Genomic DNA, 241,195 nt, shown 5'->3' with positions numbered 1-241,195 from the left:
ACTTGGCAGTCCAATACTCATTTCTGATTTTTAAAAATTCCCTTGGGGTGTGGGAAGGTAATACAGGAATAGGGGGAAAAGGTTATTATGGAATTATATGACACCATGTATGCAAAACATTAAAACTGTAAAGCACTATAGAATTAAAAAAATCTTTTATTAAAAAAAATTTCTCAACAAACTAGCAACCTGATAAAGAACAGGAACCTACAGATAATACATACTTAACAGTAAAAGATTTAAAGACTTTCTCCCTAAGATCAATAAAAAGTGAAGGATGTCTGTTTTCATCATTTCTTTTCAGTGTTGTACTAAAAATTCAAGCTAATGCAATCAGGCAAGAAAATATAAAGAACCCAGGTTGGAAAAGATAACTAAAATTGCCTTTATTCTCAAATAGTATCATCATCCTTATAGAAAATTCTTTGAAATCTATTTTTTTAAGTTAATAAGACTAATAAGTTCAGAAAGGTTGCAGCATACCAGACCAATATAAAAATTTCATTTGTGGACTTCCCTGGTGGCACAGGGGTAAGAATGCATCTGCCAACGCAGGGAACAGAGGTTCAATTCCTGGTCCAGGAAGATTCCACATACCACAGAGCAACGGAGCTCATGTGCCACAACTACTGAGTCCGCACTCTAGAGCCCACGAGCTCCAACTGCTGAGCCTGCGCATCACAGCTACTGCAGTCTGCATGGTCTAGGGCTCTGGAGTCACAGCTTATGAGCCCCTGTGCCACAACTCCGGGAGCCTGAGCCTAGAGCCTGTGCCAAGACAGGCCACTGCAGTGAGAAACTGGTGCACCACCAGAGAGTAGACTTCACTCTTCACAACTAGAGAAAGCCCACATGCAGCAACAAAGACCCAATGCAGCCAAAAATAAACAAATACAGCAGTGTGTACATGTCAAAAAATCAGAAAGAAAAGATAGATTTTAAAATTTTCCATTGTATTCCTATACAACAGCAACAAACAAACAGAAACTAAAATTAAGGAGAAAAAACACAATAGCATAAATTGCCAGGAGCCAGCACGAGGAGTCCCGCCCGTGGCAAAGGTCATGAGGTTAAGGGGTCGACAGGCAAAGGCGAGTCTGGCCTTAAGGGAGCCTCACTGAATCTGCTTGTGCATCTGCCCCAAAACCAGAGTCCACCTGCCGTACTGCACTGTGCTTTTCGCCTACTTTTCTGACATTAACAGGGGGCTGTCCCCCCACCACCTTTTTCTGGAAAAAGTTAATTTAGAGCTTTTAGATAATAAGTCTCCTGGGCATAATACAAGTGTTTCAATCCAAAAACCCCTCTGATGGCTTTCTAGCCTGCCTACAGGACTCTTACAGCTGTGCATGTGATTATTTGCAGCCTCCTGACCTCGAGAGGCACAGGAAGCTCAAAACATCCTAGGAATGTAGGGGCTTCTGAGGAGTCAAAATCATTAGAATAGGACTGATTAAGGGTTTCATTTGTTGAGCCAATACTTGCTGCCAAATTTTCATATCTTTTATATATTGATACAGTTGGTATATAGAAAAAAACAAGTAGCAACATAGATCTTTGAGTTAAGTACCTTCTTTGTTATAACCCACTGCACCATTGTTCTATAGGGATATAACTTTAGTGCCTTGAGGGTGATGCAGATTAAAGAAAAACAATTCAGGGGAAATGAGATTAACATTCATTAAGGAAGAGAGCCACAAAGTGTTAACAGGCCTCTTGGCCAGAAGATAACGTAAATCACCTGAGACCTTTTGTATACAAAAAGATATACAGAAGGGGTCAGGACTGCTGCCCCTGCATGACTCTGTATCTTCCATTATGTAAAACTTCAGGTATATAAAAACCTTTTAAAAATAAAGTTAGGGGGTTTTTGCACAAGCTTGGCCTCCCCCATGTCGACTCTCTCTCTCTCTCTTTCTCCCTCTCCCTCCCTCTCTTTTTCAGGCTGATCCCTTGGAACGTGGAGGCTCTCCGTGTCTACTTATTTGCCTGGGCTTCTAAGACCCACAGGAGAGGGAGCCCAAGGCGGGGCACCCTCCGCTATTCAAGTGGGCGCCTGTGGCCTAACGTAGACAGTGCAAGTTTCTTGTCTTGAGACTTTATTAGCTCTCCGTGTAAACCAAGGAATATCAGCCTCTTTTCTCCACTAATTTTCCTACTACACTATTCTTTCCTAATTTCTCTTTATATTTATAATTAAATAATTCTTTCCTAAGATGCCGACTCCATCCCCCCTTCGAATTACCCTGGATCCACCAGGCCTGGACCCCAGCAATAAATACTATGAAATACTTAGGGATGTGCCTGACAAAGGATGCAAAAGACCGGTACATCAAAAACTACAAAACATCACAGAGGAAAGTTACAGACGACTGAGATAATGGAGGAGATGAACAGTGTTTATGAAACTCAACATTGCTAAAATGTCAGTTGTGGAAATTCTCTGGTGGTCCAGTGGTTAGGACTCTGTGTTTTCACTGCCATGGGCCTGGGTTCAATCCTTGATCAGGGAAGCCAGACAGCATCCAAAAAAAGTCAGTTTTCTGCAAATTAACATACACATTCAATGCATCCAAATATATCCCAGCAGATTTTTTGAGAAATTAATAAGCTAAGTCTAAAATTTATGTGGAAAAGCAAAATCATAGACACCAACTCTGAGAAAGAACAATTTGGTGGATTATCTGATTTCAAGATATTGTAAAGCTACAACCATCAGGGCAGCATAGTGTTTGCATGATGTTAGACTAGATCAACAGAACATAATATAAAGTTTAGGTACATCCACATGTATGTGGACAGTGGAATTTTGAGAAAGGTGCAGAGGTAGTTCAGTGGAGAAAACATGGTCTTTTGAAAAAATTGGATTAGAAAAATCAGATATCCATAGGAAAAAATTAGCATGCATAAACCTTCACAAGGCACTGGTTCAACTCCACCCACAGGGGGCAGACTCCACAATTAAGAGGAACTGTGACTTAGCAGCAGCAGCAGCAGCCGACCTTCCAGCCAGCAGAAAGGGCAGCATAATTTACCCCAAACACAGTAAATTAAACAAAATTAAAAGATAGAGAAATGTATAGCAGATGGAGGAAGATGGGAAAAACTCACAAGATCAAACAATTGAAGAGGAAATAGGCAATCCACTTGAAAAAGAAGAGTAATGATAGTAAAGATGATCCAAAATCTTCAAAATGAAAGCACAGATAAACAGACTGGAGGCATGGATTGAGAAGATGAAAGAAATCTTCAAGGATTTAATTTAACAATGACCTAGAAGAATTAAAGAATAAACCATCAACACAATAACAGATTAAAAATCCACTGAAGGGAACCAACAGCCAAGTAACTAAGGCAGAAGTACAGATAAGTGAGCTGGAAGATAGAATGGTAGAAATAACTGAAGCAGAATACATTAAAGATAAAAGAATAAAAAAGTACAGTCTCAAAGAGCTCTGGGATAACACTAAACATAACAACATTCAAATTGTAGGGTCTCAGAATAGGAAGACAAATGGAAAGGGCATGAGAAAATATTTGATGAGATTATGGTTAAACAATTCCCTAAAATGGGAAAGGAAATACCTACCCAAGTACAGGAAGCCTAGAGAGTCCCATGGAGAATATACACAAGGAGAAACAGGCCAATACACATATTAATCAAACTAACAAAAATTAAACACAAAGAACAAATTTTAAAAGCAGCAAAGGAGAAGCAACAAATAATATACAAGGGGATCCCCATAAGGCTAACAGCTGATCTTTCAACAGAAACTCTGCAGGCCAGAAGGGAATGGCAGGATATACTTAAAGTAATGAAAAGGAATTATATACAACCAAGATTACTCTGTCCAGCAAGGATCAATTCAGACTCACAAAAGAAATCAAAAGCTTTACAGACAAGCAAAAGCTAAGAGAATTCAGGACCACCAAACTAGCTCTATGGGCTTCCCTCATAGCTCAGTTGGTAAAGAATCCACCTGCAATGCAGGAAACCCTGGTTTGATTCCTGGGTTGGGAAGATCTGCTGGAGAAGGGATAGGCTACCCATTCCAGTATTCTTGGGCTTCTCTTGTGGCTCAACTGGTAAAGAATCTGCCTGCAATGCAGGAGACCTAGGTTCAATCCCTGGGTTGGGAAGATCCCCTGGAGAAGGAAAAGGCTACCCACTTCAGTATTCTGGCCTGGAGAATTCCATGGACTGTGTAGTCCATGGGGTTGCAAAGAGTTGGACACAACTGAGCAACTTGCACTTTCACTTTCGAACTAACTCTCTAACTTCCTAGACAGGAAACGCAAAAAAAAAAAAAAAAAAAGAAAGAAAGAAAGAAACCTACAAACACAAAACAATAAAGTAAATGGTAATAGGATCGTATGTTGTTGACGTTCAGTCGTCAGTCATGTCCGACTCTTTGCGACCTCATAGACTGCAGCACGCCAGGCTTCCCTGTCCTTCACCATCTCCTGGAGCTTGCTGAAACTCATATCCATTGAGTCAATAATGCCATCCAACCATCTCATCCTCTGTAATCATCCCCTTCTCCTCCTGCCTTGTATCTTTTCCAGCACCAGGGTCTTTTTAAATGAGTTGGCTTTTCGCATCAAGTGGCCAAATATTGGAGTTTCAGCTTCAGCATCAGTCCTTCTAATGAATATTCAGGACTGACTTCCTTTAGGATTGACTGGTTTGACCTCCTTGCAGTCCAAGGAACTCTCTTCAACACTACAGTTCAAAATCATCAATTCTTCGGTGCTCAGCCTTCTTTATAGTCCAGTTCTCACATCCATACATGACTACTAGAAAAACCATAGCTTTGACTAGAAGGACCTTTGTTGGCAAAGTAATGTCTCTGCTTCTTAATAGGCTGTCTAGGCTTGTTATAGCTTTTCTTCCAAGGAGCAAAAATCTTTTAATTTCGTGGCTACAGTCACTATCTGCAGTGATTTTGGAGCCCCCAGAAATAAAGTCTCCCTCTGTTTCCATTGTTTCTGCATCTATTTGCCATGAAGTGACAGGACCAGATGCCATGATCATACATATCAATAATTACCTTAAATGTAAGTGGGCTAAATGCTTCAACCAAAAAACACAGATTGGCTGAATGGATTAAAAAACAAGACCCCTATATATGTTGTCAAAGAGACCCACCTCAGACCTAGGGACACATACAGACTGAAAGTGAGAGGCTGGAAAAAGATAATCCATGCAAACGAAAATCAAAAGAAAGTGGGAGTAGCAATACTCAGATAAAATAGACATTAAAATAAAGACCCTTATAAGAGACAAAGAAGGACTGTGTAATGATCAAGGGATCAATCTAAACATAAGATGTAACAATTGTAAATATATATGTACCCAACAAAGGAGCACCTCAATACATACAGCAAATGCTAACAACAATCACAGGGGAAATTGACAGTAACACAATAATAATGGGGGACTTTAATACCCCACTCACACTGATGGACAGATTATTCAGACAGAAAATTAGTAGGGAAACACAAGTTTTAAATGACACATTGAGCTAGTTGGGCCTAATTGATATCTACAGGGCATTTCTTCCAAAAACAATTGTTGTTCAGTCACTGGAAAAACCATAGTTTTGACTATACAGACCTTTGTCAGCAAAGTAATGTCTCTGCTTTTTAATACACTGTCTAGGTTTGTTATAGCTTTTCTTCCAAGGAGCAAGCGTCTTTTAATTTTGTGGCTGAAGTCAATGTCCTCAGTGATTTGGGAGCCCAAGGAAACAAATGTTTCCATTTTTTTCCTTTTCTATTTGCCATGAAGTGATGAGACTGGATAGCATGATCTTAGTTCTTTAAATGTTGAGTTTCAAGCCAGCTTTTTCACTCTTCTTTCACTCTCATCAAGAGACTCTTTAGATCCTCTTCACTTACTGCCATTAGAGTGGTATCTTCTGCATCTATGAGGCTGTTGATATTTCTCCCAGCAATCTTAATTCCAGCTTATGGTTCATCCAGCTCAGCATTTCACATGATGTACTCTGCATAGAAGTTAAATAAACAGGGTGACAATATACAGCCTTGAGTTACTCCTTTTCCAATTTGGAACCAATTAGTTGTTCCATGCCTGAATCTAACTGTTGCTTCTTGCCCCACATACAGATTTCTTAAGAGGCAGGTAAGGTGACTCTGATATTCCCATCTCTTTCAGAATTTTCCACACTTTGTTGTGACCCACACAGTCAAAGGCTTTAGTGCAGTCAATGAAGCAGAAGTAGGTGTTTCTTCGGAATTCCTCTTTAACCATTTTATGGCTTTTTGTTTCCATTATTCCTTTCTTCTCTTGCTCCCTTTCTTTGTGATTTGATGGTTTTCTGTAAGTGTGTGCTTTGATTGCTTTCTAGTTACCTTTTGTGTATCTACCATAGGTTTTTGTCTTATGGGTGGGTACCATGAGGCTCACAAAAAAGCAGTTTTATTTATGAGTCTATTGTAAGCTGATAACAACTTTGAATGCATACTAAAGCTCTACATTTTTATTCTTCTCATTATTTTACTTGTTTGGTGTTTCAATTTACACCTTTTGTCTTATGTATTTATTATTCATTATCATAGTTATTGTTGTTTTCAATGCTTTTCTCTTTTAACCATCAGCATAGATTTATATGTTATCTACCACCATTACTTTCCTGGTGGCTCAGATGGTAAAGCGTCTGCCTACAATGCAGGAGACTCGGTTCAATCCCTGGGTTGGGAAGATCTCCTGGAGAAGGAAATGGCAACCCACTCTAGTAGTCTTGCCTGGAAAATCCCACGGACAGAGGAGCCTAGTAGGCTATAGCCCATGGGGTTGCAAAGAGTCGGACACTACTGAGTGACTTCACTCACCACCATTACAAAATCAGAGTATTCTGATTTTAACTGTATATTTAACTTTAATAGTAAGATTTATATTTTCATATGTTCTCCTATCACTAATTAATGTCTTTTTTTTTTTTTTTGCAGTTTGAAGTTCCTTTGATGTGCTTATAAGGCTGCTCTAGTGGTGATGAACTCCTTCAGCTTTTACTTGTCAGCTGCTCAGTCGTGTCCAACTCTTCACGACCCCATGGACTGCAGCACACCAGGCTTCCCTGTCCATCACCAGCTCCCAGAGCTTGCTCAAACTCATGTCCATTGAGTCGGTGATGCCATCCAACCATCTCATCCTCTGTCATCCCCTTCTCCTCCCATCAACAGTCTTTCCCAAAAGGCAAATAATGGGATAAAATTCTGACAATTCTTTTATGTATCTAAATCTCAAAACAACACTGTATTTTGAAAACAGAAAGTGGACTAGAAAAACATAGATTAAATAGTATGTATTCCTCTACCTCTATATGACAGTGGAAGATGAGGCATCAAGGAGAAAATAATGGAAGAAAACAAAGGAGTCTTTGGGTGGCCCTGTGAGGAAACTATGCAAGTCTGATTAAATCAGACCTGTCCAACTGCGATCCTGTGGGCTGGGGGGACTGTTGCTGGGAGAAAGAAAGCTGGAGGGAGGACAAGAGAGAAAAAGAGAATTGTAGTGGCAGAAAACCAAAGGGGAAAATAGAGGGGTGGGAGGGACAGACAGACACATCAAGCTGAAAGGTAAATGGATTTTGTAGAAATAACTCTCGCGGTTCAGCTTTGCAAACACACGCTTAGCTAATGACCAGACAAGGCCTGAGCTATCTGCTGATGAAGTTACATGGCTATCAAATTACTTTTCCCTGGAGCCCTTGAAAGTTGTTGCCAAAAACAGGAGGGGAAATCCATCAGTCTGTCTCTCCTTTCTTCCTTGGACTGGATTTCCTGTTTCCTCTATTTCCCCCAGGGAACCCTCCAGCCCCCACTGCCTCGAGAGTGAGACAGGAGATTTGGGCAAAGTGTGGAGTGAGGACAGCGCTTGTGACTGGAGTTTCATGAAGCTGAAAACGGGCTCTCAGGGTCGGGTGGGAACCCAAGCCAGTGCCCACCCTGCCTCCTTACAGGCTGAGGTTAGCAGGGTTCCCTGCCCTTGCCTTCCTTCCCCGCCTTCCTGGGTGCCAGGGGATAATTGACCCTGGTGGCCTTTGCCCCTCATGAGCCCCAGCACCCAGCTTGGGCGAGGGTCTCCTGGAGCCCTCATCTTTCCAGCCAGGGGTGCAGACTGGGGGAGCGCCCTCTCTTGCCCCAGCCCCTCTCCATGCACAGACACCTCCCATCCATTGGGCCGTGGCAGCCCCTCTGGGTCACTAGGTCAGAGAGCAGAAGTTTGCAGCCTCAGGGCAGAGCAGGGAGTGGCCTCCCTTGGGGGTTCACAGCCCATTTCCACATGGCAGGGGCAGGGCCTGGGGTTGCAGTCCCCTGGCTGGGCAGACAGGCGGGGGTGGGGCGAGGCCCTGAACTTGCCCGGTGCTGGGGCCTCCACTAGTGTCAGGCAAGGCCCCCTCTTCTCAGACAGGAAGTCTTTATCGTGATAAAGTTAGGCTCCCAAGTGTATTGCTGATCCTGTTAGTGCTGCCATTGTCTTGCTGTTCACACTGTTCACTGAACCCAGGGTAGGCAGGGTGTGAGCTAAGAGGCTGGAAGAAGACTCAAGGAGCCGTGGGAACTGCAGACACGTTTATCCTGTCCTGCAGACAAGTTTATCCTGGCTGACGCAGCAGCCACAACATAACCATATTGCAGCTATAAGGTACAAGAACACAGCCTTATATGAGGTATCAGAACACAGCCTCATGTAACATAACCGTGATGTCGCTCCAAGGTAGCCCCAGTGCAGGAGCGGTCAGGGCTTTCGTGGTGGAGTTCACAGAGGTTCATACAGCAGCCCGTGACCAAGGTAATACTTTGTGACGCACATAGGCAGTGCTACAAGTCATCTCAGCTGTTATATTACATCATGTGAGGCCAGAGCGATAGACTGTGGGGCAAGAGAGCGTGACCGTGACATCCTGGCTCATCTGCTCTTGCCCTACATGAAGGCAGAGCCAAATCAGTGGCCAGATGCACGGGACAACCTTCAGGTGGACCGAGTCACCAGCTCACTCTGCTGGGAGCAGACGACATCACTGAAGAGAACGGGGTCGTGCAGGGCAGGAGGTGCTCAGGGACTTCCCCGAGGGTTGGGGTGGAGAAGAGGCTGAGGGGGCAGAGGTGGGCGCCTGGGGATGAGGGGCGCACGCAGGACCAGGGATGGGAGTAAGGAGGTCTGGAGGGGGAGGGGTGGATAGAAAGAGCCTGCAGATGGGGAGGCAGGGGGCTGTCTGCCCAGTCCACCTGGAGACCCGAGCTGCCCCTTCCGCTGGCTCTCTCTGTTCCTCTTTTCCCTCCTCCCCTCCCAGGTGGTGCCTGTGAGGTCAGACTGCTCCCCACAGTGGACCCAGCCAGGCCTGTTCCCTGAGAGCTCAATTCAGAGTGGCCACGTTGACCACTGTGTTCTTGGCAGTCCCTTCTGGACCCAAAGACCACAATTTAACTTGGTTTACTAAATCATTCCAGTGTTTAGTGTTTTGGGGTTTTGTTTGTTTTTTCCTTTTAGAGACAGGTATAATGAGATCATTGTCATGGTCCATTTAAGAGAATCAGGGATCTGAACCCAGCCATTATTCATCCTATCTGTTTGTCCCTCTAGGCTGAGTCCCACTGCTGGGAGGGGAAGGAGCTAGCCTTCCCTGTTATTACTTATCCTGCAGAATCCCAACTTCTGCTGAGACTTGAAAACTATGCTGCATTTACAGTTATTCCCAATTTATAACAACAAAAATGCTGAACTGCAATTGGGTCAGAGAAACTCTCTGAGGTTCCAGGTGCATGCTTGCATGCGAAGTCACTTCAGTCATCTCCAACTCTGTGTGACGCTATGGACTGTAGCCTGCCAGCCTTCTCTGTCCTCAGGATTCTCCAGGCGAAAATACTGGAGTGGGTTGCCCTGTCCTCACTAATGTTCCAGGTAGTGGAGAGTAGAGCTTGGATTTGTCTGACTCCAAGCCTCTACTCATTCATTCTTGCCTACTTAATTCTATTTTTAAACTGTAGAAGTTATCACATGTACAGAAGAATACATAAAAGATACATGTACATTTAACAAACCCTGATGGTTCAGTGGTAAAGAATCTGCCCACCAATCCTGGAGATGTGGGTTTGATCCCTGGCTCGAGCCTGGTGGGCTACAGTCCATGGAACCATAAAGAGTCTGACATGACTTAGCAACTAAACAACAATAATAAAATGAACACCACTCTACCTATTGCTCAGGCTAAGGAATAGAACATTATCAGTACCTTAGGAGCCCCCACCTCGATGCTCCCTGAATTCCTGCACCCCACTTCCCACCAAGAGACAATCATTCTCTGGACTTCTGCATTCATCTCATATTCCTTCTAAAGTAGCTGTGAATGAAAAATGTCACATGCTGTATCAGTAGGTAAGACATGTTGCAGTCATCAAGCCACTATAGTCACTCCCACAGTGAGCCCAGAGCGGGGAACTCAGGATGGGGAAGAATAGGATACTGGCCCTAGTTAGCAGAAGATGTGAAAGTGTTAGTCTCTCCAACTCTTTGCAGCCCCATGGACTGTAGTTGGCTAGGCTCCTCAGCCATGGAATTTTTCAGGGACGAATACTGGAGTGGGTTGCCATGCCCTCCTCTGGGGGATCTTTCCAACCCAGAGGTTGAACCTGGGTCTCCTATGTCTCCTGCATTGGCGTCACCTGGGAAGCCCTTGAGGTGCATATCTAAGGAGTGATTTCAATCAGCTCAGACTCTTGGATCTTCCCATGCATAGAAAAGTGCTAAATTCGTTGACTTGAGATATCTGGTTTTCTTTAATTAACAGTAATCTTTCGGTGTTCTGACTACCTGGTTTTTGTGGGAAAAAAACCCTCTATATATCCTTGGCCCCTGCCTTGCTTCTCGGGGAGCAGTCCCTCAGAGCTATCTGAAAGGCTGTCTCCTAAGCTTGAAGTCCTCAGAAAGTCTGCTAAATAAAACATAATTTCTATCTTTCAGGTTGTACTTTTTTTCTTTTTTGGATCAACCGTTTTGGCCACCAACTACAAAGGGAGCCAAATCAGACTTCTCTCCTTGGCTTGAACTTTACGAGGATCAGGAGGCTGGTACCAGTAAAGGCCTCTTGTGGAGGAGGCCTCCACCTCCTCAGAGTCCAGATGAATTTGGGTGAGGCTCTCCTTGTTCTTGGATCTCCAGATTATAGGTTGATGATCCTGAGTTTTATTTGGCAATATCAAACACTTTGAAAGATATTGCCGGGTGACCCTCCCATTGGAAAGATACCAGAGGAGTCCAGTGGAAAGACTGGGAAGATTCTTGGTCAGTTTAGACCCAGAGTGGTTTTGTTAGGGGAAGCACGCTGACTGAAATCAACCACCCTGGCCAGGCACCATAGCCACCATTTGCATGAGTTGTTTTATGACAGGAGGTCCTGGTAAGGAACACAGAACTAATAAGCCACACCAACTGGAAGAGTTCAGGAAAGGTCAAAAGGAGACACCACTTCCCAGAATCCTCCTCTCTGGCATCCATCTTGGCTGAGTAATGCATGCTCAGTGATGTGTCCACCAGGAAGGACTCTGAGTCAAAATGATTGGCTAAAGACAACCCGGAAACTAATCCCATCAACATAACACCTGAGACTGTGGCAGAGCAGTCTTCCTGGGTCCCCTCACCCTGCTGCTCTCTGCCTGGGCGCCCCTTCCCAACCCAATAAAATCTCTCTGATAAACAGCACATGTGTCTTCTTGAACAGTTCATTTCCAAGTGTTAGACAAGAGCCCACTTCAGGCCCTGGAAGGGGTCCCCCTTCCTGCAACAAATGGCGACTCCCTGACCGGATAAGGAACAAGAGATTTACTGACCTCTCTCCCCTTCCCTCTCTCTTTCCTCTCCTTAACCCTTCCTACCCTACCCTTTTTCCTAGTCCCCCAGTCCTGGACACAGGAATCTGGTCGAAGGGCCTCAGCCTGAGCTGAGGATTGGAGACCAATCACCTCCTCTTGGCAGAGAACTTGAATTCTGGTTCTGTTCTGGTCTGGTTTCTGGTAGGGCTGAGTTCCTATCCTCCTTTCCCTGGAGGCCCAGGGTAAGGTCCCATAATGCCTGGGTATCTGCAGGTGGCAGGAGACGTCTGTAAGGCCACCCTTTTTGCCTCCTCTCCCACCTCCTCCCCCCTCTTATTTCAACCTGGTTTCCTTTCCTCCCTTTGAAATCTTTGAAGACCTGAGATATTTTTGTTTGCTCTGTTAGAACTTGGATCTGAAGTTCTGTGTTTCTACAGGAGGTTTTCTGAGAGACTATAATCTTGTACTTAAGGGAGCGTCTGACGAGACTGCCAGGTCTATGTGTGTGTTTTATGCTCTATGTTCTGTGTTGTGACTTGTGACGACCATTTTGCTTTGCTTGGCCCCTGTTTGGTTTAGACCTGCCGCCATTTTGTTAGAACTTGGTTTTCTTTCCATGTGCCTTGAGACCAGGCTCTCAGGAACACTTATCTAGACCATCCCTAACTTCTGAGACTGAGGAAAGATGGGAAGAAGCCTTTACATTTTTATTTATTCCAACTGTTATTTATAAACTAGTGAATTTTATATTGTAATATCCAATTCATGACTAAGCTTAGAAAATAAAGCTTGCAATTGTGTCTGCCTGAATATGTGTGTCTCAGTATGTCTTTGTTTCAGGATAATATTTTGAGTTAATTTGCAAATGAGCACTATTTAATTGGCTTTTAAAAAGTAAGCACTTACAAATCAAATAATTCTAGATTAAACAATGAATTCCAGGTTCATGTGAACTGGGAAATATTCAGTATTAAATTAATGCCTGGTAACATAGACATGTCTTTAGAACCATCAATAAGTACTTCTGTTCTACCTAGTTTTACTAGTGGTCAAATAAGACTGTATTTGGTTACAAATTTGTCAACAAGAAATATACCTCATTGTGGAAAATAGGGAAATTAAGTGTTTTCAGTAGAAGACAGTATGAAAAAAATACTGAAAAGAGTTATACATAATCAAGATTTTCTAAAATTAGATTATAATTAGTTGGATAGATGGATTTTGTTAGGAATGACACAGCCATAGGAAAACTGGTTAGAGCCGACTAGGTCCAAGATGGCTGAGTCACCTTTCACTTGACCTTGAGCCTCAGTACATACGCCCATTGTGACATATCAGCAAGCTAAATGATACACCCATCAGCATTGTCTAAATCTGACTGAATGTTCTAAAACCCTTTTGACTGATTTTTTTTTTACTAAAATTCCTAAATCGAATTCTTTTGATCTCCAGCTAACTTTGGGTTGCTTTAGAGGGCTCCTGAAACATTCCAAAGAGAGATATTAAACTAATTATGTTTATTTGGTTGGTTAAATTAAATGGAAAATATTATCAAATGAGTCATAAATCCTCTGTTATAATGTATGGTAAATATTACTAATACAGATATTCCTAACATTCTGATGTGTCCTGGTATTCTAATGGGAAAACTCGTGACTTCACAAAAGTTAACAGAAGGACTGAATGAACCAGTGAATATGCTTATAACTTTTGTAGTTTCTATCTGAAAAAAATTACAGGTTTGAATCTGTGTTTTCTGGGAGTAGGGAAAATCATCCCCTCAAACTAATTATGACAGTAATTTGGTAAAATTAAATGTTATAAACAAATTAAAACAATTATATTTTCTCTCTATGTGACTCCTCCAGAGATTGGAAATTCTTAGGTTTCCAGTAATTTTATCAGGTATTTTTAGGAAGGTTATCTCCCTAACGGGTACAGAAATCTCAAAGAATTTTTGAGAACATGAAAAGAGCACTCTGTAAGGCAAATCTGTGATAAGCCTTTGGCATGACTTTCCTAGTCCTGGAAGGTTTTACTTTAAAAGTTTAGTCTGAGACTCTATAAAATTTCAGCAAAGCAAAAATATCTATGATCAATTATGGTTATATAAATCATCAGGCCAAGTTTATTAAGACCATACCTATATCACAAACAAGTCTTAATTTGGTTATATTTGGTAGAAAATGATGGTGATTTCAGGGAGGGAAAGATGTTTATTTCAATGAATGTTAAATCCCAGTTTGTTAATGGAGATCTGTATCTAGTAAGAATCATTTCCTGGATAGTTCTTTGCTGTTATGCAATGTTAATGTAAAATTTAATTGAATTCTTAAAAAAACACCCTAAGTTTGTTTCTGAAGCTTATCTCAGTAATCTATCTTGGGATAAAGATCAGATGCTTCATAAGCTGCAATCAGTACTGGAGAAAGACGTAATTTAAGGGGCTGTCTCCAACCTGGATGGAAGGACCCTTAAATTAGGTACTCTTAACTGGCTCATTCACAGTGAAATTGAAGGGAGACTGACTCTTAGATTAATTCCCACTTCGAAAGGCTCCTACACTGGACTGGTCTATGGAGAGGGCAGCTGACCTGATCTCACCTTAAAGTGGTGTTCGAATGAGGAGAAACTGCACTATACCAGGACAAGAAGAAGATGACATCAGAGGCAGACAGCTTGCCCAAGATGCTGGACCTGATACATTGATCATTTATAATGTTTTGTTGACTTCTTAGACCTTTGCATATATATCAAATGCTTTTCTATCCTAGGCCTGATCCTAAGCTAGTTTTAGAAATCAATCCAATTGTTGGGTTTGTGGCCAATTACCTGTGTCTAGTTCTGGGTTACCTTGGTGAATTTCTGTATTCCAAGTCTCTAGCTGGTAGGCCCTGAGAAAATTTACTTTAAAAAAATTATAGTTATATTCAGGTCACTATTGATATTGCTAGGTGGAATCCTATCACCCGGTCAATTAATAATGCCTGCTCTGACTCTGACCATAAATTTGAGTTTTCTTCTTCTGTTTCTTCTATTACTCAGCCTCAACCAGAGCAACAAGCAAAGTTTCAGCAAAGGGAAAAAGATCTCCCACAATTAGGGAATGGATTTATATAGATAACACCAGGCTATGATAATTTAGGTTTAAAATCTCCTCTGTGTTGGAGATTAATTAAATCATACTAAGGATGATCGCAAAGAGTCGGACACTACTGAACGACTGAACTGAACTGAACTGAGGGATAATCAATCTAGTAACACTAAAAAACTGGGCTATGTGCCTTGTAGACAGTGCCAATATATAATTTCCCTGGAAGATAAAGATTCGTACAGAGTAGACTAAGTCAGATGACGTGGGATATACTGGGCTACATCTAATGGAAGCTCTTAGCTTAAGTCTTTCTTATGACTTTACTAATACTGCTGGCTATGTTATTTGTATTTCGCCTGTTTTACAAAATTGCTGTTTCCTACACTGACAAATGTGTGACTGAGGCCTCTGATAAAATAATACATAGTTCCATATGAGACTGATGATGGTAACAGTATAACTCTAGATATGGGAAGAAACAACAAGAGGGAATGTTTTCCTGGACCAAAAGGCTAGTAAGACAGGTGGTCCAGAGAGTTTTGGATACTGCTTTACGGCCAAGTCCAGTAACAGCATACTGGGTGGCCTGTCAACAAAATCTTTGCCAGAACCTGAGAATGGACATTCTCAGCACCATAGGATGAAACGGTCATGAAATGCCCCCCTTAAAATCATGGTCAAGTTTAATCAAGAAGGGGGCCTGCCAACTGAAAACTGACACTTGCCATCTGCCTCTGCAAAGATTAAACCACGGCCACTGCAGCTGCTGACCTTCAGCTCCCCTGAAAGGAGTTCAGGGTGGACATCAGGAACCAGGCACTCTGCTCTGGGAAAAACTGGCAGAACAGCCCTTCAGGTAGTTGGATCTTTTCAGGAGATTTTGAGTCCAAATTCTTGCATCTCTTCATACCTAGAGAAACACTGACATCATTAATGGTGACATCTGCTTTGGCTATTAAGGGGAATTTTACAATTAAAAGTCAAAATAGAGTAGCTATGGTTCAGACATCCAAGGAAATAACTAGGTGATGCTATGGGTATAATTTCAGACAAGATCTTGTATTGCTAAACACTTGTATTTTCTGAGGCTTGGATACAACCATTCTCAAAACAATGTTTGCTGGCAGCTCGTAACTGCAACCTTACTTTTTATAAAACTAGGCAACTGGCTACCTGGCTACAAGTCTCCCTGAAGTGCCAGGTCCAGACTGGGTTTCAGGCCTATTCTTCTAAAAATAAATGAGATTTATTTCGTCTATTAAACTTCCAGTTGTCACCCCTCCAACTACTTCTAATTGGGTCTGTTACACCAAAATGGCTGACAAGGGTTTGAGAGTTTAATCATATTAGACTCAGATCTAGGACTTGGAACTCAGGAATATTTCCAATTGAGTGTCTATTCTCCCAGCTGAGGCAGTCCTATACCCCAATTTTTTTTTTAATTTAAATTTATTTATTTTAATTGGAGGCTAATTACTTTACAATATTGTATTGGTTTTGCCATACATCAACATGAATCCACCACGGGTATACACGTGTTCCCCATCCTGAACCCCCCTCCCACCTCCCTCCCCATACCATCCCTCTGGGTCATCCCAGTGCACCAGCCCCAAGCATCCTGTATCCTGCATAGTTTTGATGGGAAGTTATCATAGTCATAGTTGCCCAGCTCCCTGAATTAAAACTGAGCAGGACTCCCTGGGGCTCTAGAATACAGATCTGTTCTGTGTTCTCCATTTCTTGTCTGTAGGATATAGGCTTCATTCAGCCTCCTTGACCTTCCCTGAGTTCCAAGGGTAGATTTAAACAGTTGCTAATCAGGGAAGCGAGGGGATACATAAACAGAGGAACAGTCTATTGTTGGTACAGCCTTGAGGCAGGGTCCTGGTTGAACGCACACACAAAAAAGAAATATGCAAATATAACAATATCTTTGAGTTTTTCTGCAGAACTGGGGCCTCCACCCAGATGGAAGACAGTAACTTCAGGCTGAGCACAAGATTCCTGGAGCACTACTCTGTTGCCTCACCACCAACCAATCAGAACAAGGGCACACACCCTGCAGTCTTCACCGCAAATGTTGCCTTCTGTTTCTGGGGCCAGTGATGACCACCATCCTTTTAGGCCTCCTGTTTGGCCCTGTATATTTCATCTCCGACAGGGGCCAACACTTTCAAGCTAAATTGCTATTACTATAAGGATGAATGCTGGTTTCAGGCAAAGAATACCTCAACTTAGATTATGTTAAGAGAGACTTCTGCTCTGCTAGGCAGGCCTATGCCCATGCACAGCAGGAAGAAGTTACAGAAGAAAGAGACCTCCACCCCAGTTCCCAAGAAGTATGTTGAGTATGAAGTTTCTCAGGGGGGAGTTGTTAGGGGAAGCACACTGATTGAAACCGCCCACCCTGGCCAGGCACCATAGCCACCGTTTGCATGAGTTGTTTGACGACAGGCAGTCCTGGGTAAGGAACACAGAACTAAAAACCCACCACCAACCGGAAGAGTTCAGGAAAGGTCAAAAGGAGACACCACCTGTCCGGCCACCTCCCAGAATCCTTGCTGGCATCCATCTTGGCTGAGTGATGCGTGCACCACCAGGAAAGACTCTGAGTCAGGATGATTGACTAAAGACACCCTGGAAACTAATCCCATCACCATAAAACCCGAGACTGAACCACGTGGCAGAGCAGTCCTCCTGGGTCCCCTCACCCTGCTGCTCTCCACCCAGGTGCCCTTCATGATAAAATCTCTTGCTCTGTCAGCACATGTTTTCTCGGACAATTCATTTTCGAGTGTTAGACAAGATCCCACTTCCGGGCCCTGGAACGGGTCCCCTTTCCCACAACAGTTTCATCTTCAGTTGAAAGAACCCTGAGTAGGATTGGATGATAATTAAGGGGAAGACTGGCCTGTCATTTTTCCTTAAACTGGCTACACTAGCAATTTTATTTCAACAAACCAACCTCTGAATGGGGAATAAAGCTTTCAAAACAAGACAAAAAAGGAACAACAGATTGCCAGCCTCCGACAAATACCCTAGCCAAGGGCTCTTTTATTACATACACAGTTAAATTAAAAAGCCAGCTTGATGAAAGCATCTTTTCAGAATATTGACCTTAAAAAAACAAAGGCCCTTCTGGAGGAACTTGCATTTCTCTTCCTGTGCCTTTGAAATGTGAATGTTCTACTTGATCTGCCAGCATTGTGTGTGTGTGTGTGTGTGTGTGTGTGTGTGTGTGTGCCTGTGCTCGCGTGTGCATGTGCATGCGTGTTTTTGTAGCTATGTTTTGAAAACTTGGTCTTTGTCATCCAAGATGTACAGGTATGGTGTACATTTGGCAGCCAATCAAATAAAGTGGGATTTTGAACAGTCTTTTGTCTGTTCGTTCCAACTCTCAGGCTTTTTTTTTCCCCTGTCATCTTAACTTTTGTTGTGCTGGCCTGTACGATGAAGGCCTTTACTTTCTTGGACTGCTTTTGGGAGGAAACTCTCTTAGGGACTTGTTTAGGCAGCATCCTCCCCACTCTCTTGTGGGGAAGCCTCTTGTGTCTGATTGGTTTGAGTCACTATTAATACATATCTCATTAGTAGCCAGAAAATAGATGCTTTAACTTGGAGAGAGTTTTAATTGGAGAAAATCGGTAAATTTTTTGGTAACTATGTAAAAAATCAAAAGGTGGAAAATAAAAGTGTATATTTTATGTGTGAAAGTCGCTCGGTCATATCCAACTCTTTGCAACACCATGGACAGTAGCCCACCAGGCTCCTCTGTCCATGGAATTCTCTATAGGCCAGAATACTGGAGTGGGTTGCCATTCCCTTCTCCAGGGGACTTTCCTGACCCAAGGATCGAATTCAGGTCCCCTGCATTGCAGGCAGGCTCTTTACCAACTGAGCCACTGGGGAAGCCATGTACATATATATATATGATGGTTAACCTAAGAACTCCCTTAGTTTAAAATAAACAGGAAAACCATCTTGGGAAATGTGTTCTCCTCTTCCCCTCAATGTGTCTTACAGATGCTAATAAAATCATTAAATAATTAATGTTATTTAGGTTGATTAACAGGAAAAAAAAATGTAGGGAAGATCCAGAGATTCCTTTCCAACAAGGTAGAAATTTTAAGGGGACTTATTCCAAATGGATAAAGAAATCTTTAGATGATTATTTTTATTTTCATTTTAAAATTTATTTATATTTTGCTGCACCCTGTGCCCTGGGGAAATCTTAGTTCCCTGACCTGGAATCAAACCCATGCCCCTAGCACTGGGGGTGCCAGAGTCTTAACCACTGAACCGCCAAAGAAGTCCCTACATGGTTATTTTTAAATGGGACAAGTAAAACAGACATGTAATAGGTCAGAAGAAAATTACGCAGACACCTGACCAACAATTCAGTTCAGTTCAGTTCATTTGCACAGCCGTGTCTGACTCTTGGTGACCCCATGAACCGCAGCATGCCAGGCCTCCCTGTCCAGCACCAACTCCCAGAGTTCACTCAGACTCACGTCCATTGAGTCAGTGAAGCCATCCAGCCATCTCATCCTCTGTCGTCCCCTTCTCCTCCTGCCCTCAATCTTTCCAAGCATCAGGGTCTTTTCAAATGAGTCAGCTCTTTGCATCAGGTGGCCAAAGTATTGGAGTTTCAGCTTCAAACTCAGTCTTTCCAATGAACATCCAGGACTGATCTCCCTTAGGATGGACTGGTTGGGTCTCCTTGCAGTCCAAGGGACTTTCAAGAGTCTTCTCCAACACCATAGTTCAAAAGCATCAATTCTTTGGCACTCAGCTTTCTTTATAGTCCAACTCTTACATCCATACATGACCACTGGAAAAACCATAGACTTGACTAGAGAGACCTTTGTTGATAAAGTAATGTCTCTGCTTTTTAATATCCTGTCTAGGTTGGTCATAACTTTCCTTCCAAGGAGTAAGCATCTTTTAATTTCATGGCTGCAATCACCATCTGCAATGATTCTGGAGCCCAGAAAAATAAAGTCAGCCACTGTTTCCTCTGTTTCCCCATCTATTTGCCAGATAATCACAATGGTGTGATCACTCACCTAAAGCCAGACATCCTGGAATGTGAAGTCAAGTGGGCCTTAGGAAGCATCACTATGAATAAAGCTAGTGGAGATAATGAAATTCCAGTTGAGCTATTTCAAATCCTGAAAGATGATGCTGTGAAAGTGCTGCACTCAATATGCCAGCAAATCTGAAAAACTCAGTAGTGGCCACAGGACTGGAAAAGGTCAGTTTTCACTCCAATCCCAAAGAAAGGTAATGCAAAAGAATGCTCAGACTACCACACAATTGCACTCATCTCACACACTAGTAAAGTAATGCTCAAAATTCTGCAAGCCAGGCTTCAGCAGTACGTGAACCGTGAATTTCCAGATGTTCAAGCTGATTTTAGAAAAGGCAGGGGAACCAGAGGTCAAATTGCCAACATCCACTGGGTCATCAAAAGAGCAAGAGAGTTCCAGAAAAACATCTATTTTTGCTTTATTGACTATGCCAAAGCCTTTGACTGTGTGGATCACAACAAAACTGGAAAATTCTGAAAGAGGGGATTACCAGACCACCTGACCTGCCTCTTGAGAAACCTGTATGCAGGTCAGGAAGCAACAGTTAGAACTGGACATGGAAAAACAAACTGGTTCCAAATAGGAAAAGGAGTACATCAAGGCTGTATATTGTCACCCTGCTTATTTAACTTCTATGCAGAGAACATCATGAGAAACGCTGGACTGTAAGAAACAGAAGCTGGAATCAAGATTGCCGGGAGAAATATCAATAACCTCAGATATGCAGATGACACCACCCTTATGGCAGAAAGTGAAGAAGAACTAAAGAGCTTCTTAATGAAAGTGAAGGAGGAGAGTGAAAAAGTTGGCTTAAAGCTCAACAATTACTTGGGGCAATAGTTAGGCCAATGAAGCAAGTTTAAAGATTGACATAGGACGTGACATTCTCAGAAAGTTTGCCGAATAAAACATAATTCTCAACTTACAGGTTGTACTTTCTTTTTAAGTCAACATATGTATCCCCAAGTAATACATTGTTGAATGTGGGGAAACTGAATGCCAGTAGAACCTCTGCTAGAAAAAGGCTCTCAGGAAAAGAGAAACTGATCAGTGTCCCCAAGTCTTAGTTTGACTTCAGCTCATCAGAGAGTTTCCCAAGGGCATTTTCTGGGAAAGTATGAGGGCAAGATTGTGCTCAACTCTTAGAAACACAGGTCTCCCCACAATCTGTGTACCTAGAATGGCTCCAATGGCAGGGATTGGTCTTCTTTCTGTCATATGCAGAGAATGGAATGGAATACTTAGTGACTTATTTTTAGACTTGCCACAGCTGTTGGAAGAGAATTCCTCCAGGGGCCTTTCTCACTTCTGCAAGTCTTGTCAAGAGTCATTGATCATTTTCGCCCTATATATACCTATGGCTGATTCACGTTGAGGTTTGACAGAAAACAACAAAACTCTGTAAAGCAATTATCCTTCAAAAAAATAAATAAAATTTTACAAAAAGTTAAAAAAACAAACAAACTATCTTTTAAAAGATATTTGTACGGCAAACAATCTTGGGAACTGACCAGGATAATAAAGATATCTCCCTCTGGGACCAAGGTCAGGCCAGTTTGCTAGCAGACCCCTTGTTCATTTTATGTGTCAAATTTGACTGCCATAAGGGCACTCAGATTAAAAATTGTTTCCAGGTGTCTGTGACGGTGATTCCAGATGAGATTAGCATCTGAATCAGCGGACACCATTTAATCCACAGAGGCTTGAATAAAACAAAAGGTAGAAGCAGCAGGAATTTGCCCCTTTTTTCCAGCCTCACAGCTTGAGCTGGGACATCTTACCTCATCTTCTGCCCCTGACCCGAGTTTCACAGGAAACTTTAGCAGGCTAGCAGTTTTTGACAAATCTATCTCCAAATCTTAGGAGTACATTGAGAGTGCTTCTGTGGGGTGAAATGAGTGTCTTCAGCAGATCCAGGCAGGAGGGCATGGAGGGGATGGAGGGGAGTAGGAATTTAATCAGCACATGTGAAAGTGGTAGCCCCTCAGTCAAGGCCCGCTCTTTGGGACCCGATGGACAACAGCCCGCCAGGCTCCTCTGGCCATGGAATTCTCCAGGCAAGAACACTGGAGTGGGTTACCATTCCCTTCTCCAGAGGATCCTCTTGACCGAGGGATTGAACCTGGGTCTGCCGCATTGCAGGCACATTTCTTGGTCTCTGAACCACCACGGCAGCCCCAGTCAGCGCATGGTCAGAGGAAATGAAGAACAGGTAAGAGCTTGGGCCACACTCTGGGGTATTCTTGCTCAGGTTATGGAGGTGCTACAGTGGTGTTACTGTGGTGATGACTGTCTCTCCTGAGTCACATGCTGCCTCTGGCAGTCAGCTCTCATTCTGGCAGCTGAATCTGTAAACGCCCCTCTGGGCATCCTTTCACCAGTCTCCTCTCTGGGATCTCCTGGTTCCTGACTCCCGTCTTCCTCTGTCTTGCTTTCTCCTCTCATTTTGGTGAAGCACATCCCCAACAGTCTCCTAAGAAGCATGCAGAGACATAAGAGAGAGTTTCTGAGACCGTGTGTATCTAAAAAAAAAATTTTTTTTTTTTTTTTTTTTTTTTTTGCTTTTTCCTCCTATTTGACAGTTTGGGTATAGAATTTGAGGTTGAAGATAATTTCATTTCAGAACTTTGAAGGCATTGTTACCCTGTCATCCTGTATCCAGTGTTGTTAAGTAGTCTAGGATCATTCTGATTCATAATTCTTTGTATGTTACCTGCTTTTTATCTCTGGACCCATACAGTGCTCTGAAATTTCATGATTTTGTACCTTGGTGTGGGTCTGTTTTCACACGTTGTGCAAAACATTTGCTGGGCCCTTTCACTCATACAGCACTTATCCTTCAGTTCAGAGAAGTTTTCCGGAATCATTTTGTTTTTTAGTTCAACACATTTTTAATGGACTATATTTTTAGAGCAGTTTTAAATTCACATCAAAATTGAACAGAAAGTACAGAGATTCTCTCGTACCCTTCTCTCTGCATACAGTCTCTCCTACTGTCAACGAGGATGTGCTCAGTTGCTCAGTCATGTCAGACTCTGCAACCCCCAAAACTGTAGCCCACCAGGCTCCTTTGTCCATGGAATTTTCCAGGAAATAATACTGGAGTGGGTTGCCGTTTCCTCCAGGGGAACTTCCCAACCCAGGGACTGAACCCACATCTCCTGTGTCTCCTGCATTGGCAGGCAGATTCTTTACCCATGAACCACCTGGGAGTCTGCTCCCCGGCCCTTGCCCCCCACCCCCGACTATCAGCATCCCACACCAGAGTGGCAAATTTGTTAAAGCTGATGAACCTTCACTGAAAAACCATTTTTACCCAAAATGCACAGTTAAAATTAGGATTACTTCTGGAGTAGAACAAATATATAATGACATGTATCTACCATTGTTGTCATGCAGAATGGTTTCACTGCCCTAAAAAACACCACGCTTTGCCTACTTATCCCTCTCTCTTCGCCAACTCCTGGCAACCATAGTTTTGCTTTTAAAGAATGTTGTGTAGTTGGAATTACACAGTATATAGCCTTTTCATATTGGCTTCTTTAACTTAATAAAATATTTAACATTCTCTCATGTCTTTTCATCGCTTGATAGCTCATTTCTTTTTAATGCTGACTAATATTCCATCATCTTGATGTACCATAGTTTATCTATTCACCTACCAAAGGACAATTTGGTTGCTTCTAAGTTTTGACAATTATGAATAAAACTGCTATAAACATCCATATGCAGCTTTTTGTGTGCACACACTTTTTCAACTCATTTGGGAATGAGAGTTCATGTTCCACATCCTTGACAGCTTTTGGTATTGTCAGTGTTCTGAATTTTGCCTGTTCTAAGAGGTGTGTAGAGGTATTTCAGTGTTTTAATTTACATTTCCCTGATGACTTCATTCTAGTGGATTATATGGAGCATTTTTGCATAACATCTGAATATCTTCTTTGGTGAGGATTTGTTAAGATTTTAACCATTTAAAATCTGTCTGCTTACTTTCTTTATTGTTGAATTTTAAGAGTTCTTCATATGTTTTGAGTAACAGTGCTTTATCAGATGTTTTTTTGGCAAATATTTTCTCCCAGTATGTGGTTTGAATTCTCATTCTCTTAACACTGTCTTTCATAGACAAGAAGTATTCAATTCACTGAATCCCAGCTTATCAAGTATTTCTTTCATGGATCATGCTTTTGGTTTTGAGTCTTAAAAAGGTCACTACCAAACCCAAGATCATTTAGATTTTCTCCTATGTTATCTTCCAAAGGGATCTCCCTTGTGGTATAGTGGCTAAGACTCCGTAATCCCAATGCAGGGGGCCTGGGTTCAATCCCTCGTCAGGGAACTAAATCCCACATTCCACAACTAGCAATTTCCCCTTCCTGTCCCCTGGTGGCTCACAGGGGAAAGAGTTGGCCCGCAAAGCAGGAGACCTGGGTTTGATCCCTGGGTTGGGAAAATCCCCTGGAGAAGGAAATGGCAACCCACCCCAGTATTCTTGCCTGGAGATTTCCATGGAGAGAGGAGCCTGGCAGGCTGTAGTCCATGGGGTCACAAAGAGTTGGACACAACTGAGTGACTAACACTTTCACTTTCTTCTAAAAGGTTTATAGTTTTTATTTGTTTTACATTTAGGTCTATCAACAATTCCGAGTCAGTTTTTATGATAGATATAAGGTCTATGTCTAGATTCATTCTTTTGCATATGTATATACAGTTTTTCCAGTATCATTTGTTGAAAAGACTATCTTTTCTTCATCCTAGTAACTTAACTCCTTTGTCAAAGATCAGTTAACTATATTCGTGTGAATATATTTCTGGGCTCTCTATTCTGTTACACTATCTATTCTTTCACTAATAGCATGCTGTCTTCGGTACTGTAACTTTATAGTAAATCTTGATGTCAGGTAGAGTCAACCCTCCAAAATTGTTCTTCTCCTTCACTATTGAATTGGCTATTCTGAGTCTTTTGCCTCTCCATATAAACTTTAAAATCAATTTGTCAATACTGACAAAATAACTTGCTGGGATTTTGATTGAAATTACCTTGAATCTGTAGATCAAGTTGAGAAGAACTGACATTTTGATAATAATGAGTCTCCCTTCATATCCTAAGAGGTATGAACATGGAATATCATTCATTTAGCTTTGTGATTTCTTTCATCAGAATTTTACAGTTTTTCTCATAAATATCTTATCCCTATGTTGTTAGATTTATACCTAAGTATTTCATTTTGGAGATGTTAATGTAAATGGTATTGAGTTTTAACTTCAACTTCTACTTGTTCTGTACTATTATATAGGAAACTGATTGACTTTTGTGTATTAAACCTATACCCTGTAATCTTGTAATAATCACTTATAAGTTCTATGAGTTTTTTTGGGGGGTTTCTAAAAATCCAAAATGTATCTCTTTCATCTGATGTCTTTTCCCTAATACAATATTTTTAGATTCATACATGCATAGCATGTATCTCTAGTTTTACTCCTTTATGAGTAGATTCCATTGTATAGCTATGCTTTAGTGTATTTATCTGTTCTCTTGGAGATATTTCCAGTGTTCAGCTATTGTATTGGTGTTTTCTAATGAGCAGAGACTTCTAATTTAATATGTTACTTCATGGCTCGTGTTTTTCATGTCCAACCTAAAAATCTTTGTCTGCACTAAAAGCATATTTTTGTTTTATTATAGTTCTATTGTTTTAGCATTCACATTTAAATCTATGATCCATTTCAGGTTAATTTTTGTCTCTGGTGTGAAAAGGTTTATCTTTTTCCCATCTGGTTAATTTTCACAGCATCAATCATTTTTTTAAAAAGCAAGAAAATGTTCTTTCCCCCATTGAATTGATCTCTCACCTTGATTTTTTAAAGTAATTAACCATATATGTAAGTAACCATGAAATGTGGATACTAAATTTGTCTGGAGGACTCTTCTTCTCCCACAGCTCTAACCAAGATGAAATCAGCAGTGGGTATCTTCCTTCCTAAAAAGGACTTATGACTTTCTAGAATTTTGTTCATCTCTGTTTGTATACACAGGCATTTTGATCAGCTTTTTAAAAATCATGGTTTTAAACCATTATTTTGTAGCTTACCTAGCTTCTTCTCATTGTTAGGGTAGAAGTGATGGTCTTTGAAACACTTTACAATTTAGCCAGAGGGAATTCTCGTAGTTCATGAGTTCTTTTCTTGGTGATTGCCTCTCTTTGTTTGTTCCGAACATTCTTTATGGAAATCCTACTATTTGGATATTGGACTTCCTGGATTGGTTTTTAGCATTTTCTTAAATATGTAATCCTGTTTTCCAATTCTTTTTACTCTACTTTCTAGAAGATTTCCTTGACTTTATCTTCCAATATTAATGTTTTCATTTCAGCTATTATGTTTTTAACTTTCAAGAACCCCTCCCCATTCTCTGAATGTTTCTTTTCTATGGTATCTTGTTCTTATTTAATCTCTTCTCTTATGTCTCTAAGATTAATAGGTTTCTTGTTCTTGCACAGTGTTTCCTTCAGTTGCATTTTTGTCATGGTCTCTTTTGGTCCCTATCATCCTACTGTGGGCTGAATTCTGTGCCTCTCAAATTCATGTGTTGAAGTCTTAACACAAAATGAGACTGTGTTTAGAGATAGAGTCTTTAAAGAGGGTATCAGTTTAAAAGAGGTCATTGCTGGTGCTGCTGCTAAGTCACTTCATTTGTATCCGACTCTTAGCAACCTCATGGACTGCAGCCTACCAGGCTCCTCTGTCCATGGGATTTAGGATGACCTAATCCAATATGCTGAAGCTGATGTTGATTCTGAAGCTGATGCTGAATCTGAATCCAGACTGATCTTGAAGCTGAAGCTCCAGTACTTTGGCCACCTGATGTGAAGAGCTGACTCATTAGAAAGGACCCTGATGCTGGGAAAGATTGAAGGCAGGAGGAGAAGGGGATGACAGAGGATAAGATGGTTGGATGACTTGATGCACATGAGTTTGAGAAAACTCTAGCATTTGGTGATGGACAGGGAAGCCTGGCATGCTGTAGTTCATGGGGTTGCAAAGAGTTGGACACGACTGAATGACTGAACTGAGCTGAATCCAATACAACTGGTGTCCTTACAAGAGATTAAGTTACAGACTTACACAGAGGGAAGATCCTGTGAAGACACAGAAAGAAGATGGTCATCTCCAAGCAAGGAGAAAAGCCTCAGAAGATACCAACCCTACTGACACCTTGATCTTAGACTTCCAGTCTTTTGAAGTCTGGAAGGCACTCAGACTAAACAGCTTTGTTGTGGCAGTATATTAGGAAATGAATATACCTCTCTATGAGGTATTTCTCAGATGTCTCATAATGTTACCTCATCTGCTCCTGATTAAGAGGAACTAATATGATCACTGAAACTCTGGGTCTGTAGGCAGGACTTGTTGACTTTGAACATCACTGTTCAGTGGTATTATGGGAATATTTTGGGGCAATTTCTGAGGTCAGTATCTTGAAGTTTTTTCCCATTGGCCTGGTTAGATTCTCCAAAGAAGAATTCTCTAAGAGACTGTCTGGCGGGTGAGAGTTTGGCTGCCACACTCTGGAGAGAAACAAAGTTTGCCTCTACATTTATCATTCAGTATGCATATGGTCACTTAATCCTAGTTTCGAGTCTGGTGCTCCCTTTCTAGATTTTCTGTTTTACCTGCTCCAGAGAATAAACATGCAGAATTCCATAGGGGTGGGGAGCAGAGGTTGCTTAGGAACATGAACGGGAAGAAGGATCTAGAGATGAAACTGCTCTCATTCATTCATGTTATCCTTATTTTAGGGTAAGATCCTTCTCACTTTTGGGCTTCCCTGGTGGCTCAGATGATAAAGATGTCTGCAATGCAGGAGACCTGGGTTCAGTCCCTGGGTTGGGAAGATACCCTGGAGATGGGAATGGCAACCCATTCCAGTATTCTTGCCTGGAGAATTCCATGGGCAGAGGAGCCTGGCCAGCTATCATCAATGGGGTCTCAAACAGTCAGACATGATTGAGTAACTAACACACACACTTCTCACTTTCAGCTGCAGAAGTATGTGATGGTGCCGTTTCTCTTGCATTTTAAAGATTCAGCAGGATAATTCAAATCAACTCTTAGTTTTCCCCACTGCTTTCTAGGGGTTCAGTGCTCTTGTTCTTATTGAATTAGTTTTGACTTGTTCATATGTTTTTCAGCTTCCAAAATGGTGTTGCTATGGACATCTATCTTGCTCTCCCCACCTTATGGGTTTACGTTTTTGTTGTTGTTGTTGTTTTTAAGAAAACCCACAGCAAACATTATCCTCAATGATGAAAAATTGAAAGCATTTCCCCTAAAGTCAGGAACAAGACAAGGGTGCCCACTCTCACCACTACTATTCAACATAGTTTTGGAAGTTTTAGCCAGAGCAATCAGAGAAGAAAAAGAAATAAAAGGAATCCAGATTGGAAAAGAAGAACTAAAACTCTCACTGTTTGCAGATGACATGATCCTCTACATAGAAAACCCTAAAGACTCCACCAGAAAATTACTAGAGCTAATCAATTAATATGGTAAATTTGCAGGATATAATATCAACACACAGAAATCCCTTGCATTCCTATACACTAACAATGAGAAAACAGAGAAATTAAGGAAAAAATTCCATTCACCATTGCAATGAAAAGAATAAAATACTTAGGAAGATATATACCTAAAGAAACTAAAGACCTATATATAGAAAACTATAAAACACTGGTGAAAGAAACCAAAGAGGACACTAATAGATGGAGAAATATACCATGTTCATGGATCGGAAGAATCAATGTAGTGAAAATGAGTATACTACCCAAAGGAATCTATAGATTCAATTCAATTCCTATCAAGCTACCAGTGGTATTTTTCACAGAGCTAGAACAAATAATTTCACAATTTGTATGGAAATACAAAAAACCTCGAATAGCCAAAGCAATCTTGAGAAAGAAGAATGGAACTGGAGGAATCAATCTGCCTGACTTCAGGCTCTACTACAAAGCCACAGCCATCAAGACAGTATGGTCCTGGCACAAAGACAGAAATATAGATCAATGGAACAAAATAGAAAACCCAGAGATAAATCCACACGCCTATGGACACCTTATCTTTGACAAAGGAGGCAAGAATATACAATGGAGAAAAGACAATTTCTTTAACAAGTGGTGCTGGGAAAACTGGTCAACCACTTGTAAAAGAATGAAACTAGAACACTTTCTAACACCATACACAAAAATAAACTCAAAATGGATTAAAGATCTAAACATAAGACCAGAAACTATAAAACTCTCAGAGGTGAACATAGGCAAAACACTCTCCGACATAAATCACAGCAGAATCCTCTATGACCCACCTCCCAGAATATTGGAAATAAAAGCAAAAATAAATAGATGGGACCTAATTAAAATTAAAAGCTTCTGCACAACAAAGGAAACTATAAGCAAGGGTGAAAAGACAGCCTTCAGATTGGGAGGAAATAATAGCAAAGGAAGCAACTGACAAAGAATTAATCTCAAAAATTTACAAGCAACTCCTGCAGCTCAATTCCAGAAAAATAAACAATCCAATCAAAAAATGGGCCAAAGAACTAAACAGACATTTCTCCAAAGAAGACATACAGATGGCTAACAAACACATGAAAAGATGCTCAACATCACTCATTATCAGAGAAATGCAAATCAAGACCACAATGAGGTACCATTTCATGCCAGTCAGAATGGCTGTGATCCAAAAGTCTACAAGCGATAAATACTGGAGAGGGTGTGGAGAAAAAGGAACCCTCTTACACTGTTGGTGGGAATGCAAACTAGTACAGCCATTATGGGGAACAGTGTGGAAATTCCTTAAAAAACTGGAAATAGAACTGCCATATGACCCAGCAATCTCACTGCTGGGCATACACACCGAGGAAACCAGAATTGAAAGAGACACATGTACCCCAATGTTCATCACAGCAGTGTTTACAATAGCCAGGACATGGAAGCAACCTAGATGTCCATCAGCAGATGAATGGATAAGAAAGCTGTGGTACATATACACAATGAAGTATTACTCAGCCATTAAAAAGAATACATTTGAATCAGTTCTAATGAGGTGGATGAAACTGGAGCCTATTATACAGAGTGAAGGAAGCCAGAAAGAAAAACACCAATGCAGTATAATAATGCATACATATGGAATTTAGAAAGATGGTAACGATAACCCTGTATGTGAGACAGCAAAAGAGACACAGATGTATAGGACAGTATTTTGGACTCTGTGGGAGAGGGCGAGGGTGGGATCATTTGGGAGAATGGCACTGAAACATGTATAATATCATATGTGAAATGGATCGCCAGTCCAGGTTCGATGCATGATACAGGATGCTCGGGGCTGGTGCACTGGGATGACCCAGAGGGATGGTATGGGGAGGGAGGTGGGAGGGGGGTTCCAGATGGGGAACACATGTACACCTGTGGCATTTTCATGTCAATGTATGGCAAAACCAATACAATATTATAAAGTAATTAGCCTGCAACTAACATAAATACATTTATATTAAAAAAAGAAATCTGCTATTTTAGTTTTAGTGGACTTTTGAGAAGGAATTAAATTAGATACTTGTGTTCAAGCCAATATTAATACATAAGCTGAGCCCACGTTCTTTGTCTTGTATAAAAGGACAGTTTTTAAATACAACAATAAAGTTGATGGTAACTACTACTTATCTTGTTATAAGTGATTCAAATACTGTGCCCAGTGACCAAACCAATCTCATACTACCATGTGGCTTATTTTTAGAATGGAAGATACTCAACAGAGAAAAAAAGGGATCAGAACAAAGGTGTACATAAGTTAATGCATCCGAACATTCCTGAAAAATCTGCATGTAGACTGAATTCTTCCTAACTGAACTGTGTTTTAAAAAGTACAGTGGGACTCTGAACCTTTAAAGGGAAAGCTGCAAGAGAAGTTTTTCTAGAGTGAAGTTTGGAAATTGCCCAGATTTCCCCTTCAGTTAAGTCCCCAACAGCAGGATTTTCTTCAAATAGAACTCACCTACATTGAGAAAATAAACTTGAAATTTTATTTATCTTCAAATAAAAATATATGGTGATAGGGATGACTTTGGTGCTATTAGTACAAGCTTCACATGAAATAGGGAAGGTCCTAGGCTAAGTGCGGTCATTTCCGAGCCCAGCTCTGCTATGGAACTGGGTCACCGTATTCATTTATTTCTGACTGTGCTGAGTCTTGCAGCAAGCGGCGGCTGCTCCGCAGTTGTGGCGCAAGGGCTTCTCACTGCAGCGATTTCTCCTCCTGCAGAGCATGGGCGCTGGGGCACTCGGGCGTCAGCAGATATAGCACACAGGCTCCGTATCTGCAGCTCCCGGCTCCAGAGGACAGGCTCAAAAGCTGTGGTGAAGGGGCCTAGTCGCTTTGCGGGGCCACAAGTGGGATCTTCCAGGATTGGGGATCCAACCCCTTGTCTCCTGTGCCTCCTGTACTGGCAGGTGGATTCTTCACCATGGAGCCACCAGGGTTTTGAAGAACAGGTGTTTTAAATCTTAACACAGTCCAATTTAAGAAATTTCACTTTTATTAGTGCTTTTCATATCCTCTTAAATACTTGACTATTACCAAGTAATGATGATATAGCCTATGTTTTCTTCTTAAAATCTAGAAAACATTCTGAAAAGCTAGAGAGTGCTCTGAAATCTAGAAATCTTTCTAAAAAATTTATGTTTCCTTCTTATCTTTAACATTTAGATTCATTGCCTATAGAATTAATTTTGCACCTAGTGTAGGAATGGGCAAAGATACATTTTCCATATGTATCTGCAATTGAACTGGTACTATTTATCAAAAGTAATTGTACCAGTTATCAGTTCATCGCCTCTCAGCCCCCAGTGCACCTTGCAGTGCTCTCTGCAACAGCGGACAGAGCTCTTTAGGCAGCTCTCCATTAAGGGGGCACCATGGTAACCTTCCGGAGAAGGCAATGGCATCCCACTCCAGTACTCTTGCCTGGGAAATCCCATGGATGGAGGAGCCTCGTAGGCTACAGTCCATGGGGTCCCAAAGAGTTGGACACGGCTGAGCAACTTCACTTTCACGCATTGGAGAAGGAAATGGCAACTCACTCCAGTGTTCTTGCCTGAAGAATCCCAGGGACAGAGGAGCCTGGGGGGCTTCTGTCTATGGGGTCGCACAGACTCATACACGACTGATGCGACTTAGCAGCAGCAGCATGGTAACCTTCAGCTTCCCTCGTAGCTAATTCAGTAAAGAATCTGCCTGCAATGCAGGACACCTGGGTTTGATCCCTGGGCTGGGAAGATCCCCTGGAGAAAAAAATGGCAACCTACTCCAGTATTCTCGCCTGGAGACTCCCATGGACAGAGGAGCCTGGTGGGCTACAATCTATGGGGTCACAAGAGTCCACACAGCTGAGTGACTAAAGAGAGCAAGAGAGAGGGGGTAACCTTTCTCAGCAGAGAAACAGCTGGAGGGAGACTGCCAGGGGAAAGGGCTGTCCTGTGCCTTCCAGGGGCTGTGTACTGAGTCAGCACTGCGAGGGGGGACACCCAGCAATGCTCACCAAAGCCACATGGCCAGGACACGTTTTCTTTGGCAATGTGGCAATCCCAGCCCGGCCTGCTTCTCCTCTCCCTGTGGCCTTCTTGGAGACGGCAGAGTCCTGGCCTCCCATCTGCATCAGCACCTCCGCTCCTCCTGCACGCTTCACTCCCAGCTTCAAGCTGTGGCTCGTCTGCCTCCCAGGGTTGCTTTCTGCTGGCTCAGCAACCGTGGTCCAGCTCTGCTCTAGGCAAGGCCGGGAACTACTCCGCCAGGGGTGGGAGCTAGGCTGGGACCTAGGACCCTCTACTGGAGCGCTTGCACTTGCACACAGATGTCTCCTCCATCTATACTCCAGCAGTGGGAAACTGAGAAGCTACAAGGGACTCAAAATAACTGTCTGCAGGTGCAAATGAGGCAATTATGAGCAACAAGATTCGAAAAGGCCACAAATCAACTGCCCCTTCTAAGTGCCAGGAGCATGATTCCTGTTTACAGCACCACCAGGAGGGTGTGAGAAGACCACCTAAAGCATTCCTCTGGCCAGGCCCACCAATGCCCCACCCTCAGCCCATTTAAAGAACCAGCCCACTCTCCTCCAAGACCCAGTTAGGCACCTGATAACATGTTCTCATGGTGAAGTCTTACCTGAATTGCTCATCAGACCTCTTCATTTCTACTGATTAGAGTCCAAGGACCATGGTTGAAAACACTTTCCAGTTTATTTCTCCTTGGGCACTCTTCCTCAAGTCCTAGGATTCTGTTGTAAGTTATATTTTCTCTTTTATCATGGCTTAATAGTATAGCTTTATATTAAACTTCCCTTGTTGGAATCACGTGTGGTTGCTGTTCCCGACTGGACACTAACTGATACACTACCATCACTTCCTATTGCCGTGTGGCACAGGTCCCTAGATCTGTGTTGGTGATTTCGTGGAGTCTGTCCTGTTTCATTTGTCTTTGTCCGTCCTTCAGCCCCTGCTTTATCATCCATTTTACAATATTTTCAGGGGCTTCCTGGCTGGTCCATTGGTTGAAAGTTCGCCTGCCAATGCAGGAGACACGGATTCAATCCCTGGTCCAAGAAGATCCTGCATGCCTCGGGGCAACTGAGCCCAGGCGCCACAATAAGAAAAGCCCCCACAATGAGAGGCCCACTTACCACAACCAGAGAGAGTCCACACGCAGCAAGGAAGGCCCAGTGCAGCCAAAAATAAACCAACCAGTTAATTTAAAAATATTTTCAAATTTTTGTTTGTAATTTTTCAACCTGGGTTATTTATAACTATAGTCTTTAATTTCTAGGGAGCTGGACATTTTCTAATATACTATAGTTACTGTTTTCTATGAACAAGAACATACTCTATCCTGTCACAAAGAAATAGACTGTGGCTTTCTTTCTGGCCCAGCATGTAGTTGATTTTGATTTGTGTATTTGATGGGAATGTTAACATTTTACGAGATGTTCTCAGCGTGTTAATTAGATCAAGTTTGTTGATTGTCTTATTCAGATCATCTGTACCTGAATCCTTTTTTAAAAATATTTTGTGGTCTGCTGCTTCTGTTATTAAAAGAGGTGAGTTTTAGTCTTCTACTACAGTGAATCTGCATTTTAGTTTTGGAAAATTTTTCTGTGGTAAATTATTTTCCATGATTCTAGTCCAAACTTTCTATGTACTTATATTTAAAGTGTATCCCTTGTAAGCAGCTTAAGGATCAGTCTATATCTGGCTCACCTCAGGCCCTAGAATGTAAACATGGAAACTGCTTCTGGCCTTTCCTCTGAGAGCTTGGTGGGTCTTTGTCTCAATCCTAAGGTGCTGCAGGAATGTCCTCTCCATTTTTTCACTGATTTTTAGCTTAGCATTTTCTTCTGTGCAGTTTAAAAATTTGATCAGTTCTTACCAGGTCTTTCTTCTTGTTGGGCCCTGCTGTCATCATAGGATGTGAGAGCTCCCCCTTCTGGTTTCCTATCCTATTTAATTGAGGTTTCTGTTTATTAATTTTTTTTCAACAGAAGATAGGAGAGGAGGGAGAATTCAGCAAACCATAAACAAAGTGAAAAGGCAACCACATATCTGCAAATGAAGTGACCAATAAGGGATTAATCTCCAAAATATACAACAGCTCATGCAGCTCAATAACAAAAACAAACAACACAATCAAAAAATGGGCAGAAGATCTAAATAGACGCGTTTCCAAAGATAGCCACAAAGCACATGCAAAGATGCTCAATATCACTAATTAGTAGCGAAATGCAAATCAAAACTCTGATGAGGTGATCAGCTCACATTGGTCAGAGAGGGTACCTACCTGCTAAGTTGCTTCAGTGTCTGACTCTTTGTGACTCCCTGGATTGTAGCCCACCAGGCTCCTCTGTCCATGGGATTCTCCAGGCAAGAATACTGGAGTGGGTTGCCATGCCCTCTCTCCTCCAGGGGATCTTCCCAATCCAGGTATCAAACCCACATCTGTTAAGTCTCCTGCATTGGCAGGTGGGTTCTTTACCACTAGCGCCGCCAGAGTGGCCACCATCAAAATATCTTCAAACAATATATGCTGGAGAGGGTGTGGAGAAAAGGGAACCCTCCTAAACTGCTAGTGAGAATGTAAATTGGTAGAGCCACAATAGAGGACATTATAGAGATCCCTTTAAAAAACTAAAAACAGAAGTACCATATGACCTCACAATCCCACTACGAGGGATAAATCTAAAGAAAATCATTATTCATAAAGATACATGCACCCAAATGTTCAGTGAAGCACCATTTACAGTAGACAGGAGACAGAAGCAGCCTAAATGTCCGTCAACAGAGGAATGGATAAAGACGCGGTACATATACACAATGGAATATCACTCAGGCATAAAAAGAACAAAATAATGCCATTTGCAGCAACATGGATGGACCTAGAGATTGTCATACTGAGTGAAGTAAGTCAGAGAAAGAGAAATGTCATATGCTATTGCTTGTATATGGAATCTAAAAAAATGTACAAAGTAACTTATTTCCAGAACAGAAATAGAGTCATGATGTAGAAAACAATTTTATGGTTATCAGGGAGGCGAATAGGGGAGAAGGATAAAATGGGGCATTGGGATTGACATATACACACTGCTGCTGCTGCTGCGGCTGCTAAGTTGCTTCAGTCGTGTCTGACTCTGTGTGACCCCATAGACGGCAGCCCATCAGGCTCCCCTGTCCCTGGGATTCTCCAGGCAAGAACACTGGAGTGGGTTGCCATTTCCTTCTCCAGTGCATCAAAGTGAAAAGTGAAAGTGAAGTCGCTTAGTCCTGTCTGACTCTTCGTGACTCATGGACTGCAGCCTACCAGGCTCCTCCATCCATGGGATTTTCCAGGCAACAGTACTGGAGTGGGGAGCCATTGCCTTCTCCACATATACACACTACTGTATATAAAATATTGTGGCTTGGCCAAAAAGTTCATTCATTCAGGTTTGTCATATCATACAAAAACCCAAACAAACATTTTGGCCAACCCAGTAAAGTGAAAGTGAAAGTTGTTCAGTCGTGTCCAGCTCTTTGCGACCCCCTGGACTGTAGCCTACCAGGCTCCTCTGTCCATGGAATTCTGCAGGACAGGATACTGGAGTGCGTAGCCGTTCCCTTCTCCAGGGGGTCTTCCCAACCCAGGGATAGAATCCAGATCTCCCGTGTTGCAGGTGGATTCTTTACCATCTGAACAACCAGGGAAGCCCAAATAGCTAACTACTATATAGCATAGGAAACTCTACTCAATACTCTGTAATGACCTATATGGGAAAAACATCCAAAAAAGAGTGGATATATAAAACTGATTCATTTTGCTGTATAGCAGAAACTAAAATCAACCATACCCCAATACAAATTTTTCAAAAACTGAGAATAAGATTACAGAGAATTTATAACAAATATAAATATTATATCAATAAAATAAAAGGAATTAACATGAAATAAAAGTCTCCTGGAAAAGATGGAGTAAATGCACTTCTCCCTGTTCTTCCCACTAAGCACAGTTATAACCTCTGGATACTATACATCAAATAAGCACAGCAAGACACTGAGAGGTGGAGAAAAGCAGTCAGGCTGGCTGGGACCGCAGGACCAGACAGCAGCACAGAGGCAGGTTCCTTGGGTTTCCTTTCCGTCTCCTGTGTCCAACAGTGGGAGCTGGAGGAGCCAGCAATCCAGAAATAACGACGACACAGACAGCCCTCCAAAAAGCCTGCTCTGTCTAGAACATGACTTCTGGGTGATAACTCCCCTACTCCAGTCAAGCACTGTGGCAAAAACAAGGGCCTCACCCTACTCCTGTAGCCAAAATATAAGAGGGGCCTAGACGCTCACAAGTTGTGACAAGACACACCCCCACCCGCAGTGGGTTGGTGGTGTCAGAGACGCTGGACTGGGGAGCTGAGACTTTTATAGCCTCCCAACAACAGTGAGTCCTTATCCCACTCTGCTGTGTCAGAGGGAGTATGGAAGCACCAGGGTGGTGTTTGTGTCAGCGAACATCTAGTGGGGACCCTGAGCTCTTACAGTAATGGGGCACCTTCTGTCCCTGGGTGTCAGCACAGGCAAAGTAGGGTGGCTGGACTTCTCCTCCAGTAAGCAGTAAGTAGACACCAATAAGACAGAAGACCTGAATAAAAGCTAGTGTCTCATAACACAGTACTTACAGTGTTCAGGATTCAGTTGAAAATCATTGTCAGGAAATCTCAACTTGAATGAGAAAATACAATCGACAAACACCAATTTTGAGAAGATTCAGAAGTTGGAATTATGTGACAAGGAAATTTAAGAAACTAATTTGGAAGAAGATTTACAATACGTAGGGAAAAACGTATAGTACGTCCTCTGTACTCTGTATCCCTAATCCCACAAAAGTAGCATTTTGCGTGACTATAATATCAGATCCATGATACTGACATTAGTACAACCCACAGAGTTTATTAAGGTGTTGCCAGTTGTATAAACAGCCATGTGCATGCACGTGTGTGGTTCTATGAAATTTGTCACATAGGAGTTTTGAGATCCAGAGCATCTTGAGATCCAGAACTGCTCCGTCACCGCAAGGCTCCCTTGGGCTACGCTTTTGGAGCCACCCCTCCCTCAAATCCTAACTCCTAGAAACCACCCACTTGTTTCTCACGTCTATAATCACATGAGTTTAAGAGACCTGGGTTGGATCCCTTGGGTTGGGAAGGGCCCCTGGAGAAGGGAAAGGCTACCCACTCCAGTATTCTGGCCTGGAGATTCCTGAAGATTCCATGGACTGTATCATCCACGGGGTCGCAAAGAGTCAGACACGACTAAGCGACTTTTACTTTCAAGAATATTATAGAAATGGAATCATTCAGTATGTAACTTTTGGAGATTGGTTCTTCTCACTCAGCATGATTTCCTTAAGATCTGTCCTGGTTGTTGTGTGTAATTTATTTCTTTTTATTACTGAATAGAATTCCATGATACAGATGTACAAATTTGTTTAACCATTCATCCATTGAAGAACTGAATTGTTTCCAGTTGGAGTTATTTTTTTTTTTCTTTAAAAAATTTTTTATTAAACATCTTTATAGAGCAGCATCCAAACTCCAGATCCAGTGGCCAAGGAGACCTATTTTGCTGTGGATACGAGCTGGGGCATGCAGGCGGCTCAGGCTTCCCACTCTTCTGTTTAGAGACGAGGGTGGCGGGCCGTGTTTCACCTTTGGCTTCCACAAAGGCGGAAGAGGCTTCTGAGGGCCAGTCTTACCAGCTGGGTCTCGAGGCAGCACGCTCTTTCCCTTGACGCCCAGCACACCCAGTCTGAGCAGCACGGGGTGCACGGCAGGCTCAACATAGTAGCTAAGAGGTCCCCACTGTGGCTCATGAGGCCATCTGCATAGACTTAGCCATGCATGGATTCAGCCCTCTGTCCTCAGAGTTTCCCAGACACTACTGCCTCGCAGCCTTTGGCCCCACTCTCCAGGAAGAACTGCAGCGTACCACAGCAGGCCCGCCGCACAGGAGGGTGGAGGACCAACCAGTCTGTAACACAGAGACTCTGCCTGGGCAATGGCACACGGACCTCCTGTGGCTACCTTTTCAGCATAAAGCTCTACACACTGCCATCAGGGAAGCCAAATCTCTTCTGAACCACAGCAGTCAATTCCCAGAATCCACCGGCCCTTCTCACCAAGAACATTCTGTGTCCTGGTGGCCAAGATAATGATTTCTGTCCTGGTTGGAATAACATGGACCTCACCTCAGCCAGCTCCTCAGTGAAAAACTCATTCAGTTCAGCTTTGAAGATGCCATCAGCGACGAACTTCCTCTTCTTAGCCCCAGTTGGAGTTATTATTGATAAATCTACTGTGCACACTTATATATACATTTTTGTGTGAATTGAAGCTTCGATTTCTCAGGGATAAATTCTCAAGTGCAGTTTGTGATTCGTATGGTAGTTACCTCTTTAGTTCGTGTTTTGTTTTTTAATTGCTAAACTGTTTTCCAGAATGGATGGTTATCTTACATTCCTACAAGCAATAAATGAGTGATGAAGTCTCTCTGCCTCTTCACTAACATTTGGTGTTATCAATATTTTTTATTTTAATTATTTTGGAAGGTGTGTAGTAATATCTCATTGTGGTTTGAATTTGTAAATTCAAATGACTACTGACATTGAACATCTTTTCCCGTGCTTATTTTCCATCTATATATCTTCATGAATAGAAATATCTGTTCATAGCTTTTCCCCATTTTCTAATTCAATTGTTTTCTTGATATTGAATTTTGAGAGTTCTTTGTATATTCTGCATACAAGTCCCTTGTCAAATATATGATTTGCAAAACTTTTTCTTAGTCTGTGGATATGCTTGCCTTTTCATCCTCTTAAAAAAGTCTTTTACAGAGAAAATATTTTAATTTTGATAAGATAAATTTATCAATATTTTTCTCTTATGGATCATACTTTTGAGCTTCCCTGGTAGCTCAGAGGTTAAAGCGTCTGCCTGCAATGCAGGAGACCTGGGTTCTTGGTGTCAAGTGTAAGAATTCCTTGTCTGAGCACAAGAACCTCAAGACTTTCTCCCATTTTTTTTTTCTCTAACAGTTTTTATTTTACACTTTTAAGTCTGTGATTCATATAGACATGATATTTGGGTTGAGGCTCATTTAATGTCTCATTTCTCTAGCACATTTTCTTGAAAATGCTATCTTTCCTTGTTTGAATGGCTTTTCACCTTTGTCAAAATAAGTTGGACATTTGTGTAGATGAATTTCTGGGATCTCTCTTTGGTTCCGTTAATCTATGTGTCGATCCCCCGCCAGGCTTCCCTGATGGCTCAGATGGTAAAGAATCCACCTGCAATGCAGAGACCCAGGTTCAACCCCTGGGTCATGAACATCATCTGGAGAAGAGAATGAGAGAGCTAATTCTTAGGTAGGTGGGTAAGGAGTCTGGTGCTCTTGAGGAGGAGTAAAGGACAAACATTTTTTTTCTACTCTCCTTGTCAGTCGAACTTTCCTGGTGTCTCAGACAGTAAAGCGTCTGTCTACTATATGGGAGACCTGGGTTCGATCCCTAGGTCGGGAAGATTCCCTGGAGAAGGAAATGGCAACCCACTCCAGTACTCTTGCCTAGAAAATCCTATGGACGGAGGAGCCTGGTGCAGGCTACCATCCATGGGGTTGCAAAGAGTCAGACACTACTGAGTGACTTCACTTACCACTCTTACCTCTTCTTAGTCAAGATTTTTTTTCTTAAACTCTGAGTTGTTATGGCAACAATCTATTTCTTCTAAGACTAACTTTCTTTAAGCCAAGAGCTAATGATTACACAATAAAACAACTCATCTTACTGAAGGGTATGTTTTTCCTTAAACTCTGTACAAACAGTTATATAACAACAATGTATCTTGCTCAAGGACAAGTTTCTCCTTCTTAAGAACCCTCTGGCTAATCCTGTTATCTTAAGATGCATGTTGTGGGACTGGGTCTGGTAAGACCTTTCTGTTGTTAGCAACCAACTGAAAAAGTATATAAAAAAACCTTGATAAGACAGGCCAGTGGGGCACTCTCTGCCCCTTCTGATGTCTGTGTCTCTCTCTATCCCTTTTTCACTGTGATAAAACTTTTGCCACGTGAAGCTAAAGCCTTGTCTCTGGTCCCAAAGCTAATTTCTCTTCTTTAGAGGTCACAAATCCCACACCGCTCACCGAAAGCTATCAGGAATGGCTCCCCACTCCAGTATTCTTGCCTGGATAATTCCAAGGACAGAAGAGCTTGGTGGGCTATAGTCTATGAGGTCACAAACAGTCAGACATGACTGAGCAACTGAGCACACACACACATACACACAGACATCCTCTACCAATACCACTCTGTCCTGGTTACTGTAAAGCTACATAGTAAGCTTTCAGCTCAGTTCAGCTCAGTTCAGTCGCTCAGTCATGTCTGACTCTTTGTGACCCCATGAATCGCAGCACGCCAGGCCTCCCTGTCCATCACCATCTTCCAGAGTTCACTCAAACTTATGTCCATCGAGTCGGTGATGCCATCCAGCCATCTCTTCCTCTGTCGTCCCCTTCTCCTCCTGCCCCCAATCCCTCCCAGCATCAAAGTCTTTTACAATGAGTCAACTCTTCGCACGAGGTGTCCAAAGTACTGGAATTTCAGCTTTAGCATGATTCCTGCCAAAGAACACCCAGGACCGATCTCCTTTAGAATGGACTGGTTGGATCTCCTTGCAGTCCAAGGGACTCTCAAGAGTCTTCTCCAACACCACAGTTCAAAAGCATCAATTCTTTGGTGCTCAGCTTTCTTCACAGTCCAACTCTCACATCCATACATGACCACAGGAAAAACCATAGCCTCGACTAGATGGACCTTTCTTGGCAAAGTAATGTCTCTGCTTTTCATTATGCTATCTAGGTTGGTCATAACTTTCCTTTCAAGGAGTAAGCGTCTTTTAATTTCATGGCTGCAATCACCATCTGCAGTGATTTTGGAGCCCCCAAAAATAAAATAAAAAGCCTGACACTGTTTCCTTGGTTTCCCCATCTATTTCCCATGTAGTGATCGGACCAGATGCCATGATCTTAGTCTTCTGAATGTTGAGCTTTAAGCCAACTTTTTCACTCTCCTCTTTCACTTTCATCAAGAGGCTTTTTAGCTCCTCTTCACTTTCTGCCATAAGGGTGGTGTCATCTGCATATCTGAGGTTATTGATATTTCTCCCGGCAATCTTGATTCCAGCGTTTCTCATGGTGTACTCTGCATATAAGTTAAATAAGCAGGATGACAATATACAGCCTTGACGTACTCCTTTTCCTATTTTTAGTATCAGGTAAAGTTTTTCCTCCCACTTTATTCTTTTCAAGGTTGTTTTACCTACTCTACTGCCATACCTTCCCATATAGATTTTACAAAAAGCTTGTTGATGTCCACAAAAACAAATAAAATCAAGCGGTGGTTTAAGAGAAACTTTACTAAAACTAGAGATCAGTTTGCAGAGAATCAACATCTTTACTAAGTTGAGTCTTCCAATCCATGAACATAGGATGTATCTTCTATTTTTTAAGTCTTTCTCTATTTCTTTCCTTGGAATTTTGCAAATTTCAGTATACAGACCCTGAATGTGTTACACTCATAGCTAAGTGTTTCATTTTATTGGAAAATTAGAAATGGCATCATGGTTTAAATTTGTTTCTACATGTTCATTTTTAATAAGTAGAATTTCAGTTAATTCTTTGTATGATGATTTTATGTCCTCTGACCTGATGAATTCATAATGTGGTAAAATTTTGTGAGGATTTTGAAGATTCATTAGTATTTTTTACATAGATAATGTTATCAGAAAATAAGGAGTGTTTTTCCTTCCATTTTAATCTGTGAGCCTTTTGTTTCTTTTTACTGTCTTATTACAGCAGTTAGGACCTCCAATGCCATGTTGCCAGGTGGTCAGAATAACAGTGCTAGGAGGAGACATCCTTGCCTCGATCAGTTTTAGGGGGAAAGCATTGTCTTTCCTTTAACTATGATGTTAGGTTACTTTGTAGGTGCTCTTCATTAAGTTTAAGGATTTCCCTCTATTACTAGATTGTTCTATTACTAGATTGATGAGTTTTTATAATGTCTTTGATAGATTTTGTCCAATGCTCTTCCTGCATTGATTGATAAATCATATATTTTTTTTCTTAACTTGTTGCTGCAACTTATGGTTGCTGCTGCTGCTGCTGCTGCTGCTGCTAAGTCGCTTCAGTCATGTCCAACTCTGTGCGACCCCATAGACAGCAGCCCACCAGGCTCCCCTGTCCCTGGGATTCTCCAGGCAAGAATACTGGAGTGGGTTGCCATTTCCTTCTCCAATGCATCAAAGTGAAAAGTGAAAGTGAAGTCACTCAGTCATGCCCAACTGTTAGCGACCCCATGGACTGCAGCCTACCAGGCTCCTCCGTCCATGGGATTTTCCAGGCAAGAGTACTGGAGTGGGGTGTCATTGCTTAGGGTAATTGATTTTCAAACATTGATCCAGTCTCACATAGCAGGAATAATCACATGTGGTAATGGCATGTAATTAAAAAAAAAAACACAAGGCTGGGTTCAATCTGTTAGCATTCTATTGAAGAATTTTGCAACAAAGTCATGGGAGATTTTGATAGATGATTGTATTTTCTTGTACTGTATTTGTGGTAATTTTTGAGGCAATTCTGGTTTCAGTAATGTTTTCACCTTCTTTTCTTGCTGGAAGAGATTGTGTTAAATTGGTGTTAACTTTTAAACATGTTTGGTAATTCTTACAAGTTAAACTGTATGGGATAGCATATTTCCTTTTGGGGGGTTTTCTAATTAGAAACTCTTTATTTCTTTTATAGGTACAGTGCTACTCAAGTTATCTACTTTACCTTTGCTAAGTAGTAGTAGTAGGTTGGAGAAGGCAATGGCAACCTACTCCAGTACTCTTGCCTGGAAAATCCCATTGATGGAGGAGTCTGGTAGGCTGCAGTCCATGGGGTCATGAAGAGTTGGACAGGACTGAGCGACTTCACTTTCACTTTTCACTTTGATGCACTGGAGAAGGAAATGGCAACCCATTCCAGTGTTCTTGTCTGGAGAATCCCAGGGACAGGGGAGCCTGGTGAGCTGCTGTCTATGGGGTTGCACAGAGTCGGACATGACTGAAGCAACTTAGCAGCAGCAGTAGGTTGCAATTTTCAAGGAATTGATCCATTTCTTCTGAGTTATTGAATGAAATTAAGTTGTTTATAGTATTCTTTTACAGTCTTTTTAAAAGATTCAAGGTCTATATTTGTAGTACCTATGTCATTCTTGATATTGATTATTGTATATTATCTTTTTAAGTCTTTCCATTTTATTGACTCTTTTCAAAGAATCAGCTCATTTCATTGCCTTTTCTTATTGTTTTTGCTTTCACTTTTATTCATTTCTACTTTCATTTTATTATTTGCTTCTTGACAAGCATTTTAAAGCAGTTCTCAATTTTAAAAATGCCTCCAGGAACAGTTACAAACATGCTTGAAATAAATGGAAATGTGAAAAAGTTTCAGCAAAGTAATAAAGACATAAAGGAAAACCAAATAGAAATCTTAGAATTAAAAAATACAATAACCAAAATTTTAAAACTCAGTGGAGTTTTATGTTGTTTCTCTCAACAACAAAAGGGAGATGACAGAGTAAAGAATTCGTGATCTGGAAATTAATACAGTAAAAATTGTCCAGTCTAAACAACAAAGAGAAAATAGAGTGAATAAAACTAAAACCAAAACCATGAGCAAACCAAAACCTCAGGGGCCTACGGGAGTCTAATGAAAGTGCTGACATTTGTGTCATTTGAGTTCCAAGTGAAAAGAATAAAAAGATGGGGCAGAAAAAGCATTCAAATAAATAATGACTGAAAATTTCTCAGATTCAGTAAAGGACATAAGCATACAGATTTTAAAAGCTAAGCAAACACAATACAGGATAAACCCAAAGAAATTCATTATCAGTACACGTCATAATCAAACTTAAAAGCAAAAAACAAAGGGAAGACACAAATAATAACTATCAATAGGGGATAAATCATTCAAGTCACAGCAGATTTCTCATTGGAAACCATGAAAACCAGAAGGAAGTTGACACAACAGCTTCCAAGTGCTGAAAGAAAATAACTATAATTTGATAGTTATTTAGGTATATATTTATTCTGTAATTCTATATTCATTGAACCTGTCCTTCAGAAATGCAGGGAAAATGAAAATATTATCAGGTAAAGAAAAATGAAATATTATAAGAACCTACCCTAAACAATGTTCAAAGAGAGTTCTTGAAACAGAAAAACACAATAAAATAAGGAATCTTAGAATTTCAAGACAGAAGAGAATACAACAAAAAGGGGATGGCTGAAAGCAAAGATGTAGCCTTCTTTGTTCAACTTTTCTAAATTAAGTTTGAGGATTGGAGCAAAAATTATAACATTATCTGATGTGATTCTCAAAGTATATACAGGAAATATTTAAACAATTATAAATGGAGGATGGTAAAGAGACCGAGGGAAATAAGATTCTCGCACATCACTTGAACTTGTAAAAATGCCAAAACCAGTGATCAGTTATGTATGTAAAACGCAATACTCAGAGCAAGCAATAAAAAAATAAGGGAAAGAATAAAGTAACAAAGGAGCAAGAAAAGAACCTTCCAAAGTTTTCTTTATCAGCTCTACACAATATTTATACAAAGAACATTTAGAACAAAAGTAGAAAACTGTAGAAAAATACTTTAATAAAATTCATTCTAAAATATTTAACAGAATATTAGCAAAAACGTATTTTGAGTAAATTTTAAAATAATACATCATGACCAACAGTTGGTTCCCTGAATGCCAGGCTAGCCCAGTGGTGGTGGTTTAGTCACTAAGTCATGTCTGACTCTTGCAACCCCATGGACTGTAGCTTGCCAGGCTCCTCTGTCCATGGGATCTTCTAGGCCAGAATACTGGAGTGGGTTGCCATTTCCTCCTCCAGGAGAGCTTCCCAACCCAGGAATTGAACCCAGCGTCCTGCATTGCAGGCAGATAGCCAGTAGTAAGAAACTAATATGAGATCACATTAACAGAGTAAAAAACTACTAGATCAGCACCCCAAGAAATGTAATTCAATATCCACATCCATTCCTGATTTTTAGGAAGAGCTGAAAACCCATGTCCAAGGAGTGGTGGCTGTGCGGGTGCAGTAGGGCCGAGAGGAGCTACTTCACATTCAAGGTCAGGAGGGGCGGCCATGAGGAGATACCCCTCATCCAAGGTAAGGAGCAGCAGCTGAGCTTTGCTGGAGAAGCCGTGAAGAGATACCCCACATCCAAGGTAAGAGAAACCCAAGTAAGACAGTGGGTGTAGCGAGAGGGCATCAGAAGGCAGACACACTGAAACCATAATCACACAAAACTAGCCAATCTGATCACACATACCACAGCCTCGTCAAACACAATGAAACTAAGCCGTGCCGTGAGGGGTCATCCAAGATGGGAGGGTCATGGTGGAGAGGTCTGAAAGAATGTGGTCCACTGGAGAAGGGAATGGTAAACCACTTCATATTCTTGCCTTGAGAACCCCATGAACAGTATGAAAAGGCAAAATGATAGGATACTGAAAGGGGAGTTCCCCAGGTCGGTAGGTGCCCAATATGCTAATGGAGATCAGTGGAGAAATAACTCCAGAAAAAATGAAGGGATGGAGCCAAAGCAAAAACAGCACCCAGTTGTGGATGTGACTGGTGATAGAAGCAAGGTCCGAAGCTGTAAAGAGCCATATTGCATAGGAACCTGGAATGTCAGGTCCATGAATCAAGGCAAATTAGAAGTGGTCAAACGAGATGGCAAGAGTGATTGTCGACATTCTAGGAATCAGCGAACTAAAATGGACTGGAATGGGTGAATTTAACTCAGATGACCATTATATCTACTACTGTGGGCAGGAATCCATTAGAAAAAATGGAGTAGCCATCATGGGTCAACAAAAGAGTCCAAAATGCAGTACTTGGATGCAATCTCAAAAACAACAGAATGACCTCTGTTCATTTCCAAGGCAAACCATTCAATATGATGGTAATCCAAGACTATGCCCCAACCAGTGACCCTGAAGAAGCTGAAGTTGAACCATTCTATGAAGACCTACAAGACCTTTTAGAACTAACACCCAAAAAAGATGTCCTTTTCATTATAGGGGACTGGAATGCAAAAGTAGGAAGTCAAGAAACACCTAGAGAAACAGGCAAATTTGGCCTTGGAATACAGAATGAAGCATGGCAAAGGCTAACAGAGTTTTGCCAAGAGAACGCACTGGTCATAGCAAACACCCTCTTCCAACAACACAAGAGAAGACTCTACACATGGACAGCACCAAATGGTCAACACTGAAATCAGACTGATTATATTCTTTGCAGCCAAAGATGGAGAAGCTCTATACAGTCAGCAAAAACAAGACCAGGAGCTGACTGTGGCTCAGATCATGAATTCCTTATTGCCAAATTCAGACTGAAATTGAAGAAAGTGGGTAAAACCACTAGACCATTCAGGTAGGACATAAATCAAATCCCTTATGATCGCTTTCCTCAGTGATCAGTGCAAAGAAATAGAGGAAAACAACAGAATGGGAAAGACTAGAGATCCCTTCAAGAAAATTAGAGATACCAAGGGAACATTTCATGCAAAGATGGGCTTGATAAAGGACAGAAATGGTATAGACCTAACAGAAGCAGATATTAAGAAGAGGTGGCAAGAAGTGGAAGTAAGAAATAGATTTAAGGGACTAGATCTGACAGACAGATTGCCTCATGAACTATGGATGGAGGTTCGTGACATTGTACAGGAGACAGAGATCAAGACCATCCCCATGGAAAAGAAATGTAATAAAGCAAAATGGCTGTCTGAGGAGGCCTTATAAATAGATGTGAAAAGAAGAGATGTGAAAAGCAAAGGAGAAAAGGAAAGATATAAACATCTGAATGTAGAATTCAAAGGAATAACAAGGAGAGATAAGAAAGCTTTCCTCAGTGATCAATGCAAAAAAATAGAGGAAAACAACAGAATGGGAAAGACTAGAGATCTCTTCAGGAAAATTAGAGATATGAAGGGAACATTTCATGCAAAGATGGGCTCGATAAAGGACAGAAATGGTATGGACCTAACAGAAGCAGAAGATATTAAGAGGTAGCAAGAATATACAGAAGTGTACAAAAAGCTTCATGACCCAGATAATCATGATGGTGTGATCACTAATCTAGAGCCAGACATCTTGGAATGTGAAGTCAAATGGGTCTTAGAAAGCATCACTACGAACAAAGCTAGTGGAGGTGATGGAATTCTAGTTGAGCTATTTCAAATCCTGAAAGATGATGCTGTGAAAGTGCTGCACTCAATATGCCAGCAAGTTTGGAAAACTCAGCAGTGGCCACAGGCCTGGAAAAGGTCAGATTTCATTCCAATCCCAAAGAAAGGCAATGCCAAAGAATGCTCAAACTACCACACAATTGCACTCATCTCACAGACTAGTAAAGCAATACTCAAAAATTCTCCAAGCAAGGCTTCGGCAATACACGAACTGTGAACTTCCAGATGTTCCAGCTGGTTTTAGAAAAGGCAGAGGAACCAGAGATCAAATTGCCAACATCCGCTGGATCATTGAAAAAGAAAGAGAGTTCCAGAAAAACATCTCTTTCTGCTTTATTGACTATGCCAAAGCCTTTGACTGTGTGGATCACAATAAACTGTGGAAAATTCTGAAAGAGATGGGAATACCAGACCACCTAACCTGCCTCTTGAGAAACCTGTATGCAGGTCAGGAAGCAACAGTTAAAACTGGACATGGAACAACAGACTGGTTCCAAATAGGAAAAGGAGTACGACAAGGCTGTATATTGTCACCCTACTTATTTAACTTATATGCAGAGCACATCATGAAAAATGCTGGGCTGGAAGAAACACAAGCTGGAATTAAGATTGCCAGGAGAAATATCAATAACCTCAGATATGCAGATGACACCACCCTTATGGCAGAAAGTGAAGAGGAACTAAAAAGCCTCTTGATGAAAGTGAAAGAGGAGAGTGAAAAGGTTGGCCTAAAGCTCAACATTCAGAAAACGAAGATCATGGCATCTCGTCCCATCACTTCATAGGAAATAGATGGGGAAACAGTGGAAACAGTGTCTGACTTAGTTTTTTTGGGCTCCAAAATCACTGCAGATGGTGATTGCAGCCATGAAATTAAAAGACACTTACCCCTTGGAAGGAAAGTTATGACCAACCTAGATAGCATATTCAAAAGCAGAAACATTACTTTGCCAACAAAGGCCCATCTAGTCAAGGCTATGGTTTTTCCTGTGGTCATGTATGGATGTGAGAGTTGGACTGTGAAGAAAGCTGAGTGCTGAAGAATTGATGATTTTGAACTGTAGTGTTGGAGAAGACTCTTGAGAGTCTCTTGGACTGTAGGGAGATCCAACCAGTTCATCTTAAAGGAGATCAGTCCTGAGTGTTCATTGGAAGGACTGATGCTAAAGCTGAAACTCCAATACTTTGGCCACCTCATGCGAAGAGCTGACTCATTGGAAAAGACTCTGATGCTGGGAGGGACTGGGGGCAGGAGGAGAAGGGGACGACAGAGGATGAGATGGCTGGATGGCATCACTGACTCGATGGACATGAGTTTGGGTGAACTCTGGGAGTTGGTGATGGACAGGGAGGCCTGGTGTGCTGTGATTCATGGGGTTGCAAAGAGTCAGACACGACTGAATGACTGAACTGAACTGAACTGAAAAGCCATTAAGAATACAAGTGGACCGTCAGTCTACACAACTAACATACAAAATTAGTACAATTTCTAAATATTATACATGTGTGTATATATATACATATATATATGCCTTTATATAAAAAGGAAGTAAAGATCATATTTTTAATAATAATAAAAAAAGATACATTACCTTGGTATAAACCTTAAGGGAAATTTCAGGGTCAATGTGAACAAAATCTCAATTCTACTGAAAGACACAAAAGAGGATTTAACTGAATAGGAATACACACATTACTCCTGGATAGGATGACTCAAAACAGTAACTCCCATAGATTAATTATAACTTTAAAGCAATCTCAAAATAGCATACCATCAAGATTAGAGCGGGAGGAATATAACAACAGTTTCTAGCTCGTAATAAAACAAATGTCGGAAATAAAATGGGCCAGTAAATTTTGGAAGTAAAAGAGAAGAGATGGGTCACTGACTCAACCATATTAAAACCAATTTTAAAGTTATTCAAACTAAAACAAGAGAGTATAGGATAAGTATCTCAGAAACAGAATGGAAAGTACACAGAAGCAGGAGACACACTATTTATATGGGAATTTAAGAGTGGCATTCATACATAAGAAAAAAGAAACAATTCAGCAAATGCCTTGGAAGAAAACCAGCAAGCCATTAAAAAAAATATTCCTTTCCATCTTACTTCTTGCAACAAAATAAATGCTAGCTGGGACAGAGAATCAGTGAATCCATGGAAGCTGTAAAAATAAATATGATTGATTTTATGTATTTATGTATATTTTAATATCTTTTTTATGTATTTATTCCTGAATTTTGTTTAGGGGAGACTTTCTAAGGAGGAAGCAGATTCCAGAGACTGTTAAGCAAAAGAATGATGTATTTTACTACTGGAAAAATTAAAAATCATGAATGGACTCCCCCAAATTACCGCATATAAAATCATAAGACCAAGGCAAACAGAGAATTTTATGTGACAAATGATAGAAGTCAATTTCCTATCTTTTGTTTTTGGGTTCGTATCTTTGCAAGTCTGTTAGTAGTTTTCAGCATCATTTTCATTTGGGGTTTGATTATTGGCTTGATTGCTCTCTTCTCTTTTGAGTCTTCTTTTTATCTTTTTTTTCCTTTTTCTTCCTTTTCTCCTTTTCTTTCTCCATGGAAGTGTGTGAATCTCTTTGAGTGGTCTTGCGCTATTAAGAGTTATTTCACCATTAGTCTAGGGATTCTGTCTTCTATGCTGTGTGGCCTATGGAATCTTGATGCTGTAGGCAGGGGTTGGGCCTGGACCCCAGGGGTGGGAGACTCAACTCCAAGACTTTGGACCACTAGAGAACTCCCAACCCCATAGGACTTTAATAGGCAAGAGCCCTCCCAAAGGTCTCCAACCAAACTGCACCCAAAAGCCAGCAAGGTCTGGGGCTGGATGCCCCATACCAATGCTTAGCAAAACAGGAGCACAACCCTGAACATTAGCTGCCCAAAGCCACACCAAACCCATAGGCACCCTGAAACACACTACTGAACACAACACTACCCTTCAGAGAGACAAGATCTAACTCAATCCACCAGAACACAGGCAGAAGTCTCCCAACCAGGATACCTTCACAAGGCATTGGTCCAACCTCAGCCAAAGGAGGCAGACTCCACAATTAAGAGGAACTACAACTTTCCAGCCTGCAGAAAGGAGACCTCAAACACAGAAAATTAAAGAAAACAAAAAGACAGAGAAGTCAGTTTCTTTATAATGGCCTCATAGAAACCTAAGGAAAATGACCCACTAGAAAAACGAGTAAGCAAGTAAAAGAAACAAAAATGTTCCATTCCATTCACATTAAAGAGATGTAAGTCAAAACAACAGTAAGATATTAAACCTTTTAGACAAGAAAAGGTCAAAAGTTGATGATTCCCATTTCAGAGAAATGGCTACTCTCAAACACTGTCAGTAGAACTTAAATTTGTTCACCTTTTTGGAAGGCAATTTGTAACTATTAACATGAAAACTGTGTGTTCCTTGACCCAGCAATCTCTCACTAGTAGAAACTTACCCCATGGGAATTATGAACAGTTGGAAGAGTTGACATTTACTGAGTGCTTATTATGTGAAGGTGGGCTGAAAAATGTCTTATCTGTCAAAATGACATAATGAAGAAGGCTCTCTGCACATTTAACAGAGAGGTAAACAAAAGTGAAGACATCAAGAGACGTGCTCCAGGTTACAGAGTAAATAACAGAGTGGGGGTTTTTAAACCTGAATTAGATATGTCCTGCCAAGGATATTCATGGAAGTGTTATAAGAGCTAGAAACTAGAAACCATTCAAGGGACCAACAATATAAGACTGGTTAAACACTTGATAAATTTCTAAGGATTGCTGGCAACTGTTATAGAAATGAAGATCTACATGCGCTGATAGGGAAAGATCCCTACAATGCACCGGTGAGAAAAAAGCAAGGGGCAGATCAATGTGTGGACTTCAGTGCAGACTTTGGTGTTTCAAGAGTATATGTTACAATGCGGCCAACTGCCTATATGGAGCCTTAGTGCGAATTAGTTAAAGGTGCCCCCTCTGGGTGTTCATAGTCTCTCAAGACCCAACTCAATAGAAAACATCCCAAGATAGTTTAAGAAACTGTATAAAAAACGTATGACTCTTTGAACCCCTCACCCCAAAACCTTTTCCTGCTGCCTTTGACAGTCCTAAACTGTTACATGTGTTCCTTAGCTGATCCTAATTAAGTTTTGGCATAAAAGGACCCATAAAACAATCTTAAAGTTCTCAGAAATAATCCGACCTTGCCCTTCCCTCACTGCTCAGTGCCACTCTCCTCTAGGTGCTCTGTCTTACTGCCATGGACAATCAGCTTGGTTTGTCTCAAAAACAGGCTGCATTGGGGATGTTTGGGGAGCTGGCGTAGCAAAAAAAATTCAGGCTAAATATTCATGTTTCTGAATGGAATCATAATGAATGTTAAGAGTGCTTCCTTTTTGCAGAGAGCTTTTCACTTTGCATTTAATATTAATACATATTTACATTATTACTGCATTATTTGAATGCTCTAATTACGTACAGGGACTTTCCTGGTGGCTCAGATGGTAAAGCGTCTGCCTACAATGTAGGAGACATGGGTTCAACCCCTGGGTTGGGAAGATCTCCTGGAGAAGGAAATGGCAACCCACTCCAGTATTCTTGCCTGAAAAATCCCATAGACGGAGGAGCCTGGTGGACTATAGTCCATGGGGTCGCAAAGAGTCGGACACAACTGAGCAACTTCACTTTCACTTTCACATTACTACTGCATTATTTGAATGCTCTTATTATGTACATGTATTACTCATTGCGTGCATGTATGCTAAGCCTCAGTCGTGTCTGACTCTTTGCGACCCTATAGACTGTAGCCTGCTAAACTCCTCCATCCATGGGATTACTCCAGGCAATAATACTGGAGTGGGTTGCCATGTCCTCCTCCAGGGAATCTTCCTGACCCAGGGATTGAACCCATGTCTCTTAAGTCTCCTGCATTGGCAGGCAAGTTCTTTACCACTAGTATCACCTGGGAAGCAATTATTTTAGATGTCAATGGGGATTACATGGTAGTAAGACTATGGGATTTTATGTGTATCTTAAGATAGGAACTTGTGGTATTAAAATTTATATTACAAAAGAAGAGACTGTCATCTCTAAACATCAGCTGTCTTAGAAAGGTAAGGACTTAAAAGTAGCTGGTTTCTGCTTTTTCATTTTTAACCACTTTCAAGAAGTTGTAATGTATATACAGAACATCATACTAATCCTAAGTGTATGGTTTGCTGATGGATCAAAGTGAATGCACGCATGGAAGCACCACCCGTATCAAGAAGCAGAACATCACCAGCACCCAAAGTCCCTTCAGGCCTCATCCAGGCACCATTCCTCTCTTCTCCCCAGAGGTAACCTCTGCTCTGAGTTTTACCATCATAGATTGGTTTTATCTGGTTTTGAACGTTATAAAAATGGAAACATAAATATTTATTTTCCATTAGAGTTTTTTTGCTAAACATGAAGATTTTAAGAGGAAGCTATACTGTTGTAAGTACCAGTTCGTTCATTTTCATTGCAACACAGCATCCCTTAGTGTAAACAGACCACAATATCCACTTTACTCTTGGTGGACATTTGGGAAATGCCCGTTTGAGTTACTATTGACATTGCTCATGTGAACATTAATGTGCATTCCTTTGGCGCTCTTGTGTGTGTCCTTCTGATATGTACCTAGGAATGAAATTCTTCAGTTATATGTGCCTATGTTCAATTTTAGGAAATGATGACAAATGGTTTTTCAAAGCGGTTATAATGGTTTACACTTCTCCAACTGTGTGAGTTTCCATTGTTCCATGTGATTGCCATCTGGTACTATGAGTATTTCTAATAATGAGATTGAGCACCTTTTCATATGCTTATTTGTCATTTAGATACCACATTTCATAAAGTGTTTGTTGAGTGCCTTACTCATTTTTTAATCAAGTTGTCAGTATTGGGTTTGAGTAGGACTTCTTCACATATATTGGATATGAGCCCTTGTCAGTTTTAACACTCCATGGCTTGCCTTTTCGCTCTCTTAATGCTTTCTTGAGAAATAGAAGGTCTTTATTTTCATTTAACCTGCTTCATTAAGATGTTCCTTTAGAGACATTGTTTTCAGTTCAATTTAGTTGCTCAGTCGTGTCCGACTCTTTGAGAACCCATGAATCACAGCACAGCAAGCCTGCCCATCCATCACCAACTTCCAGAGTCCACCCAAACTCATGTCCATTGAGTCAGTGATGCCAACCAACCATCTCATCCTCTGCTGTCCCCTTCTCTTCCTGCCTTCAATCTTTCCCAGCATCAGGGAGTTTTCAAATCAATCAGCTCTTCGCATCAGGTGGCCAAAGTATTAGAGTTTCTGCTTCAACATCAGTCCTTCCAATGAACACCCAGGACTGATCTTCTTTGGGATGGCCTGGTTGGATCTCCTTGCATTCCAAGGGACTCTCAAGAGTCTTCTCCAACATCACAGTTCAAAAGCATCAATTCTTCAGTGCTCAGCTTTCTTTATAGTCCAACTTGCACGTCCATACATGACCACTGGAAAAACCATAGCCTTGACTAGATGGACCTGTGTTGACAAAGTAATGCCTCTGCTTTTGAATATGCTATCTAGGTTGGTCATAACTTTCCTTCCAAGGAGTAAGCATCTCTTAATTTCATGGCTGCAGTCACCATCTGGAGTGATTCTGGAGCACAGAAAAATAAAGTCAGCCACTGTTTCCATGGTTTCCCCATCTATTTCCCAAGAAGTGATGGGACCAGATGCCATGATCTTTGTTTTCTGAATGTTGAGCTTTAAGCCAACTTTTTCACTCTCTTCTTTCACTTTCATCAAGAGGCTCTTGAGTTCCTCTTCACTTTCTGCCATAAGGGTGGTGTCATCTGCATATCTGAGGTTATTGATATTTCTCCTGGCAATCTTGATTCCAGCTTGTGCTTCTACCAGCCAAGCATTTCTCATGATGTACTCTGCATAGAAGTTAAATAAGTAGGGTGACAATATACAGCCTTGACGTACTCCTTTTCCTATTTGGAACCAGTCTGTTGTTCCATGTCCAGTTCTAACTTTTGCTTCCTGATCTGCATATAGGTTTCTCAAGAGGCAGGTCAGGTGGTCTGGTATTCCCATCTCTTTCAGAATTGTCCACAGTTTATTGTGATCCACACAGCCAAAGGCTTTGGCATAGTTAATAAAGCAGAAATAGATGTTTTTCTGGAACTCTCTTGCTTTTTCCATGATCCAGCAGATGTTGGCAATTTGATCTCTTGTTCCTCTGCCTTTTCTAAAACCAGCTTGAACATCTGGAAGTTCACAGTACATGTATTGCCAAAGCCTTGCTTGGAGATTTTGAGCATTACTTTACCAGCATGTGAGATGACTGCAATTGTGCTGTAGTTTGAGCACTCTTCGGCATTGCATTTCTTTGGGATTGAAATGAAAACTGACCTTTTCCAATCCTGTGGCCACTGCTGAGTTTTCCAAATTAGATGGCATATTGAGTGGAGCACTTTCACAGCATCATCTCTCAGGATTTGAAATAGCTCAACTGGAATTCCATCACCTCCACTAGCTTTGTTCGTAGTGATGCTTCCTAAGGCCCACTTGACTTCACATTCCAGGATGTCTGGCTCTAGGTGAGTGATCACACCATCGTGATTATCTTGGTCATGAAGATCTTTTTTATACAGTTCTTCTGTGTATTCTTGCCACCTCTTCTTAATATCTTCTGCTTCTGTTAGGTCTCTACTATTTCTGTCCTTTATTGAGCCCATCTTTGCACAAAATATTCCCTTGGAATGTCTAATTTTCTTGAAGAGATCTCTAGTCTTTCCCATTCTGTTGTTTTCCTCTATTTCTGTGCACTGATCGCTGAGGAAGGCTTTCTTATCTCTCCTTGCTATTCTTTGGAACTCTGCATTCAAATGGGTATATCTTTCCTTTTCTCCTTGCTTCTCATTTCTCTTCTCTTCACATCTATTTGTAAGGCCTCCTCAGACAGCCATTTTGCTTTTTTGCATTTCTTTTTCTTGGGGATGGTCTTGATCCCTGTTTCCTGTACAATGTCACAAACCTCTATCCTAGTTCATCAGACACTCTATCAGATCTAGTCCCTTAAATCTAGTTCTCACTTCCACTATATAATCAAGGGATTTGATTTAGGTCATACCTGAATGGTCTAGTGGTTTTCTCCATTTTCAGTCTGAATTTGGCAATAAGGAGTTCATGACCTGAGCCACAGTTAGCTCCTGGTCTTGTTTTTGCTGACTGTATAGAGCTTCTCCATCTTTGGCTGCAAAGAATATAATCAATCTGATTTCGGTGTTGACCATTTGGTGATGTCCATGTGTAGAGTCTTCTCTTGTGTTGCTGGAAGAGGGTGTTTGCTATGACCAGTGCGTTTTCTTGGCAGAACTCTATTAGCCTTTGCCTTGCTTCATTCTGTACTCCAAAGCCAAATTGCCTGTTACTCCAGGTGTTTCTTGACTTCCTACTTTTGCATTCCAGTCCCCTATAATGAAAAGGACTTCTTTTTGGGGTGTTAGTTCTAAAGGTCTTGTAGATCTTCATAGAATTGTTCAACTTCAGCTTCTTCAGCGTTACTGGTTGGGGCATAGAGTTGGATTACCGTGATATTGAATGGTTTGCCTTGGAAACGAACAGAGATCATTCTGTCGTTTTTGAGATTGCATCCAAGTACTGCATTTCGGACTGTTTTGTTGACTATAATGGCTACTCCATTTTTTCTAATGGATCCCTGCCCACAGTAGTAGATATAATGGTCATCTGAGTTAAATTCACCCATTCCAGTCCATTGGTTCGCTCATTCCTAGAATGTCGATGTTCACTCTTGTCATCTCCTGTTTGACCACATCTAATTTGCCTTGATTCTTGGACCTGACATTCCAGGTTCCTATGCAATATGGCTCTTTACAGTATCAAACCTTGCTTCTATCACTAATCCCATCCACAACTGGGTGCTGTTTTTGCTTTGGCTCCATCCCTTCATTCTTTCTGGAGTTATTTCTCCACTGATCTCCAGTAGCATTTGGGCACCTACCAACCTGGTGAGTTCCTCTTTCAGTGTCCTATCTTTTTGCCTTTTCATACTGTTCATGGGGTTCTCAAAGCAAGAATACTGAAGTGGTTTGCCATTCCCTTCTCCAGTGGACCACATTCTGTCAGACCTCTCCACCATGACCTGTCCATCTTGGTGGCCCCACACAGCATGGCTTAGTTTCATTGAGTTAGACAAGGCTGTGGTCCATGTGTCAGATTGGCTAGTTGTCTGTGATTGTGGTTTCAGTCTGTCTGCCTTCTGATATCCTCTCTCAGTGTCAGCCTTAATCTTTGGCATTTTTGTTTAAATTTACACACAATACAATGTGTGGATTTTTTTTCCTGCATTTATGTTTGCAATAATAATTTTTATTTTTTCCTTTTGATCCTTGTAATTTTTATTTATTAAATATTATATTGACTTAAATGAAAAATGTAATGTTGAATATATTCAGGATGATGGGACTCCTTGCAGATAATGGACATTTTTGTCTCAGTGATAATAATATCAGGGAGGGTAAATCTCAATATCTCCCTATTATAGGATTATATGATACTGTGTTTACATTTTGTGAAGATGCTGTTTATCAGATAAAGGAAAATCCTTCCTACTTTTCTGTAAGTTTTTTTTTTTAAATAAGTGGAGGTGAATTTTATATAAGGCTTTTGAAAATTTGGCTTTTTCCTTTATTCTTTTTAAATGGTTAACAACATTGTTTTCCAAATAGTAAATAAGCCACATATTCCTGAAATAAACCAAACTTGTTTGTCATGTACTATCAGTTACTTTGTTTAGAAAATTTACACCTATGATTCTGAATGACTTAGCTTGTTTGTTGGGTCTTTTTCTCCTAATATCTTGTCAGACTTTAGTATCAAGATTAAGCTGGACTTGCAAAATAAATGTGGAAGCATTCCTTCCTTTTTTCTCTGGAAAAGTTTCTGTAATACTTGTGCTAACTCTTAAATATTGGAAGAATTCACTGGAAAATCCATCTGGGACTAAAGATTTGGGGGAGTAGATTTTTAAAATTCAGATTTGTTTTGTATAGAAGACTATTTGGATATCTATTTCTTCTTGTGCTCATTTTGACAAATTAAAGTTTTTTAATTTGACAAATTAAACTTTTGACATAAAGTTCATCATGTTAGTTGCTCAGTTGTGTCCAACTCTTTGTGACCCCATGGGCTGTAGCCCATCAGGCTTCTCTGTCCATGGACTTCTCCAGGCAAGAATACTGGAGTGGATTGTCATTTCCTTCTCCAGGGGATCTTCCCAATCCAGGGATCAAACCTGGGTCTCCTACATTACAGAAAGATTCTTTACCACCTGAGCTGCAGGGAAGTTCATTGACATAAAGTTGTTCATGATATTCTCTTATTATTTGTTGAATATCTGCTTAATCTATAACAACAGATCCTTTTGATTCCTAATGTTATTTGTGTCTTAATCAGTCTTGCTAGAATTTTATAAATTTCTTTTAAAGAAACAACTTTCGCTTTTATGATATTCTCTATCATGTGTTTGTTTCCTATTTTACTCATTTCTGTTTCTGAGACATTCAATCATTGATTTTCATCAGTCTTCTTTATTTATAAAAGCTTTTAATATTATAAAACTTCCTCTAAATTTGTCACTAGTTGAAACCCACATTTTATTATTATGCATTTTAAAATGTTTATATCCATTGTGATTTCTTCTTTGCTACATGTAGAAGTACATTGCTTAACTTAAAAATATGTGGCTTTTTTTCTAGTAATTTCACTGTGATCAGTGATTATACTCTATAGATTTAAAATCTTTGAAATGTTTTGTGATTTGTTTTAAGGGCTGTCATGTGGCCAACCTGGGTAAATGTTCACGTGCACTTGAAGAGAATAACTGTCTGCATTTGCTGGGTACAGTGCTCTCTGCATATATCAACTGGGTCAATTTTGTTCATTTAATTTTTCACATCTTCTATATTCTTACTGCTTTTTGGTCAGCTGGTTTTATCACATACTGAAAGGTGTGTTAAAACCACCCAAACATGATTATGACTTTGTTATGCCTTTTAATTCTGTAAACTTTGTATATTTTAAAGATATATTATTCAGTATCTACAGATTTAATTTTTAAATATTTTCCTGGTGAACTGATCCCTTTCACTGTTATGAAACATTCCTAAAACCTGCTAGTTCTTTTTGCCTTTGTCTGATATTAGAATGGCTATGTCAAGTTTGGGGGGATAGAGTTTGCATGTATACCTTTCTCCCTCCTCTTTCAACATTTCTTTTTGCTTATATTGATAGCATATCTTTCTTTTTTAATTTTTATTTTTACTTTATTTTACTTTACAATACTGTAGATAGCATATCTCTTACAAGCAGCTTCTAGTTGGGTTTTAAAAAATCTAATCTGGTACTCTTTTTACAATGGATGTATTTATTTTTTTAATTAATTATTTTAATTGGAGGCTAATTACTTTACAATATTGTAGTGTTTTTTGCCATACATTGACATGAAAATGCCACAGGTGTACATGTGTTCCCTATCGTGACCGCCACCGCCCCCCCCCCCCCCCCGCCATCTCCCTCCCCATCCCATCCCTCTGGGTCATCCCAGTGCACCAGCCCTGAGCACCCTGTCTCATGCATTGAACCTGGACTGGCAATCCATTTCACATATGATAATATACACGTTTCAGTGCTATTCTCTCAAATCATCCCACCCTCGACTTCTTCCACAGAGTCCAAAAGACTGTTCTCTCCATCTGTCTCTTTTGCTGTCTCGCATATAGGGTCATCGTTACCATCTTTCTAAATTCCATGTATATGCATTAATATACTGTATTGGTGTTTTCCTTTGACTTACTTCACTCTCTATAATAGGCTCTGGTTTCATCCACCTCATTAGAACTGATTCAAATGCATTCTTTTCAATAGCTGAGTAATATTCCACTGTGTATATATATCACAGCTTTCTTATCCATTCGTCTGCCAATGGACATCTAGGTCGCTTCCTTGACCTGGCTATTGTAAACAGTGCTGTGATGAACATTGGGGTACACGTGTCTCTTTCAATTCTGGTTTCCTCAGTGTGTATGCCCAGCAGTGGGATTGCTGGGTCATATGGCAGTTATATTTCCAGTTTTTTAAGGAATTTCCACACTGTTCTCCATAGTGGCTGTACTAGTTTACATTCCCACTAACAGTGTAAGAGGGTTCCCTTTTCTCCACACCCTCTCCAGCATTTGTTGTTTGTAGACTTTGATAGCAGCCATTCTGACTGGCGTGAGATGGTGCCTCATTGTGGTTTTGATTTGCATTTCTCTGATAATGAGTGATGTTGAGCATCTTTTCATGTGTTTGTTAGCCATCTGTATGTCTTCTTTGGAGAAATGTCTGTTTAGTTCTTTGGCCCATTTTTTGATTGGGTCATTTATTTTTCTGGAATTGAGCTGCATGAGCTGCTTGTATATTTTTGAGATTAATTCTTTGTCAGTTGCTTCATTTGCTATTATTTTCTCCCAATCTGAAGGCTGTTTTTTCACCTTGCTTATAGTTTCCTTCGTTGTGCAAATGCTTTTAAGTGTAATTAGGTCCATTACTCTGGGAGATGGGTCATATAGGATCCTGCTATGATTTATATCAGTGAGTGTTTTGCCTATGTTCTCCTCTAGGAGTTTTATAGTTTCTGGTCTTACATTTAGATCTTTAATCATTTTGAGTTTATTTTTGTGTATGGTGTTAGAAAGTGTTCTAGTTTCATTCTTTTACAAGTGGTTGACCAGTTTTCCCAGCACCACTTGTTAAAAGTTGTCTTTTCTGCATTGTATATTCTTGCCTCCTTTGTCAAAGATAAGGTGTCCATAGGCACATGGATTTATCTCTGGGCTTTCTATTTTGTTCCATTGATCAATATTTCTGTCTTTGTGCAAGTACCAGAATGTCTTGATGAATGTAGCTTTGTAGTATAGCCTGAAGTCAGGCAGGTTGATTCCTCCAGTTCCATTCTTCTTTCTCAAGATTGCTTTGGCTATTCAAGGTTTTCTGTATTTCCATACAAATTGTTAAATTATTTGTTCTAGTTCTCTGAAAAATACTGTTGGTAGCTTGATAGGGATTGCATTGAATCTATAGATTGCTTTGGGTAGTATACTCATTTTCACTATATTGATTCTTCCGATCCATGAACATGGTATAGTTCTCATATTTGTGTCATCTCTGATTTCTTTCATCAGTGTTTTGTAGTTTTCTATGTATAGGTCTTTTCTTTAGGTAGATATCTTCCTAAGTATTTTATTCTTTTCATTGCAGTGGTGAATGGAATTGTTTCCTTAATTTCTCTGTTTTCTCATATAGGAATGCAAGGGATTTCTGTGTGTTAATTTTATATCTTGCAACTTTACTATACTGATTGATTAGCTCTAGTAATTTTCTGTTGGTGTCTTTAGGGTTTTCTATGTAGACAATCATGTCATCTGCAAACAGTGAGAGTTTTACTTCTTTTCCAATCTGGATTTCTTTTATTTCTCTTTCTTCTCTGATTGCTGTGGCTAAAACTTCCAAAACCATGTTGAATAGTAGTGGTGAGTAGGCACCCTTGTCTTGTTCCTGACTGTAGGGGAAATGCTTTCAATTTTTCACCATTGAGGATAATGTTTGCTGTGGGTTTATCATATATGGCTTTTATTATGTTGAGGTATGTATCATAAATGGATGTTGAATTTTGTCAAAGGCTTTCTCTGCATCTATTGAGATAATCATATGGATGTAATTACTTATAAATTTGGATTTGGTAATTTGGGCTTCCCTGGTCACTCTGTGTTAAAGAATCTGCCTGCTAATGCAGGAGATGTGGGTTTGATCCCTCAGTTGGAAAGATCCCCTGGAATAGGAAATGAAAACCCACTCCAGTGTTCTTGCCTGGGAAATGCCATGGACAGTGGAGTCTGGCAGTTCATGGAGTTGCAAAAGAGTTGGATGCAATTTAGTGACTAAACAAACAACAACACTGCCATTGTACTAACCAGTGTATCACTCTTGTAGTGTTTTCTATTTGTGTTGACTATTCTCAGGTTTCCTTTTCTCCTTTATATTTTATTTGGATTTATTTTGGAGTAAATATTCTGTATCATTGTCTATTCTCATTTATTAGCATATGAAACTGCTAGTAAGACACAACAGCATGCATGCAAAGTCCACACAGGAATAAAACTAGGTGGGGGTCACACAGAATCCTGATTGCTCTTTAGAAGTACCTGGGCTTGGTTAAAATGCAGTTTTTTTCTCATCCCAAAAGTATGAAATAAAATGTGGAGCAGGCAAGGTGTGTTTTAAACCTCAACAGGTAATTCTGATGGACAGCCAGTTGAACCATCAATAGACCCTATTTCCTCCTCCACCTTTGACGGGTAGGTACAGAAAAGCGGGCTGAGAAAACACCTTTAGGGCCACGCTCTTGAGCACTTCCTCAGGGCATTGCGTCACAGGGCTCAGGCTAGTCTCCAGTCCACAAGTTGCCGTCTGTCTGCACTGTGCACAGCTGAGAGGCTCACCCTCGTCAGGCCTGATCTGCATGGCTCCTTGTCTGGTGTTTGTATCCCAAGGCCAGTGGCCCTCAGGTCCTAACTTGGCTCTGGTCTCCTCACTGTTCCTCCTGATTCCCTGCAGGGTGTTTCTAGAAGACTGGCAAGTCTTTGTTTCCACCACTCAATAAGACCAGAAATAATCTCTAGGAAGCCAAGCTGAATCTACTCAATCACCACACACACAGGGCTCTGTCTTTGTTTTATTGTAAATTATTACCATTACAAGAATACTGGTGGCACGGTGGACTACATTTTTATAGAGCCATTCGGTGTATAGCATGAGCTTTTGTTTCCTGTAAAAAGAGAGGTCAGCCTTAAAATTAACCACAAAAGCCGTAAAGGTGTTACAAAACATGAATCTCTACCTCTTCAGAGGTAGTTTGGTGCTTCCAGCTTTCCATAGGCAGCTGGAGTTTGCTTATCAATTTTACTTTTGATGTTCAAATAAGAAAAAAAAGAACTGGAGGATAATGCAACAACTAAACACTTTTTTACTTCAAGCAAGAAGATATTTGGTACAGAGGCCAAAATAAATCAAGGAAAATGTTTTTGTTAACTGGAAAATAAAAATAATATCTTAGTGTGACCTTTCACCAAAAAAAAAATAATAATAATAATTCAACAGCTATGCTTGAACAGCTGTAACTGGAGGCATTTGAGATTTATAATATACGTTATACATATAGTGTTATTGTACTCATAAAAGCAGATATTATACAGAGAAACCCGACACATTTTTTCTGTTGTTCTAACAATTCCTCAAAAAGAAATTTTGTTGGGAAAGAATTCTGAAGGTTAAAAAAAAAATACTTTTACCGGAAAAAAAAAAAACAAAAACTGCCAACACCTTTACCATATACAGTGTCATCTGTGCTGCAGGGGCTGTGGCCCCCATTGGTGGAGCCTGTGTGGGCTTTACTAGTTCTCATGGTCTCAGCTTCCACTTACTTGGCTTTGTAATATGGACCCTCAGCAAAACAGGGTGAAGATGCAAAATGTGACCAAAAAATATGAGAGACTGGGTGCAGAAAAGTTGCATATTCTGCTCAGCTCTTCCCCTGTAAGGTTCTGCCTCTCTTCAGTCAGCCACCTGAGAATGCCTGAGGTGCCTGCATGCGAGCCTTAGGAGAAGCACCCCTGTGGGGGCTGAGAGGTGGCTACTAACCTACCAGCCCCTACCTATCCTTCCAAAGAGGTAGGTGGCCCAGGAGGTGACGCTGACTCGGGGGCATTCTCCAGACTTTCTCTTGTTCTGCGTTACTGCTTTGCATTCTGGTTGGCTTGGATTGCAGAGATTTATAGTGCAGCATCACCATCTGTTTCCAAGACTTCCTTCACTCAGGAGCTCAGGTGCATGCTGCACCCCAGATGCTGGGCTTCTTGAGTGTTGGTGACTCGGGGAGCAGCCTGACCTGGGTCCAGTGCCCTGATGGACCCCATGGCCTGCTGGGCAGCTCTGTTGGATGAGGGGGTGGCTCAGAACACAACAGGGACACATCCCTCTCAGAGAGGAAACGAGAAACCAGCAAAACACAAGGAGTGGGGCCCAAACTCCGTTCTCTTGGCCATGGAGTCTGAGGGACGAGAACCTGGGGGACGTGAGAATTACCTTTGGGGAAATAAAAAACAGTGACCAAATAAAGTGGAAACAGCTTTCTGGGTACTTGCATTTCTAGGTGTCTCCAGACACATTTAAAAGGAATTCTTCAAGACTATGCCTTTTGTTCAGGCCCATTCAGTGTCAAGTTTCACCAGGCTGCTCTCCCAAACAGGGCTGGGATCACAGTGAAAGGAGGGCCAAGGCTGGGGTCAGAGTGGAGAGAGGGTCAGGGCTGGGGTCAGAGTGGAGAGAGGGTCAGGGCTGGGGTCAGAGTGGAGAGAGGGTCAGGGCTGGGGTCACAGTGGAGACAGGGTCAGGGCTGGGGTCACAGTGGAGAGAGGGTCAGGGCTGGGGTCACAGTGGAGAGAGGGTCAGGGCTGGGGTCACAGCGGAGAGAGGGTCAGGGCTGGGGTCACGGTGGAGAGAGGGTCAGGGCTGGGGTCAGGGTGGAGAGAGGGTCAGGGCTGGGGTCAGGGTGGAGAGAGGGTCAACGCTGAGGTCACGGTGGAGAGAGGGTCCAGTAATAGGAACACCACAGCCTACAGTATGCACTCTCATGCCCATTATTATCTCATTTGATCCTTACTCCATCCCTGTGAGGGGAAAGGACACGTCTGGGTCTTCCCATTGGAGAGACGCAGCACACAGCATGGAAGGCTTAAATACTTTCCACAGCAGAAGAGAGCTTGTGAGCCCTGAAGCCTGGCCCCTTAGTTTGGTCCTGCCACCACTGTTCCTTTGGTAACTCTAGCTCACTTTTGGGAAGTGAGTTATTTCTGTGGCCAAACACACCTGGAAAAGGTGGGTTGCCTTAGCACTTCTCAAATCATCATAAACACAGGCAAGGTAGCAAGGGGAAGGCCCACAACCAAGTTGGCTCCAAGTGTCTCAAATGCATGAATGGGCACAATTAGAACTAGAAAGGTTCTCTGGAGAAATCTTTGAAGCCTGAGTCCTAACTCCAGTAAAATCCACTTGTATGCTTATAGTCAACATTTTGACACAAAAACAACATTTTGTTAAATACATCTTAGGAGAGGGGAAGGTGGTGATCAAGAAGGAAGGGCAAAATCTGTGGTCCCTCTGGGTCCTGAGGCCACAACAGTGGAGGAGGGAGCACGTCCTGCTCCCAGCAGCCCTCACGGTGTGCTGTGCACTGGGAGCTACGTGGGCTTCAAGCTAACAGCCATGCTGACCATTGGGGATGAGGTGCCTGTTGGCCCCAAGGCTGTTCTTCAAACGGTCTGTCTCTTTGCCTCCTGTGGCTTCTTCCTTCTCCTCTTCCTCCTCTTCTTCCTCTTCATGCTCACTCTCAGTATCACTTCTCACATCCCGGATGCTCTGGACAAAGAAAACAATGGGCTGTGAGTGACAACTTTACAGAAAGATTCTTAGGTGAATAAGCAAACAAATGGGGCCAGTTCAGAGGTATGACTCCCTTCAGAGAAAACACATATTCATTCACACAACCAAACATTCACCAAGACAGAACATATAAGGAATCATAAAACAAACCTTAACAAACTTAATCGAAATTATGAAAAGTATCTTCACGTCCTAATGGAATTAAGCTAGAAATCGATATCAAAAGATAATAGGAAAATTTAAAAACATTTGGAAATTAAACAACACCTTATAAATAAATCAAGGGATCAAAAGAGTAAGTCTCAAGGAATACTAGAAAATACTTTTAATTAAAATAAAAATACAACACATTAAACTTGTTAATGTAGTTAAAATAGTGCTTAAAAGGAAATGTATACCTTATAAATGCTTATATTAGAAAAGAAGAAAAGGCTCTATTGATATGAGCTTCCAACTTAAGAAACTAGGGGAAAAAAGAAATGAAAAATAAGCTCAAAGTGAGCAAAACGGAGGAAATAACAGAGATGAGAAATCAATGAAATTGAAAACATAGGTTACCTGAGTAGTCTTAAAACCATGAAAAAAATTAAATATGTAGTTTAAAATCTTCTGAAAAAGAGTATCATCAGGAACAGATGGTTTCACTGGCAAATTCCATGAAACATAAAAAGGAGAAAAAACACCAAATCTCTTCCAGAAAAAAAGAAGAGGGAACACATCCCAAATTACTTTATGAGGCCAGATTACCCTGATACCAAAACCAGACAAAGACAGTATAAGAAAATACAACTACAGACCAATATCTTTAATGAACACAGACTTTAAAATCCTCAATAAAATGTTCCAAATCAAAACTAGCAATGTATAAAAAATAGTACACCATGAGGTTTGTCCCAGTAATGCAAAGCTGGTTCAATATTTGGAAATCAGTGAATGTAACCCATCATATTAATAACATAAAGAAGGGGAAATGATTACACTAACTGATGCAGAAAAATCATATGACAAGATTCAACATCCATTCATGATTTAAAGCAAAAAACTTTGAAAACTTCTCTGCAAAGAAGGACTACTTGATGGTGAATGACTGAATGCTTTCCCTCTGAGACTAGGAACAAGTCTGGATGTCCACTGTCACCATTCCTATTCACACTGCATTGGAAATTCGATTCAATGAAATAAGGCAGGAAAAAGAAATAAATAAAAATATCTTTATCTATAGAAGACATATTTTTTTTTAACTTTTTACTTTTTTGCTCATGCCACGCAGCATGTGAGATCTTAGTTCCCCAGCCAGGGGTCGAATTTGGACCCCCTGCTTTGAAAGTGTGGAGGCTTAACTGCTGGACTGCCAAGGAAATCCCCAGATGACATAATTATTTACATAGAAAATATAAAGAATCAACCCCAAAACTCCTAGAATTAATATGAGTTTAGCACTAAGGCTACAGCATAAAAGGTCAACATACACAATCTATCCCTCTGTGTGTCTCTGTTTCTTTATGTCTCTGTTTTCTGTCTCACACACACACAATCTTGATTTCCAAACACTAACATAAATGTAGTAAATGTAAGTAAGTTAAGTCGCTCAGTTGTGTCCAACTTTTTGCAACCCCATGGACTGTAGCCTGCCAGGCTCCTCCAACTGTGAGATTTTCCAGGCAAGAATACTGGAGTGGGCTGCCATTTCCTTCTCACGTTGTAAGCTGAAAATGTCCTCAAAAATATTATGTCTTAATTGTTGTAATCTGTGACAGCTAACTTACATGGTGAAGGTTTTTGCACATGTGATTAAATTAAGGATCTTGAGATGAGAGATGATCATGGCTTCCTAAGAGGGGCAGAGGGGATCTGACACAGAGGAAAGGAATACGAAGACAGAGGTAGATTGCAGTGATATAGCCATAAGCCAAGGAGTGCTGGCAGCCACCAGCAGTTAGAAGAGCCAAACTGATTTCCTTCATGTGTGAACACAGACCTGCCACACAGTTTTGATTTCTACTCAAAACTGATCATAGACTTCTGACCTCAGAACTTCAGAAAGTAAAGTTTTGTTGTTTTAAGCTACCAAGTTTGTGGCAGTTTGTTACACCAGCCATAGTAAACCAACATGACTAGAAATTTCCAACTAAAACAGAAAGTTAGAAATGAGGAACATTTACAATAGTTTTACAAAAGAAAACACTTAGGTACAAGTATAACAAAATTTGTATAGGATCTTCATGTAAAACTCTGATAAAAGAAATCAAAGATCTAAATAACTAAAGAGACATACTATGTTCATGACTTGGAAGTTTTAATACAGTAAAAATGTTAATTATCCCCAAATTTATGTATAGATTCCATATAATACCAATCAAAGTCATAGCAAGATTTATATGGAGATGCAAAGGAACTAGAATAGAGACGGCAACTATGAAAAAGAAAAATAAAATTGGAAAACTTGAATTACCCAATTTTAAGACTTGACTATAAAGTTATAGTAATAAAGACTGGATGGTATTAGCAAAGAGGTAAACACATAGATCAATGAAACAGAAAAGAGAATCTAGAAATAGACTCACACAAATATGGCCAATTGAGTTTTGACAAAGGTACAAAAACAATTCAATGGAGAAAGGGTAGTCTTTTCAACAATTGATGCTGAAGCAATTAGAAATCCATAGTTAGAAAGTAAATTTTAACCTTATACAAATGTTAACATAAAATGAATCATAGCTTTAAATGTAAAATATAAAACTACAAAACTTTCAGAAGAAAACCTACAACCTAGGGTTGAGTAATGAGTTCTTTGACATGATACAAAAAGCATATTCCATTAAAAAAATGATAAACTGTACTACATCAAAATTAAAACTTTTGCTTTGTAAAAGAAACAGTTTAGAAAATAAAAATACAAGTTGCAAACTGGGAGATATTATTTGCAAATCTCATATTTAACTTGTAGGATAATAAAAAATTCCCATAACAATGTGAAAAAAATTTTTAATGGGAAAATATATAAAAATAGACACTTCTATGAGGATACAGGCTGTCCACATGAAAAGATGTTCAACATCATGAGCCATTAGGAAAATGCAAATTAAAATCATGATTAAAAATGTAATTTAAATTAAAATTTAAAATCAGAATTTTATTCTAAAATTAGAATTAAAATTAAAAATTCTGAGAATACCAAGTGCTGACAAGGATGCAGAGGGACTGGAAGGAACTCTTATACATTGCTGATGGAAATGCAAAATGGTATAGACACTTTGTCTCAGCATTCCTACCCCTGAGGATCTATCCTAGAGACAGATACAATATTAATGTTCACAAAAAAGCAAATGTTTACTAAAACTCTATTCATAATTGCCAAAAATTGAAAGCAATCCAAATGTTCTTCAACAAGTAAATTAGTAAGCAGTTGTGCATACATAAATAGAGACAAACTTCTGATATTTATAAGACACTGGATGAATCTCAAAGGCTTTAAGTTAAAAGTCTGTTTCAAAGGTTTTGGGATAATTTTGAGCTGCCTGTATATTGAAGCCCAGGGGAGTGTTCCTGTGTTGCTGGAGAATTTGCGTGGTATGTCTTGTTTTGGAACTTGTTGGCCCTTGGGTGGAGCTTGGTTTCGGTGTAGGTATGAAGGCATTTGGTGAGCTCCTATTGCTTAATGTTCCCTGAATTCAAGAGTTCTCTAATGTTTTCAGGCTTTGGATTTAAGCTTCCTGCTTCTGGTTTTCAGTTTTATTTTTACAGTAGCCTCTAGACTTCTCCATCTATACAGCACCGATGATAAAACATCTAGGTTAAAGATGAAAAGTTTCTCCACATTGAGGGACACTCAGAGAGGTTCACTGAGTTACAAGGAGAAGAGAAGATGGAGGGGGTAGTTAGAGGTAACTGGAATGAGATGCGGTGAGATCAAAAGAGGAGAGAGCAAGCTAGCCAGTAGTCACTTCCTTAAGTGCGCTCTATAGTCTGGACTGCTCAGAGGTATTTACAGAGTTATACGGGGAAGAGGAGAGGGAGGAAGTAGACAGAGGTGACCAGGAGGATAAGAGAGAGGAATGAGAAGGAGAGAGACAAATCCTGCCAGTAACCAGTTCCTTAGGTGTTCTCCACCGTCTGGAACACACAGAGATTCACAGAGTTGGATAGAGAAGAGATAGGGGAGAAAAGAGACAGAGGCCGCCTGGTGGAGAAAAAGGAGAGTCCAGAGGAGGAGAGAGTGGTCAAGCCAGTAATCTCACTCTCAGGTAAACTTGGGTAGTGATTTTTGGGTTTTTAAATGTACAAAATTGACAACAAAAGCTTAAGAGCAAAGATTAAAAATCTAGAGTAGAGGTTGGATTTTCAAAGATACAATATTAAAGAAAAGCAGAAGGAAAAAGGAAGAAAGAAAAAAAAAAGAATTATTAAAAACAAACAAACAAACAAAACCACCAACAACCATCCAAGGACTATATATGGTGTTTGCCTTAAAAAAAAAGAAAAAAAAAAAGAAAAAAAAAGAAAAAAAAAAGAAAAAAAAAAAGAAAAAAAAAAGAAAAAAAAAAGAAAAAAAGTCTTTTTAAAAAAAAAATAGTAATAATAGGTTATAGAAATAAAAATTGGAGGAGAAATAGAAGACTTAACAATTTAAAAAAAGTAAGAAAAAAGAAAAAAAAAAGCAAAAAAAAAAAAGGAATGATTTTAAAAATAGTAAAAATATATCTGGCCCTTCTCTGGTGTTATGGGCCATGTGGGATCACTTCCAAGGTGGTTCCCTCTGTTTAACTTCTTCTGTTTGCTGGTTTTTTTTTTTTCTTCTGTCAGCTGGTTCAGTCGCGCTGTGGGGAGGGGGGATGCTGCAAACAAATAGCACTGTCGTGTGCACACAGTATCTCTGCCCCGCTTGACCTGTCCTTTCTCGCGGCGCACAAACCATTCCGGCTCTACGATGCTCAGCCGGGAACCGTCTGGGGCCGGCCCTAGGCTGCATGCACTTCCCTGGTCCAAGCCGCTCAGGTTCGTCGCTCAGGCAGCCCTCAGAGGCAAAAATTCTGCTGGGACTGCGCTTTGTGCCCTTCCCAGGTCCGAGCAGCTCAGGAGTTTGGCAAGCATGATCGCCGCGGCTTGTCACCTTTTCTGCCGCTGCTACTCAGCTTTCTGGGTGGACCACTGGCACACCCCGTGAGGCAGATTGTGACTGTCCAGCACCCCCAGAAGTCTTAGCAAAGGAGCCTGCTTGCAGTTAGGTAAGTAAAGTCTCTCCGGGTCTGCAATTGCCCCTTTCCAGTCCTTACAGCTCTGGCTGCCTGTCCCCGGCGGGGGATGGTCTGCAGCCGGCTTTTTCTGTTCCATCCTTTGTTCTGCACTCAGTCCTGGCGGTGTCTTATGTTCGAGCTTTTCGCGTGGTAGCTATCCCACAGTCTGGTTTGCTAGCCCAAGTTAGATCCTTCTGGTTGCGCGTGGGGCATTCCTGCCCGATTCTTACAAAGCTCTGCAGCCCGCGCCTCCCACACGTCCCTGCCCTGCCCCCACTTCCCAATGGCGGATGCAGGCGTCTGTGCTGCTTTTCCGCTGGGGGAGTTACTGGTGGGTTTGTAATCTCTTGGTTTTAATTATTTATCTATTTTTCCTTCCTGTTATGTTGCCCTCTGTGTTTCCAAAGCTCGCCACAGACTCGGCAGGGAGAGTGTTTCCTGGTGTTTGGAAACCTCTCTTCTTAAAATTCCCTTCCCGGGACGGGCTTCCCTTCCCGGGACGGAGCTCCCTCCCCACCTCCTTTGTCTCCTTTTTCGTCTTGTCTCATAACCCATTACGGGTCACTCCACTGCACTCCAGAGAGAAGAAACCCAGCTCCACCCACCAAAACTCCAACACAAGCCTCCCTAACCAGGAAACCTTGACAAGCCACTGATAGAACCCCACCCAAAGTGAGGAAGCTCCATAATAAAGAGAACTCCACAAATTACCAGAATATAAAAAGGCCACCCCAAACGCAGCAATATAACCAAGATGAAGAGACAGAGGAATACTCAGCAGGCAAAGGAACAGGAGAGTTGCCCACCAAACCAAACAAAAGAGGAAGAAGTAGGGAATCTACCGGAGAAGGAATTCCGAATATTGATAGTGAAAATGATCCAAAATCTTGAAATCAAAATGGAATCACAGATAAATAGCCTAGAGACAAGGATTGAGAAGATGCAAGAAAGGTTTAACAAGGACCTAGAAGAAATAAAAAAGAGTCAAAATATATTGAATAACGCAATAAATGAGATCACAAACACTCTGGAGGCAACAAATAGCAGAATAACGGAGGCAGAAGATAGGATTAGTGAAATAGAAGATAGAATGGTAGAAATAAATGAATCAGAGAGGAAACAAGAAAAACGAATTAAAAGAAATGAGGACAATCTCAGAGACCTCCAGGACAATATGAAACGCTCCAACATTCGAATTATAGGAGTCCCAGAAGAAGAAGACAGAAAGAAAGATCATGAGAAAATCCTTGAGGAGATAATAGTTGAAAACTTCCCTAAAATGGGGAAGGAAATAATCACCCAAGTCCAAGAAACACAGAGAGTTCCAAATAGGATAAACCCAAGGTGAAACACCCCAAGACACTTATTAATCAAATTAACAAAGATCAAACACAAAGAACAAATATTAAAAGCAGCAAGGGAAAAACAACAAATAACACACAAGGGGATTCCCATAAGGATAACAGCTGATCTTTCAATAGAAACTCTTCAGGCCAGGAGGGAATGGCAAGACATACTTAAAGTGATGAAAGACAATAACCTACAGCCCAGATTACTGTACCCAGCAAGGATCTCATTCAAATACGAAGGAGAAATCAAAAGCTTTACAGACAAGGAAAAGCTGAGAGAATTCAGCACCACCAAACCAGCTCTCCAACAAATTCTAAAGGATATTCTCTAGACAGGAAACACGAAAAGGGTGTATAAACCCGAACCCAAAACAATAAAGTAAATGGTAACGGGATCATACTTATCAATAATTACCTTAAACGTAAGTGGGTTGAATGCCCCAACCAAAAGACAAAGACTGGCCGAATGGATACAAAAACAAGACCCCTCTATATGCTGCTTACAAGAGACCCACCTCAAAACAAGGGACACATACAGACTGAAAGTGAAGGGCTGGAAAAAGATATACCACGCAAATAGAGACCAAAAGAAAGCAGGAGTGGCAATACTCATATCCGATAAAATAGACTTTAAAACAAAGGCTGTGAAAAGAGACAAAGAAGGCCACTACATAATGATCAAAGGAACAATCCAAGAAGAAGATATAACAATTATAAATATATATGCACCCAATATATAAGAGGAGCACCGCAATACATGTAAGACAAATGCTAACAAGTATGAAAGGGGAAATCAACAATAACACAATAATAGTGGGAGACTTTAATACCCCACTCACACCTATGGACAGATCAACTAAACAGAAAATTAACAAAGAAACGCAAACTTTAAATGATACATTAGATCAGTTAGACCTAATTGATATCTATAGGACATTTCACCCCAAAACAATGAATTTCACCTTTTTTTCAAGTGCTCATGGAACCTTCTCCAGGATAGATCACATCCTGGGCCATAAATCTAAACTTGATAAATTCAAAAAAATCGAAATCATTCCAAGCATCTTTTCTGACCATAATGCATTAAGATTAGATCTCAATTACAGGAGAAAAAACTATTAAAAATTCCAACATATGGAGGTTGAACAACACACTTCTGAATAACCAACAAATCACAGAAGAAATAAAAAAAGAAATCAAAATATGCATAGAAACGAATGAAAATGAAAACACAACAACCCAAAACCTGTGGGACACTATAAAAGCAGTGCTAAGAGGAAAGTTCATAGCAATACAGGCATACCTCAAGAAACAAGAAAAAAGTCAAATAAATAACCTAACTCTATAACTAAAGCAACTAGAAAAGGAAGAATTGGAGAACCCCAGAGTTAGTAGAAGGAAAGAAATCTTAAAAATTAGGGCAGAAATAAATGCAAAAGAAACAAAAGAGACCATAGCAAAAATCAACAAAGCCAAAAGCTGGTTCTCTGAAAGGATAAATAAAATTGACAAACCATTAGCCAGACTCATCAAGAAGCAAAGAGAGAAAAATCAAATCAATAAAATTAGAAATGAAAATGGAGAGATCACAACAGACAACACAGAAATACAAAGGATCATAAGAGACTACTATCAGCAGTTGTATGCCAATAAAATGGACAACGTGGAAGAAATGGACAAATTCTTAGAAAAGTACAATTTTCCAAAACTGAACCAGGAAGAAATAGAAAATCTTAACAGACCCATAACAAGCACGGAAATTGAAACTGTAATCAGAAATCTTCCAGCAAACAAAAGCCCAGGTCCAGACGGCTTCACAGCTGAATTCTACCAAAAATTTCAAGAAGAGCTAACACCTATCCTCCTCAAACTCTTCCAGAAAATTGCAGAGGAAGATAAACTTCCAAACTCATTCTATGAGGCCACCATCACCCTAATACCAAAACCTGACAAAGATGTCACAAAAAAAGAAAATTACAGGCCAATATCACTGATGAATATAGATGCAAAAATCCTCAACAAAATTCTGGCAATCAGAATCCAACAACACATTAAAAAGATCATACACCATGACCAAGTGGGCTTTATCCCAGGGATGCAAGGATTCTTCAATATCCGCAAATCAATCAATGTAATTCACCACATTAACAAATTGAAAAATAAAAACCATATGATTATCTCAATAGATGCAGAGAAGGCCTTTGACAAAATTCAACATCCATTTATGATAAAAACTCTCCAGAAAGCAGGAATAGAAGGAACATACCTCAACATAATAAAAGAAAGTCAGGAACAAGACAAGGGTGTCCACTTTCACCGCTATTATTCAACATAGTTCTGGAAGTTATGGCCACAGCAATCAGAGCAGGAAAAGAAATAAAAGGAATCCAAATTGGAAAAGAAGAAGTAAAACTCTCACTGTTTGCAGATGACATGATCCTCTACATAGAAAACCCTAAAGACTCCACCAGAAAATTACTAGAGCTAATCAATGAATATAGTAAAGTTGCAGGATATAAAATCAACACACAGAAATCCCTTGCATTCCTATACACGAATAATGAGAAAGTAGAAAAAGAAATTAAGGAAACAATTCCATTCACCATTGCAACGAAAAGAATAAAATACTTAGGAATATATCTACCTAAAGAAACTAAAGACCTATATATAGAAAACTATAAAACACTGATGAAAGAAATCAAAGAGGACACTAATAGATGGAGAAATATACCATGTTCATGGATTGGAAGAATCAATATAGTGAAAATGAGTATACTACCCAAAGCAATTTACAAATTCAATGCAATCCCTATCAAGCTACCAGCAACATTTTTCACAGAACTAGAACAAATAATTTCAAGATTTGTATGGAAATACAAAAAACCTCGAATGGCCAAAGCAATCTTGAGAAAGAAAAATGGAACGGGAGGAATCAACTTGCCTGACTTCAGGCTCTACTACAAAGCCACAGTCATCAAGACAGTATGGTACTGGCACAAAGACAGACATATAGATCAATGGAACAAAATAGAAAGCCCAGAGATAAATCCACACACATATGGACACCTTATCTTTGACAAAGGAGGCAAGAATATACAATGGAGAAAAGACAATCTCTTTAACAAGTGGTGCTGGGAAAACTGGTCAACCACTTGTAAAAGAACGAAACTAGATCACTTTCTAACACCACACACAAAAATAAACTCAAAATGGATTAAAGATCTAAATGTAAGATCAGAAACTATAAAACTCCTAGAGGAGAACATAGGCAAAACACTCTCAGACATAAATCACAGCAGGATCCTCTATGATCCACCTCCCAGAATTCTGGAAATAAAAGCAAAAATAAACAAATGGGATCTAATTAAAATTAAAAGCTTCTGCACAACAAAGGAAAATATAAGCAAGGTGAAAAGGCAGCCTTCTGAATGGGAGAAAATAATAGCAAGTGAAGCAACTGACAAACACTAATCTCAAAAATATACAAGCAACTTGTGCAGCTCAATTCCAGAAAAATAAACGACCCAATCAAAAAATGGGCCAAAGAACTAAATAGACATTTCTCCAAAGAAGACATACAGATGGCTAACAAACACATGAAAAGATGCTCAACATCACTCATTATCAGAGAAATGCAAATCAAAACCACAATGAGGTACCATTTCACACCAGTCAGAGTGGCTGCGATCCAAAAATCTGCAAGCAATAAATGCTGGAGAGGGTGTGGAGAAAAGGGAACCCTCCTACACTGTTGGTGGGAATGCAAACTAGTATAGCCACTATGGAGAACAGTGTGGAGATTCCTTAAAAAATTGCAAATAGAACTACCTTATGACCCAGCAATCCCACTGCTGGGCATACACACCGAGGAAACCAGAATGGAAAGAGACACATGTACCCCAATGTTCATCGCAGCACTGTTTATAATAGCCAGGACATGGAAACAACCTAGATGTCCATCAGCAGATGAATGGATAAGACAGCTGTGGTACATATACACAATGGAGTATTACTCAGCTGTTAAAAAGAATTCATTTGAATCAGTTCTGATGAGATGGATGAAACTGGAGCCAATTATGCAGAGTGAAGTAAGCCAGAAAGAAAAACACCAATACAGTATACTAACACATATATATGGAATTTAGGAAAATGGCAATGACGACCCTGTATGCAAGACAGGAAAAAAGACACAGATGTGTGTAACGGACTTTTGGACTCAGAGGGAGAGGTAGAGGGTGGGATGATTTGGGAGAATGGCATTCTAACATATATACTATCATGTAAGAATTGAATCGCTAGTCTATGTCTGACGCAGGGTGCAGCATGCTTGGGGCTGGTGCATGGGGATAACCCAGAGAGATGTTGTGGGGAGGGAGGTGGGAGGGGGGTTCATGTTTGGGAACGCATGTAAGAATTAAAGATTTTAAAATTTAAAAAATATAAAACTAAAAAAAAAAAAGGTAAAAGTCTGTTTCAAAAGGTTACCTACCAAAAGACATACTAATGTACTTTTTATGACATTCTTTAAAAGACTAAACTGTAGGGATGGTGAACAGATAAGTGCTGCCAAGAGCTGGAGTAGAGGGAGTAGCTATTGGAGTGACAGAATTATTCTATATCCAGATTATAGCAATGGCTACACAAATCTACACTTGTGTTGAAATTCATAGAATTGTACAACAGTACAAAAATATTTTACCAATGATAAGTTTAAAAACAAAACAAAAGTATTTCTTGTTATAAAGCAAACATGATGGTTTTCCCCAATAAACATCTGCTAAGTAAAGTATTACTCATGTGGGCATTTTGGTTGTCAGGATATTTTTACTTTGAGGGATAGGATGTTTCCTGTTTTCCTTATGCAGGAATGTCAGTTCTTAATAAAGAGTTATATGTTTTTCCTTGGCTTCACAGTGTTCTGAAAGGAATTTTGCCAGGAAAACTCCTAGAGGAATAAAATTTTTCCCAAGGAAGGCAGATGGAATCGTCACAGATTAGACTTCACTACAAAAGATAAAAGATGGTGTGAACTATTAAAACAATACCAAGAACTCAAGTTCTGTGCAAGGCCAGCGTTGGACATGATCTCTGACTCTCTAAGCTGGTTCACAAATGTATCTATTAATCCTAATCTAGAGAAGAAAAAAAATATGGAAGGTGAGACTGTTCCCTCACACATCATTTTTCAAAATGACATCTATAACCATAAGGATTTTCCCTTCTGTGACCTGAAGACTAAAATCGACCACCTCTGGAGTCTGGATATTCTTGGGATATGTGTAACCAAACATTTCTTTGTGCAAAGGCCTAAACAACACCACCAACAACAATGTACACATTCTGCTGTCTTAATCACAGAAATAGAAATACAATTCCATAGGCCCTTTTCGGTACATTCTGCTCTTTTCTACAACATAGAAAGGGTCTCAAAATAAACAAAGCTCACTGTAAACCGAGGAATAAACTTGGCATCACATCAGTTAAGATGCAACAGAGAGGGTGAGGGCAGGATGATATGGGAGAATGGCATTGAAACACGTATATCATATGTGAAATGAATCGCCAGTCCAGGGTGCTTGGGGCTGGTGCACTGGGATGACCCAGAGGGATGGGATGGGGAGGAAGGTGGGAGGGGGGTTCAGGATATGTACACTCATGGCAGATTCAAGTCAATGTATGGCAAAACCAATACAATATTGTAGAGTAAAATAAATAATTAATTAAAAATAAATAAATAAAAATAAAAATTGGGGGGAAAAATCGGATGCAACAGAGAAAGGCAAACTTTCCACAGCTGGCTGGGAGCCAGGATCAGAGTGCAGACAGAGTCCTTCAGGGAAGACCCATGCTTGGTTGTTTGCTTTTGTGGACAATGCCCCTTGGCTCTCCTTCTCATTATTTAAATGATTTTTGTAGGGAACAAGGGGAAATCTGAATCAGAACAAAGAAACAAATTTCTCCCTGAAAGTGAAAGTATAAAGTGTTAGTCGCTCAGTCCTGTCCGACTCTTTGTAACCCCCCTCCACCCCCAGTCATGGACTGTAACCCACCAGCTCCTCTGTCCCTTGGATTCTCCAGGCAAGAATAGTGGAGTGGGTTACTATTCCTTTATCCAGGATATCTTCCTGACCCAAGAATTGCTCCTGGGTCTCCTACACTGCAGGCAGTTTTCTTCACCGTCTGAGTCACCACTGACTCCACCCCTAATTTCTTCTTAGAAGGCATACTAGCATCTTTCCACTCCATTAAAAGGTATTTATTTATTTACTTATGGCTGTGTTGGGTCTTCCTTGCTGCACTCGGGCTTTCTCTAGCTGCAGAGAGCAGAGGCTGCTCTCTAGCTGTGGTGCACAGGTTTCTCATTGCAGTGGCTTCACTTTTTGTGGAGCACGGGCTCCAGGCGCACAGGTTCCAGCAGTTGCAGCTCGCAGGCTTAGCAGCCGAGGTGCTCACTCTCCAGAGCTTCGGCTCAGGAGCTGTAGCACACGCCCTTAGTTGCTCTGTGGCACATGGGATCTTCCTGGACCAGGGATTGAACCTGTGTTCCCTGCATTGGCAGGTGTATTCTTAACCACTGGACCACCAGGGAAGTCCATTTCCACCCCTTTCTCAGGACTTGAATAGCTGCTTTAGCTGAGAGATAAATTCATCTTGGAGGATGCTCACCATAGCCTGAAGCCACATCCTACATTCAGTACCCTCACCTCTAAGAAGAGGGCTTGGACCAGATAGGGACTTTGGAAATGTATGACATCCTCAGAGTCAGAAAGATTGACTTTCTGAGCACTGCTGACTTTTAGTGAGCATTGGCTAGGGATGCCATACATCTTACAATGTGCATGACACCCAAATGTCCTGCCAGACCTGCATTTGTAATTATCCAGGCCTGGAACCTAACTCCATTTTACATTCAGGCACAGGAATTCTTACATGGCTGTTACTATATTCTCAATTATTCAGGAATGAAGCTACATACATAAATCAAAGGAAGACTATACTTTATTTTGTTCAGAACTTTACAATTTCAGAAAGCCATGTCAAGGATGGCAACTCTACCAGTGGCATTTAAGAATGCATCCACTCCAGTACTCTTGCCTGGAAAATCCCATGGACGAAGGAGCTTGGTAGGCTGCAGTCCATGGGGTCACTAAGAGTCAGGGCACGACTGAGCGACTTCACTTTCACTTTTCACTTTCATGCATTGGAGAAGGAAACGGCAACCCACTCCAGTGTTCCTGCCTGGAGAATCCCAGGGGCGGTGGAGCCTGGTGGGCTTCCGTCTATGGGGTCGCACAGAGTCGGACACGACTGAAGCGACTTAGCAGCAGCAGCAGCATCTGAATTTGCAACTGCCCCACTCACAGTGAGTCTCCATGTAAGCAAACACAGCACCTGTCAACACAGTACATTCCCTAGTGCTCTCATGTACATGTTACACATTAAATGCATATTTTATGAGAAATGTCTTTCATCTTATTTCTTTTTTATTACAGTTGTGGCACTATATTGCTTTTTTGAAATTATGCTTCTGGGTGAGTGCTATTACCTAGGAATTTAAATTCAGGCTAGCGAAGGGAGTGTGGGTCCAATAGAATGGAGAACTACTGCCCTTGGTGGTGAAGCTCAGAAAGGATTTCCTATTAGTAAGAGTTGTTAGATGAATGATGAATGGTTGCACGTTATACAAACTTTAATAATGTAAATTGGAAATTGAATGTAATGTAAATTGGAACTAAATATTAATAAAACCTCATATTATATTCAATTTCATCTTGTATATACTACCTGTAATACAACAACAACAATGGCATCCTTAAAGGGTTATTTTTTTCCACTGCCCTGAAAATCCTCTGTGCTCTGCCTGCTCATCCTTCCCTGCTGCCTAATCACTGGCAATCACTGATCTTTTTATTTTGCCATAGTTTTGTCTTCTCCAGAATGCCTTGTTGTTAGAATAACACAGTATTTAGCTTTTAAAATTAGCTTCTTTCACTTAGTAACAAACATTACTAAATAAAAAGAAATGAGCTATTAAGTTTTTTCACAATTAATAGCTCATTTCTTTTTATTGCTGAAGACTATTTCATTGTCTGGATGTACATACCACAGTTATGCATCTACTCATGTATTGGAGGACATCTTAGTTGCTTCCAAGTGTTAGTAATTATAAATGAAGGTGCTATAGACACCCACACTATAAATGTCCATGTGCCAGGCACCAAACTAAGCAGTTAGTATGAATAATACCATTTCCTCCTCACAGCAACCCTAGGATATAGCACCCTTCTCTTTACTTTAATAGGGACGAAAATGAGGCTTAGAGGGGTTGAGTAACTTTTTCAAGGTCACACAATCATGAGAGGCAGATAGGATGAAAACCCTGATCTAAACTTAGACACTTTGAACCACAGTGCTCTACAAACCCCTGCTGGAATACTTAGAGAGACAGGGCATCCGGGGGGTCAGACAGACACTGACATACTTTATTCCATTCTATTTCATTTAAAAATGACACAAAACTGATTTGGCAACCTGTTAATGATTTTCAACCCACAGTTTAAAAAACCTCGAATAAGGTGTGCTAGAAAAAAATGACACTTTTCTAAATCAGCTGAAATCCGGAAAGTTTAAGATATAAACTACAATCTATATTCTGCAAAGTACCTTCTCACAAGGTAAATCTTTTCCAGAAATTACAATACTTAATAAAAATAAAAAATAAGTCAAGCAAGCTCTAGGGGAACAAGGAATCTAATAATAAATACTTGCTAAAAGTCAAGCCACAGTGTTTTCTGGAACTCTACCTGTCTGCCTTGATGAGATGAAAAGACTGCTTGTACCAGCAGCAGTGAGACTTCTCTTGAAGTCAGCCAGCTTCTTTTCTTGTATTGCCCTTCTCTTTGCCTGCTCTCTGCATACCAGTACCCCTTACTTCCCTATTTCTTAGTTGTCCCTGAGCTTGTAGAACTGGTCTAATGTAACTTGTTGGCTCTAACCCATCCCACAAATCATTAAGGACCCAAGAAAATCCATGCAAAAAGGATCCAAAAATATCCAAGGATCTCCTTTGAAGAGTAAAGGGTGAATCTGGGCTTCAGCAACTAAAGGACTGTAGTCACTGGGAGCACAACTCTCACATGTGCTAAGCATGTTGCAGCACACACGCTCCTTATCACCTGCTGCCAGCTGCCCTTGTTTAAGGGTTAGTTGTGTCATTACAGACATATTGCTACTCTGATAACGTTAGATAACTTTATGGAATTAGCAAAGATATCTAATATTTAACTGGTTGTTTTCCAAAAATGATGTTGGTCCTCTAGAATACATATTAACAATGTTATTCATTCCACAATTGGAACTTCATGAGTATAATTTCTGCAAGATCTTTTAAAAGTACCTCCTTCCTCTCCTCAGCAACTCCCTTCAGTTTTACAAAGTGATGGTGAAAAGAATGAAGAACAAGTTAGTTGTAAAAAAGAGAACTCGTTACTGGTCTTAATAAGGGCTTTGGAACCCCCACATCACCAGTGGCACCAGTACTGGCAAATATCATTAGCCTGGCACTCCAAAAGGGCAGAGAAGACTTGCATTCAGAGGATGGTGTTGAAGTCACAGTCACTGTGAAGGAAGGCATGCAATTAGTCTGTCTGAGAGCATCCCATACCCTGAGAGAAACAGAAACTCTGCAACTAGGACAAAAATGATCTCCCCTAGATTAAAGGCAAATGAAGTCAACTTTCCCCTTTGAAAGGCATGTTCTAGGAGCAGGGGCACAGAGCTTAACTGAACCATGCATGTTCAAAGACTCATTCACCCAAGCACGGGAGAATCCTGAAGCAACGGACACACTTCCAACTTTTCCTAGTTATCCTTTTTCTTTGGGAGGGGGGCTCATGAAAAAATGGTTGAACCTATAACATCACATGGTAATTTGCTCTGGCTGGTGTCAAATGTCTCAGACACAGAGTACAGGACCAAGGCCATGTCTCAGCTTCCTTAGTCCTGAGTGGGAGTCAAAGCAGTATTGAAAACATACCCTACAGCTGGCGCATTCATGGCTCCCAATTTTTGGTGACTGGTCTGTATACATAGAGTGCCTCTTCTTGATCTTCAGAACTAGGCTCAAAGGTTGCTTAGCTTTTTAAACAGTCCCAACTCACCAGTTTTCCAAATTTTTTCCAAATTTTTCCAAATTCCAGTTTTGTTGTTTCAAATCCTGAAAGATGATGCTGTGAAAGTGCTGCACTCAATATGCCAGCAAGTTTGCAAAACTCAGCAGTGGCCACAGGACTGGAAAAGGTCAGTTTTCATTCCAATCCCAAAGAAAGGCAATGCAAAAGAATGCTCAAACTACCTCACAATTGCACTCATCTCACACGCTAGTAAAGTAATCCTCAAAATTCTCCAAGCCAGGCTTCAGCAATACGTGAACCGTGAACTTACAGATGTTCAAGCTGGTTTTAGAAAAGGCAGAGGAACCAGAGATCAAATTGCCAACATCCGCTGGATCATGGAAAAAGCAAGAGAGTTCCAGAAAAACATCTATTTCTGCTTTATTGACTATGCCAAAGCCTTTGACTGTGGATCACAATAAACTGTGGAAAATTCTGAAAGAGATGGGAGTACCAGACCACCTGACCTGCCTCTTGAGAAATCTGTATGCAGGTCAGGAAGCAACAGTTAGAACTGGACATGGAAAAACAGAATGGTTCCAAATAGGAAAAGGAGTACGTCAAGGCTGTATATTGTCACCCTGCTTATTTAACTTCTATGCAGAGAACATCATGAGAAACGCTGGACTGTAAGAAACAGAAGCTGGAATCAAGATTGCCAGGAGAAATATCAATAACCTCAGATATGCAGATGACACCACCCTTATGGCAGAAAGTGAAGAGGAACTAAAAAGCCTCTTGATGAAAGTGAAAGAGGAGAGTGAAAAAGTTGGCCTAAAGCTCAACATTCAGAAAATGAAGATTATGGCACCCGGTCCCATCACTTCATGGGAAATAGATGGGGAAACAGTGGAAACAGTGGCTGACTTTATTTTGGGGGGCTCCAAAATCACTGTGTATGGTGACTGCAGCCATGAAATTAAAAGACGCTTACTCCTTGGAAGAAAAGTTATGACCAACCTAGATAGTATATTCAAAAGCAGAGACATTACTTTGCCGACTAAGGTCCGTCTAGTCAAGGCTATGGTTTTTCCTGTGGTCATGTATGGATGTGTGAGTTGGACTGTGAAGAAGGCTGAGCACTGAAGAATTGATGCGTTTGAACTGTGGTGTTGGAGAAGACTCTTGAGAGTCCCTTGGACTGCAAGGAGATCCAACCAGTCCATTCTGAAGGAGATCAACCCTGGGATTTCTTTGGAAGGAATGATGCTAAAGCTGAAACTCCAGTACTTTGGCCACCTGATGCGAAGAGTTGACTCACTGGAAAAGACTTTGATGCTGGGAGGGATTGGGGGCAGGAGGAGAAGGGGACAACAGAGGATGAGATGGCTGGATGGCATCACTGACTCAATGGATGTGAGTCTGAGTTAACTCCGGGAGTTGGTGATGGATAGGGAGGCCTGGCGTGCTGCGATTCATGGGGTTGCAAAGAGTCGGACACAACTGAGCGACTGAAGTGAAGTGAAGTGAACTCACCAGTATAAAATATATTCTATTTTCCACAGAGGGTGTTTATTTTCATTACATTTGCTGCTATCTATATATCTAATTTCCTTAAGAAATTATTTCACTTTTCTAAGGCTTATAGGCTTTTAAAAATGAACTTCTAAGAGAAAAAGTAAGTTTTAGCAATAGGTAGATTCTGGAGAACATCTGGTCAGTCACATTTATTTTCCAGAAGAGATTAAAGCTACAGTAGTTGATCCCAGCCAGCTCAGTGACTCGGTTTAGTGGAGAAGAACTCAGATTATAAAATGTGGCTCTTGATAAAAGTGCATGGATTTCCTTCATATTCTCTATATTACCTGAAAATAAATTTAAAAGACTGTGGTAATCATCAAGTTGTGATGTAGAAAATGATTTGATATCATAAACATACTTTGCTTTGGGGATTAAAACCATTAAAATTAGTGTATTTTCTATACATTCTGCATCCTTTCAACACAATTTTAAATTCAATAGCCTGAGAGTTCCACAACTCTAACTGGGCAAAAATATACAAAACCATTTTGAAAAAAATCTTCAGGATTTAAGTAAGCAACATTTAGGAAATAACCATGAAAAGACAGAGGGTTAAGTATACAGCCCAGAAAATGAGTACTAAAATCTAAATGTTAAAGTTTGTTTCAAATGTTAGCATCAAACAAATAATTCATACGCACCATTAAGGGAAAAAATCCAACATGACAGAAAAGCAGACAAAAGATATAAACAGATGATTCACAGAAGAGATAGCTATTGACAATTATACAAAATGCTCAAGCTTAGTAATAAGAAAAATGCAAATTAAAATAAGACAAAAATCTCATGTTCATCAAACTGGTAACTATTGAAATGTCTGATGGCGAGGATGTCGGGCAAGAGAGACTCTTGAAGATGGCGGAGGAGTCAGTGGACGTGGAATACATCAGGAATACACTTTCAGACACAGAAGCGCGTGCAGAACACCAGCTGAGAGCAGACAGGAGGACCTAACCAGCAGAAAAGAATATACAGAACCATGCAAAACTCGGTAGGACAAAGGAACTGGGGGAAAAACAGTATTAGGAGGACTGGTGGAAGAAGAAATGGTAACCCACTCCAGTATTCTTGCCTGGAGAATTCCACGGACAGAGGAGCCTGGTGGCTAATTTCCTTGGGGTCACAAAGAGTCAGACATGACTGAGCATGTACACACACACACACACACACACACACACACACACACACACACACACACAGTAGAATTGGACCAGCCCTCGGTGGGTGGGGGAACTGAAGCAGGGGTCTGATCCCCACATCGGGGCAATTGTCTGAGTCAGAGGAGAAACATTTAAGGCTGAGAGTGAAACAGCTGATCTATGGCAGTGCAAACTGAATTAGAATCAGACAGTCCTTGCTGCAGCCATACCTATGCCGGGCAGGAACGTGGAATGGACAGCGACTGGGAGCTGGAGTTTAGGGATTGTGGCACAATCCCAGGGCCAGGGCTGCTGTTGACTGTGGAGAGACAGACTGAGGGGATATGAGGGAGGAGACTGTGGAGGGAAATGCCTGTGGAGGAAAGCCAGGCAGCCACGGAAGCAAGACGATACTGCTCAGTCACGTGTAGGGGGTGGAGCCATCACCATAGCCTCTCTCCCCTGACAGGCCAGTAATGGCAGCTGAACAACAGAGAGGCTGGCCCATCAAACTACCCAGGCACTGAACTACAGAGTAGGACCCAACCCAGGGTGCCCCTTTAAGTGCCTGATGCGCGGATCTGCAGAGTAGGACCCCAATCAGGGGTGCCCTCTATGTTCCTGACACACTGAACAACAGAGAAGGACCCTAGACAAGGGAACCCTCTAAGTGCCTGAAGGAGCAGAGCTATGGAGAAAGACTGGCCAAAGAGGCCTTCTGATCGCCAGCTACAAAAGGCTTGAATAAAGACTTCGATAGGGCCATGACTCCTGCCGCGGAGGCAGTCCGTGTCCCGGCACACTTGGTGCTGCCAAGGCCCCTGCAAGTCAAGCAGCTGTGCCACCTTCATGCTCAATCCTCACTGGGGCAGAGCTGCCACAGGCAAAAAGTGTCTTGCATCTATGCGTGCAGGGTCGCTTCTGTCGTGTCGACTGTTTGCGACCCTTTGCGACTCTTTGTGGCCTGCCAGGCTTCTCTGTCAGAGAGGAAGGTTCTACAGGCAAGAATACTGGAGCATATTGGCCAATACTGGTCGCCATACCCTTCTAGAGCACTATATTTCCTGCTGCCCTAGCTGCCAACCCCCCCTGAGTACCTGGTGCTGCCAGAACCCCTGCAACCCAAGCAGCTGCACCTCCTCCACACCTGGCCCTCCCAGGGCCAAACCCAAGTCCTCCAGGGCCACCTCAGGAGTGGACAACCCACATGTAGAGGTGGAAATAAAACCACAATTGAAACCCAGGGGCAGTGTGGCTAAGGAAAAAGACCCAAATCCCTCCCATCAACTGTATAAGCTGCAGATTAAATCCACACAATCAACTAGGAAGACTCTGTGTTTATGGAATACATAAAAAGTCATTGAGAGCTGCCACAAAAGAAAACTCACTCACTAGTTCTGATAGCTGTGGACCTTGGAGGCAAGAACACACAGGAGTAGGACCAGACTGGAATCTGAGCTGCCCCACAAGTCCAGAGATCAGCACAGTGTTGGAGGGTATCCTAGGGAGGTGAGGTAGACTGTGACTCCCAGCGAGGGAAAGGACTCTGACAGCAGTGATTCAAGAAAAACATTTATTATTCTTATGTTTTGACTTGTTCTGTAGAATCTTTCGGAATTTTGTTTTTATTCCCCTCTGTTGTAGTTGTTGATTTTATTGGCACTATGAAATCCAATTAAGCTTTTGCTTTTCTTTCAGTCACATTTTTTTTATTGTTATAAACCTCTGCCTCTGCATTGGGCTTCTGCAGTTCTGTGGAGTTTTCCTTTTTCTTTTTTTTTCCTCTTCTTTTAATTTTAATTTTTTAAACCTATTATTGTTTTGTCTATATTTATTCGTTTGCTTTTCCTACTCTTCTTTTCCCCTCTCAGTTAATCTTAAACATATATAAATCTTCTTTATCTACCTCTATTTAATTCTGCATCTCTTCTTCCTCTTTCCTTTCTCTCCTTTCCACTCAACATATTTGTTAGTTTTATTTTCATTGCTTTATTCCCCAGTTGGCCTTGCTTTAGTTTTGTTTTCCAGTTTGTACTTTAGTTAGTTTTGTTCTGGTAGATGTAACTTTTGGTTTCCTATGTTCACCAGGTCAATCTACTATACTTTATTTTCATTGGACTGTTTTGATTTTGCTTATGTGTGTATATGTATATGTGTATATTCAGTCACACTTGTTATTGTTGTTATAAACCTCTGCTCTACACTGGGCTTTTGCAGTTCTGTGCAGTTTCCCTTTTTTCCTTTCTTCTTCTGTTTTTTTGTTTTCTCTTTTTTATAATTTTAATTTTTTAAAACCTATTATATTTTTTCTATGTTTATTCCTTTGTTTGCCTTTCCTACTGTTCTTTTCCCCTTGCAGTTAATCTTTAATGTATATAAATCTTCATCTACCCTGATTTAACTTTGCATATCTATTTTTTATTTCTCTCTTTTCCTCTCAACATATTTGTTAGTTTTGTTTTTAAGGCTTTATTCCCCACTTGGTACCTTGCTTTAGTTTTGTTTTCCAGTTTGTGCTTTAATTTGTTTTGTTCTTAACTGGTAAGTATAATTTTTTATTTCCTTTGTTCGCCGGTTCAATCTATGTACTTTATTTTTGTTGGACTGTTTTGACTTTGCTCATGGGTGTATATGTATACATTTATATTCCATTATTTTAATTATTATTTTCCTGATTTTTTAACTGCCATTTGTCTGGGGATAATCTTTTGTTTCTCATTTTTTGATATTTGTTTTAATCTCACTTAATGCCATAACAAACCATTTGTGGAATCTTTGTTCCTGACCAGAGATCAAGCCCTGAGCCTTTGGAGTGGGGGCACTGACTCCAAGACCCTAGACTACCAGAGAACTAACCCTCTGCTAAGTCACTTCAGTCACGTCTGACTCTGTGCAACCCCATAGACAGCAGCCCACCAGGCTCCCCCGTCCCTGGGATTCTCCAGGCAAGAACACTGGAGTGGGTTGCCATTTCCTCCTCCAATGCATGAAAGTGAAAAGTGAGAGTGAAATTGCTCAGGCGTGTCCAACTCTTAGCGACCCCATGGACTGTAGCCCACCAGGCTCCTCCATCGATGGGATTTTCCAGGCAAAAGTACTGGAGTGGAGTGCCACTGAGGGGGTATCAAATAGTGAGAACCCACACAAAGGAAACCACTTGAATACTAGACCCAGCATCACCCAACTACCAGTAGCACCCTGTGCAGGACGCCTCATCTAAACAACAAACAAGACAAAAATATAAACTCAATCATCAGCAGACAGGATTACCACCTCACTCAGCCTTGCCCATCAGAGGAAAAACAAATAAACAAACAAGGTAGCACAAATCTCACCCTATACAAAACTCACACAAACCACTGGTTCAATCTAAAGTGAAAGAAAGTGAAAGTGAAGTTGCTCAGTCATGTCTGACTCTTTGTGACCCCATGCACTGTAGCCCACCAGGCTCCTCTGTCCATGGGATTCTCCAGGCAACAGTACTGGAGTGGATTGCCATTTCCTTCTCCAGGAGATCTTCCTGACCCAGGGATTGAACCCAGGCCTCCCACATTGTAGGCAGACACTTTACCATCTGAGCCACCAGGGACATGGCCTAAGAAGGGCAGAAACCAAAAGGAAGAAAGAATTCAACCTCCTTCAAGAAAAAATTCAACTTTCCTTGAAGCCTGGGAAAAGGAGACCTCAAGCACAATAAGTTAAAAAAAATAATAATGAAAAGGCAGAGAAATACTACACAAATGAAGGAACAATCTAGAAACACAGAAGTCCAAATAAATGAAGCAGAAATAGGCAAACTACCTGAAAAAGAATTCAGAATAATGACAGTAAAGATGATCACAAACCTTGAAAACAAAATGGAGAAAATGCAAGAAACAATTAACAAAGACCTAGAAGAATTAAAGAATAAATATACAGAGACAAACAACACAATTACTGAAATTAAAAATACTCTAGAAGGAATCAATAGCAGAACATCTGAAGCAGAAGAACAAATAAGTGAGTTGTAAGATAAAATGGTAGCAACAACTTCTGAAGACCAGAATAAAGTAAAAAGTATTAAAAGAACTGAGGAGAGTCTCAGAGACCTCTGGGACAATATCAAACACACCAACATTCAAATTATAGGGGTCCCAGGAGAAGACGAGAAAAAGAAAGGGTATGCAAACATTTTTGAAGAGATTATAGTTGAAAATTTCCCCAGCATGGAAAAGGAAATAGTCAATCAAGTTCAAGAGGCACAAAGAGTCCCATACAGGATAAACCCGAGGAGAAACATGTTAAGACATACACTCATCAAACTAACAAAGATTAAACACAAAGAAAGAATATTAAAAGCAGCAAGGGAGAAGCAACAAGTAACATACAAGGGAAACCCCATATGCTTAACACCTGATCTTTCAGTAGGAACTCTGAAGGCTAGAAGGGAATGGCAGGGTATATTTAAAGTACTGAAAGAGAAAAATCTACAACCAAGATTACTGTACCTGGCAAGGATCTCATTCAAAATTGAGAGAGAAATAAAAAGCTTTTCAGACAAGCAAAAGTTAAGAGAATTCAATACCACTGCACAGTTTTATGATAAATGTCAAAGGGACTTATATGGTCAAGAAATACAAGAAAAGAAAAAAGATCTACAAAATCAACTCCAAACAATTAAGAAAATGGCAATAGGAACATATATATCAATAATTACTTTAAATATAAGTGGATTGAATGCTCCAACCAAAAGACACAGACTGGCTGAATGGATATGAAAACAAGACCCATATATATGCTGTCTACAAGAAACCCAATTCAGACCTAAAGACACATATAGACTAAAAGTGAGAGGATGGAAAAATATATTCCATGCAAATAGGAAGCAAAAGAAAGCTGGAGTAGCAATCCTCATATCAGAATAGATCTTAAAATAAAGAAGACTACAAGAGATAAGGAAGGACACTACATAATGATCAAGTGATCAATCCAAGAGGAAGACAAAACTATTGTGAATATCTATGTACCCAACATAGGAGCACCTCAATACATAAGACAAACACTAACAGACACAAAAGGAGAAACTGACAGTAACACAACAACAGTAGGAGACTTTGGCACCCCACTCACACCAATGGACAGATCATCAAAACAGAAAATTAATAAGGAAACACAAGTCTTAAATGATATATTAGATGAGATGGATCTCATTGATATCTTCAGGACATTCCATCCAAATGAAGAAGAATACAATTTCTTCTCAAGTGCACATTCTCCAGGATAGACCACATCTTGGGTCACAAATGATATTTCAATAAATTTAAGAAAATTGAAATCATTTCAAGCATCTTCTCTGATCACAACACTATGAGATTAGATTATCAATTACAAGAAAAAAACTGTAAGAAACACAAACACATGGAGATTAAACAATGTTTCTAAATGACCAACAGATTACTAAATAAAGCAAAAGAGAAATCAAAAAATTCCTAGAAACAAATGATAATGAAAACAAAACAACTCAAAACCTATGGGATGCAGCAAAAGCAGTCCTAAGAGGGAAGTTTATAGCAATACAATCCTACCTCAAGAAACAAGAAAAACATCGAATAGACAACCTAACTTTACGTCTAAAACAATTGGAAAAAGAAGAACCAAAAAAAAAAACAAAAACAAAAACCCAAAATTAGTAGAAGGAAAGAAATCATAAAGATCCAAGCAGAAATAAATGAAAAAGAAATGAAAGAAACAAAAGTAAAGATTAATAAAACTAAAAGCTGGTTCTTTGAGAAGATAAACAAAAGTGACAAACCTTTTGCCAGACTCATCAAGAAAAAAAGGGAAAAGAATCAAATCAACAAAATTAGAAATGAAAAAGTAGAGGTTACAACAGACAATGCAGAAATACAAAGGATTATAAGAGACTATTATGAACAACTATATGGCAATAAAATAGATAACATGGAAGAAATGGACAGATTCTTAGAAAAGAATTCTATCAAGACTGAATGAGGAAGAAATAGAAGTTATGAAAAACCCAAGTACAAGCACAGAAACTGAAGCTGTGATTAAAAAAATCTCCCAAAAATAAAAGCCCAGGACCAGATGGCTTAACAGGAGAATTCTCTCAAACATTTAGAGAAGAGCAAATGCCTATCCTTCTAAAACTCTTTCAAAAAATTGCAGAAGAAGGAACACTTCATTTCTGGGAGGCCACCATCACCCTGATACCAAAACCAGACAAAGACAACACAAAAAAAAGAAAATTACAGGCCAATATCACTGATGAACATGGATGTAAAAATCCTCAACAAAATTTTAGCAAACAGAATTCAGAAACACATCAAAAGCTCATACACCATGATCAACTTGGGTTTATTCCAGGGACACAAGGATTCTTCAATATATGCAAATCAGTTAATGTGATACACCATATTAACAAACTGAAAGATAAACCATATGATAATCTCAATAGATGCAGAAAAAGCCTTAGATAAAATTCAGCATCCATTTATGATTAAAACTCTTCAAAAAATGGGCATAGAAAAAACATACCCCAACATAGTAAAGGTCATTTATGATAAGCCTACGGCAAACATTATTCTCAATGGCAAAAAACTGAAAGCATTCCCCCTAAGATCAGTAACAAGACAAAGGTGTCCACTTTCACCACTATTATTCAACATAGTTCTGGAAGTCCTAGCTACAGCAATCAGAGAAGAAAAAGGGATCCAGATTGGAAAAGAAGAAGTAAAGCTCTTGATATTTGCAGATGACATGATACTGTACATAGAAAACCCTAAAGATAGTATCAGAAAATTGCTAGAGCTAATCAGTGAATTTAGCAAAGTTGCAGGATATAAAATCAATACACAGAAATCACTTGCATTTCTATATACTAACGATAAAAAATCAGAAAGAGGAATCAAGGAGTCAATCCCATTCATGATTACAACAAAAAGAATTATATATCTAGGAATAAACCTATCTAAGAAGACAAAAGAACTGTATAGAGAAAATTATAAGACACTAATGAAAGAAATCAAAGATGACATAAACAGGTGGAGAGATATTCCATGTTCCTGGATAGGAAGAATCAATAGTGTAAAAATGACTCTACTACCAAAGGCAATCTACAGATTCAATATGACCCTTATCAAACTACCAATGGCATTTTTCACAGAATAGAAGAAAAACTTCATAATTTATACAGAAACACAAAAGACCCCAAAAAGCCAAAGCAGTCTTGAAAAAGAATGGAGCTGGAGGAATCAACCTTCCTGACTTCAGATTATATTACAAAGCTACAGTCATCAAGGCAGTATGGTACTGGCACAAAAACAGAAATATAGAACAATGGAACAAGACAGAAAGTCCAGAAATAAACCCATGCACCTATGGGTACCTTATTTTTAACAAAGGAGCCAAGAACATATAATGGGGCAAAGATAGCCTCTTCAATAAATGGTGCTGGGAAAACTGAACAGCTACATATAAAAGAATGAAATTAGAACACTTCCTAACACCATATACCACTTCCTAACACCATATAGACCATTCAGGTATGACCTAAATCAAATCTCTTATGATCATACAGTGGAAGTGACAAATAGATTCAAGGGATTAGATCTGATAGACAGAGTGCCTGAAGAACTATGGATGGAGGTTCGTGACATTGTACAGGAGGCAGGGATCAAGACCATCCCTAAGGAAAAAAAAATGCAAAAAGGCAAATGGTTGTCTGAAGAGTCCTTACAAATAGCTGAGAAAAGAGAAGCAAAAGGCAAAGGAGAAAAGCAAAGATATACCCATTTGAATGCAGAGTTCCAAAGAATAGCAAGGAGAGATTTAAAAAACAGCCTTCCTCAGCAATCAATGCAAAGAAATAGAGGAAAACAATAGCATGGGAAAGACTAGAGATCTCTTCAAGAAAATTAGACATACCAAGGGAACATTTCATGCAAAGACGAGCACAATAAAGGACAGAAATAGTAGGGACCTAACAGAAGCAGAAGATATTAAGAAGATGTGGCAAGAATACACAGAAGAACTGTACAAAAAAGACCTTCATGACCCAGATAATCATGATGGTGTGATCACTCACCTAGAGGTAGACATCTTGGAATATGAAGTCAAGTGGGCCTTAGAAAGCATCACTATGAACAAAGCTAGTGGAGGTGATGGAAAACCAGTGGAGCTATTTCAAATCCTAAAAGATGATGCTGTAAAAGTGCTGCACTCAAGATGCCAGCAAATTTGGAAAACTCAGCAATGGCCAAAGGACTGGAAAAGGTCAGTTTTTATTTCAATCCCAAAGAAAGGCAATGCCAAAGAATATTCAAACTACCACACAATCCCATGCATCTCACACACCAGTAAATTAATGCCCCAAATTCTCCAAGCCAGGCTTCAACAGTATATGAACTATGAACTTCCAGATGTTCAAGCCGGATTTAGAAAAGGCAGAGGAACCAGAGATCAAATTGCCAACATCTGCTGGATCATTGAAAAAGCAAGAGAGTTCAAGAAAAAGATCTATTTCTGCTTTACTATGCCAAAGCCTTTGACTGTGTGGACAACAAGCAACCCTGAAAAACTGTTAAAGAGATGGGAATACCAGACCACCTGACCTGCCTCTTGAGAAATCTGTATGCAGGTCTGGAAGCAACAGTTAGAACTGGACATGGAACAACAGAATGGTTCCAAATAGGAAAAGGAGTACGTCAAGGCTGCGTATTGTCACCCTGCTTATTTAACTTCTATGCAGAGTACATCATGAGAAACGCTGGGCTGGAGGAAGCACAAGCTGGAATCAAGACTGCCGGGAAAAATATCAATAACCTCAGATATGCAGATGACACCACCCTTATGGCAGAAAGTGAAGAAGAACTAAAGAGCCTCTTGATGAAAGTGAAAGAGGAGCGTGGAATAGCTTGCTTAAAACTCATCATTAAGAAAACTAAGATCATAGCATCTGGTCCCATCACTTCATGGCAAATAGATGGGGAAACAATGGGAACAGTGGCAGACTTTATTTTGGGGGGCTCCAAAATCACTGTAGATGGTGACTGTAGCCATGAAATTAAAAGACACTTGTTCCTTTTAAGAAAAGTTATGACTAACCTAGACAGCATATTAAAAAGCAGAGACATTACTTTGCCAACAAAACTCCGTCCAGTCAAAGCCCTGGTTTTCCAGTAGTCATGTATGGATGTGAGAGTTGGACTATAAAGAAAGCTGAGTGCCGAAGAATTGATGCTTTTGAACTATGGTGTTGGAGAAGACTCTTGAGAGTCCCTTGGACTGCAAGGAGATCCAACCAGTCCATCCTAAAGGAAATCAGTCCTGAATATTCACTGGAAGGACTGATGCTGAAGCTGAAAACTCTAATACTTTGGCCACCTGATGCGAAGAGCTAACTCACTGGAAAAGACCCTGATGCTGGCAAAGATATAAGGCAGGAGGAGAAGGGGATGACAGAGGATAAATTGGTAGGATGGCATCACCAACTTTATGGACATGAGTTTGAGGAAACTCCGGGAGTTGGTGATGGGCAGCAAGGCCTGGCGTGCTGCAGTCCATGGGGCCACAAAGAGTTGGACATGACTGAGTGACTGAACTGAGCTGAACACCATACACAAAGATAGGCTCAAAATGGATTAAAGATCTAAGCCTAAGACTAGAAACTATAAAACTCTTAGAGGAAAACATAGGCAGAACACTTGATGACATAAATCAAAGCAAGATCATCTATGACCCACCTCCTAGAGTAATGGAAATAAAAATAAAACTAAGCAATTGGGACCTGATTAAATTTAAAAGCTTTTGCACAGCAAAAGAAATTATAAAGAAGGTGAAGAGACAACCCTCAGAATGGGAGAAAATAATTGCAAATGAAACAACAAACAAAGGATTAATTTCCAAAATATACAAGCAGCTCATACAGCTCAATACTAGAAAACAAACATCCCAATCAAAAAGTGGGAAAAAGACCTAAACAGACATGTCTCCAAAGAAGACATACAGATGGCTAATAAACACGTGAAAAGATGCTCAACATCGCTCATTATTAGAGAAATGCAAATCAAAACTACAATGAGATATCACCTCATACCAGTCAGAATGGCCATCTTCAAAAAGTCTATAAACAATAAATGTTGGAGAGGGTGTGGAGAAAAGGGAATGCTCTTCCACTGCTGGTGGGAATGTAAATTGATACAGCTACTAAGGAAGATGATATGGAGAATCCTTAAAAAAACTAAGAATAAAACCACCATATGACCCAGCAATCCCACTCCTAAGCATATACCCTGAGGAAACCAAAACTGAAATAGACACATGCATCCCATTGTTCATTGCAGCACTATTTACAATAGCTAGAAAATGAAAGCAACCTAGATGTCTATCGACAGACGAACGGATAAAGAAGTTGTGGTATATACACACAATGGAATATTACTCAGCCATAAAGAGGAATGCATTTGGGTCAGTTCTAATGAGGTGGATGAACCTAGAACCTATTATACAGAGAGAAGTGAGTCAGAAAGAGAAAGATAAACACCATATTCTAATGCATATGTACAGAATCTAGAAAAATGATACTGAAGAATTTACTTACAGGGCAACAATGGAGAAACAGACATAGAAAACAGACTTATGGACATGGGGAAAGGAGAGGAGAGCATGAGATGTATGGAAAGAGTAACATAAATCTCTTTGTAACATATGGAAACACGTTACCATATGTAAAATAGACTGCCAATGGATATGTGCTGTATGGCTTGGGAATCTCAAACAGGGGCTCTGTATCAGCCTAGAGAGGTGGGATGGGAAGGGAGATGGGAAGGAGGTTCAAAAGGAGGGGATATATGTATACCTTGGCTGATTCATATGAGGTTTGACAGAAAACAACAGAATTCTGGTAAGAAATTATCCTTCATTAAAAAAATAAATAAAAAAAGAGAGAGACTCTCATGAAGTTAGTTTGGCAAATTGTTTGGCAGCATCTGGTAAACTTGACTCAGGTATTCTACTTATAGAGAAACTCCCGCACATTTCACCAGGAGACAGATGGAAGAATGCTAACAGGAGGATATGCAGACTTTAGATTATTCCATGATGGATGCTCTACAGGAGACAAACGCACTGATCCACTGTAACACTGGCTTCCCTGGTAGCTCAGCTGGTAAAGAATGTGCCTGCAATGCAAGAGACCCCGGTGTGATTCCTGGGTTGGGAAGATCTGCTGGAGAAGGGATAGGCTACCCACTCTGGTATTCTGGCCTGGAGAATTCCATGGACTGCACAGTCCACGGAGTCGCAAAGAGTCAGTCACAACTGAGTGGCTTTCACTTTCACAGTAACATCTGTCAGTATGAATCATGTTATAATGAGTGAAGAAAAAAGTTGTAGAACTATATAAACTAAATCATACCATATATGTAAAGTTTAACAACACAGAAAGCAAAAGTTTAATTTTGGCTATATCCAAACACAAGAAGCATTTAAAAACATGAGTGGAAGGACATCAGCTTCTGTGGCTCCCTCTGCAGAGGAAGACGGGAGAGAGGAGTGGGTGAAATATACTGGGTTGTGCCATCTTCCTCCTCTAGATTTTCTGAGGTGATGCCATCCAGCACTCAGCAAGCACCTGGTGTATAGAGTGAATGAATGAATCTAGTCCCACAAAATAGGAATCTTAAATACCATCTGAATGCAGGTAATCCCAAATTTGTATCCCAGCATGGACCTCCTTTTAGGCTTCAGACCATTTCCTCTCAGCTGCCTAAGGCCTTGTAATACTCTAGGCTCCATTTACAGTACCTTTCTTTTATTTTTTTTGGCTGCACCACATGGGATTTTAGTTACCTAACCAGGCATTAAACTCATGCCCCCTGCAGTGGAAAGGTGGACTCTTAACCACTGGACCACCAGGGAAGTCCCTTCACCACCTTTTTTCTTTGCCTTTCATGTTTCAGCACATGGCACTCCCATCCAAACAGTTGCTCCAGGCAAAACTGCCAGGTCATCCTCAGTCCAGGCCTTTATGGGAGACCTTATTTCCCAGCTTATCACATGTAGAGGGGCTCTTTGACACAGATCCTTGAGCTCCTGTCTTAGTGGTTTACAAGTTAATCTAATCTCTGCGGCCACATCCAGATGCTGAGCTAAACTGTTCTATTGGTGGGTCCTGGCCTAGGACCTCAAAATTGGAAAGCAGAACAGTCAGCCAAGTTGGGCAGTGCAGCTGACCCTCTGAGATGCAGCTGCACAGGTCTGGGTCCTGAAAGACCCCTGCTGACCCACAGTGTTCTGCAGCACTACCTTGCAAGATGGTCACTGCAGATACCTCCCGCTGGACAGTGCTGCTTTTATGGCTCAGAGGAACCAGACTGCTGTTGCTGGCAAGATTCCTGAATAAGGAAAAATGTAAAATATCTAGCCCGCCCTTCTCTATGGATAGAAAAATATGATTTACTTTTAGATAACTCCCACCCACCAGCCAAATTTCAAAAGGAAATACATAAGTGGCTCATAGCTGAGTAGTCATAGTGCAATGGGGTTTTTCTATCAATACACTAGTGTTTCCCTAGTGATGTTCCAGGAAAGGGTTAAAAGATATGCTGAGATACTGACCCTCTCAGGCCTTGGGGCAACTAGCAAAGCCCCAGTCTCCTCCTGCTTTGGGTAGTCCTGTCAGTCCCCCACCCCCACCCCCGCCAAGTTGTACAAATGTTAATTTCTCTGGTGCCTGAGGTGAGAAAGCTGGGAAGCAGTGTCCTAGACTGACTACAGAGATGAATGAAATGTTTTCTTAAGTAGCAGCCTTGGAAGACTCCCTCATAAATGCAGAGGCTTGAATTAAAGATGAGAACCCATGTAGCTCCTAGGAGAGAAAGGTGTGTTCCCAGGGCAGGAGGTGAGAACTGGCTGCCTCCAGAACATGAATGATTCTGCTGGGGCAGACCCAGCATTCAGCAAGGTCAAGAGGAGAACAGTAAGGAGAGAGGACTGGTCACTAGGTGAATGAGAACGGATGAGGAACACACGTCCGCCACGCCCACCCTGCCTCACCCAGAGTGCCCTTCCCAGCGCACCCCACACAAAGCCAGTGAGGAACAGAAAGGTGTGGCACCTTCAAAGCCATCATTTTTCTCCCAGTTACACCTAAACAATTGACCTTCTCTGGCAGCTCAGCTCTCCCGATTCTTTGCAATGCGGTAGACCTGGGTTTGATTCCTGGGTTGGGAAGATCCCCTGGAGAAGGGAAACGCTATCCACTCCAGTACTCTTGCCTGGAGAATTCCATGGACTGTATAGTCCATGAGGTCATAAAGAGTCAGACACGACTGAGCGACTTCCACTCACACCTAAACGATTAGTGGCAATCTCATTCTCTCAATCCATCAGAACTTTCCAAATGAAGTTGTCTTATTTCTAAAGGAAATGGTTGGCAGCCATCTGTGATTATAACTTGAGTAATCTTAAATTCCCCAACTTGAAGAAATTCTGTATAGTTAATTATGGAAAGCTAGGCACTCGAGAAACAGTGTGTTTGACAGTTCTTACAAAAACCTAACTTTTCTTTTCTTTTTTTTTTTTTTAGAGTATATTAGATTAAGGATTTATGTAGTCAAAAATTTAATTTTTTTTGTTGTTTTTTTTTAATTTTAAAATCTTTAATTCTTACATGCATTCCCAAACATGACCCCCCCTCCCACCCACCTCCCCACAACAACTCTCTGGGTCATTGTATAGGATGACACTGTCAGGTTGGAAAGCAAGACAATTTGGGATTAACAGCAACTACAAAATGAAATCAACAAAAGGAGACAGCAGTTTACCTATTCATTCCAGGGATTTCAGCCTGGGTACTCTTGACATTGTCAGCCAGTTAATTCTATAGGGACTGTTCTGCCCATTGTAGGAGGGTTAATAGTAGGTATTTCTGGTCTCTCTGCACTAGATGCTGGTTGTGACCACCAAAAATGTCTTCATGCGTGCTCAGCTGCATCCAACACTTTGCAAACCCATGGACTGTAGCCCACCAGGCTTCTCTGTCCATGGGATTATCTAGGCAGGAACACTGGAGTGGGTTGTGATTTTCTCCTCCAGGGGACCTTCCCGACCCAGGAATTGAATTTATGTCTCCTGTGGCTCCTGCACTGGCAGGCAGATTCTTTACCACTGAGCCACCTGGGAATGTCCCGGCAGGTGTTGGTGGGGGCAAAATCACTCCAAGTGAGAACTGCTGATTCAAAAGATGTATCTTGAGCCCCTGTGCACTGTGTAAGACTTTGGAGATATAACAGTCTGTCTTCAAATAACTTACACTATGTTCAGCGAGCCAAACCCTAAGGTATCAAACACATATTAATATGTAACCACACATTTCTACGTATTATGAAGTAGAGAATACATACCACAATGTAAATTGGGGACCTCACTTAGATGGGAAGGAAGATCTTGCTAAGGAAGTGGAACTCAAAGGCTGTAACTGGAAGGTTAAGGAGGAGTAGTCAGGGAAGATGGGGTGGGCATTTCATGAAGAAGACATGGCATGTACAAAGGCCCTGAGATGAACGGCACGCTCAGAGATCAGAAAGGCAGTACAGCTAAAACGTGGTAAGAAAGATGATGCATGACCTAAGACGAAATCAGGGAGTATGCGTGGACCAGATTATGGATTTAACAGGTCATGTTCAAAAATTCCAAGTTACTTCTATGTCCAAGTGGAAGCTGCTGTGTAGCACTGTTTGAAGTATTAGGAACATATATGATACAAAAGACAAGGTTTGTATCCTCAGAAATCTGCTTTCTGTGGAAACTGGTTTATACATAACAGTATTCTCTGTTGCTGTGTGAAAACAGTTGGAAAAAATCCAGGGTGGCCACAGGTGGAACACTTAGGAGGCTGTGGTCATAGATCAGGAGAGAAATGTCAGTGGCTTGGACTGGAGTGGCAGCATTTGAGGTGTAGAGGGGCAATTGCATAAGAAAGAATGGTGCCCAGAGGCCTCCAGATTTGGAGGGACCTTTAAGCTCATCTAATTTCTGGGGCTTCCCAAGTGGCTCAGTGCTAAAGAATCCACCTGCTAATGCAAGAGACGCAGAAGATGTGGGTTCGATCCCTGGGTCGGGAAGATCCCCTGGAGGAGAAAATGGCAACCCACTCCAGTATTCTTGCCTGGAAAACCCCATGGACAGAGGAGCCTGGCAAGCTGCAGTCTATGGGGCTGCAAAGAGTCGGACATGTTTAGATCTCTAACGTAAGACGAGAAACTATAAAACTCTTAGAGGAGAACATAGGCAAGACACTCTCCGACATAAATCACAGCAGAATCCTCTAAGGCTCACCTCCCAGAATACTGGAAATAAAAGCAAAAATAAACAAATGGGATCTAATTAAAATTAAAAGCTTCTGCACAACAAAGGAAACTATAAGCAAGGTGAAAAGACAGCCCTCAGAATGGGAGAAAATAATAGCAAATGAAGCAACTGACAAAGAACTAATCTCAAAAATATACAAGCAACTCCTGAAGCTCAATTCTAGAAAAATAAACAACCCAATCAAAAAATGGGCCAAAGAACTAAATAGACATTTCTCCAAAAAAGACATACAGATGGCTAACAAACACATGAAAAGATGCTCAACATCACTCATTATCAGAGAAATGCAAATCAAAACCACAATAAGGAACCATCTCGTGCCAGTCAGAATGGCTGCTATCAAAGTCTACAAACAACAAATGCTGGAGAGGGTGTGGAGAAAAGGGAACCCTCTTACACTGTTGGTGGGAATGTAAACTAGTACAGCCATTATGGAGAACAGTGTGGAGATTCCTTAAAAAACCGGAAATAGAACTGCCTTATGACCCAGCAATCCGACTGCTGGGCATACACACTGAGGAAACCAGAATTGAAAGAGACACGTGTACCCCAATGTTCATCACAGCACTGTTTACAATAGCCAGGACATGGAAACAACCTAGATGTCCATCAGCAGATGAATGGATAAGAAAGCTGTGGTACATATACACAATGGAGTATTACTAAGCCATTAAAAAGAACACATCTGAATTAGTTCTAATAAGGTGGATGAAACTGGAGCCTATTATACAGAGTGAAGGAAGCCAGAAAGAAAAATACCAATACCAATGCTAATGCATATATATGGAATTTAGAAAGATGGTAATGAAAGCCCTGTATGCGAGACAGCAAAAGAGACACAGATGTGTAGAACAGTCTTTTGGACTCTGTGGGAGAGGGAGAGGGTGGGATGATTTGGGGGAATGGCATGGAAACATGTATAATATCATATGTGAAATGGATCACCAGTCCAGGTTTGATACAGGATGCTTGGGGCTGGTGCACTGGGATGACCCAGTGGGATAGCATGGGGAGGGATGTGGGAGAGGGTTCAGGATGGGGAACACGTGTACGCCCATGGCAGATTCATGTTGATGTGTGGCAGAACCAATACAATATTGTAAAGTAAAAAAAAAAAAAAAAAAGAGTTGGACACGACTGAGCACACACACTGGAGAAGGCAATGGCACCTCACTCCAGTACTCTTGCCTGGAAAATCACATGGACGGAGGAGCCTGGTGGGCTGCAGTCCATGGGGTCGCTAAGAGTCGGACACGACTGAGCGACTTCACTTTCACTTTTCACTTTCTTGCATTGGAGAAGGAAATGGCAACCCACTCTAGTGTTCTTGCCTGGAGAATCCCAGGGATGGGGGGAGCCTGGTGGGCTTCCGTCTATGGGGTCGCACAGAGTCGGACACAACTGAAGCGACTTCGCAGCAGTAGCAGAGCACACACACACAGAATCTAATTTTTACATGATGTTGATATGCCGTTTTTTTTTTTTTAACAACCAGAGCAGAAGATGTACATTTTCCTGCTTGTGCATTTTCAGTAATTCATTACCTGTTTCTTTTTCATATGGTGCTAAAATCTGCCTCTATCGAAAAGGGGTCTATGTGCTTCCTTCAGACATTGAAGTTAACCCCTCTTCAAGCCAAATATTCTCACTTTCTTCAGTTTATCCTCATGTGACACGGCACCAAACCCTTCACTACTCTGCATATCTTACAAGTACCTATTCCCATCCACAGCCACCACCTTACTCTGGACTGTCTATGTGTAACAGACAACACCACTCAATTAATACACAACTTATCACTTTCGTATTCACCCAAAAAAAAGTGAGTACAAATTTAAAGTCAAGGCCTGATGATGTCTATACTGTTAGCTTTATTTTTGTGTAATTTTGTTTCTATCTTAAGATTCCAGAATATATACACCTTTAGGAATTAATCATGATTTGTCTATTAATGAAAGTAAGTAGCTGGCCCTGGTGTGCAGGCCTCAAAAATTATTGCAAGGATTACTGAACAAAATAAACTTTGACGATGAGAAAAAATATGCTAAGAGGATAAAATTATGAATAATCTCTTCCACAGCAGTTCCATACACTCTGGGAATGACATCTGCAACCATGGCTTCAGTAAAATTGCAGAGCTGTGCTTCTGAAATGCCTTAACTAAACTCTGTGCTCGGGAACCTGTAGCTTTACAATAATGTCAAAAGCCCAGGAGGTCATGAATGACTCATAATATCCCACTGCTTTTTGAATGGTTCCACATCGAAATCCACAGTTGGCAGTGAAACAAAGAACTCTATAATAAGCACTTTATGCTGTTTTGAAAGAAACTTTTAGCTTTAACTGAATGAAAAAGAAGTGTACTCAATAAAAGAGTTTAATTTTCTAAACTACTATCAAAATACATTCCTTTCTGTTATATTAGTTCTTATTATCCAAGTAGACAAGGTTACAGAAAAAAAAAAACAATTGAGTTTTTCCTTTTTTTTTTCTCTTCAAAGGAGTTGCATTAAATTTAAGTTAGATTCTCTGAAACTTGGCTATACATGGACATTTCTCGTCAGTTATCTGGAATATGAAATTTCTAGACCAGTGCTTCTCAAACTTTAATGTGCATATGAATCACCTAAGGTTCTTTATGAAGTACAGAAAGTACCTAGTGGGGCTGCTTGTCTCATCAGCTCTGGGTGATGCTGTGGCTGACAGTCAGGGATCACAGTGTAGTTAGCAGGTGGTTGCTGAGGTCAAAGACCCTCCCTAGATTGCTGCTCTTTGTAGAAAGAAAAAGTTGAAGTAGAGAGTTGCCTAAGGGTCTTTCACATTTTAAAATCCCAAGATTGCAAACAACTGTGATTTCCTTAACTCTGTATGTCGTTAGTCTTTTTAGTCCAGAAAGGCAATATAAAATTACCAGTATGTCTCACTTTATGTAATAGATGGTTGTTTAAAAAATTAGTAAGTCACCTTATAAAATGACTCATGTCTTTAATTCTCCAGAGACATATACTATTTAGAGAACTCTGGTTTTCTACAAAGGAAACAATCTCAAAGTGCTTGGTGCCTTGTTTCAGCTTTTTATTTGTAAGGATTTTTCAGCACAGAAGATCTATGTAACACGAATCTACCACTCTTGTCAATTTTTTGCACAATGGGAGTATTTGCTGAGGACATGGGGAAGATGGCAGCTACCTTTGTTTTCTAGAAAACAGATTCTGCAATTGGAGAAATGTCGAGGGACACTGGTGCAGAGTGGAAAGGACACACATACAGCTGCGCTTCCCCACTTGATCTAGTGGCTCTCAACCCGAGAGACAGAGTAGAATCACTTATGATGAGGGAAGAAGAGGACTATCAGAGTCCCCAGTGTCTGAGTCCAGTCCTTGTAGGTTCTAGTTTAGTTGGTCTAAATTAGGACCTGGCCATGAATATTTTTCTTAAGGCTCCACAGGTCAGTTTGGTGAAGTTGTAACTACAACTTCATAGTCAGCATGAAATAAGCTGAACTGAAACAAAAAGTGGAAATCCTGGGAGATCTTTTAGAGTGAGGTCCAGAATTATACTTTATTTTTCAATTATCTTAAATTTGATTACAGTCTTCTCCTGAGCCAAAAAATAACTTTTCCCCCCATGAACTAGATTACATAGGATAGTTCTGAATTCTTTTAATACCCCTTTTGGACAAAAGGTCTTCTGAAACATTTAAGCACCTGTCACCAAATGTCATGCTTTCCCATTCTTAAACAAAAGGCTCAAATGATAAGTTGGTCAAGCAAAATGAAGTTTAACAAGAAGGAATATAACTTTCACAAAGGTTACTATCATCACCAGACAATCCTGAGAGGAAATGTGGCTTGGCTTATGTAAAAAACACTTAGAGGTTTTAATCAATTTCAAGCTCAATGTGAATTAACAGCTAATGTGAACTACCAGCAACTCAAAGTGAAATACTATGCATTGATGCACTACAGTTTTCACAGAAAGAGACATCAGACCTTCTTGACCTTGTATTAGTCAGACCATACCTAGAAGAAACCAGTGCTCATTTAAAGAAGAATCTGTAGATCAACTATACTTAAGAAGAGCTAAATCACTAGGTCTATAATCTTAACCACAGCCAATCACCTTATGGCAGTGATCAGAGTTGTAAGTGTAATTTATTACTGAGGAGATTAACCATTATTGATGTTACAATCCCAAAATTCCAACTCAACTAAGTGTCAATCTGCATCATAATAAATAATAAATAGGCTCCAAATGCTAAAAAAAAAAAAAAAAAAGAATCTGGATAAAAAAGAAAAAAATTACAAATTCCAGTTAGCTCTCAAAGTCCTCTAGCTTGTTTCTAGGAAGAGAGCAGGAAGAGGAGGTTGGAAAAACAAGCAGCATGGGAGTACAGGACTTAGAAGAAGCACAGACAAAATTACCCCCAGAAAGAAAAAGTGAAACCATTAACGACCTGGAAGTTCATAACCTTTGCTAAAGAGAAGGAGGTCCCAAAGTACACAAGATAGGAAATGTTAGCCTCAGAGTAGCGGAACTTGAGAGGGAGAACTGGGTATAGAGATGAGAGTGGTAGTACCTGGAGATGAGCAATGAGGGGAAAGAAAGAACTAGAAGAAGTAAAGTAAGGCTCCTGCAGAAAAGAAAGAAAAATAAGACAAAGCATTGCTTTAAAAATAATGATCTTGAGAATAGTATCTATCTTCCTTCCCTGCTCACAAACTGGAAAGTTTTTTTGAGTGGAAAGAAAGAGGTACAGCCAGCATGTTACAAATGAATATAACACCAAGGACTCCATGAGAACATATCCCACCACCTGTTACATATGCAGTGGTCAAGAAGCATAATTGCTAGTCTAAAGCCAGAAGATATAACACCCAATGCAGCAGCCAGCCATTCATGTGTGCTTTCTGAAGTGTGGTCAGTCCAAACTCAGAGATGTTATATGTGTAAAATACACTGAATTTCAAGGACTTACTATGAAAAAAGGATGAAAAATACATCATTAATGATTTTTCTGTACTGATTGCTGAATGACTATATTAGCTTTAGATAAGAATTATAATCTTCCCCTAATTAAAATACATACCAAACAAAATATACTTTAGGCAAAATTGAAACGATAATAGTTTGCTTGTATAATGTTAAATAGAATATATTTTTAACTATTTTTACAATTACATGACTAGGTAACTTAACATTATGTACGTGTCTCACACCATACTTTAATTGGACAGCACTGGCCTTGAGGGGAAAATCAGGAAAAAAGAAGGAATCACCAAATAGTTGTACTTATTTGAAAGGTAAAATAGTACATCTCAGGAAGCATATTAGGTATAGCTATTTAGAAAATAAAATACTATGACTTCTGCTTTTGGCTATTATGGAAAAATTGGGACTAGATTATTCTAGCATGTTAAACAAATAAAAAACTGGATAAAATATGCAAAATAGCAGTTTTTAGACATTGGTCAATAAGCTGCTTGGAACTGTGATTCCTGAGAAAAGGGAAATGAAGCAGGGGAGCCCCTCAGCTGCCCCAGTCACCACTTGGAGGAAGCTTCCAAAAGCTGAAGCATATCAAGGATGCCAAAGGGAGCCCAGTGGTGCCACTGAGGAGAGGAAAGAGAGACTGGCATTCACCAAAGCCAAGGGCGCTAGAATTCATGGGGCAGAATGCTGGTAAGAAAGGAGTTACACAGAGAGTGTGCTCCACAAATCTTCAGTGGGGTCCCCTTCAGCCTTTGGCTGAATACTGATCGGTGCATGTGTATAAGGAAACTACTGGAGACCAGGCCAAGGACCATCAGAAGGGAGCTGGCAAAACAACCTCTGGAGCCCACGCTGAACTGGCCATTTGTTGTCTTCTCGCCACCCAGAGTGGAAAGAACTCTTTGTATACAGGCAGTAAGGATAATACTATGAAGGACTCCACTTAATAGTCATAGATTAAAGGCTGTTCTACTGTCATCTTCATAAAGCTAAAAGCAGGCTTTAAAAGGATCAAACTTATTACAAGTAACTTGGCTTAATGCAAAACTAAAACACACTAGCAAAAAAAAAAAAACCCCACTATTTGAAATAATACAATATCTAGCATCTAACACATTAAATTCAAAATGTCTGGAATTCAATTAAAAACTACCAGGTTTGCAAAGAAGTTGGAAAATGTCAACATAACTCAGAGAAAATTCAGTCAATAGAATCAGACCCAGAACTATTAGAGATGACATAATTAGCACACAAAGATGCTAAGATAATTATTATAAATTATGCCTCATATTCAAGGAGGTAGAGAAAAACATTAATGAAAGAAATGGAAGATATAAAAAAGATCAAATGGCAATTTATAGAGATGAAAAATAGAACATCTGAAATTTAAAAACACAGGAGAGGCTTAACTGTGGTTAGACACAGTAAAAGAAAAGATTAAAAATTGAAGATGTAGCGACAGAAAATTCTCAAAATAAAACTGATCAAAAATAAAAAGGCTGAAAATGAACAGAAGAGCAATGATTTGTGGGCCAGTAAAGTGGTAACTGAAGTCCCAAAAGAACACAGAAAAAGAATGACAGAAGAAATTTTGAAAATGTTGTTGAAATTTGATGAAAATTATAAACCCCACAGATTTAAGAAGCTCAACAAACCTCATGCATAAAAACATATCAAGACATGTCCTAATCATGAAAATTAGTGCTAAAAAGAAAATCTTAAAATCAGCCAGAAGATACATTATTTAGAGTAACAAAGCTAACAGGATAGCAATATCTCACCAGAAAGTATGTAAGCCAGAAGACAATGAAGCAGCATCTTCACAGTAGTGAAAGAAAGGGGAAAAAAGAAAAAGTAAATAAAAAAGAAAAAATTGAAGATTTTTTCAGACAAAAACTGACATAATTAATTACCAGCAGACCTGTATTACAAGAAATGAGAGTCTTCATGTGGAAAAAAGAACAGGAAAAACAAAACAAAACAAAACTGCTACCAAATGGATACTTATATTTACAGAAAGGAATGAAGAGAGCCAGAAATGACACATATGGAGGAAAATATAAAATATGTTAAGCTTTTTAATTTTTCAATTAATTAACTGTTCAAAGCAGAAAAGCAATATAAGATGTTATTTATAATAGATATAACTAGTATTTACATATACTTATTTTTATATAAACATTACATAATTAAAACTATATAGAATTCATATAATTATTATATACAATTAAAATGCTTGACAACAGTAACACAAAAAACAGGAGTGAGTAAGTAAATAAAACTGTTTCTGTGCTTGAGGAAGAAAACATGATCTACCTCTACGGAAAGGGGAAAAGGATATATGTACAGATAGGAGGTGATTCCCAATCATGGAGATTTTTACCTGGGAACATTTGAGAACACCTGGAGACGTTCTTGGTTGTCATAACTGTAGGTGAGGGTATCACTAACATCTGGTAAGCAGAGGCCAGGGGTGCTGCTAAAACATCCTAAAGTGCACAGGACAGCCCCTACAACAATCACCTGGCCCAGGATGTCTCTAGTGTCTTCACTGCTGAGAAGCTCCGAGCCAGAGACAGACCTGCTAACTTCAAGGATGCCTCTGGAACACACGGGGAAGAGAGGCAGTCAGCACTTATAGGACCTTCTGTGAAGACTGGGAGCAGGAGGGCCGCCTTCTTTACAGGTGATGAGAGTGAGCAGATGAGGGACCAGATCTACCAGACTCCAGCACTTGCCTCCCAACAGCTTTATGAAACTTCTTGGGAAGGCTCAGTCTGACCCCTGACCCCTTTACAGGGCAGTGTCCAGGGGCTCAGGCTATGCCTACTCACCCATTCTCACTCCAAAAACCCTCATGTGGCAGGTTTTCTCACCAGACACCTCAACAAAGTGTTTCAATGCTTCCTGGCCCTGGGTGGGCCAGGGCTCTGTAATCTATTTTTCACAGCTCAAAAAGTATATACAACATGAGAGAAACAAGTGTCTTAGGAGTGAGGGGGGAGCAGGAAAATATACTGGGGTTGAGACTGACTTGGAATCATTGCAACGTTTGGTTCCATGATATGACACTACCACATATTTCTCCACATCTCACAGTGTGGAGAGTAATTTCATTCACTTTTGTTGTTGCTAAGTTGTGTCCAACTCTGTGACCCCAGGGACTGTAGCACACCAGGCTTCCCTGTCCTTCACTTCTCCTGGAGTTAGGTCAGATTCATGAGCATCTATCTAACCATCTCATCCTCTGTGCCCCCTTCTCCTTCTGCCTTCAATCTTTCCTAGCATGAGGGTCTTTTCCAACAAGTCAGCTCTTTGCACCAGCTGGCCAAAGTATTGGAGCTTCAGCTTCATCATCAGTCCTTCCAATGAATATTCAGGGTTGATTTCCTTTAGGATTGACTGGTGTGATCTCCTTGCAGTCCAAGGGACTCTTGAGAGTATTCTCCAGCACCACAATTCAAAAGCATAACTTCTTCAGGGCTCAGAGCTCTCACATCCATACATGACTACTAGAAAAACCATAGCTTTTCTATCGATCTTTGCCAGCAAAGTGAAGTCTCTGCTTTTTAATACTCTAATACTTTGTCATCACTTTTCAAGGAGCAAGTGTCTTTCATTTCCATGGCAGGTCACCATCCACAGTAATTTTAGAGCCCAAGAAAATAAAATCCATTTTTCCCCCTTTTATTTGCCATGAAGTGATGGGACCAGATGCCATGACCTTAGTTACTGAATGCTGAGTTTTAAGCCAGCTTTTTCACTCTCCTCTTTCACCTTCATCAAGAGGCTCTTTGGTTCCTCTTCACTATCTGCCATTAGAGTGGTATCATCTGCATATATGAGGTTGTTGATATTTCTCCCAGCAATCTTGATTGCAGCTTGTGCTTCATTCAGCCCAGAATTTTGCATGATGTATGTAAGTTAAATACAGGGTGACAATATACAGCCGTGTCATACTCCTTTCCAAATTTTGCACTAGACTGCTTTACCATGTAAAGTTCTAACTATTACTTCTGACTTGCATACAGGTTTCTCAGGAGGCAGGTAAGATGGTCTGGTATTCCCATATCTTTAAGAATTTTCCACAGTTTGTTGTGATCCACACAAAGGCTTTAGCATAGTAAATGAAGTTTATGTTTCTCTGGAATTCCCTTGCTTTTTATATGATCCAGTGGATGTTGGCAATTAACTCAGCTTGTATACCTAGAATTTCTCGGTTCACATATTACTGACAACTAGCTTGAAGGATTTTGAGCATTACCTTGCTAGCATGTGAAATGAGTACAGTTGTGCGGTACTTTGAACATTCTTTGACATTGCCCTTCTTTGGGATTGGAATGAAAACCGACCTTTTCCAGTCCTGTGGCCACTGCTGAGTTTTCCATATTTGCTGACATGTTGAGTGCAGCACTTTAACAGCATCATCTTTTAGGATTTGAAATAGCTCAGTTTGAATTCCATTGATTGTTCATAGCAATGCTTTCTAAGGCCCACTTGACTTTACACTCCAGGATGTCTTGTTCGAGGTCAGTGATCACACTATCATGGTTGTCCAGGTCATTAAGACCTTTTTTGTATAGTGATGTATATTCTTGCCTCCTCTTCTTAATCTCTTCTGCTTATGTCCTTTATCATGCCCATCCTTACATGAAACGTTTCCTTGATATCTCCACTTTTCTTCAAGAGATCTCTAGTTTATCCCATTCTACTGCTTTCTGCTATTTCGTTGCGTTCACTTAAGAAGGCTTTCTTATCTTTCCTTTCTATTCTCTGGAATTCTGCATTCACATGGGTATATCTTCCTCTTCATCTTTTGCCGTTTGCTTCTGTTCTTTTCTCAGCTGTTTGCAAAGCCTCCTCAGATAACCACTTTGCCTTTTTTCATTTCTTTTTCTTGGGGATGGTTTTGGTTACCACCTCTTCTGCAATGTTATAAACCTCCATCCATAGTTCTTCAGGCACTCTATCAGATCTAATCCCTTGAATCTATTTGTCACTTCCACTGTATAATCATAAGGGATTTGACTTAGGTCATACCTGAGTGGCCTATTGGTTTTCCCTGCTGCTGCTGCTGCTGCTGCTGCTAAGTTGCTTCAGTCGTGTCCGACTCAGTGCAACCCCATAGACAGCAGCCCACCAGGCTCCCCATCCCTGGGATTCTCCAGGCAAGAACACTGGAGTGGGTTGCCATTTCCTTCTCCAATGCATGAAAGTAAAAAAGTGAAAGTGAAGTTGCTCAGTCATGTCCGACTCCCAGCGACTCCATGGACTGCAGCCCACCACGCTCCTCCGTCCATGGGATTTTCCAGGCAAGAGTACTGGAGTAGGGTGCCATTGCCTTCTCCGATTGGTTTTCCCTACTTTCTTCAATTTAAGCTTGAATTTTGCAATAAGGAGTTTGTGATCTCAGCCACAGTCAGCTCCTGGTCTTGTTTTTGCTGACTGTGAAGAGCTTCTCCATTTTTGGCTGAAAAGAAAATAGTCAATCAGATTTCAGTATTGACCATCTGGTGATGTCAATGTGTAGAGTTGTCTCTTGGGTTGTTGGAAAAGGTTGTTTGCTATGACCTGTTTGTTCTCTTGACAAAACTCTTGTTATCTGTTGCCCTGCTTCATTATGTACTTCAAGGCCAAACTTGCCTGTTACTCCAAGTATCTTTTGACTTTCTACTTTTGCATTCCAATCTCCTATGATGAAAAGGACATCTTTTTTTTTTTTTTTTTTTGGTGTTACTTCTAAAAAAGTCTTGTAGGAATTCATATAACCAGTCAACTTTAGATTCTTCAGCATCAGTGGTTGGGGCATAGACTTGGATTACTGTGATATTGAATACTTTGTCTTGGAAATGAACTGAGATCATTCTGTTGTTTTTGAGACTGCAAGTAATACCACATTTCAGACTTTTTGTTAACTAAGAGGGCTACTCCATTTCTTCTAAGGGATTGTTGCCCATAGTAGTAGATATAATGGTCATCTGAATTAAAGTCTCCCATTCCTGTCCATTTTATTTCCTAAGATGATGATATTCACTGATTCCTAAGATATTGACATTCACTCTTGCCACATCCTGCTTGATCACATCCGATTTACCTTGATTCATAGACTTAACATTCCAGGTTTCTATGCAATATTGTTTTTTATAGCATCAGACTTAACTTTCATCACCAAACACATCCATAACTGAGCATCATTTCTGCTTTGGCCCAGCCACTCCATTCTTCCTGGAGCTATTTGTAATTTCCCTCTGCTCTTCCCCAGTAGCATATTAGACACTATCCAATCTGGGGAGATCACCTTCTGGTGTCAAATCTTTTTGCCTTTTCATACTGTTTATGGGGTTCTTACAGGAAGAATGCTGGAGTGGTTTCTCAGTCCCTCTTCCAGTGGACCACGTTTTGTCATAACTCTTCACTATGACCCGTGGGTGGCCCAGTACAGCATTGTCCATAGCTTCATTGACTTACACAAGCCCCTTTACCACAACAAGGTTGTGATCTATGCGGGAAAATTTCATTTACATCACAGCATTTTATCCCTACCACAACCCTGTAAGGCAGGTAGGCAGTTATCAACTTGAATTAGAGAATGGAAGGTGGAGACGCAAATCAAGAAGGCAGAGAAAGAGGACACAGAACTCGCCTTTCCCCATGAACACATCAAAAACACACCTACATGTGGAAAAATTCTCACTGAAATCTAACTGAAAACTGGCAGTAAACCTCCTATACAACCAAGACTGTAAGGAAGACACACGCAGGAAGGAAAGAGAAGCAATTGCATTTGGACCTGGGCCCTGGAGGGGACTCAGAGATAAAGGAGATGACATGGATGGAGATGCTTCCTAGGGAGTGAGTGGTTTGAGCCACATATTGGCCATCTCAGCCCTGGGGTGCAACAAAGGGAAGCTGAGACCCCTTGGCTAGTAGAAGGACTGGTAACACAAACAGAAGGTCTGAGCGAAAGCTAGACTCTGCTCATGAGAAGCATGGGAACACTTGCTTGCTCCTAAGGCAGGGTAGAAAGACTGGATTGAGACCACATGGCTGTCTGACTGGTTTTCTGTGACTACCCTAGTGTGCCCCTCAGCCCAAGCTGAGCCAATACCCCAGCACTGTTTGCCTTGTGTTGCAATGCCACACGGGAGCATAGGCAACTACAACCAAGGAAAATCTCAACCGTGAGATGCTGTAGCAGCTCAAATCCAAGTGGCAACTGAGCAGGGAGCAGGCAGCCAGTCCTGGCGATTGCAGACACAGTGCCTCAGAGGCAGATCTCATCTCTGATGGTAGCCAGGCTGCCACAACCCCTGTCCTGACCCTCCCTGAGTACCCAGCCCCTCCTACTCCAACTCTGCTACCCTTATGAGCTAAGGGTGCCAGGGCCGGGACAGAGTACACAGTTAGACAGAGCTTCTGCTCCAACAACTGAAGACATGAATCATAAATAATGAATTAATCATGATTTACCCATTAGTGAAAGTAAGCAGCTGGCCCTGGTGCGCAGGCCTCAAAAATTACTGCAAGGATTACTTAACAAAATAAACTTTGACAATGATAAAAAATATGCTAAGAAGGTAAAATTATGAATAATCTCTGCCACAGCTCTTCCATACACTCTGGGAATGACATCTGCAACCACAGCTTTAATAAAATTGCAGAGCTGTGCTTTTTAAATGCTTTAACTAAACTCTGTGCTTGGGCAATCTGTGGCTTTTTTACAGTAATAGCAAAAGCACCAACAAAGGGGTGACACCCACTGGGCAGAGGTAGAAGCACTACCTCAGACACAGCTTTGCTTCTAGCTCCTCCTTCTCCAGGCCCTTCCTTCCAAGGTGGTAGCTGCCAGTTCACCCTGAAGAAAGGCATGACTCGTGTTCATGCCAAATCGAGCTCTCCCAACAAGGCCACTGGGTACACGCAGACTGCATAGGGATGCTCCCACAGAAGGACACTCCTTCAAGACTGTGATAGGTAATTATTTTACCTCATTTCATAGAGAGAAGACAAGCAAAATAAGACAGAGGAATTTGTCTCAACTGAAGAAGAGAACCCCCCTGAAAAACAACACTAATGAAACAGTAATAAACAATTTACTAGATGAAGAATTCAAAGTATTACTAATAAGAATGCAAACTGAATTAGGGAAAAGAACAGATGAACACAGTGAAAATATTAACAAGGAACTAGAAAGTATGAAAAAGATCCAGTCAGAACTGAAGAATACAATAACTTAAATGAAAAAACAAAGCACTGAAAGGAATGAACAGCAGACTAGATGATACAGAGGAACACATTAGCGAACTAGAAGACAGAATAATGGAAAGCACACAATCAGAACAGCAAAAAGAAAAAAAACCATTTTTCTTAATGGAAATAGTTTAAGGGATCGTTGGGATAACATCAAGTATCCCAGGAGAAGAGAGAAAGAAGGGGATTGAACATGTATTTAATGAAATGATGGCTGAAAACGTCTGAAACCTGAAGAAGAAAACAAATATCCAGGTACAGGAAGCACAGAGGGTCCCAAATAAAATGAACCCAAACAGACACACACCAAGACAGACCATAATTACAATGGCAAAAGTCAAAGAGCCAATTCTAAAGGCAACAGGAGAAAAACAAAGAGATACAAGGGAACCGTTTGTATATGATAAGGATAACAGCTGATTTTTCTGTAGTAACTTAGCAAGCTAGAAGGGAGTAGCATGATATACTAAAACTGTTGAAAGGGAAACCCTGCAACCCAGGATATTCTACCCAGCAAGGTTATCATTTAGAATCCTAGTACAATTTTGTGGGGCTTCCCAGGTGGTTCAGTGGTAAAGAACCCACCTGCCAATGCAGGAAGACTCAGGAGACATAGGTTCGACTGCTGGGTCAGGGAAGATCCCCTGGAGGAGGAAATGGCAAGCCACTGCAATATTCTTGCCTGGAGAATCCCAAGGACAGAGGTGCCTGGCTGGCAACAGTCCACAAGGTTGCAGAGTCAGACACGACTGAGTAACAGAGCGCATGTGCACACACACACACACACACCGAGTGTTTGTGGGACTGTAGATTTATGCAGCCACTATGGAAAACAGTGTGAAGTTTGCTAAAAAAAACTAAAAACAGAGTTACCATATGATTCAGAAATTTCATACTGGGGATATATCAGAAGAAAACAAACACACTAATTTGAAAAGATACATTCACCCTAATGCTCATAGCAGCATTATTTACAATAGCCAAGACATGGAAACAACCTAAGTGCTTATCAATAGAAGAATGGATAAAGAAGAATGTGGTGTATGTATATATACTCAATGGAATATTACTCAGCCATAAAAAGAATGAAATTCTGCTACTCACAACAACATAAACGGATCTTAGTGAAGTAAGTCAGATGGAGAAAGACAAATACTCTACATTATCACTTATAAGTGGAATCCAAAAGATGAAACAAATGAATGTATATAATAAAACAGAAAAGGTCTCATAGACACAGAGATAAAACTAGTGGTTACCAGTGGGGAGAAGGAAGCGGGAAGGGACAATATAGGGAAATGGGATTAAGAGACACAAACTACTATGTAGAAAATAAACAAGCAACAAGGACGTACTATACAATGTGGGGAAATAAATATAGTCATTATTTGGTTACAGCCTTAAATGGAATATAATCTATAAAATATTGAATCACTCTCTTGTACATTTGAAACTAATATAATATTGTAATCAACTACACTTCAATTAAAAAAGAAAGAATACAGAGGATGAAAAGTAAACAACTTCTTTGGGGCCTCACATCTAAGTGTTTGGGAACCCATACCCTCTGATCTCTAGTCTGCCTCCCTACAGAGGGTAGATGTAGTTCTCTTTGTGGGGGCTGGTGTCAGGTTTGGGGCAGGGCAGGCAGAAATTGGAGGCCATGTCGACCCCACGATGCACAGCCCAGAAGCCCATTCAGGACCACAGCTCTGATTTCCCAGCTGTGAGAGCATCTAGCTGTGTTCTTCTCTGGTATTACCCTTGCTAAAGCGAGCTCCCTTGACCAGAGTTATACCCCTCTCCAGAGGGCAGCCCACATCCAGTGGCAGGTTATTGCTGGGGTACAGGAGGGCAGCCCACATCCAAGTGACAGGTTATTTCTGGGGTACAGAGGTCTGGTCCCACTGCTTTACTGAAATATCTCTGAAGGGCCACTCAGCTCTAGCATGCTCTAGAGGGTGGGCTGAGGCCTTTGTAGCAACTGCACCACATTTTAATTTCTCCCTCTGCCCAGTTCAGCTCCCTTTTCTCCCTCACAGGTGTGGAATCCCAGAGAGCCCCTAAAGCCTTCTGCATATGCATCCATACACATACACACTCATCCTCACACATGATATGGGGAAGAAACAATGGCTACAGAAAGGAGACAAAGTCTGACTGGGTCTCTTCTATGCCTTCACTGAGTTTACCTCCCCCTCATTATTCTTTTTCTGGATAGCTGAGATCTTGGGGCCTCCCAAAGGTTGGACTTTCTCCACACTCTTCACATCATCTTGCACCCAAAGAAGTGGATAAATTGACTGTTGGGGGTGCAGAAAGGTTGACTGGCTTCTATCAGATCATGATGTAAGCAGCCACCTAGTGAAGCTACTGAGTAGGACCAGTATTCACCTTAGCCTGCAACCTCATTGTGGTCAGGCCTCAACGCAGTGCTCCAGTGATGGGATTGGAGGTCCCAACCCAGCCAACAAGGAAGAACAGCCAATCCCATTTCCTTAGCAGACCTGACCACAGTTTCCAGGGTCAAACCAAAAACATTACAGAAGCACACCTACAGGCCTGAGCTGCTCACGGCAATGTTGAGGAGATGACAGGTCTCAGGGCAGGCCTGCAAGATACACTTCAGAGCCACAGGAAGGGAGCATGTACCTGATGCTGCTCGCTTTTAAGATTTCCTGAGCCTGACACGTGTGGCGAGGAGATACTAATTGCAGAAAACAGAAAATAGCTCCCCTGAAAGTCAGAGTTCCACAGATGGCATGCTTGCTATTCCCTAAACAGAACTCGGATAAAGCCATCTGCATCATAAATCATTCAAGCGCTAAAGCCCATATGATAAATCAACATGAAAATGTTTTAAAAATGAACGAGTTTTATCCATATCTACAGCAAAATGGATTTTCAGGAATAAGGTTCCTTTTGTGTTATGTAAAGCCGCTCCTGAGTCTTATGCAGTAGGGGCACAGAGGGGTTATGGCCGCAGAAAACTGCGGGAGACTAACAGGCACAGGATTGGTCAGGCACACTCTTCCTCCCATGTGCTGTGAACAGTCTCTCTGGCCCAAGAGCCCATTAATAAAACTTTCACATTCTGGTGTGAATGTGTAGATTTATTAAAAGCCGTGAATTGTGCTTGTCCCCTTGTCTAGGCCGATACAGAAACCAAAACTCAAGTTCCATATAAAATATTTGTGTGTGTATGTGTGTTTATGTGCATGTACTCACGCACCTGTTTCTCTACTAACAAAATAAAGAGTATCTATTCCTTTCAGAAGTGTGTAAAAAGCCATTCCATTTTGTGAAATTATTTTTTTTTAAAATATGAGTACAAGAGATGTCGGAGTTTCTTTTATCTATTTTCACTTCGATCTTCCCCCATAGCCCCCCTTCCTTTTCAACTTCAGCAATACACTATGAGGGGAACATCAGGTCAACATTTGGGACAGCGGAACTAAAGGCAGGATTTAAACACCCATTGCTGTCCTCAAAAATACTTCATGGGACAGCTCTCACCAGAGCCGGAGCCCTCCTTCTACAACAGCTTCAGTTAACCGCTTGTCCATCAAATAACTTATGTGGTCCAGTACCTCCAAGAACAGCATCTTGATAACCATTGTTAGAAAACAGATAAGACAAGAAACTTAAGGGTACATGCATAGGGAGCCAATACCTGATTAAGTATGGAAAATCACCATATAATTACATAGTCCATGGGCAACTGCAAGAAAGGGAGGTTTGTTATTTTTAAACAGACACCCAGCAGCTGAAACTTCCTAGAGGGAACAGGCCCCACTCAGCTACCAGCACCCAGCTGCTTTTTATGCCTGATTCCAAAGGAACAGAGGATAGCTGAAGAAAACTGAAATAAAATCTTGTTTTTACTTATTTAAAAATCCTAATATAATCTTTCTCCCTCAGAGGTCAGTGTGCTTGGAATTAAGAGCTGGAAAGATACACTGCTGTTGTCAGCCACAGGAAGAGGGGTTGCCTCCCAGTGACTGGGTGTGTGCATCTTGGTATATGCCTCCCAGTGACTGTTTTGACAGAAACAAGAAACAGTTTAGGAAAAAACCAACAGAAGAGTTGCCAAGTAGCTTAGAAAACATATTGACCCATGCCAGTGTAAGAAAATGCCTGCATAATGCTATCCTAGTGTGAAAAAGAGGTATTCCCTGAGAAGGATGCTGGTGGTTCCAGTCCGGATTTGCATGGCCTTAGGAAGTCCCTTCCTCCATCCACGCCTCCAATTCCCCTTTGGGCAGGTGATCCTCTCCTTCCAGTTCTGTGCCACTTCCACCTCCACTGTGAATGTGAGGTTGAGGCTTCTCCCAAGCAACCACCTCAGGGCCCTGGCTGTACGTGTGGGCCTACTGCAGAGGCCTCTCAGTAGAGGGCAAAGCAGCAAGGGTTCCGATGGGGGCATGGGGCTTAGAAGAGGCCAGTCTACTTGTGGGCTTGGCCCTCACTCAAGATATGTTATCTCTTTTATTATCTTTGACTTCTTTAAACAACTCTACACTCAGGTGTAAAATAAATGTATGATTGATTTACACCAGAAAATCTCCCAATGGGAATTTGCCTTCACTGAGATTTTCTGAAGAGCAGCCTCTATGAAGAGCTGGAATTAACTGATTATTTGCCAAGGTAACCAAGCAAAGTCAATGACAAGATCATGAAGTCTGTGGGAAGTGACCATAAGCCACACTAAACACACATACACACGTACACTGTTCCTGGGGAGGCAGAGAACAGCATTAACCTCAAGAAGCCCCAGTCCTGGGTGACCCTGGGTGAGGTACATGCGTTCCTCACTCAGCTCTCCCCTCCTCCAGACAACAGAAACCACCATCCACGTGGACGTCAGGGGTAGGCAGCAGTAGTAGCACCGTGAGGGGACCCTGGCTTCCTACCAGACACTTAGTGGTCTCTGCTAGCTCCGAAATTCTACGTGATTCTCAATTTGTGGTTGGACTGAACATCAAGTATAGAAAAACATTCAAATTTGAAATTCTTTGAGTCCAGTAACTTTGAAAAATTATTTTTGTTATTAAATTTTCTAGATTCCACTGTTGTTTCTTGAATAGATTGTTAAACTAATTAATCTACATAATACCCAGACATATGGAAATACAAACCGATAGCATTTTTATAACACTGCACTTCAATGGTCAGTCTTTGTGATATTTTTATGATGTCTTGTTCAGCTGTTTTTACATCCACTATCACTGACTAACAAAAGAGAACTGAAGTTTTCTTGGACGTTACAGATTTTATGTTTCTTCCCTAAAATGCTGATATCTGAGTGAATGTGTCCAAAGTACCATCTAGAATGTGAGTTGTGAAAGTCAACTGGCAGAAGACAGCTTTGGAAACTGTCACTGGAGCCACCGGCAGAAAGCAAATGGAAGACAGAGCTTGACTGCAAGTAAACTGCCAGGTCACTTGAAACTCACAGGGTCTCTGGGATTCAGCACAAGGAATAGTGCTGCTTTATAACAGTGAGAGTGATGATGGCAGCTAACATTTATCATGTGGGCACTGGGTGCCAGACACTCTACTAAGGGCTTGCTCCTACAAGGCAGGCACTAATATTATCAGCCTCATTTTATGGGTGAGGAAACTGAGGCAATGAAGAGAAATAATAATGCTCAAGATATGAATCTACATAGAGCCATTAGTCTTAGCTATTACCCTAAATGCTTTCAGTTCAGTTCAGTTCAGTTGCTCAGTCGTGTCCGACTCTCTGCAACCCCATGAATCGCAGCACGCCAGGTCTCCCTGTCCATCACCAACTCCCGGAGTCCACCCAAACTCACATGCATCGAGTCGGTGATGCCATCCAGCCATCTCATCCTCTGTCGTCCCCTTTTCCTCCTGCCCCCAATCCCTCCCAACATCAGGGTCTTTTCCAATGAGTCAGCTCTTCACATGAGGTGGCCAAAGTATTGGAGTTTCAGCCTCAGCATCAGTCCTTCCAATGAACACCCAGGACTGGTTTCCTTTAGGATGGACTGGTTGGATCTCCTTGCAGTCTAAGGGACTCGCAAGAGTCTTCTCCAGCACCATAGTTCAAAAGCATTAATTCTTCAGCGAAAGTAAAAGAGGAGAGTGAAAAAGTTGGCTTAAAGCTCAACATTCAGAAAACTAAGATCATGGCATCCGGTCCCATCACTTCATGGGAAATAGATGGGGAAACGGTGGAAACAGTGTCAGACTTTATTTTGGGGGGCTCCAAAATCACTGCAGATGGTGACTGCAGTCATGAAATTAAAAGACGCTTACACCTTGGAAGGAAAGTTATGACCAACCTAGATAGCATATTCAAAAGCAGAGACATTACTTTGCCAACAAAGGTCTGTCTAGTCAAGGCTATGGTTTTTCCAGTGGTCATGTATGGTTGTGAGAGTTGGACTGTGAAGAAAGCTGAGCACCAAAGAATTGATGCTTTACTAGGAGGTAAAAAAATAAAGATTAAAAATCATTTAAAAAATAATCAGAAAACTGTTTTATGCTTTTTAAAAGTTCAAAAATAAATTGAAGGATCTATGTTTTAATCTACTATTTTGATTACTCAGTTTGTTTCTGTACTATTTTTTACTCCATACAACTGTTTTAAATTAATTTTCTGGTTATTAATCTTCCCTGAAAAATTAGGAAAGGTTAAGTATTATAGGGCTTCCCAGGTGGCAAGTCTTAATGACCCAGATAACCATGATGGTGTGGTCATTCATCTAGAGCCAGCATCCTCGAATGTGAAGTCAAATGGGCCTTAGGAAGCATCACTACCAACACAGCTAGTGAGGTAACGGAATTTCAGCTAAGCTATTTTAAATCCTAAAAGACGATGCTGTTAAAATGAAGCACTCAATATGTCAGCAAATTTGGAAAATTCAGCAGTGGCCACAGAACTGGAAAAGATCAGTTTTCATTCCAATCCAAATAAGAGCAATGCCAAAGAATGTTCAAACTACTGCAACTGTGCTCATTTCACATGTTAGCAAGGTAATGCTCAAAAATTTTTCAAGCTAGGTTTCAACAGTACATGAACCGAGAAATTCCAGATGTAAAAGCTGAGTTTAGAAAAGGCAGAGGAACCAGAGATCAAACTGTCAACATCCTTCGGATCATAGAAAAAGTAAGGGAATTCCAGAAAAACATCTGCTTCATTTACTATGCTAAAGCCTTTGACGGTGTGGGTCATAACAAACTGGAAGATTCTTAAAGAGATGGGTATACCAGACCACCTGACCTGCCTCCTGACAAATCTGTATGCAGGTCAAGAAGCAAGAGTTAGAACTGCACATGAAACAATGTACTGGTTCAAAACTGGGAAAGGAGTGCCTCAAGGCTGTATATTGTCACCTTGCTTATTTAACTTATACACAAAGTACATCATGCGAAATGCCGAGCTAGATGAAGCACAAGCTGGAGTCAAGACTGCTGGGAGAAATATCAATAACCTTAGATATGCAGATGACACCACCCTTTTGGCAGAGAGTGAATAGGAACTAAATGGCCTCTTAATGAAGGTGAAAGAAGAGTGAAAAAGCTGGCTTAAAACTCAACATTCAAAATATAAAAATAATAATGTTTTTCTTGAGTCTCTGCTTTCAGCATCCTTTCCCACGGTGGGAGTCAGTCCACCTCACCTCCCTAATATGCCCTGCAACACTGCACTGGTCTCTGGACCTGCTGTGGAAGCAGCTCAGACTCTAATCTGGTCCTGCTCCAGAGGTTCAGGAGAGAGGGGACATATGTATACTTATGGCTGGTTCATATTGATGTCTGACAGAAAGCAGCAAAATTCTGTAAAGCAATTATCTTTCAATAAAAACTAAACAAATTTTTTAAAATATCTCAACATTCAAAAAAATCATAGCATCCAGTCCCATCACTTCATGGCAAATAGATGGGGGAAAAAATGCAAACAGTGACAGACTTTATTTTCTTGGGCTTCAAAATCACTGCAGATGGTGACTGAAGCCATGAAATTAAAAGACACTTGCTCCTTGGAAGAAAAGCTATGACCAACAGCATATTAAAAAGCAGAGATGTCCCTTTGCCAACAAAAGTCTGTGTAGTCAAAAGTATGATGTTTCCAGTGGTCATGAAGTGATGTGAAAGTTGGACCATAAAGAAAGCTGAGCGCCGAAGAATTGATGCTTTTGAACTGTGGTGTTGGAGAAGACTCTTGAGAGTCCCTTGGACTGCAAGGAGATCAAACCAGTCAACCCTAAAGGAAATCAGTCCTGAATATTCATTGGAAGGACTGATGCTAAAGCTGAAGCTCCAATACTTTGGCCACCTGATGTGAAGAACTGACTCACTGGAAAAGCCCCTGATGCTGGGAAAGATTGAAGGCAGTAGGAGAAGGGAACGACAGAGGATGAGATGGTTGGATGGCATCATCAACCTAACGGACATGAATTTGAGCAAGCTCTGGAAAATGGTGAAGGACAAGGAAGCCTGGCATGCTGCAGTCCTTGGGGTTACAAAGAATCGTTCATGACTTAGCAACTGAACAACAACAATTATAAATTTTTGACTCAGGGTCTTCTAGGCTTGACCTTACCACGCAATTACTGTGTGAATTTGGTTGAGCCTCAGTTTTCTCAGTTTCCCTTATTAGAGTGTTCCTTTCTCTAACTAAAATAGTTCTGCATGTGTTGAAGTGTCATTCTGTGAACTTAAGAGACACTGCTTGTCAAGAGCAGATGGCTAGGGCCAGTTGCCAAGGCACTGGCTTCTCCAGCCTGGCTGTAACAGCTGCAGGCTACAGTCCCACCTCCATGTTCTGGCGATGTACCAGTCTAAGATGTCACAGAAACATGCTTGAGTTGGCCAGCACTCAGTATGATATTTAGAAGAAAGAAAATAAAAACTTAAGAATGATCAAGTTCTAAGTAATATCAAACAAAAGCATGCTATGCTTCTTCTAATTTCCTCTGAAAGCACTTCTCATGTTTGCAAAGAGAGTAAGCTTAATATGTCAGCCCATCATAATTCCCAATGTGATGTGTGGGCTGGTAGTTCATCACAAAATCCTCCATTTTATAGGAACCAGTTAAGTTTCAATGCCAATTCTTGTTCTCAAAAGCAAGCTGCCTGCTAACCATGGTATGTATATGTTAGTGTCCTAAAATTACAACAATATTGTTAAAGTAGCAAATTTATCATAAGCATGCAGCAATCCCATTGCTTAGGGAAAATAAGTTTTTCTTATTCTTAAAAAAATCACAATTTTTTAAAAGAATAATCACTTTTATCTTTTCAGTCTACCATGCAAATTCTTAGAGACCATAAACAGATTCATAAATTATTTTGTAACTTGCCATCCAAAATACCGTGACTTTTTTCCCAAAATTATTTATTCATTTGCATGTTCAAAATCACTTATTAGGGGCCTGTCAGACATAAAGAACTTGAAAAGACAAACTCTCAATCTCTGTTATAGGATTTTTTAAAATCCTCCTATTTTGGAGTCCTACAGACCTCTGCAATTCCATTTTATAAATATCAAGAATTAGTCACCTTAGTAACAATTGTGTTGTGTGTTAAATGCTAAATATTTATTAAACAGAATTGAAAACTGACTCGTTAGTTGTCCTCTAAAAATTTCAGCTCCTGCCTCTATCCCTCTCCTCCCCTTTGCAATGCAACTACGCCTTCAAACAGCATTCTTTAAAAGGCGGCTTTATGGCTTTGGAGGAAGAAGCTGATTTCACAGCCAGATTTGCCACTGCTGTGGAAAACAGAGTGCACATGCAAGCCAGCTGAAGTCATAAGGGCTGCAAGGATTAGGGCCGCAGGGGCCTCCACTGCTGCTGTCAAACTGCAATTGGAAACAGCTTTTCCAAAGTACAGCATGAGAAATCAGGAATTCCTGTCCACAGCTCCCCAATCCACAGGGTTTTTAATCAGGCTTGGTATTACCCATTAGAGATCAGAAATATGAAAATCATGATGAAACCAAACAAGAGTATTTTCTAGGTTTCCAAGTTTTGTTCTGCCTGGATCTCTTCCAAGCCTGTAATTATTGTCACTCACTACGAGATGTGGGTTTGATCCCTGGGTCAGGAAGATCCCCTAGAGGTGGGAATGGCAACCCACTCCACTATTCTTGCCTGGAGAATCCCATGGACAGAGGAGCCTGGCAGGCTACAGTCCATAATGTTGCAAAGAGTCTGACATGACTTAGGGCCTAAACAACAACAATGACCAGTTAAAAAGGGAACTTCTTCTGACTGGGACAGGAGCTCTAGGAAGGCTGGACCCGAAGGCAGGGCAGGCTCAGTTCAGTGACCTGCCTTCCTTCCAACCCCTGGATATACAGATTGTCTTAACTGCTCAAATTCAGTTATTTCATCTGTACCTGTCACTTAGAGAGAGAAAGTAATTTTTGCAGAGATCATAGAAAAACTATTGAGAACTTTAATAAACTAGAATCATTCAATGAAAGGTTTATTTTCTAAGCCACTCAATGGCAACCCACTCCAGTACTCTTGCCTAGAAAATCCCATGAACGGAGGAGCCTAGTAGGCTGCAGTCCATGGGGTCGCTAGGAGTTGAACAAAACTGAGTGACTTCACTTTCATTCACTTTTATGCCTTGGAGAAGGAAATGGCAACCCACTCCAGTATTCTTGCCTGGAAAATCCCAGGAATGGGGGAGCCTGGTGGGCTGCCGTCTATGGGATCGCAGAGTCGGACATGACTGAAGCGACTTAGCAGCAGCAGCCAGCTAAAGAAAAGAATTTTTTCTTAGGAAAACAAGTTCAAATCATCAATTTAGTTTAAAAAATATTCAGGATTTGATTTGGGGTTAATCCAGATGTAGACTAATTTCCAATACCTTTGTCTAGATTTAGAAGACCTAGAGGTCATTTATGGCAACCTCAACTTCATTTGTCAACTTTTCAATGATCTTTGAGACACAAATGCTAAAGTAGGAAAATAAATTAATCAGAGATTCGATTTAAAAGATGAGCTTATCAGATAAACTACAAACATATCTATTACATATGTCACTCATTCTGATCATGACACAATGCTATGTTATACAGGGATTAGGTAACACCCAAAAGTGGGCCAGCTGTAACTTTCACCTTGAAAGATTCTTAATTAAAATTCCCTTATATGTATGACTCCTAGGCAAGGAAGGAGTTATGACTTGATTTTTTTTTAACTTGCCTTAAAAATTCCAGTCAAATTCCATCTATATAACCAAACTTTCCCTGGTCACCTTGAGTCAATTCCTGTTTTGTTTTTCACAGCAAGTTTCTGGGACCTCTCTTCGGCACAGGACATTCTATACAACAAATATAGTTGCTAGTAGATGAATATTCTCCAACTAGATTCTGGGCTGTTTCCCCGAAAGGAACAACTGTGTCGTATTCATTTCTTTAAGCCATCTCTTCCCCTGTTCTGAAATTAAAAACTAGAATTCTAAATGAAACAAACAAAAAAATTCCCTTCCATTGTCTAAAATGTATTATTCATTTCTTAGGGAAGAAGATATTTTCAGAAAAAGAGTATTGGCAAATAATGGCCAAAATTTCAGAGAGGAGAAGAAAGCTCAGTGGGAGAACATTATGTACAAACTGGACGATCACCTGGAGAAGGAAATGGCAACCCACTCCAGTAATCTTGCCTGGAGAATTCCATGAACAGAGGAGCCTGGCAGGCTATACAGTCCATGGGGTTGCAGAGTCAGGCATGACTGAGCAACTATCACTCACACTCATTCTTAATAGTGCCCTTCCTAAATACCATGGGGAATACAACAGTTTCTAGAGAAGCACTTTGAGCACTCAAAGCTTTGTTTTCTAACTGGTATTCCTCAGCCACTTGCCCACCAATTACTTCTGTGGTTCTAGCATATATCTTTTGAGAATTAATAGCAATGTTTGGAAGCACGGTTTCACACTTAACTGTGATTAATACAGTTTATGCCTGCATATGCTCTAGATTTGGAGGATGGTGGTACATTTGATAGGAGATAGTATTTAGATTAGCCATTGTTATGTGCATTTTGATACATTTTTAGCTTCTCAATAAAAGGTGATTTCATGCCTCAGTGAATTCTTCACAGATTTTAAAAATAATGTATATGTGTAAATACAAGTATTTTACTAGAAAGCAAGTATCTTTAAGGAATTCCAGGTGTATAACATGGCCCCATAACTTTCTTCCTAAGTAAGGAGGCTAGATAAATGGTGCTTGATGATAATGTACTCCACCTCCTATTGGAAAATTAACATTATTTACCAAGAAGGAACTAGGGGAATAGGGGGCAGAGACTTGCATTGCTGAAGAGTCAAAAAAACCATTGAAAATATTTTCTATAGCAAGAAGGAAACATGTATATTGAGAGCAAAGAGAAGAACAAGTGAAGGTGCATGATAAAGCTTCTTTTTAAATGATGTTAGCCTTTCTAGTAACAGGCAAGCTGGGGATTTTAGGTACAACGATCCAGTTTCATTTCTTAAAGCCTAGCTGATATAGCCACAGTATAGGATCTCTTCCTATTAGACTGCTACCTCATTGAAAGGTTGCAGCTACCTAGAGTTCTTTTTAAGAACAAACTATGGTTATTTTTAAGTTGCTTTGAGGGAACCAAAGAACCTAAAATAGCCCCTGGCCAGTATTGCTCTGAGGTCTCAAGTGTTATTTCTCTGAGAAACTTTGTACATGGTATAGGAGTTTAAGAGTAGCATTGTCTTCTTGCTTTAATTTCTGTACTGGGAATTTCAGCAAATAAACTATGACATGAGGAATTCAAACACATGGCCTATCTTACTTTCATTTAATTATTTTGAACAATTGAAATCTTGTTAGACACTGGTTTCTCTGACTGGGTCTTTATAGCCAACTGCTGCTTACTCAGTCACATTTTCAGTAAGGGGCTCTCAGATTACCAACTCAAACTCCTTGGTTCTTGAGACAGCATTCTTTTTCTATTAAGATTTTAGCTCTGTTTTTGAATCCTGACTGGATGTCTCTGCTCTCACATTCTCTTGGCTTTTCTTCTTTGATCCACTTGTCAGTCTTATCGCTTGACCTCCTCATGGTTTCCCATTCAAACCAGAGGAAGTTAGGTAGTTGATGACCAACTACTCCTGCCTTGTGGATCACGGTTTATTAAACTCTGCTTTTGCTGAGATACTGGACATACTTAAATAACAACCCAGACATTTAAGTTTGGATAGGAATGGGTTGGTTTATCAAGTAGGACAGTGTACTTGTCCTTTAGGAGGAAATACTCAGGAGTGTAAGGGAGAAGATGAATGGGAATTTCATTTTACACGGCTTAGGACAACATGACTCAATAAATGAAGCTAAACTTTCTCCTGGATCCCAGAATTCAAACCATATTTATAAATATATAATTCAACTACTGTACGGTTTAAATGGGCTCGTTGGGCTAGCCTGGGAAATACCATTTTTACCATTTTCTACAGAGAAAGTATTTTCCAACTTATGTATCAGACAACTCAATGACCTTTTAAAAAGCAACCAGTTTTTATGTTGGAACTATCTGTGCAGCAGTTTCTTTACAGTTGTACATAAAGTGTTTTTACTGTAAAACTGAGTTAATGTATACAAATAGACCTTTATGCCATAATAAAATAACTAGTACTTAAAAAAAAAAAAAAAACAACAACAAACTGGACGATCAGCAAAGGTGAACTAAGGATCTGAAACAGCACTTAACTCTCACCATAAAGCCTGCCCCAAATTGGAGCAAATTTAGACTTGTTAGGACTTTCTTTAAGAAGCAGCAATCAATTCTTGAATAAAAATTTTCCAGAAAATCCTTGTCCTCTAATAAAAGCAATTTCTTAAGAACACCTTGGAAATCTACTTAATGACCATAAACAGATTCATAAATTATTTTGTAACTGGCCATCCAAAATACTGTGACTTCTTTCCCAAAATTGTTCTTTCATTTATATGTTCAAAATTACTTATTAGGGGCCTGTCAGACATAAAGAACTTGAAAAGGCAAATTCTCAATCTCTTTATAATATTTAAAAAAAATATTTTGAAGAAATTCTCATCAAGATGATCAAATCAAGAAAAAAAAATTCTGGTTAACTATAAATTAAGTAGAATGTTCCATCATCTGGGCCTCACCTTTGTTCTGGCAATGAAATCTACTTGCTAAGAGCAATAAAACCTGAACGGCCCTTACCTTCGTGAATATACTTCTTTTGAGCATCTTCAGGATTAAGTAACTCCAGTAAAGATTAAGAACTTGCAGGACCATGAGCTGCAGGTTGAGGAAGATGTATGAAAAGAAAGGTTGAAGGTAGTGCAGAGGCAGAATCAGCGTGCAATATAAAATCCTGAAAAACCAAACAAATGAGAATGTTTCGTTATAGTCAAAGCACTTCTGAATTTTCAGTGAGGAAACAAGCACTTTTTCTCTCAAGGCATACAACATTTATTTCATTTCTAATAATGTTCAGGAAAGACTCAAAAGAAAACAATATGGTAATATCACCTTTTACATCATTTTTGGAAAGTCACAAATGTTCCTCGACCTCAGTTTCCTCTCTGCAAAGAGAACTGTACATCCTTATCCCACTTACCTTCCCGGGACTGGAGAACATGAGATAATGCATGTGTGCGTGGGGTTATTATTGCCTTTTGGACACAGTCTCATCTATTTGGCATCAAAAGTGAATGGGAAATTTTACATGAGTAAGTTTTCTGGATAAAACAGACTTTTAAAGAAGCAAAAATTCTATTATTACTTTTACTTCCACTTTCTAAAGTGAATTGAATACTTCATTAATTTCATAAACAGACTCCTGGACATAATATGAACTGCCCTCAATGACTAGGATGCACAGTGCTTTCAGATACAATTGCAGTATGAAGGCTATCTGTTGTCTTCCCAAACTGCAAACACTGGTGTTTATACATGTTTGTAAATATAGTTTTTTTTCATACAAAATTGAAAAATAAGAACACTGCTCATAAAATTACAATTAAAAAAAATAAAACTGTAATTTTGTGCATTCTTCTCTAACTTTTCTTACATATATTTAAATTTAGGATTGGGGGCAGGAGGAGAAGGGGACGACAGAGGATGAGATGGCTGGATGGCATCACCGACTTGATGACCTGAATTTGAGTAAACTCCGGGAGATGGTGATGGACAGGGAGGCCTGTTGTGCTGCAGTTCATGGGGTTGCAAAGAGTCGGACACGACTGAGCGACTCAACTGAACTGAACTGATAGTAAAATTGACTATTTGGGGGTGTGCAGTTCTACAAATTACAATAAAAGCATAGATTTGTGTAACCACCACCACAATATAGAGACAGAGTGGTTCCATCAACCCCCAAACCCTGGTGCTGTCCCTTTATAGTCATATCCCCAGACCTAACTCTTGGCAACCACTTATCTATTCCCCATCCCTTTGTCTTGTCAAGAAGGCCATATAAATGGAATCATACAGTGTGTCAGCTTTTGAGATTGCCTTCTTTCACTCAGCACAGAGCCTCTGAGATTCATGTAAGCGGTGTGGGTATCAATAGCGTGATTTTTTAAACTAGTGAGTGGTATTCTATTGTGTGGGTATACCCATTAGTGACCATTTGCATTGTTTCCAGTTTTTGACAATTGTGGACAGACTGCTATAAATATTTATGTAATATATATGTTTTTGTGTACACATGAGTTTTCATTTTTTTAAGGGTAAATACATACAGGTGGGACTGTTGGGTATCACAGTGCCAAGTATACACTTAACTTTACAAGAAACTGAAAACTTGTTTTCCAGAATAACTATTTTGCATCCTAATCAGCAAAGAATGAGAATGCCAGCTGCTGCTCATCTTCAGCAGCACTTATTATTATTCTGTAGAGACTTTGCCACTGTAGTAAAAGTATCACTCATGGAATCTTACATTCAGTTTCTTTTAGCTTTAAATCAAAACAGTTTACACACAATCCCTAGAACCTTATTTCTGACAAATAGTAAGGAGATCTGGATCCACAGGTAGGGACAATGCCCAGAGTCAGCCTGAAGCAGTTATAGAAGATGAACCATCAGCCCCTCTGCCACTTACAAAGTTTTAAGAGTCCAGACTCCTTGAGGCGGAAATCTTACAGCATGCAGGTAGCTAGATATGAGCAGAGAAAAGGTAGCAGGAAACCACACATCTTGTAAACAGCAGGGGTCCATAGACAGACAAAGCAAAGTAGAAACTTTCAGACTGATGGGAAATTGGGTGATAAGGGTCTGAATAGAAGACAAAGAAAGGTGGGGAAAGGTGGCAATCTCCTGTGTTCAAATGTAACCTTTTGCTCATTATGATCTTATTAAAAATAAAATTAGCCTTGTAGATAAGAAGTACCCATCATGCACTGACACTTCTGATTTAAGCTAAATAAGGACAAAAATCCCTCTTCCTCTCAGGAAAATAGAGCTGGCATGAAAATTGGGGAAGATGCCCCCCCAAATTACTCCTTAGTGAATATCCTGCCCCTTCATTAGTATGCCCATCATAACCAGTTTACCAAAGAAATCCAGTGTGGCAGCTCCTCACCTACCTGCTCAATCTCCCTGAGAACGTATCCTTACTTAAATAAACCCCCACTTTACGTTCTTAAAAAAAAAGAAAAGTTTACACTGTTTGAACAATTTGGTGTGTTAGGGGAAGCACACTGACTGAATCCACCAACCCTGGCCAGGCACCATAGTCACCATCTGCATGAGCTGTTTTATGACAGGAGGTCCTGGTAAAGAACACGGAACTAGTAAGCCACCACCAACCGGAAGAGACACCACGTGTCTGACCTCTTCCCAGAATGCTTGTCACTGGCATCCATCTTGGCAGAGCAATGTAGGCACCACCAGGAAGGACTGTGAGTCAGGATGATTGGTCAGAGACAACCCAGAAACTAATCCCATCACCATAAAACCTGAGACTGTGAGCCATGAGGCAGAGCAGTCCTCCTGGGTTCCCCTTCATGACTGCTCTCCACCTGGGCGCCCTTTCCCAACAAAACCTCTTGCTCTGTTAGCACGTGTCTCCTCAGACAATTGGTTTCTGAGTGTTAGACAAGAGCCCATTTCTGGGCCCTGGAAGGGGTCCCCATTCCTGCAACAAATGGTGACTCTGGTGTGGACTCTTCTTCACTACCACTGACATCCTGACTACTTGGGGAACTCAAATGACCTTCTGACCACTCAGAGTGCTTGGGGACCAGCTTGCCCACCAATGGACCAAACCCAGTAGCTCCAGCTGGGACCCTTTTGTCCTTGGTCTCCTCCTGACGCAGACAACTGGCCAGGATGCCCCAACAGGATAAGGAACAAGAGACTTTACTGACCTCTCTCACCTTCCCTCTCTCTTTCCTCTCCTTAACCCTTCCTATCCTACCCTTTTTTCTAGTCCCCCAGTCTTAGACACAGGAGTCTGGTCAAAGGACCTCAGACTGAGCTGAGGATCGGAGGCCAATCACCTTTGCTTGGCAGAGAACTTGAATTCCGGCCCTGCTCTGGTTTCTGGTTTGAATTCTGGTTCTGTTCTGGCCTGGCCTGGTCTCTGGTAGGGCCGATTTCTAGTCCTCCCTTCTCTGGAAGCCCAGTAGTCCCATAACACCTGGGTATCTGCAGGTGGCAAGAGATGTCTGTAAGGGCATCCCTTTTGCTCCCCCATCCCGCCTCCTTCCCCCTTTTCTTTCAGCCTGATTTCCTTTCCTCCCTTTGAAATCTTTGAAGACTTGAGATTACGTTCATTTACTCTGGTAGAATTTGGATCTGAAGTTCTGTGTCTCTATAGGAGGTTTTCTGAGACAATGTAATCTTGTATTTAAGGGAGTGCTTGATTAGGATGGTTGGGTATGTGTATGTGTTCTGTGTTATGATTTGTGATGGCCATTTTGCTTTGTGTGGCTGCCATTTTGTTTAGACCTGATGCTGTTTTGTTAGAGCTTGATTTTCTCTTCCTTGCCTTGAGATCAGGGCTCTTCAGTTCAGTTCAGTCACTCAGTTGTGTCCGAGTCTTTGTGACCCCATGAATCGCAGCATGCCAGGCCTCCGTGTCCATCACCATCTCCCGGAGTTCACTCAAACTCATGTCCATCGAGTCAGTGATGCCATCCAGCCATCTCAACCTCTGTCGTCCCCTTCTCCTCCTGCCCCCAATCCCTCCCAGCATCAGAGTATTTTCCAATGAGTCAACTCTTCACATGAGGTGGCCCTTAGGAACACTAATCTAGACCACCTCTAATTCTTAAGACTGAAGGGCAAATGGGAAGAAGCTTTTAAAAAATATTATTTATCCCAACTGTTATTTATAAACTAGTGAATTTTATATTGTAATATCTGACTAATGACTAAGTTTAGAAAATGAAGCCAAATCTTGTGTTGTGGCTCTCTGGATATGTGTGTGTCTCAGTATGTGTCTTTGTCTCTGGATAATATTGTTGAGATTAATTTGTAAATGAGCTCTATTTAAACGTCTTAAAGAAATGTAAGTGCTTACAAATCAAACAATTCCAAATTAAGCTAAATGAATTTCAGGTTCATGTGAACTAGGAAATATTCAATATTAAATTAATACTTGGTGATACAGACATGTCTTTAGAACCATCAATAAGTATAATACTTCTATTGTACCTAGATTTATTAGAGGTCAAATAAGACTGTATTCTATTTGTTACAAATTTGTTAACAAGAAAAGAAACAAACACAACGTGGAAAAAAAACCTTTCAGGGAAGCGTTTTCAGTAAGAAAAAGTGTGAGAAATGAAAAAGTAGTGAAATGAGTGAGTTACGCATGATCAGGATTTTCTAAGACTGGATTACAATTAGTTGGGGAAGTAGATTTTGTTAGGAATGACTTAGCCACAGGAAAACTGGTTGGAACCAACGAGGCCCAAGATGGCAGAATCCACTTTCACTACACCTTGAGCCTTGGTGTGCACACCCACTGTGACACGTGCAAGCTAAGTGACGCACCCGACAGCAGGGACTGAATCTGACTGACTGTTCTAAGCCCTTTTGATTTGGGGGGGACAAAATTTCCTAAATCAAATTCTATCCAAGTTCTTTTGACCTCTAGTTAACTTTGGGATGCTTCAGAGGGCCCCTGAAACATCCCAAAGAGAGATATATTAAGCTAATTGTGTTTATTTGATTGGTTAAATTACATGGGAATTATTATCAAATGAGTAATAAATCCTCTCGGGTTACATTATATGATAAATGTTACTAATATAGGTATCCTAGAACTTATATGGAGTTCCTAAAATTCTGTCATGTTCTGGTATTCTAATGGGAAACCTGATGACTTTACAAAGGTTAACAAAAGGACTGAACTGGTGAACGTGCTTATAACTTTTATGGTTTCTATCTGAAAAAATTTATGGGTTTGAATCAGTGTTTCCCAGGAGTAGGGTAAATATTCCCCTCAAGCTAATTATGACATTTGGTAAAATTATAAACAAATGGAAACAATTATCTTTTCTATCAGACCCCTTCAGAGACTGGAAATTCTTAGGTTTCCAGTAACTTTATCAGACAAGTTAGGAAGGTTATGTCACTAACAAGTACAGAAATCTCAAGGAATTTTTGAGACCTTGAAAAGTGAAGACTTCACCCAGATTTGTTAGGCAAAATCTGTGATAAGCCTTTGGCACGACTTTCCTAGCCCTGAAAGATTTTATTTTAAAAGTTTTGGCTGAGACTCTATAAAATTTCAGCAAAGCAAAAAGTCTATGATCAATTATGGTTATATAAATCATCAGGTCAGGTTTATTCACACCAGAACTACTTTGCAAACAAACTAGTCTTAATTTGGTTACATTTGGTAAAAATGAGGGTGATTTTAGGGAAAAAAAGATGTTTCAATAAATGTTAAATCCCAGTTTGTTAATGAAGGTCTGTATCTACTAAGACCCATTTCCTGAATAGTTCTTTGCTGTTACGGTATATTAATGCAAAATTCTCTTGAATTATTAAGAGACACCCTAAGTTTGTTTCTGAAGCTTATCTCAGTAATCTATCTTTGGACAACGATCAGATGCCTTGCAATCTACAACCAGAACTGGAAAAGGACATAATTTAAGGGACTGTCTCCAACCTGGATGGAAGGACCTTTTTATCAGGTACTCTTAACTAGCTTGTTCACAGTGAAACTGAAGGTAAATTGACTCTTAGATTAACTCCCACTTCGAAAGGCCCTTACACTGCACTAGTCTATAGAGAGGACAGCTGACCTGATCTCACCTTAAAATGACACCCAGAGGAGAAACTGCACTACACCAGGATGAGAAGAAGACAACCTCAGAGACAGTTTGCCTAAGAGGCTGCACCTGATTCATACGATCATTTATAATGTTTTCTCGACTTCTGGGACCTTTGTGTATAAATCAAATGCTTTTCTATCATAGGCCTGATCCTATGCTAGTTTTAGAAATCAATCCAATTGTTGGCCAATTACCTGTGTCCAGTTCTGGGTTACCTTGGTGAATTTCTTCACTCTAAGGCTCAAATTGGTTGGCCCTGAGAAAATTTACTTTAAAAGGAAAATTGTAGTCATGTTCAGGTCACTACTGATACTACTGGATGGGATCCCCTCACTTGGCCAATTAATAATGCCTGCTTTGACCCTGGTAATAAATTTGAATTCTCTTCTATTACTTAAGCTCAATCAGAGCAACAAGCAAAGTTTCAGCAAAGGAAAAAAATCTCCCACAATTCCTGGATGGATTAATATAGATAACGCCAGACTATGATGATTTAGGTTTAAAGTCTCCTCTATGTTGGGAACAATTACGTCTACTAAGAATGTGAAAGTTGGACTGTGAAGAAAGCTGAGCACTGAAGAATTGATGCTTTTGAACTGTGGTGTTGGAGAAGACTGTTGAGAGTCCCTTGGACTGCAAGGAGATCCAACCAGTCCATTCTAAAGGAGATCAGTCTTGGGTGTTCTTTGGAAGGACTGATGCTAAAGCTGAAACTCCAATACTTTGGCCACCTCACGCGAAGAGTTGACTTATTGGAAAAGACTCTGATGCTGGGAGGGACTGGAGGCAGGAAGAGAAGGGGATGACAGAGGATGAGATAGCTGGATGGCATCACTGACTTGATGGACATGAGTCTGGGTGAACTCTGGGAGTTGGTGATGGACAGGGAGGCCTGGCGTGCTGCAATTCATGGGGTCGCAAGAGTCGGACATGACTGAGTGACTGAACTGAACTGAAGGATAATCAGTCTAGTAACACTAGGAAACTGGGCTATGAACCTTATAGACAGTGCCAATATATACTTTCCCTGGAAGATAAGGATTTGTATGGAATAGACTAAGTCAGATGACCTGGGATATACTGGGCTGCATTTAATGGAAGCTCTTAGCTTAATTTTTACTTATAACTTTACTAATACTGCTGGCTATGTTATTTGTATTTCGCCTGTTTTACAAAATTGCTGTTTCTTACATTACCAAGTGTGTGACTGAGCCTCTGATAATATATAGTTTCATGTGAGATTGATGATAACAGTGTAACTCTAGATATGGGAAGAAGCAACAAGAGAGAATGTTTTCCTGGACCAAGAGGCTAGTAAGACAGATGGTCCAGAGAGTTTTGGATACTGTTTTATGGCCTAGTACAGCAACAGCACATTGAACGGCCTATCAGAGAAATATTTGCCAGACCTGGGAACTGTCAGCATTCTCAGTACCGTGGGAGAAAACGGTCAGGAGATGTGCCCCCCAAATCACAGCAAGCTTATGACCGTGAAGGGGCCCTATCAGCTGAAAACTGGCACTTGCCATCTACCTCCACAAAGATCAAATAACGGCCACTGCAGCTGCTGACCTTTCACACCCCTGAAAGGAGCTCAGGGTGGAGATAAAAAAACGAAGCACTCTGGAAAAAACTGGAAGAACAGTCCTTCAGATAGATATTTTCAGGAAAAGATTTTATGAATCCCAATCCTTGCATCTTCTTATACCTAGAAAAACACTAACATGGTTAACTGTAGTATCTGCTTTGGCTATTAAGGAGAATATCACAATTAAAAATCAAAATAGAGTAGCTATGGTTCAGATATCCATGGAAACGAGTAGGTCACAGTATGGGTGTAATTTCAGACTAGTCCTTATATTGCTAAGAACTTGAGTTTTCTGAGCTGTGTCAGACTTAGAGGCCACCAGACAGTCTCAGAACAATGTCTGAAGGAAGCTAATAACTGTAACCTTACTTTTTATAAAACTAGGCAACTGGCTACCTGGCTACAAGTGTCCACAAAGTGCCAGGTCCAGACCTGGTTTCATGCTTATTCTTCTGAAAAGAAATGAGATTTATTCTGTCTATTAAAATTCCAGTTGTCTCTCCTCCAATTACTTCTAGTTGGGTCTGTTACACCAAAATGGGAAACCAAGAGATTGACATTTTAATCATACAAAACTCAAATCAAGGACTTGGAACTCAGAAATAGTTCCAATTCAGTCTCTGTTCTCCAAACTGAGGCAGTCCTATGCCCCATTTTGACAGTAAGTTATCAGTCATAGTTTCACACTTCCCTGAATTAAAACTAAGCAGGATTCTGTGGGGCTGTAGAGTACAGATCTGTTCTGTGTTCTGCATTTCTTGTTTGTAGGATCTAGGCTTCATTCAGCATTCCTGACCTTCCCTGAGTCCCAAAAGGCAGATTCAAACAGTTGCTGATCAGGGAAGGGAGGGGATACAAAAACCGAGAAGGAGCAATCAAATGGTGGTACAGCCTTGAGGCAGGATCCTGGTTTTCATTCCAATCCCAAAGAAAAGCAATGTCAAAGAATGCCCAAACTACCACACAACTGCACTCATTTCACACGCTAGCAAAGTAATGCTCAAAATTCTCCAAGCCAGGCTTCAGCAATACATGAACCGTGAACTTCCAGATGTTCAAGCTGGTTTTAGAAAAGGCAGTGGAAACAGAGATCAAATTGCCAACATCTGCTGGATCATGGAAAAAGCAAGAGAGTTCCAGAAAAACATCTATTTCTGCTTTATTGACTATGCCAAAGCCTTTGACTGTGTGGATCACAATAAACTGTGGACAATTCTGAAAGAGATGGGAATACCAGACCACCTGACCTGCCTCTTGAGAAACCTGTATGCAGGTCAGGAAGCAACAGTTAGAACTGGACATGGAACAACAGACTGGTTCCAAATAGGAAAAGGAGTTCATCAAGGATGTATGTTGTCACCTGCTTATTTAACTTATATGCAGAGTACATCATGAGAAACGCTGGCCTGGAGGAAGCACAAGCTGGAATCAAGATTGCCGGGAGAAATATCAATCACCTCAGATATGCAGATGACACCACCCTTATGGCAGAAAGTGAAGAACTCAAAAGCCTCTTGATGAAAGTGAAAGAGGACAGTGAAAAAGTTGGCTTATAGCTCAACATTCAGAAAACTAAGATCATGGCATCTGGTCTCATCACTTCATGGCAAACAGATAAGGAAACAGTGGACACAGTGTCAGACTTTATTTTTCTGGGCTCGAAAATCATTGCAGATGGTGACTGCAGCCATGGAATTAACAGATGCTTGCTCCTTTGAAGGAAAGTTATGACCAACCTAGACAGCATATTCAAAAGCAGAGACATTACTTTGCCAACAAAGGTCCATCTAGTCAAGGCTATGGTTTTTCCAGTGGTCATGTATGGATATGAGTGCATGATTTGGAACTGTGGTGTTGGAGAAGACTCTTGAGAGTCCCTTGGACTGCAAGGAGATCCAACCAGTCCATCCTAAAGGAGATCAGGTCTGGGTGTTCACTGGAGGGACTGATGTTGAAGCTGAAACTCCAGTATTTTGGCCACCTGATGCAAAGAGCTGACTCATATGAAAAGATCCTGATGCTGGGAAAGATTGAGGGCAAGAGGAGAAGAGGACGATAGAGGATGAGATGGTTGGATGGCATCACCAACTCAATGGACATGGGTTTGGGTAAACTCCAGGAGTTGGTGATGGACAGGGAGGCCTAGTGTCTACGGTTCATGGGTTTGCAAAGAGTCGGACATGACTGAGTGACTTCACTTTCACTTTTCACTTTCATGAACTGGAGAAAGAAATGGCAACCCACTGCAGTGTTCTTGCCTGAAGAATCCCAGGGACAGAGGAGCCTAGTGGGCTGCCATCTATGGGGTTGCACAGAGTCAGACACGACTGAAGTGACTTAGCAGCAGCAACTGAACTGAACTGATAAGGACACAAGCAATTTATGACAGAAGAATTTTATTGAACCCTCCAACCAGTACCAACTGGGTTTAAAATTTGCTAATTTAAAAAATAAAACAATTTCCGCTTGCATTATTTGCAACCTTTGACAGTTCCCTTAGTAGTTCTACTTCCTTTTTTTTGTGAGTTGTTAATTCAAGATTTTATTCAAAAAGCAATGATATGAACTCTGAACTCAATATAATAGTCATCTATCCATTTTACTTATGTAACTTTTTTTTTAAAAAACTTAGGAATTACAGAAAATATAAAGAGGTTAAAGTAAAAATCACTTAAAATCTCACAACTCTCAGGTAATCCAGTACATACTATGTCTGGTAAACATAATTCAAAACATCTTTCTTAAAAACACATTTTAAAAGTGTTTCTCCCTTTCCTATTACCACATGATCTTATATAACAGGGAGTACACTGTGCTTGTGATTTTATACCCTGCTTTTGGGCTTCCCTGGTGGCTCAGGGGTAAAGAATCTGCCTGCCAATGCAGGAGGCAGAGTTTTGATCTCTAAGTTGGGAAGATCCCCTGGAGAAGGAAATAGCAATCCACTCCAGTATTCTGGCTGGGGAATCCCATGGACTGAGTAGCATGATGGGCTACAGTCCATGGGGTCACAAAAAGAGTTGGACACGACTTAGCAATCAAACATGTTACAGAGAGCTTTCCATGTCAATGAACATATTTATAAATTAGGGATGGGCAAATATTTTTTAATAGGGATAAATAATAAATATTTCAGGCCTCTGGGCCATTTGGTCTCTGTTGCAACTCATCAAGTGACCACTGCAATGTGAAACTAGCTATAAACAATGTATCAATTAACAGGTATGGCTGTGTGCCAATAAAATTTTACTAGCTGCGCAGGCACAGGAGGGCCTAGAGGAGCTATCCCATGTTGAAGGTCAGGAACGGTGGCGGTAAGGAGATACCCCTCATCCAAGGTAAGGAGCAGTGGCTGTGCTTTGCTGGAACAGCCGTGAAGAGATACCCCAGCCCAAGGTAAGAGAAACCCAAGTAAGATGGTAGGTGTTGCAAGAGGGCATCAGAGGGCAGACACACTGAAACCATACTCACAGAAAACTAGTCAATCTAATCACACTAGGACCACAGCCTTGTCTAACTCAATGAAACCACCCATGCCTGCAGGGGCAACCCAAGATGGGCGGGTCATGGTGGAGAGGTCTGACAGAATGTGGTCCACTGGAGAAGGGAATGGCAAGCCACTTCAGTATTCTTGCCTTGAGAACCCCATGAACAGTATGAAAAGGAAAAATTATAGTATATCAAAAGAGGAACTCCCCAGGTCATTAGGTGCCCAATATGCTACTGGAGATCAGTAGAGAAATAACTCCAGAAAGAATGAAGGGATGGAGCCAAAGCAAAAACAATACCCAGTTGTGGATGTGACTGGTGATAGAAGCATGATCTGATGCTGTAAAGAGAAATATTGCATAGGAACCTGGAATGTCAGGTCCATGAATCAAGGCAAACTGGAAGTGGTCAAACAAGAGATGGCAAGGATGAACGTGGACATTCTAGGAATCAGCAAACTAAAATGGACTGGAATGGGTGAATTTAACTCAGATGACCATTATATCTACTACTGCGGACAGGAATCCCTCAGAAGAAATGGAGTAGCCATCATGGTCAACAAGAGTCTGAAATGCAGTACTTGGATGCAGTCTCAAAAACAACAGAATGATCTCTGTTCGTCTCCAAGGCAAACCATTCAATATCACAGTTATCCAAGTCTATGCCCTAACCAGTAACGCTGAAGAAAGTGAAGTTGAATGGTTTTATGAAGACCTAAAAGACCTTTTGTAGAACTAACACCCACAAAAGATGTCCTTTTCATTATAGGGGACTGGAATGCAAAAGTAGGAAGTCAAGAAACACCTGGAGTAACAGGCAAATGTTAACAGGCCTTGGAATGCAGAATGAAGCAGGGCAAAGGCTAATAGAGTTTTGCCAAGAAAATGCACTGGTCATAGCAAACACCCTCTTCCAATAACACGAGAAGACTCTACACATGGACATCACCAGATGGTCAACATCGAAATCAGACTGATTCTATTCTTTGCAGCCAAAGATGGAGAAGCTCTATACAGTCAACAAAAACAAGACCAGGAGCTGACTGTAGCTCTGATCATGAACTCCTTATTACCAAATTCAGACACAAATTGAAGAGAGTAGGGAAAACCACTAGACCATTCAGGTATGACCTAAATCAAATCCCTTATGATTATACAGTGGAAGTGAAATAAATTTAAGGGCCTAGATCTGATAGATGGAGTGCCTGATGAACTATGGAATGAGGTTGGTGACAGTGTACAGGAGACAGGGATCAAGACCATCCCCACGGAAAAGAAATGCAAAAAAGCAAAATGGCTGTTGGGGAGGCCTTACAAATAGCTGTGAAAAGAAGAGAGGCGAAAAGCAAAGGAGAAAAGGAAAGATATAAGCGTCTGAATGCAGAGTTCCAAACAATAGCAAGAAAAGACAAGAAAGCCTTCTTCAGCGATCAATGCAAAGAAAGAGGAAAACAACAGCATGGGAAAGACTAGAGATCTCTTCAACAAAATTAGAGATACCAAGGGAACATTTCATGCAAAGATGGGCTCAATAAAGAACAGAAATGGTATGGACCTAACAGAAGCAGAAGATATTAAGAAGACGTGGCAAGAATACATGGAAGAACCATACAAAAAAGATCTTCACGACCCAGATAATCATGATGATGTGATCACTAATCTAGAGCCAGACATCCTGGAATGTGAAGTCAAGCGGGCCTTAGAAAGCATCACTACAAACAAAGCTAGTGGTGGTGATGGAATTCCAGTTGAGCTGTTGCAAATCCTGAAAGATGATGCTGTCAAAGTGCTGCACTCAATATGCCAGCAAAATTTGGAAAACTAAGCAGTGGCCACAGGACTGGAAAAGGTCAGTTTTCATTCCAATCCCAAAGAAAGGCAATGCAAAAGAATGTTTAAACTAACGCACAATCACACTCATCTCACATGCTAGTAAAGTAATGCTCAAAATTCTCCAAGCCAGGCTTCAGCAATATGTGAACCGTGAACTTCCAGATGTTCAAGCTGGTTTTAGAAAAGGCAGAGGAACCAGAGATCAAATTGCCAACATCTGCTGGATCATGGAAAAAGCAAGAGAGTTCCAGAAAAACATCTATTTCTGCTTTATTAACTATGCCAAAGCCTTTGACTGTGTGGATCACAATAAACTATGGAAAATTCTGAGAGAGATGGGAATACCAAACCACCTGACCTGCCTCTTGAGAAACCTATATGCAGGTCAGGAAGCAACAGTTAGAACTGGACATGGAACAACAGACTGGTTCCAAATAGGAAAAAGAGTGCGTCAAGGCTGTATATTGTCACCCTGCTTATTTAACTTATATGCAGAGTACATCATGAGAAACGCTGGACTGGAAGAAACACAAGCTGGAATCAAGATTGCCGGGAGAAATATCAATCACCTCAGATATGCAGATGACACCACCCTTATGGCAGAAAGTGAAGAGGAACTATAAAGCCTCTTGATGAAAGTGAAAGAGGAGAGTGAAAATGTTGGCCTAAAGCTCAACATTCAGAAAATGAAGGTCATGGCACCTGGTCCCATCACTTCATGGGAAATCGATGGGGAAACAGTAGAAACAGTGTCAGACTTTATTTTTGGGGGCTCCAAAATCACTGCAGGTGGTGACTGCAGCCATGAAATTAAAAGACACTTACTCCTTGGAAGAAAATTTATGACCAACCTAGACAGTATATTCAAAAGCAGAGACATTACTTTGCCGACTAAGGTCCATCTAGTCAAGGCTATGGTTTTTCCTGTGGTCATGTATGGATGTGAGAGTTGGACTGTGAAGAAGGCTGAGTGCTGAAGAATTGATTCTTTTGAACTGTGGTGTTGGAGAAGACTCTTGAGAGTCCCTTGGACTGCAAGGAGATCCAGCCAGTCCATTCTGAAGGAGATCAACCCTGGGATTTCTTTGGAAGGAATGATGCTGAAGCTGAAGCTCCAGTCCTTTGGCCACCTCATGCGAAGAGTTGACTCATTGGAGAAGACTCTGATGCTGGGAGGGATTGGGGGCAGGAGGAGAAGGGGACGACAGAGGATGAGATGGCTGGATGGCATCACGGACTCGATGGACGTGAGTTTGAGTGAACTCCGGGAGCTGGTGATGGACAGGGAGGCCTGGCGTGCTGCGATTCATGGGGTCACAAAGAGTCGGACACAACTGAGCGACTGAACTGAACTGAGCAAAATAGTTCACTGAACTGGATTTTGCCTATGAGCCAATTTGCCAACCCCTCCTATATACCATTCTATGTAATAAATGCACAGAAATCCATTTATACATAATTTAGCTAATCTCTTATTGATAGACATTTGTTTCCAAATTTTTGCTACATTATGAAGAACACTGTGAGAATGTTACTTGTGAAGACATTTTGATTAAATTGTTCACTTCCTCCCAACTTGCTAAAATTCTGAATCAAAGTGTATATTCATTTTATATTTTGGAGTCTATTGCTAAATGCTTTTCATCAAGACTGCACCAATTTATATTCTTGCACCCAGTGTATGCGAGTGTTCCTGGGATGTTGATCAACATTGTAGTCTATCAGCTTTTACCTAAAATAACATTATACTGCTTATATATTTACTTTTTTATTTCTTGTGAAATGAAGTTATATATGAGTTTTTAAAAATTATTATTATGATGTGTACTTTTGTGAACTGCTTCTTTGTGGTATCTGTCCAATTTTGGGTGGGGGATGTTTACTTCTTCTGATTTCTAAATCCTCTTTATATATTAATGATAATGCATTACTTTTTAATCATGTTAAATAATATCACATGGTCTGAGTTTTACAACTTTGTTTATAATTTTTCTTGACAAATAAAATTTTAAAACACTTTTGTAACCAATATTATCAACTGTTTCCCTTAAATTGCTTTCTCTGTGTTATGCTTTAAAATGTTTTTCTCACCCCTAACATTATAAAATATATCCCCAATATTTTCTTAAAATCCTGACTCTATGTAAGCTGAGTCACTTCTTTGTGTGTATTCTAAACTGTAAAATGGAAGCAATGAGTACCTACCTTATTCATTCAATAAATATTTATTAAGCACCAAAATGATAGCAGGCACTTTGTGGGAGCCAGAATGAATAAAACAGACTGAAATTCCTGAGCTAGTAGGACTTACATTTTGGTGCCTGCATCCACAGGGATTAAGGGAACTAATATAATAAAGCCTATTTGCTATTATGATTTTCTGGGTCTTTAAGCAACTGCGTGCCTTACTTTGCACTCTCTCAGTCTAGAATGCCCTTCCTTTTTTCATCTGAAATTCCTCACACCTATCAAAGCATGGACTCCTCTACAAAAAAATCTCTCCTGATCACCTCTTATAACTGCCTTCAGGGCTCCTCTGCTATGAACTTCTTTAGAGCATTGGGCTGAGTCACTCTGCCTTACAGTGAAAGCTCTTAGATGAGCTGACTCCTCATTAGCCAGCAAGCTTCCCACAGGCAGTGGCCATGATGCCTTCATCTCACATGTATTCTCCCACCGCCGACTCCAGGACCTGGTCCCCTACAAGGCCTCCTAATGGGAATCTGTCAAGGTCAAAATTAACAGAGGAATCTACTCAAAAATACCTCCTTTATACATCCTATCAAGAATGTAAATATCTACCTAAACATACAGTTTTACTGTGGTCCATGCAAAGAAAAAAAGAAAAGAATAAGGGAGAATATTCCAGGATTTTGACTCATAGAGATTTCCCTCTTCTCTCTATAGCTGAAGGGGAGACAGAGTTAGAGGGAGTGACATGTACAAAAGTCTCAGGTGGAGGCATTATGGAAAATTCAAGGGCTAAAAAGAAGACTGGTGTGGCAAGGCGGGTGGGGGCAGGGGGTGGGATGGGGTGGAGGAGGGGTGACATGGGTTGGGTGTGCAAGATGAAGCTAGATTGGTGAATGCAGCCATCTCCCACTGGCCTAGAAAGCCAAGGTCAGAGGTGTGGCCTTCCCTGTAAGAGCTTTGGGAATCTGCAGGTTTTGGGAAGGAGAATAATAGAGGCCCTTATACTCAAAGCTATGGTTTTTGCAATAGTTACCTATGGATGTGAGAACTGGACCATAAAGAAGGCTGAGCACTGAAGAATTGCTGCTTTCGAATTGTGGTGCTGAAGAAGACTCTTGAGAGTCCCTTGGACTAAAAGATGATCAAACAAGCCAATCCTGAAGGAAATCAACCTGAATATTAATTGGAAGGACTGATGAAGCTGAAGTTACACTTTGACCACCTGATACAAAGAGCTGACTCATTGGAAAGGACACTGACGCTGGGGAAGACTGAAGGCAAAAGGAAAAGGAGGTGGCAGAGGATGAGATGGTCAGACAGTACCACCAACTCAGTGGACAGGAATTTGAGCAAACTCCGGGAGACAGTGAAGGATAGGGAAGCCTGCCGTGTTGTATGTAGTCCATGGGGTCTCAAAGAGTCAGACACGACTTAGCAATCGAACAACAAAAACAATACTTGGCCTAGCATCATCAGAGCTGGGCTCTGGGACTGAGGCTGCTATTTTTTGCCTAGCAACCTACACTACCTCCTGTTCCTTGGGTGAAACTAACCCCACCTCTCTGAATAAGAGGCTCCAGAGAAATACAGAGTCATCTTTCCAAACTTAAAGAGTTCTAGAAATGGAAGAGACTGCCATTGACAAACAGCCCCAGAGACAGAGATGCCCCTGCAGAGAGGAGCGGTCAGTCAGTAGCACGGGCGCTGGAGCCTGCTACATTTGGATCATGGTTTCCTGGGCATCTACAGCAAGTTACTGGCTTCTCTGGGCTTCAGTTTCTTCTGTAATAAGACAGAGCTCACCTTATCAGGCTGTCATGAGGATTAAATGAGTTGACAAATGGGAAGAGCTTAGCATACAGTGAGCACTCAAACACGGTAGTTATAACTTATTATGGCCATCACTATGCTGAGATGGCTTCCACCACCAGCCCCTTTCCTACTGCAAAATGCTAGTCAACACCACATGGAGGGCAACACAGTGTCTGGGTCCAGTTTGCAGATTCTAGTTTAATTGGTCTGAATTAGAACCATGAATATTTTTTTAAGCCTCCACAGGTCATTCTAGTGAAGTTATAGTTTACATAGTCAGCATGTAACAAGCTGAACTGAAACAAAAAGCGGAAATCGTGGGAGATCTTTTGGGGTGAGATCCAGAATGATACCTAAAGGATAGTCCAATCTCTCAGCCTTAATTCTTCTTTACCAAAAGAAGAATAGGAAGGAAAAAAACAAAACATATCTGCTCGTCTAAATGTTGTGTGGCTCAAATACATGTGTATCAAGTATGTGTCCTGAACACACATGTATCAAGTGTGCAGACATGTGTGAACACACAAACACTTGCACATTTACCTTGTGGGGCCTATGGAATCTCCCTTTTCAGAGAATACTCCTCAGTTCTGCTCTGTACACTGGCTTCTAACCTGTCCAAATGGACACACTACCATGGTGCCTATTGAGGGCAAAGCTTCGCCTTTTCTCTGTCTTGGGTTTTGTTCCCCATCTTTACACTTTCAATTGCTAAAGTTTACATGGTTTGAAAAAAATCACATTGTTGGTATAGTTGGTTTTGCTGGGCTGGATAAGACAGTCACCAAAAGTTGTTTTTTTCTAATAAAAATTAAAGGTCTTTTTTTCTTGCTAATTGTGGGTGTAAGCATTGAGCCTTTTCAGGATAACAAATATTGGTTCTATAGGCGTTTAATTTGCCTATCTTACATTTTAGAGATGGCTTATATTTCTAAGTGACCAAATAGTTGAAGAAACTTTCTAAAACTTAGGCAAGGCAGCCATGTCTGCTCTTATCAAATTAAGTAATTTAGTTGGAAACATACCTGTTTTGTGTTTCAAATGTCCTGTTTCTGGTCTTGATTCTTTCATAACTAGCAGTGCTATCCTAGAACTATCTTAACTTCTCACATGAAAAATACTCTAAGTCACAATACTTCAACAATGTCTATGACACGAAAGGCAAGAAGTACCCAGCACAAGAAGGACTATTTCAAGTGGATGACACCTGAATGCGGAGTGTGATCCTAGCCAAATCTGGTAATGAGGGGAAAAAAGCAATGAAAGGCACTATCAGATCAATTAATAAAACCAAAACACAGATGGTAGATTGCTACCTTTCTTGAAACTGATGGAAGATTCTGTAGAAGACTGTCCTTGTCCTTAGGAAATACACACTGAACTATTTAAGATTAAAAGGGTGTGATGGTTTCAACTTTGGTTCAGGAAAAAATGTGTGTGTATATGTGCATACATATATAGGCACATATACACACATACACACGGGAGCATGTATGTGTGTGTGTGTATTGAGAGAGAAAAAGAAAGAAATACAGCAAATCAAGGAAATGTTAACTGGTAAATCTGGGTAAAAGGAACAGGTAAGAGTTCTCTGTAATATACTTGAAATTATTCTGCAAGCTTGAAATGATTTCCATACAGAGAAACAAATAAAGGGGTTGCGCTAAATAATGAATAAGGCCCTCATTCTGAAGTTCTATGGACTGTGGTAGTTGACTTTCACAAGTTTACAAGCAGCAGCAGAAGTGCCAAGCCTGTGGGGTGTGGCAGGAGCTCCCCACTGAGCGAGACTCTGAGCAAACACATGCGGTGACTTGTGCTGTCTCCTCCAGAAGCCATGTGACTGGAAAGTCTAGTTCTGAGATAGGCATCTGCAGGGCGGTCCCAGGGAGCAGCAGCAGCTACAACAGAGCCCTCTGGCCTGGCGCAGCCCAGCATCTCCTCTGGTGACTGAGGGAAGGACACTGCCATTCCAGGCAGGCGTGGAAGCTGACAGGACCCAGCAGACCCCTGCCTGCCTGCTCAGAACTGAGGCCTCAGACGTTAAAAGGAAAGAAAAAGACTATCATGTCCTCACTCTAGTCTCCCTCTGATGGACATCAGCTGAGAGCACTGCTGGAGGCTTTGGCTCTGTTGTGTCTCCTTAAAACTGTCCTCTCTTTAACAACCATTTCAAGGGTTTATATTGTCTCATCGCCCACAAAATTCTTTTTCACATGAGGCTTCTCAGGGTACCATTTTTTGATACCAGTGAGACCTGGATCATCAAAAGATGAGGCCCAAGGTCCTATGAACCAGTGGTGGGGAAATAAAATTACCACTAGCATATGTATCCTTGGAGGTAAGGAAGTTGTTTGAGTATTTTTCACAGTTAGAAGTGTTTTATTTTTTAACCATTTTTAAAACTGAAGTATAGTTAATTCACAATGCTGTGTTAGTTTCAAGTGTATAGCAGTCATTCAGCTATATATATATATGTATCTATTCTTTTTCAGAATTTTTTCCATTGTAGGTTATTATAAGATACTGAATACAATTCATCTGTAGGTCTTACTTAGTCTTTCACCTATTTTAAATACAGTAGTGTGTATCTGTTAATCTCAAATCCCTAATTTACCCCTCCCTCACTTTCTCCTTAGGTAGCCATAACTTTGTTTTCTATTTGTGCCTCTATTTCTGTTTTGTAAGTTCCTTTGTATCATTTTTTAGACTCTACATATAAGTGATACAATATGATTTTTTCTTTGTCTGACGTTTCACTTAGTATGATAATCTCTAAGTCCATCCATGTTGCTACAAATGGTATTATTTCATTCTTTTTTACTTCCAAGTAATATTCCATTGTAAATGTGTACATCTTCTTTATCAATTTGTCAGTGGACAAATTATGTTGCTTTCATGTTGTGGCTATTATAAATAGTGCTGCTATGAACACTGAGGTACATGTATTTTTTTGAATTAGAATTTTCACCTTTTCCTATATGGTCAGGAGTGGGATTATAGGATTACATGGTAGCTCTATTTTTAGTTTTTTAAGACGCTTCCATATTGTTCTCCTTAGTGGCTGTACCAATTTACATTCCCACTGACAGTGGAGGAATATAGGAGGGTTCCTTTTTTTCCTCATCCTGTCCAGCATTTATTATTTGTAGACTTTTTAATGATGGTCAGCCATTCTAAACAGTGTGAGGAGATATCTCATTGTAGTTTTGATTTGAAAGAAATGTCTTATTATTTTCTTTTTGGAATATCCAAAAAACACAGGTCAGTATTAATACTCTTCAAATATATGAATAAGGTGGTGGATACAAAAAGATCTCTTCTACTGCTGTCACGAACTCCTGCAGGTGAGGAGCTACACCTCATTCATCTGTGAGCTCCTCACAACATCCAGTGATGAGTTCAAGAAATGGAGCGATGACCCAGCATCACTACCTGGAAACATCAGCTGCAACACGCTCCTTCCCTTCAGGTCAACCATCTGGGACTAAATCAGTATCTGCTCTTTTTGTTTAAGGAGAAAAACTGTCAGGAGTCAGGGGAATTGTTTATTGACCTTTGGAGGATCTTTTTCACTGAATGGGTGTCCCTGGTGGCTCAGTCGGCAAAGAATCTGCTTGCAATGTGGGAGACCTGGGTTGGATCCCTGGGTTGGGGAATGATTCTCAGGCGGTATTTGTATAAAGTAGACAAATACATCCAATAATTCGCAAATATAGCAGCCATTATTTTAATACAACAGTTGGGAATACAACGTGAAAAACATAGGCCTGAAATTTAAATGCTTTAAAAAAAAACGCAAATAAATAGGGTAACCAAGCAATTAGATTAAAGCAGTTAGGCCCGTGCCAACTGGACTGTCTACCTAATGTTGACAGTAGCAATGTTTAGGAAATCAAAGCAGTTAACTCTTGCTGACATTGAAAAATGGCTATAAATAAGTTCCCTGAAAAGAACTGGAGGAGAGGAGAACTGGCAACACAGTTGTACAAACACATAAGGAAATTCACAAGGGGAAAGCAAATCTACTTGAGGCTGAGGGAATAAAGGGAAAGGAGAAGAAAGAGAAAGACACATGTGATGTCAAACTCCTGTTCTTTTTCTCAAGGTTTCAGATCCCTTTCAGATGGCAACGCCCAGGAGCTTTCTCCACGCTCGGTCATTCATCTCACCACAAAATGCGTAGCAAAAGCAACTAAGAACAGAGCAGCTAGATGGCGAACCGCCTCCCACAGCACCTCTAAAATGTTTGAATCTTGAAATGGGCCTCTTGTCTGCACTGTGTTTGGTTCACGGTAAATTCCCAACAAATCTGGACTAATAAAATGTCCTTAAGAAGTGAGTCTGCAGAGTTACAAATTTTAGACAGATGTCTGGAGCCAGACTAACAACGGAACTGACTTTTCCTCTTTGGCACCACAAGATGGTTGTGTAACAGGTTCAAGCTGATGGGATAGCTATTTAAGCCAGAGTAATACACTACAACTGATGCTTTTGAAAACCATGAAAAGCCTAGCTCCCAAACTTCCAATAGCTTGTTGAGGTTTTCTTTAACCCTCCAACTGAGGATCAGTCAACATCAGTACAGAAAAAATTTTACCCACAAAAACTTTATATAGTCAAGTCTACTAATACTGGCTTATTTGCAGCCCGAACTCTCTGAGGACAGCAAACAGTGGTATTGGCTGCCCTCTGCAGTGAGCTGGTGAATTCAGCAAAATATCAAGATCAAGAACATGCCAAATGCATGTAACTAATTCTCCTTGAAATCCAGAAATGCTGGCAAGAGAATGAGTTCTTACGTCTAGGATTTTAGAGTTGAGGGTGTGTGGGAAAGTAACACACCGCCTCCCAATCACTCAACCCTAACCTGATGTTCAACTGTCTGTGAGGCTAGGGTAAGCTTGCCTGTTGATTTTGAGACGTTAAAGTAAAGTTCTAGGTGAAATCCTTTGTTGCTGAATCACAAATCAACCACAGCAGCAATACTTAGAAGCTTTTCAGAGAGTTCTCTAGACTGAGAACTTCCATGGTATGTGTTTTAAAAATGTCTATAAATTATTTGAAACTACTCCCAACAAGAACTGGAAGCTAATTTTCCTTCCCTTAAGTATGAACTGGCCTTAGTGACCTGGATCCAATGAAGAAAATGAGGTTGGACGTGACATGCTATGACATCTGAAGCTGAGCTACAAAAGGAAACACAGCATCTGCCAAGCTCTCTCTTGAACTGCTCACCCTTAAAATCCATCTGCTGTCCTCGGAAGAGATCAGGCCAGTGAAGGGGCATGGACATGCAATCCAGCTGCCAGGCCCGCAGCAGTCGCAGCCAACCAGCTGATGTCACGGGTGTCACTTGAACCTTGTGCCTGAGGAAGCCTTCAAGAAAACTCCAACTCTGACTGCCCAGCTACCATCTGACTGTAACCACAGGAGTGAAAACCATGGAAATGAGGTCAGTCAACTCCGAGATCCATAAGAGGTAATAATAATGATAATAATGTGTTATTTTAAGAGAGAAGCCTGACAACTATGGCTTGTTGATAAAGTCTGGCCTGTAGAGCGTTCTTCTACAGCCAGTGATCTAAGCTGGATTTGGTACATTTTTAAAGGACTATAAAAGAAACAGAACAAAACAAAGAAAAACATGGAACAGAGACCATATATGGCTCTTAAAGTCTAAAATAGTTATTCTATGGCCCTTTATAGAAAAAATTTGCTCACTACTGTGTTAAGCCACCAAGCTTTTCAGAAAGTTTGTTATACAGCTATAGATAACTGGAACACATGGTTCCTTTGAAACAAAATAAGCAATGGGCATATGCTAGATTCAGAGCACCATGAAAGTCACACTAAAAAGCCACAACTTAACTGCTATCTGCAAGTCAATTCTTATCCTATCAATACCGTACAATATTCTAATTTCACAAACACACTTGATCAGCCAAAGTGAAAGTGATGGTAATATGATTCATCAACAAAGAAGAGCATCTTAAATATGCATCTCAGATTTGATTCTGGATTAAACTCCAAATTCTCAGAGACTCATTAATAATTTCACTAATAACAGCTGGCATTTACTGAGTCTTTACTATGTTCCAGACACTGTTCTAAGCTATTTAATATTTATTATCTCACTTAAGCCTCGTGACAATCCTTACATTTTACAGATGAGAAACTGAAGCAGAGAAAATTGATCTGACCTGTACAAGATCACACAGGTAATGTTTGCAGCAAGGACTGACTTGCACCCATGAAATTCATCACTGCACTCTGCTGTTTCTCTCTAGAAAAAGTATCTAATCAAGACATCCAGTCCTGTGTTAAAGAATGCAGCTGGCTTCCACAGAGTGACCAGTACCCTTTGAACTCTCTAACCAGTCTTCTGTGTGCTCTCCTCTCATAAGGAATCAGGCCTGCAACCTGGGTCTCCATCTCTTTCCCCTGGAACCTAGGACTTCCAACAACGCCAGTTTTTCTGTTGAGAGTATCTGAAACTCCTAGGCTAGCCCCAGACTACAGTTAGTTTTAAGCTGTTCTTTCCAAACCCTTAAAGTCTTCCTCACATTTTTCCTCTGGTTTCTGTCAATCGACACATGGGAAATTACACTTGCTGAAGGGAAGGCTGTCAGGAGAGACACAACATAAGTTCTACACTGCCAGCTCTTGGCTAAACAAAATCAACAGACTGAGCAAGAGCTAGTGGTCCATACCACTGTTAGGACCAGAGATCATGGAGAATGAAATCAGCATCAGTTTCCTCATATGTGAAGTGGAAATGATGACACTTATCTTTATGGTTTGCTGTATAGCTAGTGCCAAGATGTATTAAGGGCCTAATCCAATGCCTGGCATTCAATTAATGGTGGTTATAACTACTGCAATTTTAACACAGAATTGGCCTCTCTTTTAAAAAGCTTATAACTGACCAATGACATTTCACTGAATAACTGGAAAAGTTGTTAATCGCAAAAAAGATCCATGGTCATGAGAGCAGAGATAGAATAAGAGATGCTCCCTTCCACTGGTCACACATCTTTTATCTTCCTTTGTAGCAAGCCTTTCACATTAGAAGGTGTGGTTTTAATTATCTATAAAAACGACCCCTTCACATTCTTCTGTCCAGCTAAACTTGGCACAAATAGCTGGAGATCAGTGTGAGAAAGAAAGGGCAATGCTCCAACCTGAACAACACGCAAGGCCACCTCAGCACAGTGACCAAAGGCATGCGCAGCCCCTTGTCTACTCACCAGAAGGGAAAAATAATGAGGCGACTGATCAAAAACACGGCGGAGAAGATGAAAAACAGGGCGTTACAGGTTTGCTTCCATCCGGCATAAGAAAACATCTTAGCAGACTGAGAAAATAGAAAGAAATTGCGTTCAGATAGGGTGATAGTCGTGTAAAATTAAATATCTATAAATTAAATTATATCTGGGATTTGCTTCAAAATCTTGGTGGGAGTTGGGTTATGGATAAAAAGTAGATGAAATAAGATTGGCCACATTAATAACTATTAAAGCTGGATGGTGGGTCCATTGGGCCCATTATATTCTTTACCTTGTCATATGTTTGGAACCTTGCATAATACAATATTTAAAAAATTAGTTAGAAAGACTGTAATATCATTCTTGTATTACATAAGCACTACAAATTAGCATAACTCCTTTTAGCATGTATGTTAGCTTGACAGTTATTGAAGTCCTCCATTTAACTGGGAGGAGAGTTGGACTGAAGAAAGGCTGGGATATGAGTGAAGCGCTGGGCTGGGCTGGGCATGCTGCAATCAAGGCAGCTACTTTCAGGCGGATGATACAGAGAGTGGAGTTAGGAGGCAGCCCTCAGGGCCCTATCCTGGTTGGAGGAGAGTTTCAAGCACTTGATTTTTCCTGCTTACTTCATGCTAGTCTGTAGTGCTCATATGATTTGTGTTGAGTAAAAAGAATTACAGAAAGTGCTGTTTAATGTGGTATTAATGTAATGAGGATTCGCTTGCATTATCCAGTGTAGCTCAAGGTTGAATGGGAAAGTGTCTGAAGTTGGGGGTGGAAGCTGGGCAGAAGTGTGGCTTAGGCCTGCCAGTTTTAGAACTGAAATCTCCCAGGAAAGTCAAGGTCCATCTAGAACAAGAGAAGTAGCTTATTACATTTCAGGAATGGTTTACACTGCATTTTCCATACTTTTCCCTACCTACCAAGGAGTAGGAATGTGATCAGACTATGGGGTTAGCAGAGGCCCAAAAGGAAGTAGCCTTCACTGCTGAAATGGAAGGCTGGCATGCCAGCGAGGCCCAACTTGGGTATGGGGAGAAAGCCAGAAGTTTACAGGGCTTGGAATAGAGGGGGAGCTGTTTGAAGGGTCGGCAGGCAGGCCCGGCAGGAAGCTGGAGATATGCATAGATGTGAAGAGCGCCATTTGAGTTGGCAGAGTAGCACTTCTTTGCACCCATGCACATGCCAGCTATCCTGGACTGTGCCAAGATGGATTTCAGACAGTAACCTGTCTCCTTTGCAGTCAAAGTACTGTTAAAGTATTGGGTCCTGGATCCAAACTTAACATGTAGAAAGAGAGGATCATGAAGATACATGAAGAAGGCACAAGACTGCTTATGAAGAAAAACTGTAGATGCTGAAGCTGTTCTTCCTTGCAAACAAAGAACTAAGAAATGACCCAATAACTCTTTTGATTAACAGGAAAGATTAATAGTCTCCATCTTTAGGAAGGTCTAAACAGGTCACCTAGGAAACCTATGTCATATCAATGTCAGGGTAGGCAGGGACAACACAGTGCTTATTCCCAGTCCTAATACCTAAATCTCCCTTCTAGTAACGCAATGAAGCTGTTTTTATGGTGGACACCAAGGGCAGTTGAACTAGAGAGCTAGAAGAACAGAGTAGCACAAAGTTTTAAAGTCATAGCCAATGTGGTCTTAATTTTCAGGAAGGGTTACTGAGATATGATTGGAGGAGGAGGTGATTATAACAGAGATGGCTACATTCAGAGAGCAACACATGGAAGAACTGGCATAATCCTCCTTCTGCTAAGTCATTTGCTGCTCTGAAGCACATATAATAACCTTTACCCTTAGAACTGGATTTACATGTCTAATTATGGCTACATACAAGAAAACAAAATTCTGTACTTAGCCGATTTTAACAGTAGCCAGTTGCTTTGAAATGTCTTCAAATGACTTCTGGTTACATCTACAACAGGGTTTGGCAAATCACAATTCAGCCTAGGGATTAAAGCTGCTCAGCCCACTGAGTTAAGAATGGTAAGAACGTTTTCACATTTTTAAAGGAGTATAAAAGAAAAAGAAAAACAACAGAAAAACAAGAATATGTGACAAGAGATCGTATGAGGTCTGCAAAACTAGATTTACTACCTGGCTTTTTTGTGAAAAAGTTTGCTGAATCCAGAAAGGCTATGGTTTGTCCAGTAGTCATGTATGGATGTGAGAGTTGGACTATAAAGAAAGCTGAGAACCAAAGAATTGATACTTTTGAACTGTGGTGTTGGAGAAGACTCGTGAGAGTCCCTTGGACTGCAAGGAGATCCAACCAGTCCATCCTAAAGGAAATGAGTACTGAATATTCATTGGAAAACTGATGTTGAAGAGGAAACTCCAATACTTTGGCCACCTGATGCGAAGCACTGACTCATTTGAAAAGACCCTGATGCTGGGAAAGATTGAAGGCAGGAGGAGAAGGGGACAACAGAGGATGAGATGGTTGGATGGCATCAACGACTCAATGGACATGAGTTTGAGTGGACTCCAGGAGCTGGTGATAGACAGTGAAGCCTGGTGTGCTGCAGTCCGTGGGGTTGCAGAGAGTCAGATACGACTGAGCAACTGAACTGAACTGAACTTGCTGAATCCTGATCTAGAAGAACAAGATCTTATTAAATTAAATTCTTCCATATCAACTTATATTTAATTATTAGCCCTTCAAGAGGTTATCCTGAATGCAAATATGTTAGTATCATTTCCCCCAGCTTGGGCTTCCCCTGTGGCTCAGCTGGTAAAGAATCACCTGCAATGTGGGAGACCTGGGTTCAATCCCTGGGTTGGGAAGATCCCCTGGAGAAGGGAAAGGCTACCCATGCCAGTATTCTGGCCTGGAGAATTCCATGGACTGTACAATCCATGAGATCACAAAGAGTTGGACCTGACTGAGCAACTTTCACTTTCATTATAAATGAGTATATGTAAATAATGAACAATGTGGCTCTAAGTATAGCAGGACCCACTGTCTCAGGGTAAACAGAACCAAGACACAACAGAAACACGTAGAGAAAACAATCCTAATTTTGCTTTGTTTCTTATATTTTGTATGGCTCGAGATTAGGAAGACTCTTGTTTTAAAGTCTCCTGCTCTGAAACATTGCTTCCTTAGAAAATAAACATCATTTAAATAAACGTTAATTCTCATTCCGTAAAGCTGGAGGAGGAACCTGCAGGGCAGTGCAAGCATTCAGTGCCTATTTATCTTTGGCTTACGTGAATATATGGGGCCAATCAGCTTTAAAAATCCACAATGCCATAGTCCAAGTTTTCCTTTTAAAAGATGAGAATTCATTTTTTCTTCAGATACCTCAGCTTACTTCCTAAGCTAATATCTGCGTGCAAGCTGCATAAATGGAATCCCACAAAATAACCCCTCTCTCTCAACTACCATGGAGAAAAACAATTAGAAACTAAAAACTGAAAGCTTTCCTTTCTTTGAGCTTGAAAGATCTGGGGACCTAGAGATATCCACAGACTTTAGGTATTTTCAGAACTGAGAGCTCTGCTAAATCACTCACAGAGAGTTCTTCCTTCCTGTAAAGAGTCACAGTTAACCCAGGACATGGTACTGTTGTTAGTTTTTTAATGGCAAACATTTACCTCTAGCCAAATATCGGCCACATCATGTACAATCATCACGAGGGTCCCACTGCGAATATAATTAGCACACCAAGAGAAGCTCATCAAACTGACAGCAGCCAGGTGGTGGATGACAGTCGCTAGGAAATCCTACATAATGAGGGCAAATGGAGACCATTAAGTAAATGCAGCTATTTCCCAATCAGTTGAATAGATAACAATAATAATTTTAAAACTAACAACTTACATCTGTGTATTTTGAAATTTGTAAAATGCTTTCACTTTCATTCTTAAACACAATTCTTATGAGATAGAACAAGTGTTATCCTCATCGATGAAGTCATTTCACTTCGAGATAACACTGAATAGTTGCCATCTAAGTCCTAATATCTGCTGTTCTTCCCACTGCCCTACACCAGATATAGGTACACTTTACACACATACAAAAGACATATATATACATAAGCATATTCCTGTGTACATTTACCTTTATTGTTAATTCCCTGCCTAATTCCAAAACAGATGTAATAAAATTACACAACCATTAAAATAAGAGTTACTGCATATGAAATAAATAACAAATAAAAGTAGAATAACTACATTAGTGAAATATTGAAGTATTTTGCTAGTACTAAACAAAGCAACAAACGAAAATAAGCACTGGCTAGAATGCTGAGAAGTTGGAACCATTATACATTACTGGTAGGAACGTAAAACGGCATGGCTCCTTTGTTAAACAGTCTGACAATCCCCCTAAAGGTTATACATAGGACTACTATATAGTACAGCAGTTCCACCCCTTGGTATACATCTGAGAAAAATTAAAATGTATGCTCATGTAAAAATTTTCATATAAATGTTCACAGTAGCATTATTCATAAAAGCCAAAAAGGCAGAAACCACCCAGATATCTATCAATTGATAAATAGATTTAAAAAATGTAGTATTTCCACATAATGGAATATTCATTAATAAAAAGGAATAAAGTACATGAATGAACTTTGAAAACATCATGCTAAGTGAAAGAAGCCAGGTATTAGGTTGGTGCAAATGTAATTGAGGATTTTGTTAATTTTAAATCATTATAACTAGGCTCAAACACATCTTTATTAATCAAAATAGGAAACATTACAATCAACACATTTTTGCCAGTGAAAAATAAGTTTGTTTATTCTTGCAGCATAAAAATCTGTGCTTCAATTTGTCAAACTCTTGGAAAGCATTTCCTGACTCCTGCTGGTTGTGGAAGCATTTTGCCTGCAAAAACTTGTTGAGATGCTTGAAGAAGTGGTAGTCAGTTGGCGAGAGGTCATAGAATACCGTGGATGAGGCAAAACTTCATAACCGAACTTGTTAATCTTTTGAAGCGTTGGTTGTGTGACATTCAGTTTGGCCTTGTCATGGAGAAGTACTGGCCCCTTTCTGTTGACCAATGTCAGATGCAGGCATTGCAGTTTTTGATGCATCTCATTAGGTGGCTGAGCATACTTCTCAGATGTAATAGTTTTGTTCAGATTCAGAAAGCTGTAGATCAGACAGGCAGCAGACCACCAAACAGTGACCGTAACTTCTTTTGGTGCAAGTTTGGCTTTGGGAAGTGATCTGGGGCTTCTTCTCAGTCCAACCACTGAGCTGGTCGTTTCTGGTTGTCATATAAAATCCACTTTTTATAACTTGTCACAAACTGATCAATAAATGGTTCATTAAAAAATTTTTTTTTCAGTCAGTTCATAAGCATAATCCACTTATCAAGCTTTTTCGCCTTTTCAATTCGTCTCAAATGCCAGAAGACCACAGAATGGTCGACACAGTTTTATCAGCAACTTCTCAAGTGTTGTAAGATTACCTTAAATGACCGCTTTCAGTTGGTCTTTGTCATATTCTGATGGCCGGCCACTGTGCTCATGTTCAAGGCTCTCATCTCCTTTGCAAAACTTCTTTAACCACTGCTGCACTGAAGGTTCATTAGCAGTTTCCTGGGCCAAATGTGTCATTGATGTTGCCAGCTGTCTCTGCTGCTTTACGACCCATTTTGAACTCAAATAAGAAAAAATGTTCAAATTTGCTTTTTGCCTAACATCCCTAGTCTAAAATATAGACAGCAAGTAATAAGTCATTAGCAAAAAAAAGAGTAATGTGCATTAAAATGATGTATAATATTATCACAATTTATTTAAGAATGTATTCCAATATCAAATTGGAAAGTTCAACAATGCAAAACCACAATTACTTTTGCATCAACCTAATACAAAAAAACATATATTGTATAACTACACTTATATAAAATATCCAAAAGAGGCAAATGCATAGACACAAAAAGTAGGTTAGCAGCTGCCTGGGTCTGTAGAGGTTAGAAGAACTGGGGAACAACCATTAAAGGGTACAGAATTTCTGTCTGAGCTGATGGAAACAGAATTGACTGTAGTGATGATTGCAGAATCCTGTAAATATAATTTTAAAAAACCCATTGTATTATGTATTTAGATAGTAGAGTTGTATGGTATGTGCATATCTTCATTAAAATGTTTTTCAGTTCAGTTCAGTAGCTCAGTCATGTCTGACTCTTTGTGACCCCATGAACTGCAGCACGCTAGGCTTCCCTATTCACCACCAACTCCCAGAGCTTGCACAAACTCATTTCCATTGAGTTGGTGATGCCATCCTACCATCTCATCCTCTGTTGTCCCCTTCTCCTCTCGCCTTCAATCTTTCCTGGCATCAGGGTCTTTTTCAATAAGTCAGTTCTTTGCATGAGGTGGCCAAAGTATTGGAGTTTCAGCTTCAGCATCAGTCTTTCCATTGAATATTCAGGACTGATTTCCAAATATTCAGGACTGATTTCCTTTAAGATTGAGTGTTTGATCTCCATACAGTCCAAGAGACTCTTAAGAGTCTTCAACACCACAGTTCAAAAGCATCAATTCTTTGGCACTCAGCTTTCTTTATAGAAAGAAAGCTCACAGCCATACATGCCTACTGGGAAAAGCATAGCTTTGACTATATGCGACCTTTGTCAGCAAAGTAATGTCTCTGTTTTTTAATATGCTGCCTAGGTCGATCATAGCTTTTCTTGTAAGGAGCAAGTATCTTTTAATTTCATGGCTGCAGTCACTATCTGCAGTGATTTCGGAGCCCAAGAAAATAACGTCTGTCACTGTTTCCTTCATTTACCCATGTATTTGCAATGAAGTGATACGACTAGATGTCATGATCTTAATTTTTTTGAATGTTGAGTTTTATGCCAGCTTTTTCAGTCTCCTTTTTCACTTTCATCAAGAGGCTCTTTAGTTCCTCTTCACTTTCAGCCTTTAGAGTTGTATCATCTGCATGTCTGAAGTTATTGATATTTCTCTGGGCAATCTTGATTCCAGTTTGTGCTTCATCCAGCCTGACATTTCGAGTGATGTACTCTGCACAGAAGTTAAATAAGCAGGGTGACAATATACAGCCTTGACATACTCCTTTCCTGATTACGAACCAATCTGTTGTTCCATGTCTGTTTCTAACTGTTGCTTGACCTGCATACAGATTTCTCAGAAAGCAGGTAAGGTGGTCTGGTATTCCTCTCTCTTAAAGAATTTCCCAGTTTGTTGTGATCCACATAGTCAAAGGCTTTGGCATAGTCAATAAAGCAGAAATAGATGTTTTTCTGGAACTCTCTTGCTTTTTTGATGATCCGATAGATGCTGGCAATTTGATCTCTGGTTCCTCTGCCTTTTCTAAAACCAGCTTGAACATCTGGAAGTTCCTGGTTCACATATTGCTGAAGAATTCTCATATATGTGAAGAATTCTCCTGGCTTGGAGATTTTTGAACATTACTTTGCTAGCATGTAAAATGAGTGCAATTTTGCAGTAGTTGGAACATTCTTTGGCATTACCTTTCTTTGGGATTGGAATGAAAACTGACCTTTTCCAGTCCTGTGGCCACTGCTGAGTTTTCCAAATTTGCTGGCATATTGAGTGCAGCACTTTCACAGCATCATCTTTTAGGATTTCAAATAGTTCAACTGGAATTTCATCACCTCTACTAGCTTTGTTGGTAGTAATACTTCCAAAGGCCCCCTTGACTTTGCATTTAAAAAAATTTTTTTAATGCCTTTAAAAAAACATAAAATTTTAGTTTCCTTGTAGCCAAAGTAAAACTAACAATAATAATAAAATAACAATACCAGCCTAATTTATTGAGTACTTTCTATATACCAGAAAGTGATTTATATGGATTACCTTGTTTAATCCTCACAACAACTGCAGGAGATAGAAACTATTTTTAACTCTATATATGAGGAGATTAAGTTTAGTGAATATAATCAACTAGCTTGAAATGTTAATGAGTGGTGAAGACGGGATCTACACTTAGACAGTGGACTTCAGAGCCTGTGCTTTACCCAATTCTTAACAGTTTTTTGTCTCTGAAAGTATGTATTTTTAAATATATGATGTATCAGTTCAGTTCAGTGACTTCAGTCACTCAGTTGTGTTCAACTCTTTGCGACCCCATGAGTCACAGCACGCCAGGCCTCCCTGTCCATCACCAGCTCCTGGAGTTCACTCAGACTCGTGTCCATCGAGTCAGTGATGCCATCCAGCCATCTCATCCTCTGTCATCCCCTTCTCCTCCTGCCCCCAATCCCTCCCAGCATCAAAGTCTTTTCCAATGAGTCAACTCTTCGCATCAGGTGGCCAAAGTACTGGAGTTTCAGCTTTAGCATCATTCCTTCCAAAGAAATCCCAGGGTTGATCTCCTTGCAGTCCAAGGGACTCTCAAGAGTCTTCTCCAACACCACAGTTCAAAATCATCAATTCTTTGGCGCTCAGCCTTCTTCACAGTCCAACTCTCACATCCACACATGACTACTGGAAAAACCATAGCCTTGACTAAGACGGACCTTAGTCGGCAAAGTAATGTCTCTGCTTTTGAATGTGCTATCTAGGTTGGTCATAAATTTTCTTCCAAGGAGTAAGCGTCTTTTAATTTCATGGCTGCAGTCACCATCTCAAGTGATTTTGGAGCCCCCAAAAATAGTCTGACAATGTTTCCACTGTTTCTCCATCTATTTCCCATGAAGTGATGGGACCAGATGCCATGATCTTCGTTTTCTGAATGTTTAGCTTTAAGCCAACATTTTTACTCTCCTCTTTCAGTTTCATCAAGAGGCTTTTTAGTTCCTCTTCACTTTCTGCCATAAGGGTAGTAGCATCTGCATATCTGAGGTGATTGATATTTCTCCCAGCAATCTTGTTCCAGCTTGTGTTTCTTCCAGTCTAGCGTTTCTCATGATGTACTCTGCATATAAGTTAAATAAGCAGGGTGATATATACAGCCTTGACGTACTCCTTTTCCTATTTGGAACCAGTCTGTTGTTCCATGTCCAGTTCTAACTGTTGCTTCCTGACCTGCATTTAGGTTTCTCAAGAGGCAGGTTAGGTGGTCTGGTATTCCCATCTCTTTCAGAATTTTCCACAGTTTATTGTGATCCACACAGTCAAAGGCTTTGGCATAGTCAATAAAGCAGAAGAGATGTTTTTCTGGAACTCTCTTGCTTTTTCCATGATCCAGCAGATGTTGGCAATTTGATCTCTGGTTCCTCTGCCTTTTCTACAACCAGCTTGAACATCTGGAAGTTCACAGTTCATGTATTGCTGAAGCCTGGCTTGGAGAATTTTGAGCATTACTTTACTAGGGTGTGAGATGAGTGCAATTGTGCGGTAGTTTGAGCATTCTTTGGTGGCATTGCCTTTCTTTGAGATTGGAATGAAAACTGCCCTTTTCCAGTCCTGTGGCCACTGCTGAGTTTTCCAAATTTGCTGGCATACTGAGTGCAGCACTTTCACAGTATCATCTTTCAGGATTTGAAACAGCTCAACTGGAATTCCATCACCTCCACTAGCTTTGTTCATAGCGATGCTTTCTAAGGCCCACTTGACTTCACATTCCAGGGTGTCTGGCTCTAGATTAGTGATCACACCATCGTGATTATCTTGGTCGTGAAGCTCTTTTTTATACAGTTCTTCTGTGTATTCTTGCCACCTCTTCTTAATATCTTCTGCTTCTGTTAGATCCATACCATTTCTGTCCTTTATTGAGCCCATCTTTGCATGAAATGTTCCCTTGGTATCTCTAATTTTCTTGAAGAGATCTCTAGTCTTTCCCATTCTGTTCTTTTCCTCTATTTCTTTGCACTGATCACTGAAGAAGGCTTTCTTATCTCTTCTTGCTGTTCTTTGGAACTCTGCATTCAGATGCTTATATCTTTTCTTTTCTCCTTGTCTTTTCGCTCCTCTTCTTTTCACAGCTATTTGTAAGGCTTACCTACAGTTAATTTTTTGAAAGGTGCTATGAACATGTAAATAATAAAGAGAAAGCAACTACTGAAAAAAATCAAAGTCTCAAAAGTGGGAAAAGGATGATTATGGGGTCATCCTACCTGAGTCTGTCTATTAATAGCTTCTAAATAATAATTTTCAAATCTATCCCTTGAGAAAATGCCTCAATTAAAACTTGATATATTCTTAGCCTAAACTAAGTTAATAATAATTAAACTATAGTGATCAAGTTTTCTCAAAAAGGAAATCATTTCAATCAGATTTTCCACACTATGTTCTTACGATTTACTCTGTAAGTTTCTTTTTAGATCCTCAGTTGAGCCGCTGACTGTGCCCTTTAGTGGTAGATAACGTACACCATCACTTAAACATCATTTAGTCAAGCCAGATTGGTTTTAGCTCCTTAATACGAATTCCACCTAATTTTATCATACGAATTTTGCTACAAACTGGTCTTTTATATAGAGCATAACATATAAAGTACATGCCAAGAGTATTTGTCATTTGACCTGTACTGCTAGTGTACACGAGGAAATCTGTGACTGCACTGAAAGTCTTATATGATTTTCTGTACCAGCAAACAGGAATCAGTAGCAACCAAACAGTTCCTAAAAGTACCTCACTTTGTGACCTCAGAGGATGTATTTAGCATGCCTGTGACTCCTTTTCCCTGCAAATAAAGCAAAGCTAATAGTGCCTGAAGCAGTATTTCCTAACAAGAATCTTGGATAAATTAAAGCAAAAAAAAAATGTTTTCAAAGTCACTGAATACATAAAAGAATAAAGTAGTCTGTAATCAACTAAAAGATACGGTTGTAGAATTAAAACTACTAGCACTTTTCTTCTTTGCTCTGAAGAACACAACATTCCCAAACCAAGAGAAAGAAACAGACATCATAAAGGAGAGTCCTTTTCTCATCAAACAAGAGCGGAACTTCAAAGTTAAAGTTTTTATAATATTTAACTTTTACAAATACTGATCAAGTCACCAGAGAATGAGCATATTTGCACTATTCTATGTGCTATAAAAGTAAAAAACCAAAAACCTATCAACTAGAACTAAGAACACAAAAAAATATAATTTAAAGATTAGGATTTGGGGAAGGGGCTGAACATTTTTTTTTTTAATGGATAAAGCAGCTTTGTAATTAAGACACTTACTTACCTTCCTCTTGATATCAGAGCCAAGGCTAAATAAGAGAGACCAATAAAAACTCATCTCCAAAATGTAGTACCAGTATTGGGATGGCAGCAAGGGCTGAGGAAAACAAGAGTATTCACTATTTTAATGCCACCATATAAACAACTCATTTTAAGGATTAAAAACATTGTTTATACCTATTTGGCTAAGTCCATGGAATTCTCCAGGCCAGAATGCTGGAGTGGTTAGCCTTTCTTTTCTCCAGAGGATCTTCCCAACCCAGAGCACCCAGTTCTCCCACATTGCAGGGGGACTCTCAGCTGGATTCTGATACCAGCTGAGCCACCAGGGAAGCTTATATACCACAAATTTCTCTCAAATAATAATGGTTTACATTTCAACTTCTGAAAAGGAATTAGAGACAATATTTTGAGGCATTTTCTTTCTAAAAAGGGAGACGAGAATTCCAAAATCAAGTTAAATATTTTGTTTAAAATTTAATAAAACTACAACAGGTGTAACTGCATTCTTTTAGCTGGTTGAGAGTTAAATTAGATGGAAAAGTTGTTTTGCTGGCTCAACAAAATTGTTTTATGTTTATTGAAAGGGAAAGGGAAGTCGCTCAGTCGTGTCCAACTCTTTGCAATCCCATGGACTGCAGCCTACCAGGCTCCTCCATCCATGGGATTTTCCAGGAAAGAGTCCTGGAGTGGGGTGCCAGTACTACTCAAATCTGATGTCATAACCTCTTTTCTGGTGACAAGCTGGTGACCCAAATTGGCCCATTCTCAAATGGGACAGTAGTAAAATATATACAATTATTTAGGTAGTCTAAAATGGTCTCCTAAAAAATAGAATGGAATTCCTATAGCTAGAGTTTTCTTTAAAGTAAGGGGTGCTGTGCTTCTTTTAGATAAGCTGAGACATTATATTACTTGGTGTGATGGGTTGTAACATTAATGCCCTCAATGAATCTCACCTCATATTCATATCCTGGTATAGTCGGCTCCAACATGACCAGGAATTTGAATTCCAGGCATTGGTCAAGGGGACATAGCAAATATGATGCAATCAGAGACCTCATAACCACCAAGTAAGAAACCTGAGGCTAAAGCCTTTGACTGTGTGGATCATAACAAACTGCAGAAAGCTCTTAAAGAGATGGGAATGCCAGACCATATTACCTGTCTCCTGAGAAACCTGTATGCAGGTCAAGAAGAAACAGTTAGAAACCTTGTATGGAACAACTGATTGGTTCAAGATTTAGAAAGGAGTACAACAGGGATGTCTGCTGTCACCCCGTTTGCTTAACCTATATGCTGAGCCCATCATCAGAAATGCTGGGCTGGATGAGTTACAAACTGGGATTAGGTAGGTGGGAGAAACATCAACAATCTCAGACATGTGTATGATACCACTCTGATGGCAGAAAGTGAAGAGAAATTAAGGAGCCTCTTGATGAGGGTGAAGGAGGAGAGTGAAAGAACCAGCTTAAAACTAAATATTAAAAAAACAAAGATCATGGCATCGGGCACAATTACTCCATGGCAAATAGAAGGGGAAAAGGTGGAAATAATGACAGATTTCCTCTTCTTGGGCTCTAAAATCACTGAGAATGGTGACTATAGCCATGAAAACAGAGGACAATTGCTTCTTGGCAGGAAAGTTATGAGAAGCCTAGACAGTGTGTTGAACAGCAGAGACATTATTCTGCTGTCAAAAGTCCATGTGGTCAGTGCTATGGTCTTCCCAGTGGTCATATATGGTTTTGAGAACTTGACCATACAAAAGACAGAGTGCCAAAGAATCGATGCCTTTAAACTCTAGTGCTAGAGAAGACTCCTGAAAATCCCTTAGACAGGAAGGAGACCAAACCAGTCAATCTTAAGGAAAATCAACCCTGAATATTCATTGGAAGGACTGATGCTGAAACATTCAGTATTTTGGTCATCTAATACAAACAGCCGACTCATTGGAAAAGACGCTGTTGCTGGGAAAGACTGAGGGCAGAAGGAGAAGAGGGTGTCAGAGGATGAGACGGCTGGATGGCATCACCAACACAATGGACATGAACTTGGGCAAACTTTGGGAGATGGTGAGGGACAGGGAGACCTAGTGTGCTGCAATGCAAGAGGTCTCAAAACATCGGACACGACTGGGCAACTGAACAACAAGAAACCTGAGCTACCCTACTGGAGGCCACAAAATAGAGAATCAAGATGTCCACTGACAAAAATACAAATGAGGGTACATGTGCTATCCCCTAACCAGCCTGTGAACTAACTGAAAATACATGAATTAACTCAGTTAACATCACATGGAAAAGAACTGCTTGGCTGTGCCTAGCCCAAATTGCTAATCCATATCATAAGCAAATAAATGGTTGTTGTTTTAAAGTACTAAGTTTTGGTGATGATTTATTATGCATCAGCATAAACTGACACACCTGAGAAGTGAAGAGTAAGGCTAATACATTAAATGGAATAGATTTCTGACCAACTCATCATCCTTGATAAGGCCATAAAAGAAAGAAAACTTCTGCTTTCTTCTATGACAAACAAGTCTGTATGTGACTAACCCTCCTAGTGAGAACTATTTTAAAAATATGGGAAAGTACGGATAATATCTGTTTGAAGGTACCAAGGAACAACCAAAGCATCTTGAAGCATTCCATGGAGTCAAGATTTCAAAGACAAGAAAAATGAATTAAATGAAATCTTTTATTTCTAGTGCATCCTTAATTCAAGAAGTACTACAGACCCCACACAGGATAACTTCAAAGAAAACCACACCTATGTATAACATAAAGTCTGTGTTTGCTGATTTATAAGCACTATAGAGCCCAGAGACTCTATACACTCTATATTCTCTGAGGTATAAACATTCCTTTATCTTAAAAATATAGTGAAGAGAAAATATCTAGATATTCAAACACAATGTTATTTCAAACATAGAAAATGTGCAATTGAAACAAATGAAAGAGAGTTTCTAGAAAACAGCAGCTCAGATTTCTAAGCAGAAGTTAAGTAGGACTTTTGGCAATCTCATAGTGCAAGGAAGCAAACTAAGCAAACTGATGTTCAGGGCCAGCCAAGGGAAAGGAGTCCTTGTAAACACTATAACCTTTTATTTAAAACCACTGTAAGAGAATGCCCTAGAAATACAGATGAGTTATAAATATATCTGCCTTACAAAGACTGGAGTTCACATAAAATCACTTCAAAACATATAAAACTTAAGATGATCTGTCTCAACTCTAACTGCTTAACAGAAGCGAAAATAAGTCTACTCAGGAGGTAGATAATATCATTCCTAAGTATAATTTTTTCTATCATTCAACCAAAAGTTATCAAACAAAGGGAAACAGGGATAAGAAAAAAAAACAGGTGATCAAGATATTGGATTTATCAGGCTATGACTTTAAAATGACTTTTAAAATTAACTAGGTTTTTAAGGTTATTTTTAAAAATTAGTGAGAATTTTTTAAAATATAAGTTTATTTATTTCAATTGGAGGTTAATTACTTTATAATATTGTATTGGTTTCATCATACATCAACATGAATCTGCCACGGGTATACATGTGTTCCCCATCCTGAACCCCCTCCCTCCTCCCTCCCCCTACCATCTCTCTGGGTCATCCCAGTGCACCAGCCCCAAGCATCCAGTATCATACATTGAACCTGGACTGGCGATTTGTTTCATATATGATATTATACATGTTTCAATACCATTCTCCCAAATCATCCCACCCTCTCCCTCTCCCACAGAGTCCAAAAGACTGTTCTTACATCTGTGTCTCTTTTGCTGTCTTTCATACAGGATTTTTATAAGAGAACTGGAATCCACGAAAAAGAATTAAGTGAAAATTTGAGAATTGAAAAAGACCATAACGAAAATTGAGAACTCAAAGGCTGTGCTTCAGAGCAGATCAGAGCACTGCTGAAACATGTACTAGTGATCTGGAGGATATGAAGTAGAAAATATCCAGAGCTGTGAAGTGTCTGAGATTTTACCCTACTTGCAAGTTATCTTGCCACAGTTTCATGAATGCTGGTAGGATATATGAGACTCCTGAGTCAGAGATAAAGGATAGTTTACTGTTCACAGTACTATAGTTGCCAGAATAACAATATTTGGGCCAGTTCTCCCATTCCAATTCCCATGGCTAAACAAAAGGGTTAGTTCATGCAAAGATGGGCACAATAAAGGACAGAAATGGTATGGACCTAACAGGAGGATAAGATATTAAGAAGAGGTCGTAAGAATACACCGAACTATACAAAAAACATCTTCAAAACCCAGATAACAACGATGGTGTGATCACTCACCTAGAATCAGACATCCTGGAATGTGAAGTCACAAGCGGGCCTTAGGAAACATCACTACGAACAAATCTACTGGAAATGATGGAATTCCAGTTGAACTATTTCAAATCCTAAAAGATGATGCTGTGAAACTGCTGTACTCAACATGCCAGCAAATTTGGAAAACTCAGCAGTGGCCACAGGACTAGAAAAGGTCAGTTTTCATTCCAACCCCAAAGAAAGGCAATGCCAAAGAATGTTCCAACTACTGTACAACTGTACTCTCTCACACACTAGCAAAATAATATTCAAAATTCTCCAAGCCAGGCTTCAACTGTACACCAACTGAGAACTTCCAGATGTTCAAGTTGCATTTAGAAAAGGCAGAGGAACCAGAGATCAAATTGCCAACACCCATTGGATCATCAAAAGAGCAAGAGAGTTCCAGAAAAACATCTACTTCTGCTTTATTGACTATGCCAAAGCCTTTGACTGTGTGGATCACAACAAACTGGAAAATTCATGAAGAGATGGGAATACAGACCATCTGACCTGCCTCTTGAAAAATTTGTATGCAGGTCAAGAAGCAACAGTTAGAACTGGGCATGGAATAAGACTGGTTCCAAATTGGGAAAGGAGTATATCATCAAGGCTGTATATTGTCACCCTGCTTGTTTAACTTCTATGCAGAGTACATCATGTGAAATGTCGGGCTGGATGAAGTACAGCTGGAATCAAGATTGCCAGGAGAAATATCAATAACTTCAGATATGCAGATGACACCACCCTTATGGTACAAAGTAAAGATGAACTAAAGAGCCTCTTGATGAAAGTCAAAGAGGAGAGTCAAAAAGTTGGCTTAAAGCTCAACATTCAGAAAACTAAGATCACGGCATCCAGTCCAATCATTTCATGGCAAATAGATGGAGAAACAATGGAAACAGTGACAGACTATCTTGGGGGCTCCAAAATCACTGGAGATGGTGACTGCAGCCATGAAATTAAAAGATGCTTATTCCTTGGAAGAAAAGCTATGCTCAACCTAGAGAGCATATTAAAAAGCAGAGACATTACTTTGCCAATAAAGGTCCATCTAGTCAAAGCTATGTTTTTCCAGTAGTCATATATGGATGTGAGAGCTGGACTATAAAGAAAACTGAGTGCCGAAGAATTGATGCTTTTGAACTGTAGTGTTGGAGAAGACTCTTGATAGTCCTTTGGACTGCAAAGAGATCCAACGAGTCTATCCTAAAGGAAATCAGTCCTGAATATTCATTGGAAGGATTGATGCTGAAGCTGAAGCCCCAATACTTTGGCTACCTGATGTGAAGAACTGACTCACTAGAAAAGACCCTGATGCTGGGAAAGATTGAAAGAGGGGGAGCAGGGGACAACAGAGGATGAGATGGTTGGATGGCATCACTGACTTGATGCACATGAATTTGAGTAAACTCTGGGAGTTGGTGATGGACAGGGAGGCCTGGTGTGCTGCAGTCCATGGGGCTGCAAAGAGTCAGACACAACTGGGTAACTCAACTGGACTGACATTGGCACATGCGGTGGGTTTTGTTACCACAGGGAAACCCTGAAATAGGGAACCTAATATCTTTCATAATGGACAATAACATGTATATCTGTTGTTCCAGTGGAGAGACTGCCTCCATCTTCCAAGCTTGTTTGCCATACAAACATCCTTCAAAAGACAATACAGAACAAAAGTTAGCCTGCGTTTCACTTCATACGACATGCAGAAATGCAAGAGATCTGTGGAGAACTGTGTTCCTATAGACTGAAGCAGTGAGTCAGAGGATAGAAAATATGAGAAAAAGTATGTAAGAGATTTGGGACCTAGTGTAAAAGTCTAGCGTATTAGCTCACTTGTAAATTGAAATTCCAGAAAAAGAGGAGAGAGAAAAAAGAAGAGAAGCAACAGCTAAGCATTTTTCAAAATTTAAGACATCAAGCTACATATTCAAGAATTACTATGGACAATAAGCAGGATAAATTCAAAGAAGACGACATTCATGCCTATCACAATCATACTGCTGAAACACAAATACAAAATGTTTAAAACAGAGGAATAAAAAGACATCATTCAAAGAAGCAAAAATAAAATGGACAACAGAATTAAAGAAACTGAAGGGATCCAGAAGACAATGGAATGACATTTTTTAAGTGCTCAAAGAAAATAACTAGTAACCTAGAATTCTATGCCCAGCAAAACTCCTTTTAAAAAATAGGGTAAAATGATGACATTTCCAGACAAGCAAACCAAAGGGGCTTCTTCAGCCATAAGGATAATAATGCCAGATGAAAGTGTGGAAATGCAAGATGCCAAATAATATCAAGGAAAGGGCAAATTAACATTTACAAATCAATTATAGTAGTGACTTGTAGGCTTTTAAATATTTGAAGGAGGAGATAGGCATAGTCTGATGACCTTTCACTGACTGGAAAGAGATAACTGCATTAATTTGTATCAGACTCTAAGAACTGAAGAATGCAAAAGGTAATCTCTTGGAAAACTACTGAAAGAATGTGTGCATGCATGCTAAGTCACTTCAGTCGTGTCTGACTCTTTCAGACCCTATGGACTATAGTCTGCCAGGCTCCTCTGTCCATGGTAAGAATGGTCCAGGCAAGAATACTGGAGTAGGTTGCCAGGCAACCAGGGGAATCGTCCTAACCCAGAGATTGAACCCATGTCTCTAATCTCCTTCACTGACAGGCAGGTTCTTTACCACTAGTGCCTGCATAACTGAAAAGCTAATATTAGGGAAGAAATAGAGTAATAATTTTAAAAACTTCACTGTCCTATAAAAAAGTAATAAGTATTATTTTAAAAAGGAAATGTATCCAGTGCTACAAGTAGAAAATACATAGTAAGATGGTAAATTTAAACTCAAATAGATAACTACATTAACCATAAGCCAAGTAAAGGAATGAGACAAGTGATGGGTAAATAACGAACAAGAATGAGTGAGCTCCAGTAGACAAAGCGCCATGGACTGCATGAAAGTGGACACAGAGCAGGAAAGGACTCAGACCTAACTCAGGGGGCAAGCTGCTGAGGAGGGGAGGGACTGCATCAGGGGACTTACCTGTCTGGGATAGCCATTCCAAACTTCCCACAGGTCATAGACCCAAGGTTTCTGAAAAAGGAAGGAACCAAGAGAAACTGTTCAGAGTCAAGGGCTGATTTCAGCAGAAACCTAAGTCCTTCCTGATGTCGCTGACAGGGAGGAAACATGCACAGTAAGATACTTTCATCACATTCCTCCTCCCCCAGCAGTATCTCCCTTCTTCCGCAGGTATTTCTACTTGTTCTTATATAATACCTCTGTGACATGCAAGAGTTCTACTGAGTCTGGGATCGATAATAGTCCTGATTCTCAAAGGAAATTATTTATTTCAAACAAGTGCCTCTTCTAATGAAATTGTTTCTGGGCCAATTAAATTACTGCTTCTGTAGCAATAAAAAATCTTGAAATATTCATAGCAATAAAATATGTGAAGCGAAAACTTAAAAGAATCTTTAGAGACATCTCCAAAAGCTAGTTATCTTTTTTTCTGTTAACAATTTACTATTAATTTTATACATCACTTAATGAGATAATCATTTAATAATTATTTTAACAGACAATGCAAAGGGAATACGATATGGAGAGATTTGATTTCTGATGGGCAAGTAAGGAAAGTCTTCATAAACAAGTGATTAGAGTGAGTAGAGGTTTAAAAGCTGGCTACCTTATTGAAAGTATATCTCAAGGGATTCATAAGCAGGAATTTTTTAAATTAAAGACAAATTACAGTCAAAGATATATCAGAAAGAAAACTTACATCATAAAGAAATGCAATTCCAGCAATGGTAATAATTAGGTAAAATGTAAATCGCCAGCTGCCAAAAGAAATAAAACACTTGTTAAGGTGACTGACATCTGAGGAGAAAAACATTTTGTATAACAGTTTGGAAAGAATACACATTCTGGAGTCAGAAAAATCTAAGTTAATATCCTGATTCTGCCACTTGTTGCATGGCTAAAAGTTCAAGTATGTCACTTAACTCAAGGAGCCTTAATTTCTTCATCCATAAGATGAAAACAACAAAACTTACCTCTAAATGTAAAAATATTGAAGATAACTTATGCAAAATTATGATATAGTGTCTGGTATGAAGTAAGAAACCAGTGTTAGCTATCGTTACTACTAATATGCCTAGCCTAGTTCCTGACACACAATAAATGATGTTTGATTATCAGTTCAGTTCAGTGCAGTCACTCAGTCGTGTCCGATGCTTTGGGACCCCATGGTCCCAATACAGCTCCTATTGATAGTACGTAGTGGAAATGTGCGACTACATAATATGTGTCGTGGAGGACAATATCAAGGGAGGAGTTGACAATATGAGTCCCCCACGGACTGCAACACGCCAGGCCTCCCTGTCCATCACCAGCTCCCAGAGTTTGCACAAACTCACGTCCATTGAGTTGGTGATGCCATCTAACTATCTCACCCTCTGTCGTCCCCTTCTCTGCCTTCAATCTTTCCTGGTATCAGGGTCTTTTCAAATGAGTCAGTTCTTTGCATCAGGTGGCCAAAGTATTGGAGCCTCATTTTAAAAAGCAGAGACATTACTTTGCCAACAAAGGTCCATCTAGTCAAGGCTATGGTTTTTCCGGTAGTCATGTATGGATGTGAGAGTTGGACTATAAAGAAAGCTGAGCACCGAAGAATTGATGTTTTTGAACTGTGGTGTTGGAGAAGACTCTTGAGAGTCCCTTGGACTGCAAGGAGATCCAACCAGTCCATCCTAAAGGAGATCAGTCCTGGGTGTTCATTGGAAGGACTGATGCTGAAGCTGAAACTCCAATACTCTGGTCACCTGATGCAAAGAGCTGACTCATTTGAAAGGACCCTGAAGCTGGGAAAGATTGAGGGCAGGAGGAGAAGGGGACGACAGAGAATAAGATGGTTGGGTGGCATCACTGATACCAATGAGTTTGGAATGAGTCTGGGTAGGCTCTGGGAATTGGTGATGGACAGGGAGGCCTGGCACGATGCAGTCCATGGGAACACAAAGAGTTGGACACGAATGAGCAACCGAACTGAACTAAACTGGAGGCCATTCCTCAGTTCACACAGCCAAGCAGTGACACAGTCAAGTCAGTAACATAGGTCTTTGAACCCTGAATCCAGTAGTGTTTTTGGAAAACTGTCACTGCTTCTAAGCCTCATGATGGTTTTCCTTCATGGCTTGTTTTGATTAAGGAAAAACGTAGGGTTCAATTACTCAGAAAGTTGAACCACAAAGTGAACCAATTGAGACTCATTCTCACTTGTTTCATTTAGTGTTGGTTCAACAAAGCCACGTGCTTAAATGTAGAGAGCATTTCCTTGATCCTTAATTATTCTGGCCAAACAAGAAGTACAAAAATGAGATGATGAGATCTGCCAGACCCAAAGGAAGCCATAAGCGTGGCAGCACATCTCGTATCATTTGTGTCTCAAACATGTATTGATGTCTTAAACCTGTTTCAGGAACCATGCTAAGCATACTTGTGTGACGCCATATTTTCTTCTTTACAACAAGCTTATGAAGAAGCTCCTTTTGTGGGTTGTTGCTTGGTTCTCACAACAACATTAAAATGTAGATGAGATGAAGACTAAAGAATGCTAAACTTGAGAGAGATCACATAATTTACCCAAGACTGTATAGTGACAATCAGTATTGTTGTTCAGTCACTAAGTCGTGCGACTCCACGGACTGCAGCATGCCAGGCTTCCCTGTCCACTATCTCCCGGAGTCTGCCCAAATTCATGTCCATTGAGTCAGTGATACCCTCCAACCATCTCATCCTCTGTCTCTTGCTTCTCCTTTTGTTTCCAATCTTTCCCGGGATCAGGATCTTTTCCAATGAGTCAGCTTGCTGCATCAGATGGCCAAAGTATTAGAGCTTCAGCATCAGTCCTTCCAATGAATATTAAGGGTTGATTTCTTTTAGGATTGAATGGTTTGATCTCCTTGCAGTCCAAGGGACTGTCAAGGGATTTCTCCAGCACCACAATTCAAAAGCATCAGTTCTTTGCTGTTCAGTCTTCTTTATGGTCCAACTCTCACATCCATACATGACAAATGGGAAAAACATAGCTTTGACTATACAGACCTTTGTTGGCAAAGTGATGTCACTGCTTTTTAATACACTGTCTAGGTTTGTCATGACTTTCTTTCCAAGTAGCACGCATCTTTTAATTTCATGGCTGCAGTCACCATCCACAGTGATACCAGAGCCCAAGAAAATAAAATCTGTCCCAATCAGATGCAAGAGTAAAATCCAAGCTTCACATCTTCCCAGACTAGCCCTATCAGGTCTATTATACTATTCCAGGGGTTCTCAAAGTCAGGGATCTCTGACATCAAACACTTTCACAATGATAATGAAATGTTATTTGCCTCATTTCTTACTCTCATTTTCTCCCAAGTGTCCAGTGGCATTTCCCAGAGGCTACATGTCCTGTGATGGTCTCTTTGCTCTGATAGCTGATGACATATGTGCTTGTGTAGTCTCATGTTTTAATTTCCATTTCTAGTACGGTAGACATCAATAGGTATAATCACACAAGCAGATGCTCTTTGGGGTCTGTAATCGCTTTTAAGAGAACAAAGGGGTCCTGAAACCAAAAAGCTTGGGAGCTGCGGTGCTTCACTAATTGTGAAGCAATTAACTAATTGTGCTTCACTAATTTTCCTTGCTTCAGATGAACCTAAGGTAGTAAAATGTCTTTTTTTTCCAGGAATGGCTGAGACAAACATAATTGTGAGGGAGGAAAAAAAACTCTTGGAAAAAACGAAATTGACTGGTCAGACACAGGCGGCAAAGTTGGAAGATGAAGGCCTGCTGAGTGAGATCAGGGAGGAGCTGGACAGCGGAACCTCGGGCTACATGAGACAGGACAAACATGGCTCTCCATGGTGGTGGGGCAGCATGGAGAAGGTGGTGGACCCGCCCAGTGGGCAGCTGGGCAAGTGGCAGTCCACCCAGCAGGACAACAGGGCCTCCCACCAGCATGAGACGTACCAGGCACTTGGAAACTGTGTGTGTGCATGCTTAGTCATGCTGGACTCCTTGTGACCTCATGGCCTATAGCGTGCCAGGCTCCTTTATCCATGAAACTTTCCAGGCAAGAATATTGGAGCAGGTTGCTATTCCTCTTCCAGGGGATCTTCCCACCCCAAGGACTGAACCTGCATCTCTTATGTCTCCTGCATTGGCAGGCAGATTCTTTACCACTGAGCCACTGGGAAAGCTCACTTGGAAACTGTTTGGTGTTTAATTAAATTTCTCATTGTTAAAAAGAAAAGTGATCAGTTAGTATGGAATCTGATTTTAAAATGAAGGATTCACTATGGATTAAAATCCTGAATGCTATAAAAGAGGGCTTAGGGGTCACCCTTACAGAAAGTAATCAAGGAAACAATACACTGAACTTAAGGGGTTCAGAGATTAACCATCCTGGTGGATAAGTGTTGGCCTGCTGGAGAATAATTTGTAAGAGTTCTTTGTTGGGGAATACGTTTCCTGAAGAAGCGCGTTGGGCTGCAATGGACTGCGCAGAAGCACGGCTGAGAGGAGCTACCTCTTGCCAAAGGTCAGGGACAGCGATTGACAGTGCCAGGCTGCATCGGCACAGGAGCGGCCAAAAGAAGCTACGCCATGTCCTAGGTCAGGGGTAGTGGCCGAGAGGAGCTACCACACGCTGGAGGTCAGGGCGGCGGCCAAGAAGAGCTACCACACGCCCGAGGTCAGGGGAGGCGGCTGAGAGGAGCAACCCCACACCCAAGGTCAGGAGGGGTAGCGGTTGGAGATACCCCTCGTCCAAGGTAAGGAGCAGCAGCTGACAATCCAGGTCAGGGAATGTCAGGTCACCGCCCCTGATCTTCGGCAAGGAGTAGCTCCTCTCGCCATGCTTCTGGGTGATCCGTCACAGCAGACGCACTTCTGCACGGTCCCACATGGCTGTGAAGAGATACCCCATGTCCAAAGTAAGAGAAACCCAAGTAAGACAGTAGGTGTTGCAAGAGGGTATCAGAGGGCAGATACACTAAAACCATAATCACACAAAACTAGCCAATCTGATCTCATGGACCACAGCCTTGTCTAACTCAATGAAACTAAGCCATGCCGTGGGGGGCCACCCAAGACGGGAGGGTCATGGTGGAGAGGTCTGACAGAATGTGCTCCACTGGAGAAGGGAATGGCAAACCACTTCAGTATTTTTACCTTGAGAACCCCATGAACAGTATGAAAAGGCAAAATGATAGGATACTCAAAGGGGAACTCCCTGGGTCGGTAGGTGCCCAATATGCTACTGGAGATCAGTGGAGAAATAACTCCAGAAAGAATGAAGGGATGGAGCCAAAGCAAAAACAATACCCAGATGTGGATGTGACTGGTGATAAAAGAAAGATCCGATGCTGTAAAGAGCAATATTGTATAGGAACCTGGAATGTCAGGTCCATGAATCAAGGCAAATAGGAGGTGGTCAAACAGGAGATGGCAAGAGTGCACGTCGACATTCTAGGAATCAGCAAACTAAAATGGATTGGAATGGGTGAATTTAACTCAGATGACCATTATATGTACTACTGTGGGCAAGAATCCCTTAGAAGAAATGGAGTAGCCATCATGGGCAACAAAACAGTCTGAAATGCAGTACTTGGATGCAATCTCAAAAACAACAGAATGATCTCTGTTCATTTCCAAGGCAAACCATTCAATATCACGGTAATCCAAGGCTATGCCCCAACCAGTAACACAGAAGAGACTGAAGTTGAATTGTTCTGTGAAGACCTACAAGACCTTCTAGAACTAACACCCAAAAAAGAAGTCCTTTTCATTATAAGGGACTGGAATGAAAAAGTAGAAAGTCAAGAAACACCTGGAGTAACGCAAATTTGGCCTTGGAATACGAAATGAAGCAGGGCAAAGGCTAATAGAGTTTTCCAAGAGAACGCACTGGTCAGAGCAAACACCCTCTTCCAACAACACAAGAGAAGAATCTACACATGGACATCACCAGATGGCCAACACCAAAATCAGATTGATTATATTCTTTGCAGCCAAAGATGGAGAAGCTCTATACAGTCAACAAAAACAAGGCTGGGGACTGACTATGGCTCAGATCATGAACTCCTTATTGCCAAATTCAGACTGAAATTGAAGTAAGTGGGGAAAACCACTAGACCAATCAGGTATGACCTAAATCAAATCCCTTTTGATTATACAATGGAAGTGAGAAATAGATTTAAGGGACTAGATCTGATAGACAGAGTGCCTGATGAACTATGGACGGAGGTTCGTGACATTGTACAGGAGACAGGGATCAAGACCATCCCCAAGGAAAAGAAATGCAAAAAAGCAAAATGGCTATCTGAGGAGGCCTTAAAAATAGCTGTGAAAAGAAGAGAAGCGAAAAGCAAAGGAGAAAAGGAAAGATATAGGCATCTGAATGCAGAGTTACAAAGAACAGCAAGAAGAGATAAGAAAGCCTTCTTCAGCAATCAATGCAAAGAAACAGAGGAAAACAACAGAATGGGAAAGACTAGAGATCTCTTCAAGAAAATTAGAGATACCAAGGGAACATTTCATGCAAAGATGGGCTCGATAAAAGACAGAAATTGTATGGACCTAAGAGAAGCAGAGGCCTGGCATGCTGCGATTCATGGGGTTGCAAAGAGTCGGACACGACTGAGTGACTGAACTGAACTGAAGCCGAAGATTTTAAGAAGAGGTGGCAAGAATACACAGAAGAACTGTATAAAAAAGAGCTTCACGACCAAGATAATCACGATAGTGTGATTACTCACCTAGAGCCAGATATCCTGGAATGTGAAGTCAAGTGGGCCGTAGCAAGCATCACTATAAACAAAGCTAGTGGAGGTGATGGAATTCCAGTTGAGCTATTTCAAATCCTGAAAGATGCTGCTGTGAAAGTGCTGCACTCAATATGCCAGCAAAATTTGGAGAACTCAGCAGTGGCCACAGGCCTGGAAAAGGGCAGTTTTCATTCCAATCCCAAAGAAAGGCAATGCCAAAGAATGCTCAAACTACCACATAATTGCACTCATCTCACATGCTAGTAAAGTAATGCTCAAAATTCTCCAAGCCAGGCTTCAGCAATACGTGAACCATGAACTTCCAGATGTTCAAGCTGGTTTTAGAAAAGGCAGTGGAACCAGAGATCAAATTGCCAACATCCACTGGATCATGGACAAAGCAAGAGAGTTCCAGAAAAACATCTACTTCTGCTTTATTGACTATGCCAAAGCCTTTGACTTTGTGGATCACAATAAACTGGAAAATTCTGAAAGAGATGGAAATACCAGACCACCTGACCTGCCTCTTGAGAAACCTGTATGCAGGTCAAGAAGCAACAGTTAGGACTAGACATGGAACAACAGACTGGTTCCAAATAGGAAAAGGAGTACGTCAAGGCTGGTTATTGTCACCCTGCTTATTTAACTTCTATGCAGAGTACATCATGAGAAATGCTGGACTGGAAGAAGCACAAGCTGGAATCAAGATTGCCGGGAGAAATATCAATCACCTCAGATATGCAGATGACACCACCCTTATGGCAGAAAGTGAAGAGGAACTAAAAAGCCTCTTGATGAAAGTGAAAGTGGAGAGTGAAAAAGCTGGCTTAAAGCTCAACATTCAGAAAACTAAGATCATGGCATCTGGTCCCATCACTTTATGGGAAATAGATGGGAAACAGTGGAAACTGTAGCTGACTTTATTTTGAGGGGCTCCAAAATCACTGCAGATGGTGATTGCAGCCATGAAATTAAAAGATGCTTACTCCTTGGAAGGAAAGTTATGACCAACCTAGATAGTATATTGAAAAGCAGAGATATTACTTTGCCAACAAAGGTCCATCTAGTCAAGGCTATGGTTTTTCCAGTAGTCATGAATGGATGTGAGAGTTGGACTGTGAAGAAAGCTGAGCACCAAAGAATTGATGCTTTTGGACTGTGGTGTTGGAGAAGACTCTTGAGAGTCCCTTGAACTGCAAGGAGACCAACCAGTCCATCCTAAAGGAGATCAGTCCTGGGTGTCCATTGGAAGTACTGATGCTGAGGAAACTCCAAGTACTGAAACTCCAATACTTGGCCACCTCATGCGAAGAGTTGACTTATTGGAAAAGACCGTGATGTTGTGAGGGGTTGGGGGCAGGAGGAGAAGGGGACGACAGAGGATGAGATGGCTGGATAGCATCACCGACTCGAAGGATATGAGTTTGTGTGAACTCTGGGAGTTGGTGATGGACAGGGAGGCCTGGCGTGCTGTGATTTATGGGGTCGCAAAGAGTCGGACACGACTGAGTGACTGAAATGAACTGAACTGAAGTTTCCTGAGATTTCCAAAATGCCTGGGCTAGGTATGTCTTGCTATGTTTCCTGTAGCATATCTCATACCTGAGGGAATAAAGTGCAGTCCCTACACTATTAAAGAGTTTGGCATTTTGCTTTAGTTTATTTGATCCATAATAACTTTTAACAGTTCACTGGCATAGGAAATTCGTGACACTGCTAAACAATAAGGTAAAGCTTAAATTTCATTTGTGGGTTCACTTCAACTGCCTAAATACACTGTACTACTTCCTGTCTTTGCCTTACTTAAAATATGCTGCCCTCAAATCATGCTTTCTTTTCTTGCGGAAATCTGACCCATCCCTCAAGGTCCAGCTTTGCCTGACCTCTAGAAAGCCTTTGTCTAATGTACCCAGCCTTGCTGACACCATCTCCTCTGAATGCCCAGAGTACATCTGAAGATGACTATAGACTATGTGTAGACTGTGGGCTCTGTGTAGACCATGTGCTATTGGATGGAATGGAACACCAGATGTTGTAGTTTCATAAGTGATAGTCTTATCTCCCAAATTAGTTGCTTTGGGCCAGTGACATACTTTCCACTTCTACTTCCCTCTGAAAATCTACATCTCCACAGGATCTAGGATAGTTCCACATACTATGAAGATGGTCCACACAACCCTCTGCACTGCCTGACGATTGATAATGGCAACTCATAATTCCCTTCCCTAACCTGAATTTTGTGGCTGACTCTCGGCGGACTCACTGACAGCCAGACTCCCAATGTTGAACTCTTCTGACCCAGTTACTTGATATGTGGGGGCCCTGCTTCTGAGAGGTCAGCATTAGGTAGCAGGGGCCACACAGGAGTCAGAATATCTGAGGGCAACAGGTCCCCCAACAGCAGGCAACCTTGAGCAAGTACATAAACTAGATAATGTGCAGGTTCTCATTTCTCAAACAAGGCCAGCCCCACTTTCCCTGACTGCCCCACACTGTGAGAGGCAGGGAGGATCAAACCAAGATTATTTATAAACTGTAAGGCACTATGATTTATAAGAAATTACTATACTCCTTCACTGGAGTATGATTCAGCTCTGAGGGAGAGACTTAGTCCCTGCTTGGGACTTTATTTACGATAAGAGTCATTTGCTAAAGAGGATAAATGATAACAGAAAAACAGGAAGATTTAATGTGAAACCAGTTCCACTTTGTAGTGTTTTATAGTGATCATCAAGAGAGATTCACCTGGGCCAAGCTGACATAGTGGCAACACAATATTAACTAATCTTGCAAGGGCTAAAACTCAGAGATAAACAGTTAGAAAACAAACCAGGTCATACACCTCCAGCTACTGTGGGAAAGGCAATAGAAGCCCATGATGAGAAAAAAAAAGTTTATCTCGAAGACACGATGAAGAGTTGATCTGTGCCTCTAAATATACATCACCAGTCTCACAATTGGATGACTGTACACAGGAATGTATAGGTAGTTAAAGAGAGTCATTAAAGTTTAGCCTCTCACAGGTTTGATTTCTTTGAGAGTCTTATACCAGATCCCTATCTGTTTCACCATCAAAACAAATATATCTGGTGAAAGTCATTAGGCAATCCGAGGACCGTAAGAAATAGGAAAATTGAAGGAATGCTATTGGTGTGTAGAATGTGGTATCACACACAACCCAACTAACATTTACTGGTCTGGATGTAAAGAAGAACAACAAAGTAATAGCAATGACCTAGACCCTCATTTTGGCACAGGTTTCAGTTTTTGCCACCAAGGGAGTGCACTAAAGTACTATAATCCTCTGAAGAAGAGGAAAAAGCATAATTTTAATAAAGCCAAAAATAAGTGTGATACAGTCACACTGCCCTCGGAATGTATCTGAAGTAGCCAGCTATGCAAAAACTCTATGTGGTGCCCAGCCCATCCAGACCTCCTGCTAAACCAGTGGGGAACCTGAGAGGAACTGGTTGTCCAGTCCACAAGCAGGAGTAGGGTACGAGTTGAGTTGAGACAGAAAGAAGTCCTCTCCACCAGTACTGAGAGAAGAGGACAGTGCCCTCTCAGACCTTCTCTGCTCTTATAATGTGACAGAATAACTATAATGTGATTGGAAACAGGCGATAGTCTGGTGAGCTAGGGCCAAGCGCTACCCTAGAAAAGATAAACACTACTTAAGACATTTTTATGATTTTTCTGGACTTCAAGGTAAGCACATAATATCTCCTGTTTAAGTGAGACAGTTCATATCTTACCTTGTTTGATAAAGAAGGAAAGTGAAGCACAAGAGGTGGATGAGTGGCTAGTATCAAGCTCTTGATTGATAAGTGGTAGAGCAGGCTCAAACCCTTCTGCTGCTGCAACCTCAGGATTCTTTCTGAGATGACTGTTCTGCTCCATAAAAAATGGTACCATTTCAAAAGCTTTAACTATCCTTCTTACCAAGATTCCTGGAATTTCTTCATCTTGCAAGGCCTATCTTGATTCTGCCGAATCCTAAACCATCTTTCAACCTGGCGCTCTGTCAAGTTACACTTCTTTGCCAGTCCATAAATGTCAGTCTGAAAGGGGATGAAACAAATGAGTGAGCGCTTAAGAGCAGAGTAGGCTGGCAGGCAAGCAAGAGACACTGAGACTGAGTTACAAGCATTTGTGCACTGGAGATGAGAGAGGTTCTGCATTAAACCTCGCGTCAGTGCATTTACCCCTTTTGTTCATGGAGTCACACACACCCATCCCAAAACAGAGAGAATGTTAATTCCTAGAAAACTCAGTTGCTAAGAAAGACCAGTTCTCCATAAGTTGGTAGCAACCCATACATTCAAGTTCCATACATGGCTCACTTCTTCAGCCAATTTTATTTAGGGCCTCCTAGGTTCCACATAGAGTAGTATAGTTTAAGATGTCAATCAAACCCAATCTCTGTATTTTTTCCTGTGAGAAAAATGGGACTCCAAGAGTTTTAACAGCTTGTCCAAGACCTAAAACTAGTAGTGAAGTGAGGATATGAACTTAGGCTCCTGCCCTTTCTGTCATTTCATATAATGTTTCTAATAGATCCAAAACTTTCACATTTAATCATATGCACAGCCTATTTTGGAGAAGGAAATGGCAACCCCCTCCAGTATTCCTCCCTGGAGATACCACAGACAGATGAGCCTGGCTGGCTACAGTCTACAGGGTTGCACAGAGTCAGACATGACTTAGCGACTAAACAACAACAACAGCATATTTTAAACAACCTTAAATAATTCCAATTGTAAAAAATAAGGATTGCAGATTATAATAATGATGACTGCTTCTCTGGAAGGCAGAAGTTGCAGGTTATGGTTTAAACTGAAAACAATGCGGATGATAGATTTGCTCAAAGATCACAAATGTGAAGTTCTCCCAGGGCCAAACAAGAACCCAAAATGACTGACAGAAGCGGCCCTGCTTCCTGGTGGTATTTGAAGCTGTGTTCTTTCAACATGGGCATGTTTTATATGCTAACCCTACAGTACTTTCCACTTCCACAAGGAAATAAGCTCTATAATTTTTAAAAGATACCAGTCTTCTTGATCTTTCATTTTGCAATGCTGAGTACAAGAAATATTTCAGTTTACTCCTAACTTAATGCATGTTCAGTCGCTTCAGTCATGTCTGACTCTTTGCATCTCTATGACTGTAGCCCACCAGGCTCCTCTGTCCATGGGATTCTCCAGGCAAGAACACTGGAGTGGTTGCCATTCCCTTCTTCAGAGGATCTTCCCGACCCAGAGATAACTGCAAGCCTATTACTTAATCTGAAGAGAAAGAAAGCAAAACAAAACATAGACAAGACATATTATACTATTTCCCTGTAAACTGTCATCTCTAATACTATTATTTTATAGGCTAAGGTTTCACCTCCTGTTCTATGTTGTTTTGGTTCGTTTTTGTGTTTTTGATGGCCCTAAATTGGCAGCTATTCATTGGTGAGTATTTCCTGCAGGCATTGTGCTTGGCACCGAAGATCTGAATGAACAAGATTAGTATTTATGGGCCCTCCCCTTCATGAGGTAAAGCCTGTCTGGTAAGGAAGTCAGAAAATGCAACAAAGAATTCTAATAAATTATGATGAGTGCTGAAAGAGGGAAAGGTCAGGGTACCATGGGACCTAACTTTATGTAGGCAATTCCTGGAAGTTACACTATGCTAAACCCTGAAAAATGTCCCAAGAAGGAGAAGATGAAGAAGGGAAGTGTCCTGGCAGCATGTGAAGTCATCTGGGAATGAGAGCACAGAGGAGCTGGGAGTACTCAAAGGACAGAAAGAGGTCTTGCAGGGTAGAAACATACAGACAGGTGAGGAGGAAAGATGTGGCCAGGGCCACAGCAAGGAGGGCCTTGCCTGGAATTTATCTGTAGGTTACAGAATGTTTGCATTTTGAAGGCTTCCTCTTGCAGTGTGTGAAGTATGAAGCACCAGGAATGAACAGAGGTGGAGACAGTGTTTACTTTGCCCTGTTATCCTTGACCTCTCTCAGTGAGGTCCCCAGCAAGGACCTCACACTCCAGATGGGACAAGTTTGGAGGTCTGGATACACTCTCCCAGGCAGCACCAAACTTGTCACAGCCCTACCGCAGAAGAAGAGAACAGGGCAGGTTTTGAGGCAACAGAATGCAGTAGGAATGGCAGGGAACTAAAAACAGAAGATTGAATTCTGCTACTTCCTAGCTCTGCAGCCTGGAGCTGTGTGCTCTGACCCACTGTGGAAAATGGGGCATTGACAATGAGTGGTTGTCTCCTGTCTTGTGGGAGTGATTTAGGATCCCGGGGCTCTATCTAATCATCCATCACGTGCTACATCAATGCTAGAGATTATGGCTGAACACAGAAAGGAGACCACAGACTGAAAATCATTTCAAAAATCAATATTCCTCTACTCCTAAAATAATTTGTAAGCATGAATAGATTCCCCCAAACAGAAGATATAATTCAAATCCTATTGCTTGCGCCATAGCAGAACATATTCTGAAACGCAGCAGCACTATATTCTGTACCTTCTGAGACTGAAACGCTCTGGGTCCAGCTTGACTGTTTTAGAAGTTTTATTCATTCGATCATTCACAAATGTTTACTGAGCCTCTACTCACTAGTGCCAGTCACTATTCTAGGCACTGGAGATTCAGCAATGAGCAAAGTCCCTGTCCCCACAGTAGAATTTTCCCAGATCTGAGAACAATACAATTTTACTACCTCATCATTTCTACAGATACCTGATGAATAAATGCATCTGGAAGATGGTGATCAAACATGATTTGAAGCATTTTTCCTGATTTGAGCACAAATGAATCTGATTCAAAATCTTGACAACTCTGGCCTCATATATCTACAATATTATTGAGATATAAGTCCTCTTGCAAACAGAAGTCTTTGGTAGTATTTTGTTATTAATATACGAAACAAATATTTATTGAACACCTACTAGGTACAGAAAGTTGTGTTAAGATATTATGGGAATACAAACAAGCATACTTAGGAAACAACTGATGTTCCCTTGGGATAATTAATGTTGGGAAGATATACTTGAGAACGTTCCTGTAGAAGTCTACATGATAGGTATAGCCTATGAATAATAAGAGCTGACCTTGAGTGTGTGCCAGGCAATATTCTAAGTACTCAGTTCAATCCCTGAACTGAGAGTCCTATGAGGTAACTGCTGTTAACACACTCAGTTCACAGAGGTGGACACTGAGGCAGAGGGGTTAATCTGCTCACCTTCACACACAGTCTGTTCTCACAATTCATGTTTTTAGCCTGGACACTATAGAGAATGTGTCTGTGGAAGGGAAAGGCTCTCAGGCAGAACCTGGAAGGGAAGCAGTGTGGCCTAAAATGGAGCCATGAGGCCTGGCCACTTGATGCAAAAACCAACTCTCTGGGACCATGGAGAAGCCACTCAACTTCTTTGTCTATCACATGTCTCACCCATAAAATAAACTGGACTAGAGAGCTAGAGAGCCTTTTGCTCTAAAAATGTTTGAATCCATGGTTGAGACAAGCTAGCAACCTGGAATGCCCCTATGGACCCTTCTCCAACTATGGACCACAATACCTGCTTTATGTCAGTCTTATGGCACCACGTTTTCTTTAAATTACCTTTCAGAACTACACATTCGTTTGTTCTGCAATAGTTCTCATCGTGTTCTTGCAGAGGAAAAGGGCTAGCTAATAAGTTCTGCTGCTCTTTCATTTTACCAACAGTGGGAAAAGTGATCCGTTGGCCAGAGCTATTGGTATGTTATCATGATTCTCTCTCTGAATTTCATCTTGAAATTGTCATGGAGATACACATAGAGAGAGATATACAGATATATAAACAGTGGACACACAGCTGCACATACACAGTCACAAAGAAATGTGTGAAACAGAACAAACAAACTCTCAGCGGCAGTTCACATGTATAGCTTTTTGGACCTCATCAATACCATGTTATATCCTCTGTGCTAACCAGCATAGAATTGATACTGTGTATCTGAAAAGTTTTTGTTTTTTTGGTGCAGTCTGTAGCAGCTGAAGAAGAATCCTCGATTTGTGTCCTCAGTTGTCTTAATAAAGTCAGATGTTACGTACCAGTATTACCACTTAAGTGCCCTGTGACTACAGACTTGGAATACTTTGTTAGAGGTAATACCTGCCCATCCCTTGAACCAGCACAATTTTTTTTAGTCTTCCCAGCAACTTGTCTTACTTCAGCTATAAATTAAGCAAAAACGCTGTCTGTGTGACACTGGCCAAGTTAATGTGTGGAAGCATTGCAGTATCATTTTGTTTCCACATCTGAAACCACTATTAAGTCATCTACTTTGCCGCCTTCTACTATATTCTATCTTCCTAAGTTCTAGTACTTTTATTCCATGGGCATTTTACTGGCCAACTTGTTGTCATCTTGATTTGTTATACAAATACTACCTTGATTTTGTAATCTATGAGCAATATAAATTAGATGTTTTGCTTATGTCCCTTAATCTTCATAGTTTAGTAGAGGAAGCTTTCTAACACTTGGGGGTTGATATATAACATTTCTTCTATTACCTGTTGCAAACGTCCATATTAAAACTACACTAAGCCATACTGTGGAAAATTCTGAAAGAGATGGGAATACCGGACCACCTAACCTGCCTCTTGAGAAATCTGTATGCAGGCCAGGAAGCAACAGTTAGAACTGGGCATGGAACAACAGACTGGTTCCAAATAGGAAAAGGAGTATGTCAAGGCTGGATATTGTCACCCTGCTTATTTAACTTACATGCAGAGTACATCATGAGAAATGCTGGATTGGAAGAAACACAAGCTGGAATCAAGATTGCCGGGAGAAATATCAATCACCTCAGATATGCAGATGACACCACCCTTATGGCAGAAAGTGAAGAAGAACTAAAAAACCTCTTGATGAAAGTAAAAGAGGAGAGTGAAAAAGTCAGCTTAAAGCTCAACATTCAGAAAATGAAGATCATGGCATCTGGTCCCATCACTTCATGGGAAATAGATGGGGAAACAGTGGAAACAGTGTCAGACTTTATTTTTTGGGGCTCCAAAATCACTGCAGATGGTGACTGCAGCCATGAAATTAAAAGACGCTTACTCCTTGGAAGAAAAGTTATGACCAACCTAGATAGTATATTCAAAAGCAGAGATATTACTTTGCCGACTAAGGTCTGTCTAGTCAAGGCTATGGTTTTTCCAGTAGTCATGTATGGATGTGAGAGTTGGACTGTGAAGAAGACTGAGCACTGAAGAATTGATGCTTTTGAACTGTGTTGTTGGAGAAGACTCTGGAGAGTTCCTTGGACTGCAAGGAGATCCAACCAGTCCATTCTGAAGGAGATCAACCCTGGGATTTCTTTGGAAGGAATGATGCTAAAGCTGAAACTCCAGTACTTTGGCCACCTCATGCGAAGAGTTGACTCACTAGAAAAGACGGTGATGGTGGGAGGGATTGGGGGCAGGAGAAGAAGGAGATGACAGAGGATGAGATGGCTGGATGGCATCACTGACTCGATGGATGCGAGTCTGAGTGAACCCCGGGAGTTGGTGATGGACAAGGAGGCCTGGCGTGCTGCGATTCATGGGGTTGCAAAGAGTCGGACACGACTGAGCGACTGAACTGAACTGAAGCCATACTGTATTATCAACTGAGCTAGAATAATTACTTACAAACATAGCTCCAGACTCTGAAATACAGTTTCAACATCCTGTACACAGTTAAAGACATTATTTAGGCATATTAGAAGCAGCACTTGACAGGGAGTCCTGGGCCAGGGTCCAGGTTTGGATTCAGCCATTAATTAGCTGCATGACCTAGGACAGGTCCTCTGTTGACCTTAGTTTCCTCATCTCAATTTGTAAAGAAGAAAGATGACCTAATCTCTAAATTTCTTTCAGCTTTTCTTCACTTTTCTTTAACTGTCAGATGTCTACTTTATCTTCATAGCTGAGAAACTTGATAAGAGCCAAGTTTTCTACATAGACCTTGAGCCTTGGTATATATGCCTATCATGACATATCAACAAGCTAAACGATACACCCATCAACATTGACTAAATCTGACCAAATGGTCTAAGCCCTTTTAATTGACTTTTTTGACAAAACTTCTTAAATCGAACTGTTTTGAAGTTCCTTTGACTTCTAGCTAACTTTGGGAGTGCTTCAGAGGGCCCCTGAAATATCCCAAAGAGAGATATTCAACTGTGTTTATTTGGTTGGTTAAATTACATGAAAAATATTATCAAATGAGTAATAAATCCTCTCATGTTATAATGTATTATAAATATTACTAATATAGATATCTTAGGAATTATATGGAGGTCTTAACATTCTGATATGTCCTGGTATTTTATGAAAAACCTGATGACTTCACAAAAGTTAACAAAGGACTGAATGAACCAGCAAATATGCTTATAACTTTTACGGTTTCTATCTGAAAAATTATAGGTTTGAATCATGTGTTTTCCGGGAGTAGGGAAAACCTTCCTTTCAAACTAATTATGAAAATAATTTGGTAAAATTATATGTTATAAACAAAACAATTATATTTTTTATCTGACTCTTCCAGAAATTTGAAACTCTTTGGTTTCTAGTAAGTTTATCAAATGAGTTAGGAAGGTTATCTCACTAACAGGTACAAAAATCTCAAGGAATTTTTGAGACCTTAAAAAGGGAAGAATTCACCTAGATTTGTTAGGCAAAATCTGTGATAAGCCTTTGGTGTTGAGTTTCCCAGCCCTGTTTTATTTTAAAAGTTCAGTCTGAGACTCTATAAATGTTTCAGCAAAATAAAAAGTCTATGATCAATTATGGTTATATAAATCATCAAACCAAAATTAGTGAGAACAGACCTATTTTGCAAACAAACTAGCCTTAATTTGGTTACATTTGATAAAAATGAGGATAACTTTAGGGAGAAAAAGATGTTTCAATAACTGTTAAATCTCAGTTTGAAAATAAAATTATTATCAGATAATAATTATTCATTATTCTCAGAAACAAAGGATAATAAGGATTCTCTAGGAGAGTCCTAACTTTTCATAAACACAACTAAATAACTTCCCCTCTGCAAAATGTAAAATGATGCTTAAGCATTATTATCACCATAGGTAACAGCAGTATTTAGGTGAATGACTTCAGTCTTTTAGAGCAGGTAGAAAAAAAGGACACACAGAGATGGCTTGTCAGACTGTCCTCCTTTTAGAAAAGAAAAGCACATACAGAAGCTGATGGCAGACAAGTTAGAGACAGTGCTGGCTAGCCATGAATAATTCTGAACATGATGTCTGGTGTTATGTGGTCAGATTTCAATATGCTCATTTGTGCAGGGAGCCCGCCAGACCAGTGACAGAAAGTGTCATAGAAGAAGCAAGTGAATTCAGCAGAAAGTTCAGGACCCTAAAAATCTATCTATCCTGAAACCACATTAGTACATATTTTTGACTTAAAATTACTAGTGAAAGATATCTGTATTTGTCAGAGAGAGTGTGCCACTTTTGGAGAAGTTTTTATTTCATCTTATTTAAATGTGAGGTATAATGAAACTAGACTTTCCTGGACACTACTATTTTTACATAACTTTTACGTCACAGTCTTTTTCTGTGGTGTAAACATGCAGTGCACTGTAACATTTCATCAAGTACATCTTGTATAGAGAAGAGAATTGTGATTCTCCTAAGGATTCCATCCCTGGGGAGTGGCCAGGAGCACAGAGTATTTCTGAGTATTTTGAAGCCTTGGATAAAATAAAGGGTTCTGCTCAGGAAAGTCACCCCAAGAGACACTTTTATAATATGTGCTGTGTGTATTGACAGTGTCACAGTCATCAAAAATGTCAGATATGGGCTACTCTGCCTTAAAAATGACCCATTTTCATTGGCATACTTTGTATATATCCTACCACTGAAAATCAAATTTTGATCTTTATACCCAAATTGTCAGTGTTCAGCACTATGTTACTTTATATCATTATAATATATATTTTTATATTGTATATTATTGTGTCACTTTATATTATGCTCAGAATGCTTTATAACTTATCAACAGAGGAAAAAATCCAAATGAAACAAATTATTTGCTGCTCAACTGAAACTAACTTTTTGCATAGATGAGGTAAGCAACAGATGATGGAAATATTAAGAAAGGAGATTTTAAAATCCCAAAACAAAGAATTTGAACTTACTTGAGATGGTTTCCTTGTGGAATGTTTGAAAAAATTCTCTAAAACAGCATTTGGTATAATCTTCTTTTGAACTTCCTCTTTAATGCCAAATGTTTTTGCTAGAGGTGAAGCAATAAACCTATGAAAATATAAACAAAAGAAAGAGTCAGACATGGCTGAGAAACTAGCACTTGCTTTTCAAGTTCAAAATCTGAGAATGAATCCACAATGTCGTCAGGAAAGTCAAGCTGTAACTTTAGATTCCAAATGAAAGATGAGTCATTAGACTACCTAAAGCCAAAATCTGCCTTACAGAAATTCAAAGAGCAAAATTTGAGATCTTTATACAAGCAATAACTTAAAATACAAAATACACGTGACTGAACACACGGGGATGAGGGGTGCTAACAGTGCAATGAGAATCCTCCTCATATAGCTTATAGTCAGCCCCTAGGTAAGCGGTTCCTCCTTATTCAAGGTTTCACATCCATGGGTTCAACCAACAGTAGATTTAGCACTGTAGTATTTACTACTGTAAAAAGTCTGCTTACAAGTGGACCCTGCAGTTCAAACCCTTGTTGTTCAAGGGTCAACTGTACTTGCATAGTTCTAAAATCCATTCTATGTAAACTCAAATATATTTATATGTAATATCCAGGAACCAGGATAAACCATTCTATTTAGTTTCATGTTTAAGACTACTAAAGATTAAGATAAATGTTTTGTTATTATTTTCTTTAGTGATATTATCTTAAAGAAATTATTATGTCCCCTATTTAAAGTTCTAACTAATGAAAAATAGCAAGACTCTTGGGTAAATATTTAGCAATGGGATTGACAAGTTGTACGGCAAGTGTACACTTCACTTTATAAGAACTTAGTGAATGTTTTCCAAAGTGTCTATACTATTTTACACATCCATCAATAATGTGCCAGAGCCCCGGTTATCCATATCTCTGCCAGTAGTTGGTATTGCCAGTCTCTTTAATTTTAGCAATTCTACTGTGGGTGTAGTGGCTTTTATTGATTTTATATTCTAATTTCTATTATTTCTTAACTTCTGCTTGTTATAAATTCAGTTTGCTTTTTTCCCTTGTTTATTAAAGTAGAAGGTTAGATTACTGATTTGAGATCTTTTTTCTTTTTAAATATATGTGGTTATAGCTATAAATGTCCTAGTAAGCACTGCTTTAGCTGAATCCCATAAGCTTTGGTGTGGTGCTTTCTTTTTCATTCATCTTATAGCATTTTCTGATTTACCTGTGATTTCTCCTCTGACCCATAGGTTATTAGAAATATCCTCTTTAATTTCCATATATTTGCTAATTTCTCAATTTCCTTCTATTATGGACTTCTAATTTCATTCAATAGTGGTCAGAAAACATACCTTGTATGATTTCAATCCTCTTACTTTTATTGAGATTAGTTTCAAGGCCTAACACATGGTCTATTCTGGAGACTGTTCCTCGTGTACATGAGAAGAATGTGTATTCTGCTGTTATTGGTGATGTGCTCTATAGAGGTGTGTTAGGTCTAGTTCATTTACAACACTGATCAAGTCTATTTCTTTGTTGATTTTTTGCCTAGTTGTTCTATCCATTACTGAAAATGGGGTATTGAAGTTTACAACTATTGTTGTTGAATTGTTTATTTCTCCTTTCAGTTCTGTTTGCTTCATGTTTTGGGGACTATGTTGCTAGGTACATATATGTTTGAAGCAACTTAGCAGCAGCAGTAGCAGCATAATATATATATTTCTCATTCTTTCACTTTCAACCTATTTATGTCTTTGAACTTAAAGTGAGTCTCTCATAGAAATTATATAGTTGGATCATATATTAATATTTCTATCCAGTCCTCCTATGTCTTTTAGTTGGAGTATTTAATTCATTTACATTTAATGCAAATTACACTTAATTACTGATAAGACAGGATTTATATCTGCCACTTTGCTATTTACTTTCTATACAGCTTATGCTTTTTTGTTTCTCTATCCATCCATTACTATCTTCTCTGTGCTAAACAGATATTTTCTAGTGTATTCTTTTAATTCTTTCTCTTGTTTTATTATTTTAAAAAATCATCTTCTTAGTGGTTAATCTAGGGATTACAATTAACATATTAATTTATAATTTTCTAATTCGGATTAACAGTAAAACAATTTAAGCACTATACAAAACTCCACTACCTTCCCTCTCTGTGCTGCTACTGTCATATAAATTATGTACTTCTAAATTGTGTTCTCATCAACAGACATTTATGATTATTGTTTTATGCAGCTGTCTTTCAAATCAGACAGGAGTAAAACATATTACCAAAAAAATGCATTTATTCTTTTTATTTCTTATGTGGGTCCTTTACCGGTGCTCTTTATTTCTTCCTGTGGACTCAAGTTACTGTCTGCATCCTCTGCTTTCAGGCAGTAGGACTCCCTTTAGTATTTCTCATAGGGCAGGTCTGCTTAGCAACAAATTCTCCCAGTTTTTGCTTATCTAAAACTGTCTTATTTTCTCTCATTTTGAAGGATAATTTTGCTTGGTTGACAGTTTTTTCTTTCTTGTTATTTGTCCTCCTACTGCCTTTGTCTTCCATGATTGCTGATGAGAAATCAACTCAATCTTATCACAGATCATTGTTATATGATAATATGCTTCTCTCTCATTGCTTTCAATTCTATCTTTCAACAGTTTGCTTATGATATATCTAGATATCAACCTCTTTAATTAAGCTTATTCTTCTTGGAGTTTGGTTAGCTTCCCAAATTACAGATTAATGTGTGTCATCAGATTTGGGGAAATTTTTAGCCACTTATTTCTTCAAATATTTTCTATCCTGTTCATTTTCTCCTCTTCTTCTGGAATTCCCATTATACATATGTTGTTATGCTTCATCAGGGCCCAGAGGTCTCTGAGATTCTTCATTTTTCTATATTCTTATTTTTTTTTCTGTTCCTTAGACTGCTGAATCTTTCTTTTCCCTGCTCCAAAATGCTGTTAAGGCCCTCCAGTGAATTTTTAATATGAGTTATTGTACTTATCAAGTCCCAAATTTCTATTTGATTTTTTAAAATAATCTATAATTTTATCTCTTTACTGATATTCTTAATTTAATGAGACATTTCTTTCCTTAGTTTTTAAGCATGGGTTTCTCTAGTTCTTTGAACATTTTTTAAACAGTTGACTTAAAGTCTTGTCTAATAAGTTTAACATCCAGGCTTTGTAAGGGACACACTCTATTGGCTGCTGGTTTTTTTCCCTTCTGTACGAGCTGTACTTTCTTATTTTGTTGCATGTCATAATTTTTGCTTAAAGGCTGGATGGCATCACTGAATCAATGGACGCAAGTGTGAGCGAACTCCGGGAGTTGGTGATGGACAGGGAGGCCTGGCGTGCTGCGATTCACGGGGTCGCAAAGAGTCGGACACGACTGAGCGACTGAACTGAACTGAACTGAGACATGCTTACTAATATAATATGGCAACTTTGGAAATCAGAATATCCCCCTCTTCAGAGTTTGTTGTTGTTCATGCTGTTTGTTGTTGTCCATTTGTTGTTTACTTTTAAAATCTGATCTGTAAAGTCTATATTCTTTATGTGTAGACACTAAAGTCTTTAGTAGGTTAGCTTAGTGTTCTACTAAAGATTAGACAGAGATGTCCTTAAATGCTTGGAACCAATTAAATCTTCCTGTGTTTGCTAAAGGGCTCGTGTACATTTCAGGGCACACCTTCAACACTCGACCAGGCAGTGGACAACTTTGCCTTAGCCTTCACTTCCTGTTTGCACAAAGCCTTAAGGTCATCCAGAGGTGAGAGCTTTGCACTAACTTCTAGATCATACTTTTCTTGATCATGTGGGTGGCCCTGGGCATGCCCAAAGCTCTACAAATTCAAGTGGCCTTCTAACTTCCAAGAGTAGGTCAGAGCTTTTCAAAATCCCCTATGGACATATTTCCCAGCTTATCTTTTAAAAAGGAAAGCTTTCTGTTTATTGTTTGACCCACTAGTTATCCACTACCCTCAGTTCAGTTCAGTTCAGTCAGTCAGTTGTGTCCAACTCTTTGCCACCCCATGGACTGCAACACACCAGGCTTCCCTGGCCATCACCACATCCCGGAGCTTCCTCAAACTCATGCTCATAAACTCAGTGATGTCATTCAACCATCTCAGCCTCTGTTGTCCCCTTCTTCTCCTGCCTTCAATCTTTCCCAGCATCAAGGTATTTTCCAATGAGTCAGCTTCCCATCAGGTAGCCAAAGTATTGGAGCTTCAGCTTCAGCATCAGTCCTTCCAATGAATATTCAGGACTGATTTCCTTTAGGATAGACTGGTTGGATCTCCTTGCAGTCCAAGGGACTCTCAAGAGTCTTCTCCAACACCACAGTTCAAAAGCATCAATTCTTTGGTGCTCTGCTTTCTTTATAGTCCATCTCTCACATCCATACATGACTACTGAAAAAACCATAGCTTTGACTAGACAGACCTTTCTCGGCAAAGTAATGTCTCTGCTGTCTAGGATGCTCATAGCTTGGGGCCCAAGAAAATTAAGTCTGTCACTGTTACCACTGTTTCCACATCTATTTGCCATGAAGTGATGGGACCAGATGCCATGATCTTAGTTTTCTGAATGTCGAGTTTTAAGCCAGCTTTCTCATTCTCCTCTTTTACTTTCATCAAGAGGCTCTTTAGTTCTTCTTCACTTTCTGCCATAAGGGTGTTGTCATCTACATATTTGAGGTTACTGATGTTTCTCCTGGCAATCTTAATTACAGCTTGGGCTTCATCCAGCCCGACACTTCGTATGATGTACTCTGCATAGAAGTTAAATAAGCAGGGTGACAATATACAGCCTTGATGTACTCCTTTCCTAACTTGGAACCAACCAGTCTGTTGTTCCATGTCTGGTTCTAACTGTTGCTTGTTGACCTACATACAGATTTCTCAGGAGGCAGGTAAAGTGGTCTGGTATTCCCATCTCTTCAAGAATTTTCCACAGTTTGTTGTGATCCACACAGTCAAAGACTTTGGTGTAATCAATATAGCAGATGTTTTTCTGGAACTCTGTTGGTTTTTGATGATCCAATGGATATTGCAATTTGATATCTGGTTCCTCTGCCTTTTCTAAATGCAACTTGAACATCTGGAAGTTCATGGTTCACGTACTGTTGAAGGCGGGCTTGGGGAATTTTGGGCATTACTTTCTAGCATGTGAGATGAGTACAATTGTGCGGTAGTTTGAACATTCTTTGGCATTGCCTTTCTTTGGAATTGGAATGAAAACTGACCTTTTCTAGTCCTATGGCCACTGCTGAGTTTTCCAAATTTGCTGGCATATTGAGTGCAGCACTTTCACAGCATCACCTTTCAGGATTTGAAATAGCTCAACTGGAATTCCATCACCTCCACTAGCTTTGTTCATAGTGATGCTTCCTAAGGCCCACTTGACTTCGCATTCCAGGATGTCTGGCTCTAGGTGAGTGATCACACTATCATAGTTATCTGGGTCATGAAGATCTTTTTGTATAGTTCTGTGTATTCTTGCCACCTCTTCTTAATATCTTCTGCTTCTGTTAGGTCCATACCATTTCTGTCCTTTATTGTGCCCACCTTTTCATGAAATGTTCCCTCAGTATATCTAATTTTCTTGAAGAGATTTCCAGTTTTTCCCATTGTATTGTTTTAATCTATTTGTTTGCACTGATCTCTGAGGAAGGCTTTCCTATCTCTCCTTGCTATTCTTTGGAACTCTGCATTCAAATGGGTATATCTTTCCTTTTCCACTACCCTCAGGCAGTTCCAAAGTTAATCAACTGTCTCTAATAGTTTCAGACAAGTACCCCTTCTCTCCCCAAGGGAAAAGGGAAATAAAGAGTTTATGAGTAGTGCCCTTTCAAGGAACCAACAGACAGGTCAGAGAATGACTCTTCTCTGGGAATGATGGTTTGAAGGAGCTCCAACTCTGTTCTGTTTCCTTCAGTGGTTACCAGGCTGCTGGTTTCCACTGAAATTGTGGGCTGTTGGTTTTTCAAAGGTATCAGAGAGGAGGAAAGGCAAGGATAGAAATAGGGCAAGTTAAAATGCCACAAAGCTTGCTGCTCTTTATAACAGTCAGCTGGTTTTTTGTTTTTTGTTTTGTTTTTTTTTTTTTTTTTTTCCAGTAACACTCTCTGGATTGCTGCAAGCCTCTGGTTAATTCTGAATTCTGAAAAGTTAATTTGACAATTTTTGCTAGTTTCCTGATGTTATGAAGGAGAAAATTTTCAGAGGTCCTTACTCTGACATTTTTGTTAACTTCCAGTGCATAGTGGTTTTACTTTGCATTTTGGTAATGATTAATGGTATTGAACATCTTTTATGTGTTTACTTGCTATTAGTATCTCCTTTGGTGAGATTGCTGCTCCAACTTTTGCCCATTAAAAAAAAATCAAGTCTTTTTGTCTGTTATTGAGTTATGAGTTCTTTACACATTCAGACTTTAAGTCCCTCATCAAATATATACAAAATGTCTTGCACAGATTTTCTAAACTGACTTACCACTCCATTTTATTGACATCTTTTAAAAATAACTATTAATGCATTTTTACATATATAATTCATCATATCAAGTATACTATTCACTGATTTTTTTAAAGTAAATTTACCAAGCTGTACAATTATTACCATGAATCAGCTTTAGAACATTTTCATAATTCCAATATAACACCTCACATATATTTACTTTAATCCCTGCTCCCTGTCAATCCTGTCACAGGCAATCACTACTCTACTTTCTGTCTTCATAACTGCCTTTTCTGGATATTTAATGTAATAGAATCATATAATTTGTGGTTGCTTGTGCCTGGCTTCTTTCATTGAGTAATGTTTTTGAGATCCATCAATGTATCTGGACGCAATTGAAGTTCATTCATTTTTATTGCCAAATAATCTATTGTATAGATTTATATTTGCATTAACAATGCCTTCTGAAGAACACTTTAGCTATTTACCAGGAGAAATAAAAGTGTATACCTACACAAATTCTTCTACTCAAATGTTCACAGAAGCTTTATTCGTAATAGGCCAAAGCTGTAAACAATCCAAATTTCCATACTAGTTAAAGGATAATAAATTTCAGTATAGGAATATGTTGAAAGACTACTTAGCAATGACAAAGAATCACTGATACATATAATGACATGAAAAAAAAAACCCTCAAAAGCATTATGCTAAGTGAAAGAAATCAGACACAAAAGACTATAATCTATATGATTCCATCTATAGGAAATCCTAGAAAAAAGAAAATTATACTGACAAAGCATTTTAGTGATGGCAAGGAGGCAGTAGGTAGGAAGAGAATTAACTACACAGTGTACAGGGATGTTTTCAGCCAACTGAAATCTTCTACATCATAATTGTGGTGATAGTTACATGCATTTGTCAAAATGCATCAAATTTCAGATGAACTTTCTTATATGTAAATCATACCTCAGTAAAGCTGATTAAAAATCACATGTCCCTATTTTCCCCTTAGTTCTAACGAAGGCTCCATTGTCTGATAGGTCAGGCTATTCTAGTATTGAGAAGTTTCTGTATGTAATTAAATGCTGGAAATTTAGTTATGAATGATCATTTAACCCTTAAATTCATTTTTATAACCATGGAACTGAATAAAAATTTTCCTAGGGATTTCCATGACAGTCCAATGGTTAAGACTCCAAATTCCCAATGCAGGGGGCATAGGTTTGGTCCCTGATCGGGGAACTAAGATCCCACATGCTGCATGGTATGGCCAAAAATAAAAAAAATAAATTTTACTAAAATACTCTGATAAAATGTATTAGTTAGCCTTAGTGTTAGCTGCGCAGTCGTGTCCAACACTTTGCAACCCAGTAAACAGTAGCTGGACAGGCTTCTTTGTCCATGGGATTCTCCAGGCAAGCATACTGGAGTGGGTTGCCATTCCCTTCTCTAGGGGATCTCCCCGACCCAGGGACTGAACCTGGGTCTCCCACATTGCAGGCAGATTATTTACCACCTGAGCCACCAAGGAAGCCAGGATAAAATGTGTATAAGCCAATCTAACTTCCAGATGGCCTAAGTTCTCCTGGAAATGGCCTATACATTTCAAAGCCAAATCAAGTATAACATTTCCCTCTAGAGGGTCATGTGAGAGATAAGCATACACAATGGATAAAAATACATATCTATAATATACTTGCTGATATGAGGAAAACATCTACAGTCAAAGCATTAATTCAAAGAAAGAGAAAAAACAGTCCTGTTTGTTAACTTGTTCAGGCTTCAAGAACAGGAATAACATTTTTAGTAAAACAGAGGATGTATATAAGTACAGTTTGATACTTTAACATTATATTTCTTTTCAAAAGAATCTAAACAATCAATTCACCTTTTACTTATGCATTCACTTATACTTATGTAAGTATACATAAATATGAACAGGTACTTAATTAAAAACTTATTTTAAAAAAGGAGAGAATAAAGAAACACAATAAATATTTGATAAACTTGGGCATACACACCGAGGAAACCAGAATTGAAAGAGACACATGTACCCCAATGTTCATCGCAACACTGTTTATAATAGCCAGGACATGGAAACAACCTAGATGTCCATCAGCAGATGAATGGATAAGAAAGCTGTGGTACATATATGCAATGGAGTATTACTCAGCCGTTAAAAAGAATACATTTGAATCAGTTCTGATGAGATGGATGAAACTGGAGCCGATTATACAGAGTGAAGTAAGCCAGAAAGAAAAACACCAATACAGTATACTAACACATATATATGGAATTTAGGAAGATGGCAATGACGACCCTGTATGCAAGACAGGGAAAGAGACACAGATGTGTATAACGGACCTTTGGACTCAGAGGGAGAGGGAGAGGGTGGGATGATTTGGGAGAATGACATTCTAACATGTATACTATCATGTAAGAATTGAATCGCCAGTCTATGTCTGACACAGGATGCAGCATGCTTGGGGCTGGTGCATGGGGATGACCCAGAGAGATGTTATGGGGAGGGAGGTGGGAGGGGGGTTCATGTTTGGGAACGCATGTAAGAATTAAAGATATTGAAATTAAAAAAATAAAAAACTAAAAAAAAATAAATTAATTAAATAAAATAAAATAATGACTATAGTTTTAGCACTCAAAAAAAAAATTAAAAAAAAAAGAATAAAAAGGAAGGAAATGACAGGTCTTAGACCTGAACATGCCTGAACTTTCATTTTACTGATATGGAATAGAAGGGAAAAATCTAACAGGAAGAAAAGAGAATGTGAACTTCTACTCCCATGTAAAATGGTTCAAAGTTAGGTTAATTACCAGGGCATGAGTCACAGGTTTGCTACTATTGCACAACCGAGCCCTCAGATGGCCTCGTTCAGACACCTCTTCACTTAGCACTACAACAGTTACCTGTGAGCCAAAAGCCGAGCAATCCCAGAGCACTACCCCACATATACTTTTTTTTTTTTTCAATATTCTTTTATGGAATAAAAAAGAAGGCAAGCCTAGGCATTTATTAAACATGTGAGGTTGAAATACTTCTCCTAGACAGAAACAACAGCCTACTGCCATTAAGATTGATTCCCAGTTCCTAAGAATTGAAAGGCTCTATGATCAGAGTTTAATCAGAGGGTTTTATATGAAAGAACACAGATCTGAAGCAATGCAAGTCTCAGATAACATTTAAGTCCAACATATATATTTTGAGACTTTCAACTGAAGATAGTAACAATCCTTTTTCAATTCCTGTAAACTGCTACACCTACCCTTCTTTAAAGAACCCTTAATGTCCTCATGTTGCTCAGTGGCAATGGCAGAGGCCAGAAATCTATTCATTGTATCATTAAAAGTAAAAGAAAAGGGCTTCCCTGGTCACTCAGTGGTAAAGAATTTGCCTACCACTGCAGGAAACGTGAGTTCAATCCCTGATCTTGGAAGCTCCCGTATGTCGTGGAATAACTAAGACCATTTACCATGTCTATTGAACCTGTGCTCTAGAGCCCACAAATCACAACTACTGAGCCCATGCGTGCTGCAACTACTGAGGCCTGAGTTCCCTAGAGTCCAAGAGAAGCCACCGCTGCACACTGCAACTAGAGAGTAGCCCCTGCTTGCCACAACTAGAGAAAAGCCCTCAAAGCAAAGAAGACCCAGCACAGACAAAATAAATAAACAAAATTATGAAAGTAAAAGAAAAAAAGCTTACCTTCTGATTTTACTACCCTTACCCTTGCCTTGGACTCTTCCAGGGCCAAAATTTACACTGAGATAATGTGCTTATTCCACAAGTGCTTAAATTTGAGTAGCTTAGATCCCCTCGAGACCATACTTAAGACACAAAGAAGAATGTATAGAAGAATCTGGAGGTACTAGTTAGTAACTGCTATTCTAGACCCCTCCCCCCAAAATATCAAAACATAAGGCACAAATTAAAGCCTGTAAATAAACGAAATTCTAAATACAAAGCAAATGTCAGTAACTTTCAAATGAGCTACTTATTTGTTCTTTACCTGTCTGTCTCCATACTCCTTTCTGGGAAGGGCCCTTTTTCATTTTGAATGGCTCCTAGCTAGGATAAAAATGAGCCAGACAAATCAAAACTCTAGGTCACTTCCTAGAATGAGGAGGTATAACGCAAACATAATGCAGGACAAAAGAAAGAAGCTTTCTTGTGATATCACAGGATATGCTGAAACATGGTGTCAAGTTTACATGAAGTTTTGATAGGAAAGTTCACATTTGCTATCATCCCCTTAAGCCATCTCTTCTATATTCCCAAAGGATACCAATTTACTCTCTTTTGCCATCAGGAGTATCACACTGTGAAAGCCCTAGAAGTTCTGGCTCAGGGGGAAATAAAAACTCAGCAACCCTGAATCTGGTGTCACAGCATGTGGGCCAAGTTTCAGGTCTGCTCTTTACCGACTAACCAGGTGACCGTGGCCAGCTCACTTAGCTCTCATTTTCTTGACTGAGATCATGCCAATTATGATTTTATATATCTCTTAAACTATAAGCTTCTATTCAAATGCAAGGTGTAAGTAATATCTTACAATCTAAGCAGTTTAATCTAATGCAAATTACATAAAAGCCCTGAAAAAATATAAATTTCTACTTCAAAAAGCATGATCTTGCTCTCATGTTAAATTTTCCTTCCTTCTTTTGCGTTAAAAGAGATATGAAAAAAAGAGATATGAGATTAGTGGAGCAACACAGTTTTCTGTAGTGTCATGGGATGGAAAAAACTAAGGGTGAGTTATTGGGAGTTAAAGTTGTAAGGAGCTAGGAAAGACTATACTTAAGCCCTTGAGAAGAAGTAAGAATGGCCTTAAGGATTAAAAGAAGATTTAATTCCTTCCTGATAACTGCTGGAGAGGCCAAGACCAGAACACAGCAAGTTGGTCTTCCTCAGCTATGCTGCTTTGGCAAGCAAAATACTTTTCTAGTTCACTGTCTGATCAAATGTTGAATATGGAGCTGTCCCCACCAAAGTAGGAAATCTGCAAGTGTACAACCTGGATGTCAAGTTCAAAGCTCATCAGACACTCAAGAAAAGCAAATATTTCAGGACAGCAGAGTAATTTGCTAATTTACAAGTGCAGCAGCACAATTCTAATTTAGGCATTCTTTGATGAATCCAAACATGTGAGTAAAAGCGGAGTTAACTGTCAAAAAGGAAAACACTGTCAAACATTCTCAGCTCGAGTTTAGTGGTATCAAGCGGCTTTCTTTTCCTCCCCCTATCAATAGGACATTTCTTGCCAAAGTAAAGTTGTTATTTGTACAGAAACCTCTTGGACAATCCATGAAACAAAGTTGGTCAAACCCTTGGGATGCTGCTAAGTCACTTTAGTCATGTTTGACTCTGTGTGACCCCATAGATGGCAGCCCACCAGGCTCCCCTGCCCTGGGATTCTCCAGGCAAGAACACTGGAGTGGGCTGCCATTTCCTTCTCCAATGCATGAAAGTAAAAAGTGAAAGTGAAGTCGCTCAGTCGTGTCTGACCCTCAGTGACCCCGTGGACTGCAGCCTTCCAGGCTCCTCCGTCCATGGGATTTTCCAGGCAAGAGTACTGGAGTGGGGTGCCCTTGGGATGAAAACCCTGCAAATGGTTATAAACATATGATCTGCACCTCAGTTAGTCTTGGACAAAATTATCTTTATCAGATTTTGTCTTGAACAAAAGTGAAAGTGAAGTGAAAGTGCAAGTCACTCAGTCGATCTGCCTCTCTGCGACCCCGTGGACTACGCAGTCCATGAAATTCTCCAGGCCAGAATACTGGAGTGGGTAGCCTTTCCCCTCTCCAGGGGATCTTCCCAACCCAGAGATCGAACCTAGGTCTCCCACATTGCAGATGGATTTTTTACCAGCTGAGCCAGAAGGGAAGCCCAAGAATATTGGAGTGGGTAGCCTATCCCTTCTCCAGCGAATTTTCCTGACCCAGGAATTGAATTTCCTGAATCCAGGAGAACCAGGGTCTCCTGCACTGCAGGCAGATTCTTTACCAACTCAGCTACTGGGGATTCTGTTTTAAGTTTATCCAACTCTTGACATTTCAACATTCTTTTTGCTCCAAAAAAAATTAATGTGCTAATAACAGTTTTTTGAAATAGAGACAACTACCAAAACTATAGATGAACATTTATCTTCAGTTACCATGACACTAGTACAGTTTTATTAAAAAGGTTGGATGTAATGTCTATTTAAAGTAAATTAAGAAAAAGAAAAGGTCATTTTTTCTGAGAAAGCAAATTGATATTTTTTCTTTGACTTCCTTATCCTTTGGAATGAAGGCTTGCTATTAAAATTTTCAATAAACCTTTAAACTATGCTATAAAACAATACTGTTTGGTCTTTAATGACCCATTTCTGCTATTTTATAGCCATTCTAAAATGATAATGCACCTGCTGGTTATACTCTCCTAATACTGCTGACAAAGGACATGGGCACGCATGTCTATTGTCAGACAACATGGTACGTGGAAGATGAGCTAAGTTCTTGTACCATCATTGACACTAATAAGCTCTGTGATCCTTAACCTTTCTTAATCTCAATTTTCTTCACTGCGAAACTAATGTACTTGTGGAGACAGAATTTCTGATTTTTATTTGTTCAGTTTCTAGACAACATTTAGTGTGCATCTGATTTCATGAGCACCCATTAGTGGTGACCTCTGAGCAACAGATTAAGATTCTTTAACGATCTTAAGACTCTTTAAGGATCTTACCAAAATTCTTTATTCCAGAGGTGAGGCAAAGGGGGATGGAGAGGAAAGACACACAAACATTACTTACTTTTGAAAAAAATGTCTGATAATTATCAAGACAAAAGCATATGGAATGGTCATATATAAATGAGAGGGCTTCACAAAGATGAGTCCATCGTGATCTTCAAGATCTGACCATTTTATTGTCGGAGGAAGCCAAAATCTTTCCAACCAAAACCATTCTTTAAATGTCTGAAACATTCTAAAAAGATAAAACAAGAATATATTAGACTTATAAAACAAATACTTAAAACTGAGACAACACTGACACCTTTACTCAAAATACCTAAGCTAGAGAGTTCTGAACAGAGGGTAAGAACAAAGTACTATTATTTAATGGATGTCATGGCTCTTCATTGTATTAAACAGGTATCATTCTGCAGAAACTCTCAGAACAGTTTTGGTCATGGCATGGCAAACTGAAGTTTAACACACCACTGTTCAGACTCTTGGGACAACATACATTAATATTGTAAGACTGTATCTTCCTCTTATATATTTCTATCATATGAAAATTAGTTTAACAATAATCTCTACAACTTCAATATGCCAAAGGCCAACCTCATAAAATCTCCAAGTAGGTATCCTAAGAATTTCTCTAGCAGATAAAGGACAAGTATATTAAACTTTGTATTACAATGAAGAATTCAAATTACTCCATGTCAACAAATATTTACAGAGATCCACTATTTGTCCAGCCCTGTGCTAGGCCCTGAGGATGCAAAGATTAAAAATCCAGTGTTCTTCCCCTAAGGACCTTATATTCTGTGGGCAGAGCAGGCCTGAATGACTGACACTTTTTTAGGTGCAATAAAACAGGCTTGTGGTACAATAAAGCAGAGTGCTGCGGACTTCCCTGGTGGCTCAGATGGTGAAGAATCCACCTGCAATGTGGGAGACCTGGGTTCAGTCCCTGGGTTGGGAAGATCCTCTGGAGGAGGGCATGGCAACCCACTCCAGCATTTTGCTTGGAGAATCCCCATGGACAGAGGAGCCTGGCGGGCTACAGTCCACAGGGTCTCAAAGAGTTGAACACGACTGAGTGACTTAATACATGCACACATAGCAGGTGCTGTGGAACACGACAATCAGCACTAAGCCCAGCCAGGACATGTCAGGGAAAGATCACTGGGACAGGCGACCCTTGAGATGTCTTGAACAGTGAAGTGAAGTGAAGTTGCTCAGTCGTGTCTGACTCTTTGCAAACCCGTGGACTGTAGCCTACCAGGATCCTCCGTCCATGGGATTCTCCAGGCAAAAATACTGGATTGGGTTACTATTTCCTTCTCCTGACCCAGGGATCGAACCCGGGTCTCCCACATTGCAGGCAGACACTATACCCTCTGAGCCACCAGGGAAGCCTTGAACAATAAATGGAAATAAACCAGAGAAAGGCAGGAAAATGGGAAAGAGGAAATAGAAGTTCTAAGGAAAGAAAGCACACTGATCAAGTAACTAGAAACATAGAACATATAGATTCTCCAGTCTCATCATTTGTGCTGCTGCTGCTGCTGCTGCTGCTAGGTCGCTTCAGTCGTGTCTGACTCTGTGCAGCCCCATAGACGGCAGCCCACCAGGCTCCCCCATCCCTGGGATTCTCAAGGCAATCACACTGAAGTCAGTTGCCATTTCCTTCTCCAATGCATGAAAGTGAAAAGTGAAAGTGAAGTCACTCAGTCGTGTCCGACACTCATTTGTGCTATGAAAGTTTTAATCTTGACATTTTGCTCTTGAGGATGTTTTGACCTCATCATTCAACAGTTAATCAGAGAAAGAAGTAAAAATGTCCTCAGATTCACTACAGGGTAATCAAAATAACTTTATCAAAATCTCTTGACTGATAAATAACCCAGTGCCCATGGAACACCACCAGCAGTGTGGTTCAGCCACACTGTAAGAATCCAAGGTGTGGAATGTTTGGTCACACATAGGTGCCCAGAGCCTCAGCTTGTTGTCCTGCCATAATTACTAACAGTGCCCCTTCCTTTCAGGAGTGTCCCAGTTTGGGTAATTAACCATACGGTGACTGTCATCAAAAGCCTGATGAGACAGTTCAGACTTGGTCACAGAGAATCTGCAATCCATGCTAAGGAGCTTGGGCTTTAGCTAATGGAACCAATGAAGAGAATTATGTAGAACAATAAAATGATCAGATATTTTAGAAAGGCTGCTTGGGCACCTAGGTTCTCTGTGAGCCCACGTGGTGTCTTTTTGCTAACTAGAGGATGGTGTCCCCTCTGGGCAGACTCAGCCCTTCTACCCAGCACATGAGAGCTGGGTTTCAGTCCCCTGAGCCCGCCCTCCTCCCACCCCCAGCCAGGCACACACATGGCTGCTCTCTGGCAGTGTTAAACGATGAACATTTCAGGACACTGTAAGACTGGAGAGCAATTCTGAGTTTGAGGTAGCAGATACAGTTAGAAATGAGAAGGTGCAAAGAGCAGTGGCATCAGGGAGCTGAACTTGCTGGTAACAATGCTGTTTGCAAGATTACACGAGATCCAAAGTGGGCAGAGAATAAAGAGAGGCCAAGAAAGAAGTGAGAACGAGGGGAAAAACAGAAAATTCAAGCAGCTGGAGGTCAAAGAACAAGTCTGGTGGGAAGGGGACTAAGCAACCAAAAGAGTGTGAAGACTCTGTCAGAGGTGAGGTTGAGAGCGGAGTATTGACATTGCAGATTTCTGATTTCAGATGAAGAGGAATTCCAGAGTGTGGACTCCAATATCCTTCAGAAAAATCCATACCAAAACAAAACAACTGACGCTGGTGAGATACTCCCTATTTTATTTCACTTCTCATCCACTGCTCAGAGACACGCACATTCAAAGTAGCAGGAACCCAGTCACACCCACACCTTCAAGGCTTGAGTGGAAAGAGAGAAGGGCTGCTTTCTTTTTCATGTATTAATCATTTTACTATAACTTCTACCCTGAAGGAGGATAAGCACCATTAATACAGTCACAAAATTGTGCAAATATGGTGGAATAAAGATGATCAAGGAAGATTTATTGAATACTTTCCATCAGTTTTGGGGGCTACAGAAAGGAAAAGGATGATCCTGGACTTTAGGGAGCTTAGGACTGAGAACTGACCTGGACTGGGCTCAGGAAGAGACAGTGTGAACTGATGAAAGAGTTGTTAGGAGGAAAGAATTAACACACTTTCATAAGCGAACGGAGGATTCAGGGAACTGGACGCACTGGTTGCCTGGGCCATCTGACATACCTGACCGAAGACGGAATCAAGAGAGGGAACCTATGATGAAGTGCACAGTCAGATACAGCTCAGAACAAGAGCAGGCACAAGTCTTTGAGTCAGACTGCAACTAAAGTTCAAACTTCCTACAGATCTTAGAAATGAGCGCAGGCAACAGGAGTCTCTCTCATCAAAGACAAGCCTTGTTCCAGGCCTGTGTCCTTCATTGCATCAGAATGAGCTACTCCTGCAAAGGCAAATCTATTTCTTCCTAAAAGTTTGCCTCAGCATGTTCATTACACTATTGGCTCCAAATTTAATAAACTAGGACTCAGGAAACAAAGAGCAGCGGCAGTGAGTTTGTTTTGGTATTATTATAACAGTCTTTATACAAAAGTTTGCTCACTCCTAAAATGCATCTTCAGGCAGTACAGATTATTTTGTCCAGTGTGCTGCTGCTGCTAAGTCGCTTCAGTCATGTCCGACTCTGTGCAACGCTATAGATGGCAGCCCACCAGGCTCCCCCATCCCTGGGATTCTCCAGGCGAGAACACTGGAGTGGGTTGCCATTTCCTTTTCCAATTGTCCAGTGTGAAACATAACTAAAAAATAGCTTTCAATGGTTATATAGGAGCTGCCATGCTAAATAATATGCAAGTAATGAAATGAGATTTGTTGAAAGCCTAGTAACTTTAATACCCAACAACCAAAAAAAAAAAAAAAACATATAAAGGGAGAGAGAAAGAACTCAGAGTTGCAAATGATCCCCTGGAAAATGTAGCTCAAACTGAGAAAAAAACTACATTATTTACTATTTCTCCATGTACTGCCACCAAATATCAATTATTGCTGCTTCAAAAGAGTTAAGAATCTCTTCTTCACAGAATACACAAAAATTAACTCAAAATGGAAGCACAGACCTAAATATAAGGGCTAAAATATTAACACTCTTTGTGTCGGAGTAAATCTTCATGACCTTGGGTTAAGCAAAGCTTTCAAACAGATAAATTTGGCCTCATTGAAATTTTGGTTTTCAAACAAACTTTTTGGTTCTCAATGGATACCATCAAGAAAGTTAAAAGAAAATCTGTACAGTGGAGGAAATATTTGAAAATCATAGATCTGATAAGGGACATGTATGTAGAATACGGCAGAAAATGAGAAACTAAAGGGCCTCTTGATAGGGGTGAAAGAAGAGAGTGAAAAAGCTGGTTTGAAACTCAACATGAAAAAAACTAAGATCATGGCATCCGGTTCCATCACTTCATGGCAAATAGATGGGGAAAAAGTGGAAGCAGTGACAGATTTTATTTTCTTGGGTTCCAAAATCACTGCAGATGGTGACTGCAGCCATGAAATTAAAAGACACTTGCTTCTTGGAAGAAAAGCTATGACAAATTTACACAGTGCACTAAAAATCAGAGACATTACTTTGCCAGCAAAGGTCCGTCTAGTCAAAGCTATGGTTTTTCCAATAGTCATACATGGATGTGAGAACTGGACCATAAAGAAGGCTGAGCACCAAAGAACCGATGCTTTTGAACTGTGGTGCTGCAGAAGACTCTTGAGGATCCCTTGGACAGCAAGGAGATCAAACCAGTCAATCCTCAAGGAAATCAGTCCTGAATATTCACTGGAAGGATTGATGCTAAAGCCGAAGCTCCAACACTTTGGCTACCTGATGTGAAGAGCTGACTCATTAGAAAAGACCCTGATGCTGGGAAACACTGAGGGCAAGAGGAGAAGGGGGCGGCAGACAAAAAGACAGCTGGATGGCATCATGACACAATGGACATGAGTTTGAGCAAACTCCAGGAGACAGTGAAGGACAGGGAAGCCTGGTGCGCCACAGTCCATGGGGTTGCAAAGAATCTGACACGACTTAGAGAATGAACAACAATAACGCTACTGCATACGTGGATGGCTCTTGAAAACATGCTCAATAAAAGGAGCCAGGCACAAAGGCATATATTGTACACTTCTATTCGTGTGAAATGTTCAAAATAGGCAAACGTATGCAAACAGGCTAGTAGTTTCTTGGGGTGTACAAATGGGTGTCGGGGGAAATGGGGAGTGACTGCTAATAGGTACAGAGTTTCTTTGGAGTGATGAAACTGTTCACAAGTTGGGTATGGTGTTGATTGCATAACTCTGTGAATATACTAAAAAACATTAAATTCACACTTTAAATGAATGAATTGTGGTATGTGAGTTACATCTAAAGAAAAAAAACGTTAAAAACTCTCCTTCTAAGCTTCATCCCCTTTAAACCTTTATGTCTTTTAATCCATGGCTCAGCCTGAACTTCACATTAAAGCCTCCTATCTTCTCATTTAAAGGGTTTAAGAGTTATCTCCCAAATTCACCTGAGTCATGATTGTGTCCAAGGGGACTTCCCTGGCAGTACAGTGGTTAGAGCTCTGACCTTTCATTGCCAAGGATGCACGTTTAATCCCTGGTCAGGGAACTAAGATCCCTCAAGCCGCACAGGGCAGCCAAAACAAAACAAACAAAAAACCAATTGTGCCTACGAACTTAGAAACAGAAGTAAATGAAGGAAAGACTATATGCAGATTCAGACTTCAGCATGATTTTAAAGTTAATGGCTTTCTGGAAGGAAAATAGTTCATGCTTTAAAAAGCAAAAATCAACTAACTCCTCTAAGGAGAAGTGGTTCTCCCAGATGACAGCCCTTGGTACAGACTGTTCAATAGATGCCCACAGGCCAACATTCCAGCTCTGGGCAGTGGCTTTACTCATCCAGGCTGTTCCTCCAGCCAGCCCCTCTACCATGCCTGCTCTCGAGATGCGATCTGGGGCTAACCTACAACAAGCACTTTCCTCCCCCTTCCTGCCGTTTCAGTCTAGCAGCAGAAAGCAGGTCATGTTCTCTTAGCTTCTCAGCAGCCATCTTAGGGCCACAGGCCTGTTCCAGGACTGCGGGCATCCTTCACAGTCAGCCTTCCCTGACTCTAGCATACAGGGCGTGCCGTTCTGGAGGGAGCAGGGCACCCAGCCCTCATGATAGCAGGGAAGTCATTACTGTGCGTGGATCTGGTGCCATGCCTTTTCCTCTGTGAAAGTCAAGGTGGACAACTCTCCATCTGCTGGCTATTGGCCTGGGATGACCTGGGCTTGGCCAAATGGACGCTTTACCCCGGACTTTGAATCTGGAGCAGACAGGGACAAGTGGGAGTGCAGCAGCAGACAGCACTCTACCCAGCTGCTGCTGCCGAGAAGACAGCTGTCATCTCTCGGCTTCCTGCCCTTCAGAATTGCTGTGGTCTCTCGGTTTCTACTGTGGTCCCGGATTGACCTACCACCTTTTTTTGGTGCTGTGAGTCACTTTCAGTGAAGTCTTTTTTTTTTAAGGTAATAAGAAACAGGTGGCTTCCACTGCTTATAATCAAGAGTGATGACTGATACAACTAGCATGTTCCTTACCCTCTTTTAGGAGAAACTGACAGCTCCAACTCAGCTGTCTGAACCTTAAAATTAGCAACAGTGCCAGTTCTTAGGGTTTTCAAATGGAAAAGCAGGAACTCCCTTGAATAACTGAGGAGGGGCAGGTGGCTTGTTCAGTTCAGTTGAGTTGCTCAGTCATGTCCGACTCTTTGTGACCCAATGAATCGCAGCACTCCAGGCCTCCCTATCCATCACCAACTCCCGGAGTTCATTCAGACTCACGTCCATCGAGTCCGTGATGCCATCCAGCCATCTCATCCTTGGTCGTCCCCTTCTCCTCCTGCCCCCAATCCCTCCCAGCATCAGAGTCTTTTCCAATAAGTCAGCTCTTCCCATGAGGTGGCCAAAGTACTGGAGCTTCAGCTTTAGCATCATTCCTTCCAAAGAAATCCCAGGGTTGATCTCCTTCAGAATGGACTGGTTGGATCTCCCTGCAGTCCAAGGGACTCTCAAGAGTCTTCTCCAACACCACAGTTCAAATGCATCAATTCTTTGGCACTCAGCCTTCTTCACAGTCCAACTCTCACATCCATACATGACCACTGGAAAAACCATAGCCTTGACTAGACGGACCTTAGTCGGCAAAGTAATGTCTCTGCTTTTGAGTATACTGTCTAGGTTGGTCATAAATTTTCTTCCAAGGAGTAAGCGTCTTTTAATTTCATGGCTGCAGTCATCATCTGAAGTGATTTTGGAGCCCCCAAAAATAAGTCTGACACTGTTTCTACTGTTTCCCCATCTATTTCCCATGAAGTGATGGGACCAGGTGCCATGATCTTCGTTTTCTGAATGTTGAGCTTTAAGCCAACTTTTTCACTCTCCTCTTTCACTTTATCAAGAGGCTTTTTAGTTCCTCTTCACTTTCTGCCAGAAGGGTAGTGGCATCTGCATATCTGAGGTGATTGATATTTCTCCCGGCAATCTTGATTCCAGCTTGTGTTTCTTCCAGTCCAGTGTTTCTCATGATGTACTCTGCATAGAAGTTAAATAAGCAGGGTGACAATATACAGCCTTGTCATACTTCTTTTCCTATTTGGAACCAGTCTGCTGTTCCATGTCCAGTTCTAACTGTTGCTTCCTGACCTGCATACAGATTTCTCAAGAGGCAGGTTAGGTGGTCTGGTATTCCCATCTCTTTCAGAATTGTCCACAGTTCATTGTGATCCACACAGTCAAAGGCTTTGGCATAGTCCATAAAGCAGAAAGAGATGTTTTTCTGGAACTCTCTTGATCTTTCCATAATCCAGCGGATGTTGGCAATTTGATCTCTGGTTCCTCTGCCTTTTCTAAAACCAGCTTGAACATCAGGGAGTTCATGGTTCATGTATTGCTGAAGTCTGGCTTGGAGAATTTTGAGCATTACTTTACTAGCATGTGAGATGAGTGCAATTGTGCAGTAGTTCCAGAATTCTTTGGCATTGCCTTTCTTTGGGATTGGAATGAAACCTGACCTTTTCCAGTCCTGTGGCCACTGCTGAGTTTTCCAAATTTGATGGCATGTTGAGTGCAGCACTTTCACAGCATCATCTTTCAGGATGAAATAGCTCAACTGGAATTCCATCACCTCCACTAGCTTTGTTTATAGTGATGCTTTCTAAGGCCCACTTGACTTCACATTCCAAGATGTCTGGCTCTAGATTAGTGATCACATCATCATGATTATCTTGGTCGTGAAGATCTTTTTTGTACATTTCTTCCATCTATTCTTGCCACCTCTTCTTAATATCTTCTGCTTCTGTTAGGTCCATATCATTTCTGTCCTTTATTGAGTCCATCTTTGCACGAAATGTTCCCTTGGTATCTCTAATTTTCTTGAAGAGATCTCTAGTCTTTCCTATTCTGTTGATTTCCTCTATTTCTTTGCATTGATCGCTGAAGAAGGCTTTCTTATCTCTTCTTGCTATTCTTTGGAACTCTGCATTCAGATGCTTATATCTTTCCTTTTCTCCTTTACTTTTCGCCTCTCTTCTCTTCACAGCTATTTGTAAGGCCTCCCCAGACAGCCATTTTGCTTTTTTGCATTTCTTTTCCATGGGGATGGTCTTGATCCCTGTCTCCTGTACAATGTCATGAACCTCATTCCATAGTTCATCAGGCACTCTATCTATCAGATCTAGGCCCTTAAATTTATTTCACTTCCACTGTATAATCATAAGGGATTTGATTTAGGTCATACCTGAATGGTCTAGCGGTTTTCCCTACTTTCTTCAATTTCAGTCTGAATTTGGTAATAAGGAGTTCATGATCTGAGCCACAGTCAGCTTCTGGTCTTGTTTTTGTTGACTGTATAGAGCTTCTCCATCTTGGGCTGCAAAGAATATAATCAATCTGATTTCGGTGTTGACCATCTGGTGATGTCCATGTGTAGAGTCTTCTCTTGCGTTGTTGGAAGAGGGTGTTTGCTATGACCAGTGCATTTTCTTAGCAAAACTCTATTAGTCTTTGCCCTGCTTCATTCAGCATTCCAAGGCCACATTTGCCTGTTACTCCAGGTGTTTCTTGACTTCCTACTTTTGCATTCCAGTCCCCTATAATGAAAAGGACATCTTTTTGGGGTGTTGGTTCTAAAAGGTCTTGTAGGTCTTCATAAAACCGTTCAACTTTAGTTTCTTCAGTGTTACTGGTTGGGGCATAGACTTGGATAACTGTGCTATTGAATGGTTTGCCTTGGAGACGAACAGAGATCATTCTGTCATTTTTGAGATTGCATCCAAGTACTGCATTTCGGATTCTTTTATTATGATGGCTACTCCATTGCTTCTGAGGAATTCCTGCCCGCCGTAGTACATATAATGGTCATCTGAGTTAAATTCACCCTTTCTGGTCCATTTTAGTTCGCTGATTTCTAGAATGTCAACGTTCACCCTTGCCATCTCTTGTTTGACCACTTTCAATTTGCTCTGATTCATGAACCTGATATTCCAGCTTCCTATGCAATATTGCTCTTTACGGCATCAGATCTTGCTTCTATCAGCAGTCACATCCACATCTGGGTACTGTTTTTGCTTTGGCTCCATCCCTTCATTCTTTCTGGAGTTATTTCTCCACTGATCTCCAGTAGCATATTGGGCACCTAATGACCTGGGAAGTTCCTCTTTTGGTATCCTATCATTTTGCCTTTTCATACTGTTCATGGGGCTCTCAAGGCAAGAATACTGTGGCTTATAGCATCTGTCAATTTCTCCCTCTGGTTAGCCACCAATCTCTCTTGCCCACAACAGACACTCACTGGTCCCCTTTCCTTTCTTTCTCTCCCATTTTTGTTCCTGTTCTGCATACTATGTTTCTAAGTTGACAGTTGCGCTCAGTCATTACTAAAACATTTTTTGGTTGTTCAGCGTAACACAGGCTACCGGCCTCCCTAAGCCAGCCTTAAAAAGTTTGGTGAATGACAAATATTATCTACACAGAGTGGAATGGTACCTGATACTGTGTTAACTAAGTATCATAATATTTAAACAGTCCTTAGATGGAAACAAAATGAGATGGAAAGATCCCTGTGTTTTTAAAACCGGACAAGTTACTGCTTAAAAAAAGTCCTAAGCATTTGTAACAATGAATCTCATTCTGGGACCCTGCCCATGACTCACTCACTTTTGAACACTCTGAGAAGCTCAGTAAATATCATATCAAAAGCAGCCCACCTCTCGTCTTTATTAATTTGGCTGAAATCTAGGTTTTTCTGGCAACTGAAAATTGCCAAGAGTATTGACAACTCTTCAGTCTTTGCTTAGAGTCCTCTGGGAAGCAAACATTTGTTCATTTACTCCTTGGCCATTCTTAGTCCCTTTTTTTCTCATCAGCTACTCAAACTCCATTTCCCCCATCCTTTGTACATTCTCTAAGTACTGAAATCCCTATTTACATAAAAAGAATATCTGAAGGAACTTCAATTTCTACCTATATAAAAAATCTGGAGCTATTTTTTAAAATAGGAAATATTTGCAAGAAAAGTACCTGAAGTTATTTCTTTTTACTTTGGGGAAGTAATGGAGGTGGCATCTTAACCCAGCTCTGTTTTCCCACTAATACTGTGGAAATTTTAAACCCATTTTCAACTCCAGCTGTCCGTAGTTTGTAGGAAAACCATCTAATGCATGTCAGTTTTTATGACTCATTATTTTCTGACCTCATGGATACAGAACCCAGCAGGGTGAAAGAAGCCTGCTGAGCCACTTTCTTAGACACACACTATTAAATCTGACCTTAGGACCTGAAGAAATAAAATCATTTGGGTTACAAGTTTATCACTATTTGAAGCAACATTTTTGTAAAGTTCTGAAACAATGTGTTACTCCAACTATTGCTGAGGTAAGAACTCTAAATCAGGCTGAGGTTTTGGACAGCTTCTGATATCTATCAATCCAATCCCAACTTAAACACCACATTAGTTGAGAAGATAGCTCTACAGAACATATCTCTTGGATACGAGGGGAATGAAAGAAAGTGTCTCTACAGAACAGAAAATATTGCTCAGATAGAGGATGGTGATGAGAAATGGGAAGTTAAGAAAATAAGTTTAACTGAAGTAAATTCCTGAGCAAGGCACGTGAAAGAGAGACACTCTTGAATCAATTTTCTTGGTCTTTGAGTATTATTATGGTTGGAGGATATGAAAGTTGGCGAGAGATTTTGAGACTGGGTGACCAGCTGGATTAAGTGGGACCAGGGTTTTCTGGTGAAGAAAAGTCAGCTCCAGAAGAGCTTGCCCAGCTCATTCACTGCTGTATACCCAGAGCTTGCCACACAGTAGACACTACAGAAGTGTCTGCTGAATGAACCAACGGAGGGTTTATACTATGGTCAAAAATGACATCTAATTTAACTACATACAACTTCATTTTTATTAGTTGCAAAACAACTTTTCAAATTTGATGCAGGAGGTCAGGCAAACATGTTTATTTACCTTCAGTCTATTTTTTTTTTTCCTTTGGAACTAACTCAGTCAAAACAACTGGTTTATGCCTTTAAGATAAAACAGAAAGAAAAATATGACCACCTAGTCGCTTCCTATGAACTGTGCCAACTGTAAATTCCGATTCCAAAGCATTTTAAGTTGTGCCTTTTCAAATGGATAGGACAATGCAAAGGACAGAGCAACTTAACTCTGAAGGGTATTTATTATGACTAAGTTAGTGCATAAAAAGTTAATAAACACTTGGGCTTATAGCTTTAGAAAACTGAAGAGAAGGGGGGGAAAGTCCTATACTTTAGGTAAAGAATTAACTTACAACAAGAAAAAAACAATTTTAATTCTGTCATGTTGAATTTTACAGTTATATCAATTTAAAGCCTTGAAGAAATTCAGAATAGATTTAGAGACTAAAAGGAAAATTTCTGAGGATCTGTAGCAAACATATGGTATCACCTCAAAGACACCATTGAGGGGTATCCGGTGTCCTAGGTATCCATTCATCCTGACTTTTAGTTACAGATCCCTACCCTAACCCCCAAGTTCAACCTGGACACGTGGCTGCCCTGCCATGCAAGACAACATTTCCCAACCTCCCTTTAGCACGGCTAGATGTGGCCATGCGTGACTATGTCTCAGTCAACGACACAGGAACAGAACTGATTTGAGCAATCTTCCCAAAGACCAAGATGCATGGCCTGGTTTCTCTCCTGCCCAATAGCTGGAAGTGGGGATGACAGACCTGGAGCAACCTTTGAAGCCAACCAGCACATAGTCCCAGTCTACCCACATCTGGACTGTTATGTGCAAGAGAAACAAACTTCTATCTCATGTAAGTCACTGAATTTTGATGCTGCTTGCCTGCTCTGTGAAATGATTCAGGTCCCTTCAGTCCCTTTACCTATTTCCCTTTGCCAGCTGGCCCAGTATGGAGTGGTGGAGAGACACTGCAGGAGCAGAGAGTTTTGTTTTTGGCTCTGGTGTGCTTCCAGTGAAGGCTCCAGGAGCCCCCAGCAGCCAGCAGAACCCACCAGCGCCTTCCTGAGGAGTTTTGTGGCCAAATATCTCCAAAGAAACACTCCTTAATTGACAGCACCCTAGAGAGCAAATTTCTTGCAAGTTCCTGAGGGCTGGTTCCATAGCCAGCCAGTTCTCCTGGTTCCATTAGCAACCCTGTATGCTCTTTCAACTCCAGAAGTTGCTGATGGACAGGGAAACCTTGCGTGCTGCAGTCCATGGGGTCTCAAAGAGTTGGACACGACTGAACTGACTGAACTGATGCTCTTTCAACAGGGGCTGCACATCAGCCTTGGGGGATACTTCCTTGTGTACTCTACCTCAGCCCCAGGGGTTGTGACTACTTCCTACACCTATGATTCCAATAATCTTTAGAGTTCTTCCTACTGGCCAAACCTTAATTTTTTAATGCTTCCTGACTTGATGGAAAAGTCTAACAAACTTTATGTGCTTACTCTAATACCAATTAACAAAAGCTAAATTTATACTGAACAAACAGCCTCTGAAATTGAAATGAGAAGAAAGAGCCTTCTCATTTTCCCCTTCTGATGCTGTACCTAGAGTTTGCTTAGAGATTAAGGGTAGCCTTGAGATTTCAGGAAGATGTGCTTCTGCATTTTTGCTTCCACTGATTCCAAAGCATAGGTTGATGTCTCCATGAGCCAGCTATCACTTTCTACTAAGACAATACTTTTTCACTGCTAGTAAACATTATGGAAAAGTTTCCAGCAGAGCTAATAAACCCTTAAAATGTCAACAGGGCACTTGGCATCTATACGGGGTCACTTGCTCTCTCAAGCCAAGCCCCTTCCCTGGCGCTGTTCTCTTCAGTCCAGGTTTCTCTTGGCTCTAAGAAAACTGCACAATGCGCCGTGATCTAGGCTCCTAACTTAAAGAGCCCCTTCCTAACTCAAACAATGAGCCAGTAACATATAATTCCTAGAAAAGTACAGGCAGGGTTGCCATTTGCTGTTGTGTGCAGAAGAAACCCCACTTGGGGATGGCTTTGCCTGTGGCTTATTGTCCAAAGCAACTCCAGCTGTGTTTGGAGGCAGCTCTCACTGCCCTTCACCAGTGTGCACTCTCTCAGTGCACACTCTCACACTCTTCCCCAGTGCACACTCTCTCAGCGCACAGTCTCATCCTCTTCCCCAGTGCATACTCTAACTGCCCTCACCCAGTGTGCAGTCCCTCAGTGCACACTCTCACACTCTTCCCCAGTGCACACTCTCTCAGTGCACACTCTCACTCTTCCCCAGTGCACACTCTCTCAGCGCACACTCTCACACTCTTCCCCAGTGCACACTCTCTCAGTGCACACTCTCACACTCTTCCCCAGTGCACACTCTCAGTGCACACTCTCACACTCTTCCCCAGTGCATACTCTCTCAGTGCACACTCTCACACTCTTCTGCAGTGTGTACTCTCACACTCTTCCCCAGTGTGCACTCTCTCAGCGCACAGTCTCATCCTCTTCCCCAGTGCATACTCTCACTGCCCTTACCCAGTGTGCAGTCCCTCAGTGCACACTCTCACACTCTTCCCCAGTGCACACTCTCTCAGTGCACACTCTCACTCTTCCCCAGTGCACACTCTCTCAGCGCACAGTCTCATTCTCTTCCCCAGTGCATACTCTCACTGCCCTTACCCAGTGTGCACTCTAACTGCCCTCACCCAGTGTGCAGTCCCTCAGTGCACACTCTCACACTCTTCCCCAGTGCACACTCTCTCAGTGCACACTCTCACACTCTTCCCCAGCATGCACTCTCACTGCCCTTCCCCATGCACACTCTTCTGCAGTGTGCACTCTCACTGCCCTTCCCCAGTGTGCACTCTCTCAGTGCACTCTCACACTCTTCCCCAGTGCACACTCTCACAGTCTTCCCCAGTGCGCACTCTCACATTCTTCCTCAGTGTGCACACTTCTGTGAGTGAGAAACTTGTAGTACGGCCCTGGACCACTGGACCCCCAGTCTGCTTTTCTAGGCTGTCTTCTGCTTCCCTTCCCCTCTCTTTCTGATCCCACAAGCAAGCTGGTTGACTTTATGACCCTTAGAGCAAAAGGCAAGCCAACTCCTTTCCTGCCTCAGGGCATATGCATAGACTGCTCCTTTGGCCTAGAATGCTAGATTCATCCATCTTCACACTACTCTTGCCTCCTTATCCTTCAAGTCTCAATTTAAGTGCCTCTAAGATCTTTATCGAAACTTTCCATGACCCCTAACCCCATCACTCCTACAGCTAAAAGAAACATTCCTGTTTGATTCTTCCATTACTGCATTCTTTTTCTTCATAACACGTATCAAGTTTGTAACTGTATATATGTTGTTTTGATTAAAGTCTGGTTCCCTCCCCAGACTTCACGGTCTACTAGAGCAAGGACTACAGTTGTTTTGCTCACAATAGTATCGGTAAGTTGGCCTACAGAAACTGAAGCAACAGTACGTTCTCAATAGATATTAACAGAGCCAGTATAACACAGTGGTCAATCACATGGACTTTGGAGACAGACTGTCTAGGTTCTGACACTTTAACTAGCTAAGTGCCCTTGGACAACTAATGACAATTTCCTTATCTACAAAACAGAAATAATAATAGTACTACACAGATGAGGTTGTTAAAATGACAAAGTGAATAAATATTTGTAAATGACTGTATTATATGCCTGTTAAATTGTAAATTGGAGTCAAGTTATTAAATACCATGTTGCCCTTCTAAAGAGAACTAAATGAACTTTCACTTCCTAAACTTCTATAAATGACACCTATTAAATTAGAAGACAATTTAAAAATAACACTCGGTGCTAACGATGCTGTACATGTTTTATATACATCATTTACATGTAAATATAAAACCATTACATTCCTATGTTACTGGTGGCAACATAAATGATACCATCGTCCTGGAATGGAATAATAAATTTTAGGAGTCATTAAAATGTTCAAGCCTACCTAGAAATATGTGTATCTGAGCAAATAATTTAAACCCTGGTTAATAAATGACACTTTAGTGTTAGTAAATAATGGATTTTAAAAACCTGAAATGTTTAAATACATTTTAAAATGTTAATTTTATGTAATAATACACAGTTAATGCTAAAATTTGTGATATTTATTGGAGAAGGCAATGGCAACCCACTCCAATACTCTTGCTTGGAGAATTCCATGGACAGAGGAGCCTGGTGGACTACAGTCCAAGGGTTGCAAAGAGTCAGACACGACTGAGCAACTAACACACACATGAAATTTATAAATATGAAAAGTATTATAACATGTTTAAAAAAAGAAAATTCAAAATTACATCTATACTATGAGCACATGATAGTGTATGGTCTATATAACATACTATTTTAATCATACACATATATGTGTGTGAGCATGTTTGTAGAGACAAAATCTAGATGGAAACATGAAAACAATAATTGAAAACAGCAAAATTCTGGGTATTTAAGAGTTTTAAATTATTGCTTTCCCAGCAGGCACCCAGCTTCCTATGACTAAAAGATGTTATTAAGGTGATTTTTTTCACCTTATTTTTTACGGGGCTAACTTTTAAGTTAATGTTTCAAACACAAAAACTAACAGCTGATTTGAAATAAGGCAAGTTTGTTGCCTAGATAAAACTTATCACAGCCTTTCTATACACACAAACAGGTAACTAAAATTTTAAAGTGTGCTTATTTGGTCAACAGGAAGACAGATTCTTGAGATCAATAAACTGACTTTAGATTCTGGAGATAACAAAGATAACACAGCAAAAGGCATTTAAGGAGGCAGTAGTCATCAAAAAGTAATTCTCCTGGATGCCTTTTCACCTTAATCTGGTTCATCTCTGACCTAGTCATTAACTGACAAAGACTGCCAAAGGCCAGCTCAGGACAGAGAGAGGCAAGTTAGTGATGAAGTGTTTTCAGACTGGTGATATGGATAGGAGCTCACACAAACACATCTATGGCTGAAATCATAAGGGTGTACAGCAACGTCACACAATAGGTAAGCTTCAGAAAAATGCACATCCTAGGATTCAAAGAAAAGGGGTCCAAGATGATTGAGAAGAAATCTATGAGAAAGCAATACAGATTTGATAATTTTGCCTTCAAAGGTAGAATTCCCTTCCTCTCTTCCCCCTGCCCTGCCCCTTTTAGCTAACTTTAGAAGCCTAAAATACAAATTAAGAGCTGGGTAACCAGAAAATGGTGTTGCAATGGAAAGAAATCTTAACTCAATTAGCATCATGTCAGCCATTTCCTTTCCAGTTGCTGTTAAATATGTTGCTCTTCTCCTCCAAGTCCTTCCTTACAGGCTCTCCTCCCTTGTCTGGTGAGTCACACATCTTGCTTCACAAATTACCCTGTTATTAGTCCCAAGCACAAGTGAGTGATGTAGGCAAAAGCAAGGGAGTTGAGAACCTTGTTGCTGCTAGAGACTCAGAGGAGTCCAAGGCAAGGCCCTCATTCTGTCTCAAGTTTTCCCACTGGAGAAACTGGAGGATTGGCTGGGTGCAGAGCCTGCAGAAGCTCCCGGCCCACTTAGTCTCAGGTTGGGAAGACTACCATACAAATCACAAACCTGCAATCGAAGAATTTAAAAAAAAAGGAATGCAGTGCTACATACACCACCTCAAGTAGCTCACTGTCTTTCAAATAGCTGAAAAGAAAGAACGTTGCATCTAGAGTCAGATGGCCTGGGTTCACTCTGTCATTTAATAGCTAAATGGTCTTGGACAACTCAGCCTCTCTGAATCTTCATCTGAATTACCATTAAATGGTGCTAATTCTACAAGGACCTGTTGTGGATTAAGAGTGATTAGGTATGTAAAAATACCTGAATACAGTGAAGTACAGAATCAATGTTATATAATGATACTATCTTATTATCCTGACCTTATTGGGTAAGGGCAAGAATCCTTAAATCTTAAATAATAAGATTAAATGGTAAGTTTAAAAAGATTTTCCAAGGGAGAGGAATGGGACACCTCCTGTCCTTCATAGCTGCCTTCCTGCCATGAAGTGCACATCTCTCACTACTGAGAAAAGATAACCAATTTCATATTTTTCTTCCAGTAAAAGAAGCCCATGTAACAGACACAAACTGTGCTAAACAGACAGCCTGGAGACAAGCCCTGAAGAGGCTGTACTATGTAGCGTCACCTGGTTCCAACCTCCCCAAAGATCACAAGGGGGATGCCCAAACCTCCCCACACACAACACACTGGGACAGAATTTCAGGACAGGATGTGTAGGAACCCAAGGCCTACTGGCCTGTCAAGAATAAGTGTTTGGGAATCTGAACACACATCCTCATCCCTTTAAAGCTATATGATCTCATCTGTAATAACAATTTTTATGTCTGTAAAATCTAGGTCAGGATTAATGAGGCTGTGTGTCTAAATCACTTTGCATAATGCTTGGTATATAGTAAGTGCCCAGTAAACTGCAGGTGTTGGTACTATGGTCACTATTTACATTTCCACCTCAACAGTATTGTGGGCTTTCAGGTGGCACCACAGCCAGCCATCATTCATTGATTTCCTACAATACCTTGATCGGTATTGAGGTTACTCGACCAAGTGTTAGTTGGGAAACGCTTTTCTGAGGGATAATTCATTCCCTTGACAGGGTAGGTAATTAATTTTCTCAGCGTCAGCAGGATTTCTTACATCATGGTACTTGTCCTGTGCAGTATCAACAAAGGAATCTTCTATGACAGAGAGTGAAACCTATAGAAGGGTGCACAGCCACATCTTGATCAAGACGGAATTTGAGGATTTTCCAGGTGGTCCAATGGTTAAGGATCCATCTTGCAATGCAGTGCAATGCAGGGCATATTTGTTCGATCCTTGGTCCAGGAAGATCCTACACACCATGGAGCAGCTAAGCCCATGTGCCACAACTATTGAAGCCTGCAAGCCACAGAGTCCTGCTCTGCAATAAGAGAAAGCCCAAACACCGCAATGAGAAGCCCAAACACCGCAACTAGAGAAAACCTGTGTGGAGCAATGAAGACCCACCACAGCCAAAAATCAACAATTTTTTTAAAAGGAAGGAATTTGGAACATCTGTCTTACTCACTGATAAAGAGGAGGCAAGCTACTTTTAGGGAAGGACTTAGTGGCTCACCAGGGAAGGCTTCAGATGGTAAAGAATCCGCCTGCAATGCAGGAGACCTGGGTTCGATCCCTGGGTTGGGAAGATCCCCCTGGAGAAGGGAATGGCTATCTACTCCAGTATTCTTGCCTGGAGAATTCTGAGGACAGAGGAGCCTGGCAGGCTATAATCTATGGGGTCGCGAAGAGTCAGACTTGACTAAGCGACTTTCACTTTGGTGTTATCGGGGCAACATGATGAAGCAAGCCCCCAATTTTAATATTTAAAATATTTGCTTATGAAATATTTTCTGCTGCTTCTGAAAAAGGAAGCATTCCTTGGAAAAGAACAAGATGACAAAGATTCCCATACTCTTCAGATAAGGGTGGCGTGCGTGGGTGTGAGGGCCTATAGCGTAGGACAGGGATGCAGTGAAGAAGTGCAGAAAAATAACCTCAATTACACATTCCCAGCAGCTTTCTTGACTCAGAAATCATTAAAAAAGAACAATAGAAAGGGAGATTTGCCCCTAGCAAGTAGTGCTGGCATGAGATTGGGAAACTGGGCACCTGCTGGCATAGTCACTGTTTCCTCCTTTGAGCAAAAGGGACGGGTCATGTCCCTTCCTCAGCCAGAGCAACTTCACTGTCTATGGCCACCAGCTCTTGCTACTTACTCACCCAAAGGAAACAACTTGCAAGATCTCAAAACTGAAAAGAACTAGTCATTCCTGTCCAGGTCTATCTAATGCAAGAAGTCCCTTAATGAAAAAAAATGCATGTAACACCCAGGTTTTAAGTAGATGGGGGAAAGACAGAGACAGAGATGGAGTTAAAGAGAGACACGGGGCATATTTGCAAAGTCTAGAATACAGAGAAAATATCTCATCTATTAATTATACTTTTGGGAGAATTAATGATTAAAACCATGGCTTTAAATTTACGGATCTTTTGCCTGCAAAAGCACCTGGAGGGAAAAACATCCTGGGTATACTGTATGAAAATGGAACATATTATTTAAAAATAAAAATTTCCCTAGGTTTCTACACATCTCAAATATATATTTTTTTGAAAAGGGCATCCTTAAATTTCTTTCCAATATATATTTATATGATTTTCATTTGTCTCTTTGATTTCTGCCATTAGCTGCTGTGAATCAAAGAAAATACCACACTGACACATACCAAGGTCCCAAGTCAGTGCCGCATCAGGTACAGCACCAACGCCTTTTCCCTTGCTGGGGAAGCGCCAGCATGTGCCAATTCAACTCTGTCGAGACGGGAATCCACAGGTTTCTAAGCCTTTTAAAAATTCCTTCCTCTCTAACCTAAAATTTATTGAGTATTTCCTCAAATTTTTTTTTTTTCTGCTAAACCATACAGTAACCTGATTCTGTAAAGCAGGAGCACTCGGGAACCTAGAGAAAAGTGTTGGAACTGGGGCCAGGCTGACCCACGGGCAGGTTGCTGGTTCCACGCGCTGTAAGAGGGGGTTCCAAGTTCCCCTGTGTCATCATGTTGGTGAAACTTAATTATAAACGTCTTAAGGTTGAACAAAAAGGAAAAGATACTCGGAAAGTAAACAAAATAATCATGATACTCAATTCCTACTGCACTGAAGAGCACAGGTCCAGAACTTTACTGTTTTACCTGTCACATCCATATTAACACTTAGCTCTTTATACATTTTGAGTTTAGAAACAAGATTTTGTCCATATAGATATTCAAATGGTCATTCTTTCCTTATAGTATCTATAATGTTATAAATCAAGGGTCCAATATGTATTGGAGTTAATGTATTGTGTCTGATATGTGAAGCAGAGGTCTATTTTTGGAATTTCTAGTCTTTTTTATGGGTCTAGTGTGATTTTGATTTTAATATATATATTTCAAATTCCCTAGTTAAGTCTTCCTTTCAGCTACTATTGAGAACCACTACCAGCTACAAAGGCTTCCCAGGTGGCTCAGTGGTAAAGAATCTGCCTGCAATGCAGGAGACACAGGAGACTCAGGTTTGATCCCTGGGCTGGGAAGATTCCTTTGAGGAGGGCATGGCAACCCACTCCAGTATTCTTGCCTGGAGAATCCCATGAACAGAGGAACCAGGCAGGCTACAGTCCATAGGGTGGTAAAGAGTCAGACATGAGTGATACACACATCAGCTACAAAATTACTAGGTCAGGCCAGAAAGGTTATGCAGTGGAATGGAACAGAAGAGAAAACATCAATACGTATCAAATATTGTTTTGGAAACTTTTTCCAATTAATGTGTGTGTGCATTCTAAGTGGAGATTTGAAAGTATTTATCATCAGTGACCATCAAAAAACAAACAAACAAAAAAAAAGGTATGAAAACCACTGCTAAAATGTAACCTGCGAAAAAATTACTTAGGAAAATCCAACCTGAACATTATTTTACAGTCATCATTTAGCAAAGTTCCGAAGTTTTTCTCTTCCACAGGTGGTTGTAGACCAGAATTCACAGAGAGCAGACATACTGGAAACAAGCAAGAGAAAGCCAAGCTAATGGCACAGGAGGAGCTCATTACAAGTCTGTAATGCTGGCCCAAGGTCAGAGGCAACAGTGAGCCTGTGATGGGAACATCACACATGAAAACTGCTCATCTGCACAGTTTGAGATTTGTTCAGCATATTTCACAGTTTAAAGTTTGAATCAGATGTCAAGCAAGAAAACAAAAATTGAGGGGAAGAAATAAATTGAAGCCAATTTAGTTATTAAATGATGTTAAGGAATCTTTATTATTGAAGAAAAGGCTCTTAGAATTTTTGCTTGAATCTTGAAATAATTATTGTTCAGCCTGTCAGTCTAACCAGTGAGTATTTATTGACTATCTGCTAAAGTATGTCTGGCCAATGAAATCAAATAAAAGAAATGGGCTTTGTTTTTAAAAATAAGGACTTTATAAAGACCAAGTGGATTGTGCCATATGATTTTCCCTTCCTAATTACTTCACTTTAGAATATGGAAATGTAAGTAAAAATCATTTCTAATCCCTCAAAGTAATATTTTATCTTTTCAAATAACCTAAATATATGTATTAGCTGTGAATTTTACAGTTTTCCCATTAATGAGAATTGTATTTGGTAATTATTTCACAATATATACAAATATTAAATTATTATGTAACAACATCTGAAACTAATATGTAAATTATATCTCAATTTTTTAAAAAGCTAGAAAACTGCTTCCATTTCTCCTTTCTCCAGGCCCAGTGACGACACAGCACATGTTTCAGAGGGCAGAAGGCCCAATTTTTCGCACTCTATGACATGAGAGCTAAACTTTTGCTTCACACACAAAGTATGTATCTTTTGATTTCATTTTTATATTATGCACATGAATGTGTGTGGATATGTGTGTGTCTGTGTCTATGTCATGCGTGTGCACGTGTGTGTGTGTCTGTGTGGGGTATGTTTGTGTATACCAATCCTGACCAGAGGGATTTGGAAATTCTGGTTAAGCATCTCAGTTTCCTGGTATTTCCTGAAGATATAATTCAGGGAAAAAAGGGAACCTTCTCATTGAGTTGGAGTTTCTGTACACTAAACGCCAGCTACACATCAGGTCTCTGGCCAGCTCAGCTCACACTCCTTAGAACACTACACAACTGCTCTCCAAAGACCTGCCAGCGACCACGTGAACAAAAAAATGAATAAATACAGAGAAAATGGTTTTTACAATACAATATTGTAAAGTAATTACCCTCCAACTAAAATAAATATATTTATATTTCAAAAAAAAAGAGAAAATGATTTTTAAAGTGAACCAAAACATTTTCTATTTGAGCAGCCTGGGAAATTCTCTCTCTCACTGCCTAGGAAATTCTAAATCCTCCTACCTGGGAAAGGAGAAATGTGTCCCAAGGTCACATCCCCTCTTACACAGCTCTCTTTCATTTGTTAGTGGGTTCCCACAGACTTTAAGGTCTGATAATAATGAAATTTCAAAATAATTTAACTGTTTTAAAACACAGTTATTGCTGCAGTCCACTTACAATCAAACATCTGTCCCCCATTCACAGAAATCCCTGGAGAGAATCCAGGCTATTATAGTATTATATAAGGTTAAAGATTCTTAATCTCTCCATCCACCTGCTGTTTGAGGGTTTATTACCTAAGCCTGAACTTCATTAGGCTTTTAACTTAGTTTATATTTTCATCCTTTAAAATCCTTGCTACAAGACACAATCTTAAGGCAACATGACCCATAAAATGATGAGACTGATTGTTGCACTGGGCTTACAAAATTAAGTCTTGCCACTTTAGAAAGCCTTCTTTCATAGTGCCAGCTCTCTGGTCTGGGCTGACACAGAGTTGTTCAGTCATTCTGGGTCTACCAACTACATAAAAAAAAAACAAAAACCTCAGGGTGTAGTAAACCAACAAGGTCAGTGATATTGGGTATGCAGGTGTTGCCAGGAAAAGGAAGAATACAGTTGCATTGGATTCCAGAGGGAGCTTCCCTGTGTCCCTCTCATATCTCTCTGATGTGATCTGCAGTTTATTGGGATTCAAAGTTAGGGACAGATGCCAAAATACCATTCTTGATGCCAACCAGCCTACTTAACTCCAGGCTTTTAGCTGGTAAGTCAGTCAGTTGCTCTTGCCCCTAGTTTTGTCTTTATAACTGTATATTATCTCCAGTTCAAGCTTTGTCCCTAAATTTACACTGGGAAGGCCCTGGGAAGCCCAAGGCTCTTGAGTAGATGGGGGACCTAAAGCAAACGAATGGCTGCCACACTACACTCTGTTCCATGAGTTCTTGGAGCCAGACCCTCCTCCCACACCTATCCTGTCAGTAATGCTTCTTCTATGGCTTTGTGGGCCCAGGAAAACTCACATGAATTCTGTGTGTGTGTGTGTGCGCGTGTGTGTAAATGTTTGCATAAAAGCACATCCTTCCTGACCTCTAACTCTGAAATGATTAGCGGAACAAACTGACTTTTGTAAAAGAAGTATCTGATATTCTTGCTTTTTGCTGGATTTTACTATATTTTAGGGGAATCTTAGCACAGGACTTTCATTACCCTGTTTCAGAGGCTATGTCAAAGCCAGACTGTATCCACCATAAAGGGTCTCAATAACCATAATGTGATTTTCACAGAAAGTCAGTCACATGATGATAGAATAAATAAGCACCAGTCAGCTCCATGAGGGAAGGGTCTTGCCTCTGTTGTCACTGCTGATATCCAGCATGTCAAAGCCTCAACAAGTTATTGGAGAAATGACGATTATTATTGATCGAAAGTCTACCATTTTTCAATCATGCAGATGGCACTTTCATTATTTGTCTCTCTAGTCCTTATAACAAGGCTATGAGATGGACATTATTATAATCAGCTTATAAATAAGGAAATTGAGCTTTGAAGAATTTCACTAACTTGCCTAGGTCACATAGCAGGGATTCAAATCTAGGTCTGTCTAGCCCATGTTCAGTAAACTTCATCATGACTTCACTCCCAGAGCAGAAGCAAATATAGATTGACGCTTGGTCTTTTGCTCTACCAGATATCAAAATTTGCATATTATTATGGATTCAGAAACTCCTCCATGTGACAAGGGCTCATAAAGGGCTGATGGAAAAGGACAGAAATACAGAGGGCTCCAATCATACATATATTCTGTGTGCAGAAAGGCAACAGAGTTTTGGCTCTCTCACTTCCCTACTACGCTGCTATAAATCTCACTGAGACTAAATTTCCTTATCTGAAAATGGCATGAGTCTTGTCTCATTGAATTAAATGTGAAATGCATAAATACACAATAAGGACTCAATTAGTGCAGTTTACTGCTAAATCCAGAATTATCTTCAAACTTATGTAAATTAATGTGATTGCTTTTAGAAATGACAGAAGTTTTTTCATGGGAAGACTATACAATTATTATCTGTATCTATTTTCCTCTTCAAGAATTTGTCCCTTTGTCCAGGATTTTACTGATGAAATTTTAAGTGGAAACCCGAGAGAAATGAAAGGTGTTGTGAAAAGTCTGAACCCTCACTTGTAGTGGAGAAAGACCTTGTATTTTACAGATTAATGAATGAATCATCATCCGGCAAGTTCCCCAAATTTCTTTCCCTTGCTCTGTATAAGGCTTTTCAGGAAATAAAATTGCTTAAAAGAATACCCTCACTAAACATGGGTTAGAAAAAAATAAAGTTTTGCTTTAGTTTTTCTGCACAAAGCTGGAAGTTTTAGAATTAATCAGCTAATGTCTTCTGGACATGACATTATCTCCCTCAAGATGGAACAAGCTTAAAAAAGCCTGACACTGTGAGATGAGCAAGTTCTGCCTTGTTCCAAATTTATGACATTCTTAGGTAGTCTGAAATGGCCTTTTCCATGCTGCCTGGAGATCCATGGGCACTCTTTTCATTTCAGCTTGAGTCAAGGCTTTCCAAATAAATCAAGCTACACTGACGGAGTGTTTGGCCTCACGTGATTTCACTTTCTGAACAATTCTTCCTGTGCCTTCAATGAAACAGTTTAAACTTGCCAAGAGCAAGTAATACAGGTTAGAAGTAGAAGTTTGAATTCACCATTTACTCTTCATTACTAAAAACTTATCAAGCAAATGGCTTTGAACTTCTGTTTTCTGTCTCTCTCCTGCATCAGGCCAAAAAACAAACATTTTGATCATCTCTCTCTCTCCCTCATGCACACACACATACACAGAATCAAGGCCAACTTGGTTTTGAAGGTGCTCAAATAACAACAACATCCATAAGATGGTGCCTACCTTTCTGAAACTTCAGTGCACAACGATGCCCCTGGCTTGTGAAAGCAGTCAGAGCCAGACTCCCAGTGCTCCAGCCAGCTTCGTTCTCATCAGAGAGCAACACACCTCACTGCTGTGTAAGCTCTGACATTCTTTCAGAGACCCACCCTCTAAAGTTGCAGGTCAAGATTTCTGACTGAGGGCAATCAGTGACGTGGGGCACGGCTCCTGGAGGACACCTTCAGGTTCTTCCTGATGCGATGCTGTTTCCTGTTTCACCACTTGGAGAGGAGAAAAGTGGAATCCATTGAGACAGTGAATCACAAATGCATCACTTGCTTCACTGTAATTGCATTTCGGTGCCCACAGTCATTCCTCAACTACTACTCAGGGTAGTCTTGCTCTTTGTATTAAAAGGAAGGGGTTTAGTGGCAGAGAGACACCCAAAACACTGCTGACAGCCCAGTCCTCTGAGCTGTTCTGACAGTGTATTACTCTCCAGAAGCCTGAAACGTGGGCATGGATTTTGCTAGCTAAATCACTACCACACCACAAAACTCAGTAACTAAGGAGCATCACTCTTAGAAATGTAATTTTTCCACCTGTTTCCTAGCAATTGAAAAAATCCCCTTTCTGAACCATAAAATGACCCCAAAAATCAGGTCATCTTTTTTTTTTTTTTTAGAATAGTTAGATGTGATTCACTTTGTTTTGTGTCTCAAATAATCATCATCACAGACAAGGAAAGACAAACTTAGTAGCACGATATAAACATTGTTTGCCTGCTTCAGATGCTTCCATTTTAAAGGCAGGTGTCCCTCATTTTACAGAGCTTGAGATGTTACACCTTTTGGGACCATTTTCACTTTCCTTTGTCTGAAGATGAAACAGCTGCAACCGTGGATTATTTAAAGGTGCTCTGACAAGTAAAAAAGCTGCAACAAGTTGATTCCTGTCCGTCTCATAAGCCGAACCTTGCCTCCCAAGAGGTCTGGGCAGTGCTGCCTCCCCGAAAGCCTGGTTTGAAGCTCTCCTCATTGGCTGACTCCAACCGCTGAAAGACAGCTTTCTTCTTCTGTCAGCTTAATAGCCGACAGCAAAATACAAGTTGACTAGTGGCAGAGAAGGGGAAAATGCCAGTTTGAAGTTCTCTGAAACTTTACAGTTTCTCAAATTTCCCTAATGAATTTAGTTCAAAGAAGGAAAACTGGTCAAGGCCCTTTCATTCAACACTTGCTTATGCAATTCTCCTAGTCTGGTTTTCTCTTCTCAGATTTTTTCTATTAAAGGGTTCATAAATTTTAAAGCTCATTTGGCAGGCAGTGATCTGTCAGCAGAATGGGCAGTGAATGCACAGACTGCGGTTCAGATCTTACCAGATCTTGCCAGGAGACTATGCAGAATTACCCCACACTGTACATTTCTAGTCTGTTGTTCAGTCGCTAAGCTGTCTCTGACTCTGCAACCCTATGAACTGCAGCACACCATGCTTCCCTGCCATTCACTGTCTCCTGGAGTTTGCTCAAACTCATGTCCATTGAGTAGGTGATGTCTTCCAACTATCTCATCCTCTGTTGCCCCCTTCTCCTCTTGCCCTCAATCTTCCCCAATGAGTTGGCTCTTTGCATCACGTGGCCAAAGTACTGGAGCTTCAGCATCAGTCCTTCCAATGAATATTCAGGACTGATTTCCTTTAGGATGGACTGGTTGGATCTCCTTGCAGTCCAAGGGACTCTCAGAGTCTTCTCTCACACCACAATTTGAAAGCATCAATTTTTCGGTGCTCAGCCTTCTTTATGGTCCAACTCTCACATTTGTACATGATTACTGGAAAAACCAGAACTTTGACTATATGAACCTTTGTTAGCAAAGTGATGTCTCTGCTTTTTAATACTCTGTCTAGATTTGTCACAGGAGACAACCAGTCCTTTAGAAGCTCCTCTTGCCCTTTCCCACTGCTTTCCAGGCAACAGAAGCAGTCAACGTCCATGCCCGTCCATTGGCTGCTTTCTGCTCTCTCTTGCCTGATGGAAGTCTGACTCCCCTGCCAAGTCCCACGGCTCTCAGCCCACCCTGTTGTGTGTTTATAACGATATTACAGCACTCTACTATTACAACTTAGTTGGTTTTATATCTGCTTCCCCACTACACGGGCTTCCCTAGTGGCTCAATGGTAAAGAATCTGCCTTCAGTACAAGAGACACAGGAGATGCAGGTTGGATCCCTGGGTTGGGAAGATCCCCTATGTCTTGGAAGGAAGACATAGCAATCCACTCCAGTATTCTTGCTGAAATAATCCCATGGACAGAGGAGCCTGGCAGACTACAACCTGTGGGGTTGGAAGAGAGCTGGACTTGACTGAGCATGCTTGCAGTCCCCACTACATTGGGAATTCCTCTGGAGTATGCCTCACACATCCTTATATCCCTGGAGCCTAGCACCGTGCTGAGCTGTTCAATACATGTCAATAGTGAACACCCCAACTTGTGGGCAACCAACACTCAGTTTCACTCTGCAGATATCTGGGGAAAAGGATACTTCTGAACTCTACTCTGGCTTCCCTTTGTCAGAATTAAATAAACCAAAACAGTACTGTAGGACCACATGTTTGTTTGTCAATTGTATAACTAAATATATCTCATCTACTGATAAGATATATGTACAAATCAAAAATAAAGTATTTATACATAGCTCATAGCTTCTCTATTATCAAAAGAATCTCACATCTGCTATATTTCTTGAGTCAAGGACAAGGTATAGTTCCTCTTTTAGAGACAGGTGAAAAACCTGTACAACAGAGGAGAGCGGCCAGAAGGACAGAAGTGAGGAATTCTGGAGGTTTGCTGGTTGTGACTTGGCGGAGTTGTTAGCCTGAGTTCCTCTGAGGAAAATGAACACAAACATGTTCCTTCCAGGACTCCTAAGGTAATGCTTTTCTTTTTCCTTTTCTTTTCTCTTCCTTACTTGTGCCTCGTGATAAATGTATCAGTTCACTGCTAACAGAAAACACAGAATGCAAAGGAAGCATGACAGAGCAAGATGCGTGTGTGGGTGTCACTTCCAGGAAATACTGTTTCATTTTATTAGAAAACTTCAGGATGTAAGACATTAAATCAGTTTTATATATTTGAATCCCCATTAATATATATTTAATCATTTATTAAAATATTAATGATTCACTACATTTTAAAAAGTGAATATTATCTCTGACAATAAAATGTAATCAATTAAGCTTGATAAAAGTGGAGAGATTTCGAGGGGAGTAATAAGACATGTGTTACAAAATGGATGAGTTTTTATACACAGAGAAATCTTGTCACTAAATGTTACTGAAGTAAGAAAGAGTGTAAATAGTTCACAGTGTAAAAGAGGGGCAGGGGATAAAAGCAGGTAAATCCAATCAGGACTTGGGAGGACTACTTGAGAACTCAGAGGAGGAGCACAGAGGAGGCAGGACACAGGAAAACGGCCTGTAGGCCCTCGTGGGAAGCAGACCCCTAGACACGGGGCCACAGCTCCCCTAGCAAGGACCGGAAGGCACCCAGCTGCACATGGTATGGACGTGGAGGAAAGGGAAGCAGGCAGCTTCTGGTATTCTAAGCCGCGTGTTATATTTGAGACCAAACCTTAATTTTCTAGAGAAGAAAATATAAGTTTAATAGAGTTTATCTGCTTTTTTCCTCAAAGGAGAGAATCTCTTTCAAGAAACAGTTATCTGGCTATGTGAGCAGGCTCTCCACAGCCTTGTTTACCAGCCCTGGTGAGGGCCAACCAGACAGTCTCTGCCCTGGTGATAGGGCAGGCCACATCTCAGCTCGTCTCCTCCAGAAAGATTTTGCTGCTCAACCCAGTGCCTCTTTGCGCGCACTGTGTGATCTTACTCTTACTGACTGTGTGACTCCAGACAAGTCACTTAAGTCTCAGTTCCTCGGGTGTCTCAGCTGCAAAATGGGGAAGAGAACAGCAATATCTTACAGAGTTAGGAAAACATTAAATTAGTTAATGTCCATCAAAGCTCTTAGGAGAGTACCTGACACATAGTAAGCACTTCGTAGATTTAGCTATGATTATAATAGCAAATATTATTAATATATTTAATCTATATGCTTTATTCCTATGTTTATTCCTAATAGACTTTATTTTTTACACATAGACTTAGAGAAATCCAAGTAAGATGGTAGGTGTTGAGAGAGGGCATCAGAGGGCAGACACACTGAAACCATAATCACACAAAATTAGCCATTCTGATCACATGGACCAGAGCCTTGTCTAACTCAATGAAACTAAGCTATTTGGTGGGGGCCCATCCACAGGAGGGTCATGGTGGAGAGGTCTGACAGAATGTGGTCCACTGGAGAAGGGAATGGCAAACCACTTCAGTTTTCTTGCCTTGAGAACCCCATGAACACTATGAAAAGGCAAAATGATAGGATAGTGAAAGGGGAACTCCCCAGGTCAGTAGGTGCCCAATATGGTACTGGAGATCAGTAGAGGAATAACTTCAGAAAGAATGAAGGGATGGAGCCAAGCAAAAACAATGCCCAGTTGTGGATGTAACTGCTGATAGAAGCAAGGTCCGATGCTGTAAAGAGCAATTTTGTATAGGAACCTGGAATGTCAGGTCCATGAATCGAGGCAAATTGGAAGTGGTCAAACAGGAGATGGCAAGAGTGCACGTTGACATTCTAGGAATCAGTGAACTAAAATGGACTGGAATGGGTGAATTTAACTCAGATGACCATTATATGTACTACTGTGGGCAGGAATCCCTTAGAAGAAATGGAATAGCCATCATGGTCAACAAAAGAGTCCAAAATGCAGTACTTGGATGCAATCTCAAAAACGACAGAATGATCTCTGTTCATTTCCAAGGCAAACCATTCAATATCATGGAAATCCAAGCCTATGCCCCAAATAATAATGATGAAGAAGCTGAAGTTGAATGGTTCTATGAAGACCTACAAGATCTTCTAGAACTAACACCCAAAAAAGACGTCCTTTTCATTATGGGGGACTAGAATGCAAAAGTAGGAAGTTAAGAAACACCTGGAGTAACAGGCAAATGTGGCCTTGGAGTACGGAATGAAGCAGGGCAAAGTCTAACAGAGTTTGCCAAGAGAACGCACTGGTCATAGCAAACACCCTCTTCCACCAACACAAGAGAAGACTCCACACATGGACATCACCAGATGGTCAACACTGTAATCAGATTGATTATATTCTTTGCAGCCAAAGATGGAGAAGCTCTACACAGTCAGCAAAAACAAGACCGGGAGTTGACTGTGGCTCAGATCATGAACTCCTTATTGCTAAATGCAGACTTAAATTGAAGAAAGTGGGGAAAACCACTAGACCATTTCGGTATGACCTAAATCAAATCCCTTATGATTATACAGTGGAAGTGAGAAATAGATTTAAGGGACTAGGTCTGACAGACAAGAAAGCCTGATGAACTGTGGACGGAGCTTCACGACATTGTACAGGAGATAGGGATCGAGACCATCCCCATGAAAAAGAAATGCAAAAAAGCAAAATGGCTGTCTGAGAAGGCCTTACAAATAGCTTTGGAAAGAAGAGAAGTGAAAAGCAAAGGAGAAAAGGAAAGATATAAGCATCTGAATGCAGAGTTCAAAGGAATAGCAAGAAGAGATAAGAAAGCTTTCAAAGCGAGCAATGCAAAGAAACAGAGGAAAACAACAGAATGGGAAAGACTAGAGATCTCTTCAAGAAAATTAGAGATACCAAGGGAACATTTCGTACAAAGATGGGTTCGATAAAGGACAGAAATGGTATGGACCTAACAGAAACAGAAGATATTAAGAAGAGGTGGCAAGAATACACAGAAGAACTGTACAAAAAAGAGCTTCAGGTAATCATGATGATGTGATCACTCACCTAGAGCCAGACATCTGGAATGTGAAGTCAAGTGGGCCTTAGAAAGCATCACTATAAACAAAGCTAGTGGAGGTGATGGAATTCCAGTTGAGCTGTTTCAAACCCTGAAAGATGATGCTGTGAAAGTGCTGCACTCAATATGCCAGCAAATTTGGAAAACTCAGCAGTGGCCACAGGACTGGAAAAGGTCAGTTTTCATTCCAATCCCAAAGAAAGGCAATGCCAAAGAATGCTCAAACTACCACATAATTGCACTCATCTCATACGCTAATAAAGTAATGTCAAAATTCTCCAAGCCAGGCTTCAGCAGTACATGAACTGTGACCTTCCAGATGTTCAAGCTGGTTTTAGAAAAGGCAGAGGAACCAGAGATCAAATTGCCAACATCTGCTGGATCATCAAAAAAGGAAGAGAGTTCCAGAAAAACATCTATTTCTGCTTTATTGGCTATGCCAAAGCCTTTGACTGTGTGGACCACAATAAACTGTGGAAAGTTCTGAAAGAGATGGGAATACCAGACCACCTGACCTGCCTCTTGAGAAATCTATATAAAGGTCAAGAAGCAACAGTTAGAACTGGACATGGAACAACAGACTGGTTCCAAATATAAAGGAGTACGTCAAGGCTGTAATATTGTTACCCTCCTTATTTAACTTCTATGCAGAGTACATCATAAGAAATGCTGGGCTGGAAGAAACACAAGCTGGAATCAAGATTGCCAGGAGAAATATCAATCACCTCATACATGCAGATGACACCACCCTTATGGCAGAAAGTGAAGAGGAACTAAAAAGCCTCTTGATGAAGGTGAAAGAGGAGAGCAAAAATGTTGGCTTAAAGCTCAACATTCAGAAAACTAAGGTCATGGCATCTTGTCCCATCACTTCATGGCAGATAGATGGGGCAACAGTGGAAACAGTGTCAGGCTTTATTTTGGGGGCTCCAAAATCACTGCAGATGGTGACTGCAGCCATCAAATTAAAAGACGCTTACTCCATGGAAGGAAAGTTATGACCAACCTAAATAGCATATTCAAAAGCAGAGATATTACTTTGCCTACAAAGATCCATCTAGTCAAGGCTATGGTTTTTCCAGTGGTCATGTATGGATGTGAGAATTGGACTGTGAAGAAAGCTGAGCCCCAAAGAATTGATGCTTTTGAACTGTGGTGTTGGAGAAGACTCTTGAGAGTCCCTTGGACTGCAAGGAGATCCAACCAGTCCATTCTGAAGGAGATCAACCCTGGGAGATCAGTTCTTTGGAAGGAATGATGCTAAAGCTGAAGCTCCAGTACTTTGGCCACCTCATGCAAAGAGCTGACTCATTGGAAAAGACTCTGATGCTGGGAGGGATTGGGGGGGCAGGAGGAAAAGGGGACAACAGAGGATGAGATGACTGGATGGCATAATCCACTCAATGGATGTGAGTCTGAGTGAACTCCAGGAGTTGGTGATGGACAGGGAGGCCTGGCGTGCTGTGATTCATTGGGTCGCAAAGAGTCGGACACGACTCAGTGACTGAACTGAACCGGACTGATGAGTTGCACCAGCACTAAACAGGTGTGAAGAAAGAGGAGGTAGGAAGGAGATGAGTGTTTGAATAAATATCTGGGCCACTGACACCATGTTATTTATACCATACAATCAGGAAACAAAATTCCCCTTATCTATCCGGTCATCATTCATTCAATACATGTATTGTATAAGTTGCTTGAAAGACAAAGATGAAGGCAAGACCCCTGAGCTCAATGAGCTCCCTGTCTATCTTTTCCCTCTCACTCGCCTTCTCCTCTTATCCCATACACTACACACTATGTGCCAACAAAGAAGCAAGAGAAGATGTGCTTGGCAACCTGAGACCACCAAGGATGGGCACCTCTCTTCAGCTTGTTCTTGGGAGCAAGTTTTTAAAAGGCAGGATGGAGTCCTTGATCAAAAACAAGCTGGACTAAATTTCATGATGACAGTAACTAAGATTCATTCCCAAGAATAAGAACTCACACTTCTCTCTCCTTATTTGACTTTGTTACTCCACAGGGCATTAGAAACACAGACCAGGCTTGAGGCAGAGACTGAGCATGTGTGGTTTTGTGGCTGTTGAACAGGTGTGGTCATTTCCAGACCCTCCTAAAATGAAGTTCTAGGACAAATGCATTTCCCCTCATTGGTTGCTTTTGTAAGCATCCACAGTGACCAGAACATTGTGGTGTGACTGAAGGTAGTACTGAAATTCTAGTCCTGGGGTCTGTGTCCTGTCTCCGTCTAGTCTCTGAGGGAAAGCTGCCCTCCTCCTTTAGAGCACTCTGAAAACACAGCCTGCAACAAAATACTTCCTTGCTCCAGAACTTACAGCTTCTTTATGCTGGTTACATGAAATCTAACTTCCATGACTGTCTATTTCCTAGCCTCTCCTCTAAAATATGACCCCCAGGCAGCCTATCCCACTTTGCTCCCCACTGTCCCTCAATATCAATCTCCCCTTGGGGTGAGCCAGTGGCTATGCTCATGCCCTGCCTGCCATCCCTCCTTATCCAAGCCCCACCCATTTCCTCTGGGAAACTGTGCCTCTCAAAGCAACTTGAATCAACCTTTCTCTTTACATTTATCATCCAAGTCACACCATCAGGCCCATTTTGTGTGCAGTCCCATTCTTTAATAGTACAGCACAAAAATCCTCTTGTAACTCAAATTGATCAGTATATTCCTTGTCTCCCCTAGGCTGTAAACAGCCTGTGAGCCCAGATCTCACCCAGAAACACCACTAGGTTCATAGGAGACCCTCAGTAAATACTAGTTAAGGATCTGATAATACGCTTTCCTCCTATGTTTTAAGCTATATGTACCTTCTGCTGCTGCTCTTCCTCCTTCCATGGTATTTCCATTACTTCAACAATTATTTATTGAGCACCTCCTATGTGCCTGAAAATAGGAAATCACAGTGAACAAGGCAGCGATGGTCCCTGCTTTCTAGTTACTTAAGGATCTCAAACTTTGGCTATTGCTAGAAAAAGCAAGCACATTCCCTGAATGTTAGCAGTCATTTGCTCTATTAACAGATCAACTGAACTACACAGTGAGTGCTGGAGTCAAACACTGTGAAAGAGACTAAAGGGATATGAGCAAAATACCACATACCAGACTGATTATAAAGTGCCCCTCACAGGTATCTACTGAGATCTCAATTGAGGAAAAACAATCCCCCGCTCTCTTAACCTCTTTTGTGTTAGGCTGGTTTTGAATTAGAAATTTAGATAGCACTTTACTTGTTTCACTGTTGGGTGTGGTTTGAAAGCGTCCAATAGGACAGGATGATTTCCATTCACTTATCTCTTTTTGAAATAGATGTCTTATCATTTCTCTGGAATAAAACTGCCAAATATTAGTTCCTCTTAAAATAAATCAGGTATAAAAATTGTTTTGCTAAAAACTAATAAGATGTATCACTGAATGTTTACATTAATAATTTATGGTTATAATGTTCATTAATTCATACATTTGTGGAATTCCTATCATAGCAGTTACCAGTAAGTACAGTTAAAAAAAACAGGTTGCTTGATGATGGTAAACTGTTTGCAAGGTCCATTTGCAAAATAAAATATTAGCCAGTTACAATTAAATGTCTGACTGACACATTAGAGAATAAATTATACACTGGGAAATTAGTTTCATCAAGTATAGTCCAAACTTTAAGTTATCTAAATCCTTAAAATAAAAATCAACCAACCAACTAGTCAACAAATAAACACAAATACAAAATGTAAAAATAATTATTATAGCAAGCATCACTGACTGAATGGACAAGAATCTGAACAAAGTCCAGGAGATAGTGAAGGACAGGGAAGCCTGGCATGCTTCAGTCCACGCGGTTGTAAAGAGCTGCACATGACTTAGTGACTGAACAACAACAACCATTAAGAGCTTTAAATTTTAGTTAAAAAATTAAAAAAATCTCTTATCAAAGCTGAGAAGAAAAACATCTTTCAATAGCAAAACCCCTTTGACATCAGATATGCTCTGCATCAAGTTTTCAGAAAAAGCAACATCATAATTAGGACAGACCAGAAAACTCTTGGATTACTTAACTTCATTACTGATTTTTAGCAGGGAAAATGTAAAGTAAAGACCTTCATATGGACACACATGGCAACAACAGACATAACCTATAAATCATGCATATTTTCACAATAACAATGATGGTTTATGGTTTCTATTATCAGCAACCACTAGAGTGACTGATCTCATATATTGGAGCAATTTTACCATTCCATTCCTTACACATCAACAACCATCTACAATGAACGTGATGGATCAGATACCCAAATACATGCCATGCTAATACCATGTAAAGTAATTATAAAATATGGAGCTAATTAGGGCAGAAATACCATCTGACTCTTTCATAGTTTCAGTCTTTGCAAATAATTGTTATCAAGATAAATTATTATTACTGCAATGTTACTTTCTATACATGTAACATATTTGTCCTGATCTAAACCTGTAACAATTTTTAAGATGTAATCCACAATAAGTATACTTTACATTACAACCTAGTACAAATATACCTATTAAATATACATAACTGAAACCTTACCCAATAGTTCAGTGGGTAAAGAGTCTGCCTGTAATGCAAGAGACTCAGGAGACATAGGTTTGATCCCTGGGTTGGGAAGGTCCTCTTGAGGAGGAAATGGCAACCCACTCCAGTATTCTTGCCTGAAAAATCCCATGGACAGAGGAGCCTGGTGGGCTACAGTCCATGGGGCCACAAAAGTCAGACACGACCAAGCATGCTAGCTCAACTCAAAGTTTCACAAAACAGAACTTATCCATACTATTGACTATTCTAATCTTAAAAATGCTGGTCTGGACCTACTAAATTTGTTTACTGAACAATTAATGGAAAATTTGGCACAATTTACAGTAGGCAAACCAACCTAACTGGATCAGTTTACCCTTTCTACAACTTCACATTCCACCTGCCCTCCCATTTCAGTTGATTTAAATTAAAATGATTTCTTTTACCCCTCCATTTTCTGATGGGGTAAAAGAAAAACTGGAATAAACATCAAAAATCACAGGGTGATTTAGGCCTACAAGCTATGACTATGAGGAATAGGATGGGTGCCTATTTCATCTTTAAGGTCCCAGCACCCAGATCTCACAACTGGGTGTAAACACATACTGGGTCCTTGATACATTTGGTTGAATTTTAGAGTAAAAAAAGTGCATTGTTAACAGTTTCCTTAAAGTCACACAGGGATAATAACTTTCACCTGAGAAAAACGAAGCCCCCTCAGAAGTGCTGGCCAGGGATACAGAGGGCACAGCGGTCTGTGAATCGAGTTTAGGCGAGTCCACTTCTGGACAGTCTCCCGGGCTCCCTTACCGTGAACTCCGCAGAAATGTGGGCTTGACCCCTAGTCACCCGTGTGAAAAGATGGAGCCAACCCAGCAATTCACAAAAACCCATGAGGGCAAGACAAAGAGGGAAACCCGCTTCGCACTGGAGTCCTGGGACGAGTCTAACCGACTTTGCCGAGGCCGGTAGGCGGGCAGCACCAAGACGGCGGAGACTCGGCCCAGGACTGGGGCCGGACCTGGCCTCGACCTGCGCGGGAAGGGGCCTGGTACACGGCTGACCGGCAGACGGGGCATGGCCTCGGCCTGCGTCAGCACAAGGGCCCGACACGGCCTGCGCAGGGACCGGACCGGGACAGACCTCAGCCTGCGAGGCACCGGCACGCAGGAGGCCGCGGGCGCCGAGCCACAACCTCCACGCACCTTTCTCTCTCGGGCCTGAGGCTGGGCTCCGTCGCCAAGCCGAGCCAGGCGTTCAGTGCGGCGGTGCATCCTGGGACGCGGGCCAGGCGGCCAATGCGGCGGTGCATCCTGGGATACGGGCGGCTCATGGTCGCGGAGTGCGCGGCGCCCCGGCTAGGCCGGGGCTGGGGCCCGCGCAGGCCGCCACCCACCAGCAACGTGCTGCCGGTGGCAGGGACTTCACCTGGGGCGGCACCTCCTCCGACATGCACACTGACATGGTAACAGGGGCTAAGTAACTTGTCCACAGCGGCCACATAGCACAACTGGGCTTCGAATCTGGGTTTTTCATTATTTCAAACCCGGTACCCTTGCTACTCAACTACACAACCTCTCCAGGGGGCAAATACCACTGTAACTGGCCTACAGACTGTTCACAACTTGGAGCGTAGGGACAGGAATAGGACCCGCATTTGCAGTGATCTCTCATTACAAGGTTGAATGAAGACATAGATCAGAACTGGTAGACAGATAAAATGGGGAGTGGAAAAAAAAAAAAAGCTCCAGTAAAAGGGGAGTGTTATTCTTTTGAATATTTTATTAAAATATAATTCTATGACAGTCATTTATAGAGAAGATAGTATAGTGAGGTTAGGAAAATGGGCTTTGGAGCCAGAGAGTCCTGGGTTTAAACTTTAACTCTTCAATTTATTAATTTTGGTTTGTGTGACCTTGCACTTTTTAATATTTTTAAATGCTTTTTTCCTCATGAGTAAAATAAGGATAATAATTACTCCTTGCAGGGTGCCTAAGGATTAAATGAGAAAAAAAAGTCTGGAAAGTATTTAGTATAGTATGTGGTAAAAATTAAGCACTCAGAAAATGACAGCTATTTTTACTATTTGAGTGCACAAAAAATGTAGAAAATAATGTTTTTAATAATAATTTAATTATTGTCTTATTAAGTGTTAAGTCTTATAAGTTCTCCAGGAAATAAAAACAAAAGGCATCAAGGAGCGCTCAGGATGAGATAAAACAAGGAGTTGGAATGCAGGTAATATATGAATAGAGATGGATGAGAGATTACAAGGAAGTAGACAAATGATAATAATTTAAACCTGCTTTGGAGGTGATGATGAGTTGAACAGACGTTGGAGAAAATCAAATCAGGTATGAATAAGGGCTGCTGCTGCTAAGTTGCTTCAGTCGTGTCTGACTCTGTGCGACCCCATAGACGGCAGCCTACCAGGCTTTGCCGTCCCTGGGATTCTCCAGGCAAAAACACTGGAGTGGGTTGGCATTTCCTTCTCCAATGCATGACAGTGAAAAGTGAAAGTGAAGTCGCTCAGTCGTGTCTGACTCTTCCCGACCCCATGGACTGTAGCCTACCAGGCTCCTCCATCCATGGGATTT

At 40.6% G+C, this 241,195-nt stretch overlaps 1 protein-coding gene and 1 pseudogene across 1 annotated transcript; both read right to left on the bottom strand.

Moving 5' to 3' along the window:
- Nucleotides 1-31,302: 31,302 nt before the first annotated feature.
- LOC138423737 (small ribosomal subunit protein uS3-like) lies at nucleotides 31,303-39,253 on the bottom strand (annotated as a pseudogene).
- A 23,503-nt stretch (nucleotides 39,254-62,756) lies between these two features.
- On the bottom strand, nucleotides 62,757-202,919 carry CERS3 (ceramide synthase 3). The gene is made up of 10 exons (XM_069559189.1): nucleotides 202,747-202,919; nucleotides 189,460-189,577; nucleotides 181,209-181,327; nucleotides 171,233-171,290; nucleotides 170,494-170,544; nucleotides 163,111-163,203; nucleotides 155,641-155,769; nucleotides 152,003-152,109; nucleotides 127,762-127,915; nucleotides 62,757-65,515 (listed from the first exon to the last, which is right to left on the bottom strand). The coding sequence occupies exons 1-10, from the start codon at nucleotides 202,917-202,919 to the stop codon at nucleotides 65,354-65,356; spliced, it is 1,164 nt and encodes a 387-aa protein (XP_069415290.1). The 3' UTR covers nucleotides 62,757-65,353.
- Between the last annotated feature and the right edge of the window lie 38,276 nt (nucleotides 202,920-241,195).

This window comes from Ovis canadensis, chromosome 18 (assembly GCF_042477335.2).
Source record: "Ovis canadensis isolate MfBH-ARS-UI-01 breed Bighorn chromosome 18, ARS-UI_OviCan_v2, whole genome shotgun sequence".
NCBI classification, from domain to species: domain Eukaryota; kingdom Metazoa; phylum Chordata; class Mammalia; order Artiodactyla; family Bovidae; genus Ovis; species Ovis canadensis.
The sequence above is the reverse complement of the archived record's forward strand: the minus strand, read 5'-3'. Positions and strand labels throughout refer to the sequence as shown.

Coding starts and splice junctions, on each gene's coding strand:
- CERS3 (XM_069559189.1), bottom strand. CDS start 202,919: ATGTTTCAGACATTTAAAGAATGGTTTTGGTTGGAAAGATTTTGGCTT. Junction 170,545..171,232: donor GAATTGCATTTCTTTATGAT/GTAAGTTTTCTT, acceptor TTCCTTTTTCAG/AAACCTTGGGTCTATGACCT. Junction 155,770..163,110: donor GCTCTGATATCAAGAGGAAG/GTAAGTAAGTGT, acceptor CTCATTATGTAG/GATTTCCTAGCGACTGTCAT.